General features: G+C 49.8%; 15 protein-coding genes and 1 long non-coding RNA gene across 41 annotated transcripts; 9 read left to right on the forward strand and 7 right to left on the reverse strand.

Moving 5' to 3' along the window:
- The first annotated feature begins 4,459 nt into the window (after window positions 1-4,459).
- On the forward strand, window positions 4,460-16,881 carry PLD2 (phospholipase D2). 3 transcript variants are annotated; one of them, XM_058559940.1, is made up of 25 exons: window positions 4,460-4,518; window positions 5,067-5,176; window positions 5,262-5,392; window positions 5,495-5,637; window positions 6,072-6,177; window positions 6,271-6,336; window positions 6,477-6,535; window positions 6,672-6,764; window positions 6,856-7,008; window positions 7,487-7,636; window positions 10,252-10,335; window positions 10,476-10,554; window positions 11,342-11,452; window positions 11,646-11,816; window positions 12,730-12,856; window positions 13,048-13,166; window positions 13,258-13,371; window positions 13,509-13,613; window positions 13,846-13,934; window positions 14,040-14,153; window positions 14,319-14,368; window positions 14,632-14,766; window positions 14,995-15,148; window positions 15,716-15,830; window positions 16,085-16,881. In XM_058559940.1, the coding sequence occupies exons 2-25, from the start codon at window positions 5,068-5,070 to the stop codon at window positions 16,307-16,309; spliced, it is 2,802 nt and encodes a 933-aa protein (XP_058415923.1). In that variant the 5' UTR covers window positions 4,460-4,518; window position 5,067; the 3' UTR covers window positions 16,310-16,881. The 3 variants fall into 3 exon arrangements, with proteins under 3 accessions (XP_058415923.1, XP_058415924.1, XP_058415922.1); XM_058559939.1 differs by lacking the exon at window positions 4,460-4,518 and adding an exon at window positions 4,542-4,868; XM_058559941.1 differs by lacking the exons at window positions 4,460-4,518; window positions 14,040-14,153 and adding an exon at window positions 4,541-4,868.
- Window positions 16,882-22,075: 5,194 nt separating this feature from the next.
- Window positions 22,076-72,865, forward strand: MINK1 (misshapen like kinase 1). Of its 8 annotated transcripts, none has more exons than XM_058559942.1 (34): window positions 22,076-22,369; window positions 54,946-55,011; window positions 56,739-56,795; window positions 56,884-57,009; window positions 58,919-59,029; window positions 59,454-59,544; window positions 59,988-60,118; window positions 60,437-60,491; window positions 60,636-60,714; window positions 60,961-61,136; window positions 61,629-61,698; window positions 62,076-62,286; window positions 64,474-64,590; window positions 65,066-65,152; window positions 65,362-65,583; window positions 65,793-65,966; window positions 66,317-66,577; window positions 67,022-67,107; window positions 67,264-67,374; window positions 67,517-67,629; window positions 67,872-67,960; window positions 68,190-68,213; window positions 68,299-68,462; window positions 68,910-69,015; window positions 69,101-69,238; window positions 69,420-69,528; window positions 69,873-70,040; window positions 70,147-70,290; window positions 70,508-70,642; window positions 70,841-70,941; window positions 71,026-71,175; window positions 71,258-71,417; window positions 71,504-71,643; window positions 72,022-72,865. In XM_058559942.1, the coding sequence occupies exons 1-34, from the start codon at window positions 22,313-22,315 to the stop codon at window positions 72,103-72,105; spliced, it is 4,113 nt and encodes a 1,370-aa protein (XP_058415925.1). In that variant the 5' UTR covers window positions 22,076-22,312; the 3' UTR covers window positions 72,106-72,865. The 8 variants fall into 8 exon arrangements, with proteins under 8 accessions (XP_058415925.1, XP_058415926.1, XP_058415928.1 ...); XM_058559943.1 differs by having other exon boundaries at window positions 68,913-69,015; XM_058559945.1 differs by having other exon boundaries at window positions 66,377-66,577.
- Window positions 72,866-73,670: 805 nt separating this feature from the next.
- CHRNE (cholinergic receptor nicotinic epsilon subunit) lies at window positions 73,671-78,174 on the reverse strand. The gene is made up of 12 exons (XM_058559456.1): window positions 78,129-78,174; window positions 77,723-77,865; window positions 77,538-77,582; window positions 77,316-77,425; window positions 77,026-77,181; window positions 76,646-76,746; window positions 76,046-76,246; window positions 75,855-75,969; window positions 74,461-74,575; window positions 74,206-74,392; window positions 74,012-74,118; window positions 73,671-73,895 (listed from the first exon to the last, which is right to left on the reverse strand). The coding sequence occupies exons 1-12, from the start codon at window positions 78,172-78,174 to the stop codon at window positions 73,746-73,748; spliced, it is 1,476 nt and encodes a 491-aa protein (XP_058415439.1). The 3' UTR covers window positions 73,671-73,745.
- On the forward strand, window positions 74,577-75,964 carry C18H17orf107 (chromosome 18 C17orf107 homolog). Of its 2 annotated transcripts, XM_058559950.1 has the most exons (4): window positions 74,577-74,832; window positions 74,937-75,146; window positions 75,238-75,516; window positions 75,596-75,964. In XM_058559950.1, exons 1-4 carry the CDS (start codon window positions 74,767-74,769, stop codon window positions 75,695-75,697), a joined length of 657 nt encoding a protein of 218 aa, XP_058415933.1. In that variant the 5' UTR covers window positions 74,577-74,766; the 3' UTR covers window positions 75,698-75,964. The 2 variants fall into 2 exon arrangements, with proteins under 2 accessions (XP_058415933.1, XP_058415935.1); XM_058559952.1 differs by having other exon boundaries at window positions 75,238-75,681.
- Window positions 78,175-97,860: 19,686 nt separating the features above from the next.
- GP1BA (glycoprotein Ib platelet subunit alpha) lies at window positions 97,861-100,277 on the forward strand. The gene is made up of 2 exons (XM_058559953.1): window positions 97,861-98,135; window positions 98,372-100,277. Exon 2 carries the CDS (start codon window positions 98,378-98,380, stop codon window positions 100,265-100,267), a length of 1,890 nt encoding a protein of 629 aa, XP_058415936.1. The 5' UTR covers window positions 97,861-98,135; window positions 98,372-98,377; the 3' UTR covers window positions 100,268-100,277.
- Window positions 100,278-102,508: 2,231 nt separating this feature from the next.
- Window positions 102,509-105,389, reverse strand: SLC25A11 (solute carrier family 25 member 11). The gene is made up of 8 exons (XM_058559955.1): window positions 105,072-105,389; window positions 104,306-104,458; window positions 104,010-104,216; window positions 103,743-103,833; window positions 103,570-103,660; window positions 103,385-103,484; window positions 103,253-103,304; window positions 102,509-103,122 (listed from the first exon to the last, which is right to left on the reverse strand). The coding sequence occupies exons 1-8, from the start codon at window positions 105,164-105,166 to the stop codon at window positions 102,967-102,969; spliced, it is 945 nt and encodes a 314-aa protein (XP_058415938.1). The 5' UTR covers window positions 105,167-105,389; the 3' UTR covers window positions 102,509-102,966.
- A 158-nt stretch (window positions 105,390-105,547) lies between these two features.
- Window positions 105,548-110,207, forward strand: RNF167 (ring finger protein 167). The gene is made up of 10 exons (XM_058559954.1): window positions 105,548-105,620; window positions 105,757-106,253; window positions 106,337-106,417; window positions 107,715-107,840; window positions 107,945-108,032; window positions 108,222-108,312; window positions 108,528-108,633; window positions 108,775-108,868; window positions 109,525-109,605; window positions 109,684-110,207. Exons 2-10 carry the CDS (start codon window positions 106,170-106,172, stop codon window positions 109,989-109,991), a joined length of 1,059 nt encoding a protein of 352 aa, XP_058415937.1. The 5' UTR covers window positions 105,548-105,620; window positions 105,757-106,169; the 3' UTR covers window positions 109,992-110,207.
- A 436-nt stretch (window positions 110,208-110,643) lies between these two features.
- Window positions 110,644-113,571, reverse strand: PFN1 (profilin 1). Of its 2 annotated transcripts, XM_058559957.1 has the most exons (3): window positions 113,281-113,563; window positions 111,627-111,819; window positions 110,644-110,994 (listed from the first exon to the last, which is right to left on the reverse strand). In XM_058559957.1, the coding sequence occupies exons 1-3, from the start codon at window positions 113,410-113,412 to the stop codon at window positions 110,897-110,899; spliced, it is 423 nt and encodes a 140-aa protein (XP_058415940.1). In that variant the 5' UTR covers window positions 113,413-113,563; the 3' UTR covers window positions 110,644-110,896. The 2 variants fall into 2 exon arrangements, with proteins under 2 accessions (XP_058415940.1, XP_058415939.1); XM_058559956.1 differs by lacking the exon at window positions 110,644-110,994 and having other exon boundaries at window positions 111,454-111,819; window positions 113,281-113,571.
- Window positions 113,572-116,774: 3,203 nt separating this feature from the next.
- Window positions 116,775-121,185, forward strand: ENO3 (enolase 3). The gene is made up of 11 exons (XM_058559969.1): window positions 116,775-116,989; window positions 117,251-117,346; window positions 117,520-117,578; window positions 117,743-117,812; window positions 118,213-118,346; window positions 119,281-119,503; window positions 119,610-119,807; window positions 120,009-120,210; window positions 120,623-120,731; window positions 120,894-120,952; window positions 121,037-121,185. The coding sequence occupies exons 1-11, from the start codon at window positions 116,905-116,907 to the stop codon at window positions 121,104-121,106; spliced, it is 1,305 nt and encodes a 434-aa protein (XP_058415952.1). The 5' UTR covers window positions 116,775-116,904; the 3' UTR covers window positions 121,107-121,185.
- Window positions 121,186-122,003: 818 nt separating this feature from the next.
- Window positions 122,004-126,366, reverse strand: SPAG7 (sperm associated antigen 7). The gene is made up of 7 exons (XM_058559970.1): window positions 126,230-126,366; window positions 123,592-123,659; window positions 123,275-123,363; window positions 123,050-123,134; window positions 122,839-122,928; window positions 122,585-122,741; window positions 122,004-122,423 (listed from the first exon to the last, which is right to left on the reverse strand). The coding sequence occupies exons 1-7, from the start codon at window positions 126,312-126,314 to the stop codon at window positions 122,314-122,316; spliced, it is 684 nt and encodes a 227-aa protein (XP_058415953.1). The 5' UTR covers window positions 126,315-126,366; the 3' UTR covers window positions 122,004-122,313.
- A 129-nt stretch (window positions 126,367-126,495) lies between these two features.
- On the reverse strand, window positions 126,496-143,899 carry CAMTA2 (calmodulin binding transcription activator 2). Of its 10 annotated transcripts, none has more exons than XM_058559962.1 (22): window positions 143,819-143,899; window positions 142,412-142,506; window positions 142,108-142,211; window positions 140,572-140,639; window positions 140,354-140,489; window positions 139,471-139,557; window positions 139,058-139,211; window positions 138,588-138,722; window positions 137,080-138,023; window positions 136,239-136,365; window positions 134,654-134,788; window positions 132,665-132,780; window positions 131,841-132,025; window positions 131,420-131,498; window positions 130,993-131,215; window positions 130,206-130,510; window positions 128,914-129,110; window positions 128,476-128,659; window positions 128,200-128,271; window positions 127,710-127,897; window positions 127,458-127,532; window positions 126,496-127,364 (listed from the first exon to the last, which is right to left on the reverse strand). In XM_058559962.1, exons 2-22 carry the CDS (start codon window positions 142,440-142,442, stop codon window positions 127,301-127,303), a joined length of 3,609 nt encoding a protein of 1,202 aa, XP_058415945.1. In that variant the 5' UTR covers window positions 142,443-142,506; window positions 143,819-143,899; the 3' UTR covers window positions 126,496-127,300. The 10 variants fall into 10 exon arrangements, with proteins under 10 accessions (XP_058415945.1, XP_058415951.1, XP_058415946.1 ...); XM_058559968.1 differs by lacking the exon at window positions 143,819-143,899 and adding an exon at window positions 128,065-128,085 and having other exon boundaries at window positions 127,458-127,530; window positions 139,471-139,542; window positions 142,412-143,655; XM_058559963.1 differs by lacking the exon at window positions 143,819-143,899 and adding an exon at window positions 142,804-143,652.
- On the forward strand, window positions 129,101-131,139 carry LOC131417034 (uncharacterized). The gene is made up of 3 exons (XR_009222677.1): window positions 129,101-129,633; window positions 130,723-130,974; window positions 131,063-131,139. It is a non-coding gene; the product is annotated as an uncharacterized LOC131417034 (long non-coding RNA).
- A 382-nt stretch (window positions 143,900-144,281) lies between the features above and the next one.
- Window positions 144,282-148,822, reverse strand: INCA1 (inhibitor of CDK, cyclin A1 interacting protein 1). Its single transcript, XM_058559971.1, has 6 exons — window positions 148,617-148,822; window positions 146,330-146,443; window positions 146,058-146,097; window positions 145,589-145,782; window positions 144,960-145,125; window positions 144,282-144,726 (listed from the first exon to the last, which is right to left on the reverse strand). The coding sequence occupies exons 1-6, from the start codon at window positions 148,697-148,699 to the stop codon at window positions 144,580-144,582; spliced, it is 744 nt and encodes a 247-aa protein (XP_058415954.1). The 5' UTR covers window positions 148,700-148,822; the 3' UTR covers window positions 144,282-144,579.
- Window positions 148,823-150,378: 1,556 nt separating this feature from the next.
- Window positions 150,379-173,598, forward strand: KIF1C (kinesin family member 1C). 4 transcript variants are annotated; one of them, XM_058559972.1, is made up of 23 exons: window positions 150,379-150,831; window positions 152,521-152,641; window positions 152,888-153,020; window positions 153,440-153,516; window positions 153,893-154,072; window positions 154,743-154,808; window positions 155,199-155,377; window positions 155,464-155,575; window positions 156,020-156,097; window positions 156,253-156,318; window positions 156,410-156,485; window positions 156,982-157,060; window positions 157,488-157,633; window positions 158,927-159,096; window positions 159,261-159,340; window positions 159,472-159,547; window positions 164,065-164,144; window positions 165,018-165,112; window positions 167,995-168,078; window positions 168,497-168,683; window positions 168,822-168,894; window positions 170,077-170,691; window positions 172,273-173,598. In XM_058559972.1, the coding sequence occupies exons 3-23, from the start codon at window positions 152,915-152,917 to the stop codon at window positions 172,954-172,956; spliced, it is 3,309 nt and encodes a 1,102-aa protein (XP_058415955.1). In that variant the 5' UTR covers window positions 150,379-150,831; window positions 152,521-152,641; window positions 152,888-152,914; the 3' UTR covers window positions 172,957-173,598. The 4 variants fall into 4 exon arrangements, with proteins under 4 accessions (XP_058415955.1, XP_058415956.1, XP_058415957.1 ...); XM_058559973.1 differs by having other exon boundaries at window positions 152,535-152,641; XM_058559974.1 differs by lacking the exon at window positions 152,521-152,641.
- A 42,004-nt stretch (window positions 173,599-215,602) lies between these two features.
- Window positions 215,603-230,143, forward strand: ZFP3 (ZFP3 zinc finger protein). 3 transcript variants are annotated; one of them, XM_058559978.1, is made up of 3 exons: window positions 215,677-215,731; window positions 220,311-220,401; window positions 225,522-230,143. In XM_058559978.1, the coding sequence occupies exons 2-3, from the start codon at window positions 220,350-220,352 to the stop codon at window positions 227,039-227,041; spliced, it is 1,572 nt and encodes a 523-aa protein (XP_058415961.1). In that variant the 5' UTR covers window positions 215,677-215,731; window positions 220,311-220,349; the 3' UTR covers window positions 227,042-230,143. The 3 variants fall into 3 exon arrangements, with proteins under 3 accessions (XP_058415959.1, XP_058415961.1, XP_058415962.1); XM_058559976.1 differs by lacking the exon at window positions 220,311-220,401 and having other exon boundaries at window positions 215,603-215,731; XM_058559979.1 differs by lacking the exon at window positions 215,677-215,731 and having other exon boundaries at window positions 220,316-220,458.
- A 9,324-nt stretch (window positions 230,144-239,467) lies between these two features.
- On the reverse strand, window positions 239,468-247,417 carry ZNF232 (zinc finger protein 232). The gene is given in 4 exon segments (XM_058559988.1): window positions 239,468-242,069; window positions 242,071-242,781; window positions 245,791-246,268; window positions 247,316-247,417. Coding segments are annotated over 4 exon segments (1,257 nt in total). The 5' UTR covers window positions 247,339-247,417; the 3' UTR covers window positions 239,468-242,024.
- Between the last annotated feature and the right edge of the window lie 5,075 nt (window positions 247,418-252,492).

Raw genomic sequence — 252,492 nt, forward strand, 5'->3', positions numbered from 1 at the left:
TGCCAGACGACTTGGAGCCAGCCTGGACACTGCTGGGGAGTCATTTGTATTTTAGAATGAGAATTTAGAATGCCCAGGATGGAAAATTTTCAAGAATAGTCTATTTTTTTAGAACAAGCAACTTTACTAGTCAGGGTAATGTTATGTTCTCATTGAATGGTCTAGTAGTTCTTGTCCCCTTTTATGAAGATAGTTGTAATTGACTAATTATTCTGTGCCAGGTAGATTCTAGGCACTTTTACATATTATCTCATTTTTTTATTTTTTATTTTTTGGTGAGGAAGATTGGCCCTGAGCTAACATCCATTGCCAATCTTCCTCATTTTGCTGAGGAAGATTAGCCCTGAGCTAACATCTGTGCCAGTCTTCCCCTACTTTGTATATGGGATGCCGCCACAGCATGGCCTGATGAGCAGTCTGTGCCCAGGATCCAAACCTGCGAACCCCGGGCTGCCAAAGCAGAGCGCGAGAACTTAACCACGAGGCCGCTGATTCCGGCCCCACATGTTATCTCATTTAATCACATCAATGATCCTTTGAGGTAAGTATTATGACTATCCTCATTTTACAGATGAGTGATAAGAGGCACTTAGAGATTACGTAACTTGCCCAAGGTCACACAGACAGTTATCATCAGAGCAGGAACTCAACCCCACCCCCATCAGTAGACCCCAGCGTTCACTGTGTTTACTACCCCACTGAGCTTCCCAAGCATGTCCTTGGTAGGCATTGATGCCTTCAGCCAGGTCTGGGGGGTCCAGAGCACCCTAGCCAGGGATTCTAAATGCCCTCCGCTAAAGCTGTGCAAATGCTATATTATCATTCCCTATGGGTGTCGCGATGTGCGAAAGGTTGGGAAACACTGCTGATTATACTGTACTGCCTGACTCAGACAGAAATCTGGTTTTTTGTTGTTGTTGTTTTTCGTGTGTGTGTGTGTGTGTGTGTGTGTGTGAGGAAGATCAGCCCTGAGCTAACATCCATGCCAATCCTCCTCTTTTTGCTGAGGAAGACGGGCCTTGGGCTAACATCTGTGCCTGTCTTCCTCCACTTTATGTGGGACGCCGCCACACCATGGCCTGACAAGCTGTGCTTGGGTGTACCCCGGGGATCCCAACCAGGCCGCCAGCAGCGGAGTGCGCGCACTTAACCGCTACACCACAGGGGCTGGCTCCAATGATTTTTTGTTTTTAAATCAACTTTATTGAAGTAAAAATCCACATAGAATTTAATGCACACATCTTAGTGTACAGTTCAATGAGTTTTGGCAAGTGTATCACCACGCCCGTCAAGAGACAGGACATTTCTATCACCAAGTTCCCTGTGTGCTGCTTTACACTCAATCTTTTCCCCACCCCCTGCCACAGGCAACTACGGATCTGATTTCCATCAAAATAGATTGGTTTGGCCTGTTTCAGAACTTTATATAAATAGAGTCATTTAGTATTACTCTTTTGTGTCTGGCTTCTTTCAGCATAATGGTTTTGAAATTCATCCACGTTATTTGTACTAACAGTTTATTTGTTCATGTTTTTTGTAATAATAGCTTTATTGATATATCATTCACATAGCATAAAATTCACCCTTTTAAAGTATACAGTTCAGTGGTTTTTACTCTATTCACAGAGCTGTACAACCATCACAACTAATTTTATAACATTTTCATCATCCTCAAAAGAAACCCTGGGGCCCGCCCTGTGTCCTAGTGGTTAAAGTTTGGTGGGCTCTGCTTCGGCAGCCAGGGTTCGCTGGTTGGGATCTCGGGTGCGGACCTACACCACTGATCAGCCATGCTGTGGGGGTGACCCACATACAAAATAGAGGAAGATTGGCACAGATGTCAGCGCAGGGCCAGTCTTCCTCAAGCCAAAAAAAAGAGGAAGATTGGCAACAGATGTTAGCTCAGGGCCACTCTTCCTCAGCAAAAAAAAGAAACTCTGTACCCATTAGTAGTCACTCCCCTGTCCTCCCTCTCCCCAGCTATTGGCAACCATTCATCTACTTCCTTTCTGTATGGATTTATTTATTCCAGACATTTCACGTAAATGGAATCATACAATAAGAGGTCCTTTGTGTCTGGCTTCATTCACTTAGCATAATGTTTTCAAGGTTCATCCATGTTGTAGCATGTATCAGTACATCATTCCTTTCTATGGCTGAATAATCTTCCATTATAGGGCTATACTGCATTTTGTTTATCCATTCATCAGCTGATGGACATTTGGGTTGTGTCTACTTTTTGGCTATTTGAATAATACTATTATGGACATTCACGTACAAGCTTTTGTGTGAATGTATGTTTTCAATAGCCTTGGGTATGTACTTAGGAGTGGAATTGCTGGGCCTTATGGTAACTCTCCATTTAACATTTGAGAAACTGTTTTCCAAGGTGGCTGCACCATTATACACTTTATTCATTTTTATTGCTGAGTAATGGTCCATCTACCACAAATTCATCAAAATCAAAAACTTTTGGGGCTGGCCCGATGGTGTAGTGGTTAAGTTCATGCTCTCTGCTTTGGTAGCCTGGAGTTCACAGGTTCGGATCCCAGGCGCGGACTTGTGTACCACTCATCAAGCCATGCTGTGGCAGTGTCCCACAAACAAAATAGAGGAAGATTGGCACAGATGTCAGCTCAGGGCTAATCTTCCTCAGCAAAAAGAGGAAGATTGGCAATAGATGTCAGCTCAGGGCCAATCTTCCTCACCAAAAAAAAAAAATTTTGCTCTTCAAAAAGCACCATTATTTTAAAAAGACAAGCCATTATTATGGGAGAAAATATTCGCAATACATATATCTGATAAAGGATTTGTATCCAAAATATATAAAGAACTCATAATTCAATAAGACAAATAACATAGTTTCTGGGCCGGCCCCGTGGCTCAGCGGTTGAGTGCGCGTGCTCCGCTGCTGGCGGCCCGGTTCGGATCCCAGGTGCGCACCGACGCATCGCTTCTCCAGCCATGCTGAGGCCGCGTCCCACATAAAGCAACTTGAAGGATGTGCAGCTATGACATACAACAATCTGCTGGGGCTTTGGGGGGAAAAATAAATAAAATCTTTAAAAAAAAAGACAAATAACAGTTTCTAAAAAATTAGCAAAAGACTTGAACAGATACTTTACAGAAGATATACAAATGGCCAATAAGCACATGAAACATGGTCAACATCATTAATCATCAGAGAAATGCAAATAAAACTGCAATGATGTACTATTTTACACTTATTAGAATGGCTAACATTAAAAAGATTGACTATCGGGGCGGCCCCCTGCCTTAGCGGTTAAGTGCGCGGGCTCCACTGCTGGCTGACCCGGGTTCGGATCCTGGGTGCGCACCCACGCACCGCTTGTCCGGCCATGCTGAGGCCGCGTCCCACATACAGCAACTAGAAGGATGTGGAACTATGACATACAACTGTCTACTAGGGCTTTGGGGAGCAAAAAGGAGGAGGATTAGCATGGATGTTAGCTCAGGGCTGATCTTCCTCACACACACACAAAAAAGATTGACTATCAAATGTTGGCCATGCTGTGGAACAAGTGAAACTACCATACATTGATTTCGGAAATGTAAAACAAAACAACTATTTTGGAAAACAGTTTGGCAGTTTCTCATAAAGTTGAAATGCACTTATTACACGACCCAGCAACTCCACTCCCAACATATATCCACACAAAGACTTATACAGGAATGTTTGTTTGAGCTTTATTCACAATAGACAAAAACTAGAAACAACCCAAATGTCCATCATAAGAAGAGATAAAGAAATCTGCTTTAGGAAAAAAAAAAATATTTTGTCTTTTAGAACCTGAAAATTTTCGTGTTTCCCCCTCGACTGTAAGTTCCAGGAGACCAGTTCCGTGACTATCTTGTTCACTAATGTACGCGCAGCGTCCGGCAAGGAGCAAGTGCGCAATAAATGGTGAATGAATGAAAGAATGCAATCTTGCGTACATTAATGAATTTGTGGCCACCATCCCTTGGCCTTTTATCATTCCTTCCACCTGCAATCATCTAGGCCAGGCCCGATGTGATTCGCAGCCGGCCCGTGAAGGGGGCACCCGCAAGTCCCTGCCGCGGAGACGCATCCCGCCGGGAGCCCAGGCAGCGCCGGCGGCCGGAAAGGGCCTGGGGGCCGCATCGGAGCGGAGGAAAGTACGCAGCGTCGAGCGCCCAGAGGGCGGCGGCGGGCACGCTCGGACCAACGGCGCGAGACAGACGGACAGACCGCTGAGAGAGCCTGTCGGTGGCACGAAGCGGGCGCGCGGCGCCGCAGCACAAAAGGCGGCCCCCGGCCAAGGGCTGAGCGCAGGACGGCGGGGCGGGCCGAGGGCGGCGGGGCGGGACAGGACAGACGAGAATCCCGCGGAGGTGAGGCCGGGGGCTGTCCCGCCCCCGAGGGCAGGCCCTGAGCGCCGACCCCGCCCCGGCCCGCTGGGGTGTGGGCTCGGGCTCGGGCTCCGCTCGGCTCCCTCTGCTCGCGAACCCGCGCCGGCGCCGGCTGGGGCTGCCCGGGTGAGGGGACCCGGGAGGGGGCGCCGCGGAGGTCCCGGGCCCTGGGAATTGGGCGGGGACGGGAATGGACCCGGGCTGTGGCTCCTGATTCAGCCGCACGCTCAGATTTCGGGGTTTCACTCCCGGACGGGGAGCGCGTAACTTCCTCATTGCCGCCTGGACCCCTTCTCCTGGCCAGCCGGGCCTGGCTTGAGCCCCGGCAGCTCCGGGCCCCTTCGTCCTCCCGGGGCCCCTTCCCCTGCCTTCTGCTCTGCCCCAGTTCGGGGCCATCCGGGCCTGGCTGGGTGTTCTTCGGCGCCCTGGTTACTGGACGGGAGGCGGGGCTCAGGGATTCTGGATGAAGGACCCAGGTAGGGGATGGAGGTTAGAGGCGGCTTGGTAGTGCCTTGCAGACTGATGGGCCGTAATCAAAGAGACGTTGGGAGTTGGTGGGGTCCAGGTGGGTGGGGCAGAGGGGGACCTATGGGAGATGGAGGACCATGGGGGTAGGATGAGGGGCAGGGTTCTGCAGGGCAGATCACCTCCCTGAGGCCTCCCCGTATTTCTAGGATGATGACGACCCCCGTGACCCTCTTCCCCTCCGGGGACGACCTGGACTCCAGCCAGTTACAGATGGAGCCCGATGAAGTGGACACTCTGAGGGAGGGAGAGGACCCAGGTACACAGGGAGGACCGCCCTCAGGGAGAGGAGGAAGAGGGGGCTGAGACCTCCTGGGGTCTATACTCCTCCACTTTCTTCCCAGCTGACCGGATGCACCCCTTTCTGGCCATCTACGGCCTTCAGCCTCTGAAAATGCACCCCTTGGTGTTCGCCACTGGGGTCCCTGTCACAGCCCAGGTGGTGGGCACTGAAAGATACACCAGTGGATCCAAGGTAGCTGGGCTGGTGCCAGGGAGGGGGATAATGGGAGGGCTGGCCAGAGTAGGGGGCTGTGACCCAACCAGGGGACATCCATTCAGTTCTTCACACCCCCAGGTGGGAACCTGCACTCTGTATTCGGTCCGCTTGACTCATGGTGACTTTACCTGGACAACCAAGAAGAAATTCCGTCACTTCCAGGAGCTGCATCGGGACCTCCTGAGACACAAAGTCTTGATGAGTTTGCTGCCTCTGGCTCGGTGAGGGGGACCAAACTGCTTCCTGTGATGGGCAGGTTGCCCTCACCCTGTGGCAGCATGGGCTGTCACTGCCCCAGCCCCCATCACTCCTTCCTGCCTGTCTCACCCCTAGGCCACAATCTTCCCCACCCCAGGTACTGTCCTCCCCCAGCTCTGGCCACTGGGCCCCCTGCCCTGACCCCGGTTACCAGGAAACCTTCTCTGCTCAGCTCTCCCTGTCTGTGGTTCTGTGCCAGTATCTCAGCTGGGCTGCATGCCCAAAATGCCCGTGGCAGCCTCCCCTGTTTTCTTGTCTCCATTCTCAGAGTAGGGGGCCTTCCTTCTGTGAGCCTCTAGGCCTCCTCCCCTGTCCAAGACCCCATGTCCAGTGCTTCAGGAACCCAGGCACTCAGCCTCCCAGCTCTTTCTTAACCCTCACCCCATCCCTTCCACAGCTTTGCCGTTACCCATCCTCCAGCCCAAGAGGCAGGCAACAGAGAGATGCCCTCCCTTCCTCGAGCAGGTGCTGAAGGCTCTGCCAGACATGCATCCAGCAAACAGGTGTGACCAGACCTCAGGTCCTCTGCCAAGGCGTTTGGTGTGCAAACGGCTCTGGTCCCATCTCTCTCTCCCTGTCTCCCATCCCTACTTTAGAAATACCTGGAGAATTACCTCAACCGCCTCTTGACCATGTCTTTTTACCGCAACTACCATGCCATGGTAAGGTTCCGGGGCTGGATACCTGCGTCTTTTGAGGTGGAGCAGAATAATCAGACCCCCGAGGGGCAAAGGATTAGGGTCAGTAGGGTCTGAGGGGCTGAAAACCAGTCTTTCCTCTGAGCCTTTGTCTTCCTCTGCAGACAGAGTTCCTGGAAGTCAGTCAACTGTCCTTTATCCCGGACCTTGGATGCAAAGGACTGTGAGTGTCTGACACTCCTCACCCAGCCATCTGCAAACATCTGGATCTCTCCCTGCCTGAGAATGGGAAAAGCAGTGCAGGGTGCCCTGGGGGTCTGGATTCCTCAGCCAGCATCTCTTCCTGATTTTCCCCACAGGGAGGGGATGATCCGGAAGCGCTCGGGTGGCCACCGTGTTCCTGGCCTCACCTGCTGTGGCCGGGACCAAGTTTGTTACCGCTGGTCCAAGAGGTGAGGCCTGAAGTGGAATAGCTGGGCAGTGGGTGGAGTGAGGAAGGCGATCCGAGGGCAGGGAGGAACGGATGGAGCCCTTCTGCTCCAGGTGGCTGGTGGTGAAGGACTCCTTCCTGCTGTACCTGTGCCTCGAGACCGGCGCCATCTCATTTGTTCAGCTCTTTGACCCTGGCTTCAAGGTGCAGGTGGGGAAAAGGAGCACAGAGGCCCGGTATGGGGTCCGGATCGACACCTCCCACAGGTAAGGCCTCTCTGGCGTGGACAGACACCTAGTGAGCGAAGAGCCAGCTGAGGGCCCTCAGTGGGGTTGAGCAGAAGAGACCAGGGAAGAAAAGAAGGCATTGCCACCCGCCTGGAGCTGGCCATGCTTTGGAACCAGGGAACTAGTCTGGCCAGTTCCCTGCTTGGGACTGCTCTTAGAGTCTGGGCTTAGAGAAAGGGGGTTGAGTATAAGCTTGGAGGAGGGACTCTTGGTGTAAAAGAAAAGGAACTCCATTCATTAATTTATTCATTCAACAAACCTGAGTGCCTAGCACAATACTAGGTGCCTGGGACCCAACTGTGAATAAGGCAGATAATATGTCCTGTCCCTATGGAGTTGTGAATTAGGGACTAAGGGAGGAAATGGGAAAGAGGAGATGGCTAAAGTAGGGAGGTTTTTGAGCTGGGCCGGAGGCGTGGAGGGCGAGGATTGTGTCCATCTCATTGTTCCTGTCCAGGTCCCTGATTCTCAAGTGCAGCAGCTACCGGCAGGCGCGGTGGTGGGCCCAGGAGATCACTGAGCTGGCCCAGGGCCCGGGCAGAGACTTCCTGCAGCTGCACCGGCATGACAGCTATGCTCCACCCCGGCCTGGGACTTTGGCCCGGTGGTGAGACACTGATGTCCCTTCTGAGCTTGTTGTGGCCTTCTTGACCCCCTTGGTGTTCTCTGAGTCCTTGATCCTTTTTTATCTCATTGACTCCTTCTGACCTCAATAACCTCCTCCTTTGACTTCTGGAATCTCCCTCGCTCCCTGACCTCTTTAACCACACAGATCTCTGATTCCCCTCTGATCTTTCTAATCCTCAGACTTGGTAATCTCCTCTAACCCCTGACCTCTCTGACCTCCTGTGACATTTTGAACCCTCTGTTACCACATTGACCCTCTCTGTTCTCTGTGATCTCCTCAAATCTCTCTGATTTATCTGTTCATTTAACAAACATTTTCTTTTTTTTTTTTTTGAGAGGAAGATCAGCCCTGAGCTAACATCCATGCTAATCTTCCTCTTTTTGCTGAGGAAGACTGGCTCTGAGCTAACATCTATCGCCAATCCTCCTCCTTTTTTTTTCCCCAAAGCCCCAGTAGATAGTTGTATGTCATAGTTGCACATCCTTCTAGTTGCTGTATGTGGGACGCGGCCTCAGCATGGCCGGAGAGCGGTGCGTAGGTGCGCGCCCGGGATCTGAACCCGGGCCGCCAGTAGCGGAGCGCCGGCGCACTTAACCGCTAAGCCACCGGGCCAGCCCTAACAAACATTTTCTAAGCATCTACCATGTGCCAGGTCCAGTGACAGGAATAAGACACAGTTCAGTAGGTGGTTCAATCATGAAACAATGGGAGCTTGCCCTACTGGTGGCAGATACAGGGGACTGAGCACAGAGGAGGAGCATCTGCGCCAGCGTGGGGATGTTGGTATTGACTCCCAGAAGGCAGTAATCCTAAGGTTTGCCTTAGCAAGATAAAGAAAATGGAGAAGGGCGGTCTGTGCAGAGAAGCTAGAAATAGCCTGGCATGTTTGGGAACGGAGGACCGACTGTTGTTGCAGCGTGAGGAGGAGTCTGGGAGTTGGCAGCCGCTGATCTGTGCCCGTGCACTAGGCTGTGGAGTTTTTTTTTGAGGAAGATCAGCCCTGAGCTAACATCCAATGCCAATCCTCCTCTTTTTTGCTGAGGAAGATTGGCCCTGGGCTAACATCCGTGCCCATCTTCCTCTACTTTATATGGGACGCCACCATAGCATGGCCTGACAAGTGGTGCATCGGTGCACGCCCGGGATCCGAGCCGGCAACCCCTCCGGCTGCCGAAGCGGAGGGCGTGCACTTAACCGCTATGCCACCAGGCCGGCCCCTAGGCTGTGGAGGTTGACCTTTATCATAAACAGGGGGAGTCATGGAAGGAATGTTTTGCTTGGAGGTGGTGTTGAGATGTTTTTTTCAACATAGAAACTAATAATAGCTAATACTTATGTAGCACTTACTGTGTGCCAGGAACTCGTCTAAGTGTTTTCCATGTACTAACTTATTGAATCCTCACAACAACCCTAGGAGGCAGGTATGGTTATCTCCATTTTACAGATGAGAAAACTGAGGCAAGGAGAAGTTGAATAACTTACCCAAGGTCACACACCTTGTAAACAGTGGAACCAGGATTCACAACCAGGCAGGCTGGGTCAAGACCTTGCTCTGAACCATCACACTAAACTGTTAGTTATTAAAAAGTCAAACAATATGGAAACACATTAAATAAAAAAATTAAAATTCCCACTCATTGCACAACCCTTTATCCCCCAGCCCTTACTTCTTCCCTACACTCCCTCCCAACAATCCCATTTCTCTCCCCAGAAGTAACCCTGGCAACAGTTTGATGTTCGTGCTCCCAGATCTTTTCTTGCATATTTTCATATGCTTATGCACATATGTTACTTTTTATTTTAACATAAATGAGATTGTGTACTCTCTTCTGTGGCTTATTTTTTCACTTAATACATGTGTTAGAGATTAGGCATTTAGGTGATTTCTCATTTTTCACTCTTATCAATGATGCTACAATGAATATAGTCTTTGCCTAAGCATTTAATAGGATGTATTCCTAGGATTAGAATTACTATGTGCATTTAATGGTATTAAGAGGTATGTGCATTTAATATTCTGATAGATACTGCCAAATTGTCCTCTAAAAAGGCAATAATCAAGGTATATTCCCATAGTCTATGAGAATGCTCACTTCCCCATATGCTAATATTGAATGTTACCAGTGATTTTAATTTTTGCCAATCTAATGAATTAAAAAACTGTTATTTCATTTTAATATAAATTTCCTTGTTTACTAGTGAAATTGAACATCTTTTCTTATGGTTGACTATTGATTTCCTCTGTGAACTGTCAGTTCTTAATCTGAGGCTTCAGATTCTCTGCTCATTTTTCAGTTGGCTTATGTGTCTTTTTCTTATTGATTTGTTGGCACTCTTTATGTATGATGTATTAATCGTCCCAATCTTTAGTCATTTTCTTTAGTTTATTATGTCTTCTGTAATTTTTAATTTTATTTAGCTCATACTGGCAAATTTATCCCACTTTGATATATCTGATACTGTCTGACCTCTCTGATCACTCTTGATCTTTGACCTTACTGTCACCTCTGACCCATGACTGTCCTCCGGTCTTCACTCTCCAGAGCTTTCTGGCTTCTGACTCCCCTGACCTCCTTGGCTTGGCCTCCCCCCAGGTTTGTGAATGGGGCAGGTTACTTTGCTGCCGTGGCAGATGCCATTCTGCGAGCTCAAGAGGAGATTTTCATCACAGACTGGTGGTGAGTCGGGGAAAAGCCCAAGCAAGAAGGGGCAGGATAGGGCCTGCAACAGATCAGCTTATGGGTCAGAGGAGGGAATGGAAGGAGAGGAGTGGCTGGTTGTCTGGGGCTCAGCCCTCACCCCCTGCCCTGAATCCCAGGTTGAGTCCTGAGATTTACCTGAAGCGTCCGGCCCATTCAGATGACTGGAGACTGGACATTATGCTCAAGAAAAAGGCGGTGAGGAGAGTAGGGTCAGGCTGGAGGGGAGAGGTGGTGGGGTTGCCTGTGGGTGGAGATTGGTTAGAAGGGACTGCAGCATGGGGGAAGGTAGGGAATCTGAGGCTTCAGGGGGAAGAAACATGCCCATCCTGGCTTAGTGGCCAGCAAACACAGCCTCCTCCTCTTCCTTAAGGAGAACTGAGACCTCCCTCTTCATGCTCTTCCTCTACCCTCTTCATGCTCCTCCTCTACCTGGTACAGACTTCTCTCCCAGGACCCATTACACTTATTATGTTACCTGGGCATGTACATGTCTATCTCTCCCATTGGACTGATAATATGACTAGTTCCAGTACAAGGCATGTTGTCTGCCATGTTGGGAGCATCCACAGATGTTAATGGATGGGAGGATGATGGAGAGTGAGTGGGTGAGTGGATGGATAGATGGTGGAAAGGGAGATGGATGGAAGGGTATGAGGTTGGAAAGGTGGATCAATAGGAGGGTGGGTGGGTAGATAGATGAAGGATAGATGGTAAATAAGGGGATGAGTAAATGGTTGGGAAGATGGATGGATAGATATTGATAGGTAGGTGGGTAGACGTGGCTGGATGAGTGGGTAAGCAGATAGGTGACATTCAATCTAAGTTTGCTGTAAGCATCAAGGTGTGGTGTAAGTGGCAGAGCATCGAGGATCTCCAGGCAATGTGGAGGGACATACAGGAGTCCTGAGCAGGGGGAAGGGTTTGGGAGAGTGGAAGGAGGCTGTTCTGGGGAAGCATTTCGATCTGATTCCCTCACCACCAGGAGGAGGGTGTCCGTGTGTCTGTACTGCTGTTCAAGGAAGTGGAGTTGGCTCTGGGCATCAACAGTGGCTATAGCAAGAGGGCTCTGATGCTGCTGCACCCCAACATAAAGGTGACTCTCAGGCCTCAGAGACCCCTCCCACACTCCAGCCCTCCTCACCACACTTCCCCTTCCCCTCAACGCTCCCTTTCCTTGAACGTCTCATCCTATCTCATCCTTCCATCTTTCCATTCTCCCTCCCAATGCCTCCTGTGTCTTCACTCACCTATGCCCACCCTCATGAACTCCTCCATACCTGCTCCAGGTGATGCGCCACCCAGACCAGGTGACGTTGTGGGCCCATCATGAGAAGCTCCTGGTGGTGGACCAAGTAGTGGCCTTCTTGGGGGGGCTGGACCTTGCCTATGGCCGCTGGGATGACCTGCACTACCGACTGACTGACCTTGGGGACTCCTCTGAATCAGCTGCCCCACAGGTAATCCCCCAAGACCTTCCTGGTTCCCCCAAACTCAGCAAACCTAAATCCACACCCCTTCTCAGCTCCAGCCTCCCCACTCCAGTCATTTCAAGCACTACCCACCCTCAGAGTTCCTCAGCCTTTCTGAGACCCCAAGAACCCGCTTTGAAGATACTATGATCCAGTCCCTTCCCCATTTCCACAACCCCACCCCTCATTCTGTTACCGCCCAAGGAGGGTTGTCTGCCCTCCTCAAGAGAAAGAAGGGGTTTTATTACAGCTTGCTAACAAGGGGGAAGGTGGCTGACTAGTGTTGGAAAGAACCATCTTCCAGAACAAAGACTACAGGCCAGTTATATAGGGGGCTGGTCTCTGGTGGGGGAGGCATCTGGTCTCCGGGTGGGGCAGACATCTGGTCTTAGTTCCTGATAATCTTTTGTGTTACTGGATATGTATCAGAGACCAGAGCAAGCCTCTGATCTTTCAGTTGTCACTGATGATGGCTATCAGCATAGACTCTCTGCCCAGGGTCATCACATTCCTAAGGAACTCAAGAGAACAAAGCTATTGACTTATAGCAGCTGGGCGGGGCTGTAAAATCTACAGAGCACGTCTGTCTCCTGGAGGGTGCATATCCAGCTGGGTTAGTTAATCAGAGGTCATTCAAAGTTACAATATGATTTCTTTATTACCATATGGCTTCCCTTATGTCAACCTTGTGTTGAGCCGGTATCAATTCCTCTAGGGATATCAAATGCAGCTGAAGGGGAGGGCCGGGAAAGCAAACTCTCTCTGTTTCATTCTTACTCTCTGTGTCTCTCTGTGTGTCTGTCTCACACTTTTTCAGTTTTCCTGTCTTCTCTTTGGCCCTGGTTCTGTATGGCCTCCATGACCTCTCCTTGCCCCTGGCTTGGGTGTGTTCCCCCTACAGCCTCCCACCCTGTGCTCAGACTCTCCAGACACCCCAGACCTCTCTCACAACCAACTCTTCTGGCTGGGCAAGGACTACAGCAATCTTATCACTAAGGACTGGGTACAGCTGGACCGGCCTTTTGAGGGTGAGGGTCCCCCTCCTCCAAAGCCCCTGAGAGTTGGGAGCAGGGGTAGAAGTTGGGCTGGGACTGAGAATGGGATGAGCTGGGTCAGGGATAATGCAGCCTTTCCTCTGGTCAGCTCCTCCTCCTCCTTGTCCCAAGTGTCCCCAAGAAACCATCCCTGACCTCTCGCCTGACTCTCCTGTGTCCCCCAGATTTCATTGACAGGGAGACTACACCCCGGATGCCTTGGCGGGATGTTGGTGTGGTTGTCCATGGCCCACCCGCCCGGGACCTTGCCCGGCACTTTATCCAGCGCTGGAACTTCACCAAGGTGCTCACAGCCACCTGTGGAGGCTGGAGGCTGGGAGGGAGCTAGGGGCAGCTTGCCACCGCCCACTGACTCTGGCATCCCTCCACTTCAGACTACCAAGGCTAAGTACAAGATACCCATGTATCCCTACCTGCTGCCCAAGTCCACCAGCACCGCAAACCAGCTCCCCTTCATGCTCCCAGGGGCGCAGTGTGCCACTGTGCAGGTGAGGCTCCCAACTTCAGCCTGCCACCTCCCCCCTTCCTTCAACCCAACACCGCAGCCCACTCTGCCTGACCTGAGAGCCCCCTAGACTCCTCCTCTCCCCGGGTCAGAAACCACATCATATTCGCCATCCCCCAGGTCTTGCGGTCAGTGGACCGCTGGTCAGCGGGGACTTCGGAGAACTCCATCCTCAATGCCTACCTGCACACCATCAGGGAGAGCCAGCACTTCCTCTACATTGAGGTGTGGCTGCGGGGAGGGCCTCTACATTGAGGTGTGGCTGCGGGGAGGGCGGGACAGGGAATGGAGGATCGGCCCAGGAAAGAGACTTAGGATGTCAGTGGGATCAATCACCGAGGGCTGGTGTAGCAGGGCGTGGAGCCTGGGGGGCGGGGACACGGCTGGGAGCTGAGGGCCGCGGCCAGGGCAGGGGCTAGGCTGGGCTGCTGATGTCTCTCTTTGGTGCCTGCCCCAGAATCAATTCTTCATTAGCTGCTCAGATGGGCGGACGGTTCTGAACAAGGTGGGCGATGAGATTGTGGACAGAATCCTGAAGGCCCACAAGTAAGGCGGTCTGGCAGGAGGGTGGGGACTGTGGGCGTGGTTTAAACCCATCTGGAGAGGTGGGGCTTTGGGGATAGGTCACCTCTGACTCTGCCCCTTCCCCAGACAGGGGCAGTGCTTCCGGGTCTATGTGCTTTTGCCCCTGCTCCCCGGTTTTGAGGGTGACATCTCCACCGGTGGTGGTAACTCCATCCAGGCCATTCTGCACTTCACTTACAGGTGACCCCCCAGCCAGACTCTGCCTCTCAATGGCCCTATCCCACTTGTGTCCCTATCCTGACTCTGTCTTGATCCCTTCCTGCTGGACTTTCGAGGTCCATCTCTCTCCTGACGTCCCCATTCCCTCCCTAGCCTCCACCTCCCTCACTTGTTCTTTTCCCTCAGGACCCTGTGTCGTGGAGAATATTCAATCCTACATCGCCTCAAAGCAGCCAGTGAGTGCTGGGGGCAGGGGCATGAGCCCTGGACCCCTGGGGAGGAGGAGATGGGGAGCTGGAGGCCCCGGGGGGTACAAGGAAGGAGGCTATCATTCTTGCATGCCTCTGGGCTACTGCCCTGAGACCACAGGTGGGCTTTCACTGCAGGAACAAGTATATAGACTAGGCTCTACAGGGCTTCTGAAGTGAGGAGGGCTCCGTCTGCGCATGGAGGGCACCTCTCACCTCACTCTCCCCACCCCCATCTCTCTTACTCGCAGTGGGGACCGTGTGGCGGGACTATATATCCATCTGTGGGCTTCGCACACACGGAGAGCTGGGCGGGCACCCAGTCTCAGAGCTCATCTATATCCACAGCAAGATGCTCATTGCGGATGACCGGACAGTCATCATTGGTCAGTGCTGGATCTGGGCCCCTGGCAGGGAGAGGAGAGTGGGCAGGGGTGGAGCAGGGCCAGCCTGCGGCAATAGGATGGGGGGCGTGCTGAGACAGCAGCTGAGGCCCAGTTGGGGATGAAGGCCAAAGAAGGTGTGTAGCCCACAGGCGAGTGCTCTGGTAGAGGGGATGGGGTGGGGGTTCCGCTGGGGCAAGGCAGACACAGTGTGTCCTGCACCCACTCCAGGCTCCGCGAACATCAATGACCGGAGCTTGCTGGGGAAGCGGGACAGTGAGCTGGCCGTGCTGATCGAGGACACAGAGATGGAGCCATCCCTCATGGGTGGTGTGGAGTATCAGGCGGGCAGGTTTGCCCTGAGTTTGCGGAAGCATTGCTTCAGGTAGAGTTGGGGTGGGGTGCTATAAAGGCAGGGGAAGGTAAAAGCGGGGTCTGCCTTTTGAGCAGGTGTGAGGACTGCTTAGAGGCTGTTCTGGATTTGCCAATAGGAAGACTAACTCAGTTTAGGGTACCAGCAAAGTAGAGATACCAAAAGAAAGAAACAATTTTTTTTTTTCCTGAGGAAGATTCGCCCTGAGCTAACATCTGTGGCCAGTCTTCCTCTATTTTGTATGCGAGCTGCTGCCATAGCATGGCCCCTGACGAGTGGTGTAGGTCCACGCCTGGGAACCAAGCCCGGGCCGCCGAAGCAGAGCGCACAGAACTTAACCACTAGGCCACCGGGGCTGGCCCAGAGAAACAAATATTTTAAAGATAATTTAGTATATATTTTTTGAAAGCATCAAAGAAGTTGCCAAAGTTGAGACAAATTAAAGCTCTGTTGGACTCCCTTACACTTACTCTACTGTTTAACATTGTATCTATTTTGAATGGCCTGTGTAGGCACTACACAACTTCAAGTTCTCTCAGGATCTTAATCTGGCCCTGCTGGGACCTCTTTCTCCCCTAGTGTGATTCTTGGGGCAGATGCCCGGCCAGACCTGGATCTCCGAGATCCTGTCTGTGATGACTTCTTCCAATTGTGGCAAGACACAGCAGAGAGCAATGCCAATATCTATGAGCAGGTGGGTGCTGAGGGGGGCTGGGGCTAGGGGAAATTCTTGGCTTATCCTGTTCAGGCTGGGATGGAGAGAAGCCCCACCACACAGCCCTTCTTAGAAGGGGGATGAGGGTCTAGGGGGCATAACAAGGGATTCAGTGGCTCAGGGTCAGTGTCGGGGGAATCGGTGTGGGGAGTCAGGGTGTCCAGCCCAGTTGGGCTTGGACTCTTGGGAGAGTCTCCCCAAGGCTTATCGGCTTCCGTGTCCCCCACCCACAGATCTTCCGCTGCCTGCCGTGCAACGCCACACGCTCCCTGCGGGTGCTCCGGGAGTACGTGGCTGTGGAGCCCCTAGCTGTGGTCAGCCCTCCCTTGGCCCAGTCTGAGCTCACCCAGGTCCAGGGCCACCTGGTCCACTTCCCCCTCAAGTTCCTAGAAGATGAGTCTTTGCTGCCCCCCCTGGGTAGCAAGGAGGGTGTGATGCCCCTAGAAGTGTGGACATAGCTGTGGCTCCACCCAGGAGAGATCACCAGCCACTGGGCTCCGCTGAATCTGGCTCCCTGCCTCCCAACTCTGAGGACTGAGGGCACTGCCCTTTGAGACCTGGGGGAGCAAGCATCCCTGGAGGGGACTAGAGAAGTCACAGAGGGCCCTTTCTTGAGAAGAGCCGAAAAGGACACTCCCAACCCTGGGCCGGGGAGGCAGAGAGGGCCTCAGAGAAGTTCATCCTCCCCACTGCCCAGTTCAAACCACTGCCTCAGAGGAGAAGCATATCTCCTGCCAGGATGCCTGGGACAAGCCTCTTACTCCAGAAGGAGTGGGCTCTGCCCTGGGTCTTCCCCATCTCTCCCTTCTTCCTCCTGCCCTGGAACCCCCTCCCTGCCCCAGGGTCTCTCCCAGCCCATTGCCGCTAGGGTAGAGGGAAGGAGGAAGCCAAGCCACTCCTTGCTTCAGCTCCCACCGTGGGGAGGGGTTGTAGTGGGGGGTAAACACTAACTCCCTCCACCAGCCTGCTGACAGACACTAACTTTGTATCAATTCAATAAGCATTTCATAAATAAAAGCATAGAAAAGGTCCCTGTGCCTCTCCCTCGCCGAACTGAGTACTTGTCTCAGCCTCCCCCACACACATAGCACCAGGCCCCTCCACCTTCTCTCCGCCCCGCTCCTTTCTTCTTCCTGCTGCTGCATCTCTGCTCTCCTTGTCTGGCTTTGGGAGCTCAGTCACCTACCTGCTGGGAGGAGAAGATCTTCACACAGTGCTTCCTGGGTAGAAGGAAGGCCAGGGCCAATCTGAGACACCTGGAGAACCATGAGGGCGGTACATGGAGAAGGGCCTGGAGGGGCTGCCACCTGTGCCTCAAGTGACACCATGGGAGAGGCTTAGGGAAGCCCCCTTGCGAGTGGTTAGGGTATAGGCTTGAGGTCAGGAAGAACTGGGCCCAAATCCTGGACTTGTCACTTATTACCTAGGTGACCTTGTCAAGTCACATCACTTCTCTGGGCCTTGGTGGTCCCAACTGGGAAATGGGAATGATACTTACATAACGGGCTTGCGTAAAGATTCAGTCGCTGACATAAATATTGAACACCTGCTATTTGTCAGACACTGTTCTAGACTCACAGAGGTGAGCACAATAAAACCGCCACCCACGTGAGGCCCTTATGCACGTATGTCCTGGAGTTTCACTGTCCAGTATAGTAGCTGTTAGGCACATTTGGCTATTTACATTTAAATTAATTAAAATTAGAAATAATTAAAAATGTAGTTTCTCATTTGCACTAGCCACATTTCAAGTGCTCAGTAGCAGCTTGTTGTTAGTGGCTAGCGTATTGGACGGTGCAGGTACAGACCATTTCCATCACTGCACAAAGTTCTATTGGTTGGGGCTACTCCAGAGGGAGAGAGAAAATAAATGGTATAGTCTATGAGAGTGTATAGCACACACCGGATTGAGGAGGGTTACCTCTCAGGGTGAGTGGAGGGAAAGGGATAACAGAGGGGTAGACAGAGCTCTTCAAGTGAACTGGTGACGTATTTCTTAAGCTGAGCGGTGGGTATATGAACATATATATATTCGTATCTTTTTGTAGATCTGAAATATTTTGCAATTAGAAAAAAGTTTAGCACAGGTCCTGGCTCTTGCCCTTCATCCCCCCAGCCTCCCTCTCCGGTCTCAGAATTGACCACAGGAGCAGGAAGAAACAGGGGAGTAGAGTGAGGAGTTTAGGAAGCCTTCCTGTAAGAGGGGTGTGTAGCGGATGATGACGTGGAGAGGGGATGCTGGTGTCTTGCCCTGATCCTCTCCTTTGAATCCAGCCCTCTGCTCCTCTGAAGAAGCCACTTTCACACAAGAGATCCCCCCTCCCACATATAGCAGTCCCCTGGTACTAATTGGCATTCTGCTAATTAGCCTCCTCGTCAGCACTACGTGCCTCTTTCCCTAGGGGACCGTTACCTCATTAAGCAAGGAGTGGAGTGGAGGCAGCAGCTGCCCCAGGCTGGGCTAGGGGCAGAGTGGGTTTCTGCTTCACGCTGTCTGTTAGTCTGTCTGCCCCCACCCCCCCCTCATTAGTCCTGGAGTTTCTTGAATGGAGGCCACCATAGTGCAGGGGGAAAAGCCATGGGCTTGGAATCAGAAGAGTTAGCTCAAGACCCAGGATGAAGAAAGTGAATCCAGCCTGCTAAGGTGGGTGAGGGCGACTGGGCCTGTGCAAAATGTGCATTCATCCCCTAGGGGTCCTCAAATTTGTCTTATTTTTAATATTTTAACTTTTCTTGATGCTTGATCCAGGACTTTCTCCACCATATTATCTCTCTTTAAGTTTTTATTATGGACAATTTCATATTTACAGTAGTCCCCCTTTATCCGTGGTTTCACTTTCCGTGGTTTCAGTTACCCACAGTCAACTGCAGCCCAAAAATATTAAATGGAGGAGGCCGGCCCGGTGGTGTAGTGGTTGAGTTTGCTCTCCGCTTTGGCGGCCCGGGGTTTGCAGGTTTGGATCCCGCCACAGATCTATGCACAGCTCATCAAACCATGCTGTGGAGGCATCCCATATACAAAATGGAGGAAGATGGGCATGGATGTTAGCTCAGGGCCAATCTTCCTCACACACACAAAAAATATATTAAATGGAATATTCCAGAAATAATTCATAAGTTTTAAATTGCACACCGTTCTGAGTAGCATGATGAAATCTCACACTGTCACACTCTGTCCAGCCCTGGACGTGAATCAGCCCTTTGTCCAGCACATCCACGCTGTACACGCTACCCACCCATTAGTCACTTAGTAGCCATCTCAGTTATCAGATCGGCTGTCATGGTATCAGTGTCTGTGTTCAAGTAGCCCTTATTTTACTTAATAATGGCCCCAAAGCACAAGAATAGTGATGCTGGCAACTGGGATATGGCAAAGAGAAGCCATAAACTGCTTCCTTTAAGGGAAAAGGTAAAAGTTCTCGACTCAATAAGAAAAAAAAAATCACATGCTGAGGTTTCTGATGGTATGCTACAGTAAGAACGAATCTTTTATCTGTGAAATTGTGAGAAAGAAAAAGAAATTCATGCTAGTTTTGCTCAAACTGCAAAAATTATGGCCACAGTGCATGATAAGTGCTTAGTTAAGTTGGAAAAGGCATTACATTTGTGGGTGGAAGACACGAACAGAAAACGTGTTCCTATTGATGGCAACATGTTGCACTAGAAAGCACTGGGCCTACACGAAGATTTTAGCATGGGATCCCTTGAAATGAGTGACATCAAGCCATTCACTGCAAGTGAGGCATGGTTACAGATTCAGGAATAGGTTTGGACTGAAAGAGAGAGAGACTACACATAACTTTTACTACAGTATATTGTTATAGTTGTTCTCTTTTATTATTAGTTATTGTTCATCTCTTACTGTGCCTAATTTATAAATTAAACTTTATTATAGGTATGTATGTTTAGGAAAAAACATAGTATATATAGGGTTCAGTACTATCTGTGGTTTCAGGCATCCACTGGGGGTCTTGGAATGTATCCCCCGCAGGTAAGAGGGGACTACTGTATATAAAAATAGAATAGGATAATGAACCCTCATGTATCCATGCATCGGTACTCCAGCTTGAATAATTACTAGCATGAAGCCAATCTTGTTTCTCTACCCTCCCCACCCCCCAAATTACACTGCCTCTTGAGGTTTGGGTGGTCATTTATCCTAACCCTGTGATCTTAATTTGCTTATTCATTAATTCAATATCTCTTTATTAAACACTGCCTATGAGTCAGGCATTAGTAAATTTATTGAAGACCTAGGATATGCCAAGTGCTTTACATACCTAATTTTATTTTACCCTAACCTCCCTGTTATTATTTCTGTTTTACAGATGATAAAATTGAGCCTCAGAGAGATTAATGACTTGCCCAAAGCACTAACTTCAAATTCTATGTTTTCTTCCTATTATACCATGGTCTTGACCTTGAATTACTATATGTCACACTGCCTACTCAGACAACAGAGGCCTTCATTCACTTAGGTGTTACTGAACCTCTAGTGGGTTCTAGGCCCTGTGCTGAATAAGAGTGACATAATTCCTGCCTTTAAGGAGATGCGACAGACATTACAATTCAAGTGTTAAATGTTACCATGGGTTTAAGCCAGGCAGCTAAAACAGAAGAGGCAAACTCAATCTTAGTCAAGGAAGATTGGGTCAAGGAAGACTTCATGGAGGAGATGATTTAGACATGTAGTACAAAGCAAAGGGCAGTGAGAGTGGGCATGGTCAGAATATTCCAAGGAAAAGAAACAGCAAGTGCATAGGCTGGAGGAGGATCTGTTGAGTTCTGGGCACTGTGAGGAGAGGATTTCAGCATGGCTAGAACATGTGAGGTTGAATGGTGGAGTACTGAAAAACAAGGCAGGAGAAGCAGGCAGAATCTTGAAGGTCTTTGATGCCACACTTGAGACTCTACTCAAAAGACAGTGGGAAGTCAGTGAAGGGTCTTAAACAGGAGAGTGACATCAGATTTGAGTTTTAGAAAAATCACTCTGGGAATGGCGAATTGATTTAAGAGAGCCGGGCAGGGAGACCAAGCAGGAGGCTGATAAGAGGAATGGAGGTGAGTGGGGACTGTGGCTTGGATAAGGTCAATGGCAAGATAAATAGGAAGGGAGGGAAGCAAAACTGGATGTGCATGTGAAAGTGCTAAGGAGAAGGGTCCAGACATCTCATTCAAACTCTCCTAAGTGACCTTTAAGGCTGGTGGTGGGGTCTTTCAGAGATAGTACTGTTGCTGAAAGTGATCTCAGGGATCAAACAGCCTTCTCTCTCAACCTCACAGTGAAAGAAAAGCCCAGAGAAGCAAAGCAACTTGCTCAAGGTCACACAGCATGTCAGTGGTAGAACATGACTCCTTGTTCTTTACATAGCATTACTCAACCTCTAGTGAGGCTAGTGGCTGGGGGTGCTATGCCAACATGACTAGACCTAAGGTGACCCAAGCAAGATTTGAAGGGGTTGGACATAGATTCCTCCTCTTCCCCTCCGCCTCTCCCTGCCACCCCTTTCCCCACGCGCAGCTCGTGATCAGTCAATGAATAATTGTTGAAACAGTTCCTTTGTGCAGAACAAGAGGTGCACAGATACAAGTCTGCGGGAGGATTTCCTATCCTGAGATCTGAGAGGCCCTCCTCAACACTCCCCACTCCAGCCAGAGAAGGGGGTAAAGGGCATTCCTGAGGCAGCCAGTCCCCCCTCTCCACTCCCCAAATCCCAAGTGGTTTCTACAGCCAAGTTCTCACGGAGAGGCCCCTCCCTCAGTGGCTCCACTGTTGCCATGGCAATTAGGTGGGTGGACAGCCCATCCTATCTAGAGGCCACCCAGCCCTCGCGTGGGGAGTTACCATAACAACCCCCCTAGCAATAGAGGGGGTTGGGTCCCGCCCCCTTCCCCCGCAAATAGAGAGGTGGGTGGCTTGATTGGCAGCTGGGCAGACGAAAGAGGAGGGAAAGGGAAGGAAGGCGTCAAAAGAGAGCTAAGAAGGAAATGGGGGAGAGAGAGGGCAAAAAATAGGCGACGGGAAGGAAACGCGTGTGCGCACGCGCGCCAGCTGGTGGGCGCGCTCCGCGGCCACCTCGGCCGCCGCCCACTTCTTTCACGCCAGGCTCGTTCGCGCGCGCCTTTCGCGCTCTCTCTTGCGCCTGCGCGCAGGTGTCGGCGCCGAGGGGGAGGGGGAACCCGGCGCGCTCGCGTCACGTTCCTTCTTCCACCCTCCCGGTGCACGGCCACTCCGCGCCTGCGCAGGACAGTCGGGAGCTCGGGTTGCAGGCTCCGGGGCAAGAGCGCCTGTCAGTCTGTGGGTCGGTCCTCTCCCCGGCCCTCCCCCTCCCCGTTCTCCGGGGGAGGCACGGTGGAGTCCGCCCCCGGGATACCCCGATGGGGGAGAAGCGGCGACGGCGGCAGCGGAATAACCCAGCCGGAGCGTGAGCGGCCCCGGGGCCCCGTTCCCCGCGGAGGCCATGGGCGACCCAGCCCCCGCCCGCAGCCTGGACGACATCGACCTGTCCGCCCTGCGGGTGAGCGCGCAGCCCCCCAGCCTCGCCCTGGTTCCAGTCCCCGCCGCAGGGGAGCGGGGTGGCCGCACGCCTCACGTGCTCCCCGGGCGCCCCTTCCGTCAGCCCCGTCCCCCTCGGCAACCCCCGCCCCTTTCCCGGGCGCCCACGGCTGCTGGGCCCCCGCCCCTGCTCCCCCCCTCCACTCGCTGCAGATTCTGGGAGCCAGTTCGGTCCCCACCCTGTGGTGCCCCGCCCCCACACTTCCCGGCCACCTCCACCTTTACTCAGGTTCCGGACCCGCTTCCTCCAAGGTGTTTGAGGATCATCCCTGGTTCCCCTAAACTTAGGCCCCCATCACCTGCAGAATCTTTATTGTGGTGCCCCTCACCTCCTCTTGGGCCTCTTTCCACCCTTGCCCTTAGTTATATCGTCTTCCTCGCCCTCCTCTGTCTCGGTTCCTCGAATTTTGACTTTTCAGCTATCTTGACAGCCTTCCCCTCATCACCCTTTCTCCTCGCCCACCCCTGAATTGCTTCTCTTGCCTGGTCGGAATTTCAGCCTCCCCTCTCTACCCCACACCTCCTACTGTCGCCCTCACCCCCATGTTCTGCTCACCCCATCCCTTTTCTCGTGTTTCAAGTGCAGCAGTCCAGAACCAGGCATTTCCGGTCTCAGGGTCCCTGAATATTGCATTACCAACTCTGCAGCAGTGTGGGGCTGGGAGGAAAGACAAGTGCACTGGGGGAGGAGGGGAAGCATGGATTCTCTTCGGAAACTAGCCTGGGCTGGGAAGAGGATGTTTATACGCATGCACATACACAAAACGCACGCTGCATTTAGTCCATCAGGAGGTTGGGAAAAGCAGTGAGTATTTTGTATGTTTGCTGGAGGGAGGGGGAGGTAATGGAGATCTCTCAAGAGAGGGGTTAATTAGAAAAGGGATAGAAGGAAACAATCGCAGCAGGAATTTCTTTGAAACACCTTTTTATTGTCCCCCCTGGGGCACTTGCACGCCCCCGTTTGGGAGCTTTCAGCAGCATTTATGTGTTTTTCTTCAGCAAGGAGCTCTGGCTGAGGGGCATCTTAGAGATTTCAAGGTGAACACTCCAATCACCCAGGTGGTGTTTTTGTCCTATGTCCTTCCGGCTTTCTCAACAGGCCAAGGTGTGGGGAGAGCAGGATTTCCCATCTCTAGGTTAGCTTCTCTGGAGGCCCCTGTTTAAATTGTCTTCTGGCTTTTGAGTTAGACAGAGAACATGGCCAGTAGTGGGAAAAGGCGGTCAGTCACTCAGGTGCCCCGGATATGACTGGAGGGGAATTGAAGAGAGCAGAGTCATGTCGTTAATTGGGTTTCTCTAGGTGACACAGTTTTTCTTGGCATTCAGGTCATAGTTTGTTTGGTGCAGTGTTGGGCTAGGAGACCTGACTTGCTGGAGATAAGGTGATAAGTTACTGAGGAGGGAAACTGAGCGGTGAATTTCTCTCTCTCTCTCCCTCTGTGTCTCTCGCTCAGTGTGTGTGTGTGTGTGTGTGTGTGTGTTGGTGAGGAGAGGGTCTGAAGGCTTTGGGAGGAAGATTCTTAAGGTCAGTATAAACTACATTTCTCAAGTTAAGCCAGTTGGATATAAGATGGAAATCCAGGCTCCCCTTAATGTGCTCCTGTCTAGGATGAACCCCACCTTCCCTTCCCACCTTGGTTGTTGATTAACTCTGGCTACAGGTTCCTGTGGCTGTGGTGACTGACATACAATAAAAAACGGGTGGGTCCAAACCATGACCTTTGGTTTAAACCTTGTGGGACTCTGCTTGGGCTTTCTTTCCCTTTAGCCTCTTCTGGTAGTTTGGCCTGGACCCTCAACCTAGGATTTCCAGCAATTCTGCAGACACCCTCTGACCTTAGATGTGGTATTCCCCTTCCGGACTTCTCTGCCTGAAGCAATGTTAGTGTTCTTCCTCAAGCATCCTGCCTTATTCTCCTCTCCCTCCCTCAAGAGAGCCAGCTGACCTACCTGCTCCCGGTCTTCTGTTTTTCCTGCCTCATGCTTCTTAAGACAGCATTCCTCATCCCCCATTACCGCAGTACTCCAGGGCTTGAGGGAGAGCTTTGAAATGGGGCTAGAGAGGGCCTGCTTTCTCCTTCCTGCTGACCTTTTCTCAGTGCCTGTCCCCTCCGCTCCACCTCAGAGAGCTGCTGTGGCACTGTGGAGCCGCTAGCTCAGTCATCTCTTGTTCTGTTCCTGTCTGTGTTCCAGTGAGAAATGGTAACCTGGAGGATTAGCAGCAAAGCCTGTTTCCCTTTACTCCGTCGACTTGTGTTGGGGGCCTGGGGGGAGGGGACAGGAACGTATTCAGCATTTATTGACTGCCCTTGAAGAGCCCAAGTTGTCTTTCTCCTCTTGTTTCAAGATGAGGCTTGGTTTTCAGCTGGTGATGAGAGTAATAGTCTGATATTAGGGAAGATTGAATTGCACTCGTCTCTTAGCCGTGTGTGGGGAGGCCGGGTCGACCTGCCACTTTGTGATCACAGGCACACTTGACCTCTTTGAGGCTCCATTTCTCCATCAGCACAGCATCATGGGCTTATATTCCTGAGGTCAAGTCTGGCTTTCTCACTTATTGTGTAACCTTGGCCTTGCCCCCGCTGCTTTCTTTACTTGCTGCGGATTCTGCAAAGGGCCTCGCCTCTCTGAGGCTCCGTTTTCTCATGTGTATCAGCGAGGATGGTGATAGTACTGAACTCAGAGGTGCTGAGGATTAAATGAGATACTGCATGTTCAGTACTTAGTCCAGGACCTGGCACATGGTGACCATATGCTAGCCCTTCTTGTCGTCAGTTGTTATCAAATGGCAATCAGAGAAGCCCTCCAGGACAACTGTCTCTAAAATAGCACTCCCTCCTTTCATTTATATATAGAATTTTATTTAACATTCCCTTAGTCTACTTTGTTTTACTTCATATTATTTATTACCAGCTGACATATCTATTTATTTTTATCAACCCCGACTAAAATGTAAGTTCAGTGAAAGCCAGAATTTTGACTGTATTGTTCATTTTTGCATCCCCAGTGCCTACAATAGTGTTTTGCACGTAGTGGGGGCTCAAATGTTTGTTGAATAAATGTGTGTTATAACAGGTGAAAGCTCTTAGCACAATCCTTGCTTAGAGAAAGTATTCAATTAATGACGCTGTTAGGCTTCCTCTTGCCCCTCTTTCATATATACAATTAAGAATATATCTTTTCTGAGTTGTTTTTGGAATCAGACCTTGTTTGGTGGTAAACACAGTTCTGGAAGCCTCCATCTGAGTGATGCCCTTGAAATAAAGTTAGGATCATCCAAGAGAAAATTTGGGCCTTTTGTTCTCAGACTTTCTCTGTGTCCAAGCTCGGTTATATTCCAGAAGAATCTTCTGACTTGAAACTCTTGGCTTCTCACAAAGGATAAGTATCAGTGGAAGTGGACGGGACAAGGAGGGAGCAGACCCCGGGCTGACCTCTTTCCCTTTGCATTGCTCCTATTGGTTGACCCACTTCATAAATCAAACAGCTTCTCTTTACTGTCCAACCATCTGGAAGTTTTAGACTGCAGTGTCCTTGAAACTATGGAGCTGTGCTCACTGTTGCTGTATTGAAATAATATCAGGGATGGCAGTCAAGAGGGACTTGTTGCTAGGTAGAAGTGCTGACAGAGATGTTCTTTTTCAAATGATTTTGTGTTGTTGTGTCTGTTCTTTGGAGAAGTCTCTTCCCCTTCCTTGTCTCTTCCTGAGGCTGTGGAGCCAGCATCACTTGGAAAGCTGGCAGTTCTGGGCATGCATTTCTAGGCTGCTGAGCAACAGTGGGACTGCTACTGTGTTCTGATGTGCTAGCTGTCCAAATGTTGACGACAGTGCCTCAGGCAGGGGAATGGGAAGGCTGGCCTCCTGCAGCAGAAGGAATGGCATTTTTTCCTAGAGAACTGCAAATGGATGGGGCTGTTTTGGTAGCTAGTGACATTTGGAGTGAATTGAAATGCTGCTTTGGCAAAATGATAGAAGGAAGATTGCAGAGAACTTTGCTGAAACTAGGTGTTGAGCCATTCCCCAAATGAGGGAAGAGATGCCATCGCTCTTTATGCTGTGGGATAGGACAGATTGCCATAGCCTTTAGTGATACCTGGAGGGGGAGAGCCTTTGCAACAGTGAAGTTTTGACAGTTAAGAGAACAGCAAGAGGGTCAGCAAGAGAGCCAACTGGTCTACCGCCTCATGCTCGCCCCAAGCCCTCAGTTAACACTATGTTGTCTAGAATTCTGATTTCAAATCTGGCCTCCATTCCTTTCAACTTTGAACTGTGTGCCTGAGGCAGGGTAACTCACACATCTTGGTCATGTAGTGTCTTCAGTTGTCATCTTGGGGACAAGATGGCAGGAAGTGTGCAGTCGCTCTTTACAAGCTTGCACTCTGGCATAGGCCTATAGGTGAAGAATGCGTTAACCGTTCAACCCAGAAACATGAAACAACTGTGGGACTGGAGAGCATCTCCGGAAGCCATCTGAGAGTCTGCCTGACTCATCTTTCTGTCTCCAGACAAAGTTGTACAAAAGAATGTTATCAGTAATGTCCTTTCCTGCATCAGTCAGTCACCAAGCATTGTCAGTGTACTGCATCAAGAGTCAGGTTCTTGATACTATGAGAAGGATGTAGTATTGTGCTCAGTACTATGCTAAGCTGTTTAATCAGAGCTCTGGGAGCATCTACCTAAGAAATGCCTTTGCAGACTCAGGCTCCCCTTTTCTTAACTGTTATTGCTTTCCTCAATATCCTAGAACCTTCCAGGTTGGGAAGTTTTTGTTAAATGTAATTGCCATGAATTATACTAATTTTCTGTTGTCCTGTAGTCAGTCATCTTGAAATCTGGTATCCAGTTTTTTCCCCTCCCCCAGCACCCACTTTACACCCTCAACTCCCTCAATCTTTTCTTTCCTATGTTGAAGAAATAGAACAAAAAGTAATCAGGTGAATAAGTCAACTCTCAAAACCTTTCTTGAATGCCCACAGAATAAAGGATGATATAAACACATTACTTATTAGAAGACTTGGACCTTGTCCACAGCCCACATTCATTCTCTGCTCTCTCCTGTTCTTCCTGCCATTCTCCTCCCAACCAACCAGTCCTTGACTTGAGTCTAGAATTCTCCCATCTACAGGAAGCTCCTCCAGAGGGTAATTGAAAAGGTTCTTGAGGCTCTTTGTTCTTTATAAGGGTAAGGAATGGTAGAGGGAGGAGAGAAAAAAGAGATGGAATTGTGGTGACCCAAGGAGCTCCTGAAGATTTTGTCCGTGGCCAGACAGCCTAAGGATGTACTTGCTAACCATGGGAAAGATTTTGTGTGCTGTTTGAGGAAAGACCTTGAACCAGGCACAGCGGACACAGTGATGAACAAAGCAGACATTGTTTTCCTACAGTGTAGTAGTAGGGAGAGACATTAATAAAATAATCATATATATATAATTACATATATATAAAATTGCAAACCATGATAAGGACTGTAGCAGAAAACTGTAGCATGCCAGGAGAGCATATAACAAGAATTGTTTCTACTTTTTACAAAACAAAAATATTTGGTTGGTTGATTGAGAGAGAAATAAATCACGTATTGGAAAACCAAGCTGGCATTGCCACAGAAAGAGTAGATAGAGGTGAACCAGCAGGTAGACGTTGGTGATGATCAGACTTTGATGACCCTGGAATGGGGCCATTCTTATGGTGGAGCATTTGGTCAACAACCAAGGGCTTTGGGGCCTGAGGATGGGGTGGGAACTCCAGGCTTAATTTCCAAAAGAATTTCTTCTAAGCCTTCCTGTGGGAGGGGGAAAATTTTTTTTATTTGTTTCAAAGGGTAAGGGCAGGGGCCGGCCCGGTGGCGCAAGCGGTTAAGTGCGAGCGCTCTGCTGCGGCGGCCTGGGGTTCGTCAGTTCGGATCCCGGCTGTGCACCGGCGCACTCCTTGGCAAGCTGTGCTGTGGCGGCGTCCCATATAAAGTGGAGGAAGATGGGCAAGGATGTTAGCCCAGGGCCAGTCTTCCTCAGCAAAAAAAAGAGGAGGATTGGCAGATGTTAGCACAGAGCTGATCTCCTCACACACACAAAAAAACAATAAAAAAAAAAAGGGTAAGGGCATATGTATATGGAAAGGGCATGTGACTCATGTGATCCTCATTTTTATTTATTGGGGGGAGCATCTCTGGGTCTGCGTGGACTCACATGTCGCTCTGCAGAGGGTGGGAGTGTGCTTGTTGTCTAGAGCGGGTAAGGGAGAAGGGTGTATCACTAGATGTTTTATTTTTTTAAATAAAAATTGTATACATTTAAGGTGTACAACATGATATTTTGATATTCATATACATAGTGAAGTGATTACTACAGTCAAGCTAATTAACATATCCACCTCCTCACATAGTTACGTGTGATGGGGGGTGTGTGTTTGTGTAAGTAGATGTTAGCAGGCTGAGAGGTAGCTGGGTTGGAAGGTAGGTGAGTCTCACAAAAATAAGGACAAGTAGGCCCAGCCTTGGGCTTAGGTCTCCTGGTCTGTGGGAAGTGGGATTCTTCCCTCACGTTAGATAGATACTGTACATGAATGGATGAGACTCTCAATTTATGTTGTGTACCAGTAAAGGATGAGTGGGGTGTGTTGGGGAAGTGTTACTGATTTTGCTTGTTTGAAATAAAATAGGGTTGGGGAAGCCACAGTCTTGGGCTTCTTGGAGCAGCTTAAATGTCAGGAGGGTGGCAGTGGAGAAGACAGTGGCAGTGGAGAAGACGGTGGCAGTGGAGAAGACGGTGGGATGGGCTGTGAGAAGTGTTTGGTGGCACAGCCTGTGCGAGGAGCCTTCGTGGCTGGAGAGAGATGAATGGAGGACATGGAGACTCTCTGCCTAAGAAAAATGGTAGTGGTTGGTAAGGGAGGAGGCAAGAAGACCTTTGAGAGAGTAGGCAGTTCGGACCTCAGACTCATCTGGAAAGTGCATGTTGCCACAGCAGAAAAATCTTATAGGGCCAAAGGTGACAGGTAACGTGGAGAGTTTCCATAGTCACAACCAGAACCCCCACCACTTGGGGTCTGTGCCTCAGTCAGGGCATGTGGCAGTGACTGTGCCCCTGCCCTGCCTTTAGGATGAGAAGGCCTCCTTAAAGCAGACCTGATGTTAGCAGGTCTTCAGAGGGAGAATGGGAAATTTCTCACACTCTCTTCCACCAGGAACCGTTTGAGGGTAGGATCTGAAGGGCTTGGACTGCTGAATTGCTCCTGGAACCACAGGTTTGGAGGAGTTTTCTGTGAACAGCGGTCCTTGCAGGAACAGATTGAGGATCAGTAGGGCTGGAGAAAATTTTACCTCCTTCAAGCCACCGCAACTTCTGCTTTTTCCATGAAGCCTCCCCTGACTGTGCCAGTCCTCACTGGTCACATATTTCATCTTCTCCTACAAGTTAGCATTTGATTATATATTGTCTCGTATTCAATACTGTTTTATGGTCTTGTTTTTCCTGTTACCTCCTTACATATAGGGATCATGATCCATATTTCCTATTGATCCCTCACAGTGCCTACCAAAACAGCACATAAGAGTTCAGGGATTACTCGCTTGGTAAGAGACTTGGATCTAAGTATTCTGTGGCTTGTCTTTTCCCACTAGATTCAACCCACAAGCAACAAAGTGCCTTGTGTATGCTGGGCACTGTGCGACACAAAACGATACAAGGACTTACTCGGTAGTTCTCAACTAGGGTGGCCCTGCCCTCCGGCGGGTGTTTAGAAATGTTGGGGAGGGAGGTTTAATTGTCACTGTGTCAGGGGAGCACTAACAGCATTTAGTGTGTGGGGATCAGGGATGCTAACCACCCTGCGATGTCTGGACGTCACACTGAAGAATTGTTTTTCCACCCAAATTGCCAGGAGTGCCTCGTGTGAACTCATTATGGACGTGGGAAAGGTCAGGTGAAGGACTAGACAGGTTTCTTCCATGAAGTCGGAAGTAGTTCCTAAGTCTACTTCCTTCTGGGTGGAGAGAGGGATGTAGGCTCTAGATTACTTTTGTGCATTGCACATGTCTCTTCTAAGAGCTTTTCTTTGTCTGCCAGCACACCTCAGAAGGTGAAATGGGCAGGCTCCAAGTCAGACTGTAAGGAAAAAGATTTTCGTGTTCTCTCTCCACCACCCACCCACTCTTCCTTTCAAGGCACGTTTGTGAGAAAGTGGCTGAAGCATATAGTACTTGGTCTTTCATTCTTTTTTTTTCTTTATTGCATTAACATTGGTTTATAACGTTGTATAAATTTCAGGTGTACATCATGTTTCGATTTCTGTATAGATTACATCATGTTCACCACCCAAAGACTAATTACAGTCCATCGCCACACACATGTGCCTAATCATCCCTTTCAGGTCTTTCATTCTAAGAGGCTCAGGAAAGAATCTTCAAGAGAGCCTAAGCAGCATGAGGCAGAGATAGGTGTGTGCATGCAGTGCTTGAGAAGGGAGGCCAGCACATTAGTCTCTTCTCTTGGGTCTTTTCATCTGACGGTTGTCCCCTTGAAGACAGAGGTGTGGTGAGTGAGTGTCATTACTCACATTGCAGAGGAGTAACCAGAGGGTAGGAGGCAACTTGCCTAGTATGTCCTTTAGAGAAAAACAGAGCTGTGGGGGTGGTGAGTGGCTGGGAGTAGAGCAGCTCATGGGAACAAGTTGATGAAGCTGTCCATCCTCTTCTCGCCATCTCCGAGTCTGACTCAGGAGAGCAGAACTTGATGGACCCTTGGTCTTGTCCAGGTAAGATTTGGAGCAAGTCCCTCCAACCTTGACAAGGTCTTTTTTCACCGTGGAAACTACCCTAGACCCACATGTCACAGCGGGGCTGCGGGCACAGGTAGCCTGTGTCTCAGAAGTTTGGCGGTTTAGACCCCTAGTAAGCCCTTCTTTTTCTCTCTTTCTTCAGTTCAGAACAAAGATTGTTCTGATACAAGTCAGTTATATTTTAATGTGGATTCATTTCAGAAGGGGTTTTGGGGTTGGAATAAGAATAATAACACTTACTATGCAGTAGGTCCTCTCCTTATGTAATCTCATTATCCCTCACAGTAACCCTTTGAGGCGGATGATATTCCTCATTTTCAAGAAGAAACCAAGGCTTACAGAACTTGGAAGTTAAGTAACTTGCCTAAGGTTGGACAACCAGTAAATGGCAGAGCCCAGATTCAGACTCAGGTCTGACTCTGAGCCTGAGCTGGTTCCCTCCTGTGCTGTTGGAGGCTGCTCCCCGGTGGCTGGGTGTGTGTGTGGGTGTGTGTTGAGGGGAGGGCAGCGTGTAGCTGACGTTCTAGACTATGTGCTTTGAGCAATATTGTTTGCTTCTTGCTTTAATTGCCACAACCTGTGGCAAACAGGCTTTGGGGGCTTAGGGATATCACACCCTTCATAATGTTTCTGTGGTAATGTATTTGGAGACTTCTGGAATATGGCCTGTTTCATGGATTGGAGACCGCCTTAGGAGAAATGGTTACTGCCCTCCAGGAGCACATGGTCTACATCTGTGGCTTGATAGGGGACAGGTTTTATTCATATATGTGGACATTTTTTGAGGAGAAGAGGGAGTAAGTGACTTGAGCCTGAGCCTTTGGGAACTGCTGATGGATTGGCATTGGTGGGCACATGCTGAGAATACAAAGCTCCATGGGGCCTGTGCCCAGAACGAGAGATTTCTGGATTTTGGGCTGCTGGGCAGAGCACTCTGATGACAGGAGGGGAAAGACATGCAAAAGAATTCAGAAGATTTAGGGGCTGGCCCGGTGGCGTAGTGGTTAAGTTCGCGTGCTCTGCTTCGGCGGCCCAGGGTTCGCAGGTTCAGATCTGGGGTGCAGACCTATGCACTGCTCATCAAGCCATGCTGTGGTGGAGTTCCATATATAAAATAGAGGAAGATGGGCACAGATGTTAGCTCAGGGCCAATATTCCTCAGCAAAAAGAGGAAGATTGGCAATGGGTGTTAGCTCAGGGCCAATCTCCCTCACCAAAAAAAAATAGAAAAAGAAGATTTAGTCTGGAGAAAAGAGAGTTGAATGATTCAGAAGAAGGCCTGTTGTTCAGAGGGAGGAGAGGAAGTCTGTCTTACTCCCCCTCCCCCTTTTAAAAAAAAATTTATCATAGTTAAATAACATAAAATTTACCATTTTAACCATTTTTAAGTGTACGGTTCAGTGGCATTAGGTACATTCACATTGTTGTGCAACCATCACCACCATCCATCTCCAGAACTTTTTCATCATCCCAAACTGAAACTCTGTACCCCTTGAACATGAACTCCCCCCCGCTCCTCCCCCAGCCCCTGGCAACCACCATTCTGCATCTCCTCCCTTTTTGTGTGTGCAGAGTTGAACAGAGGGCCTGACAGAACAGGTGCTTAATATTTGTCAAGTCAGGTGAGGTGACCTGTCTCAGAAGTCCATGTGTCATCAGCCAACCCAGAACACTCCCTGCCCTCCTGGCTCCAGTGCAAGGTGATAGGCCTCCGAGAGGGAATTTAAATGAAATGCCTGCATGGAATCACAAGAGGGTTAGGTAGTAGAAAGAGAAGTTAAGGCTTTCTCCTCTGTGTTCAGCTCCTTTCACCGTCTCCCAGCTATGACTTGCTTTCTGGTTCTGTTGTTGGGCTTCTGTTCATCCTCTTGCTTGTTCTCAGCTCTTACTTGTCATCCTGGGGGTCTGCTGGGTAGGTGCTCGAGGAAGTTGGAAAGACGGTCATTTAGGGGATGAAGGTCGTATAATGTAACCGCATTTCTCTATTTGTTTGTGAGGGAGTACATGTGTTAACGAGGAGCCTCCCTGGAGGTGGAAGAAAACCACCCTGAGATGAGTACCTTGACCTGGTGGACTGTCTTCCTACGTTCACCTTTCCCGAGGGGTGGCCAGTGGTGCATCTCTGGCTGGAAGCTTTATTCAATAAACACGTATTTATGTATCATGGGGAACTGTTCTAGGTTCCGAAAGCTCATACATGGGGGACATCAAGTAAAGGCGGGGTAGTATGAACTCAGATGCTTCTCTCCTGTGGGATGATGAGCCCCAGAAAAGGCCTAAATTCATGTGGGAGGAGGGGGTGGTTAGCTGCCAAAGATGTTTTGGTGAAACTTGGGCCAGACTTTGAGGCCCCTTTGATGTCACCCTCCTGGGCCCCCGGCCTGCACAGTTTGGCTTTGGGTCAGGCTGTATCCCTGTGTGGTGTCCACACCCCTGGATAGACCCAAAGTGTGACCTAGAATTGAGTTGGATTTCTTAGAATAGAGGTGACCAATTCGATGGCCTGCCCAGCCTCCTCACTTTCATTTGTCCACACTATTTGCAGTTTTTTCATTGACTTTCCTGGGCAAAGAGGGAAAAAGGAAGGAGAGACGGGCTTGACACTCAAGTCATCTGGGAAGAGAGGAGGGCAGGAGAGCCCCATGCCTGAGAGAGGCCTGTCTTACGGGTCAAATCCAGGCTGCAGAGGCCTCTAGCTGGTAGGTTGGGGGTGGCAATTCAAAGTCCACTCTTCAGGGCTGTGTCCCTAGATCACCAGGCCTTGTGTTGAATCCCCAGGACTGAGGGAAAGCTTGAGGACTCATAGTCTTTTTCTGTCTTCTGTGCACAACCTTAGAAGAGGCTACACGTATTTCGTTTTCTCTTCCAGGGTCTGCCCAATACTGAATGGCCCTTCTCACCACAGTCCCTCTCACTACAATCTAAAGCCTACCTTTTCCTTCAGTTGAGCTGTGTACGAACTGGGGTTGATTGTTTTCTTTGGACTGAGCCTGTTTGACCCAACCCTGGTGCTCAGAGTTTGAATGAAGGAATATTCCATTCACTCACTCCTAGAAATACTGCCTTCCCTAGGTGTTGTCCTATAGTCTGTCGTTATGCACTGCCTGGATATGGTTAATAAAAGTAAAAAGTGATTTAAGTGCCTGTGTTTAAAGCAGAGCATCCACAGGCCCATGTCAGATTTTTAGAGGTGCCAGCAGTAGATCAGCATCTCAGAGATAGTTAGATCTGACTTCCGATACCTACTTGTGTGCTTAACCACTCTGCTGTGTTGCCTATCTCCACCAGAAACGAAGGTCTCGTGTGTTTGGTCAGCCTGGGGTCCAAGGTGTGTTCTGTTCCGATGAGGTGTGTTTCACAGGCAATGATTAATGCCCCTGCTCCTGCCTAGATGCCCTGCCCTGGCCTTGGAACCTCCTCAGATGGGGTAAAATTGACGACGTCTCCAGAGAGCTCCCAGTTGGAGGCCTGCTGGGTAACACAGAGGCTGTTGAAGCGGAGGCAACGTGATACATGGAGTGAGCGTGGCATTAGGAGCTGGGAGACCTGGTTCTAGTTTCAGTTCCATCTCTAGTTTACAGGATGAGTGTCGTCTCTCAGGGTCTTGGTTTCCTCACTTGCAAAACGAGGGGATGAGAACAGTGGCTCTTAATCAGAGGCTCAATCAGAATCACCCCTGTAGCCTTTTTAACTTACATATACCCAGGCCCTGCCCCCGGAGGTGATTCAGTCGATCCAGGGTGGGGCCTGGTATGTGTATTTTCCCAGGTGATCTGATGCAGATTTCCTCTGAGAACTACTGAACCAGATGATCCCTAAGGTCCCTCTGACCTAAGAGTCCCCTTCTCCCTTCTTTCCTCTCTTCCTTCCTAAAACTTAAAACTCTTTGAGTGCCTACTATGTGGTGTGCTCTGTTCTCAACACGGACTTAAACGCGTGAACAGATCAGATGTGTGATTTGCGATGTACTATATATGTAAGGAAAGATGCACTTATGGGGTGGTGACTGTGTGCAAAGCTGGGCAAAGGAGGAGTTGAGAGAAACAATGTTGGGGGAGGGGGTTGGCCGGGCTGGGGTGACTGAGGATGATGTCTGTGAGCTGGTCTGGGAAACACCAGCACCTGCTGTGTAGAGATCTCAGGGTGGAGGTGATGTCGGGCTGTGGGCATGGGGCTGGGCATCTGGGAGGGACACAAAATAAAGGGAAGGTCCAGAAAAAGGTCTAAGGACTGTTTGAAGTGTGAACTTCAGCATAAGTGTGCTCCAGAGACTGCTTCCTGAGTCTGTAGTGCTGAGAGGGAGAGCAGTCAGACCAGGTGAGGATTGACCTGGGAAGATAGGGAATTTCTACTTGGGTTTTGAAGCTAGGGAGGGACCTGGAATAGTGGGACCTTCTCCGTCATCACTCACCCTCAAAAGTAATGGCATTGGAGACAGACTTGGATTCAAATCCCAGTTCTGTCACTTACTGTGTGACCTTTGGTAAGGCCATGTGTCATTTTCGTCATTTGTCAAATGAGGGTAAGAAGAGCCACCTCACAGTGCTGTTGCGAGGGTTGAATGATGGTGTGGGTCAAGTGCGAAGCCCTGGCACTGCTCAGTAGCAAGGTGGTAGCTGCCTGATTTCTCTTGTGAAAGAAAGGTGTCTCCTGGGGTTCTGCTAACATTCCTCTCCTCCTGACTTGTGTTGTGTTTGGGAAAGAGAAAACCACCCAGTCTATTGGGTTCCATCTTAATGGCTGTGGCTGGTGAGTCACTGAGCCCCCAGGTGTGGCCATGGAATTCCACGAGCCTGGCTTCCCTTTCCCTGCCCTAGAGCTTTCTACCATCCCCGAAAGTCTTCCACCTTCACTGGAAAAAAGAGCAACTTCAAAATCTAGTATCTGAACTTGAAACTCCTGTTTGTCCTGCCTCCTGAGTCAGGAATTCCCGCAGTCGGCAGTCACTGGGCAGACACTGCTGCCCTGCCTGCCCTTTTGTGTAAGAGCTCTGGGCTCAGAAGCACTCAGACTGAGGGGACATTCTGATGGGGATACATGGCTTTGTTTGGATGTGAGAGACAGAACATTCGTTCACAAACGGGTAAAGGGCTTTACTGAAAGGCATGGATTCCTGGCGGGTGCTGCTTGGCTCTTCCTTGCCTGGAGATTGAAGAATCTTCCGGCCTCACAGCCTCTGGCCTTCCCCACCCTTGACCTTTGCTTGGTTAACTCTTTCTTGTTGTTTTGGTCGCAGTTTAAATATCACTTCCCCAGCAGGCCTTTCCTGGCCCCCTCCTCACCACGACTCCCCTTTTATGTTTCTAACAGTGCTCTGTACTTTTTCTCCATAGTCTATGACAGTTGAATTTGTGTAGTTGTTGTGTCATTGTCTTTAACAGCTGCTTCCTGTAAGCTCCACGAAGGCAGGGACCGTTTCTGTTTTGCTCATTGCCACAATCTGGTATCTAGCAGGCACTCAATGTTTGTTGAGTGAATGCATGAACTGGTTCATTGGGCCCTAGAGTTGGCATGAATGCAGCCAAGGAAGGTTTCTTAGGAGAAAGAGGAGAGATGGGCCTAGTGAAAAGTTGGGTGAGCATGTTTGCTCTATCCTGCTGGTCAGGAAGTTCCCCCTTCTGCCTCACCTACATCCCTTGGGCTGTAATTTATTCTGAGTTGGTCCTTGGTGGGGCCAGAGAATATCTGGTCTCCACCCTTTGGAGAATAATCCTGGTCTTCCTTTCTAAGTCTGTGATTCAGACAGTCCTTCCTTCCCCTCCCTGCTGGCCCCACCCTCCACCTTGTCTTCTCTCAACTGACTCAGCTTTGCGCCCTCTACCCTTCCTGCCAGGGTCTCTTTTCAGAGTCCCCTTCTCTTTCACAGCACTCTTTAATAAGATCTCTCTCCTGATGGCTGGTTGGTCTCCCATCTGGAATTAGAAGCAGTACAGGGGTAAGACAAGTCACAGGTTTTCTTGATCCTGAAGCTTCCCCAGTCTCTTCCTTGGATTTGTGGACACCTGACTCCCACAGGAGGAGGTTGGCAATGAGGTATAATGATTTGTTTGTGCTGCAATTGAAAACCAGCAGTGAGAAGCCTTATTATTACCCAGTCCCTGATTATTGTTGTCCTCCTCCAAGAGCTTGGTGTCTGCCAGCGGGATGGGCTTGACGGCCCCCTCCCTCCTCCTGCTTCCACGCTCTGCCCTGTCTTGCTATCCCAGCACCTGCTTCCCAGGAACTTCCCTCCTCCCTGCCCCTTTCAGCCCTACCTCCAAGGTGTTCTCTCTCCTCTTTCACCTGCCCCCCTCTCAATTCTACTTACCTTGTTTCTTTTCTCCTGAGCCGCCTCTCTTCACTCTGAATCCCAGGAACACCAACAGTCTTCCTAAGTCACCTTTTGACAGCATTTCCTGCTCTATGGGAAGCTGTTTCTTCATAATGACTCCATGCAAATTTGTAGCACATAGTGGATTTCAGAATGTTTTTACCTCCATGAGTTTTTGTGAGATGGGATTGGGTAGATAAGGAACAGAGGCTCCGAGAGGTTAAGTGATTTGCTGGTTTGCCTCAGTTACGTGAAAGACTCAGAACCAGTGCCCCGGCTTCTGATTCCCAGTGAAGTATGAACACTAACCATTCCCTATCATTCGTCTACCCACACTCCTGGCTTCCTTTCTGCCTCAGCTAAGAGAATCTGTCCCTGAGTTATCCTCTTGCACTTTTGAACCTTCCTCTAAGGTGTCCAGAGGTGGGACCTTGGTCTGCCCTTCTCACCTAACCCAGCCTCTGCCCACCTCTTTTTCCTCCTTTCCAAAATATTAGCTCTTTCTCCTCTGGGAAGCCTTCCCTATATCTCTTCTTGCCCTGTTGCTACGGTCTTTGGGTCCTTATTAATGTTCCTGTTTGGTTTTTGCCAACTATATAGTTTCTTATAGCCCTGCTGTAAGAAAGTCTACTTTATAGTGATACATATTTACCAAATATATAAATTATGGGGCACTGATTCACTTGACAAAGGGATTCACTTTTAGTAGCTGCCCCAGTGCATTGCTTTTAAGTGAATATTCATGGATTATTTTGGAAGAATGGAGATCAACCCAAAACTAGTGTTAGAAACCATTGCATTAAGGAGAGGGGAAGGTTTTCCTAGATAACACCAACTTTCTTTTATTTCTATATTAATTCATTTAACAGACAGATATTGAATGTGGTCTTGACCTCCAAGAATTTAGTCTAGCAGAGGAGACAGACAATTAAAGAATCAATCACAAAAATGTACTTGGTGCCATGAAAGGCACAGTACAGAGTACTGTGGGAGCAGAAGGATAGTCAGGGAAACTTCCTGGAGGAGATGATGTCCATGTTGAGGTCTAGAAGGATGAGCATGGGACATCCAGTAAAGAGAAGGAGAATGATGTGCTTGAAAGAGTGAACAGCGTATGCAAAGACCCCGAGGTGAGAAAGGGCATGGCATATTAGAAGAACTGAGAGAAATCCAGTGGATTCCAAGGCTCCTGCCCCTCTGCCTCGTCCCCACATTAGCAAGAAACAAAATGACCCCAGATAGGAATTGGCAAGACTGCAGATAAGCCATACCTGGGATAATCAGCTGTCAGGCAGTCAGATCCGAGCCTGAGAAGATCCTCGTTGGCTCACAGAGGGCAAATGGAATCTAGTGGACAAAGCGGGGAGCAGGGGCAGACCATGGGAAGGCTCCTTGGATTTGCCGTGGGAAGGCTAACTAGGCTAGAGTTCTGTAGCTTCACTGTGACAAACATTTAACTTCTCGGAGCCTTGGTTTTCTCATCAGTGAAATGGGGTAATAATTCCTGCCTGGCTTCCCTACAAGTCTGAGGCACAAATGAGATAATGACTCTGAAGGCACCTTGTGGATTGTAAAATGCTGGACGGTTGGGTGGTGGCAGCAGTGGCAGCAGCCGTGAGGTGATGAAATGGATTTTGCCGGCCGCGAACAGAAGCTAATTCTTGTGGCCGAGGTCAAACTGCTCTGACAGCTTGTAACATTTTTAAAGCAAAGATCTTAAAAGGTTGAGCCTTGGGATGTGACTATTGGAGAGGTAAAGGGAGATGCCACTTCAGCTGCCTAGAAGACTCTGCAACATTTTTGGACTCTGGACAGAGGGATGGCTAGAATCACCTCTAGCACTTCAGACCTGAGGCCAGGGGTTGTCCTCCCAGGCCTGCACCTCTCTACTTTCCCTTAGAAGGCTCTGGAGGCAGGCGGAACCTCAGAAGCAAGCTGTTTATCTTTTAGGTTTTTCCGTTTATTTTTACATTTCTGACTGTGATGGTATTTATTTTTTCCTTTTCCCTTTTCCCACTTCTCCAGCTCAGCATCAGAAAGGGACCATCTGTCCCCTGCCTTGCCTGTGGCCATTTTAGAACCAGCACAAGGCTGCTTGAATTTTGGTCCCCTCTTCGCCTTCTCTCCTTCCCTCACTGCCTGTCTTTCTGTCCTCTGCACTCCCCCAAAAACATCTCATCTGGCTCCCTCCAGGTGTCAGCTACCCACCTCCTGTGGGCCTCTCCCTCTGGGAAGACCTCTGGTCTGGATGTAACACCAGCCCAGGACCCCTGTCTGAGGCAGCCAGGTCTGTGGGGAACCTGGGCACTGAGGCGTGGAGGGGAACTGCTCTGAGCCTCCTTGCCCAGGCAGGGCTCCCTCTGCTCTGACTGGTTTCTGATTAGAATGGTATTTATGTTTGTGTATGTGTCATGTCTAAACTTGTTTCTGCCTCTGCGTGTATCTGCAAGTCTCTGTGTATGTGTCCGCGTTCACGTTCATGTGTGTGTTCTTCTGGCAGACCTGGGAGGAGTGACTTAAGCACCCCTCCTCCCAGCATGTAAATATCTTTCTGCTTTCTGTCCCTTTCCTCTACTCCCAGAGCCTACTTGAGTTCCTCCCCTCCTGTACCCCATTCCCATAAAAACACTTCAAAACATGTGTATCAGTCAATAGATAAACAGAGGACTAGTGCCTCACAGTGTGCAACCAGAGTAAAAGGATCCAGTTCAGTTCCACAGTGTGAAAGATAGGGTTAGCCTGGAGCAGAGTGGAGAGTCAGTTTTAGAGAGTAATAAAAACTGAGAAAGGAGTTTTTTGAAGGGTTTATTAGAGTCCAGTTTATTATTGGACATGATGGGCAATAAGGAGTTGACGAGGGTTTTAACCCTCCTTTCATTCTCTCTTCCTTTCCGATGGTTGACTCAGTGAAGAGATGCTCTGCTGATCCCTGTCCTCCGTCAGCTTCCTTTCTCACCATAGGAACATTTCATCTGTCTCGTGCTTTGGCTTTGAGCCTGCTTTCCCCACTGAGTCCTTTGGGGTAGGAGTGGGGTAAAGCACCACACTTCCCCTGGTTGGCCTGGGGGAGATGGAGACAGACTCAGGCCTCAAAGGGCCACCTCCTGTTGAGAAAGGCAGGCGTCTGGCTCTCTGTTTTCCTGTTGGGTCCTTGGGGCTGTGCCTGGTTTCTCTGCTTGGGTAGGGTAGGAAGGAAGAGGTGACCTGAAACTTTTCCTGCCACTTCCCTACCCTCGGCCCACACATCCACTCCTGTTGTTTTTCTTACACACATACTCTCTCTTTCTCACAAACACACACCCTGCTACATTTTTTTCTCAAGTGCATCCATGCACACACATCCTTTAGGTACTCACAGCTAATCGAAGGATGTCTAGGTCTCCATCCCCCTCAACCAGAATACTCCTCCTCTGCCATGTCTGCCAGTACTGCGTCCAGCCTGTGTCCCTGTGGGATTGAACTGTTGGGGAAACCCCATCTGCCACTCTCAGGCCCTTCGCCCCTCCCCTGGTGGTGGCTTCAGAATATCTCCTGTAGACGGGGTTTGGGGTTAGTAATCTGGTTGATAGTGGGACTAGGGGATGGGGTTTTAAGCTGCATTTGCATAGCAGTCACTGTTGTAGGGCTTAGATGGTTGGGGTTTGGGAGGTGGTTTCCAGGCACTGTTGAGCTTCTGGGAGATTGAAGGCCCCCTCCCCCAGGCTGTGCCTTGGTACCACACTGCCTTTGCCCCCCCTCTTCCTCTTTGTGTGGGCCTTCTGGGTCACAGGAAGAGCTTAGGAAAACAGGCCTATTGTTTTCTTCTGGGAGGCAGGGAGGGTGGGCCTCTCAGCCCAGCCCAGTCTCAGTACCAGATAAATAGAGGCTCCACAGGCCCTGGCAGCCCTGCTGTTCCAGGGCAAGAGAGTTGTTTGGCTTGGACTCCATTATGCCATCTCTCGTTGGCTCCCTCTATAGACCACAAATTCCCATTCTCTTTCCCTGGTGGCCCTGCAGTTCTTTTTTCCCTCTTCCCCCATCCGTTTGTCTCTATCACAGGTTTCTCTGAGTCTCTCATCCTCTGTGGACAATAGGAGTAAGTCTGTCTGCTGTAAGTGGGAGGAGATGGGGCTGTGGCCCCCTCGCCCAGCCCTTGTCCTCCTATCCCCCTACACCCCTGGCGGCCCCGCCTCCTGGTGCTGCTCCCCTGTCGGGGTAGGATGGCACCTTGCCTGGTTTGGGAATGGCACCGCTTACAGCAGCAGGACCTGTCAGGGCATATCCGAGTGAATAATCGTTGCTGGGCCTGGAGCGCAGGAGAGACCAGTCCTTCCCTCGTCTCTCTCCCAAGGACTTCCAGCCCTTCCCCAGGCTTTACGGTGCTAATTCTTTCTACTATTCCAGCAGCTTCCTAGAATCTCCTGGAATTCTTAATGGATGGACCCTTTCAGCTCTGAAATTTTGTAATTATAAGCCTCATAGGTCAACAAAAAAGTGGAAGATACATTTTCCTATCCTACCTGCTTCTCCTGCAGTTGCCTCACAAGCAATTTTACCCCTTATATTTTACCATATATATATATTTTTGTGTGTGAGGAAGATCAGCCCTGAGCTAACAACCATGCCAATCTTCCTCTTTTTGCTGAGGAAGACCGGCCCTGAGCTAACATCTATTACCAATCCTCCTCCTTTTTTTTTTTTTTTTAACCCTTTTTCTCCCCAAAGCCCCAGTAGATAGCTGTATGTCATAGCTGCACATCCTTCTAGTTGCTGTATGTGGGACACTGCCCCAGCATGGCTGGACAAGCAGTGCATCGGTGCGTGCCCGGGATCCGAACCCGGGCCGCCGGTAGTGGAGCACGTGCACTTAATCACTAAGCCACGGGGCCGGCCCCCTATTTTATTTATTTATTTATTTATTATTATTATTTTTTATTTTTTCCCCCAAAGCCCCAGTAGATAGTTGCATGTCATAGCTGCACATCCCTCTAGTTGCTGTATGTGGGACGCGGCACAGCATGGCCGGAGAAGCAGTGCGTCAGTGCGCGCCCGGGATCCGAACCCGGGCCTCCAGCATTGGAGCGCATGCACCTAACCGCTAAGCCACGGCCGGCCCCCTATTTTACCATTTTTTTAACTCTTCTCTCTGTGTTGCTGTCTGACTTATAAGCTCCTAGAAGGCAGTTAAAGGCACTTAAAAAAGATGCCGGCTAATATTGGTAATAACAGTCTGCATTTGGTAAAGTACTTCAAAAACAACTTTACCCTCAGGGGATTTCATCCACATGCAAAGCAGACAGCATGAGTGCCTTTCTGCATTTGGAGATGGGCGATCTGAAATACTGAGTACCAAGGGAAGAGGCATGTTGTTACAGGAGGTATTGTTATTAGTGGAACAGCACTGGAGGCCAGGGTTCTAATCTGCCAGCTCTCTGCCACATCCGAGAAATGTGACCTCAAACCTAAGGTGCTTGCCTCCCTTTGCCCATTCTGTCACCCACCCCTTTCATCCTAGATTCCACTGTGGTGCCAGACCCCTCCTGTACATGTCTAGGTATCTGCACGCTAATTGTGAGGGAATAATTGGGGTTTTCTCCGCTCTCCTTGCCTGGTCCTACAGCTTTGGCTCACTGCTCCCTCCTTCTTGAGCTTCAGGTAGTATCCCCACTGCTACCCTGCCCCAGCCTCTGAACTGGACTGTGATTTGCTAGTCCTGAAACAACTGATGCATAAACTCTTTTGCATTTTCTCTTAGAGATTAGTCACAGCTTTCATTTTTAACCTAATCTCAACCTGTCCTGCTACGGTCCTATGTACCGCGTAACTGCGTTTCAGTCAATGATGGACCACACGTACAATGGTGGTCCCATAAGATTAGTACCATATAGCTTAGGTGTGTAGGAGGCTGTACCATCTAGGTTTGTGTTAAGTGCACTCTATGATGTTTGCACAATGACGAAATCACCTAACGTCGCATTTCTCAGAACGTATCCCCATCGTTAAGTGATGCATGACTGTACTACATTAAAATGACTTCTTTTTTTTTGTGAGGCAGATCAGCCCTGAGCTAACATCCTTGCTAATCCTCCTCTTTTTTTGCTGAGAAAGACCGGCTCTGAGCTAACATCTATTGCCAATCCTCCTTTTTTTTCCCCAAAGCCCCAGTAGATAGTTGTATATCATAGTTGCACATCCTTCTAGTTGCTGTATGTGGGACATGGCCTCAGCATGGCCAGAGAAGCGGTGCGTCGGTGCGCGCCCAGGATCCGAACCTAGGCCGCCGGTAGCAGAGCATGCGTACTTAACCGCTAAGCCACGGGGCCGGCCCTAAAATGACTTCTTGATTTCAGGGAAGGGAAAGGCAAATGTCAGTTGGTGCTGAGCCCCAGGCATCAGACTAACTGCCTTGCTGTTTGTCAGAGCTCTGCTCGCTATTTCCCCCTAGTTCTTTCTGTGGGAGGGGGCAGGGGGCCCCTTGAACATCAGCAAAGCAAGGAAGAAAGAGCTCAAGAAGAGCCCGTGGTGATGGTGCAAGTTGGAGTCTTGGGAATGATCAAGGCTGAACCGAATGTGTTCAGCTTACATTTATCGCGCACGTAGTGTGTGCCAAATGCTGGGGAGAGTCTGAAGCATAAGGCAGAGCCTTCAGGAAGTCTGTGGGCTATAGCTGCGGAGACCAAGACACCTGAAATCACTGAAGGGCGATTCAAGGCAGAGGAGAAGGAGCTGAAGGGATTTCTGCGCCCTTGCCCACCTGCAGGCTGTGTGCTTCCTCTTTACCCACCCAGCTTAGGGCCTCTTCTCTCCCTCCAGCTCTTTATCCTCAACTTCTTCCAGAAAGCTTTCCTTGACCGAACCTATCTCTGCCTTGCTCTGTCTGGCATTTAAACAATAAATCAACAAACATCTGAGCCGTTCATGCATCCTCAGAAACATGCCTGGTGCTGTACGGAAAACGGAGGGATGGGTGACAGGCGTTGCCCGAGTCGTGCAGGGGTAGCATCCTTTGTTATTATTACTTGTTTTCTGTAAGGAAGACTGGCTCTGAGGTAACATCCATTGCCAATCCTTCTCTTTTTGCTGAGGAAGATTAGCTCTGAGCTAACATCCATGCCCATCTTCCTCCATTTTGTATATGGGATGCCGCCACAGCATGGCTTGATGAGTGGTGCGTATGGCCACACCCGGCATCCGAACCCTCGAACCCCAGGCTGCCGAAGCGGAGCGCGTAAACTTAACCACTATGCCACCAGGCCGGCCCCAGGGGTAGCATCCTGAATGGCTGCGTATCACTAAGTATGTGCACGTCAGGATTAAATGTGTCTGTGAAACATGGTCCCTTGTATTGCATGTGAGTTGCATCTACCTGGAGAGTGTTTGCAGTTAACATCACTACTGTGTCTTCATATCTGAACGTGTATGATTATAAATTGTAAATTACATCATACAGTGTAAAGCACAGTGCCACGTGACGTATCTCTGACAGTTTTTGACTTACACGAGGGAGTGTGTCAGTTGTCTCAGAGCCCTACTCATCAATAATTGATTCTAACACTTTCGTGACGCCTTCTACCAACTTTATAAAGTTTTAATGTATATAAAATATGAAGGATAAGAAATGCTTAGGAATGTAAGCTCTTATGAGTGCAAGAAAGCAGCCACAGACTGTTACTCTGCGTGCTCAGTATGCAACAAAAGTGGTTCTGTGTATGATCCGGATTCCGTGCTGCACGGATAACGTACTGCTGTTATTTGTCATTCAGGCACCCATGTCAGCACAAGTCTGCATAGCTCTCATACCTTGTATTACCCACGACCACCTGAGCATGGTTCCTCCCTTAAAGAGCTTCTCTTCTACTTCGAGAGATGAGACATAATCATGTGAAAAGCTAAGTAGTGCCGTTGTGGTCTGGCTTGTTCGGTTGCAAGGAACCTGCTCAAGCTAGGTCAAAGCAGGGGATAGTTGTAGCATAGATTCTGGGGTCGGGCTGCATGCGTTCAGATCTGGCTCTGCCACTTAATTAGCTTGTTGACTTTGGGCAAGTTGCTTCACTGAGCCTCAGTTTTCTCATCTGTAGAGTGGGATTAATAACACTGTCAGTGTCATGGAGTTTTGTGGGAATTAAATTAATTGGTATGTGTAACACTCTTAGAATAGTGCTGGCTACCAATATTAGTTTTTATTAAGGTCCAGAATCTCATTGGCGTCTGAGCACAAGAACTGCAGCATAGCCAGTTCCTTGGAGGAACTGTAGGCTGGTTCTAAATTTGTGGTAACACCAGGGGACAGCTAGAACAATTGGTCAATCTCTCTCCCACTTCCATCTCCCTTCCTGCTGCTCTCTCATTCCCTCTCCCTCCTCTCTGCTTTGTTCTCAGCTTTCCTTTACTTGAGACCATAACGGCCTCTCCAGCCCTGACTCTCCAGGTACTCCGTGTGCTATCGGGCATCTTACCTCTGGGTGTTGGTTGGAAAGGCTGAGAGGGAAATTTGCCCAAGCTCATCTTTTCTCTTCGGTCTTGGGCTGGCTACTCTTCAGTCAGGAATCCTTTTCTTGGACTCATGAGCTATGGCTGGGGCAAGAAAGGGACCAAATGGTTGAAAACATGGTCCCTTAGGCAGCAGGAGCTGTGAGCAAGGCAAAGCAGGCCTTGGAGTCAAATTTTTGAGGTCAAACCTTGGCTTCACCACTTCCTGGCTGTGTGTAACCCTGGCAAGTCTTTATTGCTCTAAATTTCCTTTACCTGTGTAGTGAATGTACCAACAGCACCTACCTCCTACCTCAAAGTTTGTTATGAGATTGTACTTCTTTTTTTTTTAAAGATTTTATTTATTTATTTTCCCCCCAAAGCCCCAGTAGATAGTTGTATGTCGCAGTTGCACATCTTTTTAGCTGCTGCACATGGGACGCGGCCCCAGCATGGCCGGAGAAGCAGTGTGTCGGTGCGCGCCCGGGATCCGAACCCCGGGCCGCCAGCAGCGGAGCGCACGCACCCAACCGCTAAGCCACGGGGTCGGCCCGAGATTGTACTTCTAAAGTGCTCAGCAGTACCAGAAACTAAGAAAATGCTCAAAAATTGCTAGCTATTTAATTATTAAGGGGATATGGGGAGGGTGGGCAATGAGAGAGATCTCTGAGACAGAAAATATGGGAGATCTCATAAGATAGTAAAGATAAGGGCCACGGGGATCAGGCATATAATAGCATTCATTGCTCAGAGGAGAGCACGGGAAGACTGTTAGACCCCAGCTTAAATATGTCGTCCTTAGAGACGACATATTTCCCTGATTCCCCAGACTTGGTCAAGTTTGTTCTCTTAGGGCCCAGTACTTCTCCGTAGCACGTAGATGTACCACGGTTATAGTTCAAGAGTTAATGGTTGAGTTGTTTAATGTCTGCCTCCCCCATGAGAATGTAAACATCATTCTGGCAGAGACTGCCTCATTTTATTCACTGCTATATTCCCGAGCCTAACACAGCTCCTGCACACAGCTCCTGGAACTGGTACATAGTCATCAGGTGGCAACTTCGTGGAGTGTGGCCTTGAGCATTTAGAAGCATAGAGTTAGAACTGGAAAGTTTTCTTATCTTGTTGAAAGGGAACCCAGAGAGGTTAAGTGACTTGCTCCCAAACACACAGCCTATTAGCAGCAGAGCCAAGATTAGAAACCAGGTTGCCTAACTCTTAGTCACGTAAGTGGTTGTATTTTATCATTTCCTATGTTTGTCTCAGGACTTTTTCATATGTGTTACTAGATCAGAAGCACCTCGAGGGCTCCCTTCATGTTAGTGGAGTAGCTTTCTTAGAGTGGAAACTGTCGCTAATCAACAATAATTTATTGAGCCTTATGGGAAGTGCTCTTAGGTTTATTATTATTGTTTTTAATTGAGGTATAATTGGCATATAACATTATACTAGTTTCAGATGTACAACACAGTGACCCGAGACTTGTATATACTGCGAAATGATAATCACAATAGGTCCAGTTAACATCTGTCACCACACATAGTTACAGAATTTTTTTTTCTTATGATGAGAACATTTAAGATCTACTCTCTTAGCAACTTTCAAATATGCAATACAGTATTGTTAGCTGTCGTCACCATGCTGTACATTACATCCCAAGACTTATTTATTTTATGACTGGAAGTTTGTACCTTTTGCCTCCCATCAGGATTATTATTTTTAATAACAGCTTTATTGATATATAATTCACATACCACAAAATTTATCCTTTTAAAGTATTTTAAAGTGGTTTTTAGTGTATTCACAGACTTACCATCACTGCTAATTTCAGAACATTTTCATCAACCACAAATAAAACCCATTATACATTAGCAGTCACTACCCATTCCTCCCTCCACACAGCCCCTGGAAACCAGTAATCTACGTCTGTCTCTATAGATTTGCCTCTTATGGGCATTATGCATAAATGGAGGCATACAGTATGTGGCCTTTTGTATCTGGCTTCTTTCGTTTAGCGAAATGTTTTCAAGGTTCATCCATGTTGTAGCACTTCATAGCTTTTTATTGCCAAATAATATTCCATTGTATGGGTATATCACATTTATCCATTCTTCAGTTGATGGACATTTAGATTGTTTCTACTTTTTGGCTACTATGAATAATGCTGCTGTGAATGTTTCATGTACAGATTTTTGTGTGCACGTGTGTTTTCAGTTCTCCTGGGTATCTACCTAGGAGTAGAATTGCTGGGTCTTGTGATAACTCTCTGTTTTACATTTTGAGGAACTGCCAAGCTGTTTTCCAAAGGACTGCACCATTTTACATTCCCACCGGCAATGTATGAGGGTCCCACATCCTCGCCAATGCTTGTTATTGTCCATCCTTTAGATTATAGGCCTTTTAGTGGGTGTAAAGTGGTATCTTGTTGTGGTTTTGGTTCACATTTCACTAGTAACTAATGATGTTGAACATCTTTTCATGTGCTTATTGGCCACAGTATATCTTCTTTGGAGAACTGTCTATTCAGATCCTTTGCCCATCTGTTAACTGGATTATTTGTCTTTTTGTTTTTTTGCATGGAAAGATTCACATTGAGCTAACATCTGTTGCCAATCTTCTTCTTTTCTGCCCCCCTCCCCAAAGCCCCAGTCCATGGTTGTATATATCTAGTTGTAAGTCCTTCTAGTTCTTCTGTATGAGCCGCTGCCACAGCACGGCAACTGACAGACAGGTGGTGTGGTTCTGTGAACCCAAACCCAGGCCACCTAACTGGTGAGAGCACCGAACTTTAACTAATAGGCCTTCAGGGGTTATTTGTCTTTTTATTGTTGAGTTGTTATTGAGGAGTCCTTTTTGTATTCTGGATACAAGTCCCTTATCAGATACAAGTCCCTTATCTGTTTACAAGTCCCTTATCTGATATATAATTTACAAATGTTTTCTTCCTTTCTGTGGGTTGCCTTTTCACTTTCTTGATGGTGTCCTTTGAAGCACAAGAGTTTTTAGTTTTGATGAAGTCCAATTTATCTTTTTTTTTCTTTTGTTGCTTGTGCTTTTGGTGTCATGTGTAAGAAACCATTTGCCTGATCCAGGTCATGAAGATTTACTGCTATGTTTTCTTTTAAGACTTTTATGGTTTTAGCTCTTACATTTTTAGGTCTGTGATCCATTTTGAGTTACTTTTTGTGTATAGTATGAGGTAGGGGTCCAACTTCATTCTTTTACATGTGGATATTGAGTTGTCCTGGCATCATTTGTTGAAAAGACTGTAGGATGGTCTTGGTACTTGTGTCAAAAATCAATTGACGACAAATTTAAGAGTTTATTTTTGGATTCTCAATTCTAGTCCATTGATCTATATGTCTGTCATTGTGCCAGTATCACACTGTCTTGATTACTGTAGCTTTGTAGTAGGTTTCAAAATTGGAAATGAGAGTCCTCCAACTTTGTTCTTCTTTTTCAAGATTGTCTCTTCTGGATCCCCTGCATTTCCATATGATTTTTAGGATAAACTTGTCAATTTCTGCAAGAGGCAGCTGGGATTTTGATAGAAGTGCATTGAATCTGTAGATCTTAACAATGTTAAGTCTTCTGATCCATAAACATGGGCTATCGTTCCATTTACTTAGGTCTTTTTTAATTTCTTTGAACAGTGTTTTGTAGTTTTCAGTGTATACATCTAACACTTCTTTGGATAAATTTATTCTTTTTGATGCTATTATAAATTGAATTGTTTTCTTAATTTCTTTTCTTTTTTTTTTTTTTTTTTGTGAGGAAGACTGGCTCTGAGCTAACATCCATTGCCAATCCTCCTCTTTCTGCTGAGGAAGATTAGCCCTGAGCTAACATCTGTGCCCATCTTCCTCTATTTTGTATGTGGGATGCTGCCACAGTAGCACCAGGGATGGCTTGATGAGTGGTGCATAGGTCTGTGCCGGGGATCCAAACCTGCAAACTCTGGGCCGCCGAAGCGGAGCACACGGACTTAACCACTACGCCACCGGGCTGGCCCCCGCTTGATCCTATTCTTGAGAAACTCAAACTCATCGTGAAGGTGAAATTAAGGTCAAAATTCATGGGTAGGATAGCTTGTGGTCGGCTAGAGTTGCTAGGGAAGACTTCCTGAAAAAAAAAACTTGAGATTTGGCGTGGCTGAAAAGAGAGGTCATTTTTAGGCCGGTCGCCCACGTGAACGTAGAAAAAAATGGGCATGAGTTGAGTGAGGACACAGGCTCTGTAGAGCTGTTATAGACGAGAACAGGAGTTAATCACCCAGATGCTGCTCACTCACCACTCAGGCTGCCTCACTTCACTCAGAGCCCTGTTGCTCCTGGATCTTCCTATACCTTCCATTCACCTGTTAGTAAGTCCCTAAAGGGCAGTGTTTTTCAAAATGTGTCCGCTGACCCTCTGGTTAGAATAACCCAGGGTATCTGTTAAATATTCAGATTCCTGCTCCTCACCCCTGGCCTGTGGTGCTAAAAGAGAATCTCTGGAGGCGGATCCTAGGAATCTGCTTCCCAGGAGATTCTCATGTATCTGGACGTTTGAGAACCACCACCCTAAAGCACCCTGTAGAGCAGCTGTGCCCAAGCTTTTCTGCCCTATTCAGGCCCCGCAGTCCCACTCCTACTTAGCAGATGATCTTCCCTCCTACGTAATCATTAAAGTCAAGGTTGTTGGGTATTCATGGAGCTCCCTCGTCTTTCTTCCTCCCTACCTCAGAGACCAGTGTCTCTTCTCTCTTCTTGTCCTTCTCTCTCCCTCCTCTCAGTAGTTACCCAGACTGCTGAGAACAAAGAGTTTGAGCACCAAGAGAAAGAGCGGGAGAAGGCCTACAACAGCGTCGTACAGAGCTGTGCCCATGTGCAGGGGGCAAGCCAGGGCTGCCTGGGGGCTTCCCAGGAGTACAGCACCTCCCTCTGGAGGCACCTCTTCTAGATCACCATTGAAGAGGGTCACCAAGCACACAGACAGGCACATAGTTTAAGGGCCCACAGTAGAAGCCACATCAATGCATGAATCATATTTGAACGGTGGTATGCATTTCTGGGCATTCTGAATCCTTGGGTATATGTGTAAGAGAGAGTAGACACTGCTGTATTTTATCACAACTGTAAACCAGTGGAAGATGCAGTTACACACTATGGGATACACACATCCATCTATACACACGCATATATATCAGAAAAAATTAACTCGTCAAGCATCATCAGTCTCTCTTTTTGTCTTTTTCCCTTCCACAAGCCTGAGAGATCTTCCCTACCTTGAAAACCCCTTTGGCCCTGCTGCCTACTCTAGCCATCGTCTGATTTCCCCCTTCCTCTCCAAGTTTGACTTCTCCAGAGAAGGTGCTGCACCCATAGCCTTCACTTCCCCATCACTCCCGCCTCCTCCAGCCCTGCTGTCTGCCTTCTGCTCGCTCAACTGCAGTTCCCACAGAGGTTCCCAGGGCTTCCTGGGTGCTGAGGCCAGTGGTGGTGTCCGCCGTCCTCTCTGACCATTTCCTCCCCTGGTGTCTGTTCTCCTCCTGCTCTCCTGTGGGTAGCACGGGGCCATTCCTCCAGGGCTGGTGCTGGCTCTTTCTTTCTTTCCTCGTATACTCTCCCTGGACCTCCTGTCTCCCACTCTCCTACTCTCCCACTCTCGCACTGAAGAGTGTCCTCTAAATCTTCCTTTCCAGACCCGTGTTTCTAACTGCCTGATACACATTTACTCCTGTGTGTCCCCTAGTGTCTCAAACTCCACATCCAAACCTGTCCTTAGGCATGGCATGGCCTTCCTCACTCTTAAATTCCTGTCACCAACTGAAAACTTAGGCAGCCTCCAAAGCCCAGCTCAGACACCGTCTCCTCCAGGAAGCCTCCCTGAGATTCCCAGCCAGGATTTGATTCTGTCCCCTGAAACCATGAAATAGACTTTTTACCCAATCGAACTCCCTCTTAGTTGGTGTGAAGAAGATGAGGCCCCAAACAGTTAAATACTTGCTCAGGGACACACAGCTGATGCTCAAGTTCTCCCTAGAAAGTCACTCTAGTGCTTTCTCTACTATACTGAGCAGGTCCTTAATGCCTTTAGTGCTTTTGATTGCATATAATCATACAGTGCCACACGTCAGTGTTGGGGAACTTGGCCTGTCTGTAAAATTATAAGGTCCTTGAGGGGCCCTCTGTGTTTCTCACACACCGTTGAGTTCCCCATTGTACCTAGCTGAGGAATTGTCACACAGTTGGTGCTCAGTAAATATTTAACAGATGAACAAAATAAGAGAAAGTTGCCTGATAGATTTTCCCTGATTAGGGCCCAGCCCAGTGCAGGGTAGATGTAGATCCTCAGAAAATATTTATTGGTTGGTTAATGATGGGACAACTTTAAATATCAGGTTGAGGTGTTTGGACTCTTCTGGAAGCAGTGGGGAGCTGTGCTGGTTCTGGGCAGAGAAGAGTAAAGTTAGGAAAGCGCCATTTTAGGAGGGTTAAATCTGGCAGTGGCAGCAGAGGGGAGAGTGGTGAGGCAGGAGGGAGGAGCACAGGGATTGGTCTGGGGTGGCAGCTTCAGAAATTGAGAGGAAGAGACAAACGGACATTTTGAAGGGAGAAAGGACAGGGTGGCTGATGTGGAGAAGGAAGGAGGGGGAGCAGAGGGTGGTGCAGAGGCGAGATTTGGGTGTGGAAAATGGTGCTGCTATTGAAAAGCGGAGAGGGGTGGCCTCTGGGGCACGTGCTGTGGAGGATGTTAGGCACCAGCACTGCCGTGTCACATGCATGGTCTCAGCTTAAATCTCAGAATAACCCTTTCAAAAAGGTGTGGTCATCCTGACTTGTGGGTCAGGAAGTGGGCTTGAAACCATGAAATCAGTATTTGAACCTAGTGCATCTGACCTCGAAGATTGTTCTTTCATCTCTCAGTGACACCCAAATGTATCTTTCATCTCTCAGTGACGCCCAAATGTATCTTTCATCTCTCAGTGACACCCAAATGTATCTTTCATCTCTCAGTGACACCCAAATGTATAGGAAGGAGAAGGATTTGGAGCTAAGATTACAAAATAAAATCTATTTGTGCTGATTTGAGGAGATGGTGGTGTATCATTTATGACTCTAACAGGCCTGTCATATTTTACCCTCTTAGGTTAGGAGCATCCAGAAAATCATGACCCTAAGTCCTTTTTCCTGTCTCCATCCATCTCAGAAAGAACTAAGTTAGATGTAAGAAAGGACTTCCCAACAGTCCGAGTTAAGAGCCGTGAAATGGATGAGCCCATTTGGGGGAGATTGTTAGGGAGCTGTATTCCTTTTGAGTCTGGAATTGTAGATAGACAAGATGACTCCTTCCAGGTTCCTTGCAGCTCTCACATTCAGACAAACCTCTCATTAGCCCCACATTTCTCCATTTTCTCCTTTTCCTGTGGGGCCTGCTGTTTTTTTTTTTTTTTTAGACCTTCCGCTGGAGCTAAATAATTGAACATAGAACCACGAAATTCTTGGTCTGGTCAGCCCAGGCTCCTTGGGAGCACATGGAAGGAGCCCCTCTGCAACTTTGGTCAAGTCTGCCCCAGAGTGGGTTTGGGATGTCTTTTCAGGCTGCTGTGTGCCAGGTCCTGGGCTAGTGCTGCACACACTGGCGAGCAAGGAGGGTTCAGTCCCTTTCCTCTGGGAATGTACAGACAAGTAAATACACGGGTACAGTGCATGACGACACGTGCTGTGATAGGGGAGGGCCAGGGAGCCAGGGCACATTTCCAGTCCTCCTGTTCCCCCTCTGAGGAAATGGGCAAGGACAGCGTACAGTGAGGACTGGCTGGTGTCTCCCTGGTCTCCAGCACGCCCAAGTCATGTTCCGTTTGCTCACTGCAGTGGGTGGAGGGTGAAAGTTTCTTTTGGTTTGTTTGGTTTTGTTTTTTGTTTTTTTAGAAATCCTATATTGGTTTTCAAAATCAGGGAGAAAGGAGTTTTAGATTATATACTTTCAGGATTATCAGCACAGAGGCCTAAGCGTTACCTGGAGAGTTTGTTTCCTTGTGACATCCTCACTTTGTGCCTCCCCTCTCAGTCCTGCAGGTGGCGGGAGGGGGCCGCACCGTGAACCACCAGCCTGTTTTGCGGGAGGTGCGCTGTGCAGACTGGAGGCTGAGGCTCACTCTCAGCCTGCAGCTCCGCCTCCCCACCTCTCGCTCTCCCTCTCCCTCTCTCTGTCTCAAAAAGAAGTCGTGCCACAAGGGTGTGAGTGGCCTCCCAGCAGCTGTGCTGCTCAGCTGGCTGGCCTGCTCCTGGCCCGGCAGGCGATGACCCTCTTTGGAAGCTTTGTTTGAGCCCTTTGGGCCCTCTCCTCCTGGCACCGCTCGGCTCTGGGAAAGTGGGAACCGAAAGTTCTCCCTTCTCACCACCCCTCCCAGCGGCATCTCACTGTCACCTGCTCTCCTTCCCTCCCGGGTCCCTTCTACCCGCAAATGCCCCAAACCTTGGCCTGGAAGCCCTGGGTCTCAGGAGGACTGGGAAGAGGGGAAAAGGATAGAAGGATGGTGGCTCTCAAATTCCAGCACCTGCTAGCATTCCTCATCCCTGCTTTTAAAAAATAAAATAATAACAATGATAATTAACTTTTACTGCACACATGCTCTGTGCCAGGCACTGTCTTAAGCATTTTATGGGCATTGCCTCATTTCAAGTTGACACCAACCCCAGAGGATCCCCATTTAGCAGATAAGGCCACAGACTCTCAGAGTTCGTCAGTCACTCAGTTTTAAATCAGGAGCATGTCTGAAAAGCCAGCCGGGCTCTGACTTCTATTTGCTGTCACCTCCTTCTGACTTTTCCCCTAGGACACAAACTCTGAACCAATCCAGGAGAAGGGCAGCTAGCCATCAGGGTTCCTTGAAGCCCCCTTGTAATATACTATTTAGTCTTCACTTAGCTCCTGATTGAATAACCAACCCCAAGCTACATAATCCTGTTCTGAAGTCCTGACACCTTATTCCTTCTCTCTCCCTCGTCTCCCCTGCCCCAGGACCCTGCTGGAATCTTTGAGCTGGTGGAGGTGGTCGGCAATGGAACCTATGGACAGGTGTACAAGGTGAGACTCTGATGGCACAGAAGTGTGACCCTCTTCCATGGGGCCCTCTCAAGAGGGGTGGAAGAAGTGGGCCCCGGGTCTGGAGATTTGAGGGCGGGCTGTGGGAGATTGCAGAGGCTGGGGGCTGGGGAAAAGGGAGGGAGGATCTGGAGAGAGAGGAGAACACAAGTAATGAGGGAAGGAAGCAGCAAGAAGTGGGGTGTTTTTGCTGGCCTCTGCCTCTGGGTTTAGCACTAGTCCTGGGTGTGGCAGGAACAGATCTAGAGCTGGGTTGGGTGTGGAACAGCACATGTGAGGGCTGTGGGAAGGGTCTGGGGATGTGTGTGTGTCAGAGCTCACTGGGGAGTTCAGAACAGAGCTCAGGCCAAAGGTGCAGGTTTGGCTTCTCCCAAGACCACAGAGACCCACAGGACTTGGAGTTGGTGGGACCTCATGGGTGACCTGAGAGGGGAAGTGGTTTCTTGAGCTCCCACAGCTAGCCTGCAGCAGGGCTGGAGCCAGAGCTCAGGCCTTCTGCTTTTGAGGCTGCCTCTCCCACAGAAGTGGCATTTCCTCAGCCACTGATTGTAGCTTTTAGCCTGGCCAGCCCAGCCCTCTCACGTGGCCTCACCACTGGTCACACTTGGATGGGGGGAGGTGGCGACAGCAGAGAGATGTTCAAGGTGGATGCTGCCCCAGAGCTGGAGGCCCCCAGAGCACAAGCCATGCTTCTTCGTCTCCAGATACGATGCTGGGTCTTGTCACGAGTCTCCTCTGCATCTCAGGAGTCTGTGTGTCCTGGGTCATTGGCACCACCTGCCTTTCTCTTACCCTTCTTCCCTGTAAGCTTTGGGAAACAGGCACCCCCCTCCCCCTGTCTCTTGCCTAGTCGTTGCCATGGAAATAGTAGCACTGTGTTCTGTTTCTCTGGGCTTAGGGTCTTAAATGACTGTTGGGGATAAAAATAATGCATGGTTGGCAATACCCATGTCCATCTGCACCAGGGGCTACCTTCCTCCACCCTGCTCTTCCCCAGGAAGCCTTGGGCTTTCCTGTCCAAGCTTGAGATGGCTCCTAGGGATTCCAGAAGGATGAGGTAGGAGGAGGGGGAATGGCACGACATACTCTAGAAGGAGAAGTTTCTTTCCAGTAGCACTGGTGACAGGGCATTGACACGTGTCAGCCCTTCTGTGTTTCCCCTAGTTCCCTAAAATCTCAGCTGTCTTTTTTCTTTCCTGTCAACAATAATAAAAAGCCTTGGCGGGGGGTGATTCTGGGAAAGGCCTCCTGTCCAGAGAGGATGGGACGGAAAAGCACCGAGGCAGGTTATCTTGCACAGAAGATGCCAGAGAGGCAGAGCCTCTCCCTCCCCAGCCTCCTCCCCAGCTCCCTCCGCCTCCAGCCGAGGATGGAGACGGTACCCTTTGCTCCCCGCTCTAACTTTCAAACTGTAGGAAGTCCAAGCCCTAGAGGCTGGAGCAGAACATACATGTCTCTCACTCGTCTCTTCTGAGTGTTATATGGGAGGAGACCCTTCAGCCTTGTCAGGCTCAGTGCCTGGAATCCAGCCTCCATAGTTTTTCTGCAGCCCTCTGTCTACCCCTATGACCAACTGACAACCTGAGGTGTCTAGCCACCATGAGGAGTACTTTCTAAGACAAAACAGCCAAAAGGTGTGCCCTGTCCCGGAATCAACCCCCTCTGAGTGGAGACCCAGATCCCTCCATGCTCGGCTCTCTGTCCTGTAGGGTCGGCATGTCAAGACTGGGCAGCTGGCTGCCATCAAGGTCATGGATGTCACGGAGGTAGGGAGCGGCGCAGGCAGAGGGAGGGTGGGAGCACTGAGAAGGGGGTGAGGGAACTCTCAGGGCTCACTTGCTCCCATTCACCTAGGACGAGGAAGAAGAGATCAAACAGGAGATCAACATGTTGAAAAAATATTCTCACCACCGCAACATTGCCACGTACTATGGGGCTTTCATCAAGAAGAGCCCCCCTGGAAACGATGACCAGCTTTGGGTGAGAAGTGCCCTCGGCCTGCCCCTCTGCGGCTCCTTGCCCTGCCCTGGCTCCAGGCTGCTCTTTGGCACTCGGCGTCAGGGCCCAGTCTCCTCTTGCCAGCCCTCCCCTTCAGTCTACACAGCCTCTCCCGTGTCTGGATCCAGAGGGACCTCCTGACTCATACGGAGCCTCCCACACATTGCAGCCTCTTGTCCTCTGAGCGTTTTGGTGGCAGGGGTCTGGGGTTTGCCCCCACCTTTCCCCTGACCAGTACCTTACCCTGTGTCCAGCAGGCACTTAATAAGTAGTGAGCAATGGAATCCTAGCGAGGGCTGGAAGAGACCACAGGGAGGTTAGCCATCAGTTCTCCTGTCTGTGCACAGCTCCTGGGAAAGCAACAGACCAAAATATTTGTGGGTGGCCACAGGGCTCAGACCCCTCCCGACAGTGCACAAGCCCTTCTGGATGATGATTCTAACCAGAGCTTGCTGTAGCTCTTGGGCCTCCCCCAAATTCTCTCTTGGCAGAACATTCCTAAGAGTCATTGCCCTCCCTGGCCTGGCACTGGTGCCAGGCTGATTCCCCAGCCTCGCCCTTCCTGGTACTCAGCCCAGCCCCCAAGAGAGAGCAGCAGATAGCATGGCCATGGCTGTGGGGGATTTGGAGCTGTCTCCCCTCCCAGCAGTCTGCCAGACAAGTACTTATTGAGCACCTTCTGTGTACCCTGCACGGATAGGCATGTGTCATGGTCCCTGCCTCCAAGGCGCTTAGTCTTTTTGTGGACAGGTGTGTGCTTGCACACACACACACACACACACACACTCACACACTCGTACACACAAAGAAAGGGAGTAACATGCCAGGTAGGTTTACCTGCCAACTGTGTGGTGGGAGATCATCCAGGACTAGAGGCTAGGTGTGTGTGACTGGGCGCCCCCTTCTGGACCTGTTGGACACCGTCCTCCCCTTCTCCCACTGTGCTCTGCTGTCGGAGGGGGAGGCCTATGCAAAGGGCTTTTATTATTGCCTGTGCAAATATGCGTATCTCGTCCAGCCTTTTTCTGCCTTGGATGAGGCTTTTAGAAAATGTACAGTGAAAACATTTGGACAGGCATACTCATCCCAGGGGACTGATTTGTCCCTGCCTCTGGCTCTCAGTGGTTCTTCCCTTGAGGTGCTATCTCCCGGCCTTGGCGCAGCCTCTGTGTGCTGTTTCTGCTGCAGTCTCACACCAGGTTCGTCCTGCAGCAATCTGTAGCCCCGTACCCTGTCTCGGCCTCCTGCAGACCTGTGGAATTGCTGATTCTTAGCCCCTTTCTTGCCTCTGGGTCAGGTGTTGGCAAACTTTTTCTGTGAAGGGCCAGATAGTACATATTTGGGGCTTTGTGGGTCGTAAAGTCCCTGTCTCAACTACTCACTTGAGCTGCTGCACCATGAAAGCAGCTGTGGATAATACATAAATGAATGGGCGTCAATGTATCCCCCAAAACCTTTATGTAGGATACTAAAATTTTAATTTCATATGATTCTTCTTTTCATTTTTTCCAACCTTTAAAAAGTGTAAATACCATGCTTAGCTCACTGGTGTATTTTGCCGACCCCTGAGATTATGGGTCCCCATGAGGATCTGATGAAAGCATTGGACCCTTCCCCAGGGAAAACGCACATACCTACATCGTTTCGCCTACAATTTCAGGGAATTTTTGGGCTCCTATTCTGGACCCAGACCGTCTCCCTCAGCCCCACCTGCCCTGTTTTTCCCCTTTCTCTCCTAACTCTGGAATTTCTGTGGCCTTCGTGAGGGGTCTCGAGGCCCCTGCTCTCCAGCTCATACCCGAGGCCTCTGGTCCTCCTCCAGAGGGCTGCCCAGGGAAGGAGGCCTTGCCTGACTGGTGCTTTTCTTTCCGGTGCCTCCCTGGGACCATAGCTGGTAATGGAGTTTTGTGGTGCTGGTTCTGTGACGGACCTGGTAAAGAACACAAAAGGGAACGCCCTGAAGGAGGACTGTATCGCCTACATCTGCAGGGAGATTCTCCGGGTGAGCGCCAGGCCCCTCCCTTGCCGCCTCCTGGGCCACCCCTGGCTGGAGCTTCTCCCTAGACACGGATCCTCCCCATGTTGGGGGGGATGGAACTGTGCCTCTTCAAGGAGCAAATGGCCTGATGGGGATGGGGAGGAGACAGAGTCCTGACCTTGGGGAACCCTCAGGCTGTTGGAGGAGACAAGTGCCTCTGTTTCTAGGCTCTGCCACTTCTCTACGTGCAGCCCTCAGCTGGTGGGAATTCACTGGAGCCTCCACTCTGAGGAAGCTCCCCACGACAGCTCTGCCTCTTCTTGGGCTGCTCCTTCAGCTCAGCCTCGTCCAGCCTGATGGCTCCTCCTCCCCTGGGCTCAGGTCCATGGCCTTGCTCTTTGCTACCCCCTCCAACACCAAGACTAATTTCCCCCACTCTCCTGCCCAGGGTCTGGCCCATCTCCACGCCCACAAGGTGATCCACCGAGACATCAAGGGGCAGAACGTGCTGCTGACAGAGAATGCCGAGGTCAAGCTGGGTACGCTGACTCCGGCGGAGGCAGATGGGCCCTCACTTCAGGATGGAATGAGAGGCCCCTTGATTCCTCTGGTGCCTCAAGTCTGACTACCTGTCTGCTTGCTCCTCCCCTTCCTGTCTCCTCCCCTGGGGTGCCCTGCCTCCTGCTGAAAATCACTCTAGTTTTTTCCCTGCCACCTTTATGACCCAGGGGCTTTGCAGGTCCCTCTGGGAAGAGGGGATATTTTTGACCCCTCCTGCCTGGGGTGCTGTCCCTTGGTCCTTTTCCCTTGGTTTTTCCCCAAGACACAGGAAGACTAGGTCAGGTTCTTCAGGATGTTGATGGGGTGGAAGAGGTGCTGAGGAGTGTGTGGGCAGGGCAAGGACCCCTGCTGCCCTTGGGCACGCACGTGCCGGGCTAAGACAAGGGGAGCAGACGTGACCCCTCCCTCCATGTCTTCCCAGTGGATTTTGGGGTGAGCGCTCAGCTGGACCGCACTGTGGGCAGGCGGAACACTTTCATTGGGACCCCCTACTGGATGGCTCCGGAGGTCATCGCCTGTGATGAGAACCCTGACGCCACTTACGATTACAGGGTATGGAGCAGAAAGCAGGGAGCATGGAGGCAGCCAAGAGCAGAAAGTGAGATGGGGGTGATGGGTAGACTGAAAATATCGGGGGTTTGGGCAGGTTGGGGAAGAAAATGAAGGTCTAATGGCATGTTAGCAGTGAGGGGTTGTGGCAAGGAAAGGACGGATGGGAGGACTGGGTGAGTTGGAGGATGGTGCAGAGTTGGAGGAGAGGGGCCTCAGGAAGGAGTGTGGACCAGGACATGGTCCTGAAGAGGCCGAGGATGGTGGGTGAAGCAAGTTGTTGGGAACATTCACATGTCCCTTCTTCTCTCCCCTCTGTAGAGTGACATTTGGTCCCTAGGAATCACAGCCATTGAGATGGCAGAGGGAGCCCCCCGTAAGTGTGCAGTCTGGGAGAGAAGGGACGGCCCAGGAAGTGGCTGTAGGGAGGAGGGGGGTCAGCGGAGGTCATGGTGAGAAGGGCTCCTTTAGGCTCTCGGCATTGGCAGAAGGGACCGATGGTATGTCTTCTGTGTGCCAGCTCTGTGTGACATGCACCCCATGCGAGCCCTCTTCCTCATCCCTCGGAACCCACCACCCAGGCTCAAGTCCAAGAAATGGTAGGTCTCTGGGGGTTTGGTGTCCAGGAAGGAAGGTCTCTGGATAAGGCCACCCTGCCTTAACTTGGGCCAGGCTTGGGTCTCACCAGAGAAGAGGTGTTGGGGAGGTAGCGGGGTGCCTGGTGTTAGGATATGGACAAGACAGGAGGGAGGTCAAGGTGGCTTTTGGATGAATGATCCCCGCTCTTCCTCCTGTAACCTCTCTTTTCTGAGGGGTCCCTCTCTGTGCGCCACCATTGTTTTCAGGTCTAAGAAGTTCATCGACTTCATTGACACGTGTCTCATCAAGACTTACCTGAGCCGCCCACCAACAGAGCAGCTGCTGAAGTTCCCCTTCATCCGTGACCAGCCCACGGAGCGGCAGGTCCGCATCCAGCTCAAGGACCACATCGATCGATCCCGGAAGAAGCGAGGCGAGAAGGGTCAGTGGGCAAGGAGGGAGGTGGCAGGTCTCAGACACTTTGGCCCCTGCTCCTCTTCACCAGCCCTGGCTCCCCCTGATTCCCCTTCAGGCTCTCCTCTGAGGCAGGCCCAGCTCTCCCTGTCCAAGGAGCCCTCCTTTCCCAAACTTCCAGCCCCAGAGGGGTGTTTCCTCTTTACCACCTGATCCAAGCCAGCCTTCAAATGAGGGTCCCCTTTTATGTCCTTACAGAAGCTTCATGTTGAGCACATGCGTGTCTGAGTGCACGCACACATTCTACCACATCCTGCTTACTATGGGGTCTGATCCCCACCTCTGTCCAGGCTCAAACCTGGGACTCACCAGCACCCCATTGCTCCAAGGAGGGGGCTGGGGACCCCGGTGTGTGGCCATCCAGACAGACCTTATAGGTTGTCCCCATCTAAGGTTTCCCTAGCCCAGGGTGGGGTCTGGGGCACTGGGTGGAGACACAGCAGTGATCTCCCCTCTGCAGAGGAGACAGAATACGAGTACAGCGGCAGCGAAGAGGAAGATGACAGCCATGGAGAGGAAGGAGAGCCAAGGTGGGCTTGGCAGGCGGAGGTCGAGGGCCATCACTTACTGTCTGAGGGGACAAAGTGGTCCTTGGCTTGGGACACTCAGTCTGGGGGTGGTGGGCACAGACAGGTAGAGACCCATAAAACCAAATCCCTGAGTGCTGAGAAGACGTGGAACAAATGGATGAACAAGAGGTGGGGCGAGGGTAATGCAGGGCTGCAGGCTGGGATATTAAAGGAGGACAGGGCCCAAGCCTGGGCAGGGGGGCGGGCAGATCCTGGTCACCTGGAGTGACCCGAGGCAGACTGGTCCAGGTAAAGTGCCCACTCAGGCGGCTCCCCCGGGATGAGAGTGGAAAACAGCAGGATTCTGGCCCCGACCTCCGGTGTGCACCCTGACCCAGCTCCATCATGAACGTGCCTGGGGAGTCGACCCTGCGCAGGGAATTTCTCCGGCTCCAGCAGGAGAATAAGAGCAACTCAGAGGCTTTAAAGCAGCAGCAGCAGCTGCAGCAGCAGCAACAGCGAGACCCCGAGGCACACATCAAACACCTCCTGCACCAGCGGCAGCGGCGCATCGAGGAGCAGAAGGAGGAGCGGCGGCGCGTTGAGGAGGTGGGGCTGTCCCCCTGTCCCTGTCCCCTCCCTGCTTCCTCAGGGCAGTGGGGACGACAGGAGCGCCGGGGCTTCCCCAGCCCTTTCCTTCAGGCTGTGTGCAAAGGCTCTGTCCTGTGTTAGAGGCCAGCCCTGGGTACACTGTCCCCGCCCAGCCCTGTGTGGATGGCTGTGCCCTTAGCGTCCCCCCAGTGCAGAGCCATTTCTGAAAAGCCATGCTGGTTCCCCACAGACCAGACTGTCCCGTCCTTGTTTGCCTCTCAGCCTCGGCTCCGGGTTGTGTCTGGCTCCCCTTACCTTAAATCTTGGGAGCTGGGGTCTGTGTACAAACACCTCAGTCCCCTGGGCATCGGCTCTCCACAGCTGTCTGGTCTGAACATGGAGAATGTCTTCCTTTTACTTTTGGTTGTTTGGGCTCAGATTTGCTGGAAAGTACAGCCTTGTCAATCAGACTAATTAGAGGTGGGTGGGAGAAATTCATTTTAATTAGTAGAGAATCTTATTTTTAAATAGCTGCAGTTTGCTTTTCTTATCATCTATTCAAAATATGTGTGTATCTGTATATATACATGTTTAAATGTATTTATTTATTTTGCAGGGGAGCATGGTGGGGAGGGAGAGGTATAGATTGCTTAAAATATTGCCTTAAATGATGGGATTTTTGTTAAAACAATTACATGATTTCAAAACTTAAGAAGAGCAGGGCTTAACAAAAAATTACCTGAATAATAGGAGATAGACGGAAGCCTCCACACTGTCCATGTACCTCTCCCCAGAGCAGGCCTGTGTTTGTTGAACAAAAATTAATTTGCAGGGGCCGGCGCAGTGGTGTAGTGGTTAAGTTCGTGCACTCTGCTTTGGTGGCCTGGGGTTCGCAGGTTCGGATCCTAGGCATGGACCTACACGCTGCTTATCAAGCCACACTGTGGCAGGTGTCCCACATACAAAATAGAGGAAGATGGGCACAGACGTTAGCTCAGGGACAATCTTCCTCACCAAAAAAATAATAATAATAATTTTCAGGAAAGCCTGCTACAAGAGTTGTTGTTAGTGCCGAGGAGTCAAGTTTGAATCCTAGTGATCCTGTGGACAGCAGAGCAGAACCCTGCTTGGTCTTTTTGTGCCATCCTCTCACCTTCTGGTGCTAGATTAGATAATAGCCAGTTTTTTCAGAAGTGGGTGGCCAATTCCCTCTTCCTAGTCTGTCTTACTCTGGAAGCTCCACTGAAACCTGTCCACCATAGGTGGCCCTGCTGTTACGTGAAATGCTGGTGGCATAGCTTTCAGCATCACAGCAACATGCAGCCGCCACGGTATGACAACTGACGGATGGGTGGTTTGGTTCCCTGACCAGGAAGTGCATCTGGGCTGAGGTAGTGAGACCGCTGAATCTTAACCACTAGACCACCAGGGCTGTCTTGCTACAGGAGAGCCTAGTGCAAATCCTTTTAATAAATACTGTTTTCAGGTAACAAAGAACAGAAAATCGTGTCTACCAAAGTGTTTCCTGGAGCAGGTCTGCCAGATTCTCACTGTAGAGCTAGGAACAGCAGAGTTCTCCCAACTGTAATGGGCCCGTAGGAGTTGTGCTTTTTTTCTTTTTTTTTTTTTTTTGCGGACTCTTTGGTCAGAAAGATTGTGAAAATAAAGCGCAACCGGGCTACTGCTGTTTGCCCAAGAGTGGGCCAAGTCCCAGTCCTCTGAGTAGCTTTCTGTGCCCTGGCACCTGGTGCCCTCTTGTGGCCTAAGGCTATCACTACAGTCCACTCTATTTGGACTCCCAGGCAGAGGTTGACTTAAGAGGCCAGGAGAAGTGGCGGGGGCGGGGTGCGGTTGTTGACTTTTGTTTTTGTTGGTTTGTTCTGTGGAGGAGTGGACAGGGGAAGGTATTATCCAATCTGGCCCACTCCAAGGGCAGAAGTCAGCCTCTCGTCCCAAGCCGGCAGCTATGTTAGACAGCAATTTTTCCCAAGCCAAGCCCCTGTGGGCTCTTGCGTAGGGGCAGGTAGCTTTGCAGAAACAGGTTGAAGCCCTTCTCACTCACCACCATCCCTAGTGAGGAGACCTGCGCATGCTGTCCAGGAGGGACCCCCTTCCAGGAGGCACAGAAGTGGGCTGGGACCCCCTTGCAGGGCTGTGCTGAGTGTCTGGTACAGTCCCCAAGACCACACCTCTCTTCACCCACAGCAACAGCGGCGGGAGCGGGAGCAGCGGAAGCTGCAGGAGAAAGAGCAGCAGCGGCGGCTGGAGGACATGCAGGCCCTGCGGCGCGAGGAGGAGCGGCGGCAGGCGGAGCGCGAGCAGGTACAGCGCCCCCAGCACACACCGCACACACCCCTTCCCTCCTCTGGCCTCTCCTCCTGCTCCTGCTGCCTGCCTCGCCTGCTCCCCAACACCCTTCCCCCTTCTTTCCCTACCCCTAGATTCCTCCTATCTTTTCCAGCTTCACTCTTTCTCTCTGTTTTCTCCCACCCTTCAACCCCCAACCCTGGCTCCTGCCCTCCTCCTGTCTCTGTGCCTTCATTCCCCATCTCTTTGCCTCGTCCCTGACTCCTCTCTCCTGCACCTTCCCTCGTGGGTCCTCCGCCCTGGCTTCCTCCTCATTCCCTGCCCTTGGCGGGCTCATCCCACCCTGTGCTCTCTATTACTCTTCCCCGCTCTCCTCATCCTCACCCCACTGATCCCTTCCTCTTCCTCCAACTCCTTTGCCGCCGCCGCCGCCCCTCCTCCGCCTCTCCCTCTTTCCCTGCCCTTTGCCCCCCACCCCCCGCCCCCCCAGGAATATATCCGTCACAGGCTAGAGGAGGAGCAGCGACAGCTCGAGATCCTTCAGCAACAGCTGCTCCAGGAACAGGCCCTACTGCTGGTAACGGGGTCCCCTAGCTTCCTCTGGGAAGATGCATACTCAGAGCTTCTCTGCTGGAATGGGATGGGGACACTTCAGGGGAAGGGCTTCACCCAAGCATCAAGGGAAGACGTCTCCTCTCTAGGCAGTTGGAGGAAAGAAAGGGCATGCCTGCTCTGACTTCCAGGGCCGCACCCTGCTGAGCCCTGTCTCCCTACCCTTGGGCCCAGGAATACAAGCGGAAGCAGCTGGAGGAGCAGCGGCAGTCGGAGCGTCTCCAGAGGCAGCTGCAGCAGGAGCATGCCTACCTCAAGTCCCTGCAGCAGCAGCAGCAGCAGCAGCTTCAGAAGCAGCAGCAGCAGCAGCAGCAAATCCTGCCCGGGGACAGGAAGCCCCTGTATCATTATGGTCGGGGCATTAACCCCGCCGACAAACCAGCCTGGGCCCGAGAGGTACTCACTGCCTCCTTTGCCGCCTAAGACTCCATCCTCCCCGCCCCACTGCCTGAGGCCTGATAGCTGCAGAGCTGCTCCGCACTGGCGGGCCCTGAGGAGGGAAGGGGGCACAGGCCGGAGGGCTGGAGCAGTGGGGTAGGTGGGGACCTAAATTTTGAGAACAGGGAAGCAAAAGCTGGCCTGGTTGGCGTCCTCTCACACCACAGGTAGAAGAGAGAACGAGGATGAACAAGCAGCAGAACTCTCCCTTGGCCAAGACCAAGCCAAGCAGCACAGGGCCTGAGCCACCCGTCCCCCAGGCCTCCCCTGGGCCCCCAGGACCCCTTTCCCAAACTCCTCCTATGCAGAGGCCGGTGGAGCCCCAGGAGGGACCGCACAAGGTGAGTCTCTCCCTGTTCCTGTCCTAACACAGACATGGGGAGCCTCACTGTGTGTGCGCAGGTACACACACGTGCACACATGTGTGCACACACATGCACACGCACACACCCTTAGCCGGGGGTCGTAGACCTCAGGATACTTTGGCAGAGCAGAGACGGTCACCTGCTTGCTGCTGCACGTGTCTGTTCCTACGTCTTACCTGTTCTCGGGCTCTAGGAGCCTCTTTCCTTCCATGGATGATGGGAAACCAGAAGCTTTACCTGCCCCTTCCTCCCAGCCCAGGCCCCAGCTCCCAGGTGGGGATGTGCCACAGAGCAGGCAGCCCACCCTCCCTGGTCTCTCCCCGCAGAGCCTGGTGGCACACCGGGTCCCACTGAAGCCATATGCAGCGCCTGTACCCCGATCCCAGTCCCTGCAGGACCAGCCCACCCGAAACCTGGCTGCCTTCCCAGCCTCCCACGACCCCGACCCTGCTGTGCCCACACCCACTGCCACGCCCAGCGCCCGAGGAGCTGTCATCCGCCAGAATTCAGACCCCACCTCTGAAGGGCCTGGCCCCAGCCCGACCCCCCCAGCCTGGGTCCGGCCGGATAATGAGGCCCCACCCAAGGTAAAGATAGCCCTTTGGGACCAGGAAAGAGCAGAGAAATAGTAAGGGAGGAAGAGGAGGGCTAGTGGAGGAGCAGGCAGATGGAGATGGGTTCAGAGTTGGAAGGAAAGAGAAGGGTGAGGCGTCCGCCGTGGCCTCTGTCCCGCAGGGCTTACCTTTACTCTGGGGGTCCGGCGGCACATGGGTGTGTGGAGGTGATCCCAGCGGTGAGTGTGGGAGGGGGAGAATGCCAGGCTGTTCGGGAAGCGCTAAAGGGCAGACTCTCTCGGTTACGATCCCAGCCCTACGACCTTGCACAAAGTCGTCAGCTTCCCTGACTTCAGTTTGCTTCTCCATAAAAGCCAGGGAGAGCATGTGTCAGAGTCACAGTGAGAACAGAATGTCTGTGGGGTGCCCAGCACCGTGCCAGCACAAAGCACGCTGACTCCTTTCTTCTCTCCTCAGGTGCCTCAGAGGACCTCATCTATTGCCACTGCCCTTAACACCAGTGGGGCCGGAGGATCCCGGCCGGTTCAGGCTGTCCGTGCCAGGTAACACCTGAGTGGAGTCGGTGGCAGCCTAGGGAGTGGGGCGGGGGGCAGAGGGGAGTTTGCCAGGTTACCCACTTAGGGGAGGGCAAGCCCCAACCCAGTCACCTCAGCCCGCTCCCTGCCCCCGCCCCCGGCACCCCTGTGCTCCCTCCACAGACCTCGCAGCAACTCCGCCTGGCAAATCTATCTGCAAAGGCGGGCAGAGCGGGGCACCCCCAAGCCTCCAGGGCCCCCTGCTCAGCCCCCTGGCCCGCCCAACGCCTGTAGGTAATGGAGTTGTCCCCACCCTCACTTCCACCCTCACTTCTGCCACCTGCTTCCCCTGGTGATGGCTCCTTCTGCGGTGCAGCTCAGCACCCCGGGGAGGGGAACACCCTGTCTCCTGACCCTGCCTCTGCTCCTCCCACAGTAACCCTGACCTCAGAAGGAGTGACCCTGGCTGGGAGCGATCGGACAGTGTCCTCCCAGCCTCTCACGGGCATCTCCCTCAGGCTGGCTCGCTGGAGCGGAACCGTGTGGGAGGTACGTGAGCCAGGTTGGAGCAGCCTGCTCTGGGGCCTGGACACAGTCGCCATCAGGATGGACCCTGCCTTTGGCAGCTTTGGACTGAGACACCCTCAGGGACAGGGTGGGGACCAGGCTGGGTATGGAGTGTGGCACTAAGCTCTGGGGCTCACGCCTGAGGGGTCAGCCCAGGGTGTGGGCTTGAGGCCATCCCTGTCGAGGTGTCAGTGACCTCCTTTCTCCTACCCTGCCATATCCAGCCTCCTCCAAATTGGACAGCTCCCCAGTCCTCTCCCCTGGGAACAAAGCCAAGCCTGATGACCACCGTTCACGGCCAGGCCGGCCAGCAGTAAGTCATGGGGTGGCAGCCGTGGTCCTGCCTTCTCCTGGTTGGGGGTTAAGGGCCGGATGTGGAGCCTCTCCAGCCCCCAGGAGCTGGGTGCTAGGGGCCGGGCTTTCATTAATCTTGGTGAGGGAGGGGCCGCAGGATAAGGGAATGGCACTTCTCAGTTACTAACCTCTCTCAACTTCTCTCTTGCCTCTCCTGGCTGCCTGCCTTCCCCTGTGGCCCTTCCCAGAGCTATAAGCGAGCCATTGGTGAGGTTAGTGAGAAGGGGCCTGCTTGCGGGAGCCCTTCCTGTTACCTTGCCCCTTCCCCTCCCTCCTCACACTGCTCCTCCCCTTCAGGATTTTGTGTTGCTGAAAGAGCGAACGCTGGATGAGGCCCCCCGGCCTCCCAAGAAGGCTATGGACTACTCATCGTCCAGTGAGGAGGTGGAGAGCAGTGAGGACGAGGAGGAGGAAAGCAATGGCGAACCGTCAGAGGGGAGCAGAGATACCCCTGGGGCCCGGTATGGGGGCATCCTGGGGACAGGGGTGCTCCCACATCAGAGGCGCCGGGACAGACAGGATGCAGGCAGGAGGGGAGGGGATGAGGCTCTGGGGCAAGTCTCAGGGAAAGTGGTTCACCTTTTCCCAGAGTGGGGAACCCTGGCTGTCACTGCTGGTCAGGTCTTCCTCCTATTCCCTAGAGAATGGAGTACAGGGGCTGGTGTTCTCGTCTCTCTTTCACTGTCTGTCAGTTGGGGGTGAGCCTCTTCTGGTGCCTCTGCAGCCAGCCTTCCCCCGTGCCAAGCACGGAACACGCAGCAGTGGGGCAGAGGCTGCTCAGTGAGGGCTGAGCGTGTGGGGTTTGAATGGAGACTGAAAGCGCTGGTCCTCCCGCTCTGTCCGCCCCCTGTGGCACTTGTGTGGTGGGCAGGGCCTGGAGGGCCTCCTGACCTTCCTCTCTGCCGTAGCAGCGATGGAGACACAGACAGCGTCAGCACCATGGTCGTCCACGACGTGGAGGAGATAGCTGGGACCCAGACCCCCTACGGGGGCGGCACCATGGTGGTGCAGCGCGTGAGTGGGCCCCCCATTCTTCCCATTGCCTGCCGTGCACCCTCCTTGGCCCTGGCACTGGCCCCCCTTCCCTCTGTTCCTTTAGACTCCTGAAGAGGAGCGAAGCCTGCTGCACGCCGATAGCAACGGCTACACAAACCTGCCGGACGTGGTCCAGCCCAGCCACTCGCCCACCGAGAGCAGTAAGGGTCAAAGCCCTCCCTCGAAGGATGGAGGCAGTGATGTAAGTGGGTGGAGAGAGGAGAGCGTTGGCAGCGGGCAGGGGTTCTGAGGGGTATTGGGACGGAGGGGCCACTGCAGTGGGCAGTGCAGAGTACCCGGGAGCTGGTTGACCAGGGTTCCAGTGGGAGGGCCATGGGCTGGGGTCTCATGTGTTTGCCTGACTGCTGCCCCCACCCCCGCAGTACCAGTCTCGTGGGCTGGTAAAGGCCCCTGGCAAGAGCTCCTTCACGATGTTTGTGGACCTAGGGATCTACCAGCCTGGAGGCAGTGGGGACACCATCCCCATCACAGGTGAGGATGGGAGAACAGGTCTGCCATGAGGCCTGGGGAGGGGCACAGCTTGACGAAGCAGAGTCACCGCCTTCCCTTTGGCCTGAGCACTTGCCCTGGCCCAGAGGCAGCAAGGGCTTCTGGCCTCATTGACCCAAGAGGAAAACTGCACAGAGCGGCCCAGGACCTGAGTGACAGGATGAGGACTTGGCCAGGGCTTTGGGCTCTATTTCTGCTCCTCCATGTACCCTCTCCATTCTCCAGTCTTGCCCTTTCCTTCTGAGTGTTCAGAGGAGCCAAGACCAAATGTGGAGAGTCAGGTACGCAGCCCACCTGCTTACCCTCTCCTCTCCTCTTCCCGGCAGCCCTAGTGGGTGGAGAGGGCAGTCGGCTCGATCAGCTGCAGTATGATGTGCGGAAAGGCTCTGTGGTCAACGTGAACCCCACCAACACCCGGGCCCACAGTGAAACCCCCGAGATTCGGAAGTACAAGAAGCGCTTCAATTCCGAGATCCTCTGTGCGGCCCTTTGGGGTAATCCAGGGCCGGGAAGGAAAAGAGGGGTGTGGTGTGCTCCTGTGCTCCTGGTCAGGTGAGGGCCTGGCTCTGCCTCTCATCTGCCCAAGGGCTCCTATTGCAGGGGTCAACCTGCTGGTGGGCACCGAGAACGGGCTGATGCTGCTGGACCGAAGTGGGCAGGGCAAGGTGTACGGACTCATCGGGCGGCGACGCTTCCAGCAAATGGATGTGCTGGAAGGGCTCAACTTGCTCATCACCATCTCAGGTACGCGTGTGGAGTGCGGGCCGGGGGCAGGGCGGGGAGGAGGGAGCTCAGCTCCTCGGCTCTCTGTCACCATCTTCAGCCTGGGAGGCGGGCAACCTTGGTCCAGGAGCCGGAAGGTGGGGCCACACTTTCTCAGCCCTTGTGGTATGCAGATAAAGGATGGTGGGGAGGCAGAAACTGGACCTCCGATGAGGGAGTGTGTGTGTCCGCTCCTCAGGGAAAAGGAACAAACTGCGGGTGTATTACCTGTCCTGGCTCCGGAACAAGATTCTGCACAATGACCCAGAAGTGGAGAAGAAGCAGGGCTGGACCACCGTGGGGGACATGGAGGGCTGCGGGCACTACCGTGTTGGTGAGGAGGTCACAACAGGGCGACCAGGGCACGTTTGTTTGTGAGAAGAGAGAAACAGGGGCCTGGGCTTAACAGCTAAGAAAGCCTTGAAGCTAGAGACTTGGGGCCTGGGCTTGGGGCTGTAGTGACAGACCTGTGGGAGGGGGCCAGCAGCCCAAGAAAGGAAGTCCCTGCATCCCTCTTCTTTGCTGCTCCTAGTGAAATACGAACGCATTAAGTTCCTGGTCATCGCCCTGAAGAACTCCGTGGAGGTGTATGCCTGGGCTCCCAAACCCTACCACAAATTCATGGCCTTCAAGGTAATCCCAGCCTCAGCACCTCCAGTACTGCTCCAAGGTCCAGCTCCTCCACCTGTGTCCCCTGAGCCCTTCTCTCCTCCACAGTCCTTTGCTGACCTCCCTCACCGCCCTCTGCTGGTTGACCTGACGGTAGAGGAGGGACAGCGGCTCAAGGTCATCTATGGCTCCAGCGCCGGCTTCCATGCTGTGGATGTCGACTCGGGGAACAGCTATGACATCTACATCCCTGTGCATGTATGCTTTGTGGGGCTGCTGGCAGAGTGGGACCACTAGTCTGGGCCCCAGATGTGGGGACTCCAGCCTACCTTCTCCCCAGATCCAGAGCCAGATCACGCCCCATGCCATCATCTTCCTCCCCAACACCGACGGCATGGAGATGCTACTGTGCTACGAGGACGAGGGCGTCTACGTCAACACATACGGGCGGATCATTAAGGATGTGGTGCTGCAGTGGGGAGAGATGCCCACTTCTGTAGGTGAGTGAGGCGCCTGCCCCCCACACCACGTGTCCTCCAGCTGGCCCACAGCCCACTCACTGCCCCTCAACTCCCTTCTCCCACAGCCTATATCTGCTCCAACCAGATAATGGGCTGGGGTGAGAAAGCCATTGAGATCCGCTCCGTGGAGACAGGCCACCTGGACGGAGTCTTCATGCACAAACGAGCCCAGAGGCTCAAGTTCCTGTGTGAGCGGAATGACAAGGTGGGAGGGCCCTGGAAAGGCCCGGGCCCCTGTACTGGGCTGGCTCGCATGACCTCAGGACCCCAGACAGAGTTGGGGTAGGGGATGGTTGCGGAGTCTTCCTGAAAGAGGCACCCTCGGGGAGCACAGCATGCAGTCACAGCCTGCCCATCCCTCCTCTTCAGTTTCTGAGAACTCTCCAGATTGCTTCACCCACTGTGTCTGCCAGCTACCCTCTTCCTCAGGCATTTCTGCCTTTCCTTTCAGAGGGGGGATGCGGGGGCACTCGGAGAGACTAAATTCTGCAGCTTCTCTCTGTCTCTTTCCCCCTCTCCCCATCTCCCAGTTAATTGAGACCCCACTCCATCCCTTAGTGACTTCTTCTCCTACCCCACGCAGGTGTTTTTTGCCTCAGTCCGCTCTGGGGGCAGCAGCCAAGTTTACTTCATGACTCTGAACCGTAACTGCATCATGAACTGGTGACGGGGCCCTGGACTGGGGCTGGCCCACATGGACCCACCTCTCCCCCACAGCCAGACTTCCCAGGCCGCCCTTGTTTCCCCTCCCTGGGCTTTTGCTTTTACTGGTTTGATTCACTGGAGCCTGCTGGGAACGTGACCTCTGACCCTGATGCTTTTGTGATCACGTGACCATCCTCTTCCCCGACATGTTCTCTCCCCAAAACTGTGCCTGTCCCAACTTCTGGGGAGAGGCACAGCTTCCCCTTACCAGGAATTGAGTGGGCCTAGCCCCACCCCCCCTTTTCTCCATTTAAAAGGAGAGTGCTTGGGGCTTGGACCCCGAACCCCACTGCTGCTGACTGGGCAGGGCCCTGGGCCCCTTTATTTGCACGTCAGGGGAGCCGGCTCCCCCCTTGAATGTACCAGACCCTGGGGGGGGTCACTGGGCCCTAGGTTTTAGGGGGGTCACCAGCCACTCCAGGGGCAGGGACCATTTCCTCATTTTCTGAAAGCACTTTAATGATTCCCCTCCCCTCAAACCCCAGGGAATGGAGGGGGGACCCCGCCAGCCAAAACATTTCCCCCTTTCCAACCCCCATCTCTTCTGGCCTCTGCCCTTCCCTGGTGGAGGGAGGGAGCAGGGAGCTCCCAACCTCTACACCCCCTTGCTTGCATCTGTATATAGTGTGAGCAGCAAGTAGCCCTGTCCCCTCCCCACCCCACCCCTCCTCAATGTAGTGGCCTTGGATATCCCATTTGTTAATAAAGACAATTCAACCAGCTCCCACCATTTCAGGCCCCATTTTATTCTCTGTTTTCTCTTACGGTCCTTACATACTAGCCAGGGCAAGCCAGCAGAGCTGGGATGAAGGGGGCGAGGTGGGGTGGAATCTGCAATGAGTGAGTCTTGCTGGGGAGGGCAGTGCTGGGCCAAGAAAACCTGGAAGAAATGACTGAGGGAGGTCCAGGGCCTCAGCCTTAAACCTCTGGGCCTGGGGGCTGGCCTGTGGCTTAGCGGTTAAGTGCCCAGACTCTGCTACTGGCAGCCGGGGTTCGGATCCTGGGCGCGCACCGACGCACCGCTTCTTCGGCCATGCTGAGGCCGCGTCCCACATACAGCAACTAGCAGGATGTGCACTATGACGTACAACTATCTACTGGGGCTTTGGGGAGAAAAAAGGAAGAAGAAAAAAAACCTGTGGGCCTGTGGGGGATCTGCACGGAGGGCATTTGTTCCCTACCCACTCCAGTAGGGTCCGGCCAGAGAGGGACCCGGCTTCCTGGTTCCAGCCTCCCTATGTGCCAGTCCTGCAAAGGGGTGTCTTCTGTTTGGCTATCAGATGAATAAAAATAGCTTAGAAGCTCCTAGGGCTAGAGGGTCACATGGGGCTGGGGCCTGAGAAGAACTGGCAGGTCAGCAAGGCTGACTCGAGAGTGATCTTGCTTTCTGGAGGACTGGTACCCCCTCCTGATTCCTGCTTGGTGGCCAGACCTACATACATGTGCACAGACAACTCTTCTTGGGAAGTTTGCAAAATACAGATTTATTATTGGCAGTGGGAAAGAATCATAATACAGCAGTGGCAGCAACTTTTTTTCAAAATCGATTTCCTCCTGGAGATGGGTGGGAAGGTTGAAGTCAGTGTGGCTAGGGGCTCCAGTCTACATACACGGCGGGTAGGGCAGTTCCGGCACTTGGTTGAAGTAACCCCCGAGGAAGATGAGGCTGGAGCCCACGCTGAAGAGCACCAGAGCGGCCCAGAAGCAGATGTTGTCAAGGGCCTTCCCCATGCACACCCAGTCGGACACCTCCTGGGGAAGGACGGGCAAGAGCTGAGTCCCTACAGGCTGCAGAAGCCGGCCGCACGAGGGGGCGGGGGAGGGGGCCTCTGAGGCGCCCCACCCCGCCTCTCTGGCTCCTGCCCCACCTCGCCGGTGGCCTCCTGGTCTCTCGTGCTCTCGGCCACAAAGTTCACGGCATCCACACAGCAGCGGATCTCGGGGGCAGCGGCGCTCAGGTTCTGGCAGAGGGCAGCTAGTGGGGGCAACCCCAGGGGCGGGTTATTAGGAGCCTCCCCCGCTGCAGGCGCCCCCATTGGCCCGCCCGGGCTACTCTGCTCACCGCTCCAGGTCCCGTGCCTGTACCGCTGCCCCTCAAACACGAGCTCGCTCCGCGGCTTTTTTAGTATCAGCTCCTCCGCGCGGAGCAGGATGCCCACGGACGACGCCCGCCTTGGGGGCGAGGCGGCCCGGGGGTCCTCGGGGAGTGCGCCGGATCCCAGGAGGCGCGGCAGCAGCTCCAACAAGACCTGGGGGCGGGGCGGGGATTAGCCCGAAGCCCCGCCTCCCACCCCCGAGACGCCCACCCGGTGCTTACGTGGCGCAGCCGCGGGGACATGGTGTGAGTGGTGGGGGTCCGCAAAGACACATTGAGCACGATGACGCAATTCACGACAATGAGCGTGGCAACAACCATGACGAAGATGAGGAACCTGAGGAACCCGGAGTGCGTGACGTCACAGCCTCACTACTTCCCCGGAGCCACAAAGGGCGCCGCTCCTCCTCTGACCTCACAAACACACCTCTCCGTAAGGGGTGGGGTTACGGCCCTTAGGGGCCCATCCCTTGCGGGGCCAGACGCGTCCCCTGGCCCTTCTCCCCCTCCTACCTCACGGTGGCAGCCATGAAGGGGACCCCCAGCTCCCTGGAAACTCTGCTGTGGGTCTACCGCTGCCACAGCTCCACGGAGGTGAGGATACCTCAATGCCCCCCGGAAGGGTAGCACCTCGAGACCCTCTGGCAAAGTCTTCAGCGCCGTGACCCCTGCCCTATGACCCGATGCTCCTTCTACAGGTGGCCCTCCAGCCCCCGCTTCTATCTTCCCTGGAACTCGCTGTGGCCGCAGCCCATGAATATCTGGAGCAGAGGTTCAGAGAGCTGAAATCCCTGGAGCCACAGAAGCCAAAGGAGCCGAAGAAGCCGCCCGTCCCGCAGCCCACCCTGGGGCTAGTGCTCAGAGAAGCCGCGGCCAGCATCATGAGCTTCGGCGCCACCTTGTTAGAGGTAGGGCGCCGGGGGGCGGGGGGGAAGGGGAGATCGGGCAGCGGGAGCAGGGACCTCTGCATCCCCACTGACTCCTGCACCCCGTCTGCAGATCGCAGCCCTGTGGCTGCAGCAGGAGGTGCGGCGACTGGACGGCGGCAACGGCGGCCCGAGCCCAGGCCCAGAGGCCGGGGATCCGGGTGGAGCGCTGGCCCGGGTAGCCCAGGCCGCGGGGCAGGGGGCTCGGCAGGCGGGGGCTGCCGCGGGCGCGAGCGCCCGGCTCCTCCTCCAGGGGACGTGGCTGTGCCTGTGTGGACGGGGTCTGCAGGGGTCCGCCTCGTTCCTGCAACAGTGGCGACGCCAGCTGGGCCTCGGAACCCCCGGGGAACCGGTGAGTTCGGGATGGGGGGTGAGTTGGGGGCCAGAGGCGGCGGGGCTGGGGAAGCACTGAGCCGGCTCGCCCCCAACAGAGATACTCAGGAGACCTCAAAGTGGCGTCCAGTAGCAGTGCGGAGGACGGGGGACCAGAGAATCCACCACCGTCCCACCCCACCCCGCGTCCAAGTAAATAAAGCCCAGGAGCCGACCAGCCAGCCACGGCTGCTCCCCGAGTCGTTTGTTTGACCCCGCCCTCCCCGCGGCGACCCTCCTGGCTCCGCCCCGTTGGCTCCGCCCTTCAGGCTGGGCACGCCTCCACGTGGGCACCGCCGGGACCCACTCTGCGCTCACCTGCCCAGCAGCGGCACGCTCAGAGACGTCTCTGGGGTTTTCTGGGCAATTAGGAACAGGAAGACGGTCTGGGCAAGCAGGACGTTGATGGAGACCGTGCATTTCTGGCCGCCGGCTAGAGGGAGCGCCGGGTGAGAGCAGGCCCCGCCCCCAGGAGCGAGCCCGGGGTTAGGGTCGGGGCGCCTCCCTACCCTGCGCCGGCAGGAAGTAGGCGAGCAGCACTAAGCCCGAGATGAGCACGCAGGGCACGATGATGTTAATAACGTAGAAGAGCGGCTTCCGGCGAATGATGAGCGTGTAGATGACGTCAGTGTCCCCCGGGCCATCAGCGGCGCCACCGTCCTGGCGGCGGATCACCCCAGGGCAAAAGTCGATGGCCCACTCGCCGTTCTCTGCAGGACGGAAGGTGCGGTCAGCCCGCCCTCGGGGGTGGGTCGCCCTGCCCTGCTCTCCGGCCCCACAGCAGACCGCAGGGTAACTTCGGGCCCGAGGAGAGGATGCAGCTGTCTGGACTAGGGTGGGCGGGGCAGATGATCTGGACTGTTCGTGTCATGGGCCGTCAGATGAGCGCAATTCGGGCAGAAAGGGCCATTCCTGGTGAGGGTACGAACGACCACAAGCGAGGAAGCAGGACTAGTCTGACAGTCGAGAATGGTTTCAGGAAAGGGGCAAGTTCAAGCCCGGTTGCCCAAGTCAATCCCCTGTATCGATGGTCTGGGCAACCCCACTCTGCAAATGTCCTCTCCGGACCCCGTCTAGAAGCAGGTTTTTCAGAGCAGAAAGGGCCTCACCAGTATAGGCCTCGGTGTCGATTTCGATCTTGCTGATGGTCTCGCCGTCATCGCCCACGGCAAAGACGAACTCCACCTCTTCGGCATTGTACGTCTGAGAGCTGCAGAGCCAGGGCCGGGGCCCCCACCCCAGAAGCTCGGACCGGAGCCCTGGCAGGGGCATAACGCTCCACCCCGTTACCCAGGCCCCGCCTCCACCCCTGTTTCCACCTTACTTCTAACCGGCTCGAGCGGCCCCACCCCATTCAAAAGCATGGCTCCGCCCCCAGCACAAAGTCCCGTCCCCGGGCTAGAGTTCCCCATCTGGCCCCGCCCCTGCTCCATAATCCCATAATCCCATAATCCCATAACACTCCGGGCCTCTGAGAAACTCTTCCCACCGGAAAACGAGCGAGCAGTTCTGCCAGTCGAAGGGGAAGTAAGTGACCTCTACGGCGCAGGAGCTGCGGTAGATGGCTGGGGGCAACCAGCTCACGTAGCCGCCGGCGTAGACCAGCACGTTGGCGTCGTAGGCCACACCGAACTGGCCGTCAATACTGTGGGCTCGGGGAAACCCAGCGTTTGCGGAGGCCTGCGGCCCCCTCGCCCTCCAAGCAACCTGCCTCCCCAACCAGTTCCAGCCCAGACCCCCCCAGGCCTCAGCTTCCCTCCAGTCCGGCCCAGTCCTCACTTGTTTTCCAGCACAATCTCTGGTAGCCATACGAGTTCTGAAGGGACTCGCAGGGTTTCTATGCCCCCAAAGTCGTCCTTGCTGTAGTTGAGTCGGTAATCTTGCCAATCCTAAGGGGACGGAGGACGTGTGCCCTGCATTTCCCACCGGGTGCCCGCGAGGAGTTTGGGAGGAAGGGGTCCCCTGGACAGGGCCTTTCGCTGTTCCCCAGATTTGACTCACGATTCCAATCCAAACGCTGGTGGTGAGGGTCTCCTCTTTCTCGTTCTGCAAATGGAAGATCAGGATGATTGAAGTGGAATTTCAGGGCCAGAAGTGAGTTTTGGGACAGAGCTCAGCGATTGGGGCCGGAAGTGGGATTTTAGGCGCAGAGATGGAGCTTTGGGGTGGGGGTGGAGGTATCTTACCAGTGAGATGAGATTGGTCAGGGTGACCTTGAGGGTGATGGTGACGGTATCCTCAGGCCCCTTCACTGGCCGGCTTTCTGGGTCATAGTTGTCAAAGAGATGGTGATAAAGACGCAGCTCCTCGTTCTTCCCCTCGCCTCTGCCTGGGGATGGGGTCAAGCAGTGGGGTCGCTGGAGATGAAGAGGCTACGGGGCCTCTCCTCTCTGCCTCCTCTAGGTTGGCGCAGACTCTGCGTGTCTGTCTCTGAGGCTGTGTATTTTTCCATGTGTGTCTCCTGAATTAGTGACATTGTGCCTGGGAACCAAATATCGCCTCAGTCTACATCTTGGTCTCTGTCTTTTTCCTGTCCCTTTTTGTCAGTATCTTTGTGAATGTCTGCCCACCTCCCCTGACCCCTGTCCATACCAAGGAGCTGCAAGACCAGCAGGGCGCCGAGCAGAGCCCCTGCCATCCTGCTGTCTGGTCCTCGCATTATTCTGAGCTTTAACAGGCTTGCAGGGTGCATGAGTGAGGGGGAGGAGGGTGTTAGTTCCGGGCCGAGTTAGGGGACTGTCACCTAATCCTCTTCCCACCCCTACTGCAGCCAGGAACATCTTGGCTGCTTCCAGAGGCAGCTGCCCCATCCTGTGTTCCCTGCCCCCGCCCCATCCCAGTATCCTTTGCCTGGCCTTCGGCCAGCTCCCCAGCCACAGACCCGATCCTCTCATGACTGGAGCAGCCCTGATGCAGGTGGACAGGTCCTTTAAGGGCCTGGCAGCGGGGGATGGGGGGCCCTGCTTTGAACATGCACTGGTGTCCTTTGAGTAAGCTGCCCTGTGCCGGTGACATCCCTTGCCTCCCACATTCACCCGTGTGGAACACACATTATCACCACACAGCCTGGCCAAGGTCACACTAATGCAGTTTCTGCTGGCAGAGTTTGGCAAAAGCAAAGTCTCCATAAAGACCTGGTAATGAGACAGGCGGTCACGGGATTAGTCTGCAGTAACAGACTCCACCTGGCAAAGGAGACCATGCAGCAGTTCAGGGCCTGCCTCTTGCCTTACAACCTCATCCGCATGCCTGCCCCAGCCCCTCTCAGTGGGCGCCTGCCAGAGATGGTCAGTTTCTCCTTGCCTCTCCCTGCTGCCACCTTGTGGCCACAGGTGATAGTACCGTCTGCCCCACCCCAAACACACCCCTTAACTAGTCCTCTCAGTGTTTCCTGAAGTCTCCTTGGACCACCCTAATCAGTCACCTGGGGTGCTCATTTAAAATTCACATTCCTAGGCTCCACCCCTAAAGAACCGTGATTTAAGAGGATGGCGCAGATGGGGTGCCACGAATCTGTTTTTTAAGAAGCTATCCAGGGCCGGCCCTGTGGCTTGGCGGTTGAGTGCGCGCACTCCACTGCTGGCGGCCCGGGTTCAGATCCTGGGCGTGCACTGACGCACCACTTCTCCAGCCATGCTGAGGCTGCGTCCCACATACAGCAACTAGAAGGATGTGCAACTATGACATACAACTATCTCCTGGGGCTTTGGGGAAAAAAAAAGAGGAGGATTGGCAATAGATGTTAGCTCAGAGCAGGTCTTCCTCAGCAAAAAGAGGAGGATTAGCATGGATGTTAGCTCAGGGCTGACCTTCCTCACAAAAAAAAAAAAAATGCTATCCATATGTTTCCTCGTGGGCTAGGAGGTGCTGGAATAAGCACTTTGGGTGCCTTACACATTGCTTCCTCACAGCAATCCAGCACAGCAGTTACCACAGATCTGAGTGCACGAAAGAGGACTCGTAGGTCAGGTCCAAGGTCACACAAGTAGATTGGCAATAACGCATGAGATTTATCAATCAGCTTTATTGATCACGTACACCTGTGTTCATTTTACACCTCACAAAACCCTTTCATGTCCATCATTTTTGGGTCTCCTTCCTCTCCCTGTGACCTCCCTCATAATCACCCCCATGTTACAAGCAAGGACACCAAAGGCCAGAGGGTCCACGAAGCTTGTCCATTTCCCACACATCCTTGAAGCCTCCGCTTCCACTGCTAACTGCCTTATCATTCCACGATTTCCACTCCAGACCCTCAGGAAGAATCTCTTTGGCCCAGCTCACCTTGCACGTGGCTGAGACATGTACTGACTCTAAAATCTGTGCTGCTGCTTGTTCCGCAGCCTCCGGGTCAGGGCCTAGGCCAAGAGTTGTGACAAATGCAGATATTTACTCAATGGGCATCTACAAGTTTCCCTGCACAGGGCCAGATGCTCGGATTGTAGAGATAAGACATGGCCTCAAGGAGGAGAGAGAGACCGAGAAACAGACAGTGACCCCAGAACTGTCCAAGGGGAAAAAGCAGGAGCCCTGGAAGCTGTAGGCAGGGTACGATGTCACTCAGCCCCTTTGTGTTACAAAAATCAGATCCACAGCCAGGTTTCCTGTGGGCTTGCACATGGATGGAACAAACTGGACCAGTGTCAGAGGCCAAGGCAGCTCTGGGGACCGGCCACTCCCGCCTCTCCTGCCTCTGCTCTGTCTGCTCTGTGTTCCTCTCACTCCTGAGCAGCTGCCTTTTCTCTCTACTTTGTACACCCCTTTCTGCTGTGTGGTTTCTGCTTTCTCATAGCTTCGGCATCATTTCCCCATGGTCTTGGCCCCAAATCGACCTCCTGGCTTCTCTCTGCAGATGCAGCCAGTTCAGCCTTTGCTCCCATTGCTGCCTGCCTGATGTCACGAGGCTGTGGGGGCAGGCACAGAACAGTCACGGAGTTGGCCTAAGACTGCCCAAGGGTGGTCAGTGTGGCCACACACATGTCCAGAGCCTTCCACCCTTACCAACCCAGCCCACTTCCTACCTATTTACTTCCCAAAACACCCTGTCATGATCCCATTCTCACTGCTACAACTCAAAATGCACTATAGCCTTCCCAGCAGGATTGAAACTTGATGTCCTACTTCCAAGAGCGATTGGGGCAGGGGCCGTCAAAAAACCTCTTGACCTCAGAGTCCAGTGCCCTCAGATTTACATAGTCTCCTCCACGTGTGATTTCCATCCATTCTCCAAACTGTGGGATAAATCCCCAATTTAATCATCACCTACACCATGTATAAACAGTGTATCACATTCACACACCACATCTTGTAAGATACATGAGTTGGGCAAAACCACATTTGGACCAACAAGCTGCGTGTAGGAGAGTAGTTTGGGGGTGGAGGGAGGGTGGAAATACTCATCCCTTGATGCCCAACCCATGTACTGCAGCTTGGGCCACTGGCCCGAGGCATGGATCACATTCTACAGGAGGGCGTTTTGCTGTAGAGTCCCCAGCTGGGGCTCTAACTTGCCAGTGGAGGTCTTGCTCAGACCAGTGAATCCCACAGGAGTCTGACTGAGTCAGCACATCAGAAAACCTTCCCCTGGGGAGTCTGCAGGAAGGGCTCTTACCCCCTCCCCCTCCCATCCCCACCCCCACCCTGCAGCAGTCCATTCTGTTCCGGGGTGCTGGGCCAGAGCTGAGCCACTGTCTTCTGTGTTTGCTCAGGATGACGACAGCCTGAGGGCCTGAGACTTCCTGCCAAGTCGGTGGAGCCAGGCCTGGCTTTGTATTTCTGTAATGAAAATTCCACAGAACCTTGGTGAGCTGCCTGACAACTTTGTGTCTGGGGACGGGACGTCTTGACTTCCGAGCTAGACCCAAAGATCTCAGCTCAACAGGAAGCCACTCCCTTCACCTACTGGCTCTTGGCTGGCAACTCAGAACAGCTGCAGCTGCCCCCGTGGCCGGGGCTGCCAGGCTCTGTTTCTTAGCCATCAGTACCCTCATGGTGGAAATATCCCTGAGCTGATCTGACGAGGGCCCCCTCTGCCTGCAACAAAAAGAGCTCCTCTCTCTTTTGTGAACGGGCAAGTGGGTTTGGCTGAGCCTGGACAGGAGGTAGAGCAGACACTGATATCCAGACCGTCTCCCTCACTAGAACCTAAGCTCTCTGGTCGCGGAGACCTTGCTGGTTACAGAGCTTAGCACATGATAGGCACTCAATAAATATTTACTGAACAAATGAGTAAGAATAAATGCAGGATGAGTGTTATCTTCCCAGCACCCTCCCTTCTACTGAGAACTGTTCTTCTCCAACCATGCAACCTCAGGATCTGCCCAGTACTTAGAGACACTCCCCACCTCCCACCCCACCCCCCTCCCCTGGCCAGAACTGATGGGTCCGGGGGAGGACACCTGACCCAGGCCAGGCCAAAGAAAGTCTTTCCCTGAGAATTTGTCAAGCAGGAACTCAGGAAGTCAGTCTCTCTGCTGTAGGAGCTGAAAGATATGAAATTTAGATACATGAGGCAGCCATGTTCATTCCTCATCTTTTACGAGGAGTGAGAGAGAAGGCGGCTGATGCACAAAGACAAGTAGAGACAAGAAAGGGCTGTCAGCATCCCAGCTCCCGGTCCCAGAAATTCCTGAGGCCCAGCTGTGCTGTCTCCTCCTGCAGGCTGGTGGCCAACACTTCCTTTGATGGAATGAGGCACCTCAGCATCTTTCCAGTAAATCCCCCTTTTCTCGGCTTAAAAATATTAAGATTAAAAAAATAAACTAGTATAAAGAAAATAAAAATGCCCCATAACACAGTACCCAGAAAAACCCTACTGATAATAAAAAAGTAATATATGCCATCACTGGAAAATTGAAGGGTACGGGAAGTCATCATGAGAATCCAAAGCTTTCCTCTTTCCACCCAGTCCCTCTTCCCAAAGGTTAGCAGTTTCTCGTAAATCTAGTTCTTCTAGACCAAAGTCTAGCATATGTGTGTGTGTATATATGTGTATATATGTATTTATTTATTTAATGTATACGAAAAGCATTAGAGTACGTTTACTATTCTGCAACTTTTTCTCACTTAATATACTGTAGAGATTGGCCCATATCAGGGCAGACAAGTCTTCATCTTTTTAACTGCTGCACACTCTTCCGTTGTATGAATGCACCATAGATCATTTATGCGGTTCCCAATGGAGAGACATTTAAGGTGCTAACCGCTGTGGATTTTGTGATTACATACTATGCAACAGTGAACATATTTATGCATTTGTCTTGGGCATACTTTTGGAAGTGTATCCACAGGGTAAATTCCTAGCGGTGAAATTGCTGGGGCAGAGTTCATGCATTTTTTTTTTAAAACAGCTGTTGATGCCTTTTGCCAAATTGTTCTTCAAAAAGCATGTCCCCACTTACGTTCACGCCAACAGAGGATGAGAATGCCTGCTTCCTCATACCCTTCCCGAGATGGAATATTATCAGACTTTTAAATTTTTGCTAAACTGATAAGTGAAAACTCCTATCTCATTATTTAGATTTACATGTCTTGATGAAAAATGTTGAACTTCTTTTCCAGTGGATGTACTGGTCATCTATATGTATTTATTTTTTATGAAAACTGCCTATTCATATCAATGGAACAAAATATTATTTGTTCCAATATATGAGAATCTGCAATACAATAAAAATAAAATAGTATATTAATGTAGAAAATAAGGCTTAATCAAATAAATGCTGTTGAGACAACTGGAAAACCAATCGTCAAAATACCACCAGTGCCTCATCTCTCTCCTTCCAGTAGGTGGTCAGATATTTGAACCTAAAATGAAGCCAAGAAAGTCCTAGAGTAACGTCAGGATGGATGATTCATCATTGCAGAGGGAAGAAGGCTTTTCTTCCCTTCCCTGGAGCCCCAAATCAGACACCATAAAGAAAAAGAAAAAATACAAAAAACTTCTGTAGGGTCAAAAGTATAAAACCGAAGGCAAGTAAATTATAAACTGAGAGAAAATAGCTTATCTCCTCTATTAATAAAGTGCCCGTAGAAAGCCATAAAAAGCGGACACGGCGGTGAAATCACTTGGGCCGCTGGCTGGTTCCCTCCTCGAGTGTAAAAGCATTGCTGCACGACTGTGAGAAAGCCCTGGGAAGAGAGAAGGCGGGCGGTCCTGCTGCTGGAGGGAAACAGCAGGCCAGAGCCAAGGGCGGCTGGCTCCCCTGGAGAGAGGTGAAAATGGCAGAGACTCATAATAAATAACCTTAAAAAGAGAGGGGCAGAAATGAGAGAGAGAGAGACAGGAGGAGGAGGAGGAGGAGGAGGAGGAGGGAGGAGGCAGGCAGGGAATGGAAAGGAAGAGGAGGGAGACGGCTCGGCGGGCCCCTTGGGGATCTGGCGGCGCTGAGCGCAGCCAGGGCGTCCCCTGGGCCCCGGGTGAAGCGTTCGCCCTCCCCAGGCTGCGATCTCTTTACCGACCTGAGTAAAGAAGAAAAAGGCCTTGGGACTGACCGGTACAGGAAAGAAAATCCATACTGGTCATGCTGTTAAAGGAGATCTCGAATCAACTTCTCACTTCAGAACAGAAGACAAGAAGATGAGCCGGGAAGGGAAGTCTCAATGTCGGCCAAGAGCGGACAGCAAGTTCACGGGAAGTTTCCGCGACGGTGGGCTTGGCTTCGGAGAGTGAGAAGACGGGGGAGAAGGTGATGCGACTGTTGCTGCCGCCGCGAGGATTCCGCTGATTCTGAAAGTCCGGGGGAAAATGATTCAGGGTCAGGAAAAACTGCTGAGAACTCCCGGTGCCTAAACAGCCCGAGGAGGTGGGAATCCTCAACCAAAAAGGACGCAAGAAGCAATTATAGAATGATGCGCGTGAGATCCAGAGCTTCATACTCCTAACTCTTGTTGACTTTTAATACTGTTAGTATTCACACTATTAATATTAAAAGTAAGTGGAACTCAATTTTTTTTAAGTGGGTGTGTACAATAAACAACCACTTTGGAAAATTGGCAGTTTCTTACAAAGTTAAAAGCATGCACTTCCCCCCTGACCTAGGAATTCCATTCCTACAAATTTATCCAAGAGAAAGGAAAACATATGTCCACAGAAGATTTGCGCACAAACCCGATCGATGGTTGTTTGGTTGGGAGCACTGGCCGGCAAGAGGCACAAGGGAAGTGATGGAAATGTTCTCTGTCGTGATAGGGGTGGTGATTACGTGGGTGGACACGTGTCAGGCCTCATGGAACTGTACACCAAAGATCTGTGTATTTCTCTGTATACAAGTTATTACCCAATTTTTAAAAGCAGTTAAAAAATTAAAATAAGACATATATTTAAATGCACAGTGGAGGACTACATACAGAACATAGACCTGGGTATTATAATTCTTAAAGGCCATTTTAAATAATTAGAGAGTGTTCGCTTTCAGATGCCGTGGGTTACGCTCTGATGGTTATAACTGTATCCATTTTTCTAAAGTATGACAGTTATATAGAATACAAAATAAATACAGTTCCTATTTTCCTTTCATATTAGCATTGTCACCTTTTTACTCCTTCTAATGCAGTTGTGGGGGACACACTTTTAACACAGGTAATGTTTTGTGAAATTTTTTGCTTGTGACAGCTGGTTTGATCTTTTTCCTGCCCTTCCATATTTTCCTTATAAAAGTTCCCTCAGTCCCGTGACGAGTTCATGAACAAACTCTTCCTTTAATATTCTTTGTTAGAGTAGAAGTATTTTCATGAATATTTCTCCTGCCAATAATATATTCTAAATTAGTGATGGCAAAATATTGAGTCCTTAGTTTACTGTTAATCATTCTGCTCTACTCTTTAGAACTAAAGCAACATAAGGGCACATACATTCACACCTGTTGGGGGTAATAACACTCTCATGCCTTTTTTTGTGTGTGTGTGAGGAAGATCAGCCCTGAGCTAACATCCATGCCAATCCTCCTCTTTTTGCTGAGGAAGACCGGCCCCGAGCTAACATCTATTGCCAATCCTCCTCCTTTTTTTTTCCCCTCCCCAAAGCCCCAGTAGGTAGTTGTATGTTGTAGTTGCACATCCTGCTGGTTGCTGTATGTGGGAAGCCGCCTTAGCATGGCCAGAGAAGCGGTGCGTTGGGATCCGAACCCCGGCCGCCAGTAGCGGAGTGCGTGCACTTAACCACTAATAAGCCACGGGGCCAGCCCCTCTCATGCCTTTTGTATTAGTGTTTATATTAGTTGAATTATATAGCATGAATTATATAGAATGTTACATTTTGATCGTGTGACCAGTTTTTACAAGAGAAATTTATCTTTCTGATCATTTTGTCTTTTCTATTTAAGAATATGTAAAACTGAGGCCGGCCCCATGGCTTAGCGGTTAAGTGCGTGCGCTCCGCTACTGGCCGCCCAGGTTCAGATCCCGGGCGCGCACTGACACACTACTTCTCCGGCCATGCTGAGGCCGTGTCCCATATACAGCAACTAGAAGGATGTGCAGCTATGACATACAACTATCTACTGGGGCTTTGGGGGGAAAAAAAAAGGAGGAGGATTGGCAATAGATGTTAGCTCAGAGCTGATCTTCCTCAGCAAAAAAAAAGAGGAAGATTAGCATGGATGTTAGCTCAGGGCTGATCTTCCTCAAAAAAAAAAAAGAATATGTAAAACTGATTTTTGAAAGGAATATATGATCAAAGTTAAGTTGATTTTTTTCCTATGGTCTAAATATAGAGAAAACAGATCCTATATTTGATTATGATTTCTTTATCCTCATTATCTCAACATGAGGGAAGGCTTTATTGAACAAGAATCTAAAACAGGAAATTCTCTTCGCTTTATCCCAAGGCTGGGTTTTTAATTCATGTTATTCGTTCATTACCAAAAATAAGTGCTACTTCATATATATATAGAAAAGAGGGGGCATATCAGTAAACTGAAGTGGAAAGAAGCAGTTATAAAGACTAGCTTGTGACGAAATGGTAATGAAGCTCTCTCCTCACAGTGAACCCACGACCAGCTAGCTTTATAGATGAGTTCTACCAAACTTTGAAGGAATGGATCCTCTGTACTTTATACAAGTTGTTCCAGAAAACAGAAAAAGAAGGCAAGCCAACTAGTTTTATGACGTTTTTACTTCAGCTAAGGACAGCACAAGAAAATAAAAATACAGGCCTCATTCACTTAAGAATATAAATGTGAAAATCTTAAATAAAATATGGGCCAACCAAATCCAAAAGTTTATTGAAAAAGAAATGGTCCAACCTGATTAAGTCAAGTTTGTCCCAGAAATGCAAGGATGATATGTCCCCCAAAATTATTCCTTCCCCACAGACCCCCATCCTGTTGGGAACAGCATGTGCCCAGCCCCAAGGGATAAGTCACGATTAGTCACAGCCATCCCCTTCTCCTTTGCCAAATACTCAGAATGCAAACCTCCCTTGCAGGCAGAGCACCATGATCCTGCTGGGGGAGGGGGCTTCTGGGAAAGTTGATCTTTTGCTGGTAAAAGGAGAGTCACTTCAAGTAAAGCAGTTTTGTGCTTCTGCTCCTGCTCCCTCCCTTTCACCACCAGATTTATGCCTTTGAATGTGGCACCCATCTTGCAACCATGAGGTGACTAGCATAAGGACAAAAAGCCAGTGTGCTGAGGATGGCAAAATAGAAAGATAGGCTCCTACTGGATGACGCTATCAAGCTGCTAGGCCAGCCTGAGATGGCCCACCTCCAGACTGCTTCTTGAGAAGTTAATACCCTTAGGTTTTCAGATACTATTGCTGGTATTCTGTACACGCAGCTGAGACCATTCCTACCAATCCAAATGGTATATCAGCAGAAAACCTACCAATATTATTAATTGTATTAGTGGACTAAACGAGAAAGATCACATGATTGTATGATTAGAAATAGAAAAAAACTCATAGAGTGCAATGCCTAATTTTAACTTTTTGTGTGTGTATGTGAGGAAGATTGGCCCTGAGCTAACATCTGTACCAGTCTTCCTCTATTTTGTATATGGGATGCCACCACAGCATGGCTTGATGAGCGGTGCATGGGTCCGCACACGGGATCCGAACCCCAGGCTGCCAAAATGGAGCATGTGAACTTAACCACTATGCCACCGGGCTGGCCCCTAATTTTAACTTTTAAAACTTCAGAAAACTAGGAAGAGAAACAATTTCTTTACCTTGAAAAAGACTATATATGAAAAACCTACAATTAGCATATTTAATGATGCCCTCCCTGTAAAGATGGGAATAAGACAGTATTGCCACTACCGCAATACTAGGGGTCCTGGCCATTGTACTAAGATAAGAAAATGAAATAGGGGCCAGCCCCATGGTGCAGTGGTTAAGTTCAGTGCATTCAGCTTTGGCAGCCTGGGTTCACAGGTTCAGATCCCGGGCACGGACTTACACCACTTGTCAGCCATGCTGTGGTGGCAACCCACATATAACGTAGAAGAAGATTGGCACACATGTTAGCTCAGGACTAATCTTCCTCAAGCAAAATAAATAAAAATTAATTAATTAATAAAAAAAAGAAAATGAAATAAGCAGTATAGAGACAGGAAGGGAAAAGATAAACCTGTTGTTACCTGTGATGATATGATTGCCTATGAAGAAAATCTATGAGAAACAATAAGCAAGCCATTAGAACCAATAGGCGAGTCGGGGACTTGGTTGGATGCAAGAAAAATTTAATACTAATAGCTCTCCTCTACACTGGCATAATCAACTAGGAATTATAGAAAACAAAATATCATTCAAAATAGTAACAAAATCTATAAAGTATTCAGAACTTAAATTAATTAAGAATATTCTTACATTTATGTAAATCCTTTATGGAAAAAATTTGAAAGTGTTAAAGGACATAAAAGTTCAGTATAAATGTACAGAGAAACTATTTGGATGGGTCAACTCAATATTACAAAGATGTCAATTCTCCCTAAAATAATATATAAGTTCAATTTTCAGGAATTTGACAATATGAGAGTATAAAGGTACATGAATAGCCATATCAGTTTTGAAAAAGAAAAGAGGAGGGAATCACCCTGCCAGATATTAAAAGATACTGCAAAAGTCGTAGCAAACAAACACACAAAAAACCACAACTGGTACTGCTTGGTAACTGACAAATGAAAAAAAGATACTGAATAGAGAGGACAGAAACAGACCATGTGCATATGGAAGCTTGATACAGAATAAAGATAGGATGACATCAGTGGGCACAGGTTAGACTAGCAGGCAGGGTAAGAAGCTGCCTCACTCTATGGAGAAAGAAGAAATCAAGCTCTATCCCTACCTCACACCATATATAAAAGTAAACTTCAGGTGGATTAAAGACTTTAAAACAAAAGGTTAAACTATAAATCTAATAGAAGAAAATGTAGGAGAGTATTTTTGTGGGATTTTCTTAAACAAGACACCAAAACCACAAACCATAAAAGGAAACATTGATGGATTTGAATACATTAAAATTAAGAATTTCTGGGGCCGACCCCGTGGCGTAGCGGTTAAGTGCGCGAGCTCCGCTGCTGGCAGCCTGGGGTTCGGATCCCGGGCACGCACTGACACACTGCTTGTCAGGCCATACTGTGGCGGCGTCCCACATAAAGTGGAAGAAGATGGGCACGGATGTTAGCTCAGGGCCAGTCTCCCTCAGCAAAAAGAGGAGGATTGGCACAGATGTTAGCTCAGGGCTGATCTTCCTCGTGCACATACACACACTAAATAAATAAATAAATAAATATTTACAAAAGGTATATATTAAAAAAAAAATTAAGAATTTCTGCTCAGCGAAGGATATCACAGACCTACCCACTGTTGTCTGCCTACTCTGCTGACATTCATTCATTCATTTATTCAAGAAATTTTTATCAAGCACCATGCCAGCACTGAGGCTACAACGGTGAGCAAAGTTCACAACAGGGAACGTGATCCCTGTAGAAATGTGGCTGGACTGGCATTGCTGAGTGAGATGGCAGGAGGAGTACATTCCCCAAAAGTGGCATCTTTTCAACAAAGATGCAGGTAGTATTTTGGCAGGATCATTGTTAAGACTATAATAAAAAGACACCAGAGGAAGCATATAAAAGTGAGACATGAGACACAGAGAGGGAAGCCGAAGGAAGTGTCTTATTTGATGTGACCATTCCTCCCTCAGCCCATGCAGCAGTTTCTACCCCCTAGAGCATGGGCTGTTTCTGAGTGCCTGCTATCCCAAAGCTTGCCATCTAGAGGGGTAGACAGACATTAAAACAAAGTATCATAATAGCTTTGGCAGGGTTGTAGGAACTTACAATACAGTAACTAATCCAGTTTAGAGAGCTCAAAGAGCAATTTTGCTCCTGGAATTCAGCCAGAGCTAGAGCCACCAAATCCACCACATCCCCACTGACAGACTGGTCATGCTTCAAGTCCAAGAGACCCCGGGGGATGGCTTCATTAGTGACTTTGCCATGCAAACCCTGGACAGAAACATTCCATTCCACCTGCTGACACTCAGGATGAGTTCCATGAAACCCCACTTCTGATTCTAATTTTTGTTTAGTCGAGTTCTTTTTTTTTTGGTGAGGAAGGTTGGCCCTGAGCTAACATCTGTTGCCAATCTTCCTTTTCTTGCTTGAGGAAAGTTGTCCCTGAGCTAACATCTGTGCCAGTCTTCCTCTATTTTTTTGTACGTGAGACACTGCCATAGCATGGCTTGATAAGCAGTGTGTAGGTCAATGCCTAGGGTCTGAACCTGTGAACCCTGGGCCGCCGATGTGGAGCATGCAAACCCAACCACTATGCCACCAGGCCAGCCCCAAAATCGGGTTCTTTTGGCTACAAGGAAAAAGGAATAAACTTAAATCACCTAAAAAAACTTAGTTTTTTAACCTTCATGGCAATAATTGATTCAGGCAAGAATCATTAATGGCTGCTTCAACTTGTGGGCCAAAGTTTGATTAGGAATGGATATTTATATAGTATCAAAATATTTCCCCCACAAAAGTGCTTCTCAGTTACAAAATGAAAAATAGAATCTTGACAATGAAGAAACATGGATTCCACCTTAACCAAGTTATCAAAGTTAACAATGGTAATGGGTCTAATTGACATAATGTCTTTCCTAATATGATGCACTGAGAAAGACACATCACTTATGTAATATTCCTGCCAGAAAAACAACCTGAATCCAATCATGAGAAACATCAGACAAATTGAAGGAAATTCTACATAATTGAGGGATATTTTATATAATTACTAGACTGTAGTATTAAAAAATGTCAAAGTCATGGGGCCGGCCCTGTGGCGTAGTGGTTAAGTTCACATGTTTCGCTCCAGTGGCCTGGGGTTCAGCGGTTCAGATCCTGGGCACGGACCTACTCACTGCTCATCAGGCCATGCTGAGGTGGCCTCCCACACAGAAGAAGTAGAAGGACCTACAACTAGGATATACAACTATGTACTGGGGCTTTGGGGAGAAAAAAGAAAAAAAATGTTAAAGTCATAACAAATAAAGACAAGTTAAGGAACTAAAGGAAACTAAAGAGATATGGTCCTGGATTGGATCCTAGACTGGGGAAAAAAGCTATAAAGGACATTTTCTGGACAATTGGCAAAATGGGAATATGAACTGTGGATTGTATCAATATTAAATTTCCTGAAATTAATAACTATCCTGCAGTTATGTAAGAAAATGTCCTTGTTTTTAGGAAACACACATTGAAATATTAGTGGTAAAGGGCATGATGTCTCCAACTTACTCTCAAATGGTTCGGGAAAAAACAGAGAAAGAGTGATAAAGCAAATGAGACAAAATGTTAACAAATGGTCAGTCTGAGCCAAGTTGATACATAAAATTAACAATCATACCATACCTGGGATGTTTATTGTCAACTGCAATAAATTTAGAAGTTTGCAATAAATAGAAAGGCAGCAAAATCCACCTGAGAGACTTCTGCTTCCGGGAAGATGGACTAGATGTACTTCTCCCTATTTCACCTGCTAAGTACAATTAGGACATTATACATAAGCAAAAAAAAAAAGAAGATGAAAGGTGGAGAGAAGAAGGCAGAAAGGCTAGGGACCTCAGGACCCAGGGAACAGCACGATGATGGCGAGTTCCCTGGGTTTTCTTTTTGCTTGCACGTCCCAGTCTTGGAAGTGAAGATGGCAACATGGAAACACCACAGGCACAGACAAAAAAAGCCCCAACTAAAGCCTGCTCTCTCTAGTGGAAGGACCAGGAAAGGGGTAGCCTAACAAGACAGAAAACTTAGAAAATAAACACTCTATTCCAGCTAAATACCACAGAAAAACTGTGGCCCCATCCACATCCACACCAGCAAAGGCCAAGTGGTGAGTCTAGATTTCCACCCTCCCCAGGCTGTAATGAGGCACCCCAGCATCTCTGCCGGGGTGGTTTCCAAGAAGGCCAAGTAGAGAGTGGGGACTTTCACCCCAGCCAGCTGGTAATGAGGCCCCCACACTGCAGGGTCAGTGAAGACCAGTGGGACCCTGGACTTCCATCCAGATTGGGGGCTAATGAGGCATCCCTCCCTGTCCCCTCTGGGGTGGTCAGAGGAGTCCTCCTGGAGAGTCAGGACTTTCACCCATTTCAGCAGGAATGAGGCCATCCTCACTGAGGTGGCAGTGGAGACCATGTGGGGAAGCAGAACTCCCACCCTCACCCAGCAGTAAGGAGAAGCCCCTCCGCCCAATCAGATGTCAACAGACGCTGAGTGGGGAACTTGAACTTCTACCTCCACCTGGCAGCAAAGAGGAAGCACCTCTCCTTTCTCGGCCAGAACAGTGTCAGAAAAAGCCAACTAAAACATAAGGTTAAGTAAGATCCTGAGTCTCATAAAATAATACAAAAATGTCCATGTTTCCATTAAAAATCACTCATCATACCAAGAACTGGGAAGACCTCAAACTGAATGAAAAACAGATGATCCACAGCTGCCGACACCCAAAAGACAGAGATGTTAGAATTATCTGAAAAATATTTTAAAGCAGCAGTGATAAACATGCTTTAACAAGAAACTATGATATTCTTTTTTTTTTTTAAGATTTTTACTTATTTATTTTTTCCCCCCAAAGCCCCAGTAGATAGTTGTATGTCATAGCTGCACATCCTTCTAGTTGCTGTATGTGGGACACAGCCTCAGCATGGCCGGAGAAGCGGTGCATCAGTGCGCGCCTGGGATCCGAACCCGGGCCGCCAGCAGCAGAGCGTGAGCACTTAACCGCTAAGCCACGGGGCCGGCCCAAATTATGATATTCTTGAAACAAATGAAAAGAAAGCTTCAGTAAAGAAATAGATGATCTAAAGGAGACGCAAATGGAAATTTTAGAGCTGAAAATATAATAACTGAAATTAAAGCACAGTGAATGAGCTAAACAACAGAATTGAGGGAACAGAGAAAAGAATCAGTGAACTAGAAGACACAACAATAGCAATCACCCATTCTGAACAACAGAGAAAATAAACTTGAAAAAATAATCATCTCAGAGACTTGTGGGACTATAACAAAAGATCTACCATTGTGTCATCACAGACCCAGAAACAGAGGAGAAAGAGGGTGAGCCTGAAAAAGTTCTCAAAGAAATAACGGCTGAAAACTACCCAAATTTGGCAAGAGACTTAAACTTACACATGCAAGAAAATGAGCAAACCCCAAACAGGATGAACCCAAAGATAGACCCCAAAATAAACATGCAACTACCATGTGACCAGGAATTGCACTCCTGGTCATTTTTCCCAGGGAAATGAAGATTTACGTTCCCACAAAAATCTATACACTAATATTTATAGGAAATTTATTTGTAATGGCCAACAACTGGAATCAGCACAGAATCCTTCAATTCGGGAATGGTTAAACGAACTGTGGTACATCCATACTATGGAATACTACTCAACAATAAAAAGATATGAACTACTGATGCATGCAGCAACCTGGATGAATCTCCAGAGAATTATGCTGAGTGAAAAAAACGATTCCATATATACTGTATGATCCCATTTATATAACATTCTTGAAATAATAAAATTATAGAAATGAGGAACAGATTAGTGGTTGTCAGGGGGTTAAGAGAGGTGGGGGTAGGAAGGAAATGGATGTGGTTGTAAAAGGGTAACATGAAAGATCCTTATGGTGTTGGAAATGTTCTGTATCTTGACAGACCAATGTCAATATCATAGTTGTGATAAAGATATTACCATTTGGGAAGACTGGGTAAAGGGTACACAAGATCTCTGTCTTATTTCTTACAACTGCATGTGAATCTATAATTATCTCAAAATAAAAAGCTTATTTTTTAAAAATCCACCTGAAATTTTAAAATTACCTTTGTAAATAATTTCACTTAAAAAAAAATAAAAATGGAAAATACAATCTTTATCTCTTAAAGCTCATTATGTTGCAAGCAACAATCTCAATACCAATTGGTTTTTTAAAAAATAAAAGGATTTTTGGCTCACTGAACTTCAGAATTGGTTTGATACAGCATCTCAGTGATGTTAAGGACTTGGTTTCTTCCCATTTTTTTCATTATACCTTCCCTGACGTTAGCTTCATCCTAAGGCCAGATCTCCTTGTGAACACAAGATGGATGCCAACAGTTCACCTGGGGTTACATATTTCCTTGTCCACATCCAGAAAAAGTATGTATACCTCAACCATCCAACAGAAGTCTTGAGCTTCACTACGAAAAGACCAACTTACTTCCTGTTTCTGTCCCTGGACCAATCACTCTGACCATGGGATACCCTGACCAGTTTATATCAGGGTACTTGTTTGGGCCCTAACCTATGTTAAAGGAGAGGGAATCTAGTGACCGGCTTAGGTCCACTCATACAGCTGGGATAGAGTCATTCTTATCAAAAATTCTAAGGATGGGTAGGAGTAATTTATCAAAAAAAGGAGAAAAAGTTGAATGGATCTTGAATAGACCTCCAACCAATGTCTTCTGCACAAACTCTTTAAAAATGAACCACAACTAGAGTACTGGATTGGATTTCTTTGGATGCATGCAACAGAAATCAACTCTACCTAACTTAATCCAACAGAAACTTCTTGAAAAGATGCAGGAGCTCATTGGGGTGTAAGAGAAACTGACAATCTAGGATTGCTCAGAAATCAGGTGGCTCTGGGGGCCTTAGTAGCAGGAACCACTCTACAGCTTTTCCTGAGCACTTTGTTGAAATGAAGGAAGTCCAGTTCTATTTTCTCTTCTCTTGTCACCTCATTCACCATTTGAAATCCTAGGAGAAGTAGTATAGTTGTCTATCATTAGGTCACATCTCTGGGCTGAACTCAGGTGGTGACAAGAAAGATCTTGTGGAATGAACTTCCAAAGACATTTTGGTTTCCAAAGTGAGAAGGCAGAGTGCCTACTTCTATAGTCCCATCAAGTTTGCACTCATTTGGGGAGGTATAATCCCCCAAAAGGAAACTGGGGTCCTCTTACCTAAGAGGAATGGATGCTGGATAAAAAAATTACAAATATTCACCTCAGGTATTACATGGTAAAACACGTGAGATGGCACAAAGCACGAAGGAGTGAAAATAAGTGAACTAAGATTTCAACTCAAGATTTCAACTAGAAAGAGAACATGAAAATAAGCTCAAAGTATGAGGAATTATTAAAGATAAAAGTAGACGTTTGTCATCAAATAAATACAAAAAAAAAAAAAACACAGCAATTGACTAGTAAGACTAATAAATCTAGTTTGACTAGTCCAGTAAAACAGACCAATCTTTGGCAAGTCTGATGAAGAAAGAAAGAAAGGGAGGGAGAAAGGAAGAGAGAGAAAATACAAATAAACAACATTAGGGGTCATAACTACAGATATGCAGATTTTAACGAAGGATAAAAGTATAAATGTTCAAACTTGCAATAATAAATTTGAACAGCCACATGATATAGATATTTCATTAGAAAATGTCAATCCCAAAATTGACTCAAGATGTAGAAACTTCAACAGACCTACTATAATTATAGTAGGAATTAGAAAGGTATTCAAGGAGCTATTCCCGGGGCCGGCCCCGTGGCTTAGCGGTTAAGTGTGCGCACTCTGCTACTGGCGGCCCGGGTTTGGATCCCGGGCGCGCACTGACGCACTGCTTGTCCAGCCATGCTGAGGTGGCATCCCACATACAGCAACTAGAAGGATGTGCAACTATGACATACAACTATCTACTGGGGCTTTGGGGAGAAAAAGGAAAAAAAAAAAAGGGGGGAGGATTGGCAGTAGATGTTAGCGCAGGGCCAGTCTTCCTCAGCAAAAAAAAAAAAAAAGAGGATTGGCATGGATGTTAGCTCAGGGCTGATTTTCCTCACAAAAAAAAAACCAACAAGGAGCTATTCTCCAAATGGCATCAGGTCTAGATGGTTTTATAGGTGAATTCCACCTAGCCTGCAGAGAACAGAAAATCCCTATGATCTCTAACTTTTCCAGAGAATATAAAATCTTCCAACTTATTTTACAAGGCCAGCATAAGTCTAATAACAAAACAAACAAACAGAAAATGACAAAGCCCCTCAAAAGAAATCTATGGGTCACTCCTATTTTCTAACTTAGATGTAAAAGTTCTGAATAAAATGTGAGAAAGCCAACCTAGAATTATATTAAAAGAATAATTGATAATGGCCAATTAGGGTTAACTCCAAGCATTCAAAAATGCAAAATTAGAAAAAATTCAGGACATTGACATGTGAAGAAAGTAAAACATAGTATCATTTCAGTAGGTGCCAAAGCATATGAATCTCTTTTCTATGTCTGCAAAATCTTTCAACTTAGGAATCTTTGGAGAAGCAGAACATGCCTCCTATTACAGAAGCTGAAAATGCCAGATACTTGCTTTCCTGGACTCCCTTGCAGCTGGGTCAGAGGAACATGACCAATCAGACTCACACCCAGACTTTGAATCAGGAGATGATATCACAAAGGAGTAGGGGCAGTGCAGGATTCTCTCTCTGCAACAGGGAGGTTGTGGTAACACTGAGTTCCTGGAGCAGTTCAAGCTGCTCCAGGACCTGGTTTTGCAGCAGGAGAAGAGTTTTGCTCACCAGACTGGTTCTGCAGCCTCATTCTGGGCACTGTTACTGGCTACACAGTTCCAAGTCTGGTTCTCTAGGCCTCACTGAGAAGTCTGTGAAGTAGCCAATGTAATTTTTGTGTGTGTGTGTGTGTGTGAGGAAGATTAGCCCTGAGCTAACATCTGTTGCCAATCCTCCTCTTTTTGCCAAGGAAGATTGGCCCTGGGCTAACATTCGTGCCTATCTTTCTCTACTTTATATGGGACGCCACCACAGCATGGCTTAACAAGCAGTGCATCGGTGCGCGCCCGGGATCTCCTGAGAGCTATAAGGAGACATTGATGAGTTTAAGCAGTGGAATGATGTGAGCAAATTTGCAGTTCTGAAAGACCACTCCAGTGGGGAATGGGGAGAAGAAGGGAAGTCAGAAAGTTGGGAGACCAGCTGAGAGCTGAGCAGTGAAGCAGTGGAGAGAAGATGGCACCCTGGACCAGGAATGGTGGCAGCAGGGATGGAAAGAAGTGGATTTGAGGGAGATTAGGAGACAAAATCAGTGGGACTTGGTGACAGGTTGGATGTGAGGATGAAGGAGGGGAGGCATTAAGGATGACTATCAAAGATTTTGTTTGTATTGACTGAATGGCTAGATAAACGTGTGGATGATGGTACCATCTACCAGCCTGGACAACACAGGAGAATAAGCTATGTGGAGAGTGATGATGAACTCAGTTTTGAACATATTGTTTTAGTGCCTGTGGGACAGCCAAGAAATTCAAAAGGCAGTGGGATATATGTGTTTGGGTCTCAGGAGAGGGGTCTGGGCTACAGATCAAGATTTGAGAGTCACTGGGGTTGAGCTGGTAGTTGAAGGCAAGGGCATGGATGAGGATAACCTCAGGTGTTTGTGTAGCATAGGAGGAGGGCCAAAGACCAAACTCTGGGGGAAGCTTAATTTTTCATGAAGGGCAGAGGAAGAGGAATCCACAAGGGAGATTGAGAAGGACCAGCCAGAGAGGTAAGAGGAAAACAAAGAAAATTCCTGTCACGAGTCCCAAGGTGGGAGAGACCATGGGGATGCAGACTGCAGAAAACAGTAAGATCATCATGGAGAGGTGTCCAGCAGATACAGAGGAGTAGGGGGCACTGGTGACCTTGGCAAGAACTAAGCCGATGGAGTGTGTGGGGGTAACCAGCCTAGAATGGAGTGAAGGCAGAGAGAATGAGGATTAAAATTAGTTATTAAAATAACTCTAAGAATGTAGCTGTGAAGGGGAAGTGAGAGTGGCAGCTGGAAAGGTTTTTAAGAGATAGACGAGGGTGGTGGTTGGAGGAGTTGCTCCCAATCTCTCCACTGTAGAAGGAAACTGGGAGAGAGAAGAGCCAGAAGAGGGCTTAGGGGAAAGTTGTGGAAGGAGGTGATAAGGGCCTGTGTCCGGGAGGGAGACTGTTCCCCAGGTCACAGAGTCCCCTATCAGGCTGGCATTTCCTCTCCGTCCCCACCCCCTTCCTGCCTTCCCTGGAGCTGGAAGAGAGAAGAACCGAGTCACACCCTGGAAGAAGCCCTGTGCCTTCAGAGGTCTTTCTGCCTGCCTGTAAGCTGGGGTTGGGGCTGGGGGACGTGGGGGGTCTGAGGGAGGGATAAGAGCCAAGGACTAGAACTGGCAGCTTAGGCTTTTGGGGGCAAGGGTAGGAGAGGGGAGTGGAGAGATTGAGAGGTGTGGGAGCTGAGTTTCTGGAAGGGATCCTGGAGGCAGCAGTTGGGTCTAGGGCCTGGGGGAATAATGCCGGGGGCCAATGGGGTGCCCACTCAAGCCCCCTTCGCCCACAGGTCCCCATGCCTCTCCTCCTTCTGCTGCTCCTGCTGCCAAGCCCTTCACACCCCCAATCCATCTGTAACGTCTCTGAAGTGGCCAAGGTGGAAGTGAACTGTGATAAGCGGGGGCTGAAGAAGCTGCCTCCAGATCTGCGAAACGACACAGACATCCTCCACCTGGATGAGAACCCCCTGGGCACCTTCTCTACGGCGTCCCTAGTGCCTCTGATTCGCCTCACTCAGCTGTACCTGGTTAAATGCCAGCTGACCAGCCTGCAGACTGACGGGACGCTGCCACTGCTGGATACCCTGGATATATCCCATAACAAGTTGAAAAGCCTGCCCTTGCTAGGACGAGCGCTGCCAGCACTCACTACCCTGGAGGTCTCCTTCAACGAGCTGACCTCCTTGTCTCCTGGTGCCCTGGATGGCCTGAGCAAACTCGCTGAGCTCTCCCTGCGTGGCAATAAGCTGAAGACTCTGCCCCCTGGGCTCCTGGGGCCCACAGCCCAGCTGAAGCAGCTCAATCTGGCTGACAACGAGCTGCAGGAGCTGCCCCCTGAGCTCCTGAATGGGTTGGAAGAACTCAACACCCTCTACCTCCAAGGGAACTCGCTGCACACGATACCAAAGGACTTCTTTGGGAACCTCCTCCTGCCTTTTGTTTTTCTCCACAACAACTCCTGGGAATGCAACTGCGAGATCCTCTATTTCAAGCGCTGGCTAGACCTCAACGACCAAAATGTCTACTTATGGAAAAATGGTACGGATGTCAAGGCCATGACCCCCAATGTGAAAAGTGTACGATGTGATGACAAACCCGTCATCGACTACCCAGGGAAGGACTGCCCCAACTCTTATGAGAACAGCTTTGACTATGATGAATATGACAATGAAGACCAGAATGGTGGTAAGGTGACTACCACAAGGGCTGTGGTCAGGTTCTCTACTAACACTGAAGTCCATACTGCAGTCCATACAACCCACCAAGGCCTACTCTACTCACCATCTAGTGCTCCTCTACACAGCCAAACGCCCTACTTGACCCCAACCCAAGAGTCCACTAACAAACAGACCACATTGCCAAATATCACGGAATTCATCATATTCTCCAAAACTTCAAACCCCACTACTGAACCCACCAACAAACAGACCACATTGCCAAATATCACGGAATTCATCATATTCTCCAAAACTCCAAACCCCACTACTGAACCCACCAACAAACAGACCACATTGCCAAATATCACGGAATTCATCATATTCTCCAAAACTCCAAACCCCACTACTGAACCCACCAACACACAGACCACATTGCCAAATATCACAGAATTCATCATATTCTCCAAAACTCCAAACCCCACTACTGAACCCACCACAACCCCAACCACCACAAAACTCACCTCAGTCTCTGCTACCTTAGAACCCATCTCTGAATCTGAAATCTTGAAGGTCCATGAGGCGGCTCAAGAGAATTTAGATAGCTCCAGAAATGACCCTTTTCTCAACCCTGACTTTTGCTGCCTTCTCCCCCTGGGCTTCTACATTTTGGTTCTCCTCTGGCTCCTGTTTGCCTCTGTGATCCTCATCCTGCTACTGTGGTCCTCATCCTGGGTCCAGCACGTGAAACCACAGGCCCTGGACTTTGGTCACTCTGCTGCCCTGGCCACAGCCTCACACACCACACATCTGGAGCTGCAGAGGGGAAAGCAAGTGACTGTGGCCCGGGCCTGGCTGCTTTTCCATCGAGGGTCACTCCCCACTTTCCGCTCCAGCCTTTTCCTGTGGGTACGGCCTAATGGCCGTGTGGGGCCTCTGGTGGCAGGGCGGCGGCCCTCAGCCCTGAGTCTGGGTCGTGGTCATGACCTGCTGGGTACAGTGGGCATTAGGTACTCTGGCCACAGCCTCTGAGGGGGGTGGTTTGGGGACCTTGAGAGAGGCTCTGATGGGCTTTCCTATTGGGACCTAGCTGGGGTGGGGGGGGCAGAGTAAGGAGCACAGGATCAGGGGGAGGTCTTAATTAATTTTCCTTTATCAGAAGCCTCCTCTTCACACCACAGGCACACAACCCCAGACCCAGCAAGTCAGGAGGGGGAGTGAGATGGAAGAGTTGGGTGGGTCATAGAACAAAGCTCCCGAGGCCGCATGGGTTTTGTGTTTTTTTTCCCCCAGACCACTAGATTACTACCGTTACTTTTGGGAAGTTTTAGGAAAAAGCAAATAATAAATAGAATAGAGCGTGGTTCCGACATGTATCTGTGTATCGAAAAAAGAAAGAGATTTATCAAAATGTGAGCCTTGACTGTCTCTGGGTAGGATGAATATGGGTAGTTTTTTCTTTTCCTCTGCTTAGCATTTTCTAGTTTTCCACCATAATATATTATTTGTATAATAAAAAATAATTTAAAAAAGAAAATTTAGTTTCTTTTGGAGGAGACTGGCTGGGGCACCTGTCACCAGCATTTCAAGGCCCCAACTGCCCCCACCCTACTTGCACTACTCACGCAAAACAGCTCTAGTCCCAGCCTGCACTTCCCCTGCCTGGGTGTCTCCTCTCCTCCAGGAGTGACCACCCACCAGGCCACCCCAAACCCCAGTTCCAGCTCAAGAACCATGTTTCCCTGGAGCTTAGTGACATTGCTGAGGCCTACCTGCCTGCAGCCTGCAGTACTAGGAGAGAAGGTGGGTGCCTCTTCACACCCGTGGCCTCAAGAAATGCAGCTCTCCTGCTTTGCCCAGCTCAAAGGGACAGGAGAAGGGTATGGGCCTGGCAGTGTGTGCCATCTTGGTGGGTTTTATCGAATAGTCTCAGGTTTCCTGCTCTTAAGCTAGGACGCAGGCAAATGGAACCCACTGCTCTCTGTTGTGCAATAGATTCTGCCATTCCCTTTACCACGCTGGGTGGGGCTTTCTCTCCTGCCTCGTCTCCAGCCCAAACCAAGGACTGGGGCCCAGAGAATGGGAGTGAAGGCTGAGCCTTTCTGGTTCCACAGAGACTCCTTCCTCCAGACGGTGTTGGAAGAATGTTCCTACCTTGAAAACCTGACTGCGTCTCTCTCCTGCTTTGAACTCTTCCCCGGGTAGAGCACAAACTCTTGAACTTGGCAATCAAGGACTTCTGTTCACTGACCCCATCTACCAGTCCCGCTTTGACAGACGTGACGTGTGCTCCAGCTATCGCCAACTGCACAGATCACCTCTTCTATAGCAGTTCTCCTCTAAGACTTTGCTCTCACGTCAGCCAGAAGTGTGGTCCCAACCCCTTCCCGGCCAACCTAATTGCTACTATGCACAGGTCTCTCCGCCCCCAGGCTGGGCCAGGTGCTCCAAGTTACCCTGCAACCGTCTATTGCTACACTCCCAGGTCCCCAGCTGCTCCTGTGTCATCTTCCCTTCTGGACTTGGAACTCCTTAAGGACAAGGTCCAGGCTCCAAGTGTCTCAAAGTGGCCACTACGGCCCAGGCCAGCATGTGCACGGAGGGGGTAAGCAGAGACGCAGAGGTGGAAGGGCCCAGCAGGGATGCCAGGCTGCGAGGCTCCACCTCTTCTACTGACGAGGCCCTGGCCAGGGGGCAGCTCCCACCTGCTGCCTGCCTGTCCCTTGGCCTGGCTTGAAGCCTCTGGGCCTCCCGCTGCCCAGCCCTCCTTCCAGCCGACCTTCCCATGCCCTTTTATGCCCCAAGAGGTTTTTAGACTCCTTGAGAGCAGGCCCTGGGAATCACACACCTCCTTCTAAAGAAACAGGTAAGGCAGCCTGGGGCCCAGATCAAGTCTCTAACACCCTCGCTTTCCTCAAGCCTCCAGGCTGTGGGGCCCTGCCCCTCCGCTCCTACAGGTCAGCCTTCCCCTCAGAGCCTCTTTAGCCCCTCCCTCTTCAGGCTGCAGAAGCAGCCACCAGACCCCAGAGGCTTTTGCCGGGATTACATGAGATGACCTGTGCGTCTGTCTGAAGCAGCACACAGGGCGTGGAGTCTTGGTTTTCCTCACCCTGTCAGCTGCTGCAACAAGACTCATTTACACAGCATTTGCATAAAAGCAGCGGGTGCTTGTTCTTTAATAATTTTTCTTAAAAACTCCAGTTCCTGTTCTTCAGGGGCATCTGCTTCTTTGTCCAGTCTCCTCCCCCTCCTGCCCCCACAACTCTCCAGATCTGGGGTGGTATTATCAATCCAATTTATTGATTATGTCCTCAGTGAGGTGGAGGAAGGGCCACGTCCACCCACTGCAGACCCTCTGACCATCTTGACAGCTTCTGCTCTCTCCTGTCCCCTCAGCTCTGCCTCAGTTTCCCCACTGAGAAGGGGGGATCTTCTGCTGTCCTATGTGTCCTCAAACTAAAACCCAAGAGGAGGCCAGAAATCCTCAGGGAGTTTCCCAACTCCCCCCAAGGCACCGGCAGAGACAGAGAGGTCATGAGGATCAGGACAAGCTGGAGCAGGGGTAGGACAGACCAAAGTCCTCTACCGCAGAGGAGAGAACCACACTGTGGAGGGAAAATAAATAGAGGGGCCCAGGGCAGCAGAGTCCAGGCCCCCCGGGGGTGCACTGACTGTAGGAGCAGCGAGCGAGGGGGAGCCCCGGCACACTGGCTCCAGGCCCCTCGCCCGCCTCAGCCACTGAGGAAGAGACGCTTGTAAGCTTTGTTCATCTGCTCCAAGAAGATGAAGGTGAGGACGGTGTGGGGGCCCAGGCGGGCATAGTATGGTGTAAAGCCCTTCCACAGGCTGAAGAAGCCCTCGTAGCGGACGACCTTCACCAGCACATCCTAGACAGGCAAGCAGAGCGCAGAGGCTAGGACCTGGCCTCTGGGGCCCTGTCCCTCTTACCCAGCCACTCTCACTGCCCTCCCAGGGCATCCAATCCTCCAGCCCAAGCCCCCAGCCCTGCCTCCTCACCAGTCCGTTCTTGTATTCTGGCTTCCCATCAATCATTCGCATGTTCTGGATCCTGAAGGAGAGGAGGTAGGGGCATGAGAGACACAAAGGGGGCCCTCCTATCCCTCTCCAGGCCCAGGCCTGCATACTCACCGGGTCTTGGCAATGTCCACGGGCATGGAGGCGGCAGTAGTGACCAGGCCGCTGATCATGCTGGCACAGAAGTGGCACAGGATGTTGTCAGAGAAGTAGCCTGGGGGAGGTGGAGCAGGGGTGGCAGTCAGCTCGGAGCTGGCCCAGGCCAGGCGGGGAGCTGGGGGCCCAGCTCTGGATCTCACCTGAGTCCAGTAAGAACTGTTTGGATTGGGAGTAGGAGGCGAGCTGAGCAGCATTGACAACGACAGCCCGAGCCATGGTAGGGATACAGCCCTGGGGTGGGAGAGTGGGAGAAAAGTCAGAAATGCCCGAGACCTGACTCCATGTCCCCCAAGTCTCCAGCCCCTTCACTCACCCTCCATAGTGTGAGAACCCCCTCCTCCCGGACAATTCGAACCAGGGCATTAAACACGTTTTTGTAGCCACGGCGCTGGTCGGGTGGAAGCCTGGTGAGAAGGCAGGGAGAGGCCAAGCTCAGGATTGACCACCCTGCCCCACAGGAACAAAGAAAGGGAGGCCAGAACAAGTGAATGCTCTGCTCTAGATCTAGGATACGACATCAGTTCTTTCATTCTAGATTCCAGGGACCTGGTCTGAGGGCTGGCTCAGACCTGGAACTCACCGGCCATCGGCAGTCATGCGGATAAGAGCCACCTCAGCTGGTGTTCCTACAAAGGCACCAGTTGCACCTGCAGTCATACCAATCACGGCCTTCAGCAGAAACCCCGGGGGTGTACCATCAGCCCCAGTCAGGCGCTCAAATAGCACGGTATAGATGCCAAGGCGAGTAGTGGTGTAGGTGGCCTGGCGCAGCAGGCCAGCTGACAGCCTGGGGAGTGAAGGGGTCAGTGCATCAGGCCAAGGTCTGGAGCTGCCAACCACACCCTACCCTTCATCCTGTGATAATGGCCCCAATACCCAGTGTAAATGCCCCTCAGCCCTTCTGCCTTCAGGATGCTGGTGAGGGCATGGATGCTGGTTTTATACTCTCGTGTCTTGGCTCCTTCCCCACTCAGCTGCATCCGGTTCTTCACCAGGTCCAGGGGCTGCACAAAAACTGTAGCTCCCATCCTGGAGGAAGACAGGGGTGGAGTCAACGGCCAGGTGTCCCTGATCTACCAATGCCCAACGGAGCCTGGCAACTAGGGGTCACAAAGGGCAGGGCCTGCCATGCGACTGACTAAGTATTCAGGAGGCTGGTGGGCATGTGTATAACTCTCTGCATGTACCAGGAGCAATGGGTCTGAAAAATCCAGGGATCCAGTAGAGGCCATGCAATGAAAGCGCTCCATGCAGCTCCAAGGAGGTCAAGCAGTGACCTGGGACTGCATGCAGTCTGACCCAGGAAGGAGAGGTGGGCACTCATGACCTGAGACTCCACGTCGTCCGGCAGGAGCCCCACGCAATGACCTGGAACTCCACAGAGCCCGGCAGAGCCAAGCAATGGTTTGGGAAATTCAGGTGGCCCGACAGGGACTATGCAATGACCCTGCATGCAGCCCAGTAGGGGCCCTGCAATGGGTGAAAAGATCCTGGCAGCCCATCAAGGACCTTGCAATACCCTGGGGACCGCGCTGACCCCATGCCGGCTCGGTTCACTGCAACAGACCCAAAGATGAACTGGGCCCGGTTCCTTGCACCCGTCCCTTCATCCTCCTTTCCCATCCCTGGGGCCTGAGCTTACCCGGCCAGACCCCCAAACAGGAACTTGACGGACTTAGGCGAGGTACGGGCCTTCGCGTCCATCCCGCCAGCAGCGGGACTCGCCGTCGCCGCCATCGCCACTCAATGGCCCCCGGCGCCGAGTCCCGTGCGCGCGCGGCCACGCTCGCGCCCAAGGTGACACCGCGCGCGCAACAGGAGGGAGGGCGCGCGCGCGCACGCCCCTCAAGCTCTCAGGACCAGCACAAACTGGAAGCTGGCGCAGGCGCGCAGCGCAAAGGCGGCCGGGAGTAAGGCGGAGCTGAAGGAGGAGCTTCAAGGACGGGTGCGGGAAGGGGTGTGGCTGATTTAGAAAGCCAGAGTATAGACGCAGTTTCTACCGAATTGGAATCGCGGGAAAACAGAGAGGAGGTTATTTGAAGATCTCGCGAGAACTGTGAGCTACGCTAGCCAGAGTTAGGAGGTCTCTCGCGATAGATACAGCAAGATTTCAGCTGGTGGGAGGGAAGTGTGGTGAGGACTCTCGCGAGATCTGAAGGTACCGCAGCGGCGGCGCCGGGCAGAAGAAGAGGTTTGTAAACTGGGCAGCTGCAGGATCCCGAGCACTAAGGAGGAGAGGACTAGGTCGTCTTCAGGGGCTTCAGTGCTCCTTCCATCTTCACAGGCGCTCCCTCCACCTCTAACCTTTCTTTTAACCGGCCTCTTAGGACCGGAAGTCCTTCTTCGTGAGCGTCCAATGCTGGAAGTGGCCGGACTTTCTTTACCGGAAACCTTTTTCGGGGGATAGGAAGACGGCCCACCTGGCCGGAAGTCCCACCTCCTGGAGCTCCCCCACCCTTCCAGAAGTTTTTCTGTCACCTGTGTTTGCCTCCGTCCCTTTTCCGTTTTATCCCTGTTCCAGAAAAGGGTACATTTAATGTCTCCTTCCCAGCTCCACTAAACGGGTTGGACATCTCACTCCCCGAGTCGGGGTTTCTTCCCCGCTCCCCCATGTAGCTGGGAAGTGGGACCTGGGGGTGGTTGGACCCCTGGGCTCCTGAAGGGGGCGGAGAGGGCGCAGAACTCGCTTCTGCTACTGCTACCAGGACGCGGCCTCCTCAGCTTCTCCCCTGCGGCTGCCATGCACCCTGCGGCCTTCCAGCTTCCTGTGGTTGTGGCCACTGTGCTGTGGGGAGCGGCCCCTATCCGGGGGCTCATTCGAGCGGTGAGTCTGAGCGGCAGATCCGGGAAGGGCGCTGAAGACAGAGGTTGCAGGCTGAAGGGGGACATGGACTCTCTTGTCCGCAGACCTCGGACCACAATGCCAGCATGGACTTTGCAGACCTTCCAGCTCTTTTTGGGGCTGCCTTGAGCCAGGAGGGACTTCAGGTGATTTTCTTCCCATTTTTCTTGTTTCCCCTAAATCCTCCATCCTTCGTAGGGGTTGAGGAGCCTTGCCCTTGGGTGAAGTTGGAAGTAGGAAAAGAGTCCACTTAGCAACTAGGTGCATAAGCACATCCAGTGTGGAATCTAGAGGGAGAAGACCAAGTCTGCCCCTAGAACTCTGAGCCTTATAGGGAGACTGGAAGTGCACTAAGATAAAAGGCAGGGCAAAGTGGTGCTTATCAGTAGAGTCTTTTGAAGCCAGTTATTGGTTTTATAACCTTTGACAAGTTAATTATTTCTCTGAGCCTTGGATGGGTTTCCTGTAAAATGGGATGATAATAGAAATTATCTCAGCGTTGTTATGAAGATTAAATTAGATAAACAATTTTGTAGTACTTGATCACAAAGACTGCCACATAGCAAGAACTCAGTTGGGTCATAGCTGTCAGTATAGTTGTTTGTAAGAGGGGTAATTGGAAAATTAAAGGGAGGTGTTAACAAAATCAAACAGAATAAATTTTAAAGATCTTATTGGCTTTATTCAACGATTCATAAATCGGGCAGCATCTCTTCTGGTAAATAGGAAGGAGCTCCCAAGAACTGTACAAAATGAAAGACTTTGATAGGCAGAAGAGCACCCGAGGGAGTGTAGAGGGAGTTATACTAGCAGAAAGCTGATTGTGGCAGGATCACTTTTCTTTAGGAAAGGGCAGGGGTCTGTCAGGCAGATGACCTCACTAAGGCTGACCAGGTAATTCCAGATTGACTGGTTTAAGATTCTATTTCTGGGGGAGGCTGAAACCGTAATTAAGTTAGGTGTTAAGTCTCTGTTCAGTAACCTGGGGGCTCAGCACAAGTGACTCCATTTTGGGCCTGTTGTCTCTTTTTTAACAGAGGGGAGTATGTTTTGTATGAGTATGTACTGAAGAAGGGAATGTGAAACAGAACTTGAGAGAAAGTGACATGAATGAGTGGAGAATTGAATTACATTCAGTGGGAAACTGGAAGGCAGAAGAATTTGAATTAGCTCTGAGTATGGGGTATAGATTAGCTCATCTGGGACAGGGAGAGGGATATTGGGAAGGTCCGGTAAAGGGAGGGTTTGATGTAATTGTATCTTCACGAGGCTAAGAGAAGAGGTAGACTTCTGACTCAGGTGGGATGCTGAGGCCCCAGGAATGAGAAGGAAGTGAGGAATAGAGGACATGCAGCTGGTGGGAGCCAGTGTGCTTGGTGGGGCCCTGTGGGGAGCAGAACCTAGGGAGGTGAAATCCGACTGTTGTTTGCTTCTCTTCCCTAGGGCTTCCTTGTGGAGGCTCATCCAGCCAATGCCTGCAGCCCCATTTCCCCACCACCCCCAGCCCCGGTCAACGGGTCAGTCTTTATTGCACTGCTTCGAAGATTCGACTGCAACTTTGACCTCAAGGTTGCTGAATGTGGAGCGGGAGCTGGGAAGCTGAGGGTAAAAAAAGCACCAGGAATGGAAGTAAGGCCCATGATGGCTCCTAACCTCCTGCCTTGTCTCCCTAGGTCCTAAATGCTCAGAAGGCTGGGTATGGTGCAGCTGTGGTACACAATGTGAATTCCAATGAACTTCTGAACATGGTGTGGAATAGTGGTAAGGTTGGGGGATCTGGACAGCTGGGTTTTCAGTAGCGCTCAGACTGAGAGATGGTGGGAGGACTGAAAGTGTAGGGAAGAGAAGTCGATCCTTTGGGTGGGATGGGGCAAAAGAGCCAAATGCTAGAGTTACTAAAGGATTGGAGTGGAGGGTTGGGTCCCCATTGTAATGCCCTGATCCTTGCAGAGGAAATCCAGCAGCAGATCTGGATCCCATCTGTGTTTATTGGGGAGAGGAGCTCCGAGTACCTGCGTGCCCTCTTTGTCTACGAGAAGGGGTAGGACATGTCCCTCCTTCTTGCTCTTTCTTCAGCACTTCCATGCTAACCTGGAGCCCAAACCTCAGTGCCCCAACCATTCAGCCTGTGGCCCTTCATACTCTGCCTCTTGACTGTCTTCCCACCTCCTTCCCCACCCATGGGCCTTGTCCAGAGCCAGTTACTTTGTTCCTCTGCCTTTCCTGTCCCTCTGATACTCATCTTCCTTTTCCCAGGGCTCGGGTGCTTCTGGTCCCAGACAATAGCTTCCCCTTGGGCTATTACCTCATCCCTTTCACAGGGATTGTGGGACTGCTGGTTTTGGCCATGGGAGCAGTGATGGTGAGTAGCTCAGGGAGTATGATGGGAAGAGCTGAGGCCTTTAAAGCCACGCTGGATCTGGAGTTGGGAGGTGGGGATGGTTTGTACTGGATTATCCAGTTTTGTTCCCTAAGCCTGATCCATCCACTCCCCCTTCCCCAGATAGTTCGTTGTATCCAGCACCGGAAACGGCTCCAGCGGAATCGACTGACCAAAGAGCAACTGAAACAAATTCCTACACATGACTATCAGAAGGGTGAGGGGGATAGGGGAGAGGAGAGCCTTTCCCACAGCGTACCTGGTTCTAAAGTAGTTTGAGCCAAGGAGATAAGGGGCAAAGAAAGATGATAGGAAGATGCCACCTTTCCTCCTCTTTCTCCCCATACATACAGTGAGGACAGATAGGAATAGAGCAGGAGATGGAAGGCAAAAATGATTAAATGGAATAGTTCGGGGAAGAGATGGAGGCCCAACCTTGTTTATAAAGGGGAAAGTGGAGAGAACAGAAAAATGAAAGGAGTAGGGAGGATTGAGTGTGAGAAAGAAGAAACAGGTAAGGAGGGGCTGGGTCTTCAGGCCCTGGAGCCTCCAGTGCCCAAATAAGGCTATAACAGAAGCCCTGCCCCCCCATTTCCGCTCCTCCCATTCCCTCTCTCTCCGCCCTTACACCTCCCCCCAAAAAAACCACTTCCCTTCTTACCTCTGTTTCTCTTTGCTTGTCCATTCTAACTCCAAATTCCTCATGTTCTACCCTGGCCTTACTCTGCCCCAGGCTTAGCTCTTCCACTGGTTCTGTAGAACCAGGGAAGATAACTTGCAGGGTTTAGCTCTACCACAGGCCTCCTGGAGTGAGTTTTTGTGGGCTCTAGTCCAGGATGGCTCAGTAAAAGGATTCCTTTCATCCTCCCTCAGGAGACCAGTATGATGTCTGTGCCATCTGCCTGGATGAATATGAGGATGGGGACAAGCTGAGGGTGCTCCCCTGTGCTCATGGTGAGGCCCTCCCTTCCTGTGCCCATGCCCCCACTCCACCAGCAGGTACCAGGTGCTTCACCTCATTCTTCTCTGCAGCCTATCACAGCCGCTGTGTGGACCCCTGGCTCACTCAGACCCGGAAGACCTGCCCCATCTGCAAGCAGCCCGTTCATCGGGGTCCTGGGGATGAGGAGGAGGAGGAAGAAACTCAGGAGCAAGAGGGTGATGAGGCAGAGGAGCCAAGGGACCACCCTGCCTCAGAACGGACCCCACTTCTGGGCTCCAGCCCCACACTTCCCACCTCCTTTGGTTCCCTAGCCGCAGCCCCCCTTGTTTTTCCCGGGCCTTCAACAGATCTCCCCTCGCCTTCCTCCTCTTCCTCTTCAGTTGCCATCCTGGTCTAATGCTCCCCTTACCCCTCCACCTCTGCTGACCTGTTTGCACAGCCTCTCCTCTTTCCAGTCTTCTATGCTGAGAGAGGGGACATTTCCGCCCCAGGTTTCTCCCTTACCCAACCCCGTCCTTTTGAGGGGGTTGAGGGTGCAGAGGGACTGGGTCTTCACTTACTGAGTTAATAAAATTGTTTTCGTGGACTAAGGAAGGGTAAGATCCTTCTCAAACAGGTGAATTGCCCTTTTTTGCCATAAAGGGGCAGGGGAGTGCTGGGAGATTAACCTATAGTCATGGGGACAGCCCCAGCAGGCATTTTTTGTGACTCAGAGAGGGGGAGCCCCACCCACACATGAGGATGACTCAACTGGCCCTGCCTTTCCCACAGGCCTGGACCCATTCTCTGGTCTGGATGGTTCTATTCCATTATCCACCAATTCATCTAGCACACTGAGGACCTAGGACTGGAAATGCCACCGTGGAAGGGCTGGGCCACCTGGCCAGGTGGGCCTGAAGCAGGTGGCTCAGACCTGGACATGGAGGCAAGAAGCTCAAATTTCTAGTAGTGCCTCAACCCTCCTGCTGCTAACACCAAGCCAGGATAAAGGAGGCATGTCCCAGTGAGTGTCCTCCATCCTGACGCCCAGGCTAAAACCACACAGCACCTTGTTAGTAGAATCTTTTTTATTCAGAAAAAAAACCCAAAAAACAAAAGTTTTCCAACCACACACAGGAGGGGTATGGGTAGGGGGAGGTGTCTGTCCATCCAGCCCCAGCCCCCAGCCCATGTGGTTTTGGCAGCAATAAGGGGTGTGGGGTAATGGCCCCCAAAATAAAAATGGTGTATGTGTGTATATGGGAAGGGAAGGAAAGGGGTGCAAAAGCAGTGGGGAGTGGTGGGGGGAAGGGACAGACGAGGTCAGTACTGGGAACGCCGCAGGTGGGAGGCCATTTCATAACATTTCTTGTTGATCATACCACCGTGGACACCTTCTTTGCCCATCAGCAGGACTAGCGCTGGAGGAAAGAGAAAGAAGGCTAGGACCCAGGTGTCACAATTCCACCCCCTGCCAGCTGTTCAGCAGCTGTCCAGCCCTGGGGGCTGTAACCCAACCTCGTCTCTCCCAACCCCCCCCCCCACACACACAGGCAGGCTGTCAGTCACTCTGAAACAATAGGGCTTTTCAAAAGGGGAAAATCAAGCTTAAAGGCTGGAAAGGAACACACTAAAATTTAGGAGTCAAAGGCTTGTAGACTGTTGACTCCTGTTCAGCCTATAAATGGCTGTGAATGAGCCTGCCACCTCCAAGCTTTAACAAAAGGGCTCAAAAGACGTGAGCTAAGTGCTGACTTATGACCAACAGTCTACCTCCTCCAAGAAAACAGGGAGTTTCTCGTTTGAAAAGGTTCAAGCCAGGAAGGAACTTAAGAGATAATACAGTTCAACTTCTTTATATTACAAGATGAGGAACTGAAAGAGAACTGGAGGGACTATCCAATGTCCCAGCATCCAGCAGGCTGGGAGAGAAAGCTGGTTTGGTTCCTTGATATTGAGGAGGAACCACACAGAAAAAGAAGCCAAAAAATTAACAGAAGGAGGTATATTAGGGATCTTGGAGCTAGGAAAAGGGTAAGACTCAGAAACTCACTCTTGGCAGTCATGGTGACAGTGATGTTGAAGGTGGGGGCTCCGCCGGTGCTCTTGGTACGAAGATCCATGGTAAATTCCCCATCCTGCAGCAGTGAGTCCCGGATCACAGAACATTTCTGGCCCCCAAGTGTCAGCCCATTCACGAAAAAACTTGACCGGTCTTTGCCAACCAGGACACCAACCTCAGCTGGCTGGAAGGGGAACCAAGCACCCATCAAGTTAGTTAGTATACCAAGATTCCCACATTCGCCAAGGACCCACCTGCCTTCCACTTCTCAGAGCTAGAATCGCCCCCCCCACGGAGGGAAGGTGGAGGAAAGGCGTAGGTTATGTGCTTTGTACACATCCATGAAACCTGAGAAACTCTTAGGACTGTTGCAAGTTAGTGCACAAAAAGATCATGATCCTCAAACCTAGAGAATGGGAAGGGACGACATATTTCCTCTGGAGACTTAGATCTGGTTTAATAGGGAAAGCAAACCCAGGAAATAAATAGGGCCAAAAGCCAGTGAGGACAGTGGAGTGGAATGGAGTGGGGAGCCTTTGGATGCTCAGCACTCTCCTTCAGGGAAAGCAGAAGCGAAGAGGGCAAGGGAGGGGGCGGGCTAAGCAGGAGAAGCAACTTTGCCCTTATTTGGTCAAAGGTGCGGCAGGAGTTGTTAGGGGCCCGGACGCCTGGGTCTCCAAGTAACCTAGAGTTTAGGTCCAGGTATCTATGCCCCAAGATGAGGAAGCAGATCCCTGGGGGCTTTCCGGGAAAGTTGGAAAACTTTTGAAGGAGGCCCGGGGCTAGACCCGGCAAGCCAGCTCTCGGGTCTAGATACCCCAGGGAACCTTTCTCCCCCTCCCCCTTACACCCCAAATCCCCACATCCGGTCCCCTCCCGCCCGGAAATCCCCTTCCCCCCTTTTGAACTTCCGTTCCCCCTCCCCACTTCCGGGCAGTGTGGACAGGGGAGGTGGTGATGGGGACAGCAGTAGTCATCTCTTATTCCTGCGCTTATACTGTCCTAGAACTTCTCACAAAGTTCCCCTGCTCCAGGCCCCGCCGGATGGCGGGAAGGGAGGGCGAGGGGACTTCCGGGATTGTTCTCAGAGGAATGTTGAGTCCAACGTGCCCACTTAGGGGGGGCGTGTGGCGGCCTCGCCCTCTCTAATGGAGTTGGGAGGGGCAGGCAGCCCAGAGGGCGGGCATGGGACCCAGGCCACGCGACTGGGGCTCCCTCCCGCATAAGGAGGAACAATGGTGGAGTGGGCGCGAGCTAGCGGCGGGAAGTAGAGCTAGGGGTCCCCAAGTCCCCTCTCATTCACAATCCCTGGTTGAAACTGCAGCGCGTGCCCGCCTGGCCCAGGAGGAGGCGGAAGTGGGCCGCCGCACCGGGCGGCGCGCCCCTCCCCGCCCTGTGCCCCGGATGTAACGCCCCGTCGCGGAAAGCGGGGCGGCAGGCTGGATGGACGCCGCCGCTTGGGGCGTAGGATTGAGGGGCAACAGAGGGACCCGCTCACGTGCAGCCGCCATTCGTGCCGCTTCCAGGGCAAAGACCAGGTCAAGGCCTTTCGCTGCCCTCTCCAGACCGCGCCCGCCCCCACCCAAGTCCCTCCCTCAGCGTCCAAGTCCGGCCAGTGCCCCAGACCGCGCAGGCTTCGCAGTACCGTGATGTTGACGAAGGTTTTCCCGGGGACGGCGGCCCAGACGGAGGGCGAGTCCTTATAGCCCACGATGGCCGCGTCCTGACAGGTCCCGTCCGCCATGAGGTTGTCGATGTAGGCGTTCCACCCGGCCATGGCGCTGCTACTGGGGCTGCTCTCGGCGCTGCTGCTGGGGCCGCGGGCTGGGCTCGGGCTGCCTCGGGTTGGCGGGCGGGGGGAGGCGGAGAGCTTGGGGCACGCGCTGCTGTCCGGACCGCGGCTCTGCTAGCTGTGCAGCAGCCCTCGCACCGCCACTTCCTGCTCCTCCCCCCCTCCCCTAGATTTTTATTTGCAAAGGGCGGTAGGGGCGGGGCCTGCTCCCCATTCCCTCCCTACCCCCACTTGCCTGCCCAGATACCGAACTTTGCAAATGCAATTTTAAAAATCCCTCCCCCTATTGCAAAATTTGCAGAGTTTGAGGGAAAGCAATGTCAAAGGATGGGGGGGCAGGGAAAGGTTAGGGTTAGGGCTGGCTCCACTTTGCATTAAATATAAACCAGACTTTGGTATAGGGGAAGGCAGTGAGCCACAGGGAGGAAGGAAAGTGAAAGGAGGAATTAGCAAGCTGCAAATTTAGCAAATTAAAGAGGAGTCGGGGAACTCATGGTTAAACCGAACGACTCCCCCTTCCCCCACCTCCGCCGGAGGGAAGGAACGGCGGGCGGCGGCGGCGCGTGCGGCCGCGCCTGCGCCGGGGCGAAGAAGGAAGGCGCGTGGGGCGGTTGGGGCCGGCGGCCGGCTTCGCGGGCGCGCGCCTGGGCGCGCCTGGCCGGACCGATTTGGACACCCCTGCGAAGGAAGCGGGCCGGGGACGTGTCTCCCGCCAGTCGGAGGGGGCGGGGGCGAGGCGTGCGCGTTTCTCCTCCTCCACTCTTGATTTTATTTATTCAAGAAATAAGGGAGCTAGGGGAATTTCACAAAATCCCCTAGCCGTTTTTAGAGTTGAAGGCATCCACTGGGGACACTTGTGTCCCCAGCATCTGCCTGGGTGGCACAAGTTGGCCTCACTGGAGCCCACCCCCACTCCAGAGGACTATCCCTTGCTGGATCAGCTCCAGCCCCGAGCCTCACACCGATGTCCCAGCCCCGCCCGCCCCTCCGCCAGCAGTTTGGGTCACTGGCCGTGCCCCTTGGCCCGTCTCTGCAGAAGTCACTGGGCGCGGGCGCCCGCGCGGCCACAGGGACGGGACTATTTTTCAAAGCGGAAGAATACTAAGAAGTTTCAAGAGTTGCAACTTTTTCAATAAAGGGAAAGTCCCTTCTACTTTGGGCCGGCTGGGTTTTTTCTCCTTTTCCAGTAAAATTTATGCTAAGAACTTCTGTACGATTAGTTCGCTCGCCGACAACTGGGAAGGGGGTGGGGCATGACCTCACGGCGGGCTTAGGTGAATGGGTCGCCCCTGGCCGCCGAGGGGCTTGGCCACTTCCGACCCCTCGGGGCAGGAAGGGGCTTCGTTTCTCTCATCCTCCTCCCTGCGGCCACTCTGAGCCCCTTGGACACCCGACGCCCCCCGAACCCGTGTTCCTCGACAGCCGGTGTGGCTGACTCACTGGCCCACTCGGGCGGGTCCGCACGCGGGCACGTGGCGGCGCTCCCCGCCCGCCGTCTCCTGACCTCTGGCCTGCCGCACCTCCCACCCCGGGGTGGAAAAATCCCGGGAGGGAGCGGCCAGAGATAAGGGGGAGGGGCGAGATGGGAGATGGGGGTAGGGACCCTGGGGTGGGGGCTGGGACGCAGACTCCGCAGGGCAGGCGGGGCGGGGAGGTGAGTCACCGGGCGCGTTCCACCCCGGCGCCGGCAGGAGGGGCCTCCGAGTCGCGAGCGAGGAGCCTAGGCGCCCTGTGACCCTCGCCCCCCCCACGCCGGCCGGCCCGAGCCTCGGCGTGCCTCCCTCTCCCGGCCGGGGCTGCGGCAGAACTCGGGGCAGCCCCACACTCCCCCAGACCCGCCCTGGCGGAGAGAGTTACCGAGGGCAGGGACCTGCTTCCCTGCACTGCCGCGAGCGGACCGCCGGACCGGCCCCGGGCGTTCAAACGCTCACAAAGGGCCGCCCCCCTCCTCCAGTCCATTCATTCTTTTCACTCCTGATTCAACATCATTCATTGATGGGCTGGGACCGCGCCCTGAAGCGCCCGCAGTCGTTAGGGACAGGGGCTCCTGACTGACAGTCTCCCCGCTGGGCGATAAGTGCTGTCCCAGCGCTATCAGTAGGCAGCCGTGCCAACTTTAAGGGCCCGTCTAAATTCGTCTCCCTACTCCCTCCTCCACCCCCTTGCTGGCCTGGAGAGGGTAGGATGGGGTGGAGCCGAGAGAGGCTGCTATGAGGACCCTGAGAGGTGAGACCCTCTCGCCTTCTGAGTGGGGGGTTCAATTTTAGACCTCAGAGCTTGCCCAGAACCCCCGGCCCCTTCCCCCACTGAGGGCAGAGGCAGCCCTGCGCCTGCCAAGTGAGCTGAGCATGTGTGGATGTCAATCCTGCAGCCCCTCTTCCAGGCCCCCTCCCCAGCCCTGCAGGGCTCAGGTTACCCCTGGCCTTTCCTAAAGGGCATTAGTTCCTCTTTAACCTTTGCAAAAAGGGAATATAATCCTGCGGAGGGGAGAGACCCCCTACCCTGAAGCCCCTCCCCTTCTCCTCCACAGTGGTAGAATTAAAAGTAGGGAATTTTATTGGGCAACAGAGAGAAAGAAGGGGGTGATTAGCCTTTGGGAGGGGAGCAGGTGCCCAGGGCCAAAAGCCTCTTCTTTAGGCTTGAGTGGGCACTTGGCTGCCAGCCCCGGTGTGGAGGGGGAGGATGGAGAGAGAGAGAGGCGGGGCTGGCTGGGGCACAGGGAGGCTCGGGGATAAATGCCCAGCCTGAGAGAGGGTGAGCTGACACCGTCCCAGCTGCCACCTAGATTCCCAGCTCATCTCAAACCACCAGTGAAGACAACCCAGGTCTGGTGAAATCTTTCAGCCCCAGAGGATGGGCGGGTGGTGTAAAGGGCGAGGGTGGCACTCGCTTGGAGAAAGTGGGGGAAATGTAGGCTTTTTTCCCTCTTGGGACCGGGGATGCTTGAGAAAGACTGGAGGGGTTGGAGCAAGCAGGATGGGGGTACACAAGGATAGGGAAATGAGACTGTGAAGAGAGGCAGGCAGAGATGGCTAGAGAAGGGTATTTAGAGTTGGAGACAGATGAGGAATTTGGGGCCCCTGAGGATTTGAAGAAAACTGAGGAGCAGGAAAATGAGAACCAGAATAACAAGAGAGGATTTGAGGGCTACGAAACCATGAAGAACAGATTGCTTTACCAGAAGGGTGGGGGGAGAAGGCATAAGCGCAGCTTTGTGGGAGATGGGGGTTCAGGGAGGGTGGAATCCGAGGAGTTAGAAAGGAGAGGCCCCTGGATTCTTAGGATGGGAGAGTGGAATAGGAGCTGTTCTGAGTGGGGGAGGGGGCTTGCCTGCCTCTTTGGTCTGTGACCTTTTTGTGGGATATTTTTAGTGCCAGCACCTGCCTTGGGGTGGGGAAGACTCTTAAAGGGCAAGAGATTTTGGGTTCCTTAAGGGATCAGCTGTCCACACTCACTCACATCTCGTGTCCTGCAGCCATGGCCATGCAGAAAATCTTTGCCCGGGAAATCCTGGACTCCAGGGGCAACCCCACAGTGGAGGTGGACCTGCACACAGCCAAGGGTAACACAGACCCATTGAATTGGTTTGCCTTGGAAGACCCAACCCCATCTGGCCTTTGTCTCCCATCTCTGTGCCACAGCCTCTCCTTTCTCTGGGATCCCCTTCCCCAGAGTTCTTCCCGGGCCTTCTTCTTCTAACCTGGCTCCCCAAGGAGGAGAAGCAGGAGTCGCTGTCTGCCTCCTGCCCCTAGGCTCAGAGGATACCTCGGCCCTTTGGGGGTGGATGAGGCTCTCTATGATCTTCCAATTCCTCCCGCCCCAGGACGATTCCGAGCAGCTGTGCCCAGTGGAGCTTCCACCGGTATCTATGAAGCTCTGGAACTAAGAGATGGAGACAAGTCTCGCTACCTGGGGAAAGGTGAGGAAAGACTGGCACTGGAGGAGCCTGTATATGGGGGTGGTTCCAGGACGTGGGCACACAATGTCTGCGTGGGGTAGAGGACTGGGACTCAAAGCTCTTGAGGAGCTGGGGTCCACAGGAAGAGACTTGATTCAATCAGAGATCTGACCCCCCCACCCTGGCCTCTCTAGGGGTCCTGAAGGCTGTGGAGCACATCAACAAGACTCTAGGCCCTGCTCTGCTGGCAAAGGCAAGTGGAGGAGCCTGCTTCCCCCTCCCCCACCCCCTTATGCCTGTGAGAGGCCGGGTAGCCCATCTCCCCCAAATACCTGCCCTTCTCCCTTCTCTGGCACATGCCCTGGCTCCTAAGAAAACCTGACCTCTGCTCTCCCCTCCTCAAACCTGCCCTTCCAGAAACTAAGTGTTGTGGATCAAGAAAAAGTTGACAAATTTATGATTGAGCTGGATGGGACCGAGAATAAGTGTGAGTGAAGGGCTAGGGATAAGGGAAGGGGTGGGATGCGGGAGGGGTAGGGGGGAGACCACAGGGCTGAGGTCTGGTTAGGATTATTTCCGTGTCCCATATTTTGGGGCACACCGTAGCTGGATGGACTTCTATTCATTCCACAGGCATTTCCTGATGCTTTCCCTCTGCCAGGCCTAGGCCCGTCTGTGGACGCAGACGTGAAGCTGACACGTTCCCCTGGGGTGGGGGCTCCCAGAGTACCTCGGGCAGCCGGGGAGACATCTGTTAACAAACTCTTAATGCCTTGTGGTTTGGAGTTCTGGATTCTTCCTGGAGTGACCAGAGGGAACATTCGAGGAGATGACCCCAAACCCTGGGGGAGCAGCTCTCATCCTTTCTTTGTGCTTGTCTCCTCCAGCCAAATTTGGGGCCAATGCCATCCTGGGTGTATCCCTGGCTGTGTGCAAGGCTGGAGCAGCTGAGAAGGGGGTCCCGCTCTACCGACACATCGCAGATCTCGCTGGGAACCCGGACCTGGTCCTCCCAGTCCCTGTGAGTGCAGCTGCCCCTGCCAGATCCCACAGTGACTGAGTTGCCCCACCCAGCAAGGATTGCATAAACAGCCCCTGGAAAGTCCACCTTCCAGACCCAGTTCCAAAAAAGCGGTTTCCTGAAATGGAACCTCTCCTGCTGTGGTCCAGCCCCTCCCTCTTTGCCACAAGCCAAACCTTCCCTTAAGCCTCTCTGCTTCTTTCCCTTGATGTAACCAGGTCCCTCACATTCCAGTTCTAGGCTCAATAACTCCAACTTCTCCTTCTGCCCTGTATCCCAACCCCCAAGTCGGATCGAGAGCTTCTTCGTGGCAAGGATCTTGGCATTTCTTTGTATTTTCTTCAATCTTTATTAAACCAAATTCTCTCTTTATAGAAACCCTTTGAATTTAATCTCAGTAATAATATTACCATTTACTGTTGCTTATGTGGCAGACTGTAGGAAAGCATGCACTCTGGAGACAAGCTTCCGGGTTCAAGTCCTGGTTTTACCGGTTTCCTAGTTGTGTGATCTTAGGCAAGTTGGTTTAACCTCTCTATGCCTCATTTTCCCCATCTGTAAAATGGGGGATAATAATAGTGCCTAGTTAATAGGGTTGTTTTGAGAATGAAATGAGCTAACGGAATTTACGTAAAGCACTTAAAGCAGTGCCTGGCCTGTGGTAAGTGCCATATCAGTGTCAGCTATTACACACCAGACACGTGCTAAGAACTTTGCATTCAATTTCTCTAGTTTCCAACATAAGATCCTGCAGATAAGCAGGCGGTATCCCCATTTTATAGACATGAGGAAAGAGGCTCTGAGAAGTAAAATTACTCATCCTAGATCACTCAGCTAGTAAGTAGGAAGCCAGGATTCCACCTTGACAACTTTCCCCAACCCTCCTGATCCCTCACACCCTGTCCCAGGTCTGAACACCCTCTCCCTGCCCCAGGCCTTCAATGTGATCAATGGGGGCTCCCATGCTGGAAACAAGCTGGCCATGCAGGAGTTCATGATTCTGCCCGTGGGAGCCAGCTCCTTCAGGGAAGCCATGCGCATTGGCGCTGAAGTCTATCACCACCTCAAGGGGGTCATCAAAGCCAAGTATGGGAAGGACGCCACCAATGTGGGTGACGAGGGTGGTTTCGCACCCAACATCCTGGAAAACAATGAGGGTCAGTGTGAGCTCTCGGAGGGGCAGAGGCCCTGGGTTCCCACAGAGAAGGGGCTACAGAGATAGGGTGCCGTGGAGCCTCAGGTCCTCTCTTGCCCCTCTCTCAGCCCTGGAGCTGCTGAAGACGGCCATCCAAGCGGCTGGTTACCCAGACAAGGTGGTGATCGGCATGGATGTGGCAGCGTCAGAGTTCCATCGCAACGGGAAGTATGATCTGGACTTCAAGTCGCCTGATGACCCTGCACGGCACATCACTGGGGAGAAGCTGGGGGAGCTGTACAAGAGCTTCATCAAGAACTATCCTGGTGAGACTGCAGGGGTTCCACTGCTCCTGCCCGAGTCCCTGGCAACTGCCCAACACACTGACTTCACTGCCTCCGCTGCCACCAACTCGGTCCTTCCAGTCTTTAGCCCCATCAAAATCCCAACCCAAACTCTTCTGACCAGTCATCTCTCCATGAGGGCCTTCTGACCTTTAACCCATCTCTGCCCCCATCTCCCACCAGTGGTCTCCATCGAGGACCCCTTTGACCAGGATGACTGGGCCACTTGGACCTCGTTCCTCTCGGGGGTCAACATCCAGATTGTGGGGGATGACCTCACAGTCACCAACCCCAAGAGGATTGCCCAGGCTGTTGAGAAGAAGGCCTGCAACTGCCTGCTGCTGAAGGTCAACCAGATTGGCTCGGTGACCGAATCCATCCAGGCGTGAGTGCCTCCTGGCCTGGGGCGCACCATAGCTTCCCTCCACCCCAGCTCTGCCCACTCCAGCTACAGTCTTGTCCACTAACTCCAAGTCTGACTTTCCCCACCCTCCTGACCTCAAGGGTTTGACTACCCCTTGGCCCGACCCCAAGAACTTTGCCATTGTGTCCCTGCCATGCCCCACCCCACTCCGTTCCATTCCTCTCTCCCAGATTCTGCCCTTCTTCCCACCAGCGTCTCAGGAGCCCAAATTCAAGATCAAGAATCTCCTCTTCTCTCCTACTTCCCAAAGAACTTAGTCATTACCCTCGCCTCAAAGTGCCCATTCCCCAAAACAAGGGAAAAGCCCCACCAGCCCTTGGCTTCCCCACTGAGGTGGTGCCATTAGGTCTTATCACATGTCCTCTCTACCTAGCTGTAAATTGGCTCAGTCTAACGGCTGGGGAGTGATGGTGAGCCACCGCTCTGGGGAGACTGAGGACACGTTTATCGCCGACCTCGTGGTGGGGCTCTGCACGGGACAGGTACTCATGGCTCTCCTCTGCCAAGCATCTCACCAAGTTTTCTTGGGGTCCCTGGCCTCCTGCCCCTGAGTTGAATGCCACCACAGGCTACTGCCTCAGGGCCAGGCCCAATCCCTCCTCTCCAGCCTCCTGCAAACCTCGGATTCCCTCTTCCCTCCTTAGATCAAGACTGGTGCCCCCTGCCGCTCAGAGCGTCTGGCCAAATACAACCAGCTCATGAGGTACAGTGGTGTAGTCGGCCTGGGCGTGGGCAGCCGAGGGCTGTGGGTTGGAAGGGTGCAGCTCTGACTTTATCTGCCTTCCAGGATTGAGGAGGCCCTTGGGGACAAGGCTGTCTTTGCTGGACGCAAGTTCCGTAACCCAAAGGCCAAGTGAGAGGCTGGAGGCCCCCGGACCCCACAGTACAGGTCTAGGCCTTCAAGCCTTTCTTCCTGAAATAAACACTGGTGCCAACCACGACAGTGGTGTGCTCTTTTGTGGGAGGGAGGAGATGCTGGTCTCTGGGCTGTGTAAGACAGGAGGTTGAGAGGTAGGGGCAGGAGGGGGAGAACAGACGTGGAACCTGCTGGGATGAGGAGGAAGTGAGAGGCTGGTCAGCGAGGAAGTTGGGCTGGACCTTGAACAACAAAGTTCACATTTTGGAAGGAGGCTGCGGGAAGCGGGTGCCATGTGTGAAATGAAGCTGAAGAGGCACTGACAGAACATGGAACCAGCTCCAGGAGGGGAACGGGGTAGGGGACCAGGGGGTCTGACATCACCATGAGGGGGAAACTAGATCAGATCTGCCGGTAAGTTGAAGTACACGGTCTGCAGAGTGCACTGCAGCGTCGAAGTCTGAGTGCTCATCCTCACGAAATCCAAGCGCGTGGTGAGGATGAGTGATAACCAGAGCAGCTACCACTTCTATGGAGCTTCGAGGATCTGGAACGGTTCTAAATATCTGACATATATTGACTTGTGTAATCTTTGAAATGGTTCTATTAGATAGTTACCATTGTCCCCGTTTTATGGGTGAGGAAACTGAGGCACAAAAAGGAAAAATACCTGTTACCCAAGGTAACAGAGTTAGTAACTGGCAGAGCCAGGGTCCAAAGCCAGGCCATGTGGCTCTAGCGGTTTTGCTCTTAAAATACTCTCTCTTATAAATCTCTATGAAAGGGCCAATAATTGGCCATCCTTGGCCTACACAAACTAAAATTTTATACTGTTCAACCTAAAATTATTTCTCTTCCTCTCCAGGACCCACCTTTCTCTGTTCAAATAAACCAAGACTTTGGGTCAAACAGTGTTTATTGAATGTAGAGTAACCCCAGCCCCATGGGGAAGAAAATTTCAAGGAGAACAAAGAATAATACAGATTAAATACCCACCCGTGCATTCACACTCTTTCACACACACACGCACACACACACAAACACACAACACATCCATATCCAAGCTCCAACAGTGACAAACACTTGCTTCCCCCAGCCTGAGTGACAGCTGTTAGGAGGTGGTTCAGAGGTGGGGCTCCAGGACGGGTTCTAATAGCAGCAGCCTTGTCCCTCTCTGCCCCCGGTCCTGTCCCAGGGAGCTGGGGTGCCTAGGAGGTAGGTGGCAACTCTTCCCCGCTCTGCCGCAGACGCTTCTTGGCTCTGATCTCATTCATGGCCTCTTCAATGGAACGTGTGTCCCTCTTGTTGGCCACAGGCACTGGGGGCAGAGGGGAAGGTGAGGAGGGCCTAGGAGCCCTGTGCGGTGAGCTCCCCACCCCTCCCCCACCATCCTGTGCTCCTCTTCCTGCCCTCCCCAGCCCCCACCGTGGCCTCCTGTGATCCTCTCCCTGCCCTGCCCAGCCCCCACTGTGGCCTCACCACAGCCGTAAGTCTTGTTGGCCTGTAGCATGTGGGCTGCATCCTTGGCTGCCCCCTTGCCGATGAGGTGGCTATATTTGTCCTTGTAGTCGCTGGCGGGGCTCACCACCACAGGTCCCTGCTGGGCCGCCTCCTCCTCCTGCCGCTGGGCCAGCTCCTAGGGGTGCAGAGATGGGGCACCAGTGCTCAGGGGCCTGACCCCAACCCCTCCCAAGTGGGCTGCAGGGCTCCAGGGACTGCCAGGCATAACTCACCTTCAGCTTCCGTTTCTCCTCAGCCTTCTGGGGGTCCCACTCCTCTCCACGACGGTAGGAGTCCAGCTCTTCATCTGAGGGTGCAAACTCCTGGGGAAGAAAGGAATGATGGGGTGTAGGCTCCATATACACGTATTATCTCATTCCTCTCCCTCTGGGAGGTACAGGTTGAAAAGGAGAGAGGAGAGAGTGGGGAACTCAGGCCTCTCACCTTTTTGAAGATCATGACGTAGCGACACTCGTCGTCTTCCCCGAAGGAGAAGGATGTCAGGCCAGCCACTTCTACCACATCGTGTCTGGGAAGGGAGGGCAGAGGAGAAAGAGTATGTAGAGCCATGAGGGAGGCTAGCACGCTCCTCTCGCGGATTCCCACGCTGGCCCTTTCATGCCACCCTGGCCACCCGTTTCCTGCCTCCTCCAGTCCAGAGACACTCACAGTATGCTCCTCTCTATCTTGTTCATCGGCTGAAACTTTTTCTTGATCTGCCCACTGTCTTGAATGAAATCTGACACCTCTTTCTCCATCTTGGGGGAAAAGGGATGAAGACATGAGATGATGGCTCTGCCCCAATATCCCTCTCCCCATCTGGGCCAACAGGCCTTCCCCTCCCCACACCTTTCCCAGCCTCCGTGCCACTGCCTTCCAGGCTTCACCTCTCTCGAGACATTTTTAAAAAAGGAATCCTCAACCTTCCAATCCTAACTTATGGGAAGTCCTTCCTGAGGCTGCCTTTGGTCTCCAGTCGTTCTCACCCTTTTACGAAACTCCACTTTCTGTTGTTTCTCTTGCTCCTGCAGTTTCTTCAGGCGGGCAGCCTGCTCTGGGGGGAGAAATGGCAGCATGAGGCCAGGAGTGGAAGCATGGGTGGTGAGAGTTTGTAAAGCTTCCAAAGAGGTCTGGTGTCCACTGGGAGGTGTCAGCTGGGAAGGCAGGATTACTGGGCATTCACCAAGCATTTACTGATATTTCCTCTCTATCTGTGGCACTGTGCTAGGCCCTGGAGTACAAAGATGATTAAGGCATAGCTTTGCCCTTCAAGAGCCCACAGTTTAGTGGGAGTAACAAAGATGAGAATCATGCTTAACCCCATTTCCCAACCCTACTGGGGAAACCAATTAACAAACATTTATTTAATGACCACAACATACAAAGAACTATAAGGCATCCGGGGAGGTAAGGATAACAGGCTAAACCCTGGCCTCAAAGAGTTTATCATCTCAGTAGGAAAGGGGAAATTATTTAACTTCCTATATTTTGTAACACCCCCACTTCTCACTTCTACAGACAAGATGAAGCTGAAATGGCTAATCTGACCCTCTTCTCCTTTAGGAGTATAGGTGTCCCAGGTGACCTGCAAAGGAACTCCCCACCCTTGAGTCTTATTGCCCCCCTCTCCTCTCTTCTGCCATTTCAAATCCTTTCTATCTTTACGGTCCACTTCCTCCACAGGATGTGAATCTCTCCAGCTGCACTGAGCCACTTCCCATTTTCCTAATCACTCCATGCCTTTGCACATCTTGTTCCTTCTGCTTGAAATGCTTTTCCTCCTCTTGCAAACTATGAGAACTACCATGAGTCAGAGTTATTCACTGCTTCCTCTGGGGCCCAAGCACACTTGGTTCAGACACCCACTAGAGAGCATGTGCTGAGAACTAACATAACGTAACTTTTATTTGTCTCCCCTACCAAATTATGAGCTCCTAGAAGGCAGAGACCCTATTCATCTCCTATCCAGTTATTTTCTGTGGCCCCAGGGCCTGACAGTTTAGGAGCTCTCATCTCTCTGACCTCAAGGGCTCCGACCATCAGTGCATCCCATCTTGGCCATTAACTGTTCTCTAACTGGTTTGTGAATCTTCTCTCTGAATCTGAGGAGGTGTAATAAGATTGTGGTTAAGAACATAAGCTTCAAAGTCACATCTGGGTTTGAAACCCTGCCACTTTGTAACCGTTCAACCTCAGGCAAGTGACTACTAAACTCTGAACTTCAGCTTCCTAGTCTGTCAGCTGCTGCTGGTGAACCCCACCTAGACAGTGATGGTGAACATTAAATAATTCCAATTCCCAGTACCCACTATGCTCTCTCCTTCCTCAGAGCTTTCAAATGCACATTTCTGCCTGTAACACTTTGCTCTCCCTCTCACTTACTGAATTACCTACTGTTCAGCTCTCAGCTCACTGCAGACTAGGTTAGGACCCCTAGGTAGTTGCTCTCATAACAATTATTTTTCTTTCAGAGGACTTATTGGTTATTAAACTTCTGTGTGATCATTTCATCAATGCTCCAGACTGTGGGCTCCTGAGGGTACCCCTCGCCCCTGGCAACCGTTCAGTAAATAATGCATGATATTTCAATATTAAGCAGCACTTGAGAACTTTGAAGGCATCCAGCCTGCCGGGACGCCGGTGCCCGTGACGGGGCTTGTCCCTGGTCAAGACCCGCAGGGTTGGGAGCTGGGGTCCTCACCGCGGCAGTCATTCTGCCAGAGTCACTCACGCGCCACGGCGCAAGCAGCCCGGGGGAGGCCGGCACTACCCGGCCGGCCACGCCCTACGCTGGCAGCCCTGGCAGCCGAACTGGAGCCCGCCTGCGGGGAAGGTGCTCGGAGAACACAGGCGGGGAGACCAGGCCAATCGGACCCGGCTGGGGCATTCTCATCCCTTTAATCGACATCACGAGCCGGGCGGGCTGCTCGGGAATTTAAGACATCACGAGCCGGGCGGGCTGCTCGGGAATTTAAGGCTACAGATGAGAGAAGGGAAGCAGGGAGGCAGACGGGACAGGGTTAAGTCAAGTAGGAGGAGCATAAGGGCACCGACAGGACCCAGCAACCAACGGAGGTGCTGAGGGTAGGCTGGGCCAGAGACAGGTCGAACAAGACTTCAAAAGTAGACCTTTACGTTGAGACGGCCAATAGAGGTGAAAGGATCGGCGAGTCCTGGACCCAATCGGAAGCGGGATGGAGCGCAGGGACATGAGCGCCGGGAGGCGGGCGGGGCCGAGTGGTCGGACACGCCCTCCTCCGATCCGCAGGCGGCCGGCGGGGGGGAGCCGAGGAACACCAAGGGATCGGGCGGGGAGGGGGGAAGCAGCCCACCAATCAGAGCACGCGAGCAGCGGACGGGCGGGCCCGTCGCCGAATTGAAAACAAGCACTGCGGAACGCCAGGCTAGGGAAAGAGGCAGGGGGCTGGCGATAGGCTTCAGGGAGCCAATCATCGTCCGCTAAGGAGAGCGGGCGGGGCGGCAGCCCTTTTAGGGACTCTGGGGGTCTCGGAAAGGGCCTGTGAGGGGTCTCTCAAGGTTGAGGAGGCGGCGTCGTCCAAAGAGGGAAGAGTGCGGTCCTGAGAACCGGGCGAAGAAAGGCGGCTGTGAATTTGGGATCCTCACCTCGGGCCTTGCGCCGAGTCTCCTGGTCACCGAGGCTGGGTGGCTTCTCCATGGAGCTCAGGATGGAGCCCAGTAGGTCCGCCATCTTGGGAGTGACTGAGAAGGGGCGGTGCGTCTTAAAGGGAAGGGCGAAATGGCTTTAAGGCCGGAAACACGTCGGAGGCGGAAAACCGTGCGCCCACCCCGCCTGGGCCGCTGCTGACCGCGGTCCCGGTGCGCGCGGCGACCTCTCGCCGGCCGAGGCCCCGCCCCGCCCGCCCTCGCAGACAGAGGCTGGAGGCTGGCTGGTGTAACGATGTTTAATGGCAATTCGTAGAAACCAAGCCCATGCACAAGTAGAAAGTGCTCGTGGAGCCGGCAGGAGGCCCCCGCCGCGCCGGGGACCCACAAGCCCGGCCGTGCAGCCCTCCCCGCGGCGCCTTAAATAGATTCTTCACTATACTCTGTATGTTACATTATGTACAAGCCCCCTCCCCTCAGGAGACGGGGCGGGACTCCGCAGCGCGTTCCCATATACACCCCCCTTTGGGCCGGAGGTTGGTGGCCAGAGTCGGGGTGACGGGGGAAGACATGGCCAGGAAGGGAGGAAACAGACGCAAACATGCGGAGTCGGGTGGGGGCCCGGTCAGCCCTGAAACACGAGGGGCGCGCGCAGCGAAGGCAGAGGTGGGGCCGAGGCGGATACATTCAGAGACGCGTCGAACAAATAAATAAGGCAAGTCAGGAAGGGGCCGGTCCGGTGCAGGCAGGGAGGGAGCTATGGAGAAGAGGCAGGCAGGGCTCCGGAGGTCACAGCTGAAGATGCAGGTATGTGGGGCGTGGGTCTTCTGGAGCCAGGGACCGAAAGAGAGGGGGCACGACCCAGAGGGAAGAGGAGCGAGGTGGAGGAGCCGGGGGTGGGAGAGGGAGCTCAGCACTTCGGAGGGGGAGGAGGATGGAGACCTAGGAAGGGCTCCAACCAAAGTGAGGGGGAAAGCTGCCGACAGGGGGCTCCTCCTCCCCCAGAGAGCCCTCTCCCTGTTAAGACTGCAAGAAGCGGCCCCCAGGGTGGTGAGAAAGGCGGTGGAGAGGTCAGGTGGCCAGTCCGGGTTGGGGAAGCCCTTCCAGCTCCTGATTCTGCTTCAATTCCCTCATCCTGCAGAGAGACAAAGAAGGAGTCAGAGAAGACTAGCAGATCAGGGAAGGTGAAGGTGGCAGGGCAAAACCCAGCGAGAGAAAAGATGGGTACCTGTGTCGGCAGCGCCGCAGGAATCTCATGATCTTCCGGGCTGCCTGGTCCTGCTTCTTGGTGAGAAAGGAGCCTCTGGTGGAAGAAAGAAGAGATGAGGAGACCTCACACAACACTCAGACATCCCCTGCCCTCAGCCCCATAGGAACCCAGCAGGGAAGGACACGATGATGGGCTGGTGGTTGGGGGTCTGTGGGCATTGGGCAGGGTTGCAGTGAGTAGGCACAGAGGGCTGGAGGGCTGGGGCCGTACTTGTTGCGGGCAGGCAGGCTGCCCGGGGGCCGGTGGGGAGGCCCGGGCCGGCGTCGGTAGGAGCGGTAGTGCTGCTGGATAAGCACGGCTGCTCGGCGGCTCTGCTGAAATCGCTTCTGTTCGTAGTAGCTTCGGAACTTGCTCTGGATCAGGATGGCCGCCTGGGTCATCTTCTTATAGAGGGCAAACTGCAGGGGTTGGGAGGAGGGACAGGAGCTGAAATGGAGCGACAGACCCAAACCCCTGAGGGTCACCCCCAAGTTCAGTTGATGCATGTCTCTCTGTTTAATCCACACGCTCATGGAAAGGCTGAATGATCACAGACAACCTCACACCCAGATCTCATGCCTGATACCTTAAGTGCAATCCAGGTCAGCTTGTGGAGAGAGAAGGGGAGTTAGGGCTCCGGCAGCATTCTGGGTGCTCTGGGCTGAAATGGGTGTGTGTGGTGTGGAGTGGTGGGTATGCTTTCCAGAGAGAAGGGTCTCACCTGCTTGTACTTCCGGTAACAGCGCTGGATCACAGCTGCTGCTACCTCCTGCTGCTCCTTCAGCCGCCGGCCCTAAGGGGAGGGAAGGAAGCCTCAGCACCTAACAGCCCACCTAACAGACATCTGACCTGTCCTTCCAACTTGCCTGGGGTCCCCTGACCCTTCACCCCATCCAAGGCCTGTCTGGATGACTGTTCTCCCTCCCAAAGTCCTAGGAGCCCACAATCTCCCGACTGAAGATTGTGTAATTCATCCCGAGACTCCCAACCCCCTGACCTTGTACTTTCGGAAGGCTGTCTGGATGACTCGGGCTGCCTCATACAGTTCCCGCTGCTCATGATCTGATAGTGTCAGCAGGGCAAAATCACTCTCCATCTTGCCACTAGCAGATGCAGAGAGAAACTCTGCCCAGGAAGGTGCTGGAGGGATAGCCAGGCGACCCCGCTCAAAGGGCAGTTCGCTGTACGGGATAGGGAGAAGGGATGTCATGGGCTATGTGAAGTCCCTCTTCTCCCACCTAGGGACTGCTGTGAAGGCAGACCCCCAGCAACAGAGACTGGAGAGTGACCTCAGAGCTCATCAGCCAGTTCCAGTCCCTTTCTCAAAGGCCCTGGGACCTGAGCCAGAATGGAGCTTTGGCTATGGGGAAGCCTCCTTCTTCCCTCCCATCTTCCTTTGAAGAATAATCTGGAGGCTCTGTCCTGAGCTGGTCACCTGGGAGGGGCTGAGCTGGGGAAATGGTCCACATTCTCCAGGTAGCTGGCCAACCAGGACATGGTCTCGCTGAGCCCCAGGGCCCCAGCCCGCTCCCTCATTGGGGCTCCAGCCTCAGGCAGCCCCACGAAGTCTTCTCGTTTAATCCGCTCTGGTGTGGCTTCGATGATCTGCTTGGCCAGTGAGATCATGTCCACCTGGATGAAGGAGAAGCTGGGTGAGCCATGAGATGCCTCAAATGCCAGAGGTTCCTGCCCTGCCAAAGCTGTAGCCTCAGTCCACTTCCTGTCTTGTTCCTCTTCTCACCACCAGACGATGAGGCCTCAGGGATTGCTGTCCCTGCTAAACCCATCTTTCTCAGCCACTGTTCCAGATTCATTCATTTATGCTTGTTGGGCTCCCACTTGGGAGTACAGCTCTCTATGTTGAGGGGTAGTAGAAAACAGGATAGAAAGAACATACTGCAAATGGGGATTCCGGAACTGAGCAAATGAAGGACTTACCCTTCCAGGCCGACTGCCCACTGTCCCACCTGGGCCTGCCCCATGCTAGCCAACCAGCACATCCTCCCCACAGACTTGGCTGTGCCCGCCACCGCACCCCCCTTCAGCTCTCCAAGAACCAGCTCAATGCTTGCCAGCCACATGACACCCTGTTGAATGGCTCCAGCCTTGCCTTTGCTCCAGCCCTGAAGCCCACAGCACTTCCTGCTGACCACAGGTAACACAGCTGACCTTGCAGAGTTGTCAGGTTTTTTGTACTTTTAGTGCTACCCAATTAATCCATTAGCCTCTCTAAAGCAGATATGTCCCCAGGTTCTAGCAGAGAAGTATGCTGCTACACTTCCAGATTCATTCTCTCTCACTTACTCATTCATTCCACAAGACTTTCTTAGCTTTTACCATGTGTGAGCGTCCTCCACCCGGATCATTGCCAGATCCCTCCATCTTGCCAACCTCTCTGCTCCACACACCTCCCAACTTCCCTCCATCGCTCTGGTTCCCCAAGAACCTTGTCTCTTCATGGATTAACAGGTAACCCTAACAACCCAGCACTAATTGAAGATATTCCCCCGGATTTTTAACCTCTGGTGCCTCATGATTTCTGAGTTGCAGGCTGTGACAGGAGCTAAGCAAAGGGTTACATCTTGCCTGTCCCAAAATGAGGGTACATGGCCCTTTCTTTCCAAACAGAAGCCAGACTCTGATTCTGTTCTCGTAATAGCTGGCGTCACCCCACCCCTGCACCCACTCTATTTCTAGCCCTCATAATTCCACCAACATAAGCAGTACCGAGATCACATCCACAGCTGGTAGGCTGTCAGCATCCTCGGGAGCAGCCTCACCATCTGGGGCTGGGGGAAGAGGAGGCGGTGAGGGTGGGGGCCCTTTGGGGGTGGTGGCTTCATAGTCCATGAGGAGTAGGGGGGCCTGTGGGACACCAGAGGAGAGCTGGCCTGAGACCATCTCGCCCATAGTAATCTCAGAGGCTGGCAGTGGAGCAGGGGGAGGACTCCCATCCGGGGCACTAGAATAGGCTGATGTGACGGAGAAAGTGCCATCTGACAGTTCCGAGGGCGAGGAGACACTGCTCAGACCTGTGAGGTGAGGGAAGAGGGTAAGGGCAGCAGGAGCCATCTACTATCCCTCTAGTTGCCTACCTGCCCCCATCCTTGCTCTCAATCTGTTGTTCTTGCTACTATTATCTCCCCATCCCCGCCTCTTCCTCTCATACTCTTTCTGTCTCCCATCCTTCAGCTTTCCCATGGCCTATCCTAACCACATCCCCTTCTTTGTTTTTTTTTTGCAGAAGATCAGCCCTGAGCTAACATCCAATGCCAATCCTCTTCTTTCTCGCTAAGGAAGATCGGCAACCCTGGGCTAACATCCGTGCTCATCTTCCTCCACTTTATATGGGACGCAGCCACAGCATGGCTTGACAAGCAGTGCGACGGTGCGCGCCCGGGATCCAGACCTGTGGAACCCTGGGCCGCCGAAGCGGAGCGCGCGCACTTAACCACTGCACCACCGGGCCAGCCCCTCACATCCCCTTCTTAAAAAGGTTAGGGGAAACCCTCACCAGTGTCTGGGCTGGAGGAGGGTGGCGACAGGGCAAGTGGGGGCTCAGCTGAAGCTTCTTGTCTCTGCAGTTCTTCGAGGCAGCGGGCAAGGCGCACATGACCCCGGGAGTGAGCCACGGACAGGGGTAGACGGCCCAGAGAGTCGGGAATGCTCAATGCCTGTCTGTTCCAACGGAAAAGGAGCACAGCAGCTTCCAGGTGTCCCAGGGCACAAGCCCACATCTGAGGAGAGGGGCAGGGAGAGCAGGATGGAGGAGAAGGGGGGACGGAGGTGGAGGTGAGGCCTAAGGTCCTCCTGGCCAGGTCTTCAGTCCCTAAGTCCCTAGCCCTCCCCAATCCTTCCCTGCATCCCTCAAAGCATCTTCCCTTTGAAGCCCTGTTCCCATTTCCCATTGCCACATGCGCTCAGGACTCCAGCCTCCTCACCAGAGGGGTGCAAGAGAAGTGATCAACGTTGAGTGGGTCAACCTCTTGCTCTAAGTCCAAGCTTCCGGTCTCTACACTCCTGGAGGGTTTGAGAAAGGGACGACAGAGCCCATCAGGGAAAAAGTGGGCAAAGTAGGATCATCAGAATTGAAGGGACTGGGAAGCAAGCTGTCTAGAAGCACTAAGATCAGTGGATGAAGCAGTCGAAGAGATTAATAAACGTAAGGAGCTAAAGAAGTCAGTGTCTAAGTCAGGAGGTATTAAAATTCCCCCAAATGCAAATCCTCTTCCAGCCCCTTTTCCATCCCACAGTGACCCCAGCTCCCTCTTGGCAGGGGTCCAGGTCCTCCAGTTCCTCCTCAGTCCCCTGGCACTTCTGTCCCAGTGGCTGCCCAGCCCCCTCCCTGCTGCCCCTGCTCACCGCCACTGGCTCAGGGTCTCGATGAGGCGGGCGTAGCCCTGGGCAGCAGCCAGGTGCAGAAGGCTCATGCCCCGGAAGGGGCTTCTGTGGGCCAGACGTTCAGGACCCCTCCAGGTGGAGCGTGGGATCATGCTCTCTACCAAGACCACCACCCGTGCCTCGAACCCGGGCCCCTGGCCTTCATCCTGTGGGACACACACCCTTATGCAGACACCTGAGCAACTGGTTCCCTGGCTTGGGATGGCCTTGGCCACCCCACACCTGTCCTCTCAGCTTCTAATTCTGCCCCCTCCCCACACTTCCCGCTCCAGGTTCCCACCACCCAGCCCTCCAATGGCCCATCAGTTCTCCTAGTTTGATTTCCTGGGTGTCCCTCACTCCCACAGCCAACTTTCTCCAGCCTCTCTGGCAGCCAGACGTCACACACCCTTGCCCACGTTGTGCCTTCACATGTGGCTCAGATCAGTGCCATATCCACAGATGGCTTCTCCCCCTCAGAACCCAGAGTCCTCTCTCAGTCATCTTCTTTCAGAGACTTGGGACCCACAGAGTGCTGAGCCCCAACTCTCCTGATCCCCTCCCCCATCCTCTCCTTCATCTCCATCCTTCTTCAGACCAGAAATAGTCTGAAGCCTGTCACGCCAAGAAGGTGCCCAGAATAGCCACTCGCCATGGGGCGGGGGTGGGAGCAGGGTGACGTCAGGGAGAAGGAAGGAGGCCTGGCAGAGGAGGCTGGGGACAGGAGAGTCATACACTAGAGCCGTTTTCTTTAGGAAGACCCTTGCCCTGTTCCCCATTGTAGACCCCCCTCCTCGTGGAAGTACCCGAATAGGAGGCGCATCAGGACCCTGGCAGGGTGCCTGTCCAGCTGCTGCAATCTCTGCCATCCGCTTCTCCATCTGCTCCAGTCGCTCCAGTATGGACATCCGGAACTGGTTGTCTGAGGGGAATGGGTATGGGGGGCTGAGTGGGCAGAGTCTAGGTGATGCCCTGATCACCAAAACCAGACCTGTCCCACGATCTGGGAGGTGAAGATACAGACTCATACTCTTTTCTCCAAAACAATAGCCCCTTTACCCACCCACCTTCTAAATACAGCCCACCAGGACTTAGTCCTTAAACTAGGGCTCTTAATACCACCCATCGACCTAGGACCAGAATCCAGAACCAAGACCATGTCCTTCGAGACACAGAGACAGCAGGAACTCCCGAGCAGCATCCAGCCCGAGCTGCCCCAGATCACATACACACGTACTCCCCAGCCTTCTCCTAGGAGAACTGTTCCCTCAGTTCTCCTTGCCCCAGACACTACCTTTGTCCCCCATGCTGGGGCTGAAGGACTCCTGGGTCCCTCCTCTCTGTTAACCACTGCCCAAAAGAGCTCAGGGACTGTGATTTGAAAAGCACCATCCCTGCCTCCTGGCCCCCCGCAGCTGTCCACAAAGAGGACATCAGGGAGGGAAGGTGACAGAGAGGGGAAAGCCATGTCCATTCCTCCTCCTCCTCCTCCCCCCACCCCATGCACAAATACACATGCACACACATACACCCCCCCCCAAGCTATATCTGTGCCCTCCTGAGATCACATAAGGACAAGGAGGGGAGGTGGGAGGGGCTCAGAGCCATGGGAAAACAGGCACAGAGAAACAGGTGGAGGTTGGGGATGTTCTGAGATGCCAGAACAGAAGGGGATGAAGGTATAGAGGTGATGGTGGGGAGGAGGGTGGAGAATGATGAGCAGAAACCCAGGTATAACAGAGAGGAGAGAGAGCAGAAGGGATAAAAAGGTGAAGGAGAGGAGAGAAAGGATAAAGGAGAGCTAGGGGACATACCAAACAAGCAATAAGAGAAGGGGGGCAGGTTAAGATGCTGGTCCAAGGAGAAATGGAAAGAGGACGGAGGGAGGGAGGAATCCTACAGGAGAGATGGTAAAACACAGATCAGACAGGGACAGCAAGGTGAGGAGCAGTCACAGAGCAGACAGAACAGGGCTGGGATCCCAAGGTAGATGGACTCAAGTCAGAGACCCAACACTCACACTTGGGCTTTGTGAGGGGGCAGCTCCGAGAGCCAGCAAACCAGGGAGAGAGGCAGGGATGGAGGAAGACAGAGAGAAACTCAACAGGGCCACAGCAGAACCAAGAGAAACCAAGAGGCAACAACAGAGACACCAAGAGGAGGAGACAGAGAAAAGCAAAGTCAGGAAAGAAGCAGGTGCAGAAAGAAACAATTCTCAAAGCCACAGTAGGGATAACCAGTAAAGATTTAAATAAATACACGCATACACACGTATATGTGTATGTGTGTGCATCTCTGTGTGTTCGTATAAGAAAGTATATTAAAGGTGGTGAATATCACTGAGTAGTAATATAGGCAATTTTCATTTTCTACTTTGTGCTTCTTTGTAATTTCCAAATTTCCTATAATAAACACCTATCTTTATATTCAGAGGGAAAAACAATAAGAAAATTTAAATACATATGTAAGTATGTATATACACTCATGCATGTCCCACACGTATTGCTCTAGACCCTGGCCCTACGCCTGCCTCTTGGCCTCGCTCGCCTAGATCCCATCCTCTGGGATGGAGAGGACATGGCAAGAGCTGGGACAAAGATGGCTACAAGATTTATGGGGAGGAGGAGGTGAGCGAAGTTTGCTGCTGCATTTAGAAAGACCAATGAAACAGGAGCTGAGAAAACGGGTAAAATGGGTGCTAAGCAGTGGTCATTTGAGTCCTGAGGGGTCTAGGAGCATGTCATGCTCCAAGATTGTGGGGCCCGACAGTAGGGGTCAGAGGGCTAGGTACTCACCATCCAGTGACAACCAGTCAAGCTGAGTACTAGGCAGTGACAGGAATCGGCGGGCTCGATACTCAAAGAGCACAGAAGCAGAAAGGGGCCCCTCCCGCCCTGCCACCTGCAAAGACACCAGCCCTACCTCATGGGCTGGGGAGGGCAGGATTAGCGAGAAGGGCTCTCCTTCCCTGGCTCCTTCTCTGGTCCCTTGAGTCAGAGCCACAGATGATCATTTCATGTCTATCTCCCCCAGTCTCCTGCTGTGGGCCAAGAGGCCCTTGGCTTCAGTGGCCTTGGCACTAACTGAGAAGCGATTCCATTGATTTGGAAACTTAATATCTACTATGGGCCAGGGACCCCTTGGATTCTAGACCCTGTAGTCAAGGATGTTTGTTATTCAGCACCAAGGCCTGGAACATGAGGGTCAAGAGATGCCTATACTTATAAACAATTTGATGGTGGTTAAATCCCTTGATCCCCCAAGATCAGAGTCCAGAGGTCATGACCCTGTTACTAAGATGAGGGAAAGGGGAATTAGCTGCTCACCAACAGTGTCTAGTGAGAGCTGTGTACCAGGGTCTCAATGTCTATAGCCTTGAGAATGACACCACCAGGCCCTGGTCCCAAGACTAGAGGCTGAGACTCTTCTTTCCACTCCCAGCTTCTCTGGTCTCATCCCTCTTCCCTCCATGCACCATTGAACAGGGCTGTTGAGATGAGAGGAGAACACACTCATAGACAGCAAAGCTGTCAACCTGGTGGTCCTTGGGGTCCCACAGTAACACTGACTGTCAAGTGCAGGGTAGGGGACAAAATTGGCGGCAAAAGGGCAGAGACGAGCCTTGGCAACGACATCTAGACCAATGTTGTCCAACAGAACTTTCCTCAATGATGGAAATGTTCTGTATCTGCACTGTCCAATAGGGTAGCACTAGCCACATTAATTAGAAAGGGTTAGTCAGAAGGACTATGGAAATAGGAAAGAAGCTGCACTCTACATAAAAATAGAGGTTGGGAATAACCACATGTGGCTATTGAGCACTCAAAATGTGGTTAGTGTGAATGAGGAACTGAATTTTAAGTTTTATTTAATTTTAATTAATTTCAATACGCATACGTGGCTAATGGCTACCATATTGGACAGCATAGGTCTAGAAGCCAATGTCCTTTAGTCCCAAGACTAGTTGGAGGAGACCAACATCTCTCCCTTCTCATTCTCCCAAGAGCTCCCTGGATTGGAGCCAGAGACTCTGACTCTAACTAGTCAGAGGGCCTGGACAGGCCTTAGAGTCTATAGACCTTGACCCTTTGGGTCAAATGCCTGACCCTACAGGATAGGAGGCCAAGGACCCAAGAAAGGAACAGACTTATCCAAGGTCACTAGTCAGCTAAGGAGCAGATTTCTTAGACCAGAACCTAGACCTTCTGACAGCTAAGACCAGACCCATCTGCCTGCCAGGCGAACAAGGGGTTCAGCCTCAGGACGAGATGAGGTCCTTGTGCTCTCAGGAACAACCCAACACATTTGTTCCCAGTGATTCCTGGAAGTCATCACTGCCCATATGTTAATCCCTTCCCCTACTGTTCCCAATCCCCGTACCGGGACAGTAGCAGCGTAAGACACCAGGCTGGACAAGTGAGGCTGGCACTGCGATGTGATCAAAGACACAGGAGTAATGCTCGGCGGCCTCTGTCCAAGGACCTGTGATGAGCACCTTGACCCCACCCTGCAGACAGAAGTTAAAGAGCCATGTGACTGGAGTTCTGTTGGATATTCATTCCTTCACTCATTCATTCACTAATTCAGACTTTGTGAGAGTACCTACTATATTGCAGGCCCTGTACTAGATTCTAGGGGTACAGGGATTGGACAGGACCCAGTGGGGTGAGGTCAGCTGGTCTGTCCCTCCTCCCCAACATTCCTGCCCTCTACCTGAATCTACCAGAAACAGGAAACTCACTGCCTCCCCCAAGGCTACCAACTCATTTGCAGATAGCTGTCATTAGGAGGAAATCCTTTTCTTAGGCCCCCACTGTACCCCCACTGTAGTTCCTCCTTTCCCTCTCTAGGACAGCACAAAGCAGAAATTCTCCACTGCTTAAGACAGTCTTCCAGCTTCCCAAAGTCTGCAATCACATCCCAGCCGTGTTTTCTCTTCTGCAGGCTGAGCTGCCCCAGTTCCCTTCCCCTGAAACAGTCACCAAGGGACAATGAAGTCCCCTGGGACACTTGGGGGACTCACACAACCACAGCTAACACGTGGAAGGGGGAGGAAGGGATAAAGGGTTAGTCAGAGGGACTATGGAAAGAGGAAAGAAACTACACTCTGTAAAAACAGAGGTTGGGAAGAAAACTAAGCAGCCATGAAAACGAGGGAAACTAGGTCACAGACCATGGGGCAAGAGGGATGGAGGAGGGAGGAAAGAAGCCTGAGACTCACCTCTGGGTAGGACCACTCTGGGGAGAAGTCTGTGATGGTGCTAAGAGCAGGAGAGAGCTGGGGGGTTGGCGCAGGGATGCTTGGAGCTTCATCACTGATGAGTTCTCCCATAAGGTCTGGGAATGATGAAAGACTGAAGGGCTCCAGTTCGCTGGCCCCACCAGCTCCTCCAAACAAGGCATCCCCTCTTCCTACCCTGCCCGATGGCTCCAAGGGGGCAGGTGAGGGTGGGGGTGAAGGAGGGGGTGAAGGTACAGGTGGGGTGGCCCCCTGGGCCTTGAGCTCCTCTCCACTGTCATCATCTTGAATGAAGAAGCAGTTTCCTCTTCTCCCACCTGCTCCCGAATGCTGAGGGGAACCCCGAGCAGCCGCCTGGGGCTCCAGGGCAGCAGCAGGCTCTAGAGCAGGACAGGGGGTATGGGCGGCCTCTGCCTCGGGGAAGTCTGGGCTTACCCCCTGGCCCCCTCCATATGTCTGGCCCCTCTGGGGGCTGTTGAGAAAACGATCAGGGTCAAAGGCAGGGCTGGGAGGAGCTGGTGGGGCAGAGGGCTCAGAGCCTACAACCACAGCCAAGCTCACAGAAGGCCTAGGATCAGCCTGGGGAGTCAAGTGCCTGGTAGGCGTCAAGCCGCCAGTACGCTGCTCCAGTCCCGTTAGCAGGAGGATAGCGGTGCCTCCTCTCGACGAACCCCCTCGAGAGGTGGGAGGGCTAGGTCTGATCTCTAGGGGTTCTGCAAAGCCTGATGAAGAGGAGGAAGAGGAGGAAGAAGACGACGGGGAGGTATGTGCCTTGGGGAGCTCTGGGGGAAGCGGGGCTATCAGTGAAGGGGGGTCAGGGGGATGGGGATGGGGGATTGAGGTCAGGGTTAAAGCTCGGGGCTCCACTTTGGGAGAGATGATGCGGTGTTTCGTGCTGCTGCATTTGTGGGTAAGGCTCCCGGAACCTGAAGTGGAAAGGGGTAGGGAGGAGAGAAGGGATAAGACACATCTTTCTCCAGCCTTCTCTTACTGGAAGCCTTTATGTATTTCCTGGGACTTCGCTATGTACCAGAGATGTAATACTGACCGTGGCCACTGGGAGGCAGCAGAAATGTTTCTCTTACCTCCCTTCTCCCTCCCCAAATTAAACAGGGCTAGAAGGGCATTGTAGGGGAGAATGAGGGCTTGGGGGAGTAGCTGAGAAAAATAGGTAAAGGCATAGAAAAAGGACAAAAGACCAGAACCAAGGGAGTACCAACTAGTGGTAGTGCTGGGGTGGCCAGGAGTTGCTAAGGGTAGAAGGCAAATAAAGTGCCTAGACTGCCAGGACTCAAGTAAAAGGAGCTGGGGCCAGTGTGCGCCCAGACAGGAAGGCCTCTGCTCATCTGGCCCATCTTTCTGGGACATGCAAAAGACATGCAAATAAGCATGCAAATCAGCATGCAAATCTCAACAAGACAGATATCCCCGACTTGAGTAGAGCAGTGTGGCAAAGTGGGAAGAGAGCCCCAAGGTCAGGAGTCACTAACCAAGGCCCCCACTGCAGAGACAGGCATGGGTTCGGGGTGCGGGCTTGGTCGGGTGAGTGTCCAGGATCTGCTGCACCAGCTGCTCTACAGAGAACTCCTCTGTCCCGTTACCACAGCTCCACTTGACGCCATGAACTAGGGGAGAGTTGGGGGGAAGTGCTGTGGGACCCCCACAAAACAGTCCCCAGAGAACCTTGATGGCTCCTCCAAGCACCTGAGATGCTCCAAGACTTTTGCCCAGGTGAACAGAGGCCAGCAGCCTCAAGACTGCTCGGACACGTGGCTCACAGCTGTTCTGTAGTCCCTTCTGTGTATTGCAACACCTCAGAATGCACCCCCACAGGAAAGCCCCTCCTGGCTTGGAAGGAAATGGTCACCCCACATGCTTCTGGGTACAGAACCCTGGCCCCTTCTGGAGGCCGCTGTTTCCACTCTCCCCTTCGAGCACTGTCCTAGCCCTGCTGCCTTACACATGGGCTTCAGCTGTCCCAACAGCTCCTCCCGGGACCACTTCAGCCACTCTCGACGGTCGCTGCTGATGGAACAAAAGATGGGGCTGCAGCCCTTTCCACAATCCTCCAGGGCTGGGACGTTCAGGTAGTGCACAAGGACGATGTCAGGGTTCTGAGAGCACAGGGGTACACACACAGAGCACCATGGGGTCCTGAGGTCCAGGGGCTCAGCTTCCTACTCCTCACTTTCTGCCGGGCAACCCCATCCTCACCCCCAAATTCTGGCTCTCTCCATCCCCAACCCCCTCTCTCTTCTTCCCAGGCTCCTTTGCCCACTCAGAAGCTAGTCATCCTTCCATTTCATCCTTTCAGATCCCATCTCCCTCAAAGAGCCAGGAAGAGTCCAGCTCTCTGAACTCTTCCATCCTTACCTGGAGCAGCCAGTAGCAGCGCCGATGGAATGTGGGGACGATGGAAGAGTGAACGTAGCAGCCATAGAGACACTGCCAGGAGACAGGCTGGGGTGGGGGGAGGGCTAGTCTGCTCCCCAACTCTTCCTCTGTTCAGTCCCTTTGCAGGAATCCCAATCTTTCCACCAGTTCCTCTTCAACCCTCACCCACCCCCACCTATTCCCCACATCTTTCATAATTTTATTTATTTATTTATTTTCCCCCAAAGCCCCAGTAGATAGTTGTATGTCATAGCTGCACATCCTTCTAGTTGCTGTATGTGGGACGCAGCCTCAGCGTGACTGGAGAAGCGGTGTGCTGGCGCGCGCCCAGCATCCGAACCCGGGCCACCAGCAGCAGAGCGCGCGCACCCAACCGCTAAGCCACGGGGCCGGCCCCGACCCCACACCTTTCAAATCCCAGCACCCCAAGACATAGGTGAGGAATAGAGAGAAGGGAACAGTGGAGCCAGGGGCTTACAATGAGGAGCAGAATTGAGATACGGGACCATCTAGAAGTCAGAGGGCAGGGCAAGAATGTATCCGAGAGGAGGAGCAATGATATGGGGAAGAGAAACCTGTCCCTAGAGGTTCAGTACTTGGACCCCTGAGGGAAATGCAAGAGACAAGAGGGGACTAGGCATTGATGTCCTCCAGGGGGAGGCATGGCCTAAGTCCTGGAGAGTTGGATCATGGAGGGAAACGGGAAGCAGAGAGTGGGCTAAGCAACCAGCTTGCTGATCCAAAGTGAGTGAGAAAGAAAGGGTGACTGGCAGGCAGATGATATCCAGCCCTGACAGGGCTGGAACCCAGCTAAGAGTGGAGGAGGGCAAGGAAGGGCAGATGAGTGGGATGCCTCGCTTACCTCCATGCCCTGGACCTTCAGCTTCATGTGGTCCTCTCGGGTGGTCTTCCCATCCTTCCGCTTCTTCCAGAGGTAACCATCCTTCCGGTATTTCACCTTCTTGCGGTTGTAGAGGATAATGGAGCCATTCTGAGGCCTGAGGAGGGAAGGGTTGGCCTCGAGTTCTGTGGACAGAACCCAAGACCCTTGCCACTCCCCACTTTCACAAACTTTCTCACCTTGTCTTTGGAGCACAGGATAGCCACTCGTCGTGCTTCTCAAAGGTGATTAAGTACGACGCAATCTCCTGTAGGAGGGAAGGCACTCAGGTGGGTGTCCCCTTCATAGAGGCTCAGCCTAGCCTCTCGGTCATCCCTAGTCTCACTCTCTGCTGAGTTCTGGCAGCTAAGGGAGGATGCTACCAGGTATTAGGACCAGCAAGGCCCACTGACCTCCTAGGAATCCCAGGTTCCATCTCAGACAAAAGTCTAACCTCTCCTTCCCTTCTTCCCAACTGGGACCTTTATTTTGGGGCCAGGTCGAAGCTCTTCATCATCCATTCTTCATGCTGCATATTTTACTTATTTTTTATTTGCTTATTTATTTATTTATTGAGGAAGATTGGCCCTAAGCTAACATCTGTTGCCAATATTCCTCTTTTTCTTTTTTTCTCCCCAAAGCCCCAGTACATAGTTGTATATCCTAGTTGTAGGTCTTTCTAGCTCTTCTATGTGGGACGCCGCCTCAGCACGGCTTGATAAGGGGTGAGTAGGTCCGCACCCAGGATCTGAACCAGCGAACCCTGGGCCACCGAAGCGGAGCATGCGAACTTAACCTCTTTACCACCGGGATGGCCCCAGTGCTGCATATTATTTTACTCTCTCCAAATCCCATTTTTGTGCCACTTCCTGACTCAAAAAACTTCAATGGTTTGACATTGTCAGGAATTCCAGATTCCTCAGCCTGACTCCAAGGTTCTCCCAGACCAGGGATCAAACCATCATTCCCACTATTTACCCATATTGCACCTACCATTCCTACCAGATCAGTCCATTAATTCTTCCCAGAACATGCCCTGTGCAGTCACCTCCTGAATGTTAGTGCCCTACAAGCCTGAGGTGCCATGTGCACATCTCTCCGCATCTGGAAATCCTAGCCATCCTAGTGACCAAATCCCTTCCCAGGTCTCCATGAAGCCCTGCTGACCACCCTGGCCCTTCCTGCATTTACAACAATAACCCCACATACATACCCTTTTACTGACGGTTCTCTTCTAATCAATAATCAAATCAATAATGACTGACTACCAAATACATACAAAGCACTGTGTGTGGGGAGCACAGAAGGTGTGTAACGCAAAGACCATGCCCTCCAGAAGGAGCCAGCATCAGTGGTGGTTAAAAGCAGGGGCTCTGGAGTTAGATAAACTACATGAGGTAAGTCAGTTTCCTCATCTATACCACAGGGATAATAACAGTGCCTGCTCTACAGTCATTACAGGACTGAATGAAATAACGTAGGTCAAGTGCTTAGCACAGTGCTCGGTTTGTAAGAAATACTTTGTAGGTGGTAGCTATTATTTTTACCTGGGGGGATATGACAAGAAGTGAGCTCCTAAGAGAGGCAGGTCTTTATACCTCTCCTATGATCCCCAAAGAGACTAGAAGAGCACTCTGCACTTAGGAGTGTCGACAGACACAGGAAGACCCCCCAGTCACCCTCCTCCAGCCCACCAGGCCTTGCTAGGCCCTAATCCTCCAGGCTCCCTGGAAAACCTCATTTGTATTCCACCGTAGCCGCTCTGGAGGCAGCAGCGGACAGCGAGGAAGACACTCCAGCAGCTTCTTGGGGAGAAAGATCTTCAGGTGATGGCTGTTCTCTAGAGGGAATCAGAAGGGAGAGCTTAGTGTGCTGCTCCTGACATCCCTGCCATAGCCCAGGGGAAAAGAGCTGAATCCAGAGCACTGGGGGAAACTGAAACGATGACAAGAGAGCAGGGACCCAAGAATTAGAGGGTCGCCACAGCATGGGCAGAAAAAAAGGCTGCGCCCAAACGGGGAACCTGGATTGTGAACTCACCAGCAACCTCGGTGGTGTCCTTGGTATTCATGGTGAGGGCTCCAGGGGGCAAGGTCACCCCCGGCCTGAGGGGCCGGGGGGAGGGGGAGTCTGTGCTGGGAAGGGAGAGAACAAGGTCATGGCAGAAGCCCCCACACTTATGCGGGATGAGGAGGATGAGGTGGGAGAGGGGGTGCAGAACTGGGTCATGAGGTCTGGGAAAAATGAGGAAGTGAGAAGGGGTTGGACTATGATGTGAGAGCCAGAGGCAGGGAATGGAGGAGAGGGAGAACCCAGACACGGTGCCAGAAATCAACATGAGTGGGGAAACACGACAGAACAGAGCAATCAGGAAGAGACTGGGGGTTGGGGGAGGGGAGAAGGCTCGCAGGGCTGGCGCTTCAGAGCCTTACAGTGTGGGCTCAGGCGGAGGCCGGAGCTAGGAGGCTGGGGCTACGGTGGGGTTAGGTCCTGGGGCACCCGGTCCTTGGAAGATGGTTTGGCAAATGAGAGCCCGGGTGCTGAGGGGAGGGCAGATCTAAGTCCGGGTGGAGAACTAGGCCTTAGAAGACACACCCTGAGTTCCTTCTCTGTGTGATTTTTCCAAGGGGAAGGGCAGATCAGATAACTGATCCTAACCTACTCCCTCTTCTCCAGGTTGATCAGGGCCTGGTGGAATCTGGGCTAGACATCCAGGACCCAGCTTCCCATCCTCAGGACAACCCATCCTCCACCCTGAGGCTGACAGCCCTCTCCACTCCTTACCGTCCCCCCACCCCCACCCCAAACGTCTCTGCTTCCCCTGGCCTCCAGGCCTACCCTACCCCATCTACCACTCTGGCTCCAGCCTGAGCCCCCACCCTCCTGGGGAAACAGATGGAAGCTGGAGGAGGCTCCGGGCTCGGGCTCCGCCAGGTGTCCGGGGATGAAGAGGGGGATGAGACCAGTCCGAGCTCCGCTGTGTGCAGTGAAGCCTGGGTTGGGGTAAGGACTCCGCCCAGGGCGCAGGTGCGCAGTCCAGGCTGGGCAGCCTGCCAGGGTGCGGAGCGGTGCCGGGGGCGGCCCCCCACCGCGGGGCGGTGGTCCCCGGAGAAGCTCCGAGGTGGGAGGGTCCCACCTCCCGCCCGCACGAAGGGATGTTCTGAGGAAGCTCTGGAGCGGAGTTCCCGGACCCGCGGCGGGCGCGGGGCAGAGCGGATGCCGGGGTGCGGGTATCCCCGAGACGGTCCCGGCACGGCAAGTCTGCCTTGGGGCCCTGCGCCGAGCGGCGCCCCCTGGCGCGGGGGAGGAGGACGGAAGCGGGGAGTGCGGGGAACTGGGAGGAGGGACGGTGGTCCCCGGCGCTGCGCGGCGCGCCACGTCCGGGCTGGTGGAGCTGCGCCCCCTGGCGCGGGGGCGGAGAGGCGGGCGAGAGGCCCTGGCTCTTACCTCCCGGGGTCCCGCGGGTGACGGCGGCAGCGGCCATTCTACCCCACACCGACCCCCCCCCCAGCGCCGGCTGACAGCGGCGTCCGACGTCACTGCGCACGGGGCGGGGCCTCCCAATTAAGGGGATGGGGGTCTGAACGAGAACCTGGGTTCAGCGCACTTGGGGCTCTGGGTGGGGCGCTGGGCCAGGCGGCGGGACGGACTACAGGGAAGTCCCAGAAGGGGCAGCAGTGCTGCGGGACAGGATTCCGGGGTCCCCGAGGCGGAAGCTCGGCTGACTGACGTGACCTCCGGGCCGGGAGAGTGGGGCTCTGGCGGCCATCCAGTGCTGGCGAGGAACGGGGGACTGGGGGCAGGACTCCTTGAATTTTGAGGACCCATCCCAAGGTCATTGTAGCTGGGTCCTCGAGAAGGTGAAAGTAGCCCTCTTTCCCCATGAGCCTCTCCATCACTGCCTCCCGCAAAGAAAAACAACTCGGCGCTCAACTTGCTTGCTTTTTAATAACATAACCGAGAGAAGAACACAGTGCCAGGGAGCCGGGCGGGGGTACAACAGGCCTTGGGGAGTTCCAGTTAGAGGGGTGGGTTGAGATTGGAGCCAAGGGGGCTGTTAGTGCCTAGTTCAGAGGACGAGAGAGGAAGCTGGGAGAGGCTAAGGAAAGGGAAATGCCTGGATGCCAGAAACGGGGAGATTCCAGTGATGAGAACTAGTCTTGGGCCCCTGAGGCAGCGCTAGCATCTTGGGCATGGACCGTTTCTCCTTACTCCTCAGACTGCAACTCCATTCCCCAGAGGTTGTAAAGGGGGCTCCTACTGGCTGTGACAATGCTGTAGGAGGCCAGAGAGCTCAGCTGCCTGGAGAGACAAGACCCCTCCTGGCCCAGGGGACTCCAGGGGGACCAAAGCAGCTGTAAAGAAGAGAGAAATTCAAAAATGAATGAAAGAATGGAAAAATAGGTCTCTCCAGATTTCCTAGTCCCCAAATCCAGATACCCCCAAGTCTCTCGCTCTCACCTACTTTATTTTTGTTCCTCTCAAATCCAGTTCTCCAACCTGGCTCTTGGCTTCCTCTGTCTCTCTGTGCAAGACCAGGCATCCACATCACCTTCTACCACCCCACCAAGTTCTCTTCCAACCATACCTGGGCCCTGCCAGGAGTGAGAAAGTGGTCCTCCTCCCATGGATAGGCTGCTCTCTCTTCTTCCAGATCAGGGTATTTGGTGGTGCTGGTGAATCCACAGCCCTCTTCATCAGGCACCAGGGGCTCAGATGCAGCCTCAGAGCTGCCCCACTGGGCCTTCTTCAGTCTGTGGAGACTTTAGTCTTAGGAAAGAGGTGCCTGGAGGCCAGGCTTCCTGTCTTTCCATTCTTCACCTTTCTGCTCTGAAATACTTCCTGCTGGGACCCCGGGGTGTTGTCATTTGACCTCCAACTCTCCACTCCCAACTTGCTGCTCCCCTCAGACTGAAGTATTTCCAGTCCAGGGACTCAGAGGTGACCTCTAGCTCCCCATTCTCCTCCAGTTCTATGGCATGCTTTCCTGTCTTCAATGATCCAGTTTCCACTCCTTCCAGTTCATATGGCTTGTCCTCCGTCCCTCAGTTCCCTCCCCCTTTCCATATTATGGAAATTCTGCTTCAAGTGCATCAAGTCCATGGCTCATTCCCAAACAACCTCCAATTCCTTCAAAGCTCTCAACTCCTTCCTTAGTTCAAACCATCCTGCCCCCAAACCCTGCTTGGTTTCCAGAGCCCAGATGTTTCTCCTTACTCATTGATGATTCTCTGTCTCCTCCTTAGATCCTCCAGGTGATAAGTGACAGCCCTTACCCGGGCTGGGATGCCCCCAGGTCCCCGCTGTGTTCCCACCAAATGAGGCCTCCTTCTCTTTCTTCTGCAAAGTATCTCAGGGGGTGGGAGCCCCTCAGGGGGGTACAGGCCAGGCTGGGAGCAACCTGTGGCTCTCTGTGCCAGAGAATAGGGAAAAGGAGCTAGAGGGCAGAACTGGGTCTTTCAGGGAAGCTTGGACTGAAATACGGAATCAGGGGTCTTGGGAAGCCCAGATCACAAAAACATAGCCATGATCTGGAAAACATGATAAGTGATTCATAGATAGGAGGGCCTAGTCAGTGCACTGGTTGGGGAACACCAGAGGGAAGGGGTAATAAGGAGATGAGGACAGATTGGCAGTAGGTGCAATTTTAACCAAGAAGTGTTGAAAGGCAGAAAGTCTGTCATACCAGCAGGGGTGGGATGTACTGTTCCTCCATCCAGGTGGGGCTGTGAAGCACAAAAAGTGGGCTAAGTGCAGACGGGACACCCTCATCCATATTGTTTCTCTAACAACCTCTCCCAACCACCTATCTGTCTGGCATTAGGAATTACAACATCCATCAGCCAGTGGGGCAATTCCTCAGACTAGGGCTAATTGCTAGGTCTTATGGTATTTTAAAATTGTGCAGCCTTACCTTCCCACCTCCAGCTGGTCCCCATTTTCTCCTTTTCTACCCACCTGGGCCTTTGACTAAGGTTTTCCCAAAAGATGTCTCCATAACACTGGGGTGTCAGTCTGAGGCTCTGGGAAGGCAAGCTGGTGGGTGGAGATCGGCTGACTACCCTGGAACACCTGAGGTGAGGACAAGGTAGGCTCAGGTCTGGCTCTTCCCTTATAGCGTCTACTCGCCCCAGGGATTCAGGGGTCCTGTCTTTCCAAGGGACCATATAGCTGCCCAGGCTCCCGCAGGCCGTGTCCTCCCTTCTCCATTTTAGCTGAGGAAGGTGGTGAGGCCTCTGATTTGAAAGGAGATTGGAGCTGTGGTAAGGGTGGAGACTGGCAATTCTTTGAGCTCAGATATCAATGAATCTCAAGCTTCTATACCCCACAACCAAAGAACATCATATTTAGCAAGCAGGGCTGTTAAAGAGGAAGGCCCCAACTACTCAGGTGATGTGACAGACATGGTTCCTTTCAGTCGACAAGAATCCAGGAGAGGGCCAGCCCGGTGGTGTAGTGGTTAAGTTGGTGCGCTCCGCTTCAGTGGCCCAGGGTTCGCAGGTTTGGATCCCAGGTGCAGACCTACCCACCACTTATCAAGCCATGCTGTGGCAGGCATCCCACATATAAAAAAGTGGAGGGGGATGGGCACTGATGTTAGCCCAGGGCCAATCATCTTCAGCAAAAAGAGGAGAATTGGCAACAGATGTTAGCTCAGGGCTAGTCTTCCTCACAAAAAAAAAAAAAAAAGAATCCAGGAGAGCAGAATCTCTGTTCATCCCTGCTTTGTCTCCCCTATCTCAGAAGGACTAATATTGCTGTAGGTAGGGAGGAGTGTGCACAGCTGTTTGAAAACAGTGCTCATCACTTCCAAAGCCCCCAGATTGAATGATGACTGCCCTCCTGATCTCTAGGAGAGTGTCCCAGGGCTTAGGCCTGGGCCCTTTATCTTCTCCATCTCCATCTCTCCTTAGGTGATCTCACCCAGGCCCATGACTTTAAATGCCACCAATGTGCTGATGACTCCCAAATCTATATTTCCAGCCCTGGCTCCTCCCCTGGACTCAAGACTTGCAGGTTCAACTGCCCACTCAATATCTCCTCCCTAGCCTTCCCTACCTCACTGAAAGTCACCCAAAATCCCAGTTGCTACAGCCAAACATCTGGTATGCCTCACTTTCCCTCACCTCCCATATCCAGTCTATCAGCAAGTCCTGTCAGTTCTACATGTAAAATATACCCAAATTTAACCACTCTTCACCATTTCCATTCCCACCACCATATCTCAGCTCATCTTCCCCTGCCTGGACTATTGCAATGGCTTCCTCCTCCTCTCTCTGCTTCTATCCTAATCCTCCAACAATCTATTCAGCACAGAGCAGTGTGAGTAATCTTTTAAAAATGATCACGTGAAATGGTTTGAGATTTACTTCAAAATAGTCTGAGTAGTAGGGGGCTCAATGGAGGTATAGATGAAAAGATTATCTATATAATGATAATTATTGAAGCTAACTGAGGAGGGTACACAGGGTTCATGACTACTATTTTCTCTACTTCTGTATTTGTTTGAAATTTTCCATAATAAAAAAGTTGAAGAAAAAAAAGTCTGCTTATGTTATTCCCTTGCTTAAAAACTTCCACTGATTTCTACTGTCCTTAGCAAAAAATCCAAACTCTTTTCAATGGCCTGTAAGGTCCTATATGATCTGGTTTCTACCTAACTCTCTGACTTTACTTTCCACTTTTTCTTTGGTCACTAAGTTTCGGTTACACTGGCCTGCTTCCTAGTCCTAGAAGATACCAAGCTTGTTTCTTCCTTGGGACTTTTTTACATACTATTCCTTCTTCTCTCCTCTGGTTCTCAATCAGACTGGCTCCTCATTTTTCAGATCTCAATTCAAACTCACCTCCCCAGAATAGTTTTCCACAATCATCATATCTAAACTTATGTCTCCAAGACATTCTATTTTCCATTATATTATACTCCTGTTTTATTTTTTTCATGGCACTTATCACTGGTTGAAATTATATGTGTTTAGACATTCTGTTTCCTCCTTTTAGAATGTAAGCTCTATGAGCAGGACCCCTATCACTCTAATTGCTGAATCTCCGGCGTCTAACACAGTGCCTAGAACACTGTAGTGTTCAAAAACTATTTGTTGAATAAATTAATGAATCATTGATCCCCTGAGACCAGGCTTCGAGCTTCCTGTTCCTTATTGCCTATTCCTCTTAGGGAAGGACCCAGGCATGCAATCTTCCCTTCATCCCGTCCCCATCCTCCCCACGGGGTGGGAGGACTCACTTGGCAAAAGGGATGAGGTTGTCTCCATCTTCTTGTACCTGAATGACTGGGCTGGGCTGGGTGGCTGGACTGAGTCTCCTCATTGGTGCTGGCAGGATAACGGAAAATGAATCATTCACTCATGTAATAGCTGTAGGGATGAGACAAGCAGCAGATCTAGAGATTGGAAAAAGGACGTATGGGTCCTGAAAAAGGAAAGAGAGCTTTAAAGGTATTCCTAGTGATGGACATTTCTATTAGCTGAACATACAGGTTGGAGACGGTGAGCACAGGAAACTTGGGTGTGGTAAAAAATAAAGGAAAAAATAAATTTTCTGAAGCCAAATGTATAGAGTAAGTGAAATTTACAGATGACAGTTAAGTGGCTTAACTGGCAACATGGGAAGATGAAAGGGAAAAGGATGACAGGCGGAGACTAGATGGGGCAGAGGCATTTGGGGGTAGTTAGTATAGAATTGGCAGTTGTGGGCAGTTAGAGAAGTGGCAGAATTGAGGGTTGGTAAATAAATCGGGTCTGAGCAGTTAGTGAAAGTTAAGTGTGGACCGAGTGGTCAATTGGTGACAGGGACGGAGGGGGCAGTTGGGAATGTCTGTAGGCAAAGACGGTGAGCAAGAGGTCAGTTGCCCAGAGCCAGAATTAGAGACAGCCAAAGACGACCTGAGAGCCAGTTGGGGTGGGCAGAAAAGGCAGAAAAGAATGCCAGATAAGTTAGGCGAGTGCTGTAGGCGGCATAAAGAACAGAAAAGGCCAGTTGGAAACTGTTAGAGGAGAACAAGTATTTATCCAAGGGCAACTAAGGATGGGTTGAGAAGGCAGTTAGGTGAGGTAAAAAACAGACAGATGAGTATTCAGGGCTGAGATGGCAGATGGGATAGTTAGAGGTGGGCTGAAAGGGCAGATGGGGTCTAAACACAACATCCTGGGCCAGAGAGGATAAGCTGAATTCAGAGGGCGGCTGGAAGCTGAGGGGCATTCAGACCTCAGGCAGTTGGGTCTAAATGGGCAACTTAGACCTAAGAGGCAGGATGGGGCTTAAGGAAGCTGACAGAGTACTCAGCAGTTGACGTAGTAGGTACCCAAGGTCCGGGAAGGCAACCCGAAGCTTGACAGGGGAGATGAAGAGCTGAGGGGTCAGGTTGGGCTGAGGAGCTGGGGGCGGCGGCAGCCCTGCCTGGAGGGAAAGGCCAAGCCTGAGGGTGTGGCTTGGGCCTTAGCGGGCTGAGGGAACCCTTGGCAGGTGGACTGGGGCGAGGCCAGGCCTTCGGGAGCAGCCAAGCCTGAGGGCGTAACTGGGTCCCGAGGAGTCGCTGTGGCTCCCATATGGTGGGCCCATGCCTGAGGGGACAGTCTGGGCATGAGGGGGCCAGGCTGGGTCGGGAGGGACTGCCTGGGCCCGAGGTGGCACCCAGGCCTGAGGGTGTGGCTTGGGCCTGAGGCGGCGGCTTAGGCACGACGAGACTGCCGAGCTTGAGGGCCAGGCAGGGACGGAGCGCCCGGTAGCTGTGCCGCTGCTGACAGCACTTGGCCACAACACCTGAGGCAGCTGCTTGGCGAATTCTAGAACGATACGTCGGGCGGGGATGAAGACAGAGGCGGCGACTGGGGCTGAGGGAGGAGCCGGCCGGCGCCGCGCGCCTGGGGGCGGGGCCTGGCCTGAGCTACCTCCTGGGCGGGGCCCGACGGAGGCTCCGCCCCCTGGGCGCGCCTCCGACGGCGGCGACGTCCGCGGGTCCGGCGCCTGGGTTCCCTCCAGGGTCCGCCCCCAGCTTTCTCGGTTCTTCAGGCGCCCGTAACCCTCCCAGTCCCGGCGTCCTGCTCGCCTTTCTGCGTCCGTAACTCGGTTCTCTCGTCCCCGCCCGGTGGGTCCCACAGAACCGAGGGCATTGCCCCTTTAACCGGAGTAGTCCGGGTCGCTCCCGGGCCCTTCCCGGGACGGCGCGCGCGCCCGCCCGCCCGGCCGCGTGCGCGCGCCCGCCGGTCCCCCGCCCCTCGCTCCCGCCCCAGCTTGCGCTGCCCGGGCGGGCGCCGGCCGCTGGCGCCGCTACTGCTGCCGCCCCCGGGGCGCGAGTCCGCCGCCCGCCGCCCGGGGACCCGGCGAGGGGCGGGGGCAGCCCCGGTCCGGCCCCGGATCTCCCCCGCTCCCGTCTCACGCTTCCCGGAAAGTTTGTCCCTTTGCGCTCTGCCCAGCCGCGCCGGGAGCCCCGCCGCGACGAGGTGAGAGCTGGGGGAGAGGGGGGGTGAGGGAGGGGACGCCCGCGGAGGAATGTGCCGGGCTGCGGGGCGGGGAGTCGGGGTCCCCATTTGCACGACCCGGCGGGGGCCGGCTGGCCGCGAGAGCCGGGATCATGTGCTGTTTGTCCCGCGGAGGCGCAGAGAGGTGCCAGGCCCGGGGCGGCCGTCGGTTGGCTGGTCAGGAGGACAGGGTCCGCATGGCCGCCCAGAGAGGCCGGGACGGGGGCCTGTGTGAGAACTGCCGGGTCGGTCGGCCCCCCCCCCCCAGCCGCGGCTCATCCTGTACCCCACTGCTCCTTGACGCGGCACCGGCCAACCCCTGTACCTGTTCCCTAGTCTTTTACCCTGCTGTCCCCCAGCCGTGCCATCCCATTCCCTGCCCCATTAGCCGCAACGGCGTCACCATTGCGTGTTCCCATCAGTGTGCCTTCCCTCCCCTGGTCAGGGTCTGGGGGTCAGGGCTGTTCTTCCTGAGAACAGCCTCTGTGATTTCACCTACTCCCTTCCTGTCCTGGGACAGACCGGCTCTCTCAGCCCTCCCATGCCCTGCCCAGGAAGGCTGGTGAGGTGAGGCCGGGCATGACAGGGGTTTGAGGTCCTTTGGGGCCACAGAAGGGGGCCCAGCATCCCTGATCCCTCTTCCCAGCTCTCCACCCTGCTGTCCGTGGGCGTGTGCTGCTCAGCCTCTCCTCTCAGGGTGTGGGCACCTGATCACCCACATTCCTAGGCTCCAGCCTGGCACCTTCCCCAGGGCAGTGAACGCCATAGCACTAGCCCCAGCCTGGGGCTGGGACTTGCTTGGTTCCTTTCCTTTCTCTCCCCTTGCATGGAGACCCCTGTGCTATCTTCCTTTCCCATAAAGAGGTGATATTGTGAATCCCTCAACAGAGGAGCCCTGGGGTTGGTATGAGGGATGCAGGATGACCCCACCCTCCCCTGCCCATTGTCCTGGATCCTGAGGAGGAAGTGCTGGGGGCTGGGCAAGGGGTTTGGGGCCCACAGGCAGGCCCTGTGGATCTCAGTCCTGGGCTGTATCTCCAGCCGTTGGACTTTGCCCATCAGCAGTCCCTCCCTCTGTGTGGAGGTTGTGGGTCCTAGTTGGGAGCTGGTTTCTTCTTCTCCCTGGCTGACCCTCTGGGGGAATTTTAGGGCAGGTTTTATGTTTGGGGTTTTCTCTCCTCTCATTTCTCTTCTGGGCTCCTGATTTGTGCTTTTGCCCCAGAACTCGTCTTCCTGCCTGTTTAACATTTCTGTGTTTGCTCTCCTCTGTGTTTCTCCTGTTTTCTTCCTCCCGTTATTTCCTTCATGGCGTGACCTCAATCTTGCCTTCTCTCTTGTGTCTCTCATTTTCTTGGTGTCTCTGACTTTCTGCCCCTCCTCTCCCCCTTCCTGCTACCCTCAGTGTCTCTGCCCATGTGTCCCTCTCTGAATTGCACTCTGTCCACTTTCTCTCTGTCTTCTCTATCTGAACGTTCAGTACACTTGTGAGTGACGAGGAATAAAAATATCACCGTTCCTGTCCTTGGATTCACATTGGATTCGGCCACTCCAGAGGGACAGCCACCCTTATCTTTGCTAACGTTACCCCTCACCCCTTGCTCTCCCACTGCGGAACCCAGACACACCTCTGGAGCCACAGGTGCCTCCTAACCATTCTTCCCCCACAACCAGGGTTTTCCCTACAGCCCCAGCTGGCGTGGCCAGGCCCCAAGTGTAGGATGGGGCTCCTCCTACGAGGGCCGGTGGCAGCCAGAACTGATACAGCGCCCCTGGTCTGGGGCCAGGACGCCAGGTAACTCTGGGGTGACGACCCAGGTCCCTGTGAGCTGGGATATGACTGGGGAGAGAGGCAGGACCACCTCGGGAGTCCCTGAGGAGAGTGACATTTGGGAGGAAGGCCAGGGGAACAGGAACTGGGTCCTTGAGGGGCTGGGTGGCTGGGAAGGGGGATGGAGAGACTGGTTCTTGAGAGAAGCTGGGAGGCAATGTCTGGGTCCCCCCAGTGGCTCTGACCACCTCTTCTGTTTCTGTTCTCCAGCTGAGGAGGGTAGGAGTATCTGGAGCCATGGCTGGCGCCTCGGTGAAAGTGGCAGTGAGGGTTCGGCCCTTCAACGCTCGTGAGACCAGCCAGGATGCCAAGTGTGTGGTCAGCATGCAGGGCAGCACCACCTGTGAGTGAGTCCCAGGGGCCTGGCTGGGCACAGGCAGGGCAGGCCAGGCCCACCACGCAGGCCCGTCCTGCTGGGCCGAACCGGGAGGAGGGCTGTGCTGGGCGAAGAGCAGGTGCTAGTTGTAAGGGCGGGGGCTGGGGCAGGCTGGCCTTTCCATGTTCCCAGTCCCTGGGAGGGGGAATGTTGGCCTTCAGCCCTCCATTGCCCAATCCAGGGAGGCAGCCCGGTGAGGGGCGGGTCCTGGGAAGCCAAAATTAGCTTTGGTAGCTGGAGGGGGTGGGGAATATTAAAGGGGAGAGATGAACTAGGATAGAGGTGGGGAGTGGGATGCGTGGATTCCAGGGGCTTGGAGGGAGAGGGCAGAGGCTGGGAATACCTGACCTTGGCCTTCCTTCCTTTGCCCTCTCCTGCCCCCTCAGCCATCATCAATCCCAAACAGAGCAAGGATGCCCCCAAAAGCTTCACCTTCGACTACTCCTACTGGTCACACACTTCGGTGAGGTTATTGGGTTAGGGGGAGAGCTAAGCAATGAGGGACAGGGGATTTAGGTCCTGGGGAGGAGGCATTGCTGGGAAATCAGACCACCAGGGGATGGGTTGGGAGAACCAGGACCCCTGGGTGGGGGTGGGTAGAGCCCATACATTGTGACTGAGAACAGGATGAGGGAAGCAGAATTCCTTGGGATAATTAGGACAGGCAAGAGACTGGCTAGGATCCTCAGGGGTGATTACCATGATGGGGATGTGGCTTGGGGAGCACACAGGACCTTTGGACAGTCATCAGGGATGGGGACAAGACTCTCGGGGCCTAGACATTAAGGACAAAGTCATCTAGGGCTCTTGCTGTCTTTCTCTGCCCCCCTTTCACCTAGGCCGAGGACCCCCAGTTTGCATCTCAGCAACAGGTATATCGGGACATTGGAGAAGAGATGCTGCTCCACGCTTTTGAAGGCTACAATGTGTGCATCTTTGCCTATGGGCAGACCGGGGCTGGGAAATCCTACACCATGATGGGGCGGCAGGAGCCGGGGCAGCAGGGCATTGTGCCCCAGGTACACACATGTTGGGCCCTGGTGGGGCAGCCAGGGCAGGAACATCTTCAGCTGCCCCTACGGGAGGAAGGCCAGGGGTCTAAGGGTTGTGGAGCAGAGACCTGGCTTTCTGAGGCTGTTAGTGACAGGGAATGTGATGGGGGAGAGAGGTTGGCTGCAATCTGGATATCAGCCCTTTGGGGAGGGGGTCTTTGCCCCCACCAGAGGCAACAGGCTCAGCGAGAAGAGCCAAAACTTTGGCATCAGAGAGCCCTGCGTTTGATCCTTGCTTTTCCATTGTTTACTGCTACTTTCTCTTATCTGGTAATTATTTGTGAGTGTAGTTCTCCTGTAGGCTCGTGTACCATAGTCAAGGTGTTGACTATAGAAAAAGCCGGTTGTGGATAACTGAGAATTGACCATAATTCTCCCTGTCTGTGCAGCAGAGTGGCCTTGCACACAGGCTCTGGAGTCAGGATAGTCGGGTTGCATCCTGGCCTACCGAATACTAGGCTGTGACCCTGGGCAAGTGTGACCCTCTCTAAGGTTGTTTTCCCATCTGTAAAATGGGAATGATCCCTCCCTCAAAGCTGTGGTAAGGGTTAAACAGGGTCACGTGAGACAGGGCCTGGCCTGGTGCTGGGTGCCACAGGTGCGCCATGAACAGCAGCTTCTCTGTGTCCCCCTCCAGCTCTGTGAGGACCTCTTCTCTCGTGTTAGTAAGAACCAGAGCGCTCAGCTATCCTATTCTGTGGAGGTAAGCCCATGTCTTGGTGGGGAACTGGGCACAGTGTCCCGAGGGCAGGGAAGGGGAGAGCAGAGTGATTAACAGCAAGAACAGTCTCAGTCAGACAGCAAGGGATCTACTCCTGGCTCTGCTGGTTACTAACTGTGGCTTTGAGTGGATGATTTCATCTCTCAGCTGCTGAGTATGTTTATCTGTGAAATGATAATGATCGGATCTTTCCTAGGGTTGTTGGGAGGATCAGTGAGCTCACATATGCAAAATGCTTAGTGCCGTGTGTGGGGCACAGTAAACACTCAGTGAACATTAGCTGTACTTTGCTGTGTCGCATCTGGGGGAGTTCAGGTTAAGTTCCATCTTTGGTATTATTGCTGCCTTTGTCACTTCTTACTTCTCACTCAGGTGAGCTATATGGAGATTTATTGTGAGCGGGTACGAGACCTCTTGAACCCTAAGAGTCGGGGCTCTCTGCGTGTCCGAGAGCACCCCATCCTGGGCCCCTACGTGCAGGACCTGTCTAAATTGGCTGTGACCTCCTACGCAGACATTGCCGACCTCATGGACTGTGGGAATAAGGCGCGGTGAGGCGGGCTGATGGAGTGGAGGGAAAGGGAGCCAGGGTTAGGAAGGTGAGAGGCGAGACCCAGTGACCACTCCCTCCCTGCAGGACTGTGGCCGCCACCAACATGAATGAGACCAGCAGCCGTTCCCATGCCGTCTTCACCATTGTCTTCACACAGCGCTGCCATGACCAGCTCACTGGACTGGACTCAGAGAAGGTGGGACCCTCTCCCATCCCCACCTGGTAACAGGGACAGTGGTGTGATGGAAGGGCCTTGTCCTCTCTCCCCACACATGTTGGGTTGAGTGCCTCCTCGGGGTTCCACAGCCCCTCTGCTTCTCCTTCAGATCAGGGTGATACAATCTTCTGTGTACTTTTTTGCTTCTTACTAGACTTCTCAGGGCAGGGCTTGGATCCCACTTTGTCCCTTGTTCTAGCACATAGTGGGCATGTCAATATCTGTAAATGAACAAAAGGATGAATAACCAACCTCTCACTGTTGTCTTTATGTATTCCACTTTCTCCTGTCCACTTCCTTCGCCACCTCCTGGCTTTCTCCATCCCTTGCCAACTGTTCAGTTCTCTTGCTGGGTGTTCTTCCGATTTGTTTGCCCTGCCCCCACCGACCCCAGTCACCTCCTGCCTCTTTCCTCTGACCCAGGTTAGTAAGATCAGTTTGGTGGACCTTGCTGGAAGTGAGCGGGCCGACTCCTCGGGGGCCCGGGGCATGCGCCTTAAGGTAAGGGGGCTTAGGAGGGACGGACAGGGACAGTGTTGGGCGCTGTGTGTGGTGGTCTCTGATCATAACCTGGGAATCTCGCGGGGAGGAGGAAGGAGAAGTGGATTGGAGTGGGAGAGGAGGGCCTCATTCCCCATGTTCTCATCCCTTTCCAGGAAGGTGCCAACATCAATAAGTCACTGACTACTCTAGGGAAGGTGATCTCGGCCCTTGCGGATATGGTGAGACCCCGGGGTGGGAAGATAAGGAGCTTTGGGAAAGGGGACAAAGAGGGTGACCCACTCTGATCCCCTTCCTCCATCTATCCCCCAGCAATCAAAGAAGCGGAAGTCGGATTTTATCCCTTACAGGGACTCTGTGCTCACCTGGCTGCTCAAGGAGAATTTGGGTGAGGGGCTCCTTCTCTCTGTCTCTTTGCTGACCCTGCCACCATCTCACTCACCCCTTTTGATATATCTGACAAATCCACTTGCCACCCCTAGAATCTCAAATCCCCCAGTTGTCCATTGACTTTCCCCCTGACCCAGGGAACATCCTTTGAAGATGTTCTGATACTGAGCTCAAGGCCACAGCCTCCCTGCCAAGCCAAAGACCTCACTGACCTGGCTACCCATAACCCCTCTCTGACCCCACACCCAGTGCTGACTTCATCCTCCTCCCACTGTTCTCTAACTGTCCCACAGATGTCCAGTGTCTCCCTGACCCACCCTGCCTCCCTCTTGACCACCAGATTTCAGGGTTAGCTCCATAACTCCTAGCTTCACCCTGCCTTGGACCATGACCCTGTCATACCCCTGCCTGGGCACTGAGGCCCCCCTGACCCTGTCACCCAGTGTGACTTAGGACCCGGCCCAGCTCAAGTTTTCTCGTCTGTCCATTCGTAGGTGGGAACTCACGCACAGCGATGATTGCAGCCCTGAGCCCCGCGGACATTAATTACGAGGAGACTCTCAGTACCCTCAGGTGGGCTCTGGCTCTGGCAGGGGTGGGGCAGCACACGAAAAGTGCCAGGAGCTCAGAGGCTGGAAGCTCAGGACCCTAGAGACGGGGTTGGCCCTCAGCTCTACCCCAATTATTTTAAAACCTGGGAGGGGGCTGCTGACCTGGTGGTGTAGTGGTTTGGTGCGCTTCACTTGGGCAGCCTGGGCTTCGCAGGTTCGGATCCCGGGCGTGGACAGACACACCGCTTGTCAAGCCGTGCTGTGGTGGCATCCCATATAAAGTAGAGGAAGATGGGCACAGATGATAGCCCAGGGCCAATCTTCCTCAGCAAAATAATAAATAAATAAAAATAAAAATAAAACCTGGGAGGGAGAGAGGGAAACAGGCAGCAGACCAAGGTCACCTGTGTCTGGGCCTCATCAATCCTGATCCTCCCTCCTCACCCCAGGTATGCTGACCGCACCAAGCAGATCCGCTGCAACGCCATCATCAATGAGGACCCTAACGCCCGGCTGATCCGAGAGCTGCAGGAGGAGGTGGCTCGGCTACGGGAACTGCTTATGGCTCAGGGGCTCTCAGCCTCTGCTCTCGGAGGTAGGGCTCCAGGGGAGGGGTAGCTCAGGGACTCTGCTCTCGGAGGTAGGGCTCCAGGGGAGGGGTAGCTCAGGGATGCTCCTTGGCTCACCCACCTCATCCCTCCTCGTTTGTCTTTGCCCAGTGCGGGGGCCAGGGCAGGACCACTGACCACAAAGCCCTTCATGTGCTCGGTGACATGGATACAGATATGGAGCAGGGACCTATCACACCTTCAGATGTTCAGAGCTGGGAGGGACTGATTCTCCAGAGGAGAGTCAGGGTTCAGCAAGACGTTGATAGGCTCCCAGTACTACTAAATGACAGGAGTGGGAGTAAATGGCAAGTCCTGCTTTTGTGGTTCAAACAGTAAATCATTAAGAATAGGCTGCTGAGGGGGCTGGCCCTGTGGAATAGTGGTTAAGTGTGCACACTCTGCTGCTGGCGGCCCGGGTTCAGATCCCGGGCATGCACCGACGCATCGCTTGTCAGGCCATGCTATGGCAGCGTCCCACATAAAGTGGAGGAAGATGGGCACAGATGTTAGCCCAGGGCCAGTCTTCCTCAGCAAAAAGAGGAGGATTGGCATGGATGTTAGCTCCGGGCTGATTTTCCTCACAAAAAAAAAAGAATAGGCTGCTGGGGCACCTGCCATGACAGAAGTTCTTGTGAAATGTCAGAGACTGAGTTGACCATAAGCTTAACAACAGTCAGCAGTGGCATGGTTTCTAAAATGTAGTGCTCAGCCTCACTAATAGGAAACAGTGTCCATGTTAGAGTATGGTCCATGTTGACCGCAGCAGAAGTGGACTCTGCATTCAGTCTTGGGGTCCATCCCACTGAGGACAGTCAGGGTGCTGAGGGGCTCGGTGAGGGGAATAAGGGTGTCAGTTCTTAGGAAGAGAAGGATAAGGTAGACATGATGTTCGCCTTCCCACATTTGAAGGATAGTCTTGCAGAAGGAAGAGCAGTATAGTCTCTCTTATCCCAGAGGGCAGCACTAAAAACAATGGACACGTGACGTGGGGCAGATTTCAGCTCAGCACAGCTAAGAACTTTCTGACGGTGCGAGTCATCTAACAATGGAAGGAACTGGCTGCCTTGTTCAGTAATGAGCTCTCCATCCCTGGAGGGGAACAAGCAGAGACTGGGTGCCCGTTTGTCAAGGTTGCAGTAGGAGGGCTGTTTACTTGGTGAAGGTTGACCAGATATCTTCTGAAGTCCTTACAAGCTAGTCCTCTGTTAGGCCTTCTCTATGTCTGATCACCTCCATCTTTTCTTAGCTTCCTTCTTTGACTTTCGTCTCCCTCTCAGGCCTCAAGGTGGATGAGGGGAGTCCTGGAGGTGCTGTGCCCGCTGTATCATCTCCCCCTGCCCCAGCTTCACCCTCATCTCCACCCGCACACAATGGGGAGCTGGAGCCATCATTCTCCCCCAGTGCTGAGCCCCAGATTGGGCCTGAGGAGGCCATGGAGAGGCTGCAGGTAGGAAGCTGGAGCTGGTAAGGGGTGGGAGTCAAGGGGCTGCTGGGAGTTTAGTTCTCCAAAGCCAGGGTCGAAGAGGAAGAAGGAATCCCAGGAGCAGTGTGACCCCCATGGTAGGTGCTTGTCCCCAGCTATGCTGACCCCTGTCTGTCCTGTGCCTCCAGGAGACAGAGAAGATTATAGCTGAGCTGAACGAGACCTGGGAGGAGAAACTACGCAAAACGGAAGCCCTGAGGATGGAGAGGTGTGAGGGGTGGGGGCTGACAGCTGGAGCTCTGGAAGGAGTGGGGGTGGGGAGGGAAGGTCAGGCCCTGCAGGGAAGGTGTTCGTGGGTAGCGATGATAAAACCAACATTTGCCTCTCCTTTGCCCACAGAGAAGCATTGCTGGCTGAGATGGGGGTGGCTGTCCGGGAGGATGGGGGAACTGTGGGCGTCTTCTCTCCGAAGAAGGTGAGTGAGGGGCGAGTGAGGGCTCGGATGAGGAGGCCTAGGAGACTTTGGATGCTTAGAGAAGAGAGTTGGGGGTGACAGAGTAATGAGTTCTGACTGTGATCTCTGAGGTCTCTGAATTGTCCCTCCATCATCTCTCTCCCCACTCCTGCCACCTCCTCTCTGTGTTGTCTGCCATCCCTACCTTCTCCCTCCGTCTGACAGTCAGCCAGGGCCAGTCAGGGGCCAGTCATTAAGTGCTTAATAGGTACTTAATGTGCTTATTAAGTGCCTGTGGCCAGGGGCTCCAGGGACCACAGGAGGATGACAGGGTCTCTGCCCTTTGGGGGATTTGAAGAGCTGTTTAGAATCTAGGTATTTACAAACATAACCTCACGTGTGTGTATGCAAGTTCATGCATAGAATTCTCTCTGGATCCGTAAGAAACTGGTTATGGTGGTTACCCCAGGAGAGAGGGAGAGGACCGGGGAGGTTGGAGATTGGTTGGGGTAGTGACTTATTCACTGTACGTGCTTTTGTATCATTTGAATTTTGTACACTGTGCATGTGTTACCTACTCAAAAAAGTAACTAAAAACATTTTTGAAAGGATAACTTGGGAAGACAAGACTGTAAAGGGAAGAGAGGAAGAGTAAGCACTAAACTCTAAGATGTTGGTTGTAAATGCAGCGAGAATTTTAAAGACGGAAGCATCAGTGCAGCCTGGAGATGTATGGAAACTGGCTTCCTAGAGAAGGTGGTTTGAAAAGTGGAGCCTGAACGATGGATGGGATTTGGGTGGTAGAGAGGAGTAGGGAGAAGACTAGGCTAAGCAGACACGGGGTAGTGTCGGCCAAGTGGGGCACTGTGCTTCTCACGTGTCTGCTATGTAGTAGGTGCTCGGTACATCTTTGCTGAGAGGAAGGAAGCAGGGCAGGAGTGATCAGGCTCAGTTTGAGGCAGGAATGGTATTCAAAATCTTGAACAACCAGCACGGCACTGGGACCAACCAATCAGAATGGATGCTGGCTGGAGACAGCCGGCACAGCTGCACTGGTCCATACTGACGATGGGATGATGGGGAGGCCGATTTGAGTAAAGTAGGAACTTCAGTCCCACCGGGGAGCCGGCCATGCCATGGTACAAAGCACAATAGGATCAGGCCCTAAGTCAGGTACACTGTGCTCAGAGCCAGACAGGGGCTGCCTGGAAGAGGTGGTGGGTTATTGGAAGGAGGTCCCTCTGGATTTCATAAGGTCAGGGCTGTCTGGGAGACTGAGCAAGCAGGGATCGTTGAACAGGCATCCGAAAAGAGGAGAAGGGTTTGTCTTGCCTGGCCAGAGGCGCAGACAGGGAGTGAGAGAGCTGTGGGTGGGTAACTGAGAGCGCAGACTGGGTGTGCATGGTGAAAGGCAGTCTCCTTTCTCCCCAGCCTCAGCTTCTCCTCTCGGAGGCAAGCCATAGTATCAGTTCCTGATGTGTTCTTTGAGAGGTAGTCTGTGCACGTACAGGCGTGTGTTGTGTATAATCATCCACACATGCACACACACGTAGCCTCTCTTTGGAACAGTAGTGGTTCTATACCTGACACTTTGCTTTTTCATATAACAATATATTGGAGTTCTGTCTGTTCTTCTGCATGGTGTCAGAATATTCCATCGTGTAGATGTAGGATAATTTCTTTAACCAGCTTCCTACTGAGGGACATTTAGGTTGTTTCCCATTCTTTGATACTATAAACAATGTTATAATGGATTATCTTATAAATAGGTCTGTTATCTGTAGAACAAATTCCTAGAAGTGGAGATTTGGGGTCAAACGGTAGCCATGTAAAATTTTGATCTATTTTGCCAAAGTGCCCTCCAAAGATTATAACCATGCCACTCTGTCCTCCCAAGAGCAACATACAAGAGAGCCCATGTTCCCTCACCTTCTTCAACTTTTGATCTTTGCAAATCTGATAGGTGGAAAAGGTGTCTTAGGGTAGTTTACTTTTGCATTCTCTCAAGGTGGTGAGGATGAACATATTCTCGTGTGTTCAAAGGCATGTGTCTTTCAGAAGGCAGAGCTGTTCCACTCAACAGAGGAAATGAGTTTGGTAGTGGTGGCTCCAACCTGGGAGTGGTCGGGTGGGGCATTGGGTCCTAGGGGAAAAGCTAGTTTGTCTTGGAGAGAGCCAAGAGCCTTAGGGAAAGCCCCCTCTTTCTGGGACCCCCCACCACCAGGCGTGAGGACTTCTTAAATTGGTGGTTATCAGACCTGGCTCGGACTTGCTTCACAGGGGCTGAGGTGGGGGAGTGGGGCAGGACCAGACTCTGGGCCCCCCACCCCCAGCCTCGGCCTGAGCGGCTCCTTGCTTATCTGCTTGACGTATTAGGCTTCTAGGTAAGGTTTCATCTGAACAAAGGGTTCTAGGGCTGAACAAAGATTGAAAAGACTGCCCTAAATCATGTCCCCTCTCTCGAGGGACAGATCGCTTTCTGCTTCCAGAGCCCATCAGTGTTTGCTATTCCCAGGGCAAGCCTGACACTGCAGTGTAGGGAGGGGACAGAGCGTCCCTGGGGAGAGGAAGTGTTGCAGCAGTGATTGTTGGGGGGCCTGAGTGAGGGCAAACGCACGGGTCCCCATTGTATCCGTCGTGGACGCAGCCTTGGGCTCACTGTTCAGGGGACTCCCAAAGAAATGGGGGGCCTCGTCTGCTGGCTGTTTTCTCCTGCACCCTGTGCTTTCCTGCCTCCGTGCGTTAGTTCAAACTCCGCCTTTCACCTGGAATGCTCTTGCTTCTGCATGTCCGCGTCCTTCTCATCCTCAGAGACCGGCTGCCATGCTGCCTTTTCCATGAAGTCCTCCTTAGCTCCTGAAGTTTTTCACTTGATTCATCTTTGCATGTGAGCCCCTCCCAGGATACGATGGCGCTCAACTCCCTGGGAACAAATGAATGAGTGAACAGATGAACGAGCTAAGTGAGGGCATGGAAAGATCAGAAACTCTACTATGAGACATCCATTTCCCACTTGTAATGGTGTTTCCACACCAATCTTATCTCCCCAACTTGGCTCTGATTTCCTTACTAACGGGATGGCACCATCTGGGTTTGACTCATCTCTGAGTCCTGCCCAGCACCTCACCGGGGTCTTGCACGTAGAAAGTCCACAGTAAATCCTTGTAGAACGGAGGTGAGGGATCTCGTGTTCGGTTCGAAGGCTTAGGAAGGCTTCGTGGAGGAAGCAGCATTTGAGATAGACCGTGAGGGACAGGAAGGAAGTGAATGACTTTCACAGGTGGAGGTGGGGGTGGGGCTGGGCCGAGGCTGGGTGGGAACATGGGAAGCAGCTCGCCAGGGTGGTCAGGGATGCAGGAGGCCTGCTTCTGGAGTGAGTGCTCAGCAGTCCACTGAGCGGGAGCACAGGAGGGGAGAGAGGGCTTGGGGTGGGCTGGGGCCGGATGTGGAGGAGGCCCAGGGATACCAGCATAAAAAGAGGCTCAAGTCAGGTGGGCATCTGGTGCCAACTGGAGAGGTCTGAGTGGAGAAGCATGACGAGGCCACAGTGTGGTGTGAGCAGGAAGCTGGGAGACCCTTGCAGATGGCAAGAAGTCAGGCAGGCCTGGGCAGGGTGGGCCGGGGCAGCAGACAGTGGGGAGAGAGACTTCCCTGGGCCTGACAGCCAGTGGCGTGAGAGGGGTGTAGAGGGAACAGGGCTTGTATGCTGCCCCGAGTTACATGCATGGGGAGGGCGGGGGTCTCGTAAGAGAAAGAGAAGTCAGGAAAAGGTGCTTTTGGGGATGGGAACAGGCTGGGTTTTCAGTGCAGAGCAGCGTAGTGATGAGCCAGGTATGTGGGACAGATTCGGCCAGGGAGGCCTCAGCAGGGACAGCTCCAGGCAGCTGCTGCAGTGACCCCGGTCCGTGTGAAGCAGGCCTGGGGACGGGCAGTGGTGGGGAAAAGTGGGGAGTCTGCTGTGAGAAACGGCTCTGTTTTGTTTACTTCTGGATTGAACTGACAATTAAAAAAAAAAAAATTATAATTATAAAAATAATCTGTGCTCCTAAGAAATTCAGGCTGGAATAAGAGGTGGGAAGTACCAGTCCCTAAACCAGTCCACTCTTGTACTCTCTGGAAGGGGTAAGATACAGTTTGAAGGAAGAAATGATGAGACCTGGGGAAAGAGGGAGTACAGGGGAAGCAGAGGCGAGGGCAGGTCGATTCTAAGGTTTCTAGTCACGGAGACTGGTGGTCGAGGTGCCTCTGAAGAAATGGGGCCTTGGGAAGAGTTGCTGACTGGGGAGAGGGTAGATGGGTGGGGGCAATTTTGTAGGCCCCTTGTGTGTGAGGAGAGCGTGGGTCAGGCTGTCCTGAAAGTGGTTGGTGTGAGTGGGAGTAAGGAGAATGGGAGAGTTCTCTGAGTGGGGGGGACGGGCAGCAGGCAGTGCTGGGACCTGGGGGGGTGTTTGCTGAAGCTCCTTCCCACCCTTCCTCTTTGTGGCATCCTCTGGCCGGCTCTCATGATCCCTCCCCTGACCACTCACCTCCCCCCTCAGACTCCCCACCTGGTGAACCTGAACGAAGACCCCCTGATGTCTGAATGTCTGCTCTACCACATCAAAGATGGCGTCACCAGGTAGCGTTTACTCAGCGGCCTGTGGGGCAACCTCTCCTTCTGGGGTGTGGTTGCAGAGGGACGGCCACACTGGTGACTCTGTTTCCTGGTGACCTCACTGGAGACACCCCAGATCTCAGGACATCTGCCTCCACAGCCCTGCTCGCTCTCCGAGCTTCCTGAGAAGTGGCTGAGCCTGGCTGCTCAGCGGCCATCCTGCCTCCATCCACCTCTTTGGTAGGGGTGAGACGCCTCCTGGGACCAAACTGACCCAGTGCTTGTGGGGATAGCTCCTGGGGCAGAAGAGTGGGTAGGAAGCTTAGGCCACCGCATTCTTAGCCCCTGGCACTGTTGCCTTGGCATCCCTTGGTGGGACCCTTCCTTGGGGGAGGAGAAGGGAAACGTGGCCCCGGCCCCATGTTGTTGAGGGGCAGGTGGCTTCACTGGCTGATGCTAACGAACCCCTGGGGCTCGGTGCCTCTGAGGTTGCCTCTGGAGTTAAAGGGGTGAGAGTGCCCCTTCCTCTCCCACCACAAGCATTTGCAGCTGTCCTTGGTGATCATCATGGATAGGGAGGGAGCCCGGAGGGTGATGAGCCCAAGGACGGATGGGAGGCCCACGGCTGAGGGCGCCCATTTCACTCCAGGTTTCCTTTTCTCCTTTGCTGTGTAATGCAGTGAGTGAGGACATGGGCGGTGGAGTCAGGCAGATGTGGGCTCACTGCCGGGCTGCGTGACCTTGGGCAAGTTACTTCACCTTTCTGAGCCTCAGCGTCCTCCTCTGTGAAATGAGAATAATTATGCTTGGCTCATTGAGTTGGATGAACTTGTGTTCGGAAGGGGCTTGGCGAATGTCTGGCACATGCTCAGCAAATGTTGGCCATTGCTTCCCCAGGGTTGGCCAGGTAGATGTGGACATCAAGCTGACCGGGCAGTTCATTCGTGAGCAACACTGTCTGTTCCGGAGCATCCCTCAGGCAGATGGAGAAGGTAATGGCTGAGGGGTTGAGAGTGGAGTGGCCACTGAGTCCAGTTCCACCCCACACCCTGAATACAGAAGACTGGGTCGGGCACTGGGGGTGAGGCCATATAAGAGGGGATGTGTACTCGCTCTCAGAGGGACTTCGAGCTTATAATAAGCAGTGGGGGAATATCAAGGGCCCGGCTATCTGCACCCGCCCTGAGAGTGCTGCAGTGGGCAGGGAGTGGCCAGGGTCCCCAAGGCAGAAACAGAACATTGTGGCGGCAGAGAGGAGATCCCGCCTTCTTCCTTGATTTTTTAGCCTCAAATAGCGCTCTGGTAATTTTTTACGAAAATCTGTATTTGCTTCAGTGGAGTATCTGAATTTAACTCTGGAAAACCTGCTTCTATCCAGCTATGACTGCAAAGGTTTCTGGGAGTTAATCGGCCCATGTATCCCTCTAGTTCCAGAACTTTCAGATTTTTAGCCCTTATATGGCCATAGTAAAAGCAAAAACTTTTAGGAATCACAAGCCCTAAGGGTGAAAGTAGTAGCCTGTCTGACATATCAAAACGATACTTATACAGTTCAGGCGTATTTTGAGGTCACTATTTATTTTGTTCTCGTTCATTCGTTTTTAAAAAATGGAATGATTTGGGTTCCATTAGGCCCAAGCAAAGTCGAGCTCTGCGAAATGAGTTGGGCAGGGAGGCAGGACATGTTACATGTGAGCCCTCCATCAGCTTGAGCCCGTGCAGTGTACCTCAGAGATCTGGAAGGAGTGCCTTACCTGACACCCTCAAGGGACAGGGAGATGGGGCATGCATGGGCAGCACGTTTTTAAAGATAAGAAAGCCACTATTATGTGGCTTACAGCTCAGGTTTAAGACATGCTCGTCGGGCTTCAGTTTGGTTCAGGGTCGGCAGGTTAACGCAGTCATTCTGGTCTGGGTCAAGTCCCCGGTGGCAGCAAATGCTTCCGGCATTGCAGGCTGTAAGCCATTGAATCAGTTCAGCCTAGTGAGTTATTGCCAAGTTCCTGTTCTGCGGTTACCTCAAGCCGTGTGCTGGGGTGATACCAAAACCATACCAGGCCTGTGGAGTGAGCCCACCTCAGGGGCTCAGAGTGTGTTTGGGGAGATGACAGACAGGCATTAAGTGGTTACATCACAGTAAAAGCCGCTAATGATTCTGTGCCCCAAAGGGTGGAGGATTTTGTAAAGGTTTAGTCAATTTGGGCCTCTGTTCTTAACGGTAGATTTAAGACTTGACCAAAGACAGGCAGAGAGGAGGCAGGCAGCACGGACAGAGCTGTGGTCATAGAAGAATAATTATTACTTACTGACCATCCACTTTGTGCCTTGCGTTTTCTCACGTGGCCCACAGGCGGGGGAACTGAGGCTCTCGGGATAGGGAATTTGCCCAAGACCACACAGCTAGAAGATGGCAGAACTGGACTGGAACACAGCAGGGCAGGCTCCAGGGCCGGGCTCTGATCTCTGCCTCAGTACAGATCCTGTGGGCTCCTGGACGCGGAGAAGGCTGCCCTGGCCAGGCTGGAGCAAATCATCTCCTCGCCTGGCCCCATTTCCCTCTATGACACCTGTCCCCTCGACTTTAGATTATCTGCTGCTTTGCTTGTTTATTGTCTGTCTGATCAGCTGGAGGTGAGCTCTGTGAGAGCAGGGATTTTGGTTTTTATCCCCACCGTATTTCCAGGACCTTAAATAGTGCCTGGCATATAGTAGGGGGCGCAATATATTTGTGGAATGAATGAGGGAATTTGGGGGCGGGTGGGAAATAAGAGTGGGGGTAGACTGGGACCTATTACAGCCACCCTATCGTCTCATCTTCCACCTTCTTCTGTTGCTGTTCCTGGACACACAGTGATGCCTCTCTGTCTGTCTTGTTCCTCTTCTCCATCGTTTTTGCCCCTTGAAATCCAAGTCTCTCTTCAACTGGCTCAGAAGTTACCACTTTTCCCGTAATCATTTCCAGTCCTCTGCCCCTAAGCTGAGTTCCTCTGCTTTCTTTGTACTCCCACAGTGTCAGTAGTCCCATCTCTGCCTTATGTTAACAATTCATTCTGGTTTCTTGATTACTTGTAGTATAAATAATAATAACTCCCTTTTGCGTGTCACTTTATTTGAGCCTTTCAACCATTCTGTAAAGCAAGACTTCTGTATTCCATTTTATGGAAGCTCACAAAAGTTGGGTGACTTGTTCAGTGTCCCTCAGCTAAGGAGTGCAGAGCCTTTGGGATACAGGGGTCCCTCTGTGACACAGGGGCACCACTCCTCGAGGGCAGGGAGCTGCCTCATGCATCTGTGTGTCTCAGCAAGCAGCAGGCTCCGTGATTGTACAGAAGACAGAGGAGAATCGTGGTAGATGTTTGAGTTGGGTTGACTTTGTCTTGTCCTGTGAAGACAGTGATCTGTGGCTTGAGAAGATTAAGCAGTCTGGTGGCAGTTTGCAAGATGCTTCAGACAGAAGTGGGCTAGGAGCCTGCTGGAGAAATCCAGGCCTGGGTAGGGGTAATGTTAGTTGGAAAGGAAGGAAAGGACATGTGCAAGGCAGATGTGACGGGGCCTGCTGACCCATTGGACATGGGAGAGGAAGCCCTCTGAGAGTTACTGGTTTGCTAAGCCCCTGCTGGGGAGGATGGTGGTGGGTGAGTAGGGAGTCCCTGCAGAGGCTCCTGGGAATTGTAGTTGGGGCTCTAACCCTCCTTCTGCTCTTCCTTCCCGTGCTGCCTGCCACCAGAGGGGCCATGGCACCCCGACAGGTACTGGGGGGTGGGACTGGGGGTGCATGTATGTTTTTGGGGGGTGATGCAAGATGGGAATCTGTGACCATAACCCCTCTTCCCCCAGGGTCTAATCGCTCCCTTTCCTCTCTCCCTCCACTCAGTGGTAGTCACCCTGGAGCCTTGTGAAGGAGCCGAGACCTACGTCAATGGGAAACTTGTGACTGAGCCACTGGTGCTGAAGTCAGGTAGAACAAGGGTGCAGAGTGAGGGTTCTGGGACATGGCTGTACGTAGGAAGCCCCAGGGCAGAGCTTTCTCGGGGAATCCTGGGGCAGGGCCCAGAAATAAATAGGAAACAGCATGGGGATATGGAGAAGGAAGTGAGAAGTGAAGATAAAGGAATCGGGTTCTGGTTTCTCTTGCTGCCTGGGAAACGGGACGAGGATGCAAAGCCCCCCAAATTCTCTTTGGCTGTTAGGGATGGGGTGTTTCCTGGGGTAAGTGGGGGAGCCTTGGCTCTGACTGCCCTCAGACTTGGGGTGATGGGAAAGATGGTGTCAGCTTGCCCGTGGGACTTGTGGGCAAGGCCCTATATGCCTTGGGCATGGGGATGGGTCTGCTGCTATGGGGGAGCAAGTCCACTTTTCCCTCCTCCCATCTCCAGGGAATAGGATCGTGATGGGCAAGAACCACGTCTTCCGCTTCAATCACCCGGAGCAGGCACGGCTGGAACGGGAGCGAGGGGTCCTGCCGCCCCCAGGACCGCCCTCTGAGCCCGTCGACTGGAACTTTGCCCAGAAAGAACTGCTGGAGCAGCAAGGCATTGACATCAAGCTGGAGATGGAGAAGAGGTATGAGGAGAGGTGTTTGTGCCTAGGGCCTTTTTGGCTGTCCCTCCCAGGCCCCCAGTCCCCTCCTCTTGGCAGACACCCCCCTGAGGGGTTCCAGAAGCCCACATAGCTCTTCCTTCCCTCCCTACCCAATCCCAGGCTGCAGGATCTGGAGAATCAGTACCGGAAAGAAAAGGAAGAGGCTGATCTTCTGCTGGAGCAGCAGCGACTGGTGAGGGGTCGGCCGGGGGACGGGTCGGGGAGATGGGCTGGCGGGCACATGAGCAGCCAGGCCGGTAGTACTTCAGCCTGGCTCTGCTTTTGGTTCATGCAGTCTGAGCCAGAGTGGGGAGTGGGCATGGGGATGAGGGTAGTGGTGACGTCTGGGAGGAGACAGTTACGAGAGAAATGTGACTCGGGGAGGAAACTGTGTGCAGGGAACTAGACTTCCTCCCAGTTGACCAGGGCTTCCCCGATGCCAGTCCATCCTGCGCCAGCCTTAGGAATTTGACCATATCCAAGCTGTGTCCAGCTTGATGTCAATGCCTTGCTGCTCCAGCAGTTCCTTCTGGGCAAAGTTCCAGTCGACAGCTCAGAGGGTGGTCCTGGGGGCGGGGGGGACCCCTCACTCCCATTCCAGCCGTGCCTGCTCCGGGTGATTGAAGCGGAAGATGTGGTTCTTGCCCATCACGATCCTATTCCCTGGAGATGAGAGGAGGGAAAAGTGGACTCGCTCTCCCATAGCAGCAGACCCATCCCCACACCTAAGTGCCATATCCAAGTGCCACATGTACTATTATTATTATTATTTTTTTGTGAGGAAGATCAGCCTTGAGCTAACACCCAATGCCAGTCTTCCTCTTTTTTTTTTTTTTTCTTTTTACTGAGGAAGATTAGCCCTGGGCTAACATCCATGCCCATCTTCCTCTACTTTATATGAGACGCCGCCACAGCACGGCTTGACAAGCGGTGCATTGGTGCACGCCAGGGATCCGAACCTGCGGACCGTGGGCCGCCGAAGCGAAACATACATGTTTAACCGCTTACACCACCGGGCTGGCCCCTGTACTATTATTTACTTAAGATTGTTCTTTAAGTGCACTTACTTTTAAATCTTTATCCTCATCCTGAGCAATAATATATATGCACGAAAGCTAGACTTGATACAGCTATAGCTAATATTTACCCATTGCTCTCTCTGTGCCAGCCACTGTTCCACACTTGGCGTACGTTAATCCTCCAAATGTGTCTGTGAGGGAGATCCTGCTGTTATTTCTATTGCGTAGATGAGCAGAGGTTAAGCAGTCCGCCCAAGGGTGTGCAGTTCTGACAGTTGTTTCTGTTCTGACGTTGGGACTCATGGGCTCTGGGATATCCTTAGCCCCCTCCGTGTCTTCTCTCTCTCTGGCCCCAGTATGCGGACTCTGACAGCGGGGACGACTCTGACAAGCGCTCCTGTGAAGAGAGCTGGCGGCTCATCTCCTCCCTGCGGGAGCAGTTGCCCCCCACCACGGTCCAGACCATCGTCAAGCGCTGTGGCCTGCCCAGCAGTGGCAAGCGCAGGGCCCCTCGTAGAGTCTATCAGATCCCCCAGCGTCGGCGGCTGCAGGGCAAAGACCCCCGCTGGGCCACCATGGCTGATCTGAAGATGCAGGCGGTAAAGGAGATCTGCTACGAGGTGGCCCTGGCCGACTTCCGCCACGGGCGGGCCGAGATCGAGGCCCTGGCCGCTCTCAAGATGCGGGAGCTGTGTCGCACCTATGGCAAGCCGGAGGGGCCTGGTGATGCCTGGAGGGCCGTGGCCCGGGACGTCTGGGACACGGTGGGCGAGGAGGAAGGCAGCGGAAGTGGAGGTGGCGGCTGCGAGGAGGGAGCCCGTGGGGCGGAAGTGGAGGACCTCCGGGCTCACATTGACAAGCTAACGGGGATTCTGCAGGAGGTGAAGCTGCAGAACAGCAGCAAGGACCGCGAGCTGCAGGCCCTGAGGGACCGCATGCTCCGCATGGAGAGGGTCATCCCGCTGACCCAGGTAGGGAGGGCCCTGGCCCCAGCCCTTTCCCGCTTCTCCTCCCCTCTTATAGTTCTTCCCTTTAGGAATCTGAACCTCCCACTGCTGATTCCAGCCTCCTTCCCCCATTCCTTTAAAAAATTGTGTTGCAGTATAACACAGTTTTTTTCAGTGTAGTTGGTGAATCATCAGGGCACTAACTGAAAATGCAGATTCCTGGGTTCCACCTAGACCTACTGAATCAGCGTCTTTGGGGATGAATCTGCATTTCTAATAAGTTCCCAGGTGTTCCTGAAGTACAGTAAACTTTGCACACCACTGATATAAAGTGCACAATTCTTGAGTCACCGCTTGATGACTGTTCGGCACACATACACTCTTACAACTGCCATTCTCCCGGGGGTGACCAGTTCCTCTGGGGGAGCTGCGGTGCTGAGCGCTTCTCCTGCGTCACCTCATTTCATCTTCACAGTAGCCCTGCGAGTGGCCATGTTATCACCGATGCCTGTTTTGCATGTGTTCACTCAACAAGTAAATATTTGAGTGCCTACTGTGTGCCAGGCATTGTGCTGGCCACTGGGGTTGCTTACAACAGACAAAATTTCTGCTCTATTGCACCTTGCCTTCTAGTGAGAGACAACAGTCTGCCTTCACAACAATAAATAGCTCATGGTTATTGAAAGCTTACCTCCGGATGCTGTTCCCACCCCTCTCCCCTTGCTCTTTCCACTCCAGCCCTTGCTGGTCCTTCAACTTCCTGGGCATGTTCCTGCCTCAGGGTCTTTGTACCTGCTGTTCCCCCTGGTAGCCTCATAGCCTCACTTCCTTCAGGTGTTTACTACAATGATAACTTCTCAATGAATCCCTTTCTGTCCATTCGTTGCAGCCACCTTCACCCCAGCCTTCTATCCTTCTTCCTTGCTCTGTCTCCATCTGAATACATATATTTATATAAAGTATATTATATAATATATTCTATATATCCTATATATATAAAATATATACACTTACATATAATGTAAATAATGTATATTAAATAATAGAAATATATACACTCATATTTAACTTTTTATTGAAGTATAGTATATGTACTATGCTGTATATTTCTCTTACTCATTTATCAGCTGTCTCATCCCACTGAAATAATGGCAGGTGTTTTTCTTCCCTTTTTGTTGACTGCTGTGTCCCCAGGGCACATTATTTATTCAGTGATGCTTACTGAGTGCCTACTCTATGCCAGGCACTGCTCTAAATACTTTACATGGTTTAGCTCACGTGGTTCTTACAACAACCCAGTGCAGTAGGTACTGTTATTACTGGCGTCATCCTACCCTTGAGGAGACTGAGGCACAGAAATGTTACGAGCCAGAGGCCCAGACCACACGGATGGGAAGTGGCAGACAGGATGGAGCCCAGACCACCTGGCTCCTGGGCCTGTGCTCCTAAACCACTGTTCTGGCCTCCGTATCTCCAGGCCCCTCTGGGGAACCCCTGACAGCCAGCCACTCCAGGGCCTTCTGACTTCCCCTGGATCCGCATGTGCTCAGGACTCAGCTCTCCTCATGTCCCTTCTCCTTTTCTCTCACCCCCTCTCCCTCCCAGGATCATGAGGATGAGAATGAAGAAGCCAGTGAGGCCACCTGGGCCACGCCCCAAGGGTCAGAGGCGGGAGAGGAGGAGGCCCCCAGTGACCGCACGCCCTCAGCCCGGCCCGCCTCGCCACCCCTGTCGAGCTGGGAGCGGGTGTCGCGGCTGATGGAGGAGGACCCTGCCTTCCGGCGTGGCCGCCTTCGCTGGCTCAAGCAGGAGCAGCTGCGGCTGCAGGGACTGCAGGGCTCGGGGGGCCGGGGTGGGGGACTGCGCAGGCCTCCAGCCCGCTTTGTGCCCCCTCACGACTGCAAACTGCGTTTCCCCTTCAAGAGCAACCCCCAGCACCGGGAGTCCTGGCCTGGGATGGGGGGCGGGGAGGCCCCAGCTCCACCCCAACCCCCTGAAGAGGTCACTCCCCCTCCGGCCACCCCTGCCCGCAGGCCCCCAAGTCCCCGTAGGTCGCACCGTCCCCGCAGGAACTCCCTGGATGGAGGGGGCCGATCTCGGGGAGGGGGTTCCACGCAGCCCGAACCCCAGCACTTCCAGCCCAAAAAGCACAACTATTATCCCCAGCAGCCCCAACCATACCCAGCCCAGCGGCCCCCAGGGCCCCGCTACCCACCCTACACTACTCCCCCGCGAATGAGACGGCAGCGCTCGGCCCCTGACCTCAAGGAGAGTGGGGCGGCTGTGTGAATCCCACATCCTGGGCAGAGGGCCTGGCAGGCCCCTTGCTGGGAGGAGTGAAGCCGCCTGAGATGCTGCTTCCCCAGAAGCCCTGGGGCAGGGAGGCCCTAGAGATGAGAGAGAAGGTCCGAGTAGGTGATAGAAGATGTGGGAGTGACAGGGCCGGAGGCTGAAGGAAGGAAGAGGGCACGGAGTTGCCAGGAGCAAACCAAAGTGAAGGAAGAGCGATGGGAAACTGCCTTGGGGCTGCCCCTTGCAGGGGCGGGGGGTCCCACAAACGCTGCTATGGGTGGGGTGGGGGGCTGGGGTGCTGCGTAGCCAGTGTTTGACTTTCTTTTCAAGTGGGGGCAAAGGGGAGAGAACCTAGAGTGAGGTGAGTTCCCCTCCCCGGCCCCTGTCTGTCCATCTGTCTGTCTGTGGTGAGTTCCTGTTTCCAGGGAGGTGTGGTGGGATCATAAGTCATTCCCCTCCCCTTCCAGGCCTCCTGCTATATTGGGGGGACCTGTCTGGTTTCTGGTTTGGCTGGGGTCCCCTGAGGACGTGGGACCCTTCAATAAAGGATAGCAAACAGAGGGAGCTTGTTGCTGGTGGTGGTTTGGTTTGGTTTTTAATGGAGGTGTAGATTATATAAGTAAAATGCACAGATCTTAAGTGTGTGGCTCAGTGAGTTTTTAAACAAGTATGCCCCCACGCAGTCACCGCCCAGATGAAGACATGTTTCTATCTTGGTTTCTTGAATGTTCAGCATCGTGTCTCCTCCCTTCAGAGTGCATGACCCACTCTTATTTCCCTTCTTTCATTTTTGCTGATCCGGCATCTCCACCTTACCTCCATCTCTGCCCTCAGCATCGCTGTTCATTGTCCCTGACAAAGGAGAGAGGGAGGGATGAGAGGGGAGGTAGAGGGAGTGCCAGCCTGTCAGTGCCTAACTGGCTGTTCCTAACAGGAAATGGAGGGATTTAGGGGGCAAGGAGGGGTTCTGCTTCATGGAATCACTTAACTGTTTGAAAAGTCTCCCAAGTAGCAACGATTTCCCGGGATTCTGTTCTGTGTCAGATGTGCTCAACAGTGAATGTGTTGGTCAAGCTTAGTGCACCTACCCGGTCCCGTTCCTGTTTCCTGCCTTTCAGCAGGGTGTATTCAGTATTCCAAGTAGTATTTTGTCTTAAGACTGTTTTCAAGAAGGCTGCCTGCTTGTTTTCATGTTCTGGCTTGGAGGAACAAGCTCATGGCAATGCCGTATCATAAAGGCCGTGTAGGTTAGACCACATCCCTGCTCTGCCTTCACCTTGCCAAACTCCGAAATCCCCACGTTGTCATCCTGTTCTCAGGAGAACACTTCTACCCACTTGAAAATTTCAGCTTCTTCTCCACAGTTTCCTGATGTCAGTCTTGAGGTGCAAGCAGCTGAAACCACAGACATTATCCCAATTGCAGCCAAACCACAGCTCTGGGCAAGGGTGCGATTAGGTTTACCCTGGGTTTCCACGCCCTGGTGCTGGCTGCTTTTATTTTGGCACATTTGACTGCCAGGTCTTTAGGGACCTGTTGACAGTGACCCAAGATCTGGAATGTAATGGATAGTTTGTTGACAGTGTTTACTTGAGTAGTTTATAATCTGGTCAAGGAGACTAAATGGGAGCAAGAAAATGATAGAATACGAAGTTCTCCGCAGGTCAAGGCAAGCTGAGTGGTAGACAGTGCTTTGGGAGTTAAGATGGGAAAGTTAGCTCACTAATTTAAAATACAATTGGATTATTTTTCCCTAAAGACTACCTTATATACATGTTATCTACCATTTTTATCCACTTCTCCCTTGCCAATCTTTTAAATCTTTAAAATATGATGAATTGTAGGTTTTATTCAGAGAAGTGCCCACTAATCCTAGCATTCATATGCATATCACCCTTAAAACAACTCTATAAAGTAGGTCTCTTTTTGTCTCCATTTTTCAGATGGGAAGACTGAGGTTTGAATAGATTAATGAGTTTCCCAAGGTCATACAGTTCTTAAGAGGCAGTTAGGATTCCAACCCAGGTCAACTTGACTGGAGCCCAGACTCCGTCTCACACCTCTAGACCTCAGATAACCACCTTTCCTTCTAGAAACCAAGTTGCCTTCTCATATTAGGTCTTCTCAAGTATTTCATGGGTCTGCCTTTAGTTCTGGTCTCCACCAAAGTTGCCCTGTGAGGAAGTGGCCCTGTGGGCATCCTCCAGATCTATGGACAGAAGTCATCCAGACAATCTGCCAGTTTTCTTGCTCACTCAATTTAGACATTTCTACAATTTCACCCTTGGTTTCCTTGGAGATTCTGTTTGCTTTTCTTCATTTTTCTCTTTGGAGGCCTCTTTTCTTTGGTCAGTTATTCATTTAGACTTTTTGTTCTTTCACCTGGAATTTTTGTATCTTGAGTACCTTTGGGAATCCCAAGACACTTTTTTTTTTTTTTTTTTAACGTTTTTCAAATACCTTTCTATATTCCTGGCTTCTAATTTGGTTTGGTTTGAAATTGTTCTTTTCCCTTTTAAAGATTTAACGTCAGCAGCTCCCTGATGACATTTTGGTGCAGGTGGACCCTGGGTAGGTTCTACTTACCATCCCCAAAGACCCACCGTTGCTGCTGAGTGACAAACTGCTTGCACCATCATCTGATTCCTTCACATGGAGTCTTTGAAACTCTGGGTGTCACTGGGGTCCTGCTCCCTGTGCCCATAGGGTTTTAGGGAATGCTATCCAAGGCAGGCTGGCTTTAAGTATCCTACTTAACCTTGGCTTGGCTCACAGGCTCTCCCTATAGCCCTGGTACCCTGTGCTGCATCATTAACATCTCTGGCTACCCATTCAGGTTGGCTTAGTGTTCGCCTTTCTCCAGGTCAAAGGTAAGCAGCCTCTGCCTCATTATACAAGTTCTCACTCCTACCACCCTCTTCTGTCTCTTGAAAAGCAAGAGGAGACTGTGGCATCCATTGGATAGTATGTCACATCTAAAAGTCTGGTCACCAGATGAGTGTCGTAGAAACTGCTTCTCTCACCCCTAAACAATTCCGCAGTTGTAGGAGCTGACTTTATAACCTGCAGTGTCCCTGATTGCCTCATCAGTGAGGATTTCCACCTCAACTCCCCCAGTTCCTTTCTTGCCCTCCTCTGCCCAGTCCTGGAGAAGGACTGTGTTTTCAGATACTTGGGAAGGTCTTGCCCTGAGCTCTTATAGCTCCTAGGCTGTGGCTGGGTTCCTGCCTGATATGCCAGACACATGGACTAGCCTGGAAAGTCATGCCTAACAAGCGAAGCGTCTTTAAAAATGACCATGGAAATGGTTCTGGGCATTCCTGCAGAGCCTTCTCAGCTTGAGAGGAGAAGCAGCTCTCCTTTGTCCAGGTTCTGGGCCCCATCCCCAACATGTTAGGGCTGCAGTCAGCCTTTGGAGCACACAGACCTGGGTTCCAGCCTGGTCACTAATTAGCTCTTATTCTGGGTAAGTCATCCCCTCTGGACCTCAGTTTCCTTCTTCTTTGTAAATAAGACTAATGATCCAAAGAAGCTATTGGGAAGATTTAATGAGATAGTATATACATGTATACGTAAAGGGCCTAGCACATATTAGGAGCTCAAACTTGGTGCCTTCCCTTTTTCTTTGTTCTGACCTGGAAATGAAGCCTTGGAAAAGAACGGAGGTGCCGCAAAACGAGGTCAGGTCCCAGAAGATGGCAAGGCTGCTCTCCAGCTCAACTCTGCAATGCCTGGACCCTCTACCCGCCAAAATTTCTCCTCCAAGCCCTGTTGTTCCACTGTTGTCCGCTAGGAGGAGCAAAGGTGCAGGTTCCCTCGCCGGCACCTTTCGCTTGCGCGTTCACAGAGTTGAGAGAGCGCGGCCATGCGCGCTCGTGAGTCTCGCAGGGGTGGTGGGGCGGAGGCGCACGCGCAGAAGGCTGGGCCTGATGCGGCGCCAGGCTCGGGCTTCCGTTTCCCGCGTGGCGGGAGCTGGCTGGGGTTGAGGCTGGGGGCCGCGGGGCCCAGAGAAGGGCGGCAAGGGGGTGGGGTGTAGGGGCGGGGGCCCGGCGGGCATTTCTTCTTCCTCCGGGACCAATTTTCATCTTCATTTTCCGGAAGGACGACTCGACTGCCTTCAGAGTTAGCATTTCTTCCCCATCCTGGATGCTCTCGAATTCCAAAGAAGGGGAAGAGAAGGGACATTAATTGAGCATCTTCTGCCATAGGGACTGTGCAGAGGAAGTGGACCAAGCTTAGGGGGAACGGTGCCCTCATACTAGAGGAGGTTTTGGATTGGGGTTTGTTTTGTTCGAAATGTAACAAATACAGAAACGTAGAAGGAAGAAAATTGAAGGACTCCGTACTTCCTCACCCCAAAGTATCCATTGCTACCTCCTGAAAATGTGTCCAAAAAGTCTTTATTGAACATCTACCTATATTATGTGCTTAGCATATTAGGTGGTGTGGAGACTACAGAGGGAAAAGAATGATGATCAGGAAACAGGGTTTTCAGAAATCTTTGCAAATGAGCGCATGTGAGTGTCCTAAGGGAAAACCACATAGCGAAAGCCAAAGACTCACTTGACTAAGAAAGATTTCAGGAAAGAAAACCCACAAAAGAGAGAAGCTGTGGATATGAAAAAGGCATATACAATCTGTATTCGAATCTAATTGCACATTAGAGAATAGATATATGGGGAAAGTGATTTAGCCCAACTTTTTCTTGTTTTTATTTGACCTTTAAGTCACAAAATAATGCATGTTAATTGTACACAAAATTGTAAACGCTGTCAGAATTTTAACACTCATGAGGAAAATGAGGCCCAGGAAAGCTTAGACTTGCTTAGAATCCAGTAGAGTAGGACTGGGACCAGACCCCAAGCTCAGATTTCCAGGCTGGTACTGTTTATGTTATATCATAATAGACAAATGTGGTTCAGGCTTTAAATGAAATTCTGACATTGAGTTTCAGAGAATTCATCCTGGAGGAAAAGAGTCTATAAATTTAATCAAAACTGGAGTTCTCAGATAATAATTACATCTTGGATAATTTTTACTGAGGAGATAGTCTATAAATATAATGAATAGCCTTTGGCTATATCATTACTTTTAGTAAATGGTAGGATTATACTGGAGAGTAACTAAATAAATTTAATAAATACGGTAAAAAGTCAGATGGATTCTTATCTTTGTTAAATTCCAAGGAATCCACACTTGAATTAGCTCCTGTGAAAGTTTACAAGTTTCACAGAACCAGGCTAGTGCCTGTCACTTCTGTGATGGAGGAACCACCCAGCTTGCTTTCTGTGTGATTCAGAATGTCTTGATCCATTCTTCATTCATGAAATGGGCAGGATGAGAGGATTGTGAGACCAGGACCCAGCTAGAAGCCTTTACTGCAGACTCTGTGGTAGGGGAAAGAAGCCCTTTGGAAATATCCCTTCAAGAAGTTTCTAGACAGAAGATCCAGGGTCAAACTGGATCTTTCAGGGGAAAGTCTCACTTTCAGGGGAAATATTTAGGATGCTATAAGAGTTTCCAACTTGTGTATTAAAATCACATGAGTAGCTCCTTAGAAATAAAACTTCCCAGGCCCAATCTCACAGCCTCTCTCCTCTTTCAAATCTGTGGTTCCCAGGATACCTAGATTGAGAGCCAGTCTCTTTACCATGGCCCACCAGGCCCACAGGATCTGGTTCTCACCTACCGTTCTGACTTTACCTCTGAGCTTCTGAGCACTTTCCTTCCAATCTTTCCATGACAGTCTCATATCATTTAGGTCTCAATTTAAATATTATCTCCTGAGAGAACCTTCCTTGACTTCCCCATAAATGTTACCCACAGACACCCACACTCTCTAGCGTATTTCATCCTGTTTCATTTTTTTCATAGTCCACCTTTCTATTTGAAATAATATTTTGTACTGGTTCATTTATTTATTGTCCATCTCAGGGGCTGCTCTGGCCTGCCTCCTGTTTGTTGGTTTTTTTTAAATAATCTTTTTTTTTTGCTGAGGAAGATTTGCCCTGAGCTAACATCTTCTTGCCCATCCTCCTCTTTTTTTGCTTGAGGAAGGTTCGTCCTGAGCTAAGATCCGTGCCAATCTTCCTCTATTTTGTATGTGAGTCTCCACCACAGCATAGCTGTCAAGTGGTATAGCTCCGTGTCTGGGATCCAAACCCATGAAACCGGGCCACCGAAGCGGAGCGCGCTGAACTTTGCCATGGGGCCGGCCCCTGCCGCCTGTTTTTGAATGACCTTCAAGGTAAGGATAGTTTTTACATTTTTAAATGGTTGGAAAAAAATGAAAAGAAGAATCATATTTCATGATGTGAAAAATACATGAAATTCAAATTTCAATGTCCATAAATAACGTTCTATTGGAACATAGCCGTCCCCATCATTTACATAGTGTCTGTGGCTGCTTTCCTGCTACAAGAGCACAACTGAATGGTTGCACAGAGACGTTATGGGCTTCAAAGCCTAAAATATTTACTATCTGGCCATTTACAGAAAAAGTGTGCTGACCCATGGTCTGTCTCTCTCACTAGGGTGTAAGGTCACTGAGAGGAGTTATTTGTCTATCTCACTACCTGCCGTATTCTCACGAGCATTACACCACACAGTATGTGCTCAAATCGTAGTTGAATGGATGAACCGATGAAACCCTAGAATCTGTGCTTAAACAGACACAGACTCCCTAGGTGATTCTGATGTGTAACGAGGCTGGGCCTCGTTGCTGAGAGGAAAGGCTGAGCTAGACGCAAGTGTGGTCAAATTTAGGCCCTCCTGGCAATACCAAACAATGGTGTTTCTGATCCTCTGAGAGGTTTAGAATTTAAAAAACCGATTTACCCAACACTTTTATACTGCTGCTGATGTGCCAGGCACTGTTCTGAGTATTTAAAAAATGTTAACAAATTTAATGCTCCTAACAGCCCAACGGAGTGGTTACTATTATTATTATTCCGTGTACGATGAGGAAACTGAGGCACGTAAAGGATAAGTAATTGGCCCACGCTTCTGCACCTGTAAGCAGAGCCAGGATTTGAGCAGGGGTGAGGGTCTGCCTCCAGGGTCTGTGCTCTTAACTTAGGACACCACGTCACCCTAGGCCAGAGGCTCCTGCCCCGCTGCCTGTTTGTGAATCAGTTATCAACGATTTACAGACAAAGTTGCCCAGTGTTAGGCGCCCTGAAGAGGAGGGGAAGAAAAATAATGAAGTGCAGGTGCTTCTCTTGAATGAGTCGGAGACAAAAGAAACCACTGTGTCTTTAGAAATGGAGCTCTGGAGCTGAAGAGAGGCAGCACGCTACAAAGGCTGCGCCGAGAGGCAAGACCCGCAAGACGGGATCAAGGAGCGCGCTGTGAACAGTTGTTGTTAGAAGTAAGTGTGCCCGGGGTGCTTGCGGTTGGTAGGATTACAAAAGCGCCTTGTGTGGGGCCCAGTGAGGAGTGGATGCTTGAAGTAGGAAGTAGAGGAACCTTACTGAATGAAGAACGTCACCAGGCGCTGGTGTGTCCCAAGATCAAACTTGTTCAGGTCCGGGGTGAGAGGGCTGACGTAAATGGGAAGAAAGGGCATGGTGGGCAGTGGGAAGCACCTCAAACCTTGGACTTCACCATGAATTTTCACAAAAGAGCAGAAGCTGGGGTACGAGGAATAGGAGTGGTGACCCTGGGGAGGGGCTGGGGAGGGGGAATAACAAAGGGGCCTAACTTGCCCTTCTCACCTGGGGAATCCCTGTGCTTCTTGGTGGCCCGGCTCACAGTGCCTAAACAGCCCAAAGCCTGTTACCTGTGCTCAGCCCGCCCTGACCCTGTAGCAGCACCGTGTGCCCCAGGGAACAGGTGGAATAGCACTTCGTAGATAGGGAGTGAGTGAGGTTCAGGAGCCTAGGGCTGTTCTCATTCTGCAGCCACGAGAGATGCTTTAGGTCATCATCCAGTCCAGATGGGTGGGAGGGGCAGTGGTAAGGATTTCCCCAGTCTTCAACCCCTGATTTTATTTTATTTTATTTTTTTTAAAGATTTTATTTATTTATTTTTCCCCCCAAAGCCCTAGTAGATAGTTGTATGTCACAGTTGCACATCCATCTAGTTGCTGTATGTGGGACGCGGCCTCAGTGTGGCCAGAGAAGCAGTGTGTCGGTGCACGCCCGGGATGCGAACCCGGGCCGCCAGCAGCGGAGCGCGTGCACTTAACCGCTAAGCCACGGGGCCGGCCCCAACCCCTGATTTTAACTTCTCCAGATTCCCTTACCTATTAGCTAGAAAGTACCCAGAATCCTAGACAATTGCTAGGGTTCCTCTTTTGAAAACCCCACAGCATCATTTAAATTCTAATGTTGGTGTGGATAGGCGGGTGGACACCAAATCCTCACAGCCTTGTGAGGACTGGGCTCGCCTTGGGGTAGGCACTGTGAAGGCCCCTAATTCATGAGCAGTTGTGCATGGGATGAACCCTTCTTACTGATCTCGGTGACTTAACCCATGTCCATGTGGAAGAAGGTTGTCACAGATGAAGATGGCTGTCTTCCAGCGTTGGCCTTCTGCTCTGGCAGCACCCCCCACCCTCCCCTCTGTCTCAGGAACACTGATCCTCAGATCTCAGAGAAGGAGGTAAACCCTTCAGGTCAGGTCAGCCTGAATCCTTATCTTGCTTACCTTAGTCCTCTGCTTCAACCTGGCACCTCCGGATCCGGAACGCCTCCCTCCTTGTAAAGGGCCACAGTCTTACCACTCCCTGTGGGTGCGATTGTCTCCAGTCCAGGGCCTGGTTTTGAGAACTCACCCACTGAGAGGGCAAACCCAGCCCAACAGTATAACTTACCTGTAAGGCAGGTTTAACATCACTCTCCCTCCCCCAAATACAAACTTCTATGGAGCAAAGTCACACAACTAGTGAGTGGCTCAGAGTTCATGCCATTTGGCTGCAACAGTGCTGATAAAAGGGAGTCATTCTGTCAGGCAATCCTTTGTGTGGATTACTTGGTTTGGGTCTGCAGTTAAGGATGAATTTGGAAAATGAAGATTCTGCATTGTGTTTTCCAGTTAATCTTCGAGATTTACTTATTATTTACATTTGTTTGTTTTTACAAGAACGAATGCATTTAAATAGGTTCCTGAGAACCCACTGAGGTTTTTATATTCGCAGAGTTAATTAGAGATAGATCAGTGATGTCATAGAGGGTTGATAATGACTGGGTCTTGGGTCAAGTCAATGTCTTATGATTAACCCAGTTTACGACTTAAGTGAACAAGGATGGTTTTCTATGTCAAACACTCACACCAATGTAAATTCCTGTAACATTCACAGGCTCAAGGTTACAAATGAACAATTCTTAGAATTGTGAAAACAACTCTTCTAATATTGATGAAAAGCTCTTTGACACTTTTGGAAAATGAGAAGAAACTGAAACCCAGTTCTAGCAGGGTGAGATAAAGAATAAGTAAAGATTTAACTTACCTTTTATGGCCGGTAGGATGTAAATATATCCTCACCTTATTTCTTATCCTTCTGAAGAACAAAGGCTAATGACTAGCCCAGGACTTTGCATTCTCTAAGCACTTCAATCTGCGTCAAGGAAATTTAGTTTATAGGTGTTGTAATTCCACAGGGTGAGGTGGATTTTCAGATGAAAGTGATTGAGGTGCTGAAGTGAGAAGAGGTGAGATCAGGTGAATAGTGGAGTGAAAGAGGGGCTGCCTCCATTCCCATTGGAGGGAAAAGAAACACGTTGCTCTGATTCTGACTCTCTGCTATAAACCAGGCGAAGCTGAATGCAGCTGGCCCTCTGCCTGTTTTTGCTACACTGTGCCACAAATAATTGCTTTTTCAGAAGCTGTTCCTGCTTTAAGGCCCGGGGTTGGAGCTGTGCTTCTTTTCACGGTACCTACATCTGGCGCCAGAGGGAGGCCTGCAGGGAAAGGGAGCCTCCCCCAGCCCTGCTTTCTTTCAAGAAGGAAACAAAATACAGACACTCATCTTGGGTGTCTTCCCAGGCGGGGGAGTGGGGTAAGGAGGAGGCTGCCCCCTCATCGTCGTCCTCATGCTGCTGCTTGTCTCCTTTTAAGGGCATTTATTTTGTTTCTGTTCTGACAAACAAACAATAAGATTTTCCGTGGAGGACTGGACAATCAGAGGAACTTCAAGGCGGGGGCCTATTCCTGCTTTCTGTGTGGCTTTGTAAGGGGGAAGGGAAGGAAGAGGGGAAAAGAGGCTTGGAAAACTTAACTGTGCATCCCTGAGCTGGTTTTATATTTCCGTTAAATGAACGTAGCAGTTTACCATCACCACGCGGGAGCGCTCTCCTACAGCCGAAAGGGGGTTCGGAACAGTAGCCATGGAGACTAAGTGAGGATGACATGGCACCCCCAAAAGCATTCCAGTGTTGGAATGCTGTATCCAGATGTGAAGAAGACAAACAGTGTAAGGAGGTTCAGAGGCTAGACTTTTTTTTGAGCTTTTGACATTTGACTAAATCATTGAGTTCATGAGACGTAAAGAAGCAGTCCCAACGTATTGTATGGTCCCATTTATATGAAATATTAAGAACAGGTAAATTTCTAGAAACAAAGTAGATGAGTGGTTGGCTAGGGCTGGGGTGGAGTGGAGGATGGGGAGTGACTGCTAATGGGTACAAAGTTTCTTTTTGGGATGATGAAAATGTTCAAAAATTAGATTATGGTGGTAAAACCATCAAGTTGTACACTTCAAGAGGTGAACTTTATGGTACATGAATTATATTTCAATAAAGCTGTTAAGTAAAAGCTCCCTCCATCCCCCAAGAAAAGCAAACTCCAGCTCTAACTATAGTTAAGGAGGAAAATATCCCCACTGAGGTTGAGGTTGTAGATGAAAGAAGATGGACTGTGAGTTGATGGTTGTTGAATGTGGGTGATGAATACTTGAGGGTTCATTATATTATTCTCTCGACTTTGGTATATGTTTGAAAATTTCCATAATAACAAGTCAAATAAAATTTTAAAAATGAAAACATACAAAAAACACCTGAAAATGCTTCGAGAAATGAAAGGATAGCAAATGAATGATCGTGAAATCTAAAACTCACAGAAACCACCTGAGAGAAGGGTTATCTCAAGTGTCTGGGAAACATGAAAAGGGTAGGTCATGTTGTGGGCATTTAGAACCTGGCCAATCGACACAGAGAAATCTAAAAGGACCATAGCTGATCATTTACATCCTCATTGATTTTTCTTTTCTTTATTCAAGTGTTATTTTATTTTATTTATTTATTTTTTTTTTTAAGATTTTGTTTATTTATTTTCCCCCCAAAGCCCCAGTAGATAGTTGTATGTCGCAGTTGCGCATCCTTCTAGTTGCTGTATGTGGGACACGGCCTTAGCATGGCCGGAGAAGCAGTGCGTCGGTGCGCGCCCGGGATCCGAACCCGGGCCGCCAGCAGCGGAGCACGCGCACTTAACCGCTAAGCCACGGGGGCCGACCCCTCAAGTGTTATTTTAGAGATACAAAAAATGGGCAGGAGAATGGAGAGGTGGGAATTATCTCTGTTATCTTTTTCAAGGTGAAATAAAGATTTTAGAATGATTACTCTGAAATTTAAAAAAAAATCATACTATATGAAAGGATATGTACAGGGGCGGGCCCTGTGGCTTAGCGGTTAAGTGCGCACGCTCCACTACTGGCGACCCGGGTTCGGATCCCGGGCGCGCACCGATGCACCGCTTCTCCGGCCATGCTGAGGCCGGTCCCACATACAGCAACTAGAAGGATGTGCAGCTATGACATACAACTATCTACTGGGGCTTTGGGAGGAAAAATAAATAAATAAAGTTAAAAAAAAAACTAAGGATATATACAATGAAAAGTAGGTCTCCATCCATGGTGGAGCCCAAGTTTTGTTCCCCAGAGACAATCACCATCATCATCAGCTGTTCTTATAAATACAGAATATGTGTGTGTGCACACACACAGTTATTCATCTTCTTTTCTTATATCTGTGGGTATATATATGGGGTATACTCTTTTGCATCTTGCTTTTTTTCACTTAGTTTATATTAAAGGGAATTTAATGGCCACTTTTTAAATATCACTGAGATATTCCCCCTGCCCTCAGGGGGATATCAGGTGGTGATTTTCAGTGACCAGAGAGAAATATCAGCCCTAGATCAAAATAGATCTCTAAAGTCAGGCAACGGCCAATTCTCCCTTTGCCTTTCATGAAAGAACAACAGGCCCGCAGTGGGTCTGAGATCAGGTTGGAGGCAGGGCTAGGAGAAGAAAAGAGCAAAGGGGTGCGTGGGACAGTCAGATTCACAGTCAGATTCGGGTGCTCTTAACCTGACGGTCCACAGCCTGGTTGCTCTTCCTACGTGGGCGTGTTTGAACTCATGGGGAAAAGGCGCAATCTGTTTCTGAATGTGTAGACCCTGTTTCTCCTCTCTCTTACTGCAGGAGTTTCCAGACACAGCCTGCACACCGAGGTTTGCCCTGGTCCTGAGGGAAATACCCATGTACCCTGGATGGTGTGTGCACATGTGTAAGAAGGTTGCCTTTGTTGGGAAGGCATTTCTTTCATTCTGAGATTATTTTTTTCCTCCCTCCCATTCTTCCTTCTTTCCTTCCTTCCTTGCTTCCCTCCCTCCCTCCTTCCTTCCCTCTCTTTCTTTCTTTCAATAAAATTATCTTGATAGGGTTTTTTTCCTTTAAATTTCTCTATTGGCAAAGTTAAAAGACAACAAATATTTGTCTTGTAAAAAATTTCTCAATAAATCTTGGGCTCCAAGATGGATTTCATGAATAGTAAAATTAAGAATGTAAAAATTGGGGCCGGCCCCGTGGCCTAGCGGTTAAGTGTGTGCACTCCGCTGCTGGCGGCCTGGGTTCGGATCCTGGGCGCACACCGAGGCCCAGCTTGTCAGGCCATGCTGTGGTGGTGTCCCATATAAAGTGGAGGAGAATGGGAACAGATGTTAGCTCAGGGCCAGTCTTCCTCAGCAAAAAGAAAAAGATTGGCATGGACATTAGCTCAGGGCTGCTCTTCCTCACAAAAAATAAATAAATAAAATAAAATATAAAAAAAAAAGAATGTAAAAATTTGGGAATGTTGTCATATCGGGGACCGCCTTTGTCAACACAACCTGTCCACGCAGTTCCTACAGACTAGACGGGCTGCCCTCTCTCCGTTCCTGTTTGTGTAAATTCTCACCGTCGAGGCTTCACTCAGAATGTCACTCCTGTAAGCACAGAGAAGTCAATAAGAGAAAAGAGATATCTCAGAAACATTCCCTAGGAGTGTGAGAATGACACAGGTTGTATTACAAGATAGTCGGAAGGGGGAGAGTAGAAGGATTATTGAATACATAAATGTTCTTGGGAAATACAAATAGCCGATAAACATATGGAAGAAGCACTCCCCCTGACTGTGTCAAAGAAAGGCCAGTGAAAACATCAGTGGGAAACCATTTGTCAACTATGAAAAGGAAAACATATTTTACACATATTTTGGCTGGTTAAAATTCAGTGGAAGTCTCAAACTCTGCTGGCATAAATTGGTAGATGAAAGAGGGATTCAATTACCAGCAGAGGAAAAGAAACACTGGGTAGGTAAAAACAGGAAGGGCTCATTACAAAGGTTTTCAAATTTTCGTCTTTTTTTTTTTTTTCCTGGGTAAATTCACGGAAATAGAATTATTGAGTGAAAAGGTAGGCTCTTGAGGCAGGCTGCCAAATTTCTTTCCCAAATGGTGCTGATTTACCCTCCCATTTGCACAGGAGAACGCCTGGGCCAGCATTCAAAAACGAGCTTCGAAAATTAAAGAAACACCGGTGACGCAAGTGAAGAAGAGTAACAGGACTGTGGGTGTGGTGAAGCAAACTCTGTGGAGTGCATGGGAACTGGAGGAGGCCGGGAGTCCAGTCCTGGCTCTGGGTTCTGGTCTTCGCTTGGACACTAAACCGAGCCGTGAGCAGAACTCCAGCCTTTTGTGCCTCATTTTGTGCAACTGCTAAATGAGAGGCTTGGACTAATTGATTTTTAAGGTCTCCTGTGGCATTAATATTTTGTAACTCTATAATAACAGTTTCTTTTCAGCTTTCAAAGGTCTGGCACATTTAACAGAGGAATCATAGCTGACATTTATTTGTTCCCAGGAGCCAGGACAAGTTGGTGACCAGTGGAAGGAGTCCTGAGCTGGGAGAAGTGTATGAAGTGTTTGGTGTCAGTCCACAGGTGATCAGCCTTGTTCACTGGTACATGTAAGACCTCCTTTGGGGACACCCACAAATTCCTGGGGAGTTCTTTGCCTGGGTTTGTGGGTCTACAGTGGGAGGTGGGGGGAGAGATCCAGGGAAACGTGTTATGTCGACAAGCCCCAAGCCTAACTCACCTTCCCCAGCCCAACTTTCCCACCTGTCAGTAGAACCACTTAGCCTTCCAGTCTCCCCAGCTCAAACCTCAGTATTATTTGTGACTCCTTGCTTCTTTTATCTGGTCATGGCTACAGCCAGCAAGCCTTGCCAGCTTTTTCATTCAACAGATATTCTCAAGCTTCCACTCACTCAGCCCACACTGATTTCTTTCCTCTTGCAGCATTTATTTTTGGTCCACCCAGTTTGGTACTTGACTGCATTGTTCGCTTGACGTGTGTGCTCCTGTGTCTTGACTTCACCTTGTCTGTAACTCCCCCAGGCGAGGACGACATCTCACACCTCTTTGTGTGTTCCCCAGTACCCACCTCCCAGTCCTGCACATCACCGTGGGCACTGCTTCACTTATATTTGTGTGAACCTGGATAGTATGGTTTTATGTTCCAAGGATAGAGCAGTGAAAAAAAAGAAACCAGACAATAACCCCTGCTTTAATGGAGCTGACATTCTAGGGGAGGAAACAAAACAGTAATTACTTAATTAATAAGTAAATAAAATATATTGTATGTTAGATAATGATACTGTTGAGAAAAAAATAAAGCAAGAAAGGGGGATATAAAGTGTGTGAATGGAGGGAAGGAGGATGTTGAAACATTAGATAAGGTGTCCAGACCCTGGAGTAAAACATAAGGTGGTGAGAGAGTTACCCAGATGACCCTGGAGGAACAGCATTCTAGGAAGGGGGATAGGATGTGCAAAGGTCCTGAGGCGGGAGTATGTCTGATACCACCCACAAACACCAAGAAGACCACTGTGGCTGAAACTGAGTGAAACTGTTTGCTGCATAAAAAAAATGAATGATTGAGTTTAAGGCCTCAGGAATGCCTCACTGCGAGATGGGCTTACACTGGATGGCCATTTTCCCATCCTCTGCAGCCCCCAGTCTCTCCTCTGGGGTTTGAAGAGGCCTCATACCACTCTTCCAGCTCATCATCCAGTCAGAAGCCTAGAAAGGATCTGCCTTTCTCCCAGGTAATCCAGGTTGCTCCACCGTGCCTACAGTGGCCCATAAGAGGAGGAGGCGCTTCCCTGGTGCGGCAGGGTCGAGTGGGCCCCTGGGTAGGCAGGGGAGTTAGAGCTCCTGTCCCACCACCCCTGGGCTCTGTGGGAAAGGGATGCCTTCTTTGGCTTCTGGGCACATACAGGTGCTTTTCTCCCCTCCACTTTGAAAGGCACCATTTGATTTGATACTAGTTCATTCCAGGTAGATTTTGCTCAGTTTTTTTTTTTGGTCTGTGTTTCTTTTACTGTTGTTTCCTGTTTGGGTTCACAAATTTGTTTCCTATAATTAAAAAAAAAACTTTTCTAACTACAATGGGTTGTTGTATTTCCTTAGGTTTTCTCTTGGCATCCAGATAGGCTTGCTGTCATATTATTGTTTAATGCGATTTTCTGAAGTTCTGGTCAATGAAGTAGGACTGGAAACAAAGATCCAGCAATCCCACTTCTGGGTATATCTCCAAAAGAAGTGAAAACAGAATCTCAAAGAGATATCTCCACCCCCATGTTCATTTAAGCCTTACTCACAATGGCCAAGACACGGAAACAACCTAAGTGTCCATTAATGGATGAATGGATGAAGAAGAAGTGGTATATACATACAATGGAATATTATTCAGCCATGAGAAAGAAGGAAATCCTGCCATTTGTGACAAATTGGCTGAAACTTGAGGGCATTACGCTAAGTGAAATAAGTGAGGCAGAGAAAGACAAATATTGTATAAATCTTACTTCTATGTGGAATCTAAAAATGCTGAACTCATAGAAACAGAAAGTAGAGTGGTGGCTGCCGGGGGGCAGGGGGAGGGGGAAACCGGGAGATGTTGGTCAAAGGATATAAACTTCCAGTAATAAGATGAATAAGTTCTGAGGATCTAATGTACAGCATGGTAATTATAGCTAATAATACTATATTATATACTTGAAAGTTGCTAAGTGAGTAGATCTTAAATGATCTCACCACAAAAAAGAAATAAGTAATTATGTGACACGAAGGCAGTGTTAGCTAACGCTATAGTGGTAATCATTTTGCAATATATAAGTGAATGAAATCAACATGTTGTAACCTTTAACTTACACAATGTTATATATCAACTATATCTCAATAAACCTGGAATAAAACAACAACAAAAAAGACTGGAAACAAAAATTGCATAACTATTGAAAGGGAGACACAATTTTTCTTTGTATATGCTCTAAGTTGTACCTCCATGAAAGTAAAATGAAAAAGAAAAGGGTGGATATAATAATGAATATTTCCCAGTAACAAACCAGAACCAGAGAATAAAGGGAAAAAACATTCACATTCATGACAGCAGCAAAAAAAAGCTCATAAGATACCAAAGAATACATCTTAAATATGCGGATATCTATAATCATATGAATACCTAACGTTCATTGAACAAGTGAAGCACTGTGTTAGATACTTTATATTGGATAAGTTTGGTTTTGAATATCTGCCTCCCTATTACACTGAGTCTTTGTAACTCTAGTGTGTTCAGCAAATGAGATCTTAAAATATGTTTGATGGATTTTATTAGGCTCCTCTAGTGGATTCAAATTGAGTTTAAGTTTACTACCTGGCCGGCAGACAAGTCTAACAGAAGTCAGTAATCCTTTCGGTCCTTAGGGAACCCCAACGTTCTAGAAAGGAGAAAAGGTTGAGAGGGAGGAAGAAATAAGGGCAGAAGTGGGTCAAGAGAAGACATGGCTGAAGGGAAAAGCCAGGTGCATACGAGAGAAGCGGCCCTCGAAAGTAGGTCATGCGCAGTTCAGAACGCTGTGAACCCACGGGCTGCCCACACTGACTTCTCCCTCTGTAATAATTGCTGCTGCGTTGCCCGTCGTTTAGTCCACCATTCTCCCTCATGTTTTCTCTGTGGTAAGCCAAATCCCTTCGCCCAGCACTAGTTTCTGAGCTTGTTGGGGGCACAGGCTGTCCTACTCTGTTGGTTTCCATTTTGGAAACCACAGTGCTACTGACTGAATCGTGTGCCCTCCTGAAGTCACAAGGGTGAGGTCGTCATGATGGAGTGAGTGCCCTTATGAGAAGAGGAAGAGAGACCAGAGCTCGCTCTCTCTCTGCCATGTGAGGACACAGAGAAGGCGGCTGTCTCCAAGCCAAGAAGAGGGCCTTCCCCAGGAGTCGAATCTGCCGGTGACTTGAGCTTGGACTTCCAGCCTCCAGAACTGTGAGAAATAAATGTCTGTTGTTTAAGCCACCCAGTCTATGGTATTTTGTTACAGCAGCCTGAGCTGACTAATGCACATAGCGTTCTTGGGAACTACATTTTGAATAGTGGTCACCATAAGGAGGAATGTCACTGAGATTATAGTAAGAGAGGTATGTGGTTAAAGATAGAGTGGCTGAATAGGTGATAAGCTAAGATCTGCTACTGAAAACTCAAGAGAAAGCATATCAATTAAGTATATCCTAACTGCACTTTTAGTCAACAGATATTTACGGAATACTTGTTCTGTGCCAGGCACTGTTCTAGGCTTTAAGGATATAGCAGTGAAAGGGGCAAAAAAAAGACAAAAATCCTTGCTTTCAATGAACATTCTAATGGAAGGAAAAAGCAATAAACAAAGCAAATAAGTAAAATATGTAATATGTGAGATGGTGATTAATTCTATGGAGAAAAATAAAGCAAGGAAAAAGAATGGGGGAGATGTGGGGAAGATTACAATTTTTTTAATTATAATTTTTTTCTAAAAAACTTTTTTTAGAGCTGTTTTAGGTTCACAGCAAAATTAAGAGGAAGTACAAAGATTTCTTTTTTTTCCTTTTTTTTGAGGAAGATTGGCCCTGCGCTAACATCTGTTGCCAGTCTTCCTCTTTTTCCTTTTTTCTCCCAAAAGCCCCAGTACATAGATGTGTATCACAGTTGTAGAGTTGTAGGTCTTCTATGTGGGACGCCACCTCAGCATGGCTTGATGAGCATGAGTAGGTCTGTGCCCAGGATCCGAACAAGCGAACCCTGGGCCGCTGAAGTGGAATGTGCAAACTTAACTGCTACACTACCAGGCCAGCCCCCGGAAATTTCTTATGTACTCCCTGCCCCCACACAAGTATAGCCTCCCCCATTATCAATATCCCACATCAAAATGGTACATTTCTTACAATAATGAGCCTACATTGTCAAATCATAATCACCCAAAGTCATAGTTTACATTGAGGTTCACTCTTGGTATTGTACATTCTATGGGTTTGGACAAATGTATAAAGAAGTGTATCCACTATTATAGTATCATACAGAGTAATTTCACTGCCCTGAAAATCCTGTGTGCTCTGCCTACTCATCCCTCCCTTCCCCCTAACCACTGGCAACCACTGATCTCTTACCGTCTCCATAGTTTTGCCTTTTCAGGAATGTCATATAATTGGAATTATACAGTATGTAACATTTTCAGATTGGCTTCTTTCACTTGGTAATATGCATTTAAATTTCCTTCATGGCTTGAGAGCTCATTTCTTCCTAGTGCTGAATAATATTCCATTGTCTGGATGTGCCACAGTTTATTTATCTACTCATCTACTAAAGGACATCTTGATTGGTGCCAAGTTTTGGCAGTTTTGAAAAAGCTGCTATAAACATCTGTGTGCAGGTTTTTGTGTGGACATAACTTTTCAATTCCTTTGGGTAAATACCAGGAGTGTGATTGCTGTATGGTAAGAGTATGTTTAGTTTTGTAAGACACCACTAAATTGTCTTCCAAAGTGGCTGGTGGAATTTTGCATTCTCACCAGCAATGAATGAGAATTCCTGTTGCTCTGCATCCTCACCAGCGTTTGGGTTTTGGCCCTTCTAATAGATGTGTAGTTGCTTTAATTTGTATCTCATTGTTGCTTTAATTTGCGTTTCCCTAATGACATGTGATGTGGAGCATCTTTTCATATGCTTATTTGCCATTTGTATATCTTCTTTGGTGAGGTATCTCTCAAGATCTTTTGCCCATTTTTTTTTCCTTTTTGGTGAGGAAGATTGGCCCTGAACTAATACCTTTTTGCAAATCTTCCTCTTTTTGCTTAATGAAGAGTGGCCCTGGGCTAACATCTGTGCCCGTCCTCCTCTATTTGTTTTTTGTATGTGGGTTACCGCCACAGCATGGCTTGATGAATTGTGTAGGTCTGTGCCTGGGATCTGAACCCGAGAACCTGAGCCACTGAAGCGGAGCAGGTTGTACTTAACCACTACACCATAGGCCAGCCCCTGGCCCTTTCTTAATTGGGTTGTTTTTTTTCTTACAGTTGAATTTTAAGAGTTTTTTGTATATTTTGGATATCAGTCCTTTATCAAATATATCTTTCGTGAATATTTTCTCCTATTCTGTGGCTTGTGTTTTCATTCTTTTGACAGTATCTTTCACAGAGCAGAAATATTAATTTTAATGAAGTCCAGCTTATAAATACTTTCTTTTTTTTTCTTTCTTTCTTTTTTTTTTTTTTTGTGAGGAAGATCAGCCCTGAGCTAACATCCATGCCAATCTTCCTCTTTTGTGCTGAGGATGACTGGCCTTGAGCTAACATCCGTGCCCATCTTCCTCCACTTTATGTGGGACACCGCCACAGCACGGCCTGACAAACAGTGCATAGGTGCGTGCCCGGGATCCGAACCCGGGCCGCCAGCAGCAGAGCGCACACACTTAACTGCTACGCCACAGGGCCGGCTCCTTATAAATACTTTCTTTCATGGTTTATGCCTTTGGTGTCATATCTTAAAAGTCATCACCAAACCCAAGGTCATCTAGATTTTCTCCTGTGTTGTCTTCTAGGAGTTTTATAGTTTTGCATTTTACATTTAGGTCTGTGATCCATTTTGAGTTAATTTTTGTGAAAAGTGTAAGGTCTGTGTCTAGATTTATTTTTTTACATGTGGATATCCAATTGTCCCAGCACTATTTATTGAAAAAACTGTCTTTTCTCCATTATATTGTCTTTGCTCCTTTGTGTAAGGTCAGTTGGCTGTATTTATGTGGTTCTGTTTCTGGGATCTCTATCCTGTGCCATTGATCTCTTTGTCTAGTTTTTCACCAATACCACACTGTCTTGATTACTGTAGCTTTATAGTAAGTCTTGAAGTCAGGTAGTGTCAGTCTTCCAACTTTGTTCTTCTCCTTCAAATTGTGCTGGCTCTTCTGAGTCTTTGGTCTCTCCATATAAACTTTAGAGTCAGTTTGTTGATATGTACAAAATACCTGGCTGGGATTTTTATTGGGATTACATTGAATCTATAGATCAAGTTGGAAAGAACAGACATCTTGACAATATTGACTCTCCCTATCCATGAACATGGAATATATCTCCATTTATTTAGTTTCTCTTTGATTCTTTCAACAGAATTTCGTAGTTTTCCTCATACAAATTTTGTTCATATTTTTAGATTTATACCTAAGTATTTTTGGGGGGAGGAGTACTAATGTAAATGGTATTGTGTTTCTAACTTCAAGTTCCACTTGTTTATTGCTGGTATATAGGAAAGTGATTGACTTTTGTATATTAACCTTGTATCCTGCAACCTCGTTATAATCACTTGTTCATTCCAGGAGGGTTTTTTTTTTTTGTCAATTCTTTCAGATTTTTTTACATAAACAATCATGTCATCTATGAACAACTACAGTTTTATTTCTTCCTTATCAATTAATATACCTTTTATTTCTTTTTTTTGTCTTATTGCATCAGCTAGGACTTCCATTATGAGGTTGAAAAGGAATGTGGAGAGGGGACATCCTTGTCTTGTTCCTGACCTTAGTGGGAAAGCTTCTAATTTCTCATTATTAAGTATGATGTTAGCTGTATGGTTTTGTAGATATCATTTATCAAGTAGAGGAGATTGCCCTCTAGTCTTAGTTTACTAAAAGTTTTTATCATGAGTGGGTGTTAAATTTTGTCAAATGCTTTTTCTGCATCCTTGGTAAGATCATGTGATTTTTCTTCTTTAGCTTTTTTTTTTTTTTTTGTGAGGAAGATCAGCCCTGAGCTAACAGTCTTCCTCTTTTTGCTTGAGGAAGATTGGCCCTGCACTAACATCCGTGCCCATCTTCCTCTACTTTATATGGGATGCTGCCACAGCATGGCTTGACAAGCAGTGCGTCGGTGTGTGCCCGGGATCAGAACATGCAAACCTGCAAACCTGTGAACCCGCGAACCCTTGGGCTGCCGCAGCGGAGCACGTGCACTTAACCACTACACCACCTGGCTGGCCCCTTCTTTAGCTTGTTGATGTGATAGATTACATTAATTGATTGTCACTTGTTCAACTAGCTTTGCATACGTGGTCATAATGTATGATTCTTTTTATATATTGTTGGATCCAATTTGCTAATATTTTGTTGAGAATTTTTACCTCTATGTTCATGAGAGATATTGGTCTGTAGATTTCTTTTCTTGTAATGTCTCTGTCTGGTTTTGGTATTAGGGTGATGCTGGCCTTAGAAAATTGGTTAGAAAGTATTCCCTCTGTTTCTATCATCTGAAAGAAATTATAGAGAATTGGTATAATTTCTTCCTTCAATGTTTGCTAGAATTCACTAGTGAACCCATCCGGTGATTTTTGTTTTGGAAGGTTATTAATTATTGATTCAGTTTCTTTAATAGATACAGGCCTGTTCAGGTTGTCTATTTCTTCTTATGTGAGTTTTGGAAGATAGTGCCTTTCAAGGAATTGGTCCATTTCATCTGGGTCGTCAAATTTATGGGCATAGAGTTGTACACAGTGTTCTTTTATTATCCTTTTAACGTCCATGGGATCTATAATGATGTTCCCTCTTTCGTTTCTGATGTTAGTAATTTGTGTCCTTTCTTTTTTCTTAATTAGCCTGGCTAGAGGCTTATCAATTTTATTGATGTTTTCAAAGAGCCAGTTTTGGGTTTCACTGATTTTCTCTATTGATTACTTGTTTTCAATTTCATTGCTATTTGCTCTAATTTTTATTATTTCTTTTCTTCTGCTTACTCTCAATTTAGTTTGCTCTTCTTTTTCTAGTTTCCTAAAGTGAAAGCTTAGATTATTGATCTTAGATCTTTCTCCTTTTAGTATATGCATCAATGCTTTAAATTTCCCTTTAAGCATTTTTTTCACTGTATCCCACAAATTCTAAGTTGTGTTTTAATTTTCATTTAGTTCAAAATGTTTTTAAAATTCTCTTGAGATTTCTTCTTTGACTCACGTGTTAGGTAGAAGTGTGTTGTTTGTTCTCCACATATTTTGGAATTTTCCAGTTAATTTTGTGTTGTTGATTTCAAGTTTAATTCCATTGTGCTCTGAGAGCAGACACTGTATGATTTCTATTTGTTAAGGTATGATTTATGGTGTAGAATGTGGTCTATCTTGGTTGAATCTTCCATGTGAACTTGAGAAGAAATGTGCAGTCTGCTGTTGTTGGGTGAAATAGTCTATAGATGTCCATTATATCCAGTTGATGGATACGATTGATGGTGTTGTCGAGTTCTAATATGTCCTTACTGATTTTCTGCCTGCTGGATCTGTCCATTTCTGATAGAGTGGTGTTGAAGTCTCCAACTATAATAGTGGATTCATCTATATTTTCTTGCAGCTCTATCATTTTTTTTTGCCTTATGTATTTTAATGCTCTGTTGTTAGGAGCATACACATTAAGGATTGTTATGTTTTCTTGGAGAATTAACCCCTTTAGCATTATATAATGCCCCTGTTTATCCTTGATAACTTTTCTTGCTTTGAAGTCTGCTCTGTCTGAAATTAACATAGCTACTCCTGCTTTCTTTTGACTAGTGTTAGCATGGTATATCTTTCTCCATCCTTTTACTTTTAATCTATATGTGTCTTTATATTTAATGTGGGTTTCAGGGCCGGCTCCGTAGCTTAGCAGTTAAGTGCGTGTACTCTGCTACTGGCAGCCCGGGTTCCGATCCCAGGTGCGCACCAACGCACCGCTTGTCCGGCCATGCTGAGGCAGCATCCCACATACAGCAACTAGAAGGATGTGCAACTATGACATACAACTATCTACTGGGGCTTTAGGGAGAAAAAGGGAAAAAAAAGGAGGAGGATTGGCAATAGATGTTAGCTTAGAGCCGGTCTTCCTCAGCAAAAAGAGGAGGATTAGCATGGATGTTAGCTCAGGGCTGATCTTCCTCACAAAAAAAATAATAAAGTGGGTTTCTTGTAGACAACACATAGTTGGGTCTTGTTTTTTGATCTACTCTGACAATCTCTGTCTTTTAATTGGTTCATTTAGACCATTGATGTCCAAAGTGATTGTCGCTATAGTTGGACCAATATCTGCCATATTTGTTACTGTTTTCTATTTGTTGCTCTTGTTATTTGTTCTTATTTCTGTCTTCCACTCTTCTTCTACCTTTTGTGGTTTTAATTGAGCATTTTATATGTTCCATTTTCTCTCCTTTATTAGCATATCAGTTATACTCATTTTTTTTACCCTTTTTTAGTGGTTACCCTAAAGTTTGCAATATACATTTATAACTAATCCAAGCCCACTGTCAACAACACTACAGGGCCGGCCCCGTGGCTTAGCGGTTGAGTGCGCGCGCTCTGCTGCTGGCGGCCCTGGTTTGGATCCCAGGCGCGCACCGACGCACCGCTTCTCCTGCCATGCTGAGGCCGGGTCCCACATACAGCAACTAGAAGGATGTGCAGCTGTGACATACAACTATCTACTGGGGCTTTGGGGGGAAAATAAATAAATAAATAAAATCTTTAAAAACAACAACAACAACAACAACACTACACTGCTTCCTGGGTAGTGTAAATACCTTATAATAACAAAATAATACCAATTCCTCCCTCCCATCCCTTGTATCATTGCTGTCATTCATTTCACTTATATATAAGCATATATATACACAGACACACACATATATATAAACATACACAATTGAATGCATTGTTGCTATTATTATTTTGAACAAATGATTGTCTATTAGGTCAGTCAAGAATAAGAAGAATAAAAGTTTTTATTTTACTTTCACTTATTCCTTCTTCAGTGCTGTTCTGTTCTTTGTGTAGATCTGTGTTTCTTAGCTATATCATTTTCCTTCTCTCTAAAGAACTTCTTTGAACATTTCTTGAAAGGCAGGTCTACTGGCAACAAATTCCCTCAGTTTTTGTTTGTCCGAGAAAGTCTTTATTTCTCCTTCACTTTTGAAGGATAATTTTGCAGGGTACAGAATTCTAGGTCTGGGAGTTTTTTCCCTTAACATTTTAAATATTTTGCTCCACTCTCTTCTTGCTTGCATGGTTTCTGAAGAGAAGTTGGATGTAATTCTTATCTTTGCTCCTCTATAGGTAAGATGTTCTTTCTTTCTGGCTTCTTCCAGGATTTTCTCTTTATTTTTGATTTTCTGTAGTTTGAAAATGATATGCCTAGGTGTAGGCTTTTATTTTTGTTTTTGTTTTTTGCATTTATCCTGCTTGGTGTTCTCTCAACTTCTTGGAACTGTGGTCTGGTGTCCAACATTAATTTGGGGAAATTCTCAGTCATTATTGTTTCAAATATTTCTTCTGTTCCTTTGTCTTTTTCTTCTCCTGGTATTCCCGTTACACGTATGTTATACCTTTTGTAGTTGTCCCACAGTTCAAAGATATTCTGTTCTTTTTTTTTGTTTTCTAGTCTTTGTTCTCTTTGCTTTTCTGTGTTGAAAGTTTCTATTGATATATCCTCAAGTTCAGAGATTCTTTCCTCAGCTACGTCCAGTCTACTAATAAGCCCATCAAAAGTATTCTTCATTTCTATTACAGTGTTTTTTATCTCTAGTGTTTCTTTTTGGTTATTTCTTAGAATTTCCACCTCTCTGCTTACATTGCCCTTCTGTTCTTGCATGCTGTCTACTTTATTCATTAGAGCCCTTAGTATATTAATCATAGTTTTTAAAATTCCTGGTCTGATAATTCCAACATCCCTGCCATGTCTGGTTCTGATGCTTGCTCTGTCTCTTCAAACTGTATTTTTGCCTTTTAGTATGCCTCGTAATTTTTTCTTGATATCTGGACATGCTGTCCTGGGTAAAAGGAACTGCTGTAAATAGGCCTTTAGTGATGTGGTGGTGAGGTGTGCGGGGAGGGGAAGTGTTTTATAGTCCTGTGATTAAGTCTCAGTCTTTTAGTTAGCCTGTGCCTCTGGACTGTGAACTTCACAAGCATTTCTCAGTGTTTTCCTCTCCCCTTGACTGGGGCAGGATGGCTACAGTGGACTGGAGTTGGGTATTTCCCTTCTCTCATTTGGAAGGCTAGACCTGGCTGGAGTTGGATATTTCCCTTCCTCCAGGTTAGGCTTGGACAAAACCCCAGCAGGTTAGGTTAACTAGTTTCTCCTAAGGGCAGACCTTGTTAAGAAGAACAGAGTTCTCTGGCATATTTCAAAATGGTTCCATCTCCCATCCCCCTGCTGGAAGTACAGGCGGATTTTTCTCTGATATTTACTGTGAGAACCTGGTCAAGCTCCTGAAGGTAAAATTCATAAAAGCGTGGAGCCACCCTGTCCCCACGACTGGGTCCCCTGGAGTTTTTAACTCTCGGGCTCGTCCACCCTGAGCATCCAGCCATTCATCAATTACAGTTCAGGCTTTCCTACTCCAGCACTGGCTCCCATGCTGCCTTCCACTCCAGCATGTTGTGATTCTCTGTATTCACCTGTCTCTCCAATTTTGGGGGCAATGGTTTGCCCTGTGACCTCACCTCTCTCATGGATCTCAGAAGAGCTGTTGATTTTTCAGCTTGTTCAGTTTTTTACTTGTGGTTAGGATGGAGTGGCCACTTCCAAGCTCCTTACACGTGGAACCAGAAACTGGAACAGATTACAGTTTTAAATAACTCCTTCTCCAAACTTCCTTGTTCTATCATAAACTTCTTGCCTGCCTGGATTCGCATCTCTTCATCTAGCTCTTTCCTAGGTTTCAGAATTTTTTAAAACTTAGTTTTTAAAATAACCAATACACTTTTGTAGTGTAGAAAACAGAGGAACAAAAGGGCACTAGCACCCAGTTTTCCTCCCCAGAGTAAGGTTCCCAATCCTTCCGGAGATAGTCTGTGCATATTCAGTCAAATATGTGGGGTTTTTCTCTCTCTGTTTTTGTTTGTTTGTTTTTTGTTACACAACTCGTAGTGTTCAGTAAACACTATTCGGAAGGTTGTTTTTATTTTTAAGGTAATTCCATATTGGTTTATAAAGAGCTTCTTCATTCTTAGTCATGGCTGCAAGGTGTCTTATTTTATGGATGTATCATAATTTATTTAACCACTTCCCTAGGGATCCATTTAGACTATTGCAAACCATTTGCTATTATGAACAATGTTGCACTGAGTAACTTTGTACACTTGTAATTTTACACACAATAAAGTCTATCTGTAGAATACATTCTTAGAAGTGGAATTGCTCAGTTGAAAGGTGCATGGAGGCCGGCCCTGTGGCTTAGTGGTTAAGTGCGCGCGCTCCGCTACTGGCAGCCGGGGTTCGGATCCCAGGCGTGCACCGACGCACCGCTTCTCCGGCCATGCTGAGGCCGCGTCCCACATACAGCAACTAGAAGGATGTGCAACTATGACATACAACCATCTGCTGGGGCTTTGGGGGAAAAAAAGGAGGAGGATTGGCAATAGATGTTAGCTCAGAGCCGGTCTTCCTCAGCAAAATGAGGAGGATTAGCATGGATGTTAGCTCAGGGCTGATCTTCCTCACACACACACAAAAATAAATAAATAAATGAAAGGTGCATGCATTTTTCATCTGGAAAAATTTGCTCGCCCTGGAATTTGTACCAATTTGCATTCCTCCAGCAATAAATAAGTGCTCATTTCCCCACCCCCATCACCAACAGAGCTTTGCCAATTTTTTTTTAATCTTTACCAATGAGCTAGCTGAAAATGTGACATTTGTGGCCAAAAAAATTTATACCATACTCCATATAGGATAATTCATACTGGAGAAAAGTCATATAAACGTAATGAATGCCAGAGGATTTTCAAAGGGAAATTAGGACTCATTAGGTATTATTGAGTTCATGGTGGAAAAAACCTTAGGAATATAAGGAATGTGGGAAAGCTTTTTAGGTGGCGACCTTGACTTGTTCAACATCAGAGAATTCACAGTGGAGAAATGCCATAGGAATGTAATAAGTGTGGGAAACTTTCTGGAGGAGTTCACACATTGTTCAACATGAGATAATTCTTTTGGGAGAAACTCCTGTGAATGCACTGAGCATGGAGGAGCCTTCAGCTGCAGCTTAGGTCTCATCGAACATCAGTGAGTTCACACTGGAAAAAACCCTATGAATCTAAGGAATGTGGGGAAACATTTAGACATAATTCAGCCTCACCAGTCTGGAGACTTCGTGTTAGAAAAGAAACCTTTTGAATGTAATGACTACAGGGAAGCTTTTCCTCAGAGCCCACATCTTATTGTACATCACGGAGTCTACTCATGAGAGAAACCCTATAATTTATTGAATGTGGTAAAACCTTTAATCAGAGCTTGAGTCTTATGCAACATCAAAGAATTCATTCTGGAGAGAAATCCTGTGAATGTCATAAGTGTTGGAAGCCTTCAATTAGAGTTCATACCTTATTCAAGCCTAGAAAATTCATACAGGAGAGAAACTGTTTGGATGTAAAAAATGTGGAAATGCTCTCTGACCTAAGGTCAAGCTTTACAACAACATCAAAGAATTCATTTCAGGGAGGAATTCTGTGAATGTAATGAAAATGAGGATTCCTTCAGCCAGACTTACACCTGAGAATGTACTTGGTGAAAAAAGAGATGATAAAAACATGAGCAATTTGAATGTATCTGTATATTTATTTTGTGATGCAAAGCTGCTAGCTGATCCCTCTACGCACTTTCTTGGTTCATATGTTTCTTATGTGAATAATTGATCAAATGGTAAACCCAGAGGAAAGTTTGTCTACAGTTTCTCCTTGTATGTCATCAGAAGTGCCACATCAGGTGCAAAAGCATTGGATGCAATTCTTGGAAAGTAATGGAAGCATTATAAGTTGCCGTGTGCCATGTAAGCAGCTCAAGTGTCCTTGTTGATAAGGATCAGAGCTCCTGAGACCTCTTCTGGCCATTTCCTACCCAGAATCAGGGAAGTTCAAGGGAGCCCTGAAATGGAGGGTACTGGCAAGTTTTCTACCTCCAAGAAGTAGTTTATAAATGAGAAGAAAGATTCTGAGATGCGGTGGACAGAGAGCTCTCATGCCTCTGAAAGGGCTGAATGGTGAAGGGGCCCTGGTGAAAATGAGGGAAGTGGATGCGGGCCATCCGGACCCATTTCAGTCATTTTCTGGCACTTCAAGTTAATTGAATTACCCTCCAGGATGGGGAAGGAGGGTGTGAAGACTCATGCTTACCTGATTTAATGCTCTGCTCTGTGTCCCAGGACTTGGCCTCTGTGCTTCTCGTACCTGGCCATTCCCTCTCAACACACACAAAACTAAGAGGTATGGGCTCCCATGCAGACACTCATTCAAGACAGAATGCAGGGCCAGGACTAGAATGAGGTGCCTATGGTGCAGAATTTAAGGAGGCCCTCTCTCTCTTGCCTGACTCTGAGAGTGATGCCACCTTAAATATTATGCCCTGTGCCTCACTTGCCTTTCCTTAGTCCTGGCACTGGACAGAAGCCCTGAAGCTGGATGGCTTGCTTGGAGGGGACTAAATGGAAATCTGGATCTTGGAAATCTTGGAACAGCTGGAACAGAGAGAAAGAGATGGAACAAAGAAATGAGGAAAACACTTGAGAGGAAGCAGCCCAGGGAAAGAGCTGTAGGAATGGGCTTAGTCACAGGGCCACAGCTGGAAAAACTGGGCAGCTCTAAGACACAGATCTCCCATGTTTAGGAGCACCAGTAATGGCCCTCCCTGTATTCATTTGCTCATTTATTGAGTGTTACCATGCCAGACACTTTGCTGTTAGAAATGTGCTTTGGGGCTGGCCCTGTGGCTTAGCAGTTAAGTGCGCGCGCTCCGCTGCTGGCGGCCCGGGTTCGGATCCCGGGCGCGCACCGACGTACCGATTCTCTGGCCATGCTGAGGCCGTGTCCCACATACAGCAACTAGAACGATGTACAACTATGACATACAACTATCTACTGGGGCTTTGGGGAAAAAAAAAAAAAAAAGAAATGTGCTTTGGTTGGATTCTTTTCATGCATGGAGTGGAGGTTTTCAGAAGCTAGCTCGGGTAATGGGGCTTTATGATAAAGGTACTGGGATTAATTTTATTATTATTTTTCTTTCTTTCTTTGTTTCTTTCCTTGTTTCCTTTCTTTCTATGGCTTTGTTATAAAAGTCAAGAGTTAACTCGGCAGGTCTAGGCTGCCCAAACTCTGCACGTTCCAAAGATTTTCAGCTCTAGCCCATGACCAGCTCCTGGGATATAACCTCTGAGCCCTTGGAGTACCCTGCCTGATAAGAGTGTCTTTGTATACCTGAGGCTTTGGGCCACACCGGATAGTTTGTGCTAATGTGATATATGGTGAACACCTGTTTCTGTATGCCTAGGGACTTTGGGCCACACTGTGTCAGTTTGACTTCTCCGGGGCTGGAGACTGAAGAGCTACAGTCAAGTTACATGAGCACTCCATGCTTACGTGACTGACTCTTGCAAAAATCCTGAACTCCAAGGCTTGAGTGAGCTTCCCTGATTGGCAACACTTTGTATGTGTTGTCACACATCGTTGCTGGGAGAATAAAGCACTGTCTGTGTGGTTCTACTGGGACTGGACAGCTGGAAACTTGTGCCTGGTCTCTCCTGCACTCCACCCTGTGCGCCTTTTCCCTTTGCTGGTTTTATTCTGTATCCTTTCACTGTAATGACCCACAACTGTAAGTATTACAGCTTTCTGAGTTTGGTGAGTCCTTCTAGCAAACCATCGAAACTGAAGGTGGTCTTGGGGATCCTCAACATAGATACTCGTGCAGGGGAACTCAGGAAAAGCTGAATAGGCAGACTTCAGATTGTTTTGGATCCAAGATAGCTCAAAGGACTTCTATTTTTATTGTGTGTATCATTTTTAGACACAGAACTTTATTTTTAAGCCAATTTTAAGTACCCAAAGATAACAGTTCAAAAAACAAAAACAAAATAAAAGAGAACACAAACAGTTATAGTTTTCTGTACATTGCTAATTCTATATGTGGCCCAAGAGGAGTTCCACCAAATGTCAAACAAGGGAAGTCTCTGGACTAGAGACGTGGCAAGGGGCCTTGTTGTTTGTTGTTAGCTGTCTTGGAGGAACCCATCCATGACTTTCCCATTTAATGGGCCTCTAGTCTTAATTGTCAAAGCATCCCTTTTCCTAGAGGAAAAGACTAGTACTAAATATGTAGGTATAGTGTATTATCTAATAGTCCTTGCTATTATCCCAGAAAGTCTCAGTAAATATAAACGTGAACTACTTATTAGAAAAGTGCCTGTCAATGGTGACTCAGTAAGGATTTATTTGTTTATTTTTTTTGTGAGGAAGATCAGCCCTGAGCTAACATCCATGCTAATCCTCCTCTTTTTTTTTTGCTGAGGAAGACCAGCTCTGAGCTAACATCTATTGCCAATCCTCCTCTTTTTTTTTTCTCCCCAAAGCCCCAGTAGATAGTTGTACGTCATAGTTGCACATCCTTCTAGTTGCTGTATGTGGGACGCGGCCTCAGCATGGCCGGAGAAGCAGTGCATCAGTGTGCGCCTGGGATCCGAACCCGGGCTGCCAGTAGCGGAGCACGCGCACTTAACCGCTAAGCCACGGGGCCGGCCCATTAAGGATTTATTGAGTGATGAATACCTTAAACTTCACCTCCGCTTGTTACGCTCTCCTCTCAGAAACTTCTGACCTTGATCAAGCTCCACTGGTTACAGTTTGATGACTAATTCAAACATGGCTGGCGGGAGCGCCCGGCTTGTTTCAATGGCAGGAGCTTCCAGGTCCTCACCTTCGTCCTCCCGCTCTAGACCGTCCTTCTCGTCAGACAACACTGAAAGGAGACTCAAACTAGCGGCATTTTTACTGTATTATTGTCAACATTTCCTCCTGCTTCTTCTACGTGTGATGCTGTTCAGTCTTAAAAGTTCGAGAATTGTCTTTGTATCTCTGTCACCATCTTCTCTATTTGATCTTCCATTCGTTTCATCCATATATTTTTTTATACAAAAGTATTCTTTAAAAACAAAACTGGGGTTCTTATATGGAGTATCACTTGGATCATGCTTGGCTATGAGTAACAAAGACGCAAGATAACAGCGGTTTACGCATGATTTAAGTTTATTTTTCTCTCACATAAAAGGCCAGAGGTGGACAATTCAGGGTTTCTATGGAGCCTTCGTAGTCACCTGGGATCCAGGGTGCTTCTAGCCTCTCACTCTGTCATCCCTGGGGCACAGCCCCAGCCTTCAGGTACAAGGTGGAGCTGCTCTCATCAAAACCATGTTCCAGGCGGGGAATGGAGGAAGGTACTTGCCATCTGTACTTTTCCCACATCTGAAATTTCCATCTGAAATTTCCCACAAGCTGCCGCTTCCGTTTGTGTCCCACAGGCCAAGGGTTAGCCACATGACCACACCAGCCCAAGGAAGACTGGGAATTGTACTCTTTACTTCAAGTAGCCACATGCCCAGCTAAACCTCTGGGATTCTAAGAAGCGTGGCTGATATTGGGACGGGCAACCAGCTCTCTGCCACAGTTGTCATGCATGCTGCTCCTTACCCCTTTCTCTTTTCTGTCTCCATCAGGGCCCATGTTTCACTGCCGTATTTGCCAACAGAAATGGCTTGTCTGGTTTGGGATGTTGGTTATGATATTATTTTCTATAATTAATACACTTACATTCTGGTATAACATACCGTATGCATATTTTAACATGTCCCTTGATATAGAAATAATTAAGAAAAATCTAGATGAGGGGGTTGGTCTGTATATTGAATTTTATGGGTTCATTGCAGTGTAAGCACCTGACTTCAGACACCTCATCTATACAAAGTGGCAGCTGTGTCATTCCACAAGTGCTCTGGAAACTCAACGTTTTCCTTCCTTGTCTGCTTTCCCCACCACAGCTGGACTCTGGTTTGCAGGCTCGTGGCGCCACCTACTGCCCATAAGGGACACTGTCTCTACATCCCGGCGCAGGAGAGGACACCTAAACATACATTCTCCTGCTCCTGTGCCTTTCATGATTCTGCTCTACTTAATTCCCCTGCAGCTAATCCTTCTCGCACAAACACTCTTTCCTTCTACCCCTTTTTCCCAACTCTTACCCGGACCTCAAGAAAATCTCTCCTCTCCTTATTTGCACCAGCCGTAGCTCCAGTGGGAACTGCTATTACACACACTCTAGTGCCTGGCATGTGCTAAGTGCTCTTCATGCTTATCTCATTTAATTCTCACAAGAATCCTATGTACTAATATTATCCCATTTTACAGGAGAGGACACTGAGGCTCAAAGGTCAGGTCATCTTCCCAGGTATGCAGAGCTAGAAAGCAGCAGAAGCCCAAGCGGACTGCAGGGCTGTCTCCAAATCCCATGCTTTACCAGTGGTTCTCAATCCTGGAAAGCTCTTTCAAGAGTACCAATGCCCGCCCCCCCCCCCAAATTTTAATTTAATTGATCTGGGGTGAGGCACGGTGTTATGGATAGAATTGTCTCACCCAAATTCATATGTTGAAATCCTAACTTCCAATGTGACTGCATTGGGAGACAGGGCCTTTAAGGAGGTAATTAAGGTTAGGTGAGGTCATAAGGGTGAGTCCTAATCCAAGATGACTAGTGTCCTTTCAAGAATAAGACAGCAGGGATGTGCTTGCATAGAGAAAAGCCCATGTGAGGACACAGCACGAGGGGGGTCACCAGCAAGGCAAGGAGAGGGACTGAAGGAGAAACTAACCCTACGGACACCTTGGTCTTGGACTTCCAGCTTCAAGAACTATGGGAAAATAAATTTCTGTTGTTTAAGCCACCCAGTTTGTGATGCTTTGTTACGGTAGCCCTAGCAGACTAACATACAGGGACATCAATTTCTTTTTTTTTAGCTCCCCAGGTAATTCTGGCATGGACGTGGGTGGGAATCAGGGCAAATCTCCTAAGCTGTACCACTGCCTTTGGTGGTAAGCCTAAGAGAAAACCCAAAGAGAAGAGGCAGCCTTGGATTCCGGGGTAAAAATGGGCTAACAGCCTTTAGAACTCTTGAAAGAATTTGGACAGTTCTCTCAATAATTCCATCTGCCCCCTTATTTTCTTTTATTCTCATTTATTTACTCAACATCAGCACTCAAGGTAAATAAAATATTATATCTTATTCATTTTCCCTTTGTTTTGTTTTATAAATAGTATTGCCACAGCATTGTTTTATAGCTTTCATTGTAAGGGTATGCTATTTCACTTGCGTTATTGAATAAATGCACTTTTGTGAGTTGTTAGGAGAACTTACTTAACATTAGGGTAAATAAATATGTTTCAGGTTTCAATAACTGATGTAAAAATGGAATTTGGGAGCACCCCCTGTGTAGGTTTAAGGATGTCTGTAGACTTATGAGTCTTGCCACTTGTTTACTGAAATACTCATCATTAGTTCTCTTGAGTGTGAATTTCAGCGACCAGGCTGGCTGTGTTACTCGCATACTGAATTTAAATCGACAAGCTTGTTCTTCAGGGTTGAGGTGATTTTTAGATTTCTCAATGCCCTAATATATCAGAATCACCTGGGAATTAAAATACAGAGAGCTCTGCCCCCATCCTGGACCTTCTAAATCACGGTCTCCTGAGGTGGGCCCCAGGAGCCTGGAATCTGTCCTCTGTTCACCAGGGGAGCAGCCTTATATTTGTGTGGTGTTACTGGACACATTTTGTGTGCTGTTGAGTAATTTGAAAGCATATGATATAAAATTCATTGTATACACAAAATGTGGAATAAAGCCAATCTCTTCTAATTAAAACAAAATTTCAAGAATCAAATTTGAAAGCTTGTGAGGGAAATTGTACACTGTTCACACTAATGCCTCATTAGCTGATGAACAAATGCCCGCCTCCTTTGTGTGTATCATGAGAACTTGGCAGTTTTCTGATTTGCTTCTGCACTTCCTGTGGTGATGCTGTGTGTTGTGCTGTTATTATAAAGTGTACTGTTATGTCACAGCCCAGAGGAGCCTAACGAGACATGACTACTAAATGTAATGTGGTATTCTGGATGGGATCCTGGACTAGGAAAAGGGTATAAGGTAAAAGCTAAGGAAATCTGAATAAGTTACGGACTTTAGTTAATAACAATGTATCAATTTGCTTCATTAATTGTACCAAATGCACCATAGTCATGTAAGACGTTAATGGGGGAAACTGTGGGGTATATGGGACTCTCTGTACTACTTTTGCAGTTTTTCTATAAATCTAAAACTGTTTTAAAATTAAAAGTTTATTATTTTTATTTTTCCAGTTTTATTGAGATATAATTGACATGTAACATCGTATTTATTTAAGGTGTACAACACAATGATTTGATATATGTATATATTGCAAAAAAGTTTGTTTAAAATAAACTATTACAAAGATGGCAAAAATGTACTTTTATAATTTTTAATGTTTTTGTATTCTATAACATCACCCTTGCATTTTTTAGTAATGATGCTAATGTTAGCATTGAAAAATGCACATAGAAATCTTATTTTAAAATGGAAGTCAGATGTAATAAAACTCCATGAAAAAGTTTCAACAACTGCTATGCTGCTTGGTTTTATAAATTTAGGAGAGACAGTCCCCTGTGAAGTTGTAGAGATAATAAACACAGCCCTAAAGCAAAATATATTTATGAGCCACGTGATGACACCACCCCACTTTATCTTTATTCTTAGTGGGGAAATCATGTTCCACTATGTGACATCCTCAGAAACTCATTTCTTGCCTAAAACTGACAGCTCTGTACTTGGTGGTTTTCATATCAGGCACATCATGGGCAGACATGGCACACCAATTATTCCCATTTTCAGATAAGGGAATTAAGAGGGTAAGCCACATTATTAAGGTCCCAGAAATAGTAAACAGCAGAGCTAGGACCAGAATCCAGGTCTTGTGATGTTTCATCCAACGCTCTTTTCACCACTCTGCAACTGCAGGAGCTGGTCTTTAACCCTTGACAGGGTGCGCCAGCCCCTCTTCCTCCTTCCTATCAGAACGCCACTTTTACTCAGGTGTCTACACCTGTCTGGAGCCCCTGACCTCCAGAGAAGCCTCTGGGCCCCAGCTCTAGGTGGCTTCTCAGTAGTGTAACCAGGGGCTCTCAACCTTGGTTCACATTGGAACCACCTGATGAGCTTCCCTGACGCTTCAGTCTCACCTCTGGAAATTCTGAAATATTTGGTCTACAGAGAAGCCTGGGAATTTTTTTTTTTGCCCTAAAATTGTGCCATTTTGTTGTTTGCTTTTGCTATCAAAGAATAGGGAAGGATCCACTCATTAAATATGCTTCAAATAGGGCCGTGGATTTTGATTGGATGTCATTTCTGCTAATCATATCGGGAGGTCAGAACACTTTCCCCCTTGAATCAGATGCCTGGCTTTGGGCAAAACCTTTTGGGTCTTCTCCCCACAAGGCAGAAGTTCTGCATCTCAGGATGTGAAACAGAATTCATCTGTTGGACGGTTTTAGGGTAGATGGCTAATCACACAAGCTGAGGGCTGAAACAAACCCAGTCATCTCTGAATGTTGTGTGCTATTGCTTCGAGTAGAGACTAACGGGCAGAATAGTCTTTGGACTGTTTTCTGAGGGGGCTGAAATGTCTGCTGAATTGCACAATTTAACACTTAGGCCTTATCTAGAAAAGGGAGTCCCCTGATTTTGACAAGACTTAATAGAATCATTTATATCCCTTTCCACAATGCCCAGTCTCCTCCAGGTTCAGGCCCTATCTGCCCTTATCCTAACAACCCACATCCCATATTAAGCAGCATTTATTAGGATGATGGGAGGTATGACCTACTTGCCCAGTTGGAGATATCTGTCCATCTCCTCCAGTGATGCTGTTTTTCCCTTTGTGGGCTCTGGTGACTTTCAACAATTGCCTACCAGTGCTGGAAATGGCCATAGATTCTTCCAACGTCTTGACACCAAAGACACTGCCTAGATCAACGTGTCCTCCCTTGGGTCCAGTATGACAGGTCAAACTACATACTCCATCACAAGTAGGGAAGGGTCTAGTTTTGACCCTCTAGAGTGTATAACTTTACAAAATTGTTGCTTATCCGGGGGTGGCCCTATCCAAAAGTAAAGAAATACCGGATAGAGCTTTAAAGGTGTGTCCAGTGAGACAAGAAAGAAGAAGAGGAACAGAAACCAAGTTGTATTTGAAACATCTGCAAACACCAGCCCCTTACACTAGTCGCTCATGTACTTCATCCCAATTCCGTTTGAGAATCTTCCCTATTTCAAGCTTCCCAATATCGCTACTCATCAAGATCAACCAATCTCATTAACCAGCCATCTGGTTGTTATATTTTGGTTCACTGACCCTCAGATGATGTATAGAACTTGTGGACTCTAGTGTTAGCCAACATTCCTCATCCAACCCTATGAAAGAGTTATCAACTCTATGATGACTACTGATCTCATGGGATGGGAGGGGCTCTGAAAAGCCAATTGGCTACATTTGCCCTTTTTATCAGCATCACCCTGTGTCCCAAATTCCTACCATTGCTTTTAGACTTCTGGGTGAAGGTACCGTTTCTTGAAGGCCACTGTTAGAATCCAAGTTAATCACAGAAGACTCTTCCATGTAAATGTTTCTCAGTCAACACGTACAGACGTCTCTGGTCGGTGCTGGGCTACGGGTGCAGTCCTGCGGGCAGGTTGGGTTCTTATCATTGGATGGGGAGATGGAAAATATTCTTACAAGAGAACACAAGCTACAACAGGTCAAATTAACCCAAATGCCAAGAGTGAGGAAGGACAGTAGAGGAGTGGCAGGAGTGAGAAGAGAGGAATCAGGAGGGGCTCTGGGGATGTGATTTTTTGAACCAGGCATTGAAGCAGGGAAGCCAGATGGGTAACCCAGACTCCATCATGGCGTGGGGTTTTATTCTGGTAGATGGGAGATACTTTATGCACGTGTAAAGCAAATGTGGATTTTCTGATTGTTAGATTTGAAATTTCCTTTCTGGAGCTGAATGGTCAAAACAGTGGCAAAACAGGCCGGGACATGCTTCCGGGGTCCATTAAGGGGTGGAACCAGATTGCGTGCTAAGTGGGACCTTAGGAAGGCAGTCAGGTTGGAGGGAGAAGAGTCTGGGGAGGAGCCTGAAGATGTGGGTGCTAATCCTGGCCTCCCCCCTTCTGACCTGAGTAAACTTGGACAAGTCACTGAATCCTCTGGGCCTCCCTCATCTGTGGAAGCCTCGTCTACAGTTGCCAGAGACAGCGCAAGCCTCAAGAGACTCCAACCGTGGCTAAGACATGTGAGAGGGCTTTGTAAACTATGTTAGCTATTTGTAAGGTGTGGATTTCCTGTTATTGTTCTTTTAAACTACGCCTCAAAACCTATTATTTTGCCCACCTGGATAAGATCTATACATCATGATTTCTTATATGGCATTAAAGTAGCGAGGTCTAGGGCCGGCTCTGTGGCTTAGCGGTTAAGTGCGCACGCTCCGCTACTGGCGGCCCGGGTTTGGATCCCGGGCTCAGATCCTGGGCGCGCACCGAGGCCCGCTTCTCCGGCCATGCTAAGGCCGCATCCCACATACAGCAACTAGAAGGATGTGCAACTATGACATACAACTATCTACTGGGGCTTTGGGGGAAAAAAGGAGGAGGATTGGCAATAGAGGTTAGCTCAGAGCCAGTCTTCCTCAGCAAAAAGAGGAGGATTAGCATGGATGTTAGCTCAGGCTTGATCTTCCTCACAAAAAAATAAATAAATAAAAAATAAAGTAATGAGGTCAAGGAGGATCATTTGAATGACCCACTACTGCAGGGGTAGTGAGTTTGAATGAGGGGGGAAGGCAACCAACCCAAGATGAGTCTAGAGAGAGAATCTGTGGGTGTCGGCAGCAGCAGAATTAAGCCTCAGAAACAAAGCGACCCTTTTGTTTGAGAGGGACCCTGAGGTGTCATCACAGTTATGGATTTCAGTGGCAGTGGGGACACAGACAGTATCATGGGCAGGGGTGTGGCGTAAAGGAAAGCACAGTATGATGAGCAAGTAATCAGAGTGTGAGAGACAGCAAATGGATCACGTTAGCCTGAGGAGAAAGGCTGCGTCACAGAGAAGGGATCTTGCTGGAGGATTGAACAGTTCGCCCAAGGTTTTTTGATGCGCCACATCTTGAGCCGGAAAATGACACCATGAAAACAGGATTAGGAGTCGTGCCGGCAGTTTTAAGGTTCTCTAGTCACAGTGGGGATGTATACATGCCTGTGATGGTGGGAGGCACTGCAACTTGATTTTCCTTCCATGTTATTTTCTCAAAAAAGAGCCTAAAAAATATTCATGTAGGACTGCCTTGGCCCTGGGATGGCAAATAACTTCTACTTATATGTGGATTCAGACGAATTAGTAGCAGTTGCCTGGAGCATTGCAATGAGGGTCTCTAGAGCAGATTTGGGGCTTGGTGGGCAGGGACACTGGGTGGTGTCTTACCTGTGGTGGCAAGTGTGCCCATTATTTTGCTGACTTTGTGAAGACTCCAGAGCCCTGATGAGGAGCCTCATACTGTGGGGTACAGCTTTCTTCTGCTCTGTCCTCCCATCACTTGCTCCCTTGAATGTTCTGCTGCTGTCGAGTTCCAGTGCATCCCCTCCCACCACTTCCAGCTCACCTTCCTCGAAGCCCAGCACCAACCGCTCTACCAGGGCAGCCTTCTCTTCTCTGCCTCTCAAGCCGGCACCAAAACCATGGAGCAGCTGTTGGGAGGCAGAGGTTTCCGGGTGTTGCTGCATTTTATCTTGTGTGAAAGGGGCTGTGTTTCACTTGAGAGAAAAGTGGACCTTATAGGACCCCGAGGGCACCTCTCAGGCTTAGAGAACTTGCCCAAGAAGGATCTGCTGTCCCGGCTCAGTGGAACATGACCTTGCTGGGTCAGGCTCAGAACTGGTTGCTCTGGGCTCCGTGGTATAACTGTTAATTCTAGAGGAGGAGGTTGCCTTTTTGTTTTACTTGCTGCTTCTTCATAGATGGAGGTGTGAGGGGAACACCGAAGACTTAACTGAGCCTTGACTCAGCTTTAGCCAGTTGCTTTAGTGTGTGGAAGTGAGATATGAGTATTTCAGGTCAGCTGGTCTCTACTGAACATGGGCCAGGCATGGCCAGTGCCTCTCGTGGACATGTAATGCAGTCCTGGATCTTAAGGAACTCTGTCTATATGGGAGAAAGGGTATGTTCATAGGAAATGGTTAAGTCATGTAAGGCAAGATGCATTTGCGTCATACTGAGTGAGACTTCCAGTGTGTAGGATGTTCTGTGAGGTGGGCCTAGCTGAAAGAAGGAAAGGAAAGATCAAGGAGGCAGGTGACAGTGATAGAAGAAGTGGATGTGGGGAGGTAGGAAGAGGAGAGCAGTTCACAGGAAGAGAGAGCTAGCCAAGCCAGGGTCCTTGTGCTAAATCATACCCTGGCCCAGGGTGTACACCTTCGGAGAAGGGTTTTGAAAGGCCTGAAGGTTTGCAAAGGGATTGCTTTTGATCATTTCTTTCAGAAGCCTAACAATGGCTTACACTTACATGCAAATGAAGTCTGAGAGGACATTGAGTGCTATCATTAATAGTTCGGTGACAGATTGGAATGTAGTCCGTAGACAACTGAAAATATAATTATGACCAGTACTAGGTCCTAATCAGAATTATAAACTAATTTGAGAGATGATGTGGTTTTAAAGTATAAGAAAGGAGCCAGTGCTGGTAGCCCTTCCTCCCATGTCTTCCACAGACGGGAGAGAAGGGACAAGGGCAGACAAGAGCAGTATGTCTTTTATTTTCCATGTCCCTATCCCTGGGTGAATCCAAGAGGGTGGCTAAGGTTCCTACTTGCCATTTTTTTCCAAGAGGAGCAATTGTTCATACTTACCTATAAAACTCAGTTTGATGGACTCCTGAGCCCACTAGGAGACTGTGAAACATCATCCCCTACCCTGTCATACAGAGCCTCATATACACCGGAAATGAGATGGTATCTGTAGACCATATGCCTTGGTCTCCTTCCCTTAGTAGATTCCCATTGCTCCACATGGCTCCTAAATTGGCTAGTGTAATAAAGCAGGTGGTGGGCAAGGGAGCAGCCGGGAGGATACAACTTATCCTTTTCCTGTCTAACTCACACACAAGGGCTGATCAAATGCAGCACTGTCAATGTCTGGGTCAGTGATACCTGAACCCCTGAACACCAATTGCAGAGCCCTAACACAGGGTTTCCGATTCAGGAGATCTGAGGGTGGGGCCTGAGAATTTGCATTTCTACAAAGTTCCCAGGTGATGCTGACGTTGCTGATTCAGAGACTACGCTTTGAGAATCACTGAACTAGACTATTGGTTGTCAACCTTGTTAGCTGCATGTTAGAATCACTTGGAAAGCTAAAAAAATGAACCCCCCCCCTCCAAAAAAAAAAAAAAAAAAAAAAACCACAACCCAGACCATATCTCAGATCAATTTCAACAGAATCTACGTGGGTGGCACCAGACATCAATGTTTTTAAACATCCCCAAGTGATTCTATTGTGCAGCCAAGGTTGACAATCACTGATCTAGGCTCTTGAGACAGATGCCCATTAATGCAGATGCACTAGATAAAAGTCAGTAGAGCCAAACGTCTCCCACCCTTGGTTCTGAGGCAAGATACTTTTGTAGTTTGGGCATCTTTCCTTGGGAGAATGTAGCCGGCAATGATTGTGAGGGTAATTGACTCCTCTTGGATCATGGCTTGAGCAGAATGGAGAAAGCTGAAATAGCAATAGTGAAAAATGGTAGGCAAGCTGACTAGGGAAACAGAAAATGATTTCTGGGCAGCAGTGAAAGACTTCTGGGAAGTGGAGACCATACATTTATCTCGGGGTTCTTCTCCAAAACATATGATTTTTCAACATATCAGCAGCCTGGGCAGGGAAAATGGACATTTCAACTGATCCAGGGTTAACAGACTTCCTAGGCAGTTGCAGACAGTGGGGTAAAAGAGTTAAGGATATTGGTGTGAGAGTGGCTAAAGTGATGGACTCTAGAGTCTGGGGCCTAATCCCAACGATGAACTCAAGAGAGTCTTCTTTTCTGCTATGTTGTGTACTGAATATATACACAATATCCCTTTCCAAGGGTAGTCATTCCCTTCCCTATTCCACAGGAAACACAGAAGCACACTCCTCCAAGTAGGGGAGACGGTGACCCAGACTTGGCTAATCCTACCTCCCTTTCCCCTGAATACAATGATTGATCCAATGATACAATGATTGATCCAGAGCCAAACAGGGTCAATCACAGTCCTTCCCTGTAACTGATATTTGGGAGGGGTGGTATAGTTTGAGGCTACATTAGATAGGATGGAAGGCTTCTCCAACGTAGTCACCTTTGAGCTGAGACCTGAATAACACGAAGCTCGTTGTGCAAAGCAAGGGCAGAGAAACACCATGTAACAAGTACAAAGGTTCTGAGGAGAAATGGGCCAAGCTTGTTCAAGAGATAAGAAGGCTAGTGGAGAATGCTGTTCCCATTGCCTGAACCGCTCTCCCCGCCACTCTTAACCTGGGTAAATGCCCGCACAACCTTCAGGTTTCAGCCCAAACATCACTCTCTCCAGTAAGCCCTCCCAGACCTCACAGCAGGTCTCCCTTCGCCCCAGCAGATGACCAGCCTGTTCCTGAGATCTAGGGGAATGTGTTTACCAGACTCATGGAGCTCAGAGAAGGGAGTGACGGGATAAAGGATGCACGTTGGGGGCGTTAAGGAGGTCGCGCAATCCCTACCCCACGAGAAAATGAAGCCAATTCCCAACTTCTCAAGCCCAGATCAAAGCTTGGGGAGCGACAGCAGCGCGCAGAGTGGCCGGTGACAGGGCGGAAGTGCATCCCTGGAGCCGTTCTAGGAAACCTGGAGGACCCAGCTCGTCAGTGATCCTGGGGCTGCAGTGGGCATCGCCCCGTACACAGGGCCACTCCAGGGAGCTGATTGGGCAGGCAGGGGCGAGATGGCACTCGGATTAGGGCGAGACCCGGCAAAAAGCAAGTCTGGGAAAGGTGAGGAGGCGTCAGCGTGCCGACCACCTGTTCCTCCGGCGGAGTGCGGCGCGCGCTGATTGGCTGGAGTGCCGCCCGGGTACCGGAAGTGACCGATGCCGTCGCCGGTGAAACCAAGACAACAGCTGCGGGTTCTGTGCGAGCTGGCGGAGCGGCGCCAGGAGCCCGAGCGGAGCGAGCGAGCGACGGGAGCGGCCTGCGGTGAGACCTCGTTCCGTCACAGCGGGAGGGAGGAGGGCGCTGGGCTCCCGACTCCCCAGGCGCGCGCGCCCAGCGGAAACCCAACGTCTAGGCCGGTTCCTGACCCGGGTTCTGTGTGACCTTGGACTTTACGGTCCCCCGGGCCTCCATTTCCCCACCTGCACACTGCGGGTGTGGGGCCTGGATAGGCAGTTCCGTGCCTGTCAGCCGCGGGGGGCGGGAGAAGCGGGGACACCCCCTTCCTCCGTGGGGGCCAATGGGAGCTGTGTTTTTCTCAGACGTTCCATCCCCAAGTAAACCGCGGGGACGAAATGGCGGGCAGTGTCAAAAACTTAAGGCCCCCGTGGCGGACTGTGCCCCGTGCTGGCAGACAGCGTATTGGCTCCTGAGAGTTAGTTGTGGGAATGAGACAGGTTTCAGCGCAGAGTTAATAGAGCCTTCTTGATCGTGGGAACCAGGGGGAGGACAGAGGAGAGGAGGAAAACAGTGCTTTAAGTTAAATATCATCCAGATCGGAAGAAGGAACTTATTTTTACAAAGAGTGACACCAGCTATGTGTCAGACACTTTTTTAGGCTCTTTAGATGCAAAAACGAATGAAATATCCAGTTAATCCTCAAGAGTGTCACAGATTCGTTATGTAGATAAGATATTTTCACAAATCCATTTACCAAGTATTTACCAGGTACCCAAAATTGCTAGGCACTGGGAATACCAAGATGAATAGAACATCATCCTTGCTCACTGTCTAAAGAAGAAAGCAGACATGAAAATAGACTTAACAATACCTAACTGCTACAAGATCAAGGAGATCTATCTGTCTTAGGGGCAGGAGCAGAGAAGAAAATGGAGGGGACTGTCTATGCTTGAGCTGAGTCTTGTAGATGTTTGCTGAGTGCACAAGGTGGGCAGTAGTGTTCCAGGAAGTGGGAATAACCTGTTCTCAAAAGCAAAGAAACTTCAAAGAACAGGAAGTGTTTGAACTACAGGACCCTGAGCATGACTGCAGCTTCCAGCATCATTGGAGGGTGAGGGACAGGAGATGGGAAGGGGGACAGGGCCTGACCAGGAGGGCATTATGAGCCACGTTAAGAAGTTTTTATTCTGTACTCCTTGGGGAGCAATGGAAGCGACATGATAACTATAGTACAAAGAAACAGGTGAGGGAAATGCTGGCTCAGAGGACGAAGGGAGAAGTTTCTTCCTGCAGAGGTTAGTGAAGACTTTGGGGGAGGAGGTGGTCCTTGTACTAGATATTAAGCATTTGGTAGGCGCTGGCCATTCAGAAGTTAAGGGAAGGTATTTGTATCAGTTAAGGTGCTTTTGTCTGAAAGTAACAGAATCCAACCCAAGCTGGCTTTAAAATATGCAAGTGTATAAGCTCTCATAATTGGAAGTCAGGAAGTATAGCGGTTTCAGGATTGACTTAACCTAGTGGCCCTGGCTCCATTTCCTGTTGATTTTCTTAGCTCGACTTGCCTTCCTCCACAAGCTGGTAGTGAGATGGCAGCAGCAGATCCAGGCAACAATATGTAGAAGTCTTTTCCTTTGATTCTCTCAGATGGCGAGAATCTATTCCTAGAAGCTTCCAGCAAACTTCCGCAAAATATCATTGACGCAGATGAAGGCATATGTCCATTCCTGAACCAATCCCTGCTGTTTTGAACAGTCACTTGCAAGTGGGGTGGTATTAGTTTGACTGGGTTAACTCAGTTGTGGCTCGCTCTTGGGTGAGGTCAGATCTCCTGCAAAGAGAGCAAGGCCGCAGCAAACTTTTTTGCTCAAATACCCCATAAAATAATTTGAAAAGCTTTGTGTCCCCTTTTACAATTGTAAGTTGACCTCCAAAATGTTTCATCATAGATTATAATAGTTGGAAAGGATATTATTGTTGGTGTATTATAATCTTGACGTTTCAAAATAAGACCTCATCTCAGTTTCCAAGATACCTGTCCTTGGTTCTGTGTGCTCACCACATTCATCACCCTTTCTGTAAACTCCACCTGTTAGCATCCCACCTCCCTCCTCCCCCCACTTCATTTGCCTCCCGATCTCACTCAGCCACCTCAACTATGTCCTGGCTGACATCCTCAAGTCCCTCCCTCGGTCTTCCACCACACATATCCCCAGATTCCCAGCCTGCTCCAGGGCTGTCAGAAGCGTTGCTGGAGAAAGGCAAGAAAGCATGCTGATTGGCTCCTCCTCACACTGATGCTCTCCAGCATACTTGTCTCATAAGGAAGTTGTGAAGAGTTAACAAGATAGTGTCTGTAAATTGCTTAGCACACAGCACATAGTAAGTGCTCTTCATTACTCTCCATATCACAGTGTCAGTGCATCCTCACTTCTCTTTTCTCTCTCTGTATTTACCCCAACTCTGCACATGCTACACTGAGGTCAGAATGGTCTCTCTGTTCCTTTTCTTACTCCTGTACTTCTTGGCCTCTGAGGCTTTGCTTGCCCATTCTCTGCCCAGAGTGCTGTAGTGCTGTAGTCTGAACTGAAGTGCATGGAGGGGGTATACAAACACATTCTATAATGGCTGGGGCACATGGATGTTGAATGGAAATCAGTTTCTAGATCTTTGACTTCGGTTTGTATCCTTGCCTACCACTGATCTGCTTGAGAATGGGCCTGTGGCCTCTAGCTTTCTCTTTCCTCACCTCCTCTTTCACCAGTGCTCTTTTCCTCTTTTATAAAAAAAGACATACCTCTCACCCATACCCTCCTTACTTTTACTGGCGCATCACTCTGGGGTCGAAAATCCTCTGGAGTGCTGCACAAAGCGACAGTTTGTTGAGGAAGTCAGTGATTCTTGGACCTTTTGTAACTCAAGTCCCAATCTTTGCTTTTAACAAAATATTTAAAAGACCTAATCAGACTGTCAGCTGATAGATTATTTAATAATTTTTTTTTTTTACTACAAATCACAATATGATTTTTGGCAGATAAAGTTCAAAGAATTAAGTGATGTTGCTATCACAAGAGATTGCTGTAAACTCTGATTTAGGCATTTTAGGCAAACTCAGGTCCAGTAACTCAGGTCAGTCCGATAAACATAACGGAAATGGGATTTTTAACTCAGAAAAGGGGATCTAGTCAATTATATTTTATCTGCCCAGTCTGCTCTCAGAAGTTTAGGGGAGGGGAGGGGCAGTCAAGATGGAATGTGGGAAAAAAGAAGTCAGAGCAAGAACTGGCAATGTACCTGTAATCCTGCTGCTTCACACACGTGTTGGTCTACCTGGTAGCCCAGACCTTGGGTAGAGATGGATGCAGCAGATTGAGAGTGGGATAGCTCCGGTCATTAAGACTGTCTCACACGCTGGTTTCCAAACCTGGCAGGGCATCAGAATCCCCTGGGGCACTTGTTAAAGATACAGATCCCTTAGCCGACCCCTGGAGATTCTGATTCTGGGAGGTCTGAGGTGACACCTAGAAATTAGTATTTTTAACAGATTTTCCCTGTTAATTCTTATGCATCTAGCCTAGTCAGGCCAAAAACCATTATTTAAGATTATTCATCAAAACAAACAAAGAAAAAAAACCTCTCTGCTATGATTGCAAGCCTATTAAACAGTTTTCAGGGTTTTACGTGGCTTCCCATGCAGATTTTCATCTAGATAGTATGGTTTTTTCAGAGTTTTATTTCTTATTGTTATTTAATAGGTGGGCATCTGGTTTGTGCATCAGTATTTTGTGAATGACGCTTTCTGAGCCTGCTCTCCTAGGATGCATGGAATGAAAACAAATGCAGGTCTGCAGAGTTGAAGACCTTATTTTGAACTATGGAGACTTAGTAGAGGTCTGCCTGTCATCCCCCAGACTGAGGACCAAGAGTGGTCAGCCTCCTCCTCAGGTGGCACCTCCATTTCATCTCTCTTCAGATACAGCTAATTTCAGATGTAGGAAAATGAAGACGTGAGAAACAGAAAGATAGGAAATTTATGTTTGGAAATGTGAATTCAGGCTATGAGTTTCCATATGAGGGTGAAGTCTAATGTGTGGCTCTGCCCCTGGGAAAATCAACCAAATGGAGATTGGGTTTGATTTGTATGTGAGAAGGTACCTATAAAGCAGTATTTAACGAATGACATTAATATTGTGTCTCTGGCAGACTATAGAGTAAAAGAATGGTCAGAGAGGGTCAGATTTAGTTGGGGAAGACCTTCTGGATTTAAATTTTGAACCAGGTCTTGAAGTTGGGGATGGATACATACCTCACTTTTGTATCTTGTATCTTGTTTTACTGTGGACAAGTCATTTTCCATGTGGGGTGGTACAGAGATAGTTCTATGACTGCTGACTTTGTAAAGAGCTTGATGATGGGAAAGAAGTAACTATAGGAGAGAGAAAGGTGAAAAGGAAAGACCAGAGAGGGGTTGGAAGTAGCTAGGGATTGAAATACCAGCTGTGAAACTTGTTCCTGGCTGAGGATTTGAGAGAAATATATTTAAGACAGTACTTCCCAACTCAAATGGTACCATGGATGAAGAAGGTAAAGATAGCTAAATTCTTTACAATGGATCTTTACAATTATATAGGTACATATTATCTATAATTTTCAAAAATTTCAACAGAAAAGAGAAATCCAGCTGTTGGCTGCCCATCCTTACTCCATGGGAAAATTAAAGAAGATGCCGATGGGGGAAAAGTTGAAGAAGATTCCAGGTCATTTTGAGGAATAGCATGAAGAGCTTCCAAGGCTTCAGGAGTCCAGTAGATCAGGTTCCTTCTGGGTGTCAGGGGAGGGGTCGTTACCAGGGCTGCCCTGATGAGACACCAGAGAGGCCCCAGGGTAGGATGGTGGTTACTACCAGCATCCTTTGGATGACTGGAGGCTGGGCAGAGAACAAGAGCGGTACAAAGGTCACCCCCAAATCACCATTTTCCCCTTCCCTCACACTTGACCCCAGTCTCTTCTGCCTTTCAGGGTCTTCATTTCTTTAGTAATCTCATCTTTTCTTCCCTCTTAACCCCTGTCTGTCTTCTGGCACCATCTCTTCTAATATAAGCATGTTCAAATCTCTCCCATCAGAGAAAATCCTTCTTTGATCCTGTTGCACTTTCACATTACCGTCCATCGTGGTCCTCTCCTTTAATCCAAATTTTTTGAAAGAAGCAGCACATTCATTCATCAGTCCACTGCCGCTTGGCTTCTGCTTCTACCATTCTGCTGAATCTGTTCTCACAGGTCACCTGTGACCACCCAGTTGTCTCAAAGGATGTTTTCCAGTTCTTATCATACTGGATCTCTCAACGCATGTGACACTTTTTAATTCCCTCTGCCATTGCCCTGGTAACGTCTATGACACATATTCTGGTCCTTCTCCTATTGCACTAACCATTCTTTCTCTTAGTGGCAGGCTTCTCTTCCTCCACCCACCCCTTTATTATTAGAGCCCAAATAGGAAACAGCCCACTCAAACTAGGATAATTTGAGGAGGGTTTATTTGCAAAGAAGTTAATTGTAAATGATATAGGTGTTGAGGAACCTGGGGCTGGCAGCAGTAGAGTGGTCACCAGCCTGGGCCTGAAGAGACAAGAGCTAGGAGAGGTACTGGAATCTGGACAATGAGACAATTAGGTAGGATAGACTCCTTGAGAGGAGTGATGACCTTCAACTGAGGGACATCACCAATCCAAGGTGACCTCACAGGAAGGAACCTGGAGAATAAATACCTTGGCCTTACTCTCCTTCCCACTTCAGCCTCCCACTGGGGCTCCCCATTGGTGGAGCACAACTGGAAGCCAGAGGGCCTGTTGATGTATGCTGGGTAGGTTAGCCTTCTGGGGCAGAGGGCAGGGTGGAGGAAGGTGGAAAGCTCTGGAGGGGAAAATGGAAGAGAACTGGAGTGCTCTTGCGTGTTAGCTTTGGCTTTCTAGGTTTCTGTCTTTGGTCTCTGACAGTTCTCACACTATACTTGTTACCATCTATGCTGAGTACTCTCACGTCTATCTCTAGTCCTGACTGCTTTAAGCTTTAGACCAATATATTTTGATTGACTCATTGGTACCTCTATATGGATATCTTGAAACTCATCTTGTCTAAAACAGATCTCCATCTATCATCTTACCTCCTAAACTAGCTGCTTCTCCAGTACAGTAGTCCCCCCTTATCCACGGTTTTGCTTTCCATGGTTTCGGTTACCTGTGGTCAAACATGGTCTGAAAATATTAAGTGGAAAATTCCAGAAGTAAACAATTCATAAGTTTTAAATTGTGCGCCGTGCTGAAATCTCAGTGTGATGAAATCTCATGCTGTCCCACTCCGTCCCACCCAGAACGTGAATCATCCCTTTGTCCAGCGTATCCACACTGCATATGTTACCCACCCATTAGTCACTTAGTAGCTGTCTCAGTTATTAGGTGGACTGTTGCTGCATCACAGTGCTTGTGTTCAAGTCACCCTTATTTTATTTAATAATGGCCCCAAAGCGCAAGAGTAGTGATGCTGGCAATTCAGATATGCCAAAGAGAAGCCATAAAGTACTTCCTTTAAGTGAAAAGGTGAAAGTTCTAAATTTAATAAGGAAAGAAAAAAAAATTGTATGCTGAGGTTGCTAAGATCTACAGTAACTTTTATTACAGTATATTGTTATAAATGTTCTATTTTATTATTAGTTATTGTTAACCTCTTACTGTGCTTAATTTATAAATTAAACTTTATCATAGATATGTAGGTAAAGGAAAAAACATATAGGGTTTGGTACTGTCCACGGTTTCAGGCATCCACTGGGAGGGTCTTGGGACGTATCCCCCATGGATAAGGGGGGACTACTATATTCCCAACGTCGGTGGTACTGCTATGCATCCAGTTACCATTTCTCAAATAAAGGGAGAGCTGGGCAGCATCTTGGACTCCTCCCTCTCTCTTACACCTATATCCAGTCACAAACCAAGTCTTACAGAATTTGACCTCTTAAATATTTCTCCAATCTGTCTCCTCTTCATTCCCACTGCTACTGTTGTCTTAGTTAGATCTCATCACCCCTTGCCTTGATGACTGCATCAGCCATCTAACTGATGTCCCTATGTCCAGGCCTATGGCTTTCTAGTTAAGTCATTAAATGGCCATTAATGTGCATCTACCTGAAATGCTAATCTGACCTTGGACTGTGTCACTCCTTGGCTTAAAAACCATTCCATGACTCTGCATTGTCTGAAAGATGAAGCCCCCTAGCTGCCCATTCCCCCTTGAGAATCACCTTCCACAATTAACACTTTTACTGATGGTAGGATTGTATTCCTCAGATTTGCGGTGATGCACAAATGCACTGCCCTAGGCACTTCAGTATTAGCTCTGGATTGCTTACTGCCTGAACAGAGGCCAGGCTCATTCTCCTGGCATTTGGACCTCATTTCTGTGACGGGGATGGCTAAATCCCCAGGGCCGTTGTACCAGTTAGGAATAGGTTTGGCTTCATAAATAAATAAAAAATAATGGCTTAAGGGGCCGGCCCGGTGGCGCAAGCGGTTAAGTGCGCGCGCTCCGCTGTGGCGGCCCGGGGTTCGCTGGTTCGGATCCCGGGCGCGCACCGACGCACTGCTTGGTAAGCCATGCTGTGGCGGCGTCCCATATAAAGTGGAGGAAGATAGGCACCGATGTTAGCCTAGGGCCGTCTTCCTCAGCAAAAAAGGAGGAGGATTGGCGGATGTTAGCTCAGGGCTGATCTCCTCACAAAAAACAAAAAAAAAAATAATGGCTTAAGCAAGGCAAAAGCTTATTTCTCTCTTAAATAAAAGAAGTCCAGAGGCAGGCATTCCAGGGCTGGTGTGGCAGCTCCATGGAGTCATCAGGGACCCAGGTTCCTTCCAGCTCTAGTCCCGTCGTAGGATATGCTGGTGTATTCATGGGCCAGGATGGTGCTCAAACTATGATGTAATGCCCCGGACACAGCATGGAAGAAGAGGGCGAAGAAATGCATTCCTTCACCCTTAAGGAGACTTCCCAGAAGTCTCATGTGCTTTCCTTCCATCTTACTGTCTCATTGGCCAGAATTTGGTCACATGGCCAAACCCAGCTGCAAAGAAAGCTAAGGAATGTATTTCTTTAGCTAGGCTCATTGCCACACTAAATAAATTCATTATTCTGTTGCCAATGAAGCAAGGAAGAATGGATATTGGGGTGACAGTTAAAATCTTTGCCACAGCCTTTTAGAAGTTTAAAAAATATAATATGCTTTAAGATCTATAAAAGTATTAAGAAAATTCTATAAAGAGGCTGATTATAAAATTAGTATGTAAAAATCATCAGCATTGCTATATATATATATATATAAATAATAACCAGTTAGAAAATGTAAGAAAAACTCCCTAAAAGAAAAGACATACAGGGGCCGGCCCCGTGGCTTAGTGGTTAAGTGCACACGCTCCGCTACTGGCGGCCCAGGTTCGGATCCCAGGCGTGCACCGACGCACCGCTTGTCCGGCCATGCTGAGGCTGCGTCCCACATACAGCAACTAGCAGGATGTGCAACTATGACATACAACTGTCTGCTGGGGCTTTGGGGAAAAAAAAGGAGGAGGATTGGCAATAGATGTTAGCTCAGGGCTGGTCTTCTTCAGCAAAAAAAAAAAAAAGAGGAGGATTGGCATGGATCTTAGCTCAAGGCTGACCTCCTCACAAAAAAAAAAAAAAAAGACAAGACAAGACAGAGACATGATGGATCTAAAAATATCAGGATAAGTTTGGGAATTTTACAAAATTGTACTAAAATTTATTTGGAAAAATATGAGAGTAGACAAGAAATATTTGAAAAAGAAGATTGAGAGAGAACTTTCTCTGACATTAAAGATTTTAATAAAGCTACAGTAGATTGAACAGTTTGGTATTGGAGAAGGAATAGATAGATCAATAGAACTGAATGGGGGCTGGACCTGTGGCGCAAGCGGTTAAGTGCTTGCACTCTGCTTTGGTGGCCCAGGGTTTGCAGGTTCAGATCCCAGGTGCACACCGCCGCACCACTTGTCAAGCCGTGCTGTGGCGGCATCCCATATAAAGTAGAGGAAGATGGGCATGGATGTTAGCTCAGGGCTGATCTTCCTCACATAAAAAAAAGAACTGAATGGAGTCCAGAAATTGACCCAAATATATATGGACATTTAGACCATGGTATAGGTGGTATTGATACAATTTACTAACCATCTGGAGAAAATTAAGCTAGAACTTTACTTCATCGGAATGTAAGGAAGCCAGGAGTAGTTACTTCTGTTCTAGTTATAGCTAAGTCATGTTAACCCTTTGCTTGGTGATCCCTACATATACAGTCCCCTGTTCTGTAGAGCTGGTGAGTACCACAGGATTGAACTAAGGATAGTTCCTCTTGCTACTCATTTTGTGGTTACTGCCTCTGTAAACCCCAAAGTTATTTCTGTTAATTGGTCATTTTTGCCCCTTCTCCCAACCTGTTCCATATACCCATCTATTAATATGGCCACCATTTTCCCTCAGTATTTTCCTTACCAAACTCAGGTTCCACTCCAACTCACTGTTAATATTATGGAACCTTTATCAGCATCTCCTTAACCTCTATTTCCTATTTCTCTCCTTAAATCTCTTCCTCTGATAATTTCTCTCACTCTTTTCAGTCAGTGTCTGCTGTTTGTTTAGCATGTCCACCATAATCCTAAATCTCTTTTTTTCTCTTTAACAGCACCTGTCATTTTACCAGATACTAGGACTGTTTTTGAGTGCTGTCAGCACCATGTCAGAGCTCCATACTCCTCTAGTATTAGCGTCATGTAGATATGACATAGCCGCTTCACATACTTACCCTCTCTCATTTCAGATTGTGAGATGGGGACTGAGAACAAGGAGGTAATTCCCAAAGAAGAAATTTCTGAAGAATCTGAGACACAGGGGGCAATTTTAGAAAAACTTCCAAAGGTGGTTTACCAGGGTCACGAGTTCGGAGCAGCATGTGAAGAAGACATGCTGGAGGGGCATTCAAGGGAGTGCACAGAAGAGATTATGGAGCAGATGTCTCCTCAGGAGAGAGACTTTGCATCAGGGTTGATTATCTTTAAGAAGTCGCCCTCAAGTGAGAAAGAGCAGGAGAATAATGAGAGTGAGGGAGCCTGCAGTCCCAGCCCAAACCTGATTGCTTATCATGGAGGTCCTGCAGCAGAGGCCGTGAGTACATTTGCTGCCTCCAGCCAAAACTTCACAGAGAATTTAGAACTGAACAGAACACAGAGAAGTTCTGTGGGAGAAAAGCCTCATACATGTAAAGAATGTGGGAAAGCCTTTAATCAGAACTCACATCTTATCCAGCATATGAGAGTTCATAGTGGAGAGAAACCCTTTGAATGCAAAGAATGTGGAAAGACGTTTGGAACTAACTCAAGCCTTCGAAGGCACCTGAGAATTCATGCTGGAGAGAAACCCTTTGCTTGTAATGAATGTGGAAAGGCTTTCATTCAGAGTTCACATCTTATCCACCATCATAGGATTCATACTGGAGAGAGACCTTATAAATGTGAAGAATGTGGTAAAGCCTTCAGTCAGAATTCAGCCCTTATTCTACATCAGAGAATCCACACTGGAGAGAAACCATATGAATGTAATGAATGTGGGAAGACCTTTAGGGTTAGCTCACAGCTTATTCAGCATCAGAGAATTCATACTGAAGAAAGATATCATGAATGCAATGAGTGTGGCAAAGCCTTCAAGCATAGCTCAGGCCTTATTAGACACCAGAAAATTCATACTGGAGAAAAACCTTACCTGTGTAACGAATGTGGGAAAGGCTTCGGTCAGAGTTCTGAGCTTATCCGGCATCAAAGAATTCATACAGGGGACAAACCATATGAATGTAATGAATGTGGGAAAACTTTTGGCCAGAACTCAGAGATTATTAGACATATTAGAATTCATACTGGTGAGAAGCCCTATGTATGTAAGGAATGTGGGAAGGCCTTCAGGGGGAACTCAGAACTTCTTAGACACGAGAGAATTCACACTGGAGAGAAACCCTACGAATGCTTTGAGTGTGGAAAGGCTTTTAGGCGGACTTCTCACCTTATTGTTCACCAGAGAATTCATACTGGAGAGAAACCCCATCAATGCAATGAATGTGCAAGAACCTTTTGGGATAACTCTGAGCTGCTTCTCCACCAGAAAATTCATATTGGAGAGAAACCTTATGAATGTAATGAGTGTGAGAAAACATTCAGCCAGCATTCCCAACTTATCATACATCAGAGAATTCACACTGGAGAGAAGCCTTACGAGTGCCAAGAATGTCAGAAGACCTTTAGTCGGAGCTCTCACCTCCTTCGACATCAAAGTGTTCACTGTATGGAATGATCGGCAAAATAGGAAAGATTTCTGTGGAAAAGCTGAAGTCAGACTTAATTTGTTCATGATCTGCACCCCAAGTTTTTAGATCACATGAATGGACAGACCTCTGTCCTTCCACTGGTTTTTATTTAAATAGTTGAAAAGGATGAGGCACTTTTATGAACTATTCATTGAGAAGTTTCAATGTACTGAGTTAAAGCATAAAAGCTGTTTCAGGCCTTAATTCTCCTCTGTCCCTTTTTCCTTCCCTTCTTCCCTCCTCCCCTAGTAGATCACATAACATTAGGGGTCTGTACTAGCCATCTAGTCTAAATTGTTAACTCTTCAGGAAAAATGGAGGAACGTGATTCCATCACCTCCTGAAAATGACAAAGTTGACTCATTGAATGTTTCCCCCTGAAATGTTAGAAAGTCATGGCCTAGAAGACACACCTTGTTTTCCTGCCCACTGCTTGGCATTGGAATAATTTAGTAAGCTTTTATTAGCTTCAAAATCTTCCAAATGTGCTATCAAGTTCCCTTAGAAGATGGCAGCATGAATGAAGAAGCAGGAAGCTTGGGTCATTTCACATCTCCTACGCTTCCTCATTCATCTGAAGAGGGTGCCATGATGGAGGAAACTGACAGCCAATTACAGGATTGTAAGTGAAGGCCCTTAGAATCCAGAGGGGCTGATGAGCAAGGCCAGGGGATAAAGAAGTGAGGCCAGACGACTCAGCAGGGGCAGGAGCAGCTCTTTAGCAGCTATTCTCCACTTTAGGGCTGCTCAGACTGACTGCTCCCAAGAACTCTGCTGCATTCACTTTTGGCACCAGCTCCTGCTGCTGCTGACAGATCCTGTAGCAGAGAGGACTGCAGTGTCACCGTCACAGACACCTGGCCACAGTGATGAGCCGGTTCACCTGCCATGAGGGGCCTTGTCTTGCCAAAGCACTTAAGCTCTCGTGACCTGGAGCCGTCTGCTGGGGGCCCTGGCTGATAGGCCAGGATGTGATGCCTCTTCTGTTTGCCCTTGGCTTTGTAATTCTCTCTCTTCAACATCTCTACATGTGTTTTCTATGTTCTCCTATGTGTTTTTTCTTTGAGGAACACATCCTCGGTTTTTCACATGTCCATGTTTCTGAGGCAGTGGATGGGAGTGGGAATTGCACTAATCGGGATCGAGCAGGCCTGGGGTCTGGTCTTAGAGCTAGACCTTGAATGAGGCACTTCACCTGCTGGGCCCTAACTTTCTCATCTGGAAAATGAAGGGAGTTGAACTAAATGATCTCTGAAGTTTCAACCAGCCCAATAATTCCTTGATTCTTTTTTTTAATCTAACTTTGTAATTTCAGCATTCTATCCTTTAATCTCTTCTTTATTACACTAATACTAATCACTAGTATTTATTGATTGTTTTTTGTGTGCCAGGCACAGTGCCAGGCAGTTTACCTTTTTATTTTCACAGCATCTCAATCACTTGAGTACTCTTTAAAAAAAAAAAAAAGTTTTGGGCCAGCTCTGGTGTCCTAGTGGTTAATTCAGTGTACTCTGCTTCAGTGGCCCGGGTTTGGTTCCTGGGTGCGGACCTATACCACTTGTCTGTCAGTGGCAATGCTGTGGTGGTGGCTCACGTACAAAAAAAAAAAAAAGGAAAATTGGCAACAGACGTTAGCTCAGGGTGAATCTTCCTCAGCAAAAAAAGAAAAAGTTTTGTTGAAGTGTAATTTACACACCATAAAATTCACCTGTTTTAAGTGTTCATCTTTTTAGTTCATTTACAGAGTTGCACAACCATCAATGATGTGGGTACTCTTACCCCAATTTAAAAGATGCGGAGGGGCAGGGGGATAAGTACCTTATGATGATCACACAGCTGGTAAGTGCTAGAGCCAAGACTCCAACCCTGGTCTGTGCTCTTAACCCCTGTGCTGTGCTACAGATAGGTGGATTCATTACTGACTTATTTGAAACCTTTTGCACATTTTTTATGATTAATTACTACATGGATTTGAATATAACAGATTTAAATCATGTCCTTGGAAACATAACTGGTCACAGCCAAAACCCACAAAGTGGCTTTATTCTATACCTCAGTATGTTTCCCCGGGTTCAGACCCTTGGCTTGAGAAAAGGGCTGTACAAACAGGTCACACAGTTACCACATCCTTCCACATCTGGTACTTCTGCCTCTACAGTCAGACTCTTAGCAGAAGTTCTGTTGACTTCTTTCCTTAGGGTGATTAAAGTGCAGCGTGCTCTCATTCCTTTATTTGTTGCTGAAGTTCAAATTGAATTATATCCAGACTACCTTTCTCACATGAAACCTGGATGTCACCTATCCCTTTAACTTCTGATTCCTGTGTTGGCATATTTTATTTCCACATTCACCCCTTGCCAGCCACTGATACAGAACTCAGGACCTCTTCAAGCTCCCCCGAAAAGAATCCACTCACACAAACACATGCATGAGTAATACGGACTTGACTGAAGATGCTGTGTGAGAGGTGGAGAAGGGGGTTCACATTGTACATCCTATTAGTCATTTTGTTCTCAGAAATCCCTTGGCCAACCTGCCACTGTAGGTTTTTCTCTTTGTCTTCCCCCTCTCAGGGTTCAGTCACCTCAGCAACTTTTTTCTTGCCAGATATCCAATCTTCTTCCTAGCTCAATTATCTTTTTTTTTGGTGAGGAGGATTGGCTCGGAGCTAACAAGGCCCGGAGCTAACATCTGTTGCCAATCTTCCTCTTTTTTGCTGAGGAAGATTGGCCCTGAGCTAACATCTGTGCCCATCTTCCTCTATTTTGTATGTGGGATGCCGCCACAGCGTGGCTTGATGAGCAATGCATCAGTCTGCACCAGGGTCCGAACTTGCAAACCCCAGGCTGCGGAAGTGGAGGGCGTGAAATTATCCACTATGCCACCAGGGCAGCCCCTCAATTACTTTTTTAAACCCAGTACTCAGCAAAAGAAAAAGCCCTTCAGTTAACAAGACAACACATTAGATCATTAGAAGGCAATTTAATGACCAACTTTTATTGTACCTGAGCATATTCTTAAAGGGTAGAGGTCTCACATCTCATTCCAAGAAGAATCTTCATATATATATATCTACACACACACACACACACACACACAGTAGTGCTTTCCCAAGAGGAAGTCTGATGAATGAAATTATCTCCACCTTGTTACATACACTATACACACATTCTGTAACTTGATTCCCTCATACACCTCTCACCCAGTTATCTCATGAAGATTTCTCTCTTCTGTTTGCCTCCTTCCCTCTTAATTTACTTGGGAGTCAAAATCTGACCCTAATTATGACTGTTAGTGACAATTTTGTGCAAGTAGAATTCTATCAAGGAAGAGAAAAGACGAATTTTCTTAATTTTAGACCACTAGAAAAATGAGGCCTCAATCTCAAAGACCTACCTAAATACCCAGAAATACCCTTCAGAATTTTCGCAGCTATGTCCATGTACATTTTCATTCTTCCCAATTAAACATTTTTACTGGTATACTAACACTTTAGGTAAATAAAGTATTTCTTTACAATTTTACTGACTTGATGCCTTTCTAATGTTTATTATTCCAAAGTACATTGTTTCATTATGGTCTTAATATGACCTTGTATGCCAGTTTCCTCCCCATCCTGTAAGTTTCACCCTTACCTAAGTACCCCAACATGCTGTGCTCTGTTAGCTTCTGGTTTTGCCTATGCTCTTCACTCTGTCCTTCATCTTCTGCTTTGCTTGCTGAGATCCTTTAGCTTTCATAACAGAACAAGTGTTACCTATTTGGTTAATATATATGTATATTTATATCTGTGTCTAGAAATATTAATATATTAGAGATATATTTACATGTTTTTCATGATTAACTTAATGTAAGATATTCTGGATCATCTGGATAGTCCAGGTTTTTAAAAAAATCACCTCATTATTGAAATTTAGGGGCTGGTGTTTATTATTATTGTTGTCTAAGATTAAATTTTTACGTGTTTTCTAAGCGATTCCTGGTGTGAGGCAGGTTCCTAAGGTTACGTCAGGGATCTTTGAGACTCAGGAAAGCTCTGCCTACAAAAATGTGCATGCAATTTCAGGGAATTCATGGACCACCTGAAACCCATCCTTGGACCCCTGTGCTCCTTTACACGTTCCTAAAAGCAAACCTTTTACCTTTAAAAAAGATTACCAAGTAACCCGCAATAACCTCCCCCTCACCACATCTCTCAGTTTTGGGATGAAGCTAAGTCGAAACGACCTGGCTGGGTGAAGCCCTGAAAATAGACAAGAGCTGGAGCCTCAGTAAAACCCAGTGGGAAGGGGGAGTGACCGTTCTGGTGACAACCTGAGGAAGGGCGCCTCAGTAACGCAGGTCGCTGCACCTTCATCAACCACTTGCTGAGCGCCCTCGAAGCGTTAGGACCTGTGCTACGCGCGGGGGCCAAGCTCTAAGCGACACGGCGGTCAGCGCTGCGGAGCAGAAGAGAAGGCGGCGGTGCTCCACTCAGCCGGTGATCATCCGGCGCCCACCTCTCCCCGAAGCTCAGAGCTGGGAACGAGGGAGGCGGCTTGAGGGCTTGGGGGCGGCCGACCGGACAGGTGAAGCCCCCTCCACGAACCCCAGGACCCCAGCTCACCCCCCTTTTCATCTCTCCGGCCGTCCCTCCCACGTCCTTGTCTCCCTGCCTGGGGCTCTGCGCGGGGCCGCTACTCCAATCTCCTGCAGCACAGGTAGCGGGAACACTCATTTTTCACTTGTTTGTAACACGCTTTGCAGGCAGTGTTTTCATCTAGCGGACCCAACTCTGCCGGCACCCTCCCAGTCTCCAAAAACTCACCAAATAAGCACGGTAGCCTCCCTGCCTCCAGGACAAAGAGGTTGGAGCTCCCGCGAGAGAGGCACCAACCTCAGTCGCTGGGGCCGCTCTAGCAAGCCGGGAGGACCCCTCTTCTGTGCAGGACCGCGGCGGGCCCAGGGGGCGGGGCTTGAGGGCCTGAGGGCGTCGCGCCGCGCGCCGGTTAGTTGAGATCCGGCGGTGCTTTTTTGCCGGTGACCAATGGGGTCAGGATGCTAAGGCCGGGGGGTGGGCTGTCCGCAGCAGGCGGAGGCTGTGGCGCGCTGGCTGACTCCCACGTCCGTGTCCCGGGGACACCGCCCGGTACTTGGCTCTGTCGCTCAGCCCGATGTGATTTATAGCTGGTGAGGACGTTTCACATCCCAGGGTGGGATTCCTTCATCCCTTCTACAGACATTTATGGAGTCCTTGTCGCGGTCCAGGTCCTTTAGGACTTCCAACTAGTCCTGTTAAGATAATTATCTAATAACTAATCATTAAAATTTAATTTAGTTGCAGTAGGAAAGGATGGACTCAAAGTACGGAAGGCAGGGTTGGCTTAAGAAAAAAGGAAGAAGGCGGTGTCCTCAGAGACTGCTGGAAGGACTAAGAAGATAAATGTGGAGGTGATGAGTGCTGGGCCAGCAGATCATTTGAGGCCTTTTGCTAAGAAGGTGGGTGGTTATGCGTTGGGAGTGGGCAGAGGTATGCGACAGCTCCTGGGCAGATTACCCAAAAATATCATCAAGAAAGGAGCAAAATGCTTCTGTTCCCCTGATCTACTGGTTATGTCTGGCATTCCCTAAACTGTACTTGGGTGGGGATGGGGAGGCACTTTAGTCAGAGTAGGACTATAATCCACATTCCACTCCACTGACTCGGAAGTGGGGGGAACGCCAGGAGTGCAGTGAATGTGGGAAAGACCTGGCAGGTCTTCATGCCCTCAGGTGAAGTCTTCAGGTGGAGCTTGGAAATTGTTTGCATCAGAGAGTTCACACTGGTGAGCAAACCTACTAATGTAATGAATTCCACCTTAAGATGGAATTTCCCCCTTGGAGTTCATCAGAAAATTCACTCTGGAGAGGCCCTTCGAATACCAATATGGAAAAACCTCTGGTCAGAGCTCTCACCAACCTCAGCATCAGAGCATCCACAGTGCGCAACCATTTACTGACTGTAGGACACTTTCATTCTGACCTGAAACTTGGCTCTGATCTCCTCTTCTTCACTGGGCTCAGCAGACTGGAAATGCCCTTTGTGTCAGCTAATTTTGTCCTGCTCTTTGAGGACAGGGCTAACTCTTGCTGTAGAAGAGTGTACCACATTCAGCCCAGGGTTGCCACCCCAAAATTAATAAATGAATGAATTCAACAAATAAGAAGCCATAAATGATGAATTGGACATTTCAAATTTAATTAACTGAAGGTAGCATCATGATGCCTTTGCTGTCCTTTATTTTTCTATGCAAATCCTTTATCCTCCAAAATATTGGTGATGGCATTAAAGGCCTATATCACCCATCTAACCTAAATTGTCTCTCTATATGACATGGGGACACGTAAAATGTTACAGGTGAACCAAACCTTCCTTTAGCTGAGAGAATTGATCCACTATACCATTTACTCAAATACAAGATAGCCACAGGTTGCTTTATTTATTTAATTTTATTTTTTTTGTGTGTGAGGAAGATCAGCCCTGAGCTAACATCCATGCCAATCCTCCTCTTTTTTGCTGAAGATCGGTTCTGAGCTAACATCTATTGCCAATCCTCCTCCTTTTTTTCCTCAAAGCCCCAGTAGATAGTTGCATGTCATAGCTGCACATCCTTCTAGTTGCTGTATGTGGGACGCCGCCTCAGCATGGCCGGAGAAGCGGTGCGTCGGTGCACGCCCGGGATCCGAACCCGGGCTGCTAGCAGCAGAGCGCGCGCACTTAACCACTATGCTGTGGGGCCGGCCCCCACAGGTTGCTTTAAACACACCCCTTTTGCCTGCAACTTTCAAACTGAAAAGAAAGATAAAAAGAAAAAATTAGGTAATATTTCACCTGTATCATCCTCAAAATCTTTCTTTCATAATAGCCTTTGTTTACTTCTTGATCTCATTTCTGTTTTTTACACATTTCCATCTTCTTGGATATAGTATTTCTTCGTGTGAGCTATCTTAAATGTATTTGCTGGGATGCAGTAGTCTTATTTTTGTTATTAAAAGGATTAGAATCTACTGAAGACAACCATGTGCTGGAAGCCTCGCTGGCAGAACAGAATCCTAGCTGAGCCAGACATTCTGTCCCTCGAATACAGGCACTGCCTCCTTAACTCCTTTTCTTACAATGTTTGCTTAGGTACCTCAGGAAAACTTGTGTCCTTTCTCCCTCTTTATATCATGTGGACCCATTTGTCAGCTACAAATAAGCTCCAATCAGGCAAAGAAACAGAGCAGTAATGCAGGAAATGCCAACAAATAAAGGAAAGAGTAGCCATTTGTTTTTAAGACAAACTGGACCAAATAACCAGTGCCACCAGTCTCTAAAGACCCTGAGCACGCCCAGAGGTCCCTTCAGAATTCAGCATGGATTGTATTATCCGGGTTATTCCCTGAATTTCAATTTCCTCAGCCATAAAGTGGGGAAAATACCTACTCTTCAAGGTTTGGGGAGTGTAAGACCTAATGATATATCTGAAAGCCCACTGCGTGGTATATACTAGGAGCCCAATAAATGCAGTTTCTTTTTCTCCTTTATCCATTTTCCTTCTCCTCTGACATACCCCAAGTTAAGGGTGCTCTCTCACAAGCATTAGATTCAAAGAGAATAAATATTGCATCTTAACCACTGCATTGTACTAATTTTTATAGTCTTCTGTGTTTTATTTTAAATGAGTTCATCTACCTTAAGGATACTAAGTAGCCCTTGTGAGTTGACAAGGGAATTTAATTACCATCATAACAGTGTTTCTTTGTAAAAGTCTAACCAGTGGATTTACGATGAGATTTCCAAATGTAATGTGTTTGAAGGTTTATCATAGAAAGTTTCTTCCTTTACAAATGGGAATTCCATTGTGAAGTGCTTACAGTCTTTAGGTTTCTTGAAAAGTCAATAATACTTCATTTTACTTATAAATTTTAGTCCTTGTTTCTAAAATGAAATTCTACATCTCGGCCAATTATGCTGCCTATGTGTTTATTATTGGTTTTAAGCAATTTGGTGTATTTTTCTTCATATTTCTTCTGCTTGGTGTTTGTTGAGTTTCTTGGATCTGTAGATTTATAGTTTACATCAAATTTGGAAAATGGTCAGCCCTTATTTCTTCAAATGTTTTTTCTGTTTTCCTCTGTTTTTCCCTCAGACTCCAATTACATATATATTAGGTTGATTACAGTTGTCCCACAGCTCGTGGATGCTCTGTTCATCTTTTTTTTTTTTTAAGTATTTTTTTTATCTCTGTGTTTCATTTTGTACAGTTTCTATCCAATATATTTTTCATTTCTAGAAGTTCAATTTGGGTCTTTTTAATATCTTCTCTGTCTCTCTCCACATGTTCACGTTTTCCTTTACCTTCTTGAACATATGGAGTATAACAGCTGTTTAGTGCTGTCTAATAATTATCAACTGTGCCATTTCTGGATCTGTTTCTAGTGACGACTTTTCTCCTCATTATGGGTCATATTTTCCTTTTTCTTTGCATGCCTTTAGTTTTTGATTGGGTGTCAGACACTGTAAATTTTATGTCTTTAGGTGCTGTTTTTGTTTGTTCTTTTTAAATTCTTTCAAATATTTTTGAGCTTTGTGCTGGGATGTAGGTAAGTTACTTGGAACAGTTTGATTCTCTTGAGACTTGACTGTACGCTTTGTGGGGTGGGACTGAGCAGGCCAGTGCTAGTTTGGCCCATCACTGAAGCAGTCCCCCTCTGAGCGCTCTACCAATGCCCTGTGTACAAGGTTCTCCACTCTGGCTCTTTAGAACATGAACTATTCCCAGACCTGTGTGAGCTCCAGGAATTCCACCTGCCTCTCTCTGAGGCTCTCCCCCTGGCCTCAGGTAATGCCTCACACAAACATGCTAATGAGGACTCAGCTGAAGAACCGAGGGGAACTTCCTGCAGGTCTCTGGAGCTGTCTTCTCTCTGGTACTCGGTTCTGCTTGGCCTCTCTGAACTCTCAATTCTGTCCCTTCAGGGAGTCTGCTGACTCTGGGTCCACCCTCCCTGCACTGCATGCAGCCTGGAAAGTCTCCCTGGACAGTAAGCTGGGCCAATCCTAGGACTCATCTCATTTGTTTCCCTTCTCTTAGGGCTCCCTGTCCTGCACTGCCTGTCGTCCAGTGTCTGAAAATCATTGTTTCATGTATTTTGTCTGGCTTTTTAGTTATTTAAGGGGGGATGGTAAATCCAGTTACTCCATCATGGCCAGAAGCAGTCCTGTCTATGTATTTAGACTTTGTTCATTTGATCTGTAAGGTTTTGTTTATGCTGATTTTGTGAGTGACAGGCCTCTTTCAAGGCTGTTTTCATTTTTGAAATAAGGACCATCATTTTTCATTGTTCCATTAGGCAATTAGGGGGACAGAATTAATTTGCAAACCAGAATTAATTTAATTCTGCACTGGTCCCTGGGCAGCGGAGGCAGTTAGTCTGGGACCAAGCACCCACCTGTCTGGGAAGCCGTCCTGACCAGAACGGTGAGTTTGGCTCTCCCTGCCTCACACTTCAGGTTAGAAATGCAAAAAGCCCCACTTATCCTTCTCTTCCTTGCAGTTTTGCTGAGTAAACAAAGCACTGTATGAGCACAGGGTTTGAAATCATACTCAGGTTCAGATCTTGGCTGAAGCACGCTGTTACTCTGGAGTTACTGAGACAGCCTCCTGATAAATGTCTATTTTCAATTTTCCACCCTTGTAGCTTAAGTGATCTTTCTGGAGTGCAACTGATGGTGTCACTCCCCATGAACAGCTCCCCAGTGCTCTTAAAACCCTTTTGGTGGCGTGCACGGCCTGCGCCGTCTGGTAAACCTCTGTTCACCTTTCCAGCCTCATCGAATGTCTCTCTTCCTTGCACTCTATTCCACAGGTACACCAAAAAATGTTCCCTCGCCCTTGCTGGCCTTTCCGTGCGCTGCACCTTCTGCCTGGAGACCCTCTCCTCTTCTGTCTCTCTACCCTCCTCTTCTTTGCTAACCCCTCCATATCCTTCAGCACCGAGCTTGGGATGCACCTTCTCGCCTGTGTGCTCCCACAGCTGCTTCCTATCAGGACACGTACCCCAACATATGGCACTTCCCTGTTTACTTGTCCCTCCACCGCCCACTCGGTTGTAAACTACTTCATGGTAGGGCATCTGGAATTTGAAGAATGGATACATAAATATATATCAAAAGAGCAAGGCAGGTAGGGATCTGTGGCTTCTCTACAAATTCATGACTTAAAAGTCCAAGTAATTTTCACTCTCCTCCCAATTCACTTGTCTTTACTCTGCTTATTTGATGCTGCCTAATTTTCACAGGTTGAGGTCTCTGGAAAACAGACTTTGAAAGGGAGTGTGTGCAGGCAGTCTACTGGGGAATGCTCTTGGGAACACCCATGGGAGGAAAGGGGCCATGGGACGGGCAGAGGAAGTTAGAGGGTGATGCAGCTGCGACAGAAGCCTTCATCAACCCAAGAGAAGTCTGGGAAGACCTCTCAGACATGTCTCCCACTGAAGCAAGGTGGCCGGGCCTGTGAACCCATCTCCTTTTCTCTCCCCGCTCCACGCCCCCAGGCCCCTGGATTAGAGATGGGATGCTCCAGGGAGGGGACAGAAACTTGGGTGCTAAAGGGGGCTTAGGGCAGTTCCTAGGGAGGACAGCCATCAGCAGGGGACACTCTTGGCAGCTGGGGGAACGAGTGTCTGCTGTGAATGGGAATCTGGGTGGCGCACCACAGCGTCCACTACCGTAATAAGACTTCTCTTTCTCTTCTGCTTTCATATGAATAGGAATATCAAGGAGCTGGCAGATAAGAGGTATTTATCAAATATTCTTTCCTTCTCTGCTTAACTTATTCCCTGGGTGGTTTTTTAGATTCTGGAATATTCAGACACACTCAGGACACTGCTGCCTTTCAACAATTTCATATCACTAATATAAGCTAACATTGAGTAAGTAATTACCTGCTCCTGTCACTGGGATAGGTGTGTTATTGCATTTAATCCCCATAACCACCTTAGATAGGTGCTATTATTTCCCCCTGTTTATAGAGAAAGCTGAGACTCAGATTAAATGACTCGTTCAAGGCTGAATTGTGTCCCCCACAAAATTCATATGTTGAAGTCCTAACCCCCATGGCCTCAGTATGTAACTGTATTTGGAGATAGAGTCTTTAAAGAGGTAATTAGGGCCGGCCCTGTGGCTTAGCGGTTAAGTGCAGACGCTCCGCTGCTGGCAGCCCGGGTTCAGATCCCGGGCGCGCACCGACACACTGCTTCTCCGGCCATGCTGAGGCTGCGTCCCACATACAGCAACTAGAGGGATGTGCAGCTATGACATACAACTATCTACTGGGGCTTTGGGGGAAATGTAAATAAATAAATAAAATTATAAAGAGGTAATTAAGTTAAAATGAAGTTATTAGGGTGGGCCCTAATAATTAAGCCACAGACATACAGAGAGGGAAGACCATGTGAAGACACAGGGAGATGACGGCCATCTACAAGCCAAGGAGAGAGGCCTCAGAAGAAACCAACCCTACCAACACTTTGATCTCAGACTTCTAGCCTCTAGAATTGTAAGAAAACAAATTTCTGTTTAAGCCACCCAGTCTGTGGTATTTTGTTTGGGCAGCCCTAGCAAACTCATACACAAGGTCATTACAACTGTGAAGTACTGAATTTTGGGGTTTGTACTGGCTGCCTGCCTCAAGACTCCACACACCATTGCTAAACTGACCACTGCTGCTGAGACGGGTTCTGCCAACCATAACACAGTGTGCTGGCAGGGTGGGGCCTGGACAATGCAGACTGCTGCTCAACAGGTATCCTCTGAACAGAACAGAAGATGCTCCAACCTTTTTAAGATGTTCTAGGAAAAAACTGTTGCACTCTCTCCATGTCACCCAATCCCCCAGTCTGCTTTCTCAGGGGCAATTTCTGAAGGGGCTGCCCTCCTCAGTGGCCACACCCTAAAGAGCACAGTGCAAGGGAAACCTGGAAGCAGGAAGATGGGACAGGGAGAGGCTCCTGCCAGATCAAATGCCCAAACTCCCTGGCTCAGTCTGTGAGTCCCTTCCTCTAAGAGTCCACATCTCCACTCCAGGCAGGGCTACCTTGCTTCTTGTCTCTCCCTACTGAGATTTTCCTGGTGGAGCCAAAGAAATACACATCAGGGAAAATGACTCACCTGAAATTCTGAGACCTTATAAATGAAACTTTTCTAACTGCAATTATTCCACGATCTTGGTTTCATTATATTAAAAGACTTGGCTCATGATCCCTGAAGAGGGGTCCAGGAATTGACTCAAGTTTGCTAAAACATAATCTTCTTCTCTTTCTGTAGTATAAAAGTGCCTCGCTCACACCTTTTGATGGGAGAGCTTTTCCTAGATCTATAATGGAATAAAGAAGAAGCTCTGTACCTGTTAGGTAGAGGACAATCTTTTGTCTGTATTTCTTACCAACCCCAGTGGTCTCTGCCCTTAAGGTACCTGGGTACCCACTTCCTCCAGCCCAGGTCGCCAGTGTCCAGTACAGTGAATCTGCTGTGGAATCTCCATCAAGGTGTTTATATGGCATCCCTAGGTTGTCCAGCAGCTCCCTGACACCAGGTACAGTCTGTTTCTTCCTCTTTCTCCTGCTGTTGACCAAAGACCACACTCTTGTTAGCGGGTACAAGTTCATTTGTTTATTCAGCTGCACAGCTGGGGGGCCTCCTGCTATCAGTGAATTCCAGAATGCACATGTGAGCAACGCACTCGTACACACAGAACAGGACCAGATTATGATTACACAAGTATGGCACCTTCAACTCCCAGGACCCCCTCAAGGATAATGAACCAGTTCCTGTAAACCAAGCACACAGAACCTCTGTTGTTGGAATAGATTCTTTTGTACTAACAAAGTCAAAACAGATGGTTTCAGGTCAACATTTTGCCTACAAAATATTTTTCTGGTTTCAGCTCTTCTCAGAGTGCCAAATACAGGGCCCTGCAGCCAGAATGATGGCTATTTCCGGAGTGACCACCACCAAGGCCAGAGCTCTAACCCACACCCTTGAGCTCTTGTCCTCAGCGCGTTTCCCAGATCCTGCTCTGCCCTCTTTCCAGGACCAGGACTCTCCTTCCCCGGTCAATTGGCAGCACCAGGTGGCAGAAGTGGGGAGATGTCCCATGGGGTGGAGCACTGCTCTCTGTCTTCCCAAATCTGTTCTCTCCTTCTCCATAGCAATACAATTTCATTGGGCATTGGCCATCCTGCTGGAGGTGTTTCCCAGCCTCCCTGGAAGACAGATGTGGGGGTGTAATCGAGTTTTCACCAAAGGACGGGGCACCTTCCAGGACACCTACTGAAAAGAAACTGTTTGTCGTTGCGCTCATTACTTTGCTTCCTGTGACCTGGAATATGGGTATGGGAATGATCCTGCTTCCACCATGTGGACAAAAGCATCCTAGCCCAGGGGATGGAGGAGAAAGATGGAAAGTACATGGGCTCCTGAAGCATCAGGTGAAAGTAAACTGAGCGGCCCCTTACCAGGGCTTCACAAACGTTTTCTGTAAAGGGCCAGATAGTAACCATTTTAGGGTTTGCAGGCCACATACAGTCTCTGTCACTTTTTTTTTTCTGCTTTTTATAACAATTAAAAAATGTACAGACCATTCTTAGCTGTGGTCTATAAAAAACAGGCCATGAGCTGGATTTGGGTTTGGCCTGTGGGCTGTAGTTTGCTGACCAGCTATTTACCTCTGGACATTTATGTGAGAGAGAAATAAAGCTTGTAAGAGTCAGGGAAGGCTCCTCTAAAGAGGTGACATTGAAGTAGAGATCTAGAGAAAGCAAGGGGTGACTTATGTAACCATCTGGGGGGAAAGCACGGAGGCAGGGAGATGGAGAACAAGGACAGAGGTCCTGAGGTGGCAATGCGCTTGTAACATGGGCCAGTCAGCAATTGATTGCCTCCTAACTCCAAACCTGCCATCCTCTGCCCCACTTGATGATACTGGAGCTGGACCTGTAAACATCTTCCCTTTGCCAGCTGGCACAGTGTTAGGCTCTGCCAGTAAAGGGCACTAGAGGGACAAAGCAAAGAGGAAGGGCCTTTTCCTTCTGGTTCTGGTAGTTTTTCCTTGTTTCTCCAGTGCAGCACCACCACATCCTCTGCTGAGTTCGCTGGCACCTCAACCAGAAGTTTTCTGCTTTGGCCTGTGGCCCCTCGGGGAACTTCACCATCCAGTGGGCTGTAGCCAGTCTGGTACTGGTAAATATTTAACAACTAGTTCAAAAAGAAAAAAAAGCCCTTATTTGTAGTATTCACTGACTCCCATGCTGTGAATACTCACACCATGACCAATTTCAATGCAGGGTTGGGAAGAGACATGCAAAACTGGCCCTTGCAAGCCTGTACAGGCCAGCTCTAGCACACCACTGGAACAGCACACCCTGTCCAGTCAGGGCTGAATTTCAGTCTTGGCCGGGGGCCCCTCTTCTGTTTGCTTCTTCCTTGGGTCTCTCTCAGCCCTAGAAGCAGTAGCTGTTCCCCATGAAGCTATTCCTATATTCTTTAAGATGTCTCTACCTCCTTTAGCAGATAATCCTCTTTTAGTAGTTAATACTTCTTTATATTAAACTTTCGCTGTTCAAATGACTAGTGTGGATTATTTTATGCCTGGACACTTGAAGATGTGACCCTGTCCAGAGAGGCAGACCAGTGTGGGTGAGAGAAAGGGCCAGCACCAAAGACCCATTCACAATAATACTGATATAAAAACTATCACTGCCTGAGCAGCGGCTCTGTGCCAGGCCCAGAACCCTAATGAAGCAGGCATTTTGGCTATTACTCGCAGGAGAAGGCATCCTGATACAGCCATCTTAATCAGCAGACATGAAGTGATGATCTGCAGGTAGGAAGAGGTAAACAGTTTCTCCTAAATCAAGAAAGACACAGGAAAAACCTTAAGGTGCTTATAACTTTTATGGAATCTAGTCCTAAAATTGATTAGACAAAAGTACAATTCTGTCTGGGGACTTCCTCACCTTCCGAACACTGGGAAGGCTCTTTTCTGGCATGAACTCTCTGATGTCTAATAAGCTCTGAACTCCACCTGTAGGCTTTCCCACATTCTTTACATATAAAAGGTTTCTCTCCACTGTGAATTCTCAGATGCTGACTTAGATATGAGCTTTGACTGAGGGCCTTCCCACACTCATTACAATTATAGGGCTTCTCTCCTGAATGAATCCTCTGATGCTGAACAAGATGAGCACTCCACCTGAAGGACTTCCCACATTCATGACATTCATAGGGCTTCTACCCTGTGTGAATTCTCTGATGCTGAATGAGGTTTGAGCTCCGATTAAAAGTTTTCCCACAGTCGCTACACTTATAGGATTTCTCTCCAGAATGAATTCTCTGGTGGGTTATAAGATGTGAGTTATAAATGAGGGCTTTACCACATTCATGGTCTTTCTTCTCTGTTGGAGTTTTCTTATGGGTGACAACCATCTGCCTCGAACTTTTCCCCTGGGCAGGGGACCGCCTCAGTCTCTCCACTTTGGGATTTCTCTGCTGCTGCTCTAAAGTACCCTCAACTGCAGAGGTAGCTTCAAATGTAGAGGCACCGGTGGCGAGTTTTTCTGAGACCACCTGTGATTCCACGTCAGCAATGGGCGGTTGTGGCGATGATCCTTTGTCCTCGGGCTCCGGGTCATCTTCTGCAACAACTGATGGAAAACGTAAATATACCTGTTCTGGATGTACGGAGAAATGACACTTGGATTAGGATTTATATTTCTGGCATGAAAATAAAAGCTTAAAAAATATTCAACATACACACAACAAAGTCTAGAAGGGTATTTTCTTTGTGAGATCAGCCCTGTGCTAACATCTGCCAATCCTCCTCTTTTTTTTTTTTTGCTGAGGAAGACTGGCCCTGGGCTAACATCCGTGCCCACCTTCCTCCACTTTATATGGGACACGGCCACAGCATGGCTCGCCAAGCAGTGCGTCGGTGCGCACCCGGGATCCGAACCGGTGAACCCCAGGCTGCCGCAGTGCGTCGGTGCGCACCCGGGATCCGAACCGGTGAACCCCAGGCTGCCGCAGCAGAGCGCGTGCACTTAACCGCTTGCGCCACCGGGCCAGCCTCCCAGGTATTTTCTTAAATACGAACAATGGTTATCTCTTAGTGATGGGACTGTGCGGGGGAGGGTGTTTCTTCTTTTTTCTTTTCCTCCTGTTTTTTCTAATTACTCCTTAATGGAACACTGCAAAAATGTTATTTGAAAAATAAAATAAGTTTCAAAGCAGAATCTTCTTTTTAAGATTTACTCTTTAAAACTATGAGAAAAAATAATATTTTCAAGAAATTGGGGAGTGGTCAACTGACGTTGTGAGGGAAGGGAAAAACAAGAAAGAAGAATCACAGGGTTAGGGAAAGGATGTTCCTAAAGACAGACTCACTCTGCCCCTCCTGACTCTGCACCCTGCACCTCTTCCCATTGATTCCAGCCCCATAAATCTACAGCAGCTGAAAAGGATCCCCAAGCGGCCGTCTCCTTTACTGAAGGGACTGCAGTTCCGTGCCTCCATGCTTGGTGCTCTCTGCCTTTCCCTTTGACCTGCTCCTTAAAAAAGAAAGAGAAGAGTGCTCTGCCTTTTTGTTTTTAAAGGTCTGTAACACTTTTTATTTATTTATTTTTTCCCCAAAGCCCCAGTAGATAGCTGTATGTCATAGCTGCACATCCTTCTAGTTGCTGTATGTGGGACGTGACCTCAGCATGGCCGGAGAAGCGGTGTGTCGTGCGCGCCCGGGATCCGAACCCGGGCCGCCAGCAGCAGAGTGCGCGCACTTAACCGCTAAGCCACGGGGCCGGCCCTGTAACACTTTTTGTGTTTTAATTACCTGTAACACTCCCTATAGTCTAAAGAGGACAAAAAGCAATTGCTTTAAGACAACTCAAGAACATTTGATTTAAAAAACGCTTTTTGTTTTTTCAGGTTAAAAGCTTGTAGTGAAAGAAATCTGCAACATGCTTGCTGGAAAAAAAATCAAACGATAGCTAGCTTCTTTTTAAAAGTATCAAGTTGATAAATGAATAGAGACTTACTAAATAGAAGTAAAGGAGACAAGAAAAAGTCTGGAAGATAGGCAAGGAAGTGCCAGGAAATAAAAACATACTTTTAGAATAGACTCTAAGATTAATCTCCGTTTCTAGTTTTTCCCTCTTTGTTGCTAACAAGAATTTGATTTTTCAGATGCTGGTGATTGGTGATGGGGTTGTGGTGTAAAACCAATATTAAATAGAATCTTCTTGGGCCGGCCCCGTGGCTTAGCAGTTAAGTGCACACACTCTGCTACTGGCGGCCCGGGTTCGGATCCCAGGCACGCACCGACGCACCGTTTCTCCGGCCATGCTGAGGCCGCGTCCCACATACAGCAACTAGAAGGATGTGCAGCTATGACATACAACTATCTACTGGGGCTTGGGGGGGGGTAAAAAAAAAGGAGAAGGATTGGCAATAGATGTTAGCTCAGAGCTGGTCTTCCTCAGCAAAAAGAGAAGGATTAGCATGGATGTTAGCTCAGGTCTGATCTTCCTCACACACACACAAAAAAGAATCTTCTTGATTAGCAACATATCTACCTTACGTTACGATGGATCATGACGTTCCAGAGGTGAGCGGGGACAGTTCACAGTCCTGCGGCTCTAAGTCCAGAGTACGCCACAGGGAGAGGGGAGAGGACGTCTGTGAGGATCCTCACAGAGGATCTATGCAGGCCGGGAGGGAAGTTTTTGCAGTAAATTTGAAGGGTAGAAGGTAAGTGCTGACATAAGGGAGTTTCAAACAGGGCTTTCAGATAGGGGTAGGTGGTAGATAGAGGTGATGACAGGCTGTAATCGCATAGGAGTTGCTTTACAGCTTCAAGTGTGTTTTGGGCGGCATGGGGAAGTTGGAAGAGGAAGGACCCCAGGCTGGCCTCCAGCTCAGGGCAGAGGTATTATGAACTAGGAGTCAAGAGCAGTGGAGATGATGAGGCAGGAAGTGAATGAGACATTTCCTGGTCCTGTTTTAGGGCTCTCTAAAGCTAGGAGATGCTGGTGAGGCTTTATAGCTGGATATAAGTTTTATTTAATCTTCAGAGCTACCTTATGAGGTAGATTATTATTATTCCTAATTTCACAGGTGATGAAACCGGCTAAGTCTCTCAGCTAACAGGTAAGAATAATAAGGCCAGGATGATGACGGCCAACTTCTGAGCACCAGCTGTGTGCCCTTCCTACTCCCTCTTCCTCCTCTCTCTCCCCACAGAATCCTGCTCCTCACCACTCTCTGGGAAAGGCTGGGTCTCCTGAGATTCACACTTGAGCTGAGTCGCCTTAGGCTGGAGCTGGATGCTCGGTGCCTCCTGGGCTGCTCCCAGAGGTGCCTTCTCCTCCCGTGGCTCTTCCTGTGCAAGTTCACGTGCAGGGCCTGGGACCTGGAGGTGATCAGGCACCACTCGGTTTATGTAGGACGAAAGCTTCCAAGGAGACTTTAGAGAGCCTCCTCAGAGTCAGCACAGGGGAAGGAAGAGGAGCTAGAGTCTCATTCGGGCTTGAGGGCAGAAGAGACAGAGACAGAAACACAGCTAACTGCTCTACCTGGCCTGAGTGAGGTCTGAACTTGGCCACTCCCCCTGCTGCTGCCCCTCTGTCCAGCCTGAAGGTCACTGATCGGGCTCCCACAACAGATCACATTTCCCCTTCCCACCTGCAGTCTCAGTTCATCAAGTCCTTTCTCTAAATCCTCCGACATAGTCACAGCCCCCTCTCCACTCTTAGGGTGATGTCCCTGCACCCAGGACTGGAGCTCCTCAGGCAGGATGGTCAGGAATTGTTCCAGCACCAGTAACTCCAGGATCTGCTCCTTGGTGTGCCTTTCGGGCCTCAGCCACTCACAGCAGAGCACCCGGAGTTGGCTCAGGGCCTCCTGGGGACCAGGAGTCTCCTGGTAGCAGAGCTGCCTGAAGCGTTGGTGGAAGATCTCTTGACTGGGAGAGTGGTGCCCACGTAGCCTGGTCTCATACTCCCGAGCCTGTTCCTCTTCCTTCGGCTCCATCATCACAATCTTCTCTTGATCCTGTGTACCCTGAAGGGCCAGAAGTTTTGCTGCTGTTAGTGATACAGCCATTCTAGCCTGGACTAGCTCTGCAGAAGGCCCATACCAGCTGGAGTCTTTCAGGGGTACCCTGTAACACAAGAAATCATTCTTCTTTTTTTTCATTCATTAAACATACACTCAGCATCTACAAAGAGCCAAACTCTGTACTATACCCTTTAATCCTTTTCCTCCCCAGAATCCTATTCCACTAAGAGTCACTGCCTTTGAGAAACTTGCAATCTGGTAGACAGATATGTAAAGTGTTTTCTACAATACCACTAGATAAATGCTACAGCAGGAAACAAATAGCAGAAAAAGAAGTGTTCTGGGAGTCCACAGGAAGAAACAAGTTTGAAGCAAAACCCAAGTTTCCAGATTTAGAGCCTAGCGGTGAACAGCTTTCAGTGCAAGGTGACTTGCCTGTTTTCAATTATTGATTCTCTCAAAGGTATTGGAGAGGCAGCCTCCTCCCAAATGACCCCCACCACCTTTTCTCAAATTTCTGTTGCGGCCGCAGCAAAAAAAAAAAATATATATATATATATTTAAATTCCTTCTAAGGGGTTAGATCTTATTCAAACGCCCAGCAGCTGTAGCAGGGTCCTGTTACAGCTGCTATGAGCAAGACTTCTCTCGAGTACGGTGTCCAGCGTTCGGATTATCTAAGAGGGAAGGAGGTGGGACGCACCCAGAAGCCAGGAAAGCGCACAAACGGGCCGCTGGCCGAGGACAAAGCGGGCGCGGACGACCACCGCGGCAGCCTGTCTGTCAGGGTGCCGCCCGGCGGCACCAGCCCCAGCTCCACGTCTACGCACGGCCTTGGGCAGGTGCCCACCCGATAGCCCCGGGGACGGGGCTGCAGTCCGGGCCAGTTACAATTCCCCACTCTGCCGTTCACTTTCCCCCCGGGATCTCGAGAAGCGAGAAGAGGGGCACCGGCCCCCCCACGCCCTCCACACCACATGCCAGAACGCGCGCAGCGGAGCGCGGGGACCGCGGGGACCCGGACCCCTCTCCGCGGGCACACGCGCAGCTCTGGCCTCGGCTCCTCCCAGGGCTGCCCGCCGGCTGTGCTCACCGCAGAACCCGCCGCCGCCCTCCGGGAGCACAGCCGGCGGCCGCCGCCGAGGCGCACCTCGCGGGATCCCGAGGGCCCATCCGGTCCCTCCCGCGCGGCCGTGCCGGGAGGTGTGCGCCTGCGCAGCCGCGGCCGCCGCCTCCACCGTCTAGAGGCCTCCCGGCGCCGTCTTTCTGCCGGCCCGCGGTCACCACGCGAGGCCGGAGAGCGCGAGCCTGGCGCTCCGCTGAGCACAGCGACCTCGCGCGGCCGCGCCGGGAGGCCTCCGGGATCTGCGGCCCCGCGCGCGGAGGCGGGCCGGCGCGAGCGGCCCATTTGACCCGCGGTTGGCGCGCCGCGCAGCTCTGTGCAGCGGTCCCCTAGGGGCCGGCCAGGCTGGCTGCAACGGCTGGGCAGTTCTAGCCCCGGGCACGACCGGTTGCAGCACTTCCTCCTGCATGTTGTTTTCCAGTTACGTCTTCCAGACCTGACCAGAGGGTCACAGCTGAGGAAGAAGGTGCCCTCAAGGAGAAAATATTCCCAACCACCGACCTACCCGTGTCCATTGACAAATAAAAAGCAGTCCCCGGGGAGGAGAAAAAAAGAAATCTAAGGTTTCAGTGTATTGGGCTGGGGCAAATAGGACTTGTTGATAGAGGGAATTATTGCTGTCTTGTTTTCCAATAATAATAGAGAAATACGCATCTGATTATGAGCTCTAGGGAAGGCAACGTAACCATTATGAGAACGGAAAAGTACAGTGGAACAAATTGTAACAAGGAAAAAAATAGAATGCACTAGAACTTGTGCAAACCAGCAAAAACAAGAAAGAATCCAGTTGGATCAAAAGCAAAATTACAAACTGTCTAGAAGGCAATGAAAAGAACACTTCATGGTAAAATCTATGGGACCCAGCAACAGCCATACTTGAAAATGTATAGCCTTAATTACCTCCCTAATTAACGAATACAGATATAAAAGAATTCAAAATTCACCTTAAGAAACCTTAAAAGCATAGTAAAATAAACCCAGAGAAGCAAGGAAGAGTGACTCAATAAAGATAAAAACTAATTAATGAAACGGAAAAATTAAAAATAGTAGAAGGGATAAATTCAAATGCCGATTTCCTTGAAAAGAGAAATAAAGTAGAGAAACTTGTTTAGAGCCTGATTAAGAAAAAGAAATAAAAATTAACAAGGGTAGGAATGAGAAATAAAACATAATCACAGATTCAGAAGAGATTAAAAGAATTAAAGACTATTACATTCAACTTTATAGTAGCATATTTGAAAACCTAGATGAAATTTGAAAACCTAGATGATCTTCTAGCACAATATAAATTACCAAAATTGTGTGTACCAGCTAAATGTTTATAAAACAACCCTGACTCAGGGATGGAAGATCTCAAGAAAGTGCTACAGAGGAATTACATTTAGATGTAACACAAAGCACTGCTTTCAGGCAAACAACACTTCTAAATGGGAATCATTAAAATATGTAACTAGAAACCAGCCACAAAGTTTAATTTGAAATAAATGGATACTTTGCCCAAGCAAGATATGTTTAACCAGAGTTTTTTCTGCAATGTATAGTTTATGCTTATATCTAGAAGAGAAAGAAAAGCAAGAAAGAAAATTACACATACTCCGCTCTTGTAATGAGCATAGTTTTCAATTAAAAAAACTAGACAATTATAAACTTGGACATTCATTCAAGCTTTTATTGAATAAATATATATATATAAACCTGGGTCTGGGTTGGAGGTGGGAGGATACACACACACAGTTCCCTGCTTTCAAAAAGCTCAACGTCTAGGTAGTTGGGAGTGTGAAGAAAACAAGAGAACATCCATAAAAGATTGACAGTATAATAATGGTTTCCTGTGAACTGTGAGATCGGAGAAACAAAGGTTTGTTCATTCAAACAAATTGTGTTTCAGTGTTTGATTTTTTCTTACAATGAACAATGTGAAAAAAAAAATGTGCCAAGGCATTTCCCTTTAAAGAATTGAGTGTGTGCCTGACAGAACTTGTCAGACATGTTACCCGTATTTAAAGAAAAAGTGTAAGTGGTAATAAGGACTCTAAAAGCTACAGGGGGTCAGAGGGCCTGAGATAGAAAACTGGACCTTAAAGGAGTTAGCACAATGCAATAGCTGTTTAGGGACAGTGATTAGACCAGACCCTGAACTTGAGGGTTTCATGAAGTGAGAGACCAATTTGTATGGGATCTGATGAGACAGCATATTAAATGCCAAGCTAAGAACTTTTACTTTGGGTAATGGGCAGCCATGGACTCTTTTTTTTTTTTTTTTGGAGGAAGATTAGCCCTGAGCGAACATCATTGCCAATCCTCCTCTTTTTTGTTTGTTTTTTTTGCTGAGGAAGACTGGCCCTGGGCTAACATCCATGCCCATCTTCCTCTACTTTATATGGGATGCTGCCACAGCATGGCTTGATAAGCGATGCATAGGTCTGTGCCTGGGATCCAAACCTGCGAACCCCGGGCCACTGAAGCAGAGCATGCGAACTCAACCACTACACCCTATTGGCTCTTTTTTTGAATGTGAGTTTACATGTGTTTGTGTGTGAGATGATGAAAGCAGTGTTTGAAGATAATCAAATAGTGGAGTATATGATGGATTAGAAAGGTGAACTGTTTCAAAGCTACTATAACAGCAATGGAAAACCAAGGCTTGGAGAAGCCTTACTGTACTTCACTCTCAGCATCTAAAGATGCTGCCAGATCCGATCCAGAGATCCTTTATGCTAAGAGGAAAGAAAGTACATGGGAGTACAGTCTCCTTGATCACACATCCACAAAAATGGTCGTGGATACCTTTCACAGGTAATCAGGAGAAACCATTTTACCCAAGATTCTAATCAAACTCCAGAGACAGAGAAACCAGTCCTTCCAAACTTGCTGCCTGCTGTTCAAGGCCCTCTTACCACAGGCTTAACTCATGCCCCACCATACAAGACATGGTCACAATGTCACATCCTTTACCAGAAGTTTAGGTCTTCTAATCTCATCGACTTCAAAGTAGGGAGAAACTTCCTCCAAATCTTTATTTCATCAGAGATTCAGAAGCTGGAAGGAGAAATGATTTGCACTCTAGCTCCAGCCAAGGGACATCAACATATTTACCTGCTATGTTTTCAACATCCTCAACTGCTACATTCAAACCCATCCTGCTTCAGGGAAGAAATGGTTTGGAAGAAGGGAGCTAGATAAGGAGTAGATTTAGTAATCAATGTCACTAGTGTGCTTGGTAAAAGCAGATTTGATAGAGTGTTGGGAGAGGGACCTCAATGGGTTGAGGAAGAGACAAAGAATTGGAGATGATGCGGCCAGCCCTGGTGGCCTAGTGGTTAAGTTCAGTGCACTCCACTTTAGTGGCCTGGGTTTGGTTCCCAGCGGTGGACCTACACTACTCATCTATCAGTGGCCATGCTGTGGTGCCAGCTCACATAGAAAATAGAGGCAAGATTGGCAACAGATGTTAGCTCAGGGTGAATCTTCCTCAGCAAAAAAATAATAATAATAATAATTGGAGACGATGAATGCAAACAAGTCTTTAGATAAAAAATTGGCTATGAAGGGAGATGATATAAGCTAAAAATGGGGTCGAGGGAGGGTTCAATTTTGTTTTGTTTTTTAGGACGGAAGACACTTGAACATACTTTTTCACATTTGGGAAGAGGCAGTGGAGAAGAGAGTTGAGGATACAGGAAAGAGATGGGGTAAGTGGATGGAGTGAGGTCCCAGAGGGAATGGGATAGGAAGCACAGATAGAAAGAGGAGTTCTTCTTTTGAGAAGGGAGCAAAGACAGAGGTGGATACAGTGTATGAGAGATGGCTGAGGGGTGAGGATGGGAGCAGAAAGTTGAAAATGTTTCTTTGTAAAGGTCTCTAATTTCTCTGTGAAGTAACAGATCAGATGCTAAGAAGGGGTGGTGGGTGGCTGGTTGGCTGTGTAAAGAGGGAGGGAAGGTATGAAGTGGTTATCAGAGACAACGGGAGAGAATGCTGACTAGAGATTGCATTAATGTTGAGCGCCCAAAGGCATAAGCTTCCTCAACCCAGGTGCAGGCTGGGAAAAGGAGGCCAGTCAGGGCTGTCCACGGTGGGTTTTTGTTTTGGCTAGGTACATGCGATTGAAGGACAATGAGGCAAAAAGGTAAACGAGGCAAAGATATTGGTCAAAGAGTAGTTGCTGAAGTGTTGGACAATGGTATCTAGTAGGAAAAGGGTAAAAACCAGGGAAGGACGATGGATGGGATGCAGTAGAAAAGTCACTGGACTGGAGAGCCCGAGGAGTTATAAGAATGCAAAGGTTAAACCACGCCACAGGGCCTCGGCTCCTCTGAAATAATTCAGATAGTCCAAAGAATCTTACCCAACTCACTCAAATTTGCTGTCTGATATGAAAAAGTTAAGACTTCCTCATTCTCTCTGATTATTACCTTCTCAAAACCAGTTAAGCCACCTACAGGAATTATAGTTCTCTCCCTGTCATATTTGCAGGATATTTATTGATCTGATCTCTCAATACTATCATAAAACAGCTTAATCCCAGCCTCTCCAAGAAAAGTCCTAATTCAACTCTGTAGTACTATAGACATGTTTCTCAGATTAACTGCTAAATTTGTTTCTCCCAGATATAGCATCCTACAGAAGGACAAATACTGCATGGTTCCACTTATATGTAAGTATCTAAAATAGTCAAACTCCTAAAAGCAGCGAGTAGAATGGTGGTTGCCAGGGGGAGGGAGGATTAGGGAGTTGCTGTTCACCAGATGCGGTTTCAGTTATGGAAGACGGGTAAGTTCTAGAGATCTGCTGTACAACATTGTGCCTACGGTTAACAATACTATATCACACACTTAAAAATTTGTTAAGAGGGTAAATCTCATGTTAAGTGTTCTTACCACAAAAAAGGAAAAAAAGATACAGCATCCTTGAAAATTGGTATAAATTCCTCCCCCACTGCCCCCACTTCTCGCCATTTACTTACACTAGGCCAAGCCCCTTCTAACTTCAGGCAAGATCAGGAAATGCAGAATCCTGTAATCTTCCAGAAGCCTTTAGCAGGAGAGAACATGTCTCCTTTCCTTCGGAGTACCTGAGATAATCACTGCCCAGGGGAACTGCTGATCACAACAGCGGCCGTCTGTTGTCTGTTGTGTGTCTAGAACTACGTTAGTGCTGAACAAAAGTGTCTCATTCCATCTTCACAACAGGCCCACAGGGAG

Source organism: Diceros bicornis, chromosome 18, assembly GCF_020826845.1.
Source record: "Diceros bicornis minor isolate mBicDic1 chromosome 18, mDicBic1.mat.cur, whole genome shotgun sequence".
Classification (NCBI taxonomy): Eukaryota; Metazoa; Chordata; class Mammalia; order Perissodactyla; family Rhinocerotidae; genus Diceros; species Diceros bicornis.

Coding starts and splice junctions, on each gene's coding strand:
- KIF1C (XM_058559972.1), top strand. CDS start 152,915: ATGGCTGGCGCCTCGGTGAAAGTGGCAGTGAGGGTTCGGCCCTTCAAC. Junction 164,145..165,017: donor ATCAAAGATGGCGTCACCAG/GTAGCGTTTACT, acceptor TTGCTTCCCCAG/GGTTGGCCAGGTAGATGTGG. Junction 168,079..168,496: donor GCCACTGGTGCTGAAGTCAG/GTAGAACAAGGG, acceptor TCCCATCTCCAG/GGAATAGGATCGTGATGGGC.
- CAMTA2 (XM_058559968.1), bottom strand. CDS start 142,709: ATGTTGATTTCTGGCACCGTGTCTGGGTTCTCCCTCTCCTCCATTCCC. Junction 140,490..140,571: donor TCCTGTGCTCCAAAGACAAG/GTGAGAAAGTTT, acceptor TTCCCTCCTCAG/GCCTCAGAATGGCTCCATTA. Junction 139,543..140,353: donor TGAAGGTCCAGGGCATGGAG/GTAAGCGAGGCA, acceptor GTCTCCTGGCAG/TGTCTCTATGGCTGCTACGT.
- RNF167 (XM_058559954.1), top strand. CDS start 106,170: ATGCACCCTGCGGCCTTCCAGCTTCCTGTGGTTGTGGCCACTGTGCTG. Junction 106,254..106,336: donor TCCGGGGGCTCATTCGAGCG/GTGAGTCTGAGC, acceptor TCTTGTCCGCAG/ACCTCGGACCACAATGCCAG. Junction 108,634..108,774: donor TGGCCATGGGAGCAGTGATG/GTGAGTAGCTCA, acceptor CCCCTTCCCCAG/ATAGTTCGTTGTATCCAGCA.
- ENO3 (XM_058559969.1), top strand. CDS start 116,905: ATGGCCATGCAGAAAATCTTTGCCCGGGAAATCCTGGACTCCAGGGGC. Junction 117,813..118,212: donor GGATGGGACCGAGAATAAGT/GTGAGTGAAGGG, acceptor TGTCTCCTCCAG/CCAAATTTGGGGCCAATGCC. Junction 120,211..120,622: donor GTGACCGAATCCATCCAGGC/GTGAGTGCCTCC, acceptor CTCTCTACCTAG/CTGTAAATTGGCTCAGTCTA.
- GP1BA (XM_058559953.1), top strand. CDS start 98,378: ATGCCTCTCCTCCTTCTGCTGCTCCTGCTGCCAAGCCCTTCACACCCC.
- SLC25A11 (XM_058559955.1), bottom strand. CDS start 105,166: ATGGCGGCGACGGCGAGTCCCGCTGCTGGCGGGATGGACGCGAAGGCC. Junction 104,459..105,071: donor CTGTTTGGGGGTCTGGCCGG/GTAAGCTCAGGC, acceptor GTCTTCCTCCAG/GATGGGAGCTACAGTTTTTG. Junction 103,834..104,009: donor CGCATGACTGCCGATGGCCG/GTGAGTTCCAGG, acceptor CCTTCTCACCAG/GCTTCCACCCGACCAGCGCC.
- PLD2 (XM_058559940.1), top strand. CDS start 5,068: ATGATGACGACCCCCGTGACCCTCTTCCCCTCCGGGGACGACCTGGAC. Junction 7,637..10,251: donor CCTGGGACTTTGGCCCGGTG/GTGAGACACTGA, acceptor GCCTCCCCCCAG/GTTTGTGAATGGGGCAGGTT. Junction 13,935..14,039: donor AGAATCCTGAAGGCCCACAA/GTAAGGCGGTCT, acceptor CCCCTTCCCCAG/ACAGGGGCAGTGCTTCCGGG.
- C18H17orf107 (XM_058559950.1), top strand. CDS start 74,767: ATGAAGGGGACCCCCAGCTCCCTGGAAACTCTGCTGTGGGTCTACCGC. Junction 74,833..74,936: donor GCTGCCACAGCTCCACGGAG/GTGAGGATACCT, acceptor CTCCTTCTACAG/GTGGCCCTCCAGCCCCCGCT. Junction 75,517..75,595: donor TCGGAACCCCCGGGGAACCG/GTGAGTTCGGGA, acceptor CGCCCCCAACAG/AGATACTCAGGAGACCTCAA.
- SPAG7 (XM_058559970.1), bottom strand. CDS start 126,314: ATGGCGGACCTACTGGGCTCCATCCTGAGCTCCATGGAGAAGCCACCC. Junction 123,660..126,229: donor GACTCGGCGCAAGGCCCGAG/GTGAGGATCCCA, acceptor TTCTCCCCCCAG/AGCAGGCTGCCCGCCTGAAG. Junction 123,135..123,274: donor AAGATAGAGAGGAGCATACT/GTGAGTGTCTCT, acceptor CTCCCTTCCCAG/ACACGATGTGGTAGAAGTGG.
- CHRNE (XM_058559456.1), bottom strand. CDS start 78,174: ATGGCAGGGGCTCTGCTCGGCGCCCTGCTGGTCTTGCAGCTCCTTG. Junction 77,426..77,537: donor CCAGCGTTTGGATTGGAATC/GTGAGTCAAATC, acceptor CCGTCCCCTTAG/GATTGGCAAGATTACCGACT. Junction 76,247..76,645: donor CGACACCGAGGCCTATACTG/GTGAGGCCCTTT, acceptor TCCGTCCTGCAG/AGAACGGCGAGTGGGCCATC.
- ZFP3 (XM_058559976.1), top strand. CDS start 215,626: ATGCCGTCGCCGGTGAAACCAAGACAACAGCTGCGGGTTCTGTGCGAG. Junction 215,732..225,521: donor AGCGACGGGAGCGGCCTGCG/GTGAGACCTCGT, acceptor CTCTCATTTCAG/ATTGTGAGATGGGGACTGAG.
- MINK1 (XM_058559942.1), top strand. CDS start 22,313: ATGGGCGACCCAGCCCCCGCCCGCAGCCTGGACGACATCGACCTGTCC. Junction 69,016..69,100: donor GCACCATGGTGGTGCAGCGC/GTGAGTGGGCCC, acceptor CTGTTCCTTTAG/ACTCCTGAAGAGGAGCGAAG. Junction 71,418..71,503: donor AGAGATGCCCACTTCTGTAG/GTGAGTGAGGCG, acceptor CTTCTCCCACAG/CCTATATCTGCTCCAACCAG.
- INCA1 (XM_058559971.1), bottom strand. CDS start 148,699: ATGAGGAGACTCAGTCCAGCCACCCAGCCCAGCCCAGTCATTCAGGTA. Junction 146,444..148,616: donor AACCTCATCCCTTTTGCCAA/GTGAGTCCTCCC, acceptor TCCTCACCTCAG/GTGTTCCAGGGTAGTCAGCC. Junction 146,098..146,329: donor AACCTTAGTCAAAGGCCCAG/GTGGGTAGAAAA, acceptor TGTGCTTCACAG/CCCCACCTGGATGGAGGAAC.
- PFN1 (XM_058559956.1), bottom strand. CDS start 113,412: ATGGCCGGGTGGAACGCCTACATCGACAACCTCATGGCGGACGGGACC. Junction 111,820..113,280: donor AAACCTTCGTCAACATCACG/GTACTGCGAAGC, acceptor TTCCCCTTCCAG/CCAGCTGAGGTTGGTGTCCT.